Raw genomic sequence first — 268,392 nt, forward strand, 5'->3', positions numbered from 1 at the left:
CACTTTAAAACAAAAGATTTCGATTTTAGCACGCTTTAAGCGTGTTCAGAAACTTGCCTCATTACTGAAGCTTTTGTTTCACAGGACACACTAAACACAGTAAAGCGTGCGCAGCAAAACAAAGAAGCGTGCAAAGCTTAAAAACAAAAGCTGCTTGCGAAATAACACAACGCGCTAAGTATGCTAAGTTTACTTTTGAGCTCTTTTGGGTTCCAAGTAAAGTCGACTGAAGCAGGTTTGTTCATGGCTACCTTTAAAGATAATTTTGTAAGTTGTTGACATGTGATTTTCAATGATAAATAACATGGCGCACTAACAACGCTAGCGCTTTGAACACGAAACCTTGCTTAACTTTTCATTGATCCTTGTGAGGACGCTAACCAACGCATTGAACACGAAACCTTGCTTAATTTTTTTTTAATACTTGTGAAGAAACGAACCAACGCTTTGAACACGAAACCTTGCTTAACATTTTATTGATACTAAGGAAGACGCGAACCAACGCTTTGAACACGAAACCTTGCTTACCCTTTTTTTTTTTACTAAAAGAACTAATTAATCCGAGTGGAGGGGTTAAGGCACTGTGCGCTGTGCCGCTCTCTTCTTCTACAACACTCTTTTGAAGATGCAGTTTCTCCTCTTGGATGGCGCTTACTGGAATTCCCATTCGAACAAACTTAAAAATTTGAGGCAACAATTATCCTACTTCGGAGACGATGTCGTGTCTAATTTCTTTGAGCGTTTTGCTTAGAAAAGCTGCTGTTCGTTCGACAAACGCAAAAGCGCGGTCACTGCTCTTTATCTTTACTAGAATTTCCGACATTTTCAATTTCTCGGTCGCTTCCGCGAAAAATTTACAAATGAATGATTCGATTATTCGATTCGTGATCTTTATCTTTCAATCTTGCGGTGAAGGCATGTCAATCAAATTGAATCATGAAATGTTCGCGTGAATATTGGAACCTTACGTCGCCGAGCGTTCATGCGTGAAGCGCGTTGACTGTAATATTGCAAAACTGGCCACAAACATGACTCACCACAGTGGGATTTTCTCGTTCAGGTGTTTTCTTCTTCTGCCTAAGCCTTCGTTACTGGTTAGCGCTCTGTGAAGAACTGAATGCAATCGGTGTCTTTCTGTGCTTTAAGTGCCCTCGATAGTAACGATGGAATATAAAATTTACATCTGTCAAGCACGATAATTGTGTTTAATTGCTGGCGACAGCTATCTAGACTTACTGGCGCCCTGCAAACAGCGCATGTTTAGCTGCATTCACCTTTCTAAAGATTTTTTTAATATTTAGTAAATATAGAATTTTCAACGAGTTGAAAAAACTGCAAATTCTCACTTATCATATAATCTTCAACAAAAGTAAAAGCAGCCATAGAGAGTTAGAATACTCGCAGTTATTCTTGTATTTTGAAACCGAAATTTAAGGCTAAAACAAGGAGAAATTAACGCTCAAAAATTTCATTTTTTGAAATATATTGACAAGCACTGCGGAGTAATGATGAAGAAGTTGTCACCAGTTGTCACCTACTAATATAATTAAATAAGTTCAGAAAGCTTTTGTCGACATCTTAAATTCAAAGATACATAACGTGAGGTTGGCGATATTAGTTTTAAGTCGAATAAATAATCATTTTGGTAAATTTCTGAAAGGTGATTTTATACCACATAGCAACATACTACCTGCCAAAGAATTGTAATATTTCCATTAAGGGCCTCTTTACATGAGAGCCGAGATGAGTTTCGTCCCGGGATGAATTTCGTCTTGGGATGAAAAAAAATTTCATTTTACATGAGCGTGTTCATCCCGGGATAAGTCGTCCCGCCCGAGTTGAATTCATCTCGCCCGTGCTTACATAACATTAATTTTCATCCCGGGAAGGACTGTTTACATGGGGTTTTTCGTCAAGTGTCATCCCGGGATGACATTTCATCCTAGTCTGCGAACAGGCTCTCCGGAGTTTTTTTTCCCCATAGCGCATCGAGTGCTTTCAATTGTCTCCCAAAAATGATAAGAGAGTCCAGCGAACAGAACGAGTTTTACCGCCTCTCTAAAGCTTATTTTAAGAAGAAAGCCGCAGGCAACTTATTATAATTTCTTTTATCTCACCATTTTCTTTTCATATTATCTTAACATATTGTATTTTTACTATAGCTTAACTTTTAGATTTTTTAACATTGTTAGTAAATTATTATACATTATATCATAATTTTTGTCATAGTTTTATTTATATCTTAGTCTTATATTTTAGTTTTTAATTCAGTTTGCATAGAAGAGCCAATATTGTTGGAATGCAAATAAACCATTAATATTATTATTATTATTATTTTACAAAATTTAAAAGGTCTGAAATTGATGCGGTGCTTTGTTTGCTTTTGAGTTCAAAGTAGGGGTGACGAAGGAGGTTTGTTTATGGATGTTTGCTTATGGTTACATTTAAAGACAATTCGTTATGTTCAGGTCTCGCATGACATGGCGCTAATTGTTTACCATTACAGATCAGCAGTTTCTCTCAAACAGGTGACATTTTTTTTTTTCGCCAATTGTTTACCCATTACAAGTCGCGACATTAAAGCGAACACGCAATGTTGTTTATCTAACGAAACCGGGTAAACGAACAATAAATTGTTTGTTTAAAATGAAACCTTCGTTTTGGAAACTTGGAAACTGTTCCACGATTGCAAATCACAATTTTTTTATGGTTGGCGATATTAGTTTTAAGTCGAATAAATATTCATTTTGGTAAATTTCTGAAAGGTGATTTATACCACATAGCAACATACTACCTGCCAAGGAATTGTAATATTTCCATTAAGGGCCTCTTTACATGAGAGCCGAGATGAGTTTCGCCCCGGGATGAATTTCGTCTTGGGATGAAAAAAAAATCATTTTACATGAGCGTGTTCATCCCGGGGATAAGTCGTCCCGCCCGAGTTGAATTCATCTCGCCCGTGCTTACATAACATTACTTTTCATCCCGGGAAGGACTGTTTACATGGGGTTTTTCGTCACGTGTAATCCCGGGATGACATTTCATCCCGGTGTTTCATCCCGGGTTGAAATCGTCCCGGGATGAACTCATCCCGGGACGAAATCATGTATCATCATGTAAATAGCAACAAGAAAATGACCAGACACCGAGATGAATTCATCCCGGAACGAAAACTCTCATGTAAAGAGGCCCTAAGTACTCTCCAAAACCGAGGAGAAAAGGGAAGGTAAAATTTTGATCATAGTACCACTTTAACGTGTTTTCCGGCCCAGTAAAAGGCCTCCCTAATCGTGCCAGATCAAATCAAGGTGTTCACGTCTTTTATACTGCACAAAAAAATAACGCGCATTATTCCTCGCGATGTGAAATTACATTTTCTCTTTGTGGTCGAAGAAATTATTCGTTTGCAAAAAGAAGACAAGAAACTATTAATACATTTTTTTTAGGGAATATTACATTTGCACATGACATTTCTTATTTAATCTGTCGTAAATCTGATATATTGGGAAGCGTGTTGCTCTTAAACGTGAAAGCATTAAATCTAGATGACATTGTTTTTGTCATTCAGCTAAATTCGTTTTTATCGTGTAATTGAATTCAGATGAGTTCGATTCCTCATACTATTCACACCAAGCTTTGAGCAGAAACATTGAGGGACAGTATGCCTGCAAAAACATACAACTTGCAAAATATCGTTCCTAGGGTTCCACTGACGCGCCATTGCCATGAGTCAGTCAGCAGTTCAGTTATTATAACAGGGATTACAACCAGTGGAAAAAGCAATTCCTGACCCGGCCATGTCCACGATGAAATGGTAAATTCTTTTTCGCAAATCCCGGTGTTTGTAGACGATGATGATTAGGAAGATGTTTCCGAAAAGACTGCCCAGGAAAATAAAACAATAAGCGCAACCTTTAGAAATTCTCCCTGCAGTCGAACTAACAAAGATACACGATGAGTTCTGTTGGCCCAGTGTTATTTCGTTAGGACTTGTTAAAATCGTCGTATTGGATGTCAGTAACATGATGTGCTGTTTGAGATTTCCCATCCAACCTTTTTGTGGGTGCTAGCGCTTCAAACACAAAACTGTAATGAATAAAAACATCTGTAAATACAACATACAGTCGAAGCTCTCTTAACGAACACTCTCGTAAGCGGACAGCTCTACTTACGGCCACCTTGTTTGAAACCCTGTTTTGACTCCGATACAAACTCTGTATTTTTACATTCTCGTAAGCGGACATTCTCGTAAGCGCACATTACCGTAAGCGGCCGCGGACACTTGCAGAGATTACGATTTAGACTTTTTCTTTGTTTTTAAGCTCCCGTAAGCGGACAACCCAAAGAAAATCCTATAAATAACCTCTGAATCTTGTTTTTATCAATCAACTTCACATCGCCGTTCGTGACAATGATGTTACAGTAATTACAGGACCACATTTCAGTGCTTGTTTTGTCGTCATCCACGTTCGTCCGATTATTGTTAGCTGGGCAAGCTGCTGTAAGTGGCCATCTATCCGCTACACCTCTAGTGGCCGATTACAAGAACCATTCTCGTAAGCGGCCAGCTCCAGTTACGGGACACTTTTCTCATGTCCCGAGGGTGTCCGCTTACGAGAGCTTCGACTGTATTCGCAAATGTAATCCAATTTCGTTGAATTTTTTTCATCTCTAAATTATAACATAGATTGGATTCAGTCCACGTTGTGACTGGCTAAAAAGCTATACGTTTCTTTAAGAATACGATACATGGCTTTTTGTTTAATAAGGATTCCTTCTGTGTTCATATCATATGGTTCACAAAAATACAGTGGTGGCCGTGGAATAAAATACAGTAAAAACCCGCGTGTAAGAACCTACTTTTTTCAGAGTTTGGCAAAACAGGTTCTTGTATTATGGGGTACTTATTGGCAGTCGAGGCTAAGTAGGTTCTTAATTAGGTTCTTAATTTCTTTAGAGTAGACATTGTTGTTGATTATCAGAAAAAAGTATAAAATCTGGTCTCTTCTTCATTATAAATATTTATTAATGTACCAATGTTGCCAAAAGTACAACAACATTAATTGATCAATGATACAGTGCTGCAGTATCTTTTTGGTTTTTGTTAAAAAATAAAATAAAATATATAAACCCCAAAATAAGAACCTGTTGGAATTTGTTTGGCTAAACAGGTTCTTATATTTTGGGGTATTAAAAAAGCAAATTTCTGCCAGAAGGTTCTTAAATCCCTAGGTTCTTACACGCGGGTTTTTACTGTATGCCACCAAGTATAGTATCACAGTCAGGATCATAGCAATTGATAGATTTGTCGCTGTCGTTTTCCCATTGAAACGTGGGCTTATTTCAACCAAGATTCGGACAATAACCATCGTATCCACTTGGATTGTTGCAGGCTTGTTCACTTTTCCACAAATTATAACTTAAGGACTTGTTGTACATGGCCATATCATTCCTTGCCATCTCAAATTATTTTTTCTCTGGGGCAAAGAAATTACCCGTTTGTCCAAAAAGACAAAAACCAAATTATACGGTCTTTATAATCACGGATTCTGGAATAAAGAATAATGCATTTTTACTTGACATTTTGTTATTTCATCTGTCGTAAAGCTAATATACTGGCAAGCATGTTGCTCTTGAGGTATAAAAATTGGCGTTTCGGTTCCAAGTGAAATTGTGTGCAAACCTTCAATGGTAAGCCCAATAAAATATATATTCTCTGAAAGCTCATTAAAAAGATTGTAATTTTGGATTTTGTTTTGATCATATAGACCATAATAAGCAACGTCAGCATTTTGTTTACAATTACGATGTTGCGCAACATTAGGTTTATTTGAGAACACATCTACGTGAGCGTCTAAACGTTTACGAATTTGATCTACATTTATTTTACAGTGTCTCAGATTTTTATTATCTTTCTCCATTATTTTTTGGTGATTTTTTAATCGTGAAGAAGCCCTAAAAATGCCATTGTAAAATTTAAAGATCTATAAAAAATTAATGAAGGAAGAGCTAGAAAATAAAAGGTAAATAAAAATAAAAGACTCGGACAAAGCCATCGTATCCACTTGGATTGTTGGAGGCTTGTTCTATTTTCTGGTACTGATAACTTTTGGACTTGTACATAGCAATAATACTTCTTGCCATCTCAAATTAATTTTTCTCTGTGGCAAAGAAATTACCCGTTTCAGGGTCAAAAAAGACAAAAATCAAATAATACGGTCTTGATAATCACGGAGTCTGGAATTAAGAATAATGAATTTTGACTTGTTGACATTTTGTTATTTCATCTGTCGTAAAGCTAACATACTGGGAAGCATGTTGCTCTTAAAGGTAAAAGCATTAAACTAAATGTCATTGCTCATTTAGTTAAGCTAAATTCTTTTTTATTGTTGAGATGAATTCAGATGAGTTCGATTTGACATATTATCTGTGATGTGATATTTGGCGGCATTTTATTCCACGGTCATGATTGTGTTTTACAATAATGAAGTCTCCAGTAATTATTATCTTTTGTCAAACATATGATTTGAATAAAGAAGGAGTATTTATTTAACAAAAAGCCAGGTATCAAACTTTTAGAAAGCATACAGTTTTTTACAGTTTTGTAGCCAATCAGAACGCACACTGAATCCAATCTACTTTATAATTTGGAGATGAAGGAAAAAAACTGCAGTGAAATTGGATTTCATTTTTTAATGTATTGTCGCGAATTAGCATGATATTTCTTCAGAAAGACTCACTTTGCTTCTTCCGTTTGCGCTGGCGTCCAGTTCTATCACCGTTCCCACTGCGCACTCGTCGATAAAAAAAAGGAACACGAAAAAATAGAGAGCTGTGGACAGTCTATAGCACCTGCAGTAAAGCTGAATTGGAGATCTAAACCAGCACATGCATCATGTCACTAGCATCCAATACGACGATTTTAATCATTCGTAACGGAACTGCTCATGGCCAACAGAACTCATCGTGTCTCTTTGTCGATTCGACTGCAGAGAAAATCTCCAAAGTTTGCGCTTATTGTTTTCTTTGGCTGGGCAGTTTTTTCGGGAACGTCTTTATTATCATCATCGTCTACAAACACCGAGATTTACGAAAAACAATTAACTATTTCATCGTGAACATGGCCGTGTCTGATTTGCTTTTCCCACTGATTGTAATCCCTGTTCAGATAACTGAGTTGCTGACTGGTTCAGAGCATTGGCACGTCAGTGGAATCTTAGAATCGATAATTTGCAAGTTGCATGTTTTTGCAGCCTTTTTGTCCATCAATGTTTCTGCTCAAAGCTTGGTGTGGATAGCAATTGATAGATCTGTAGCCGTCGTTTTCCCATTGAAACGTGGTCTAATTTCAACCAAGGTTCGGACAGTAGCTATCGTATCCACTTGGATTGTTGCAGGCTTGTTCAATTTTCCAGTACTGATAACTTTTGGACTTGTTGAACAGCGGAATGACACATTATGTGCCCCAAACAGCAAAGAATCGCCTTTCAATAATCAGGAGGCTATTGCGGCATATGGCTGGCTTCGAACGACTTTCTTTGCTATTGCACCGTTTTTTTTAATAACCATTTTGTACACTGCGATAGCAATCGCCTTAAAAAGGCAAAATAAAGCCCTCGCGGGCACTGCACTAAATGTACAACAGCAGTCTTTAAAGAAACGGCGACAAGCCATTCAAATGTCCGTTGTTATCGTAGTGCTGTTTTACATTTGTGTTATTCCATTTATTTTCTTTCATTTCGTACTTCGGCTGGTAAAACCTTCTTGTGCCTTATTAAGATTGTTTTACTTTTTAGCTTTTTTCATGTATTACTCAACTTGTACTATCAATCCAGTAATTTGTCTGTCTTTTGTTCAAAGTTATCGTCGTAGATTGAGAAACATTTTATGTCCCTGCTCGAAAATATGGAACAGTGAAATGGCGAAACAGGAGAAAATTACTCTAGAAGGAATGAAGGATCTTTCGAAAGAAAACTGTCAGGGGACGTTAAAGGACACAGAAAACAACGGAGAAATATTAGTTACTGTTTTGTAGATAAAGCCATGGACACAACCTCTTAAAAGCAAAAAACGTCGCGAAGATAGAGCAGAGGTATAAACTGAAATATTCAATACGGAAATTTGGTGAAAAAGTTTGTATAACTGCCAGTTGTTTAGTAGTGGGAATTTTGAATCTCTTGGTTAGAATTATTTCATGGGATGATTAAAAATAAAAATAAATCCTGTCTTATATGTACATTTCGCCAATAAAATATATTAAAAATGCAGGTTAAAAAGCTGTTAAAATATCACTAAACGTTTTCGATCTATTCGATCATCATCAGGCAGAGCAAAAATCTGCATGAAGGTGGGTGTTTTTATAGTTTAGGCTTTATCCGTTTCGTGATAACAGTTCCCATGGGGAACAAGGTTAGGTCAAATGATTGGACTTGTTTGTTAAGTTCTTGATGGAAACGTGCGATATAAAACGCTTCCTTTTTCCTCCTATTCAACCATGAATGAGCGGTGGTTAGAACGTCCCACGAGAACTTGTGATTTGCGTGTTTCTGTATGTGTTTAGCTGGCTCCGACTGCCCATTAACATCTGAATGCTTGTTGACACGAACCTTCAGGTTGTGTGCTGTTTTGCCAATATATGTTTGTCCACATTTACATGTGCTTTACTGCTCCTTATATGCCTGTGACTGTACAACGCTTAATTTTCGGAGAAACCTTTTCTCTAAGATGGGAAATTCAGGTCATGATTGGAAATTCGATTATTTTCAAACCGGAATTTTGTCGAACAGAAAGTGCCCATAACTTTGTTTACCTCCTTAGTAGAATATATTAATATGAAGAGCTTTCGTCCGCCTGTAGATATATTTTACATGTTATTCAACTAGCTTGTATTAAGAACGAGTTTGCCAGAGGACCAGGCAGGGGTGATACATGCTATCTCTCCGATTTGGATGAAACTTTGCCAAATTGAAGGGCTCACCCAATAACTCTGAAAGACAAAGTGGGTCGGCTTTGCGATTTTTCCCTTGGGAGTTAGACCACCCCCCCTGGTTTTTGACCCCAAATCCCCAAAATTCCACTAAAATAAGCAACAAATGTAGACACCGCTCCTGGCTACAGAATATAATGAAATTTGTTGTTATTCCACACACATAAAGACTAGCCCATGGTTAGTTCACACTGCAAGTTTCATGTCATTTAGACTGACAGGTGCCAATCAAGAATTGCCAACTTCTACCCATGTCACGCAACAATTTTCAGTTATGCAAATTAGCTCAAATTCTGATCCAAATATCGTCGAAGTCCAACTTCCTTTTTCCAAACAGTTTTTGCCATGTTACAGGTTTAGCTTTGTTCTATTAAAATCACAAATAACATTTTTGGCATCTGTTAAATTTTGGCGACAACAGCTGTTAAAATAACGTGACCTGAGACTGGTTCTAACAAAGAGCCAAGGACCAAATTCAAGAAAATAAAGCACTATAGATCAGTTCAATGAACACAATATCTAGGTAATTGCGATTAACAGTGTCTGTAAACACAATTTATAGCCGTTAACTCTAGCGGAAGGCGATATTCAGTGCAATATTCCTTTCAGTTATAATAAATATCCCCTAAATTCTGTTCTTATTTATTGAGTGTAAGGAACGGTCATGATGTTTTTTTTAGTTCCAAGGCATCGAGGTGCAAGATATGAGTTTCAGTAAACCAGTACATTACGTGGTTTGAAAGCTCTTGAATATCCATAAAAAGATAACAATCTTCACACTTGACCTTGTTACTGACCTTCAATTACTTATCGTCAACACCTTTTCACACTGCATATGAACAATCTGTGCCCGCCGTAAGCAGCCCTGAAATCGACCTGAAATTGTTATTTGTCTTGACCGATTTAGTCTCAAGCTCACTCTTTTGTTTATCTGTTCACTGACGGTCCGAGGAAACTTTGGATTATTCTTTGTTGCATTTGATATTACTTATGTAAACATACAGTAGAACCCCGGTAACTCGAACTCGGATAACTCGAACAACCCCGCTAACTCGAACTAACTTCCATTTCCCTTGGACCTACTTTTCAGTCATTTTTACTCGGTTAACTCGAAAACCCCGCTAACTCGAACTGTTTCTTGTTTCCCTTAAGAGTTCGAGTTACCAAGGTTCAACTGTAGTTTCGAAAAGCGAACTAAATGTGTGGGAAATCGCGCCCAAGACCATGGTCAGCGGTAGAGAAAAATAGCAAATTATATTTGAAATACATCATTTTTTTTCTTTGGCTAAAAAGTGAATGATTTTTTCACTTAATATTCAGACCCTACGAGTGTCTTGCAATTCTGTGTCCAGCAATAAGAAAATGAGAATTATACTAGGGCCGCCAAGCGGCCTGAAGTAATAATTCGGATTATATAAACAGACGAAGTGAGAAATATATGAGAAAACAAATGGTAGGAATTTCCCAGTTAGTGCTTCAAACCACTTTTTAACGCTAAAAATATAAGGGGTACCCCCTTAAAAGCAAAACAAGGGCCTGGGTCTACCCATAAGGCCCTGGTGCCTAGGTCCCGCGGACCCATGATCCTTCGCTGGCTTTTTGACGCCGTGAAATAGACAGGCAAAGCAACACCCTATAAATACACCAGGGAAGGGTGAAGGGTGGGAACCTCATATTTAAGCACAAGACCAATAGGTCATCTAATGCAAAAAGTAAGTGTGAGAAATTTACTGGCGGCTGCTATTGTAGAAGCAACACACACTAGCATAGCTTTAAAATATGACTGTCTATTCCTGCTGCACACATAAAAAATTTTCTAGCCAGCCCACAATGCGTTATAACGGTTTGTGGGGCAGTCTAATTGAAATTAACAACTAAACGGTTGACAGAATGTATGTTCCTAAAAAGATAAAATAACTAAATATCGTTGAAGACATTATTTGGGAGAAAGCTTTTTGCCTTGGTCAAAGACGGGCAAAAAATGCCTCTGTAGGTTTGTCTGAATCGAGCCTGAAATATCAGATTTTCTAAGCATAATATAACATATAGCGAGTAAGAAAGACACCGCAAAAAACTCCGTTAGGAGAGTTGAGGTCAGAGATAAATGTAAACTCAGGGAGAACAACTTCCTGGCTGGGTGAACTTAAAGTGTTAGGGGCTATAGTAGCTTTTTATAACAATGAATAACGTGTGTACTACCGCCCGAAAACATACACCCATTTGCCGCGGTTTTGCTCAAGGCGATTTCGCCTAGGAACTCCGACAGACGCGGCGCGGGCGGATTTTTCTGGATTTACCGACGTCTGCCGCGGCAAGTGAGGCCGCAGTGTAGTAAGTTATAACGGCAGTTTAGATAGGCTACGGATACGCTTGTGTTATGTTCAAGAACGTAACATTTGCCGGTGTGATACCGTAATCCCTTGCTTGGCAAAAAATAGACGGGTTCCAATAAACTTGGTATACGTGACATACACCAAAATAAATAATTATTATTATGTAAAACGACTTATTTGGATAATTGTGGACCCAGACTTCCCTCTTGCTTTCATAGCAGATCAGTCGTTTTCTCGAAGGAGAAGTTTGTTTAGTTAAAACTTCTGTTTTTTTAATAATTAAAAAGCCCAAGCTTTAAAATAAAAACTGAATGAAAATATGCTTGAAGTGGTATAAAATAATAGCAACTAATTGAATTACTCAAGTCGCTTAAAAACAAGGACTTCACGCATTCCATTTAATTTGGCACTGCAAAACTGTCCACATTTCGCTATGAAGGAAAGTTTTTTACGCCAAAAATGCATTTATAATAATCAATTTACATTACACCATGTAATGTAAACTTATGTAAACTTTGAGGTTATGGAAAACCCTTTAAGCGATTTTCTTATCTCGTGATCTGCAATCATCTGCTTATCATCTTAAGTCTCTGAGTTTAATGTCGATCTGACAAACAAACAAATAAACATATGGGTATTCGCCAGGTTCACTTGTAGGCTTTTATTAGGACCGGAACGCAAAAGGCGGGAAATATACAGGCATTTGCCAAATGGCTAGTAAAATCAGAACGATAAGATTTGATAGCCATGGGCTTCGCGATGTGATATTCCGCGAAGCAGACAGTGAGAACAGTGTAGAATCTTGCTGCTTTTTCCTGACGGAATGGTAAAATCACTAACATTGAAAACAATTATGAAACCCAGTAAGTGGGTAAGCACCGATGTTGGAATATGAATGATTTTCCAAGGTTACTTGTTAACCTTAAAGGACTGGTGGAGAGCCACTTCAGAGTGTTGTGACGACTTCCTTAGTTGCCGAAGTCAAAGGTTTATAAGGACTTGAATAGACTTTCACATGAAGAAAGTTGAAAGAGGCTTAATCAATTCTGTAGGGCCAAACACAGGCCGAATGGGCGGGTCTTGAACCAGAACATATTCCCGTACGAAAAAATCGTCAATTTTGAGAAAAACTCGTAACAAGAACTGAAATGAACGAGTCCTTCAAAATGTACTTGACATAAAAACTCCTGGTAAAAGCGACGCTTTTAAGCAACTGATGTTTTCCGTCTGGAAAGGTTCGGTACAATGAACTTCATTTGATCGGGTCTATCACTAGACACATGGGTCCTAGGTTTTTGGTACCAGGAAAACGAGCTTCCGTGAAAAAAATCGTGTCGTGAAAAGGGAAATCTTTCATAAAGATCCTTTTCGTGGTAACCTATGAAGTGCTGGAATAATACAAGAGCCTCCTGACCCGATACGCGGGTAAAGGTGGAGACATATAGGGATGGTATATTAAAAACCGAAGGCTCATTTCTGAGAACCCGCAATGATGTGGAGAATACACGGTACGGTTTTGGGGCGATTTTTAAGTCACAAGGCGCTAGGAGTAATTGTACTGTGCGAGTCTAATTGACTTCACCTTTTGACCGTCGTCAACGCTAATTCTGGTAGCTCTGCAAGGGTTACGACCTGGTTCAGGCTGCAAGAAACACTCTGTTTGCAGAGAACAGAAAGAGCCATAGTTGTAATTTTGAACAAATTTACTGTGGTAAAATTAAGTTTCTATTTATCTGTCTGTCTCAAAATAGACAGAAAAGCATTTGCTCTGCCAGCAGGTAAAGCTTGCAGCATGGTTAATTATCACATAAGTTGGACCTCAATCATACACCAGGGGCACCATACATGGGGCCAGTGGCATTCTAGAAGTCAAGGCAAACAATGAACATTGGACCTTGTCCCTTTCTTGGACAGAATATCTCATTCAAAGGGAAACTTGATTTGACAATTGCTGATCAAGTTTTGGGAGCAGATAGTGCATCCACTTGAGGAGTTCCCAATCTTCCAGAATAAGAAGATATTGCTTCTATATAATAATATATATTTGCAAAAGTTAGTATCCACAAATTTGGGGAAAGAGGATAATGATTTCCAGGAGGTTGACTTGGAAGTGAGTCGAACAGACCATTATCATCACTGTAATACTGTACTTAAGTTTGCAGCTTCGTCATATATGTCTTATCAGACTCCGTTTGTTTCTAAATGGTCTCTACGAGTGCTATCATTATAAGACTGCATTGAGTTCCCAGCTTCTTTAGATGTCTATCAGACTCGGTTTGTTCCTTAATAAGCTCGACGAGTGCCTAAAATAGGCTCTACAGGTGCCTGAATAGGCAATATTGGTGCCTCAATGGGCTCTATTGGTGCCTCAATAGGTAATATTGGTGCCTGAATAGGCGATATTGGTTCCTGAATTCATAGGCAATATTGGTGCCTGAATAGGCAATATTGGTGCCTGAATAGGTAATATTGGTGCCTGAATAGGCGATATTGGTGCCTGAATAGGCAATATTGGTGCCTGAATAGGCAATATTGGTGCCTGAATAGGCAATATTGGTGCCTCAATAGGCAATATTGGTGCCTGAATAGGCAATATTGGTGCCTGAATAGGCGATATTGGTTCCTGAATAGGCAATATTGGTGCCTGAATAGGCAATATTGGTGCCTGAATAGGCGATATTGGTTCCTGAATAGGCAATATTGGTGCCTGAATAGGCAATATTGGTTCCTGAATAGGCAATATTGTTGCCTCAATGGGCTCTATTGGTGCCTCAATAGGCAATATTGGTGCCTAAATAGGCGATATTGGTTCCTGAATAGGCAATATTGGTGCCTCAATAGGCAATATTGGTGCCTGAATAGGCTCTATGGGTGCCTAAATAGGCTCCACAGGTGCCCGAACGGGCGCAGCAGAAGTCCAAATGACTTATCGGTCGCCAAAGGTTCGCTGAACTTCTATCCTGACGAGTCATTAGCCATAATCGACAGATCATCAGACTGAACTTGTTCGCAGCGAATCTATTCGCTCGTAAAGACTCTCGAGCGAGAGAAGAATCTCCTGAAAAGTATCATCGTCTTCTACGTGAAAGGTCTTTGCGTCGTTTGGCAGGACCATTCATCACGTATTTCAGGCAGACGCCGAAACAGTTTCGGCGGGAAGATGGCGACCAGCAACGAGTCCTTCTATGCGACTTTGTGTTGCCAAATGGATATCTTCAGCGATGCAATATATCTGAAGAGCGACAAAATATCGCTAAAAAGAAACCTGCTGTGCCAAAAACACAGAGGAATAGCCTGAAAAGGTAAAAAATTAGCAAAAATACAAGATAAAGGGCAAATACTTACCGTAGGGTTTGAAGCACAAGGAAAAAAAAGCCAGCGAAGGATCATGGGTCCGCGGGACCTAGGCACCAGGGCCTTATGGGTAGACCCAGGCCCTTGTTTTGCTTTTAAGGGGGTACCCCTTATATTTTTAGCGTTAAAAAGTGGTTTGAAGCACTAACTGGGAAATTCCTACCATTTGTTTTCTCATATATTTCGAACGGAGTCTGTGAAATATAATCGCTTTAAAAAACACATTTTCGATTGTTACTAGAATTGCGTGAAACTTACATGATCAAGTCGCGTGACTTTGCCCAGCACGGGTTTTATTTAAAAAACCTTACTTACAGAGTTGGCGATCTGTGCATCTCAAAGTTGAACGTGGCTTTTCTTTCTTGTTTGTTTTTGAATAATTCTCAGAACAAATGTGACATATCCGTTCGTTATCCGTGGGTGAAGGGATTTTTTCCCTTGACCTCTTGTCAAAAAGATATAAGAACGCATCTGAGAGCAGTAAAAGTCTCAAAGACTGGTATCCCTCAGAGAAGGATTTGATTCTCGCTCGCGCTGGACATTTCAATGAAGATTGCGCTAATATGACGATCTGTCAGAGGCACTGAGCTTAGCTGGGTGTGTTTTGAAGACCAAGCAGGAAATATGTGCATCCCCTTCATGGAAATCGCAAAGGCAAGCCGGAGAGAGGAGCAAATCTAGAAATGAGCAGACAGATTATGGAAAATTGGAGAGTGCTTATTCCAGTTGAAGCAGGTTAAGTAGGAAGAAATTGTCTACGCTCGTTCTGTGCTGCTGTTTAAAAAATAAGATAACCTTTTTATCGCGGTCTTTGCTTAAGCTATTGTAACACAGAATAATGCAAAAAGGTGCAAATTATGGCCAGTGACTAATCTAATTCTTAGTTTTCTTTTTCAAAAACACAGAGGAATAGCCTGAAAAGGTAAAAAATTAGCAAAAATACAAGATAAAGGGCAAATACTTACCGTAGTTGTACAGAAACAAGGTCAAACATCAGACTAGTCTAGCGGTTCTGTCAAGCCACTTTTGAGAGTCGGTCTGCAGGTACATTCGTATTTACCTGGCGGTTCAGGGTTTAAAGTATAATAGGGCCTTTCTCGGTCTTTAATATTTGAAAGGGTTTTGCGGTCCAGGAAGAACAAAGTACATAGCGGTTTGCGGGATGTACGACCTCCTATAAAAAACCCCCGACAATAGCCCCTTGCTCAAATACTCCAACACTGCGAGTTCTAGTCCTATTCTAGTTTACGGACGAAAAACGTAATGTTGACACAGGCATTGACATTTTCTGTTAAGTTTTTTGGGGAGAGGGCAGGGAGGTGGATGATAATATCACGGTGTGATTATTAAAAAAATAACGTAAAATTTTATGAATAATGCTGAACTGTTTTCAGGAATATGCAAACTGTGTAGAACTGATCACCTTGCTACTATGCGAGTCTCGACACCGGATGAAGTTTTGTGCATAGAGCAATCTGAAGAGTTACCTATTGTCCCAATACCAATACCGTAAAATTCCGGTTATAAGCCCCCCCCCCCCCCCCGATTATAAGCTCCCCCGGGTTATAGCCCATCTACCTGGAAACAAAAAATACATCCGATTATAAGCCCCCCGGATATAAGCCCCCCCTCTACCGGATGACAGTACTGAACAGGGCTAAATGTTGCTTTATTGTGCGTTTTTACTTAAATACGTATTTCGATCAACACTCCCGTGGCCCGTTTCGGAACGATTTTCTCATTCCGCTTATAAGCCCTCCCGGATATAAGCCCCTCCGCTTATAAGCCCACCCAAAACCCGTTACGAAATTGTATAAGCCCAGGGCTTATAACCGGAATTCTACGGTATCCGGAATCCTATCTCCAGAACCACAAGCGTCAACCAAAATTTCACTGTCTGTCGAGGAAGAGCCACTAGCTGACGAAGCTGCACTGAAGGGTGTATTTCTCATGCCCTGAGGAGGGATGCACAAAGACATACCAATTTTTTATGAGTTTCCAGAAGCACCTAGACATAGGAAAGCACCTTGTAAGGGAGAAGGAAAAACACCATACAAAAATGGGCCGAAATTTTAATAAACTTGCCAAGAGGTCTCTGGAAGCTACCTAAACAATAGATCAGAGCAAGGTCAAGCTCCCAAACAGCCGTTACCATGAGTTCCACCTGTCCAGTCCCAAAGGGATGGGTGGTGAAGATATCCAAAAAAGGGATCCGCTTTTCAGAGGAGGTCAAGTCTCATCTGAAAAGGAACTTCCTAGAAGGTGAGGCGACTGGAAGAAGGGCAAGTGCAGTGGATGTCTACAATAAACTAAGAACTTTGCGCGACGAGAGTGGAGAGAAAGTATTCAACAAAGAAGATTGGCTGACTGCTGAGCAAATAGCCCGGTACTTTAGTAGACTTTCTGACTTGCACAGAACTGGCCGACTAGCCATAGACCAGGCTGATCAGAAGAGGAGGAGGAAGGCTTTGTTGCCGAGGCAGAGGAGATAGTAACAAGGCTTCGAGTTCGAAGTCAGCTGGAGCTTTAATTTTATTATTGTAAGACACTGAATGCTTAAATAGTTGTAAATTCTAGCTGTTTACCGCCTGTAGCATGGTTGCGTTTCGAGGCGCAGGCTAAAGCTGCCAGAATGAAGTATACATGGAGTTTACAAAAAAATCGCGGATTCCACATAGGGTAAGTTGCCGTTTCGCTAGCTTCGCTTGCAGTTTGCTCTCTTAAATGGTCGGTGACCCCCACTTTTTTTTAACGGATCACTTTTGTTAATTAATATCTACGTTTTGCGAGAAAATGAAAAAAACCTATCGAGTGGAAGTTCGATTTTTTTGTCACACTGACGGTTTGAATTCCACTTTTTGAGCTTTCCCTTTTGCCGTGCGACAGTTTCAAACTCGTTTTTTTCAGGGTTAAGTTTTACAAATAAGATGGCAAAACTAGGAATTGTTTACGCAACAGACGCACTTCTACAAAACGTGATTAAGATCGTTAGCCTCTGTTTACGCATTTCGATATTTTTAACAATAAGCCCTGTAAACTATGCTAAATTACCGTGCGCCAATTTTTCAAAATCAGGGTAGTTTTCCACACGCTTTTTCTCTGAAACGAAGTCGGTGACCCCAACCTTTTATTTTTGCATTTCTGACACAAGTAACTCATTATTTGACTGCAGGAAAAAACTAAAAGAAATCTATCGAGTAGAAAATTTTGGCGTGAACGTCCTTAAGGACGTTCACGCTAATTGCTGATGCGCTTCCTTACTGCCCACGTAATTCATGTCGCAACAGCACGCCACGTCATGCATGAGCATGCGCGCTGAGAAAACTTTCCAAGCACAAATAGGGTGGGTAGCCGTTGTGTTAACTTCGCTTGCAGCTAGTTTCCTCGCTTAAACAGTCGGTGACCCCCATTTTTTTTCGGGATATATAACCTTTTGGGATAAATCTCTATCGATTGACAAAAAAGGGCCAAATTTAAATGTTATTATTTTTTTCATTTTCTCTTCCCGCGCGCAGTCACAGTCACATTTTGCTGTTTTGAACGTTTGCAAATCCAGTTGTTTAAGACAAGGTTTACTCAAAAGGACTTTAAAAGTGAAATAATTATATTTGTTCAATAGACCCACTTAAATAAATTCGGACAAAAGAATTTGGCTTGCATCATTCATGTAAAATATTTTGTTGCCAAAAGCCACAGAGGTCATATCGAGTGACGAAGTCAAATTTAGCCAAATAAGCGCCTTTCTTTCAGATATCGTATCTCATAAACGAATGCAGTGACCCCCAATGTTTTTTACATTTCTGACATCAGTAACTTGTGAACTAGCAGTGGTGAAAGTTTAAAAAAAAGTTGCAATGTTGGAAGATTTTTGCGCGAACGTCCTTAAGGTAACTTGTTAGTCAACCCGTGGATGGAATGACAACTTAGAGACTCTATATATCAAAGATGTGCCAAGACAACTTTGAGTGAATTACATCTATAAAGTAACTAATAAAAATACCTTTCTACCATCCCCACCCCCAACCCCTGTAAGAGGCTTCCCGGAATGAGTATAAGAAGCTTCGAATCCTCTTCCATTATTTCCAGGTATTTTCACTTAAACTTTGAGCCTGCTTGCAATCTAATTTTTTAAACGAAAATTCAAAGAAAGAAAATCAGGGCCCCGCCATATGTCTTCTAAGCTGACATAGCTTGCTCCAAAGCTGCATTTATAGGCTAATCCATGGTCGTACGTCGACTAAAATGAAGTGCCAGAAGTCTTGCGAAAGGTAAAAGCAAATTGTATATTTCATCACAGATAGGTGATTGAACACAGTCCATTTCTTATCATTGGGTCTTATTTCCTGCAGTTGCAGTTACCGCTGATGATGCTTCCGGGCTCATGCTTCGTCACGCACCCACGAACAACCTCACGGACAATTTACCATGTTTGCCTCTATGCACGAAGAGCCGAAACCATTAATTTAAAGTTTGTTTTAACCCACAGTGGAATTATAAAAACGAAAACTCGAGACTAAATTGGTTAAGACAACTAACAATTTCAGATCGATTTCAGGCTGCTTACGGCGGGTACAGATTGAAATCTTCATATGCAACATGTCGACGATAACTAATTGAAGGTCAGTAACAAGGTCAAGTGTGAAGATTGTTTTCTTTTTATGGATATTCAAGAGCTTTCAAACCACATAATGTACTGGTTTACTGAAACTCATATCTTGCACCTCGATGCCTTGGAACTAAAAAAAAACATCATGATCGTTCCTTACACTCAATAAATAAGAACAGAATTTAGGGGATATTTATTATAACTGAAAGGAATATTGCACTGAATATTGCCTTCCGCTAGAGTTAACGGCTATAAATTGTGTTTACAGACACTGTTAATCGCAATTACCTAGATATTGTGTTCATTGAACTGATCTATAGTGCTTTATTTTCTTGAATTTGGTCCTTGTCTCTTTGTTAGAACCAGTCTCTGGTCACTTTATTTTAACAGCTGTTGTCGCCAAAATTTAACAGATGCCAAAAATGTTACTTGTGATTTTAATAGAACAAAGCTAAACCTGTAACATGGCAAAAACTGTTTGGAAAAAGGAAGTTGGACTTTGACGATATTTGGATCAGAATTTGAGCTAATTTGCATAACTGAAAAATGTTGCGTGACATGGGTAGAAGTTGGCAATTCTTGATTGGCACCTGTCAGTCCAAATGACATGAAACTTGCAGTGTGAACTAACCATGGGCTAGTCTTTATGTGTGTGGAATAACAACAAATTTCATTATATTCTGTAGCCAGGAGCGGTGTCTACATTTGTTGCTTATTTTAGTGGAATTTTGGGGATTTGGGGTCAAAAACCAGGGGGGGGTGGTCTAACTCCCAAGGGAAAAATCGCAAAGCCGACCCACTTTGTCTTTCAGAGTTATTGGGTGAGCCCTTCAATCTGGCAAAGTTTCATCCAAATCGGAGAGATAGCATGTATCACCCCTGCCTGGTCCTCTGGCAAACTCGTTCTTAAATTTGTTTTTAGGAAATAAAAAGCGAAAGTCAGTTTTTGCAAGCTCGGCGAAGTGCATCAACCTGCTAAACAGAACCTTACTTTTAAATCAATTCTCCACAAGCACGCGTGATTATGTTACAAAATTCATGCTTTTCTAAGCCATTTTCAGTCACAATTAGAATTTAAAATACCTGCATTGCAGTAAACATCGTAAACCGTTTCTTTTTTTTTAACATGTTTTGCGACTTATAAAATGCCTCCTTAAACCGTGCCACAATCAAATCAAGATGTTCACGGCTTTCGCATTTAAGTAAAATATGTAACGGATATTATTCCTTGCCATCTCAAATTGCTTTTCTCTTTGGCAAAGAAATGACCCATTTGTAAAAAAAAGTTAAAAACCAACTTATACAGTTTTGATATATACGGATTCTAAAATTAGGAATAATGCATTTCTACTTGACATTTTGTTGTTTCATCTGTCGTAAAGCTAATATACTGGGAAGCATGTTGCTCTTAAAGGTAAAAGCATTAAACTAAATGTCATTGCTTTTGTCGTCCAGCTAAATTCTTTTTTATCGTTAAGATGAATTCAGATGAGTTCAATTCGACATATTAATTGTAGATGTGATGTGATATTTGGCGGCATTCTTTTGCACGGTTTTGACTGTGTTTCACAATAATGCCGCCTTGACTTTTTCCTAATTTCTAAAAAACTAAATGATCTAACCGAAAATTGCAAAATTTTATACGCACCCGAAACAGATCATTCAGCAACACTGATACACGTTAAATCCGATGAACTGAGACATAAGAAAGGTCCCGGTTTCTGGAAATTTAACCAATCGCTTCTTAAAGACGAAACCTATGTCTCCAGATTGCGTACAGAAATTCCCAACTTCAGAGAAAAATATAGCAACGTCGACGACTTAACCCTCAAATGGGATTTAATTAAGATGGAAATAAGAGGTTTTACGATTAAATACTCTAAAAATAAAGCAAAGAAAAGAAAATCTGCAGAAATTCACCTCCAAAACCAAATCAATGAACTCTACAAAAAGGCTGAAAAACAACCAAATAACAAGCAAGTTATTAACGAGATCTATCATATTAGAACCCGCTTAAAAAATATCATGCATCATAAGACAAATGGGACGATTCTTAGAAGCAAAGTCAGGTGGCATGAGCACGGGGAACGAAATACGAGATATTTCTATGGCTTAGAAAAACGAAATTATGAAAAAAAGACAACTACAAAATTGAAGCTTTCAGATGGCAGTTTCACCAACGACCAATCCAAAATTCTACAGGAACAAATGCACTTTTATAAAACCCTTTATACATCAAATAAGCAAAGATCTGCGACTTTAAGCGATCCTCTCTGCAGTTTCAACGAAAACATCATTCCATTAGAAAATGACGACATGTTATCGTGCGAAGGAAAAGTGACTCAAGCGGAATGCTTAAAAGCTTTAAACGAGTTCAAAAATGAAAAATCGCCAGGTACAGATGGGCTACAAGCAGAATTCTACAAACACTTCTGGAAAGAACTGCACACCGATATGTTACAATGTTTTGATTACGCCTACGATAGCGGTAAACTATCGATATCTCAAAGACGTGGAATTATAACTCTCATCCCGAAACCGAACAAAGACACTACTGTACTCGATAACCTTAGACCAATTTCGCTTCTTAATACTGATTATAAAATATTAACGAAAGTCATTGCAAAACGGCTAGAAAAAGTACTTCCAAAAATTATTAATCCCGATCAGACCGGCTACATTAAAAACCGGTACATTGGCGAAAATGTTCGTTTAATTTCCGACATCATGAACTACACAGAAGAAAATAACATTCCGGGAATCGCCCTATTTATAGACTTCAGAAAAGCCTTCGATACCATTGAAAGGGATTTTATTAACAACTGCCTTGAAAAATTCAATTTTGGGCCGAACATCAAAAACTGGGTTAAAATTTTGTACAACAATGTCTCCAGCTGTGTTCTTAACAATGGATTTGCATCGGAATTCTTTTTAGTAGAACGAGGTGTTAGACAAGGTTGTCCGTTGTCCGGACTTTTGTTCGTAATTGGCATAGAAATACTCGCAAGAGAAATTAAAATTGATACCGGCATAAAAGGCATTAATGTAGGTGAGAAAGAAATTAAAGTCTCTCTATACGCAGATGATACCACTGTTTTTGTTCGTGACCTGGATTCTGTTGACCACTTACTAACTCTACTTGATAAGTTCAAAAACCTCTCCGGTCTAGAAATTAACACAACAAAGTCTGAGGGAATGTGGCTTGGTCCATGGAAAAAGAAAACCGAAACTCCCTTTGGCTTTCGTTGGCCGCGGGACCCGATAAAAGCTCTTGGTATCTTCTTTTCGTATGACACAAATAAAACCAACGAGTTAAACTTTGCAGAGAAAATCCGGAACTTAGAAAAGACGCTTAATAGTTGGAAGAGAAGAAATTTAACACTCTACGGAAAAATAAACATTGTGAAAACTTTCGGACTTGCAAAATTAATCTACAATGCATCTGTTCTTGTCATTCCGGAAAATTTTATCAAAGAAATCGAGAAATTGATTTTTGACTTTATTTGGGATGGAAAGCCCGCAAAGATAAAAAAATCAACTATCATTGGTGAAAAAAAACACGGCGGTCTTAAAATGACTGACTTTAACATCATGAATAAAGCTTTAAAGGTTGCTTGGATACCACTTTGCAAACCAATACTGACGCGTCCTGGAAGATAATCCCTGAGATCGCATTAGAACATCATGGAGGCCTCTCTTTTCTGACACACTGCAATTATGATATCAACTCGCTGCAACTTAACCGCCTCCCAGGCTTCTATCACGAAGTCTTAAAACATTGGCAGAGCTCAAAACAAGCCTTTCAGAACAACACATCTCTACACAACGAAATAATTTGGAACAACCGCAACATAAAAATCGAGGGTAAAACAACTTTTTACAAAAATTGGTTCGAAAAAAATATTCTACGTATTAAAGACCTTCTCCAAAATGATGGTAGTTTCCTTTCTTTTGAACAATTCTCCGAAAAATTTCATCTTGAAACACCTTTTACTATATATTTTGGATTGATCAATTCCATTCCGAATGACTGGAAAGTAACAATTAAAAGAACTCCCCGGGAAACAACAGAAAATGGAAATCATAAAACAAACATAATTTCTACCAAAAACGTCTACTCCGCTATGTTAAAAAACGTATTTTTACCCCCAACCGCTGAAAGCAAAATTTTAAGGTACGGTTTTAACCGAGCAAACTTAAACAAAGTTTATGAATTACCCTTCCAGATAAAAAATGACATAAAGATATCAATGTTTCAATATAAGCTTATTCATAATATCCTTCCAACAAAAGTTAGCCTTTTTAAAGCCAAAATAACAGATAGTGATTTATGCCCTCAATGTCTCACTGACAGACACTCTTTAGATCACATGTTCTTACACTGCTCTTTAACTTTATCTTTTTGGAATTTATTTCAAAACTGGTGGTCCAGCAAAACTAAAGAAAAGATCACATTATCAAACAGTATGATTTTATATGGAATTCTTGACAAAAAGACGCACTCGTACTCTTTAAACTACACGCTTCTCATTGCAAAATATTCTATATTCTGTAAATGTTTACACGATGAAAAACTATGCTTCGAAAGTTTTCTGTCACTCTTAAAAGAAAGACTTAACATACAAAGAGAAATCGCGATCCAAAATAACAAACTGCCTGAATTCAAAGAAATATATGAAAATCTTTTGTAGTTTTTTTTTTTTTTTTTTTTCTCTTAAATACAAGTACGTTACCTTTTTTTTCAATACTACTATTTCTACGTTTTCTTTGTATCCTTGTATAATCAAGTTTAACGATAAATGTATGCACTGTATGTAAAACAAATTGTAACGCATGTAAATACCTTTTATACTTTCTTATTATTTTTTTTCTTTATTCCTGTTCCTGTTTTTTTTTATTGTTTCCTTGTACTGTAAGCCCTAACACCAATAAAAGCTTTTTATTGCAAAAAAAAAAAAAAAAAAAAAAAAGTTTTTAAATTCAATTAGCCAGTTTAATAATAAGACCGCATTTTTACTTAAATAATTTGATTATAGGTCGGAGTGGGACCTTTGCATCTGGGAAACAAACCTTACTCCTTCAATATGCAACTTTTTCTATACAAATTATCTAAAAACATAACTTATCAGATGTCATTGACCTCAAAAAAAAAAAAAAAAAAAAAAAAAAAACAATAATGAAGTCTCCAGTAATTGTAGTCCTTTGTCAACCATCTGATTTGAAGAAAGTAGGACTATTATTTAATAAATAGACATGGTACATGTCTATTTATTATAAATTCATGTATCATACTTTTAAAAGCATACACCTTTTTAGCCAATCAGAACGCGCGCCGAATAGGCTTTTATAGATTGTGCTAGCATAATTTTTGGCATAATTGGAGCTAAAAAGCATAATTTGTGAAACGAGCACTGCCACGGCATAATTAGCAATTTTTAGCACTTTTTGGAGCATAAATTCATAAAATGTAGTAAATATGGTGTACTTTCTACAGAAATAAATGAAATTTAGGTAGTTTGTTCTTGCAATGCGTGTTTTAGCTATACAATTGTGATTGTTAAGTCGTTGGAGGTATTTTACAAACGGTTTAGAGATGCGAGCAGCTAATTTGGACAGCTGACGGCCGTGATAAACTGCCATAAACACAAATAAATTTACAACAACAGTTTATTTAAAAAAACATCATAATTTGGTGTCGTTATTGCGCACCTCTATGTATAGAATCTACGTCATTTTGTGAGCATAATTTCGGAAATCAGAAGCATAATTTGGGAATTCTGGCATAATTTTTGCATAATTTGGCAAAATTTTGAGCACTGCTAGTAGCATAATATGCCACTTTTAGGAGCACAATCTATAAAAGCCTAGCGCCGAATCTAATCTGTGTCCTAATTTGGAGATAAAAGAAAGAAGACTTTTTGAAGCGAAATTATTGGATTTCATTTGCGGATATATTGTGCCGATAGATGTTTTAATTCATTACGGTTTTGTGTTTGAAGCGCTCGCACCCACAGTAAGGCAGAATCTCATCTTTTTCGACACTTATTTCTTTATTCGTTATCTTTACTATATTAATAGGAAATAGATTTAGCCAAGCCTAAAACCGGAGCTCCACACTTATTTTCTTGTTCTAAAAATTTTGTCAAAATAGCTGTTACTGAAGTTACTAAACGTATACTACTCAAAAATATTCAAAGCGGCAATAAATTCTCAACTTCAATCGCAGAAATTGCGCTTACAAAATGTTATCATTGCCCTAAACAAAAAAATAAGATTTGAGCCCGCAATTAAATGGAAAACTATAACCTGGTCAGCGGTCAGCTTCAACAAACACATGACCTCGACGAGCTGTACACCGGATACTGGTCAGCGGATACCTTGTTTTGACAGTTTTCAATTGATCATAGGATGGATGTCTAATATCAAAGATACAAGCCGACGTTTACATTAACATTCGTTGGGATATGGTAAGATGGCATTCTCCTCCACCAGTCAGGTTGCATTGTGACTCTCCTCCTCCACCCCGAGAGTCTGTAGGCGTGCGCGGGCGTTCACTCACTCGATAACAAAAATTTTCCGGCTTCATGGGTTTACCAAATTTCAAGAAGGTAAAAAGCGTTCTCTGGTAAAATAATTTTAAAAATTATTAGCTTTCGACAGCAAGACTGCTGTCTTCGACGGATAAAAATAAAGTGATAAAATGGACCTAAAAATTTGAATATGACTAGCGAATCAGTATAAAGTTAAAAGTATGTGTAAAAGAATGGTAAAAGAATGCTAAAAGTGTATAAATTACTGTTTGTTTAAAAGAATGTTATATTGTCCTGGTAGAGGGCACGAATTGTTGTCGGCTTCGACTGTTTTTGCCGTGTGCCACGATTCTAGTGTCTTTCTAATGCGATTATTGCCCTTGTCAATTATCTCCGCATTGTCAAAGTCGATGGCGTGATCAAGAGTCCAGGAATGTTTCGCTATATTGGAGCCTTTAGCACATTGTTTAGTATTCCTGATATGTTCTTTTCGCCGTGTACTAAACGATCTTTTTGTCTCGGCGATGTAACTCAAGGGACAAGACGCACAAGGGATTTTGTAAACAACATTGCACTGGTCGTCGACCCGAGGTCGAAACTTGGGAACAGGGAACTCTTGATGTAGTGTCTTGATTGGTTTGTTGGTTACTCGGATATCGTGACTTTTGAGAATTCTTGTAAGAGGTTCGGTAATACCTTTGATGTAAGGAAGGACCGCGAAACTCCTACTATTCATTGGATCAGCCCAACTGAAGAACATCCCAACCAGTTCTTCAGGAGAAGGTGTTGGGGGAGTCGAAGATTTCTTTCTAATAATATTCTAATTTCACCAAATTTCCTTACCCATGGTGCTCCGCTGGAGTGCTTCGCGCGCTGGAGCTTTGCTTTTATGACCTTTTGGACTGCCTGTAGATATAAATAACTGTGGCTATAAGCCACAAAACTCGGAAAATGTATTTGGAAACAAGAATCGACCAACAAACTGACAAATAAAGATTTGCCAAAACGAATTATGCTAAACATTCTACACTTCAGTTCACTTCACTTAGCTTGATTTTCATCTAGCTGCTCATCAAGAGCAGGCCGAAAGGACAAGAGATAGAGTTCCCATCCGTTGCAAATTGTTTTCTTTCTCTTTATCTTTCCTTTTTGATTTTTGAAGGTTAGGCAAAATATTGGAAAAATTAAGCTTTGGTCTATTTCAAGAAAACTGACATTAAAACAATGCTTCGGCTGGCAATTAAGCATGTTAATATTATGTAATTTAACTAGAAAAGTAAGTAATCAGAGAACAGGTCTAATTCTCTAGAGGTCTTAAAACACTTGCACGCATTGCGTGCCTATGTTTAACAGGAAACGAGTGAAGGATGGAAGGAGTGAAATTCACTTCGCTAACTACAACTCTTTCCGAGTTAAAAAGGGAGGTTTTAGAACTACCTTTGTGTTGGGAAATAAAGTGCGATGCGACTTTTTTCCAAAATATATCTTCTCCACAAGCACGCGCGACTTAGCAAATTCGTGCTTTTAATTTCTTAGCACTTTCAGCCAAAACTCGAACCAAAACATTTGACATGGTAGTACACATTTAAAAAGTTTCTTTTAAAATCGTTTTGATGATTGGTTGTCATTATTCAAACACACTTAGGTGCATTACTAGCTATTTTTAACGTGGTTTGCGGCTTAATAGAATGCCTCCCTTAACTGCACTTTAATCAAATCAAGGTGTTCACGGCTTTCGCATTCGCCCAAAAAAATTTAATATTATTCCTTGCGATCTTAAATAACCTTCATAATATGTGGTCAACGAAATAATTCGCTTTTTGAAAGAAAGATAAAAAACTATTAGAACGAGTCGTTATCTATAAATACGTATTTTAACAACAATAGGAATATTGCACTTCGGCGTGACATTTCTCAATTTATCTGTCGTAAAGCTGTTATATTGGGACGCATGCTGCTCTTAGAGGTAAAAGCATTAAAAATTTAAATGCCTTACAACTGTGATGTGATATTTGGCGGTATTTTATTTTACGCCATCAGATTGTGTATTGTGTTACAATAATGAAGTCGCCAGTGGTTATTATCTTTTGTGAACCATATGATCTGAATACAGAAGGAATCTTTATCATGTATCATACACTTAAACAGCTTTTTAGCCAATCAAAACGCGCGATGAATCCAATCGAGATGAAAGAAAGATAACTTATTGCAGCGAAATTGGATTTCATTTCCGAATATATTGTGTTGGTAAATGTTTTTAATTCATTCAAGACTGTGTCTCCAAAGGCGCTTGTACCGATAGCTTGGTTGAATTCGAGCACTAAAGCAGCACATCATGTCACTAACATCCAATACTACGATTTTAACAAGTCCTAACGAAACTGCACTGGACCAACAGAACTCATCGTGTATCTTTGTCGATTCGACTGCAGGGAAAATTTCCAAAGTTTGCGCTTATTGTTTTATTCCGTTGGGCAGTCTTTTCGAGAACATCTTCATAATCATCATCGTCTACAAACACCGAGATTTACGAAAAACAATTAACTATTTCATCGTGAACATGGCCGTGTCGGATTTTTCCCGCTAGTTGTAATCCCTTTTCAGATGACTGTATTGCTGACTGACTCAGGGCATTGGCCCGTCAGTGGAATCTTAGGATCGATATTTTGCAAGTTGCATGTTTTTGCAAGCTATATATCGTCCCACGTTTCTGCTCAGAGCAAAGTGTGGATAGCAATTGATAGATTTGTCGCTGTCGTTTTTCCGATGAAACGTGAGCTTATCTCAGCCAAGATTCGTACAATAGCCGTCGCATCCACTTGGATTGTTGCAGGCTTGTTTAATTTTCTACAACTAATATCTTTAGGACTTGTTGTACATGGCAATAACACATATTGTTCTCAAAGAAACATGGTATCGCTTTTCACTAACCTAGAGGCTATCGCGGCGTATAACTGGCTTCGAACGACTTTCTTTGCTATCGCTCCGTTATTTTTAATAACCATTTTGTACACTGCCATAGCAATTGCCTTAAAAAGGCAGAATAAAATCCTCGCGGACACCGCACCAAAAGTAAAACAACAGTCTTCAAATGTCTGCCGTTATCGTAGTGCTGTTTAACATTTGTGTTATTCCCTTTATTTTCTTACATTTCTTAGTTCAGCTGGTGAACTTTCTTGTGCCCTTTTTAGATTGTTCGACTTTTTGCGTTGTTCGTTTATTCCTCATCTTCTATTATCAATCCAATAATTTGTCTGTTATTTGTTGAAAGTTATCGTCGTGGATTGAGAAACATTTTATGCCCGTGCACGAGAATGCGGAGCAGTGAAAAGGCGAAACGGGAGCCAATTGCTCTAAAAGAAATAAAGAAACTTCCTGACGAGAACTGTCAAGGAACTTTTAAGAACACAAAAATTGACGGAGAAACGTTAGATACTCTTTTGTAGAGAAAGCCATGGATGCCATATCAAAAAAGCAAACACTTTTCATGACTGCTGGGAATTTCGCCTGCCTGTAGATATATATGGATGTTTTAGAACTAGTTTGTAAAAGGTTTGTATCAGGGAAATAAAGAGCGAATGCGAGTTTTTGCAACACATACATTCTCCACAAGCACGCGCGACTTAGCAAACTCATGCTTTTTAACTTCTTAGCAATTTCAGCAAAGAGATAAAACTAAAACTGTTCGCATGGTAGTACACAACTAAAACAGTTTCTGTTAAATTAAATCGCTTTGATGATGGTTGTCATTATTCACACACATTTAGCTTAGTTGGTTAGAGCGCCCAACCGGTATCTGGGAGGCCATGGGTTTGATTCCCGTCGGGGACTCAGATTTTTTCTTTGTCGCACGCTCGTGTCATGTTGAACAATTTCTTCATCACACTTGAGTTCATTGCCATTTTTAACGTGTTTTGCAGCTGATAGAATGCTTCCATAATTTGCATTCGCACAAAAATTAATGGATATTTTTCCTTGTGTTCTGAAATTACCTTTATTCTATGTGGTTAAAGAAATTACTCGCTTTTCAATGGAAGACACAAGACTTTTAGTACGATCTCTATCGTAAATACGTATTCTAACAACAATATGCCTTGGAAAATTACATTTCGGCATGACATTTCTCATTTTATCTGTCGTAAAGCTGTTATATTGGGACGCATGCTTCTCTTAAAGGTACAAACATTAAATCTAAATGCGTTAAAACTGCGATGTGATATTCGGTGGCATTTTATTCCACGGTCATGGCTGTGTTTTACAATAATGAAGTCTCCAGTAATTATAATCTTTTGTGAACCATATGATTTGAACACAGAAGTATATCATATTCTTAAAAAAAGTATAGGTTTTTAGCCAATAGGAGCGCGCGCTGAATGCAATCTTTGTTATAATTTGAAGATGAACGAAACAAAACTTTTTGCAGCGAAATTGGATTTCATTTGGGAATATTGTGATGACAGATGTTTTAATTACAATTTTGCTTTTGAAGCGTCAGCACCCACAGTAAGATTGAATTCGAGGACTAAAACAGCACATCATGTCACCAACATCCAATACGACGATTTTAACAAGTCCTAACAAAACTACACTGGACCAACAGAACTCATCGTGTATCTTTGTCGATTCGACTGCAGAGAGAATTTCCAAAGTTTGTGCTTATTGTTTTATTTTCCTGGGAAGTCTTTTCGGAAACATCTTCATAATCATCATCGTCTACAAACACCGAGATTTACGTAAAACAATTAACTATTTCATCGTGAACATGGCCGTGTCGGATTTTCTTTTTCCACTGGTTGTGATCCCTGTTAGGATAACTGAACTGCTGACTGGCTCACGGCATTGGCACGTCAGTGGAATCATAGGACCGATATTGTGCAAGTTGTTTGTTTTTGCAATGTTACGTCCGCCCACATTTCTCTTCAAAGCTTGGTGTGGATAGCAATTGATAGATTTGTCGCCGTCGTTTTTCCAATGAAACGTGGTCTTATTTCAACCAAGATTCGGACAGTAGCCATCGTATCCACTTGGATTGTTGCAGGCTTGTTCAATTTTCCAAGTCTGGTAAGTTTTGGACTTGTTGAACATCAAAATTACACATATTGTACTCTTAGCAACAAAGAATCGCTGTTTACTAACCAGGAGGCTTTCGCGGCATATGACTGGCTTCGAACGATTTTCTTTGCTCTCGCTCCGTTGGTTTTAAGCACCATTTTGTACACTGCCATAGCAATTACCTTAAAAAGGCAGAATAAAGCCCTCGCGGGCACCGCACCAAAAGTACAACAACAGTCTTTAAAGAAACGAAGACAAGCTAGGAAAATGTCCGTTGGTATCGTAGTGCTGTTTTACATTTGTGTTATTCCCTTTGTTTTCTTTCATTTCTTATCCCGGCTGGCGAAACCTTCTTGTGCCTTTTTGAGATTGTTTGACTTTTTAGCGTATTTCATGTATTGCTTTTCTTCTACCGTCAATCCAATACTTTGACTGTCATTTGTTCAAAGTTATCGTCGTGGATTGAGAAACATTTTATGTCCCTGCTCGAGAATGCAAGTCAGTGAAAAGGCGAAACAGAAGCAAATAACTCTAAAAGCATTAGAACCTCTTCCTGAAGAAAACTGTCAAGGAACTTTCAAGGACACAGAAAACGACGGAGAAACATTTGATACTGTTTTGTAGAGAAAGCCATAGACGCCACCCCAGAGAAGCCAAAGCTTTCTGGGAAACAGAGCAGACATAACTGTAATGTTCAGTACAAAAAATGTTCAGAAGATTTCATACACCTTGTAAGCTGTTCAGAAGGGGAATTTAATAACAATGTAGCATTTCGACAGGTTACGATGAATTTCAGGACCGAGATGAGACATGTAAAAGTTTGAGAACCGAGAACAATGTTTATTTCGGTTGTTATGTACATGTCACTGGACAACACTTTCTCTTAAATTGGAATTTCAACTCGAAATTGGAAATTCTTATCATTTTCAACATTTAATTTTTGTCGAAGGGAATGGCGCCCGTAGCTTTCTTTATTCGTTAGTTCTACAATACTAATATTATCAACTTTCGCCAGCCTGTAGATATATATGGATTTTTTAAAACTAGCTTGTATAAAGTTTGTATCAGGGAAATAAAGAGCGAATGCGAGTTTTTGCAACACATACATTCTGCACAACTTAAAAAAAGCGCGCGACTAAGAAAATTTATGCTTATAATTTCTTAGCAATTTCAGCCGAGAATTCGAACAAAAACTGTAAACGTTTTTGTTAAAATCGTTTTGATGATTGGTTGTCATCATTCTTCAAAGACACTTAGGTGCATTACTATTTTTAACGTGTTTTGTGACTTAATAGAATGCCTCCCATAACCGTGCCATAATCAAATCAAGGTGTTCACGGCTTTCGCATTCGCGCAAACAAAAAGAAAAAAAATAACGGATATTGTTCCTTGCGATCTGAAATTACCTTTACACTATGTGGTCAAAGAAGTTACTTGCTTTTGAAAGAAAGACAAGAAACTATTAGTACGAGTCGTTCTCTATAAATACCCCGGGGGGTGGAGGGGGGTACTGAAAAAGGTACCCATCCCCGTATACGCCATTATAGGGAGTACCCTTCCCCCCCCCGGGATAAATTCGTATTCTAACAACAATAGCAATGTTTCATTTCGGCATGACATTTCTCATTTATCTGTCATAAAGCTGTTATTTTGGGACGCATGCTTCTCTTAAAGGTAAAAGCATTAAATCTAAATGTCATACATCTGCGATTTGATATTTGGCGGGCATTCTATTTCTGCCGTCATGATTCTGTTTTACAGTAATGAAGTCTCAAGTAATTATTATCTTTTGTCAACCATATGACCTGAACACACTAGGAGTCTTTATTTAACAAATGGCCATGTATCGAACTCTTAATAAAAACAACTTTTTAGCCAATCAAAACGCGCGCTGAATCCAATCGAGATTGAAAGATAACTTATTGCAGCGAAATTGGATTTTATTTCCGAATATATTATGTTGGTAAATGTTTTAATTCATTCAAGGCTGTATTTTCAAAGGCGCTTGTACCGATAGCTTGGTTGAATTCGAGCACTAAAGCAGCACAACATGTCACTAACATCCAATAGGACGATTTAAACAAGTCATAACGAAACAACACTGGGCCAACAGAACTCATCGTGTATTTTTGTCGATTCGACTGCAGGGAAAATTTCCAAAGTTTGCGCTTATTGTTTTATTCTGTTGGGCAGTCTTTTCGAGAACATCTTCATAATCATCATCGTCTACAAACACCGAGATTTACGAAAAACAATTAACTTTTTCATCGTGAACATGGCCGTGTCGGATTTGCTTTTCCCGCTAGTTGTAATCCCTTTTCAGATGACTGTATTGCTGACTGACTCAGGGCATTGGCCCGTCAGTGGAATCTTAGGATCGATATTTTGCAAGTTACATGTTTTTGCAAGCTATATATCGTCCCACGTTTCTGCTCAGAGCATAGTGTGGATAGCAATTGATAGATTTGTCGCTGTCGTTTTTCCGACGAAAATTGGGCTTATCTCAGCTAAGATTCGTACAATAGCCGTCGCATCCACTTGGATTGTTGCAGGCTTGTTTAATTTTCTACAACTAATAACTTTAGGACTTGTTGTACATGGCAATAACACATATTGTTCTCAAAGAAACATGGTATCGCTTTTCACTAACCTAGAGACTATCGCGGCGTATAACTTGCTTCGAACGACTTTCTTTGCTATCGCTCCGTTATTTTTAATAACCTTTTTGTACACTGCCATAGCAATTGCCTTAAAAAGGCAGAATAAAATCCTCGCGGACACCGCACCATTATTCTGTTGGGCAGTCTTTTCGAGAACATCTTCTTCGTAGTGCTGTTTAACATTTGTGTTATTCTATTTTCTTACATTTCTTAGTTCAGCTGGTGAAACTTTCTTGTGCCCTTTTTAGATTGTTCGACTTTTTGCGTTGTTCGTGTATTCCTCATCTTCTATTATCAATCCAATAATTTGTCTGTTATTTGTTGAAAGTTATCGTCGTGGATTGAGAAACATTTTATGCCCGTGCGCGAGAATGCGGAGCAGTGAAAAGGCGAAACGGGAGCCAATTGCTCAAAAAGAAATAAAGAAACTTCCTGACGAGAACTGTCAAGGAACTTTTAAGAACACAAAAATTGACGGAGAAACGTTAGATACTGTTTTGTAGAGAAAGCCATGGACGCCATATCAAAAAAGCAAACACTTTTCATGACTGCTGGGAATTTCGCCTGCCTTTAGATATATATGGATGTTTTAGAACTAGTTTGTAAAAGGTTTGTATCAGGGGGAATAAAGAGCGAATGCCAGTTTTTGCAACACATACATTCTCCACAAGCACGCGCGACTTAGCAAACTCATGCTTTTTAACTTCTTAGCAATTTCAGCAAAGAGATAAAACTAAAACTGTTCGCATGGTAGTACACAACTAAAACAGTTTCTGTTAAATTAAATCGCTTTGATGATGGTTGTCATTATTCACACACATTTAGCTTAGTTGGTTAAGGCGCCCAACCGGTATCTGGGAGGCCATGGGTTCGATTCCCGTCGGGGACTCAGATTTTTTCTTTGTCGCACGCTCGTGTCATGTTGAACAATTTCTTCATCACACTTAGGTTCATTGCCATTTTTAACGTGTTTTGCGGCTGATAGAATGCTTCCATAATTTGCATTCGCACAAAAATTAATGGATATTTTTCCTTGCGTTCTGAAATAACCTTTATTCTATGTGGTCAAAGAAATTACTCGCTTTTCAATGGAAGACACAAGACTTTTAGTACGATCTCTATCGTAAATACGTATTCTAACAACAATATGCCTTGGAAAATTACATTTCGGCATGACATTTCTCATTTTATCTGTCGTAAAGCTGTTATATTGGGACGCATGCTTCTCTTAAAGGTACAAACATTAAATCTAAATGCGTTAAAACTGCGATGTGATATTCGGTGGCATTTTATTCCACGGTCACGGCTGTGTTTTACAATAATGAAGTCTCCAGTAATTATTATCTTTTGTGAACCATATGATTTGAACACAGAAGTATATCATATTCTTAAAAAAAGTATAGGTTTTTAGCCAATAGGGGCGCGCGCTGAATGCAATCTTTGTTATAATTTGAAGATGAACGAAACAAAACTTTTTGCAGCGAAATTGGATTTCATTTGGGAATATTGTGATGACAGATGTTTTAATTACAATTTTGCTTTTGAAGCGTCAGCACCCACAGTAAGGTTGAATTCGAGGACTAAAACAGCACATCATGTCACTAACATCCAATACGACGATTTTAACAAGTCCTAACAAAACTACACTGGACCAACAGAACTCATCGTGTATTTTTGTCGATTCGACTGCAGAGAGAATTTCCAAAGTTTGTGCTTATTGTTTTATTTTCCTAGGCAGTCTTTTCGGAAACATCTTCATAATCATCATCGTCTACAAACACCGAGATTTACGTAAAACAATTAACTATTTCATCGTGAACATGGCCGTGTCGGATTTGCTTTTCCCACTGATTGTAACCCCTGTTCAGATAACTGAATTGCTGACTGACTCAGGGCATTGGCGCGTCAGTGGAATCTTAGGTTCGATATTTTGCAAGTTGTATGGTTTTGCAGGCATGGTTTCCCTCAGTGTTTCCGCTCAATGCTTGGTGTGGATAGCAATTGATAGATTTGTCGCCGTCGTTTTCCCAATGAAACTTGGGCTTATTTCAACCAAGATTCGGACAATAGCCATCGTATCCACTTGGATTGTTGCAGGCTTGTTCAATTTACCAGTACTGATATTTTTAGAACTTGTTTTACACGGCGATAGCACATATTGTTTTCAGAGCAACACAGAATGGCTTTTCACTAACCAGAAGGCAAATGCGGCATATGACTGGCTTCGAACGACTTTCTTTGCTATCGCTCCGTTATTTTTAATAACCATTTTGTACACTGCGGTAGCAATTGCCTTAAAAATGCAAAATAAAGCCCTCGTGGACACCGCACCGAATGTTCAACAAGAGTCTTTAAAGAAACGAAGACAAGCTATTCAAATGTCAGCTGTTATCGTGGTGCTGTTTTACATTTGTGTTATTCCCTTTATTTTCTTTCATTCCTTAGTTCAGCTGATGAAACTTTCTTGTTCCTTTCTGAGATTTTTTGAATTTTTAGCATATTTTATGTATTTCTCATCTTCTACTGTCAATCCAATAATTTGTCTGTCATTTGTTAAAAGTTATCGTCGTGGATTGAGAAACATTTTATGTCCCTGCTCGAGAATGCGGAGCAGTGAAAAGGCGAAACGGAAGCAAATAACTCTAAAAGCATTAAATCCTCTTCCTGAAGAAAACTGTCAAGGAACTTTTAAGGACACGGAAAATGAAGAAGAAACATTAGATACTGTTTTGTAGAAAAAGCTTTAGATGCCACCCCAGAGAAGACAAAGCCTTCTGTGAAACAGAGCAGATGTAACTATAATGTTCATTACGGAAACTATTCGGAAAATTTGGTACACTATTTTAGCTGTTCAGAAGGGGGATTTAATAACAATATAGCATTTTGACAAGTTTACGATGAGTTTCAGGACCGAGATGAGACATGTAAAAGTTTGAGAACCGAGCACAATGATTATTTTGGCCAATACTTTTCTCTAAAATTGGAATTTCAACTCGAAATTGGAAACTCTCATCATTTTGAACACTTATCTTTGGCCGAGGGGAATGGCGCCCGTGGGTTTCTTAATTCGTTATCTTTACTATATTAATCTTTTGAACTTTCGCGTGCCTGCAAATATATATGGATGTTTTTTAAAAAACTAGCTTGTATAAAGTTTGTATCAGGGAAACAAAGAGCGAATGCGAGTTTTTGCATCACTGACATACATTCTCTACAAGCATGACAAGCGCGCGAGACTTAGCAAATTCATGCTTTTATTTTCTTAGCACGTTCAGCCAAGAAATCGAACTAAAATAGTTGACATGGTAGTAAACATTTAAAGAATTAAAGTTTCTGTTACAATCGCTTTGATGATTGGTTGTCATTATTCGAATGCAATTAGGTGCATAACCATTTTTACCGTGTTTTAACGGGCCCCGAAAAATACCTCCTAAACCGTGCCATAATCAAATCAAGGTGTTCACGGCTTTCGCATTTGCACAAAAAATTAACGGATATTATTTCTTGCGATCTGAAATAACCTTTACACTATGTGGTCAAATGAATTCCTCACTTTTCAATTGAAGACATACGACCATTTGTACGATCTCTAAAAATACGCATTCTAACAACAATAGTATTTCGGCATGACATTTCTCATTTCATCTTTTGTAAAGCGGCATATTGTAAAACAGGAGTGGAGTGGATTTGTAAAACATGGACTGGATTTGTAAAACATGGATTTGTAAAAGGTGGATTTGTAAAACATGGATTTGTAAAACATGGAGTTGTAAAACATGGAGTTGTAAAACATGGAGTTGTAAAAGGTAGATTTGTAAAACATGGATTTGTAAAACATGGAGTTGTAAAACATGGAGTTGTAAAACATGGATTTGTAAAACATGGATTTGTAAAACATGGATTTGTAAAACCATGGAGTTGTAAAACATGGATTTGTAAAACATGGAGTTGTAAAACATGGATTTGTAAAACATGGAGTTGTAAAACATGGATTTGTAAAACATGGAGTTGTAAAAGGTGGATATTTCTCTCTCAACTCATTCTCAGTTAAATGTGACCCTCCATACGTTTCCAAAGGGTTTCAAACCCCCCGAAACCCCCCCCCCCCCAAAAAAAAAAAAAAAAAAAAAACGCTTTTGTTGATAATCCGTGTTTTCTCATGGAGGGTCACAAATCGTCCCAGCAGTAACTCTAACAACTTAAATGCTGAATTTCTGTATTCCTGAATTTATATTAATCTACATTACTCAATTATCATTTAATTAGTATAGGTAATCGCATGGGGCCGAGTAAAATTAAGGATTAATATCACGCGTGTTTTCAGAAGTTGTAGAAATTGCCAGAGTCGCGAAGCGACGAGGGCAATTTCTACAACTTCTGAAAACACAAGTGATATTAATCCTTTATTTTACGAGGACACATGTGATTACTTGTTTATGACATAGAGGGCAAAATTTTCTGAAAATTGTCGATGCTTATAATAACTTATCGGTACAGCAATTTGGCTTGCAAAACGAAAACGTTCCTCATAATTGAGCAAATCTTGGCATTCGAAGAGAATAACGCTGACAGTCGTATGCAATGAAATGTATGAAAGTCGTGAAAAAATAAAAAAAGCTATTTTAAAACAACTGAACAAGCGAACACTCAATATAAACGTAAGCTTAAGCTTAATTTTATTCACCTGTTTGCAAGTTTTGAAGCTTTCCGTCTACGAGCGGCTTCACATGTCAGTCCTCGACATAGGTAACAGCAAACGACGACCCCAAACAAACTTGTAGAAGTAATTTGTCCGGTAGATGTGACCTTCTTTCACAGAAAAAACTATGTATGTCGTCATTTATATCCTGGGTTGCTGGTGATGAGTCTTAGAGATGACAGATGTGAAAAGGAGATGTCAGTTGCCGGCCGCAATGAATGAGTTTGAATCGTCGCACACTCGCAAGTGTCTGCCTCGTCCCCAGGCGCCGATTGGCCGGACGTTGAGGCGGTAAGGCGGGAAAACAGGGAGCGCGGGGTTTGATGGTTAGGGAGCGAGCCGCGGAGCGCCTGGCAGATCTTGCATTCAATATGGCGGACCAAAATGTCATCAACCCTGAAATGTGTATTAAAAACAGCAAAAGAGCCGTCTATTTAGCATTTTTACAGCACAGAGCGCCTTGGACACATCTTTTATGAAAAATATTCTTATTAAGACGACGGACTTCACCACCATTTTCGCACGCTTCATGTCCCAGCTCAGCTTGAGAAGAGCCAGAAGGAGCATACGAGGCACTCTGTGAAGTTAAAAAAGCTTTAAATCCTTTACGACAAATAGACGTTGAAATGTCTAATGACATTTTCCGAACTCCAAGAGAGACAGGTACTCATTTCCGTTTATCGAAGTTGTCTTGTAAATCCGAGTGTAAATGACAAGAAAATTAGTTATCCTTTCCATTATTGTTTTGTGTAGAATTTTTTTCGTAGAGCCCGAGAGTTAGTTGCCTTTTAGTTATTCCATGGACGCTCATTCAAGCCAGACGCGACAAAGATAATGCAACAACAGCATGAATCCATCGATACAAATAACAATTCATCTGTCTTTGGGATGTCATTTCTACTATCTCTGGTTTACTTCAATAAAATGTTAATTATCTGCTTATCAGTAATCAAGCACAACCTTTGATAGTTGTTTTATTAATTGAAAATAAAAATTACATTAAAAATGTTTGATATCATAACTGTAATTTTTTTCAATGCAATTTTTTTTTATTGATTGCCAGTAGGTGACTTTTTTCCCATTAAACCACAATTTATTAAGGATAAATACACATTTTTTTTGTTAAGCATTGTGGCAGTGAGTCTGCCATTTATGCTGTGAATGCAACTGAGTCAACTAAATTGTTTGGAATGTACCCTATGCCATGCCATGCAGGCTTTTAATTTGCAATTGGGGGCAGGTGCAGAGAGCATTTCTGATGAATGTGACACTGTTTTCATGAAGTTTTTAGAATGGTTCATGTGCGGTATATGATTTAAGATCATCTTGAAATCTTGCTTTGTAAAAATGGAAAGATAATTTTTCTCATAAATATTTATGTATTAATATGCAAGGCTAGCATCTTTGGACATCCAAGGCCCACCATCATTCTATTCTAAATAACTCTAGTAACAAACCCCTCTTAATTTTTTATCACTCTCCTGTAATTCTTTACAAATTTAAAATAGTACATGTATTTGTAAAATTCTTTACTTTTTTAGCCACTGAAAAGAAATGTCTACTTTGTGCTTGCAAATTTGGTGTCTAAAGGCCTTTGTTATGCTCCCACTGACTTGATATTAACTAATTGCAAAAGGAGCTGGGGTGAACTGTACATGGAGGGTTGAAGAGGGTAGTAAATCAGTTTAGAAAATCAATCAAGTTAATTTTCAGGAGAAGGCTTACTAATATGTCTAGATCATAATCATATGAAGGGCACCACCAAGGAAATTGTCATACAAACAGTAATCCTCAGATTATCTCATGCACAACTTATTTAAATTCACAGTAGGTTAAGGCCATGCAGGTAAAACCCTCCTGGCTAGATAACTTTTGCAAATTGAAGGGAAATGTCTGAATGGTTTTGCAAAATCAGTACTACTAAAAATATTTTTAAAAATGTAAAAAGGTATCTTTTTCTCTTACAACAGCTGTTGTCATGGGTATAAAGCAGCACGGTAGGCAAAGCATACATTCAACATTTAAAGTGTTTTAATTGCTTTCCAAGACTGCTAGAGGCAGTGGGCTATTAGCAGACTGGGGAAAAAGTGGCAACTCCAGGTTTGCCGGTTTATTTATTTTAATCAAATTGAATATGATTAGCCAGGAGTTGCCATGTTCACATGAAATGCATTTAAGAGTCAGTAACAAACTCTTTGATGTAAAATTGCCTGGCATCTCAATTTATTTTCCTACACTATCTCAGCCATAAACTCTTGGGCCGGCAAAAATGATTTAAGTTTTGCTGTCTGTCATAGTCCAGTGTTTTGTTACCCTTAGGAATAAAGTTTTGCCACACATTCTCTAAAAACACCTACTAAAAAAAACACTCCCTGTGACACTACAACTAGAAAAAACTATATTTTTTTTTTTGTTACAAGTTTGTCAAAGTCTTATCCTGCTTAAATCCTCCAAAAGAGTGACCAAAACCTTATTTCTCCTTACAGTATCAATGCATTATCAAGCAGTACAGTGACGAGAAACACACAAATTAATCAGCGGAGAGTAATTTCGATATTAACACTTGAATCAGTAAAAAGAAATTTTAAGTAGGATCTGCCTCCTCTGGTCACTAACACCTTAAGTGCTGAAATAAACAGAACTACGCAAAGTTGAAATTTCAATAATTGTACTTTCTGTCAAGAAAGGTAAATTATGAGGTTAACCTAGCTAGAATAAAATATCAGCACACATTATAATTGTTTATGTGTCATGTTCTCATAAGATCTCCTACGTTGGACAACATTAATTTGATAAAACACTTGTTAGCACTTGAACGGCTCTCTCTGGAGCGCTGCTTATAGACTTTATACCTGAAGTTTAACGGCCAAGAGGTACAAATAAAAGTATACCGAAATGTAAGGAAGCTAAGCACTGCTCAGAAACGAAACAAACCAGCTCGAATTTCTGGCATCGATTGAAGCGAAACTTACCCTCAGTTCGAAGCTTATAAAGAAATTTAATTTTCTAACGACGGCAGAGATTCTTTACCCTCCGCCATTGACGATCTTCTCGCAAGCAAAGTGGGATTTTCTCTGTTCAATCTTCTGCTCAGATTTCATACCATTTCTCCGGATAAATCGCTGATTTTGAGCTAGATTTCCCGCCAACATTAGATTAAAGCAAGGGGACCCCCACTTTGCTGAAACCAGCCTCAGTGAACGCTGAAAAGAATCGGCTCGATAGAGCAACGAAAACGATCCGAAAGGCCGTCAAAATCCCCATGTTGACAGTACTAACTTCCACGTATCTCCCAGTGTTGATTTCTTGACCGTTAAACTTGTTAAAAGCGCTAAAACGCCTTTTGACGAGAAACCGAACATTTTTGCCAAGAAACTGAACAGGATCTGCCAGGCGTCCGCTTCCCCGTCCGCATCAGGCCCAGAACGCCAAGCGAACCGTGCACGTCAGTCCCACAACACCAAGCGAACCGTGCACGACCAAGGACGAGGACGCCTGGGGACGAGGCAGCGCAAGTGTCTGATCCAATATTTGTACAGTTTTTAACTGTAATAATCTTCTGTTTCAGCTTTCTGATCCTCGTTTCAAGCTATCACCCCGTTTCCATTCCATTTTCATCACATATCTGCGGAAACTGAAGTCAAATTTGGAAAAGATCGATGTCCAAGCGAGCGCTGTGTTTGAAAATTCTTCTCAAAATCCCGCCGTCGTGAAGCCAACGAAGTGCAGCGCGCTCAGCCAATCAGAAACGAGCAATTTTCCTGTTTGTCCAATCAGGATCTAGTAATTTTGCCCGGGGCAATTACCAAAATTAAGGAAAAATGCCCTCTGTCTCAGCCAATCAGCATTCAGTAATTTTGCCCTCTATGCTATAATCGTAAGAAATCGTACTTTTCACATCAACTTCTATTATAACAGTCTTTGGTCATTTGGTGAGAAAGGAGAATCTCTAAAGAGAATTTCTAAAACGAGAGTTCGATTACCGAACTCCTGTTTGTTTACCTTATTATAGTAATATACAATAACTTCTGACAATAATATTGAGCTGAACCTTTCGACATCGATGTATCACACAGACGCACAAGGCACGGAGGAGTCAAGTTTGTCCGCACTTGAAAATTTCTACCGTGCAAAACGACCTTCTAAGCGTACGTGGTCCAGCGCGGGCGACGATAAATTTCGCCCCAGTTGACCATTGTCAGAATACGATAACACAAGACGATCTGTAAAAAGATATCGCATGACGGTGCTGAATCACGTACGCTGAAGGTCGTTTTGCACGGTGAAAATTTTTTAAAGTGGGGACAAACTTGACTCTTTTGTACCCTGTACGTGATACTCGGATAAGTAAATTATGAATAAGTGTTCCATGAAATTCCTTTCTCTCAACTGTTTTGCTTAATGGTTTTGGCTTCGCGTCGCGTCGCGGCGTCGGGGCGGTGTTACAGTTGCGTGACAGTTAGTTTTTTGACCTGACATTGCCAAGTTGTTAGATAGTTATCAGCTAACTATTACTTAATTGACGTGTTTTCATCGTGCCTGATTGGGTACGTTGAATGGCATGGTCAACTTAACTTCTTCTTCTTCTTCTTCTTCTTCCTCTTCTTAACTTTTAATTAAGAGAGACACATCCACCTTTTACAACTCCATGTTTTACAAATCCATGTTTTACAAATCCATGTTTTACAAATCCATGTTTTACAACTCCATGTTTTACAAATCCATGTTTTACAACTCCAGGTTTTACAAATCCATGTTTTACAACTCCATGTTTTACAACTCCATGTTTTACAACTCCATGTTTTACAAATCCACCTTTTACAAATCCATGTTTTACAAATCCAGTCCATGTTGTGACCCTCCATGGGAAAACACGGATTATCAACAACAGCGTTTTTTTTTTTTTTTTTTTTGGGGGGGGGGGGGGGGGGTTGAGGTCACTTAGAAACCCTTTTGAAACCCGGTTTCGGGGGGTTTGAAATCCTTTGGAAACGTATCGAGGGTCACATTTAACTGAGAATGAATTGAGAGAGAAATATCCACCTTTTACAACTCCATGTTTTACAAATCCATGTTTTACAACTCCATGTTTTACAACTCCATGTTTTACAAATCCATGTTTTACAAATCCACCTTTTACAAATCCATGTTTTACAAATCCAGTCCATGTTTTACAAATCCACTCCACTCCATGTTTTACAATATGCCTTGTAAAGCTGTTATATTGGGACGCATGCTGCTCTTAAAGGTAAAATCATTGAATGTAAATGCCTTACAACTGTGATGTGATGTTTGGCGGCATTTTATACCACAGTCATGGCTGTGTTTTACAATAATAAAGTCTCAAGTAATTATTTTCTTTTGTGAACCATATGATTTGAACACAGAAGAAATCTTTATTTAACAAATAGCCATGTATCATTTTCTTAAAAAACGTATAGCTTTTTAGCCAATAGGAACGGGCACTGAATCCAATCTTTGTCATAACTTGAAGATGAAAGAAACAAAACTTTTTGCAGCGAAATTGGATTTCATTTGCGAATATATTGTGTTGACAGATGTTTTTATACATAACGCTTTAGATTCTGATGCGGTAGCACCAACAGTAAGGCTGAATAGGAGATCCAAAACAGCACATCATGTCACTAACATCCAATACGACGATTTTTACAAGTCCTAACGAAACTGCACTGGGCCAACAGAACTCACCATGTATCTTTGTCGATTCGACTGCAGAGAGAATTTCCAAAATTTGCGCTTATTGTTTAATTCTGTTGGGCAGTTTGCTCGGGAACATCTTCATAATCATCATCGTCTACAAACACCGAGATTTACGAAAAACAGTTAACTATTTCATCGTGAACATGGCCGTGTCGGATTTGCTTTACCCAGTGATTATAATCCCTGTTCAAATAACTGAATTGCTGACGGGTTCTGAGCATTGGCGCGTCAGTGGAATTTTAGGATCGATATTTTGCAAGTTGCATGTTTTTTCAGGCGTTGTGTCCTCCCACGTTTCTGCTCAGAGCATAGTGTGGATAGCACTTGACAGATTTGTCGCTGTCGTTTTTCCGATGAGACGTGAGCTTATTTCAACCAAGATTCGGACAATAGCCATCTTAACCACTTGGATTGTTGCAGGCTTGTTCAATTTTCCACTACTGATGACTTTTGGACTTGTAGTTCATCAAAATAACACATATTGTACTCTTAGCAACACAGAATCGCTTTTCCCTAACAAGGAGGCTATCGCGGCATATGACTGGCTTCGAACGACTCTCTTTGCTATCGCTCCGTTACTTTTAACAACCATTTTGTACACTGCGATAGTAATTGCCTTAAAAAGGCAGAGTCAAGCCCTCGCAGAAACCGCACCAAATGTACAACAACAATCTTTAGAGAAAAGAAGACAAGCTATTAAAATGTCCGTTGCTATCGCAGTGCTGTTTTACATTTGTGTTATTCCGTCCATTTTCCTACAGTTCTTAATCTATCATGAGAGACCTTGTGGCTTCCAGAGATTGTTTTACATTTTAGCGTTTATAATGTATTGTTCATCTTCTATTGTCAATCCAATAATTTGCCTGTCATTTGTCGAAAGTTATCGTCGTGGATTGAGAAACATTTTTATGCGTAACAGCGAAATGGCGAAACGGAAGCAAATAACTCTAAAAGAAATAAAACATCATCCTGAAGAAAACTGTCCAAGAAATTTTAAGGACAGAGAAAATGACGTAGAAACATTAGATACTGTTTTGTGGAGAAAGCCATGGACGCTAGCCAAAAAGGAAAAACTGCTGGGACAGAGCAGATGTAACTGAAATGCTCAGTACCAAAATTTTGCGGAAAATTCTGAGTCTGTACGGCGGGCGCGCGGGCGTGTGCTTACCAAAACCAAAATTTCTCAGCCCGATGGCTATACCATTTTCGCTTAATTATGGATGCTCCGCTCGCGCGCGCCTTAAATAAAGAGCGAATGCCATTTTTTGTAAGTTTGGCGAAGTCCATCAACCTGCTTACCAGTACTTTGCTTATAAATGAATAAATCAGTAATACATGCATTCTTTACAAGAACGCGTGACTTTGTTAGCAAATTCATGTTTTTCTTATCCACTTTCAGCCTAGAATTGGAACCAAAACTATCTGCATGGTGGTACACATGTAAAAAGTTTCTGTTAAAATCGCTTTGTTGAATGGTTGACATTATTCAAACACACTTCGTTTCATTACCCTCCCTTAACCGCGCCAAAATCAAATCAAGGTGTTCACGGCTTTTGTATTCGAACAAAAAAATTATTCCTCGCGACCTGAAATTACCTCTTCTCTGTGGTCAAAGAAGTTACTTCTTTGCAAAGGGAAGACAAAAAACTATTTAAAATACGTTCTTTATAAATTTAAAATACGGTCTTTATAAATACGTTTTGTATACATTTCGGCATGACATTTCTCATTTAATCTGTAATAAGGCTGATATATTGGAAGACAAGTTGCCTCTAAAAGTAAAACCATGAAATCTAAATTCCACTGTTTTTGTCGTTCAGCTGAATTCGTTTTTTATCGTTATCGTTCAAATAAATATAGATGAGTTCGATTCGAAATGCTGACTGTGATGTGATATTAGACGGCATTCTATTCCACGGTCATGATTGTGTTTTACAATGATAATGTGTCCAGTTATTATTATCATTTGTGAACCACATGTTTTGAACACAGATCTTAAAGGAATCAGCCGTGTATCATACCCGTTAAAACATATAGCTTTTTAGCCAATCAGAACGCGTGTTGTCTACATGATTAACTCAGCAATCTTTTGAATACATTTGGGGCTAACATCAAATTAGACGACGCGTCGTTTGTTTTAAAACGGCCATTTTAAGGTAGGTTCACCCCAACTGGCAGAGACATGCAACCAAAACAAATATTTCAAAACGACACAAAAATATATTGTACAAATAGAAAAATTTGGACAAATAAGCCCACTGAAATCTAGTTCAACATTTCTCGTCTGCCGAGTAATGTAAGTGAAATTTAGAGGTATTTGACTAGCGCTTCATATTGATGCGAATTTTGAACGCAGTAGTTAAAGTTACATCCCTTGCCATTCTCGTCCTCACAGGCCTTTTCGTTTCTCTAATCCAGCACGAGAAACGATGGGCTCTGGATACAGGATTTCCAGTCCTAGATTCTAGGACTTCTGGTCTTCATGTATGCAGTCGTGATGAATGCAGTTCTGATTTCGGGCAAACGACACGAGTCCTTCGTCGAACGCAAATTGGCCTGCGGACGACAGACAATAGAATGAAACAAAACTTGGGTAAGGTGGGAAGACCTTACTACCGCCCAACCTTCCAAGGGGTTAACAACACGCGATATTCAAGTTATATATGTCCCGAGGGCTGAACTGTAGTCTTCTTCAAAGCTGTTTGCTGGGATGTCACGTAACGCTTTGGGAAAGCGTGGCGTGACATCCTCCTCCTACCCCATGAATTGTTATTATCTTAAATAAATGTTCACAGTCCCCTATTTTTCCGTGAAGTTGTAGAGATCGATCGTTGCGTTCGACGGGCCGCCATCTTTGTTCCTGAACGCTAGCGAAAACTGGGGAGAATGCAAAAAGCTCGTGGGTAAGGAATAGGGGACTGTGAACAGTCTATTCTGGCTATGAACAAAACAATCTAAGTAAGCTAAGCCATAAATAAATCATGTATATAGGCCATTTAAAAATGATAAATAAAATATGGAGAAAGAAAAAAGAATTGTAGCACAGCTTTAATTTAAGTATCTTTTATTCATTACAAGTCCTTAGTTTAGTAGACAATTTTCAATAGCATTTTTTAACGATCCCTGCAGCGAAGTGCAGACCTTTATCTTTTGATATTAACAGTAGCAATAAAAATAAAACAATTCAAGGCTTAGACTTCATGTAAGGAATCGTCAATCCTTAATATCTGAAAGAGAAGCAGCAACCTCAAGTTTTGCTTCCACTGACTCAGATCTTTACATCGGTCCGCTTGTTTGTCCAGCCTCTCTAATCCTCTCGAATTTTGGACAGAACATGACTTGTCAGGTTTTACGCCTACACGAATCCAAATGTCTTAGTCTTGATAGCCAGAAGAAGTTTGCTCTTGAGAATAGCGCGAGAGGAATAGAGTGGGATGTAGAGCCGCGAAATGCATGTGTTAGCTGTAGGAAGTTGGTGATCATGAGCCGGTTTCACTGTGACGGATGGTTTTGGTTGGAAACCTTCCTCGCTTGCTGGCAGGGCAGGGCTGGATGTCCAAAAATAGACCTTGAGGAAAAAATATCTTCAGTTACAAAGTGTAAACATATGGAAGTATACAAAATAATAAAGACAAAAACACTGCAAAGACTACAATTTTCATGGAAATTAATCAACGAAAATCATAACTCGTGAATGTTTCGAGTCATGTCCAAAACTTAAAATTTCTTGCAAAAAATTGTTGTGCATTGTTTTTCAGCTCTGTCAGGTGCTGATATAAAAAGATTTCTAGTTGTCTTATTTTCTCGGTATTTCACTGAACAAACTCTTGGATTTTACTGTACTTCGATGTCTTCTACATTAATTCTCTTATTGTTACTGTGACTTTTTTCTATTTAACATTTTGTGGATATCTCAACAAGCTGGTACCATACAACACTGTTAATCAACTATTTGCTGTAATCTTCTATTGCGTAATATCTAAAACATTATACAAATTTTAGAACACTTACCAGGTCCTGTCTATCAGAATTGCTCATTTTTTCCACAATAGACCAGAACCACTTCTTAAACTTGAGCAACTTTTCAGCTCCAGCACCTGAGAATAACAAAAATGAAAAGTAAAACGACAATGTTAGTTAAATGACAATCAAAGCCAAATAAAAAACAAAACAAAACAAAAAACAAAAAAACGCAAGTACGTTAAAACATATGGAAATTATCATGCCAGTGTACTGAAGCTATAAACAAGTGATATTATTGTGATGCCATCAGGAACTTTAGATCTTAACTTGAAGAAGTCTGGCCGATTTTTTTCAAGTTCTGCCCTTGTGGTCTAGAAACACACCTTAAAATTTTTATTCTCTCTTTGACAATTTACTTTATATCTTCATCTTGGTGTACCAGGTGCATTTCATCTACGAGAAGACCACTTCGCCAATTTAAGTACTTTTTGCCAAAAAGCAGTAAAATCCCAGTGACAGTGTCCCTTTAAAGGTCTCTCAATACTGAAAATCGCTACCACATCACATCAGACATGGCCGTTACAGTCGAAGCTCTCGTAAGCGGACACCCTCGGGACGCGAAAAAAATATCCGTAACTGGAGCTTTACGACAATTATTCTCGCCACAAGAGGTGTAGGGGATGGATGGCCGCTTACGGGAGCTTGTCCAGCCAACTTTAACCGGACGGACGTGTATGACGACAAAACAAACACTAAAATATAGTACTGTAAATACTGTAAAATCATTGTGACGAACGGCGATGTGAAGTTGATTGATTAAAACAAGATACAGAGGGTAAAACAAGGATTTTCTTTGGGGTGTCCGCCTACGAGAGCTAAAAACAAGTTCTAATCTCTGAAAGTGTCCGCGGCCGCTTACGGGAAAGTCCGCTTACAAGAATGTAAAAATACAGAGTTTGAATGAGAGTTAAAATAGGATTTCAAACAAGGCGACCGAAAGTAGAGCTGTCCGCTTACGAGAGTGTCCGTTAAGAGATCTTTGACTGTATAACTTTGCTTACCTCCTGTTTCATCGTTAAAACACGTATAGCTTATCAGCTGCTGTACATTCACTTCACCACAACCATTCAACAAAAGGCGAAAATCTTCAGCGGTCAGATTATCAAACGCAGACTGAGGTATAACATCCAGCACACCGCCACGAAGAGCCTTAAAAAGGAAAGTAAGAAAATAATTTTAGCGTAGTTAACTCACGATATAATAATTAAGTAATGTTTAATAAATGAGCAGCAGTGTTTTATCAAGTTTAAAACACGAGGCGCAGCCGAGTGTTTTAGACTTGATAAAACACGAACTGCGAATTTATTGAACGGCTTAAAAATCTTCTGATGTAGATCAACTCATTCTTGCACTAATATTTAGATTTGGGGTTATTTTGGCCCAGAAAATTGGACGTAAAGTTTAGCCGTGTCTTTATCGGATATAAAGACACTCATTAAACATTAATTTCTTTTGTATTTTCTTTATGAATTATTAATGAGTTTTTTAATTTATTAAAAAGTAAGAGACACCATTCAACGGGAAAAGATGAGATATTTAGGGATGTTTAGTTTTTTTAAGCTCCCAACTTAAGAAAAATCTTGATAAGAACTCTTTTTATAGACTGTCCACAGCCTGTCTAGTTTTCAACACAAAAAAAATAGCGAGAGAATCGGCGAGCGAAGCGAGCGTGAGCGCAACGGGCGGGCGAGGAGCAGGGGCAGGGGGCGAGCGAAAGAAAAACCCAACTTTTTCGCTTTCCGTCCCCCACCCCCTCGCGCCTCCTGTTTTGCGCTGGCGTTCAGTTCTCTCGTCGTTCATTCCCTGCGCTCAACGGTCGAAAAAATACGAAAAAATAGACGGCTGTGAACAGTTTACTCTTTTTACATTCAAGATCGGTAAAATGACATCATTCAAGCTTCATTTTACGGCCTTATTACTGACAAAAAATACACAATGCTGTAAATAACACCAAAAGGTCACCATAGAAAGCGAGGTGTTAATTCCACATGACATACATGTATACTGACGTTGAAAATAAAATTAATTAATTAATTAATTTAGAGGGGGAGCCACATCAGCCTTAGCTGGTTTTCATGCGGTCCTCTTGGTCGAATTGGAATTTGAAATTTTGTTTTTTTAGAAGGGAGGAAAACTGGAGTACCCGGAGAATAACCCTCAGAGCAAGGCGGGAACCAACAACAAACTCAACCCACATATGGCACCTGGCGAAAGCCAAGCCCAAGCCACATTGGTGGGAGGCAAGCACTTTCACCTCTGCGCCATCCCTGTTCCTCGTGACTTCACTAAGACTTCACTTCATCATCGAAATCTGAATTGATTATACAAATGTGTAATTTGACCACTCGACCCAAGCCTGTTTTCTACAGTTTATGCAAGATGATATACTGTTAAGAGATAAACAGAACCTACCTGAAGAGCTTTCTTGCTGTTACCCATCATCCTGTGCTCGGCATACAGGCGTACATACTCATGCGCATTGGATGGCGTGACTGCAACATTTTTTCCACCTTTAACCAGCTCCACTTGGCTGCTGTCAACTTCGTCCGCGATGGACTGGACACTAAAAGTCAGGTCCAGGCCCTTGAATATGTGCTCGGCATTGGGAGAAGCAGCCTCGACTATCAGTTTGCGTAAGCTTTCATACAGCATGGGGTCAAAGAACGCAAGGTCATGCCAGCCAGTCTAGAAAATAACAAGTAGAAACAAGTGAGCCCAAGCAAGAAGGGAATAGAGTTGATTACAGTCACACTTGACTGGAAAGGATATAAGCAAGCAGGACAATAAAAACCCGCGTATAAGAACCTAAAACTAGACAGATTATGCACGACGTTATACGGCAAACGGCAAACGCGAGCTTGCGTTTTTATCTAATTTTAAAATTAATCCCCCATAAAAATAGGGAACAAAATCCACGTTCAAAAAATAACAAAAATTCTTATTTCCACGTACGAACGCAATGTATTCCATATCACATATGCCCTGTAGTAGTTATCTGTGCTGATCGCTTGTGCGCGTATCAAATTAAGAAACTATTTAAGAACCTAAGTAGCCTTAAATCCCACTGTAAATACCATTTCTATAAGAACCTACTTCGGCCAAATTGGAAAAATCTAGGTTCTTATACGCGGGTTTTTACTGTACTACGAATCTCAATCCAGATACGTTCCCACAGCCCTCACTCCTCCTATTGCTGATGAGTTGAATATAACACTATCGTTACGAGATTGGCGTGAAATGTGATAATCGAAAGCATAAGCACTAGGTTTTGAAAAGTCTTACTTCCCCTGAACGTTTTACGGAAAATCATTATATTCTCTAAGCCTTTATTTTTGACTCTGCATTGGCTTATTTGAAACTGTAACACAAGCAGTCTAAAAATGCTATTTAACACGAAGTATAAAACCTGGCAGTATGCAGGACACATGTCACAGATGAACCTAGTAATTGCTTAGTACAATCCTAGGCAAAATTAGATGGGACACTTCACCCAGGTCACGAAAACCCCTTTCCCCACAACAGCGTTGGAATATATCGGATTTTTGTGACCGAAAAGCCCAAAAATCACAGGTTTTCAACACTGCAAGTGTGTGTGGGGGGGGGGGGGGAGGGAGTTGGAAAACAGATACAGCGTCCCATCAGCTCCCCAAGAGTCTCTTGTAGCCCAGTGGTTAGAGCGGCTTTTGTTTGGCTTGTTCACCGACTCAATAAAATAAAAGAGCAGTATGTTTAGATACTGACTTACCCGTCTGGAGAGGATGTTCTTTATGACGTGTCTGTTGAGGTTGATTGGACACAGTTCATTTTGTAGAAGACACAAGCCCATGATCCTTGAATACAAGCAGAAAGAAAACATTCGTAATTGATGGATTGTTGAAACATTCCCAACAATGAACTGGCTAACAGTCTAACAAGAGATACGGTTAATTATTACGATAGACTGTCCCTTGTCAGAATATGTAGCTATATGTATTAACGCTGACGAATAATTGCTTCAAAATAACACATCGAGGTTCTTTATTTAGAGTTTTTTTATTAGTTATATTGTTTCCCTTGTTCTGTTTGGTCACAAATGAAATCAATCTCTGTTACAAGCTGGTGTTTCTCCATACCAGTTTAACAGTATGTCTTAGTATATAAGTATTTAATAGTAATTTAGAAATATATTAGTTTATTAGTATTTATAAAATAATTTTTTTTTGGGGGCCCGAAGAAGAAAAAAATTAGTATAATACACGGCCCCACAAGCATTATGCTTTAAACCCTATCGTGTGTAAATAAAGGTTTTGATGATGATGATGATGAGTTGGTTCCCGACCCGGTAACCTGAACCCTCGATAACTTGATCCTACGGCTAACTTGAACCTTTTGTAGTACTTTTCAGGTCATTATCTTACTCGTTTTACCCTCAATAACTGGAATCCCCCGATAACTTGAAACTTTTTTTAATCCCCTTGAATGTTCGCGTTATCAGGTTTCAACTGACTAAAACTGTTTTGTATTGAATTAGGGGGAATCGTCAAAAGTATTGTGCTCAGACAGGAACCACCACTCTGCAACAGGACAGGTGGTCTCTTCATGTATCCCCCATCCCCCCTCCCCACCTTAAAATATGGCGTCTTGTTTGTATAGCACCTACTCTATCAGGAATACAAAACTTAGAAAAAGATTCAAATATCCTTGTGACATTTCTCCAGCAATGCAACCTTCATGCACACCTAATAGAAAGTCTTAACTCTAATTTTGAGGCCAATAAATTTTGTCCATTTGACTAATTAGACTGGTGGTATCTTGCATAGCCCTCCTACCCCCAAACAAGGTGGGTCCTCATCGAGGACACTTGTTATGCCCCATTCTCTTTTTTAGACAACTGCACATACCTGCCTACATTCCTAAAGCAGTTCAGTCTCTCCTCTGTGCACTTTCCAGGGCGTGGAGAGTAAAACCCAGTCTTGCCTGGTTGGTAGAATAATGGAGAACTATCGTCCTCAGAATCATCTAGGTCCACAACAGGGCTAAGGGTGTCTTCATCTCCGTCCTTTGTAGGCTTCCTAGAAAGACAATACATCTACTGTCAGACAGTGACAAAAACACAAAAAGACATGTGCTATCCCAGTGCTATCCCGGCCAATAGTCTCACCGGCTTCTAACAGGTATATCTTGACGTAAAACCTTGCGAAATGTTCTTTGTTTTTGGAGCTACTGTTTTCTGTTATGAACTATCGTTTCCAAGGTCTTTGATGTCTTGGTTGTCCTTTGTTTTATGTCACTGGTGAGTTCTACAGGTTTTTACACCAAGGATGAGCCCCTGGGGCACTTCGCATTTTTGCTTACAAATGGTCTTTACCTTTACCTTCTCCCCGCCCCTATTACAATGTTGATGTTGACCCATCCAACCCAGACCCAATATTGGGAGGTGGGGGAGGGAAGGGGGTTCGTGAAATTGAATCACAACTTCACATTTCAAAAAAAAAAATTGTCAATAGTCGGCACTGTCGGCAAGCAATTGTGGCTACGATTGTTTAAGTGTTAATTATTCAGTAGCAGTTGGGCAAATGCTACGCATTCAATAATGCTACTTCTCTTCTCAGGGCCTGTTTATATGGAGGAGAGTCGTCCCTGGTAGGAGGGTTACCCTCCATACCGAGCCACCCCGGGCGAGAGAGCTTTTCATACGTTCCTTTATATATAGCTGCGAACTGTTTACATGAGAAATTGCAAAGTTGGCTCCAGGGGCAGGGTGACCCTGGGTGGGGGTCACTCGCTTTGAAGGTAGGGTGACCCTGGGGAGCGAGCCAACTTTTTTCCATATAAACAGTTTGGTTATTTCGCCTCGCCTACCAGGGACAAGTTGACACATACAAGAGCGCAAACGCTGCAGTCGACCAAACAAAATTGCAGATACATTGAAATCGAAGTCGGCGGTAAATTTGTCCAAAAAATGGTTGTGGTCGATTTTCAGCGTTCCTTATTTAAAAAAGGAGAATAATAGATGTTTCAAAACAACTCTCGCCAGTCTTTTGAACCGAGAGGACCAAGTTTTGGCTCGGTCAACAGGGACAACTTTTTTATATAAACGCTCGGCAAAAGATAGCTCGGGGGAGAGGGTAGCCCTCCTACCAGGGACAACTCTCCTCCATATAAACAGGCCCTCAGTATCTGCAGCATCAGCCTGCACAAAATGCCGTTGTTTTGATTTATAGCCTGTGCAAGTCCTTGAGCTAGTGCCACTTCTGCACCTTGCCATAATCAACCCAGAGAATAGACACAAACTAGATAACACTACAAACTGAACCAATCAAAGGATGCTTTCATTGTTAATCAACCCATAATTGCTCTACTTACTTGCCAGATACAAGAAGAAGCTCCACAGCTTCCTCTACTCTTTGTCTTAAGGTATCTTCACTGGCTAATAGGAGCAATAACTGGGCTGGAGATAGCTCTAGCAACATGCCGGTGATCTTGCTGGCTAGAGACTGAAAAAATAGACAAGAGGTGAAACTATTAAGCAATGCTACGATGGTAATAACATTGCTAGTAAGTTTTCATATTTAAGTTCACTCTCAATAGTTTTCTTGTTTACAAATAAGCCGCTTCTTACAGCTTCTGATAACAGGGCAAGACCAGTGCTAAGCAATTTAGGGCTGAACTTGACTGTGAAAAATATTTTCTCTTAATCCACATATCAGTTCAAAACATATTATTTCGATAGTGGTTGGAGTCCCGCTCATAGCCTGAAATTTTTTTCAGTTTTTTTTTTCAGTAGTATGGCCGCACTCGCATTTATCATACATGTTCCATTGCTACCGCTGGGCACACATTCATTTATATTGCTTTGAGCATGTCAAACACTCATCACTCAAGTGAGTATGAGTGAGTATTGGCAAATACATAGGACAACTTGATAAAATGTTAAGGAAGGGTGGGTGGGGGAGCGGGAGATGGAGGGAGGGAGGGAGGGAGGGGTAACTAGCATCCCATCCAGGGGAAGTATTAATACTTTGTTACCATGCTATAAAAGAGCCGGAGTTGAGTCTTGGAAGTTGTGAGCCACTGACGTTTACTTCTTACCTTCTTTTTTTTTTAGAAATTTACGGTATTTTTCAAAGAAGTGAACTTACCGGTTGCAAGGCATGGACACGTGGATACAGCCTCTCTCCTAGGGACCGCCTGTGGTAGGGCAGTGGATCGCCATCAGCATCCTCTCCATCAGCACTGCTGCTGCCACCACTGAAGTGGAATGCTCGAGCATCAGCTGATAACTGTCTTCGCACATCACGCTCACGATCACGCTTGTAACGGTAACTTGTGGCACGTCTGATGCGCTGAACTATGCCTGCTATGATTTGAATAAGACAGCACAGTTAATTGTGGACAAAAGACAATTATTAAGTCACGCGTCACGCAAGGAATTCACGAATGTCGATGTAATCTTTTTCTATTCTCGCTACCAATCAGATGTTACTTTGTGATTGACAGATTAGTGAAGCGTAACCGAGCACGCGGGGAGATTTTCATGTAATTTTCCACAGTCGGGAATTCGGGATCGATGTGATTAGAGTTTAGCTTAAGTTTTCCGTGATTAAATCGTTGTTTAAATTCGTTATGATTGCCGAGGTTTATCTGTGAGACAAATTGAATATTTTATCACAAAGAGGGCGACATACTACAGGTAACTACTGGTATAGAAGTGTTAAACACAGAAGAAGCAAATTGGATGTGAACGGGTTTTTTTTTTCTTTTGATAAGAAAAGCCACTTGGTCTTTCTATTAATTTTTAGCATGTCTTCTCATCCATGAAAAGTTCCTCAAGTTAAAACAAACGAAACCATAACTGCTACGGTGGTTTGGATATCTGCTCTTAAAAAACACAGATTTTTATAGACTTGCCTACACGTCAAGCGCACACGATCAGAGCGGGAAGCCCGAGAAAATTCGAGAAGATTAAATTGCGTTCGGGTAAACTTGAAAAACGTCGGCCCGACTTTTTTTTATCTTTATCTCAATTTGTATGAGTGTTACTTTTCAATGCTCGAAAATCATCCTTGTTTGTTATGTAGCCATGATTTTACCAATAAATGACTTTTGCTATGCCAATTTGAAGTTTACAGCTCTAAATTGACGAAAATAAATAGAATTACCTGAAATACCGTGACCTAGCCCCGTTAAATGTAATCTTGTTAAAACACATTTATTCTGCTTTCTATATCACTGCAAAAAACTATTGTAGGTAAGAATAACTTACTTCTGCTGGTGTCTAGGGAAGGTAGCCTTTCTCCAGATAAGAATGCTTCTCCTACTGCCGTGTAAAAGCTCCTTGCTACACCGCTTCCCTCGCCTGGTTCATCCTTGAATGTGACCTTGACACGATGTATGGTCATGGGACGAGACCTGGGACCACGCCGGCCAAACTGTGTGTTAAGCTGCCTGATGGTTTGTTGTATCAATGTTGCACGGTCACGCTCAACCTGAGTGAGAGCAAGTACAAGTTTTGTTGTTTTTGTTTATTTGCAATCCGTCTTTGACAATCTTAACCATCTTTGGTCACTTTTCCCTTTTTATAACCCCCCTCCCCCTCCCCCCTTGCTGTGTGTACCTCATTAAACAAATCCGATATTCATTACAATGTACAATCAACCTTTGCAAAAGACAGGTCAGTTCCACAAAATTTCTTTGTCGCGACGATAGCTTTGTCATACACAATTTGGTTTTCAATAAAATAATACATAACACGCCTTCTGTTTCCGTACAGATCTGTTACTTCCAAGGTTAGGGGAGTAGGGGCACTACATTATGTAGTTTTGGCAGAAATCCGCTATTCGGGGCTATAAAGCAGGATAGTAGCGAAGACAAGGTTTATTTGAAAAAGACAAATAAACAAAATACTTCATTTATTACAATATACACCAAATTGCAGTAACGTTGTCATAGAAAAAGGAAAAAAGAAAAAAGGTAAATAGGAATAATTAGCGTAGTTTCATAACTGGTAGCATTTACAGAAAACTCACGAGTTTCTATCAGTAAACTTTGAGTCCGCTTTTTTTATGCTGTAACAAGATAAAAATTGATTTATTCGTATTTTGAGGCATTTTAAGGCCATCTGTACGAATAAATTTCATGCATGCACTTAATTAATTCCTATTTGACTTTTTCCTTTTTCCTCTTTTTCTATGACAACCTTATTGCAATTAGGTGTAAAGGCCAATTAAGTCACGAACTGTCTTACCTCAAGAGTCAGGTCCCTTTGGGTAGAGTTCCTTAGCCGCTCCATTTCTCTTCTAAACTTTGTCTCTTTAACATCAAACCTGCCTAGCTCATTCAACACAGAGGACGGTTCAGATCCAACGTCTTCAAGGAACACTCGACCAAACAACTCCACACACAGACGCCAACGTCCAAGGAGGGAGTTAGCAGAGGTTCCATTGGAGATTAAAGGCTTGGAAGAGGAAGGAGGATGGATTCGGAAGCATCATCAGAACTTTTCAGAGACGAGGTTGAAGGTTCTGCTGAGGACTTGCTTTCGGTGACTAGAACCATGACAAAAAAATTAGTATCGATTCACCATTCAGCATTCTCTTGTTGTACAAATTAAAGATGTTTGTTAATATACAAAAGTGTGGTCTTGTACGGTTTTCGTTGCAAGTTTATAGATTGACAAAAAGAAATTGCAAAATTAAAATCTGACATTTTTTACAAACTTTTTCGTAATTAAGGATCACCGAACGAGCTTCGATCCATTCCAGGCATGTATAGCAAAGTAAAGCATATGTAATACGGCTAACATGAAGAAGATTTTGTGGTGTAAAAAAAATTGTCAGTCAGACATAATGGACAAAAAAAGTTCTCCACTTTACATATAACCGAAAGCAGTTTTCTTTTGTGAAATGTTTAGAAGAACCTACTGAGGGAGATTAATTTGGGAACAATGCATCTTAAAATTCCAGCATATTGTCTGTTTGTTTTAAAAGACGGTAGCTAAAATGTTGAAGAAAAATGATCTATTACTTGCGATGCAAAAAATCACACAGATTTACAAAGTGGACCTTGGTCACACAAAAATGTTTCACGTTTCCTGCCAAGGCTGTCCACATGTTTTAGCATCTCTATTCATGCCAATGCTAAACCTCTCTTACCATTAACTTCCATTGGAGTACCAGCCTGTCCCACATCCGTTCCACTGACAGGTCTCGCAGCACCAAACACAGACTCAGAATCATCCCGAAACAGCGCCATGCTGCTGACCATCGGTGTGCCCTTGTCACTGTCTGCGTGCTCATTCACAGTTCCAAACATCTGCTCCCTGCGTGCAGCAGGGTGTAACAGATGCGGCTGACAGGCAAGAGGGAGTGCCTCCTCTACAGGTGCCTGGTATGGGTCTGGAGGGGTGCAGCCCAGTACTGTGGTGGAGTCAGTCCGCACAAAAAAGCTGACAACAAAAAAACATGCAAAAACTTCATATCTATAATCTTCATGTTGATTCGAATTTTTAAGGTTATAGATAAAATTTGTGTGACCATCCAATGTTCTTTTTCATTTTTTTTTTTAAAGAAGCAGTGTCACGAAAATTCATCTAAAGTTTTGTGCAAGCTTTTCTAGAATTGGGGGGGGGGGGGGGGGGCACTCATTGAACAAAAACATAACCTAGAAATTATTGTCAAAGATGTGGATAAACCGTAATGACGTCGTCAAACGTGAAAACGTCAGTGACTTTTTAGGGGTTTTTTTATTTTGAAAAAAAAGGGGATTAGGACACTTCTTTCTATCCGGCCTAGCCCACACCACCTTTTAACAATTTTCATTACTACTACAGCAAAGCCAGGCCACTATTAGTGGATTTCCAATTAATACCAACACTTTCAGTGGATTTTCAATAGCACTGAATCTTGGTGACACTGCCCCTTTAAGACAGACATGAAATATTTTGTCAAATTTGTGGTACAGTGACTTTACAAGGTAAAGGGTTTCATGACATACCTGTGTAAACTTCCAGGCAAGTTAGGTGTAGGCATGGGTTCGTCCTCGACATGATCAGTATCATCGTCATCTTCATCTGCATCTCTCTTAAAGCTCGCACTGTCCTCATCGTCAACATCATCACCACCTTCGTCGTCATTGGTTGAATCCGCAGCGGCAGTCTTCTCTGCACTTGATCGGTTAGCCTGTGAGCTGGCGTTAGGATTGTTACGTATGTAATACACTAGAGCATCCAAGACGTACGCCACATGACGCAGTGAAGACACGTCCAGTTTTGGCAAGGAGTCTCCATGTTCGTTTGAATGGCCTCTTAGAAGAGATAGAACATAGACAAGAAAGTCCTGCCGACCAGTGTCCAAGTTACTGCTCGCAGCTCCATGTCTCCTATTTAAACAGAAATCGAGAACATTGGGGGCGGCAACTATATTACTACGATATTAAGTTTGACAAATACTAGCAATGAAACTTTATGTCGGCAAAGACATCAATTCTATGGATCTTAATAACCAACCCAAAGCGTCATTACAAACATTTAAGTCTACCGGGCATTATACTGATTAAAAGTTCCTTTTTTATGTATTGTACTTCAGAAAAAAACTTACCGTCTTACTACAGATCTTTTTCGTTTGTTTTCCAAAACTCTTAGAAGTGCTGGATCTTCACGAGTACGTTTTTCTTTGCTGGCTTTGGGATGGAACTCATGAAGAGGATGGGAGGGGTGGGAGGGGTCAGTGGCGGCAGACAGTGATAGACCAAATCGAAGCTGAGCTTCTGTGCAATCCAAGACTACAGCTAACCAGTTCCAGGCCGCTTGGAGCTGCTGGTCAACCAGTGTGCTGATCTCTGCCAAGTCTAGTGGGCTGGGAGTGAGGCTCTCGGCTGGTAGGGCTGAAGGGTCCTGTGCAGTATTGAGAAGGTCTGTTACCTGGAAAGCAAAATACGGTATCAATTGTGAGTCCCTCCATAAGAGCCTGTGGACTATCTTTCATCAATTTTGTTCCTCATGTAGCCCATTACCCAACATCCATATTGGTAACATCGAGAAAAACGGCCCGATCATTCAATAAAAGTTTTAGCGGGAGAAAGCGTGGCCTAGTTCTTGGGGACTGGACTTGTGATGATAGGGTTGCCACTCAATAGAACCCAAAAAATTCCCTGAATTTTACCTGACCTTGAAAAATGTTTGTTTTCCCGACTTTTCCCTGAACAGGCAACCCTGGATAAGTAGGTCCTGGGTTAAACTCCTCTCCAGCACTAGATGGATAGTACAACCCCGATTTTTCGATCCTCTAAGGGAGACGAAAATTGCTTTGAGAAATTGGCGGTAAAGTTACAGAAAGTACTATCTAAGGGAAACAAAAATTGGTTCGAGAAGTCGGGAGTTTTGAGAAACCGAGAGTAGAGAAATCAGGATTCTACTGGATTTGTGTTTGGTGGTCCCGAATTCAGCTCTTTCACACTTTGTATGTAGCTAATGGGTCAGCCTCCGACTAGTTGGGGTTTCTAACAAGTTTCTGTTCTATTTGCAATATGATGTTTGTTTGTTTATTTTCGTTGTCCTCAATAGACCTTATCACGGTTTTCGACGCCATCTTGACGAGTAGGCAAAGCGGGTAGAAATTAAAGTGTTTGTATGGGAATCCGACGGCAAATATCTTTTACAAAAATTGAAGTCTGGACAGCTTATGAATTGTAGAGTTAAGATACTTGGCAAAAGTTTTTATTCAACGAGTTTGAAGGATGTAGCTGGGCTAGAAAGCGTTCATATACGTTTTTAATTTTTCCATACATTTGTCTGTATTTTTCTCCGCATTATTGACGCCATTTGCGGGAAAATTACAGACAAAATTTAATGTATACTAGTTATGCAACGCTTTCGAGTGGTATACTATGGAATATCCCACGAGGCACTTTTATTTTCTTGAAAGGCGAAGTGAAGACAGGCGAGGGCGAAGTGTCGATAAGTGAAAGCGAATTGAAGACAAGACTTTCATCGGAACTTACAACACAACCGCGGACTTTCTAAGAGTATTCAGGCACTCTTGGGATCGTCTTGGTAAAGTAAATTGTATTTTTTAATTGGATTTACGTCGTAATTATAGTTTAATTAACCGACTCCTTGTGTTGTCACAATTTGTTCAAAATTCGCCAGTTGATTCGCCAGAAGTTTATTCGCTTGTGGCGAAGTTTCCTCGATGCGATACGAAGTTTATAAATGTAATGCAGTGTGTTTATTTAAATAAAGTTCTTGTCTAGGAGAGTTTGTCGCCGGTAATTTTTCTTTTTTATTATTGAAATAGCGAATTCGCTTGTAAAGCTATGTGCTGATTTGCAGCTTTGTTTTCTCGCGCCGTTAACTGTTGTATGCTAAAGGTTATAAACTGGAAAAATCGGCGTAAAGTGCTCAATGGTTGAATTCTCGTTATATATAAAATAAACAAATTACAGCATAGAAAGTGCTTTGTACGGATTTTTATTCACTCGTTGCAAAACTTTGAAAAACTCACTCGTTCGCTACGCTCACTCGTTCGTTTCCCAAAATTTTGCAACTCGTGAATATAAATCCGTACGGCGCACTTTCTATGAAGTAATCTATATATACCATGCCATATAAAATACGCTTACTAAATTTCGTCAAGAATACAGTCGCAGCGCACTATGGGAAGGTTGGGTTGAATACCGTCGAATATACAACGGCTTTCCAGTATTCTGATTGGCTGTATTTTCTATGGCATGGTATAAATGGGAATATGCGTCGAAAACCGTGATAAGGCCTATTACCATAGCAGTAACAATTATTATGACACTTCAATATAGTGATTTATTTTTTACTACTTATTTTTTTAAACATAAACACAAATGACTTATTTACAACGACAGGGACCCTTCAGCCAACTCACCTCTCTTACAATAATACCAAAGGCTCGTGCCAGTGCACTGGCCGAGTTACTCATGCTGTGAGATCCGCTCGTCCCAGGCGTCTCACTGGTGGCTGCAGTGCTAGCAGCCGCAGCATTACCTCCACTGCGTCTGAGCGAGCTGGAATCAACATAGATGAAGCCTGTACCACCACTGGTGGTCTGAGGGGTAGCTGCAGTGCTACCAGTGGCACGCGATGGTGTGTTGTTGGCGCGTATAGCCCACTGCATAGCATGAGGAGTGGTACTGGGGTCGACTCCTATCAGAGAAAAAAAGGGAATGGTCAAGTACGTTAGTAATGTAAGAAAATTGTTTTTAATCCTTTCACGCCATAGAGTGAAGCCAGTTGTTTTGCATACCTCATGTGCTTGTGACGTTTGAAACGTATTCTTTTATTTTCTTTGACAAAATGGTCTGAGACACCCTTACACTTCCGTTTAAAACCATTTTTGAAGGAAAGCTACTGAGCAGTGTTTTACAAAAGGTGATTCCAACTTTCAAATGCGCAGATGGAATCCTGGTGTATGACCTTTTCAATTAAAGCTATTGAGCAGTACTTTTAAAACGGTCTTTCCTTTAATTTGTTTCTGCATTCAGATAAAAGCTACTTAGCACTATTTTGATGTTGTAACTGTTTGTTATACTGATCCCCCCCCCCCCCCCTCAGCCCAATTCCCAAGATGGTAAATCATGACAATTTAGAAACAAGGCAACGTAACGTTTTCAATTAGTGACCTTTACATTTGACTACAAGTACGAGCTTGGAATTTCGAGACAATTGTATCCCCGAAACTATAACTAAGATTGGTGTGATAAGAGATTATAGAAGGCACACGAACTTGGTTTGAAAACTCGTACTCGTACTCAATCTCGTAGTCGAAGTCCAATCTAAAGGTCGCTATTGTGGCTATTATGTGAAAACGTGTTACCAAACAGGACTTAAACACTTAAAAAATATCCTATATGTTACATGTAAATATGATTTGAATTAAGCACCCCTCTCTTATAAGCCCTCCTCTCTATAATGACCCCAACAACTCCCAAAAGGTTCTTAAGCGAAGAGGTACCCCCCTGGGGGGCTCACTAGAGCCTTTACGGTATTCAAATGAAAGCTGCTAAAGCACGGCATTGATGCAGTGCTGATTATTATGCTGTACCAGGTGGTTCTAACTTTCAAGTCTATGGATGAAACCCTAGTATGTGACCATTCAAATGAAAGCTATTGAGCAGTACTTTCATGTGGTACTGTTTATTACTCTGTATCTGTAGGTATCTGTAGACGTAGTTTCGTACCTGACGTTGGTGGTCTATTTTCTATACTCTCAGGCAGGTCATAAGTCTCCACCACCACCTCTTCCTCCTCTTCTTCTTCCTCTTCCTCTTCCCCGGTGGACGACTCTTCCTCAGAATACAACTCCACATGTTCACCGTGCATGCTGGCACTACCATCTGAACCTATCAGTGAGCCGGCTACACGATTACGACGAACACTCTCCACCACATGAACCTCACCCACCTGACAAGAAACAGGAAAAGAAAAATTCAATTCAATTATTGTTTAGAATAGGCAGTTATATTAATCACAGTGACTGCTAAAACTTCTTTACGTGACAAAGGCTACGTTTACACGGGACCGGTCCGGAACCGTTCCAAACCGAACTGGACCTGTTTACATGGAACCATTTGGAACCGATCCAGGTGTTTACACGGGACCGTTCTGGAACCGGTCCGGAACCGATCCATAACTGGACCAGCAAAATAGCAGGTCCAGTTTTGGATCCGTTCTGGACCGGTTCCAGAACGGTCCCGTGTAAACAGAAGGCCTATCCGGTCCGAAAATCGGATCCGTTCCGGACCGGTCCCGTGTTAACATACAGTGTAGCCAAAGTCTCCACTTAAACAATTACAGGTAAATGAAAAGCATTTAAACGTGTCCGTTTTATATTGAACCTGAAGAAGCAAGCTAGCTTTAGCCAAATAAGTTGTAGAAGAATTTTCAAGAACATGAAATGTTGCAAAAAGCAAATACAAATTTAGTGGAATTCACTACAATTAAACAGGAAAGCGAATGCAGATGCATCACACACGTGTAAATAAAAACGTGTAGATTTTCACCAATATGAAATACTTGAATGAGTACCTACGATAAAATCACGCAGACTTATCGCTTCTATCCAACAACAATTCAGCCATCTCGCTGAATCACGGTTGGTGAACATACTTCGAACCAGGGCACCCTGCTTCAAGCAAGCAATTGTGGACCACTGCCCTCATTATCTTTCGGCATTGTTGCCTGCACTTATGCGTTTTTCCCACCTTTCTCGAAATAGCTCTATGTAAGAACGAGACATGCAAGAACGAACGTCCTTAAATATTCTTATTTTCATAGAGTAGTGGGAACATGGAATTCGCTTCCGCTTTTCATTCGTGAGGCAACAAGTGTGAACTCTTTTAAAGCATTAGTTAGAAAGTTTTTTATGGATCAGCAAAATTTTTAGATATTTTTCTTGTTTACTGATTTATTACTATTATAATTTCACTTTCTTTTTTGTATTTTTATCTTAGTATCTTAGGTGATCTGCTTTAATATGGGGTCCTTGACTCTTTTGCAGTTCATCCTTTGGCCTTGTTTTTTTTTTTTCTTTTCTTTTTTTTTTCTTAGCTTTAGCCTTAGCCATAAATTGTAATAAAGAAAATAACAAGAAACGCTTCAAAGTCGAGTACCTGACTTTCTTCACTGTCACTGTCACTCTCCGCCAGTAAGTCCAAATCCATGTCTGATTCATTCCCAGCTGCTCCACTCTCAATTTCTTCATCTCCTGCTTCTTCGTGGCTTTCTGATTCCATCTCTCCTCCTTCAACAACCTTTGGAAAACAGAAAAGTTCTAAAATAAATAAAAATTCTAAACAAGTTGAACAGTAAAAAAAACAACAACAACAACACAATTAACATTTTATAAAAGAAATAAAGAACTTGCTCCTTGTGCACTGTCGAGTTATATACATGTAAGCACTTGGGAATATTTAAGAACACACAAGAGGTGCAAGAAGCACTTCGAGTCAGCTGTCCCTCCTATTACCTTATTATAGAAAATTAACGCTTCGTGAAATTAACGCGAATTTAAGTCGCGTTAATTTTTGTTAACGTTAATTTCCGCGCCGTTAATTTAGTGGAGCGTTAATTTCCATGACCTTAATTAATTTCCATTATTTTGGCGCCAATTTTCGATACAGTCCAGACGTTCTTGACTGCAAGGAAAAGACATTATTTCATCAGGGTGGAAATCTGCCGTTATCACTGAAACAGCGAAGAACGTTCGAGGTGGTCAGATTCTTCACCTAACCCCTACGTTGAGGATTATACACCTAGTGTTGAAATAAACGTGTTCTTGTTGTCTCAACAAGTTTTTTTCTTTGTGTTCGTCGCGTTAATTTCCTTCATTTTGAAATGTTCCCCCCTCTTTCGCGTTAATTTCCTTTATTGGAAAGCAATTTTTCCTTCAATTCGCGTTAATTTAAGTCGCGTTAATTTCAAATACCTTGATTAACACAAACGTTAATTTCCCATAATAAGGTACTCTATGCACTTCTCTCATGTTCTTAAAAAATCCTGCGTGTTTATACAATGTATAACTCAACAATGCACTTGGTCCCATTTTTCATTTCAGATGATGACCATTACCTCCACTTCCTCTCCATCGACAGATGGTCCCTCCACAGCCACAGAACTCTGCTCCTGTGCACGAGAAATGGTAACAGTTTGCCTCCTTCTGTGCCTCTGGCTTCGCACCCTATGAGCGCTAGGCCTCTCTTGGGTGGAAGCCTCCTCGACTGAAGATGGTGTTGACGGCCTCATGGGCAATGGCTCTACAGTGAACAAATCTTCACTGGCTTGAGTGGCTTCTAGTGTAGAGGACAAAAGACTGAAGGGCTGAGCTGGACGGCAGATGCCTAGTCGTACCGGGGCAAGTATTGCATCAGCGACTTGAACAAGCTCAGGAATGGCTATGGTTGACAGGCACTGAAAAATACGCTGGCATTTCATCAAGGGCTGAACAACACCTCTGTTAAAAAGAAAGAAACAAACAAGTAAAACACTATACTATATGGAAGAATTTTGTACATGTACAATGTAGATTTGAGCGCATTTGCAACCAGGCAAACACCTTGGGATCTGACTATCTCAAATCTTGCATCAAAGTTATGCACAACTTTCGTCTTGAAGAATACCGGTAATGGAGTGAGAATGATATCATAGAAGTATGGAGTTTAAAGCAATTACAAAGATTTGCATAATAAAGTTGCCATGGAACGATTCATTTCATCACATTATTAATGATTTCTGTATTGGCTAACTTCCTACTAGGAAACCTAGGTCAACTTTTTAATCTTACTATCGTTCTCTACACCCTGTTCCTCCTACAAGGATAGCTACCAGTAGCTCATTCCAGCACTAAGTCTTTGCCAGGTTGTTCAAACCCCAGCTATGTATCGTAACAGATTGCCTGCGATTTTTTTTGATAGCCGTGATAAATTGCTAAAAATTTACTTATTAAAGGGACACACTCACAATGTCACAGGGGTTTTTCTGCTTAAAAAAAAGCTACACTAGATGCATACATATAGAACATCAAGGTGAAGATATAAAGCAAACTGTGTGAAGAAAGATGGGAGTCGTTGAAAGTTTTTTTTAGCTGTTTCCAAGCAACAAGGACAGAACTGGAAAAAATCAGCCTGACTTTTTCAAGTTGAGTTCAAAAGTTCCTGATGGCATCACATAAATATCACTAGTTTATAGCTTCAGTACACTGGCATAGTAACTTTGAACAAAACTGGACCACTATTCGTAGATTCCTATACGTCTTTAGGTTCTTAAAGTTTTAAGTAAAGCTCGTGACATTGTCCCTTTAATAGCAGAAGATACATTATTGAATGTCATACTTACACTTTCCGTTTGCCATTTGCAGGTGCCATTTGTGATGCCAACACAACAAATACTCTTGCTACAGATCTGATAAAGCGCCGAGCCAGGCTCATCTCATCAGATTTGTTGGGATCAGTAGAATTCTCTATTGCAGTGACCAGCGTAACAAGAAGGGGATCAAGTATCTGCAAAATAACAGAATTGTTATATTAATGTAAGTCGTCTCTCTTAAGGACTTGCTCGAAAAATGGTGTGCAATTACACCCTTGTGTTTTACATGCATGCCCCCACCCCAAAAAAGACAAGAGTTTATACCATAATACTCTAGCACTAAGTGCGATAACTTTTAGCAGAAAACACATCACAAGACTACTCTGTGCTAAAACAACAAGTACTGCACCAAAGAACTGTTCAATAGCTATCCGAGAATTGAATGCACACAAACTAAGATTTTATCCAATGTACAGAGACTTACATGTACACATAACTGAGATATTTATTGAACCCCCAAAATTACAAAAAATAATTGTACAACATCTTACCTCAGGACCACACTTGGCCACCAGACAGTGTGTGAATGCATCAAGTCGCACTGTACCTGCCTGACTTGACAGACGGTCTTCCTGTTCGGTCATAGGAATGAGGTGGCTTGAACCTGCATCAGGTAAACCACTGCCCTCATGTACATGCGGTCTAACAGAAACAAACGTTGGTTATTGTCAACAGGTATAATCATAAAGAAGCACATTATGCAATGAATAGAAAGACAAGTCATGGTGATGAACCATCCCGCTTCTGTCTTCCCATTTACCGGTGTTGTTAGACGTTGTTGTTTTGACTTGTGAAAAGCGCAGTGTAGCTATAGAAACTATTACACATTAAGCATTAATTTTGGGTTAATTAAATGCATGTAAATGAGTTCCACACGGAAATTTGCGTTAATTAAGTGCATGTAAGTACGTAATTTTTCGAAAATTTGCGTTAATATTATTACGCCTAGGTTTTGTTCGCATTGTTAAAATGCTTCATTATATTCTTATAATAAGGTAACTTGCAACAAAATTAATATGCTTTTAGCTTGTGAATGATTTCTTTTGTCCCCAATGCAAAAAGCCACAGTTTAAGTGATTTTCACTTTTTGTTTCAAGGCAAAACTCGCCTCATGCGCCAGGTTTTAATGAGGAAAACAACCCCTCACTTTAGGGCCTGTAAACTGATTTCCTTACAAACAACACATCAAAAATGTGATCTCTGTACCTTGTCTCTCCTGGTGATCGACAGCCATCTCTCAACATGGCACTAACAGCTCGCCAATCTTGTAAGATGAACTCCAGAGCCTTGCGAGCAAACCTAGGAGGATCCAAGTCATGTTCAGGGAGTGGTGGAGTCGCTCCGCTTGTTCCAAGTGTCTTGGCCTTGGCTTTGGGACGTGCTTCTGCAGCAGTGCGGTGTGGTCGGAATTGCCTCTGTTCGACAGTCTGTCGAGCCACAGTTTGTGCTAAAAATAGCAGTAGATGCTCCCCTCTGAAAAAAGAATAGAAAGTCAACAAAAGGTCTGACCTGCTGTCATCCAAGTCTTGGAAAGAACATTGCAAAAATGTACTGGTGACAATTTGACCCAAGAATTAGAAAGTCAACAAAAGCCCTGACCTTCTGAATTCAAAGTTTTTGCAAGAAAATTGCAAAATCTTAATAGCAATCAAACAAACTCAATTGAACAAGTGACATGTAAAGTTAATGATGAGGTAGAATCCCGAATTCTCAAACCATCAGTTCCTCAAAACTCCTAATTTCTCGAACCAAATAATTAATTTTTTCACTTCCCTTGGATAGTACTTCTTTGTAATTTTACCCCCAATTTCTCGAAGCAATTTTCGATTCCCTTAAGGGTTTGTGAAACTGGGATTCTACTGTAGCTTAGATTCAAAGAGTCAGCATACCTTCCATTGGGCCGGCTAACCAAGTCAGTCTCGGACACAAGTTTTTTAAGGAGTTGAATGCGTGCAGCCTGGGACCCTGGCACCAAGGCACGACACTTGCACTTTTCCCAGCAGTCACAGTAAGCAGTAGGTGCTGTTCTCTTCAACCTGATTGGATAAGAATAGCCTTAATTATTGCAAACAATACAGGATACAGTATACTGGCACTATAAGAAAAGGGTTACAAACTATCGCAAAATGGAGAGCAAATGTTCCTATTCCAAACAACGTGGATTAAAAGTAAATGTATAAAACACTTGAGGGCATGTTTCATCACATTTCCAACTACCGAGAAGAGAGTTTAAAATACGAACACAGCGTATTTTTGACGAACTCTGAGGCGTTTGGAAATAACGCATTGTGATGATCACTCTCTTGGGTGTTAGATATACATGTATCTTCTCAATGAAAAATAAAACTACGGAGAAAATGGAGAAAAAAGTCGTTAAGATCACATATCCAAACCACAGCCTGCCATGGTTTTGATTTCCTTTGTTTTAACTTGATGAATTGTAAACGAGTTTGAGAAAGTCAGATGGAACTCACAATAAAGGTCGAGAAAGGTTCATCTGAGCTTTATGGCAATTCTTAAAAGGCGGAAATGGAAAGAGCATTTACAAGTCAATTTCTAGGCTGTCCCAGCAAGTAGCCGTTTACACTCCTTGGTGGAGAGAGGCAGTGCAACAGTGATGTCTTTCCAGGAACACACCACAATGACCCTGGCCAGTGCTCAAGCCTGGACCACCCCATCTGAAGTCCAGTGCACTAACCACTTGGATGGTGAAAGTACTTTTTAATGGTGAATGGTAGGGATTAGAGAATTATTGACAGCACTGGAAATATGAATTATGTGTAACAAAGCTAGACATTTTGTAGTTAGAGCTCACTGAAAACCTTACTTGCAGTCATGGCCTCGGTGGCACACTCGAGCACACTCTGTACAACAACAAAGAGAGCCAGTCAGGCCACAAGTGCGACACTCAAAGATGTCTTGATTAATGTGCTCTGTGCCAGTCCAAGTAAATGAACATGTGTCATTACAGCACAGCACATGAAGAGGAGAAGCATCTGGGTGACTGTCAGACGGACACACCATGGATATTAGAACAGTTCTGTCAATCTGTCCACTCTGGTTAGTAGCTAAACACTGGGCTGTGGTGAACAAGGTGAGAGCAGCATGGTATGTACGGCCACGAACGGCAGCCATGAACGGTGTACAGCCATCTGTATCCCTAACAAGTGAAGAATGAAAACACAGAGTTAGCCTGATAAAACAGACCCCTTATGGCATGCTGAATCCAGCCCTGCTCACAGAACTCAAGGTTGATTTTGAATCTACACAGAGGACCCTCCTGAAAACCACCCCCTAGGTGATTGGAGGCCTCCTCTTAAAACATTATTTATTATATTATTATTTATTATTATTACACTGAGCTTTTTGTCAAACGTTTCCTATTAGCTGTTTACCTTATAGAAAGTTAAATTTTGAAATAAACTAGGGGGTTCCCACACTCATTTAGGAGCAACAGTACCATGTTTATACGATATAATTCCTCATCAATTAATACCACCATGATCATTTACGATTGCTTGCGACATGTTAATTCATGTTTCCAGCTATTGTTTCTTATTCTACACAGGTAATAATTATCGGTCTATAATTAAGTTATTTCTCAGTTCAGAACAAGAAAAAGAATGACAGGTCACCATATGGCAAACTCGTTTACGAGAAAATGTTGATTTACCTCTCTGGGGTGGTCTAGCCACAAAGAAAAAGGCTGCCAATTTAAAGCACAGGTTAACCAAGTGCGAAATTATGTGTAGTAAAGATGCACAATGCAATAAGGAATGACCTCAAGGTGTATAAACCATCTTAACAAGGCAACACATTAATACAGTCTGTAGATTGTTTCACCGACCTATACCCGAGACAGACTGTCAAGAACATCATTTGATTGCAAAGACATGGGTTAACACAATACAAAACGAATACTAATAGCAATTGCTTACTTGGCAGTCATAAGTTGAAGCAGGAATGGAGCCAACACAGCACTGTCACATAACAGTTTCAGGCACTTAAGAGCCTTATTCTGCGTGTTCAGTGATTCTGTTGACTGACTGGATGCTGCTGCTGCTGCTGCTGTTCCTGCTGCTGCTGCCGCGACTGTTGACGCTGTCGATGATACCGGTGCAGGGATTGAAACTGGTGGAGTTGGAGTTAACGATGGGCTTGTTTCATCATCTTGTGCATCTAAAAGGTCAAAACCAAATTTGAGTCACACAAGCTTGGGGTAAAAAAAAAAAAACAATAATGCTTGCCACAGACATCAATTTTTTTCGAAATTCCCTGACAAAAAATAACTATTTCCCTGAGCAAATAAATATAAAATGTCCGATATACATGTAGTAGTGGCCTCCAGCGTCCACTCCCAAAAACAAAACATAGCCATGAACACATTGTCCTGAAATGTTTCTTCCAGCCTTCAATGGTATTCAATCAGAGGTGTTGTAAAACATTTTTGATTTTCCCTAATTTTTCTTCAAAATGTCAATTTTCCCTGCCTTATTTCCCTGACTTTTTTCTGACATTAATTTTAAGAATTTAATTTTTAAAACCCTGGCCATTTCCTGACCTGTTGTCTGAATGTTGTTTAATTATATACTTCAGAAAGTTCTTTCGTCGAAGCGATAAAAGAATTAGATAAACTTTGGTAATTTCTTGACATTCTAGATGTCTTTGCTATTCTTTGAACGCACGATTTTGGAGTTAATATTTTAAGGGAAAGGACAGCGAGGACGACAAAGAACAACTTGGAGGCGGACGATAGAAAGCGAACTTAAAACCCTTAACTACACTTGGGGAGACATCGAAAAGAAAGCCAGGAACAGCGGAAAAGCAACATATCAGTAACCATTGACCGCTAACCACTGAAAAATGGCTTACATTAAAAGTTAAAAACAAATCGCTAAGCGCTAAAACGTAACCCGCAAACTGCTAACTACAAATGGCGTAGTGCACGCGCGAGATGCAAATATTCAACTCGCTAGGGAGGGGAAAGGAAAATGTAACAGACCCTAAAAGCGATTCCATAGAACCTGAAAACAACTGGTATAACTTTTAAAAACGCGTGGTGACCCCTACTTTTTATTTTATAAAATGAAAGTAGTAAGTCTATAGAGCACATGTTTAATTTTTCATTAAGTGAAAAAAAATTAGGCCAATTTTCTGGACGTGCAAGTGAGAGCTGCTAGAGTCAAAAATAGCTCAAACGCAATTATTTTGTTAATAAAAACGTGGATCACGCAGTTCTGAAGACATTAGTTGTTAGTTATTTTAAAGATTGTTATATTTAATGTTGATTTTGTTCATGAAAAAACAATTTCAAACGGAATTTGCAAGGAAATTGCATTTAGTTTTACTTTATTTTAAAATGCTACGTCAGCACTTTTTTCCAGATTTCAAACCTAATTATCTCGAAAATTTGCGTGGCTACCCCCAATTTTCTTTTTGAATTTTAGTAGCCCTTGGTAACATCTACATTTCTTACATAGTCATCGGCCGGGCAAAAATACCTTGCCATTAGTAGGCACCGTCCTTAACTCCAAAATCGTGCGTTCAAAGAATAGCAAGGACAGAGAATGTCAAGAAATTACCGATGTTTAATTACATTATTCAAACAACCAGTACTAAGCAGGACTGGAGGATTGACAGAGCCACACCTGGCCTGCCATAGTTTTAGTACTGCATCTCACTGAGCTGCAAAACAGTCGGTCATCGGACATTGGCCAGATAAAATTTGCTCATGTCCAGCTAAATCCCAAGTGTGGTTGGACATGATGTCCAGACAATTTTTTGATCGTAAATCGCTTTACGGCAACGATTAATTAAAATCTGTCTGACCACAATTTTGTCTTGTCTGACCTAGATGGTGTCTAAGTAGGACGCATGTCCTTTCAAGTGAAAACAAATTATTTGCAGCCCTGATCTTATACAGTGTGTTGGCCTGATAGTTAGAGAAGGTTCCTAGACTGGTCAGGCCCTCAAATTGCACAAAGCACTTGGGAAGGGGTAGGGAATTAGTGCATTGATTTTTAATGAGGTTAAATATATTATTTAACTTAGTTAGCGACTAGGAGCTATTGTGGCTGTTCTGTAGTTGTCTGGCGTTAGCGTGGCGTTGGTGTGGCTTGGCGTTTATTAGCGTACATTGGCGGGCTGGCAATTTCCTTTGCATGGCATTTACTTCGTGTCAAGCGCTGCGGGCAAGCTGTTACCTGCCGCATTCTTATGCGTGCGCCGTTGCACGTGCTAGTAGTTTCACTGAGTCGCGTAGCTTCACTGAGTTTAGTGCTCGAGACGTTGTGGCTTACTTCAAATATATATATTTTTTTTTTTCCACTGAATTTCATTCAGTGTGACGGGTGCTGGGATGGGGCTGGGTGTGGCGGGCGGGGCTCGTAGCTGGGTTGTGGCTAGGGCAGGCTTTCGGGGTGTTCTTGCTACCTGGGTTCGGGGTCGGCAGCTCCAGCCCCCAGGTTCCTTGGCACCCAACCTCCAGGCGTTAAATGTTGTTATGAAAGGTTATGAGGAGAGTGGTAAAGGAGCTGAAGACTACTCTTATAGAATAAGGGAATTAATAAGCACTTATTAGTATTAAATGTATGGCACAAAGAATGATATCAGTGTTATCACCTGGAGCATCAGCTGGTGGCCAGTGCAAAGTGGGTATGGGAGCATCTTCCTCCACATCAAGTCCTGCAAGCGAGGATGACGCAGATCTTGCAGCAGTCACCGCCCGCTGCATCATCTCACGCACACCCAGTCTTGATGAGCCCCCACTGCTTCCTGGTCTACTATCAGTACCTCCATTACCACTGACGCTGCTGACAGCACCAGCGCTATTACCAGCACCCGAGTTACTGGTTACACCATCTGGGAAACAACGAGAGAAACAATCAGTCTACTTAAGCCCCATATCCACATGCAAATTCTTCTGACGGATCTCTGTACATTTTCTTATAGTATTAGTTGGGAGAATTAGTTATCAAATCGATTTCCCTTTGCTGATCATAATTTTTTGTTTATTCTCGTAACTTTTTCTCTTGATGAAGTATTGCTATTGTGAGGAGAAAATTGATGTCAGTCACTCTCGGGACTTAAGCGGTTCCAACAAATTAGAGTAGCAAGCACAGTTAGAGCTGCCCAATCACACAAGCAAGTAAAAAGTTAGCTAATACTAATTTTAAAGAATTAGACAACAAAAAGCTATCAAGGTTAACTATGCAATCTAATAGGCTTTTAAGCTGGATTTTAGGAGCTTGCTTTCCATTATCACAATTAAAGCAATGAATTATAGATCTATACACATAGTCCTCTCTTAACTAAGTAGAGACTAAGTGAAAAGACAACAAAATTACACAGGGTTAGGCTTAAGATTCAACGGGCTTCAAGGCAGGACTCTATGGGGGTTACCATCAGTAATTATTAACATTGCTCTACAGGTCAGAGGTAAAGTTCTGCAGACATATCTTTTGTTTGAGCCTAACATAAATACATGCACAAGCATTGAAAGTGTAAAGGATGCCCATGACCATTTCACTCAAAAGTAAGGCCTTAAAATAACTGAGGTCAATGTGCTGCCTTTGCAGTGACATCTGGATAGATGTTCTAGTCTTCTTGAATAAGGACGATAAACTGTAGGACCCATCTCCTGCATCTCCACTGTTACAGCCAGCAGGGGACATTACAGAGCCCACACACTTATCGCAAAGAGTAGGGTCCTAAGTTCCTGGTGTTGTACTAAGGTTGCCATGAGAATAAGCTACAATTAAGCTACTCTACAAATTGAAATCCAGTGGGAGGCGCGGTGGCCTAATGGTTAGCGCGCTCGACTCCGAGTCAAACGGCCCTGGTTCGAGGCCTGGCCAGGGCGCTGCGTTGTGTTCTTGGGCAAGACACTTTACTCTCACAGTGCCTCTCTCCACCCAGGTGTATAAATGGGTACCGGCGAATTCACTGCTGGGGGGTAACCCTACAATGGACTAGCATCCCATCCAGGGGGGAGTAGCAATACTCCTAGTCGCTTAATGCTACGGAAACCGGGATAAGCTCCGGCTGTATGGGCCTCATGGCTTGGACACAGACTTTCCTTTTTACAAATTGAAATCCAGGGGGTAAATAAAGTATTCTTATCACACAATTATTATATAACTTATAACAAAATTTATATTCAGCATCAGGGCATTTTCTCTTACCACTTGAGCGTACAGCTGCTGCTGCTGCTGCCACTGCCGCAGCAAGAGCGTCTACTGCACCTTTAATTGACTCCAGCTTATTACCAAGTGCACCAGTATTTGTTGTTGAGCCACTACTTTGGGATTCTGCTGGCTCGCCAGGCTCATGAGCAGATGTTGGGAAACTTCGGGAGACACATGCATGGAGAATGTTCCTGTTACCATCGCATCTTTCCAGTAAAGCTGCTTCTAAGAGGCTGCCCATGTTGACTGTAAATAGATGGATAATGAATAATAAATGAACTGAAATATGAACTTGGTTAATAGAATGAATGGTAAATAGATTGCATGACAAGAGCGCATTTCAGTCTTTTTGTCCACTTAAGAAAATTCTAATTTAAAAAGTTAATACAAGATTTTGTATGCAAAAGTATCAACTGAAATGGTTGAAAAAAAGTCTCAGTGAAAATTAATCTACAATCTTAGTCAAAAGTGGCTTCGCCTAGCAGTTTCTATGGAAAATTTACCACTACTTTTTAATTTTCATCGCACTATGCCAACATACCCCCTCTTCTCCATCCAATGATGTATGATTGTAGCAAAGGGCTTCCAAACACAAACTACAGTTGTACAACTACATACATTGATTTGATAGGGGAAGGGAGGGGGGGGGGGTGAAAAAGAGGGGCAAAAGCGTGAAATTGGACCAAATACAGTGAACTCTCGCCTTGCGGACACCCGCTATTATGGACAAAATCCAGATCCCCGACAAAAGAGGTTTGACTGGAAATGACTCCCTCTATTACGGACTCTCGCTATAACGGACACAAAACGATGCCCCAAGCGTGTCCGCTATAACGAGAGTGGACTGTAACAGCAAAGTGGGGCCTAAAATGACAATGTGTCAACACTTTTGTCACTTATTGTAGTGCATCACTCAACCAATAACCAATCCAGTGCAAACACTCTATCACCAAGCTATATTACACTGCTGGGATCTGGACTATGACCTCTGTGAAAGTACAAAGACGAAGACTTGAGGTTTCCTTCCCAAAAAGTAAAGTACAAAAACTAAAGTTTTTTGCCGCTTTTAATTATCTTTTTTTTTAGACTTGGCTGTGAGAATGGCACTGTAACTCTAAGCCTTATTAAATTTCTTTTAACTGCATTGTTAACTTACCAGGATCTGTTTCCATGGAATCAAGAAACTGTTTAATAGCATCATAGTCACTCTTGAGAACGTGACACATCAATTGCTGGGTCTACATATAACAGGAAAGATTTAATAAAAATGCAACAACTCTTGCTAAACAAAAAGCTTACTCAAGCTTGAATATGGGCTTTTAAGTTGAACTGCTATTTTGTTTCCGTCCCTATCCCCCACTCGGGGGCAAGGAACTACACGGTAAGAGCGAGCTATTTTGTTGGAAATGCATCAAGGCTATCAGTGAAACATCTGAACGGGCTCTCGCGCAAGTTACATAAACATCTTTGGTTTACATGATTCTCAACACGCTGCATTACAACCAGTGCAACAATAGTGTGTAGATCTATGAATGTATAGGACTTACTTGTACTGCAAGTACAACCACAAGAGCTCTAGCTTTACACTCAGTCCCTGGTCTCAGAGATGTGACACCAACACCAAGGCTTTGCAAAGGAGGAAGATCCTACAGGTAACAAAAAACAATAAAGTTAGCCGAACGTCACATGCATGCAATAACCAATAGAACATCCTTCCCTCGAAATGAATGCAATAAGCTGAAGTAGCACCCTAATTCATGCTATTCAGTCTTTGGAAGGGATGCACATGGGAACATAATATTAAAGAGATTAATTGTGTGCTTATTTAACTTAATGCAAAGACAACACTGAATAATGAAGAACTTTACATAGTTATCACTTTTCAGTTTACCCAGACTTACTGATAACTACAATTTTTCATAGTAGTCCAATTAGTGTCACCATAGGTATTTCTATTTCAATCCCTAGCTATATTTTGTCAACCATCTGTAGATTTGAATGATCACTCCAGTTGGGATGATCATCAACGTCACCACCATTAAACACCAACTAGTGTACTCCACATAACTACAATGAAGGCCAATCACATTGTAGAACAAAATCAGTGCATTTTTATTAATATTCCAACCTCAATTCTTTTAGCCACAGTGCAAGACATAAATTCCAATTAGCATAAACCTTTGATCATTGACAAAATTTGTTGACACACCCACCGCCACCTCTGTTTCAGTGTTGGATACCACACGTGTGCCCAAACTCCTAAGAAATTGTGGGAGGCGCAGTGGCCTAATGGTTAGCGCGCTCGACTCCGAGATGAACGGCCCAGGTTCAAGGCCTGGCCGGGGCGCTGCGTTGTGTTCTTGGGCAAGACACTTTTAATTACTCTCACAGTGCCTCTCTCCACCCAGGTGTATAAATGGGTTCCGGCGAATTTACTGCTGGGGGGTAACCCTGCGATGGACTAGCATCCCATCCAGGGGGGAGTAGCAATACTCCTAGTCGCTTAATGCTACGGAAACCGGGATAAGCTCCGGCTGTATGAGCCTCATGGCTCGGACACAGACTTTACCTTTACTTTTTAATTGGAGGCACAATTTTTTTTTTGAATGCTATGTTACATTGTAAAGGTGGAGAGGGGGAAATTGCTTATTAATTATTTTATGCTTCAAGTGAGAAAAACAGAATGGCCAAGGTTTTGTCAAAGATTGTAGGCAACACACAGCACTCACCGTCCAAGCAGGATCTTTCACAGTACCAAGAAAGTTCTTTGACAGAGGAAACAATGCTCCATTGGTGTCTGTCATCATAATTAAGGAATCCTGAAAAGCAACAATGCCAGAAAAATAATTACAAATACATGCAAAAAACACATTATGAAGTCTGCATTAAGCCCCCTCTCAATAGGGCTGTCTAGATGTTCAATTTTTGTACCCTTCCTCCTGCCAAGATGGGAAATTATGACATTTTATAAACAAGAAAACAAGGAGAATTTATATGCATTTCATGGTTATTGATCCATATTTGAAGGCTTCAGTGCAAAAAAGGGCGGTAGTGATTCATGCCTAAAATGAACATTGGCAAACACCTATTTTCCTTTGTTCTCGTGTACACACGGTAATAATTATATGATAATGAATATTTAACAAAGGATAATACCAGATTGTACCTACAAGTGTAGGGTTAAATTCCAACACAACATACCGTAGAATTCTGGTTATAAGCCCTGGGCTTATACAACTTCGTAAGGGGTTTTGGGTGGGCTTATAAGCGGAGGGGCTTATATCCGGGAGGGCTTATAAGCGGAATGAAAAAATCGTTTCGAAAAGAGCCACGGGAGTGTTGATCGAAATACATTTTAAGTTAAAAATGCATAATAAAGCAACATTTAGCCATGTTCAGTACTGTCATCCGGTAGAGGGAGGGCTTATATCCGGGAGGGGGGGGGGGGGGGGGGCTTATAATCGGATGCATTTTTTTGTTTCCAGGTAGATGGGCTTAAAACTGGGGGGGCTTATAACCGGAATTTTACGGTATACACTCAGTAAGGTTTTCTCCTTACATCTCCTGTTGGATATAGCTGAATATCTCGGGCTCCTGGCTGGCTAAGAAATGCCGCACAGTCTTTCGGCATAGTTCCGCCAGGTTCTGGTTTGGATGATGCCAGGCTATAAAGAGCATATCGCACCCCTGATGAAGTCTTCAACATCACATGAACTCCTACAAGATAAAACGACGTGTTGGCAGACGTGCAATTACACCAGTTAATAATGCAATTACACCAGTACAGTGAAAGAAAGATTGCAAGGTAATTTGAAAATCCACTTGTTGCTGCAGTTTGCTGCTAGGGATGCCTTTCAGTAATTTACATCTGAACTTGTTTTATCAACAGACAAAGGCTGTCAATTTAGGTGTGCGGGGGGCAAAAACCAGCGCCCCGCCAGCCCCCCCCGGACTGTCAATTTAGACCCAGTTGCAATTTTTTCTCTTAATTGAGGAGTGGACCATCAGAAATCATGTGGGAGGAAATTTTTGGTGCATTGTTTTTATTCAGCTTGAGTTCTCTTTAAATATGCAAGCTCTTTAGAAATACGTTCCAGTTTGCAGTGCAGACAAGACTATTTTTTGCTTGAGATGAACTGCTTGCATGACTTTTTTTGCAGTTAGCTAAATACTCTCTCTAGAGCCTCTATTTTCATTCATTTGTAAACACTACCTGTATTGAACATTTCTAGGGCTACAGCATTGCCGTGGTCTATTGCTTTAGGACCAATGGTTAACATGTCTCGTTCCAAGAGGTAACTAGTGGGCCACCCCTTTTTGAGGGATATTACCGGTACATGTACTTTGCTTTACAAAATGTTTTTTTTTTTTTTGTAGGTGGGAGAGGGGGGAGGGGAGAGATAGTTATTCTCCTGCATCCCTCCTTTGATTTTCAATGTTCCACTTCTAACATTTTTGTAATACCCTGGCTAACAACTTTTACAGCCTGTACAGCCTGTAGTCTTAGAAAAGTGGAAAGAATTATAATAATATCAATGAAATTATTATTGATAAGCTTTTTACCTTTACAGTTAACAGTTACAGCCAGTGGTCTAGTGCCTGTTGGAACAGATAACAGTTTTGGTGTACGCTGAATACAGTCAGGAATCTTGTTGGCTGCAGATGACTTTACCAGCTAGAACAAACAACCACAGCACATTATCATCATTATCATTGTTATACAGGGACTGCCAGATATACAATCCAGCTTTCTTACCAGTATAAGATAATCAGATAAGTACAATGTATATCATACAAGTTTCCAAATGAGATATTTTCTTCTTTTAAACAAAACTACCGGTGTGTTAAATGAGTGAATTGAAAGGAGAGAGATAATTACCTGAAGTTCATCTTTGCGCAGGAGACGTACATCCTGCAGAAGAGAGCCAGCTTCTTCACTTAGCACAGCGGCGGCAGACTGAAGAGCGCTATCTTTGGGTGGAAACTTGACAGCAGCATAGGGTCCATCAACCTGAAAAAATACAAAATGCAATGTTCAAATAAGTGAATACATGTAGTTTTCTTCAGTCTATTTTCTTGTGCTTCAAAACATACATCTAAAAACTAGTTGGAAATAACTTGAGGCATTTGGAAAAGCTGATAAAACACTTGTAGGATTGTTTCTAAATCCTATGATATTTTTTGTCATAATTTATGTGTATATAATTATAATGCATATAACAATGTTAAGAAAATTGAAGGCTTGATTTACAAGAATCAGTTCATAAAAAAACAAAAAATCTCCAAACTTACTTTAAGTACTTTTCCAACAGGTATGTTTCGTTTATCTTCTACAAAAATAACATCTTTCAAATCCCAATCCTGAACAGATTTATCTTCTGCAGCCTCTGATGACGGATACTTTTTACGTTCTGCAAATAACAATTATAGCAGTCAGTAATAACTTACTCTAGAGTGGTACTGAACACAGCTCGAGTTCACTGTATGGAGTTGTACTCGTTTTTCTCAGAATCAAAGTGCCAACCAGCCAAAAATAAAATACAATGGAATATTTTACAGGGCTCGAGACTAACAGTAGCAAACTAGCCAAAGGCTAGTAGAAATGCAGTTTTGGCTAGTAGGTTTTGGACTTTCACTAGCCAAAATGGCTAGTGGAAATTTCAGGCAGTTTTGTGAAAAGAACCCACAAATTGAAATCGACTCTGAGAGAACAAAACTAACAAGTACACTGTTGACATATATCAAAGAATATGGACAAGCAAAAGTTACCGAAAAGCGAACAAAAGATAACTTCTTTTAGGACTTTCCGGTGACGAAAGCGACAAGTGAAAGAAAACTGTTTCTGCTAATTATTTGCGGTCCTGGGAAATGATCGAGCATTATGTGTAGGTTGTAACGTTAATTAGTGATTGGGTAAGGTTGCATGAAGAACAAGGGTGAGAGGTCGCGTACGTGAATGTTTCAAAAAAGCTTTCAGGTACACATTTAAGATTTGGTTCCGTTGGATACCCGAGATTATTCTGCAGTGGGTAGGAGCAAAAAAGGGAGGAAAAGACCCAGTGAAGACAGCAAAGTGCCTCTGTGAAAAAGCAAGTTTTTGCCTTCGTGGAACACAGACTCTCGATGGATTTAGGAAGAAAAACCTATTTTGTCCGATTTGTCACTGGCTTTTGTCTCCCCAGGCTTGGGAAAAAAACGAAAACCATGCTTGAAAGTTCTGGCTAGTAGAATATTGGTTTTGGCTAGTGAAATCAAAGGTGTCACTAGCCACTAGGCTAGTCGGCAAAAAAGTTAGTCTCGAGCCCTGTTTTACTACTAAATTGAAAAACACATGAAAAAATTCAGGCATTTTTAAAAGAAAAAAAATCACCTAAGAGTCACTTAGCACAGTGTTGCGCCAAGCTCTTCAAATAGGCCCTTTGCACAACCTGGTCACATGCTACAAAGTCAGCAATGCTGGGCTGCACATTTTGCCATGGGACATTCAAAACAAAGGAGGGTGAAGCTTGACTGGTGCCAGTCCCTTTGTTCTGAATGGCCCACTGTGTGTTTTGCAGACAAACATGGCTGTACCAAGTGACAGGATCATGCAAGGCCTTTTTACAAGACCTTTTGTTTGTCTTGTTGTTTTATTTTTTAATGCAGGTACTTTGTACAACTAAATAGTGTACAAGGTGTCAGAGAGACAAAAACATAAACAAATGAATCAGGGACCCTACACTACATGTTGTACAATTACATTTTTTCACTGTGGCATCAGTGTACTTGTAACTTGACATGCCAATCATATTAGCCACCCAAACAAAGTCTACCTGATTGAATATAATTAACTCAAAACTTGCATAAACTTCTGACTCTGTTCCCCTAGGGATTTAAAAATACAAAGATCGATCAAATCAAACCCACTTAGGCCAAGGGAGCCAGGGACATCACTCTCTTGTTCCTCAATAACTGGTGGATTGCAAGGAGATTCTTCATTTCCCAAAGGTAGAACTTTAAAGCGGCACTTCTCATCCAGATTCCATGCTGATTCTAACAACTGTCCCATGCGAGGGATACCAGAAGAAATGTTAAAACCAATAGAGCCAGGATGGTACAGAGGACAACTGCGCAAACAGACCTGATGGTAAAAAACAGCAACAGTATTACAATCAGTGGCAGATCAAGGGGAGGGGCCTGAGCCCCAACACTATTTTTAGGCCAAACTATAAAGGCCCGAAGGGCGGAAAAATTATTTTCAAGAGCAGGCCCCCTTATTTCAGGGTCTGGATGATTGGGCCCCCCACTTACCTGAAAGTCTGGATTGGCCGCTGGCAGTTGGTATGAGATTTTAGGTACTAAATATTTTGTAGCATTCATATGAAACACAACTGCAGTCTATAAAATACTTAGCTATTATTTCTTTACTTACTGAATTTAACTGTTACGTGTTAAAATCTGTCAACATCACCAAATACTTAAAAGTACAGGTAGATGCATCAGTAATTTGCAAACAATAAAATACTAATATTGAAAAATGTAATCACAACTACCGGTAAGTGAAAGTACCTGAACTCCTCGCACTATACAGCTAGTGAACGTGGTGCGGTTTCTTCTTGCCCTAGCCCGGGCTTTTTCAAGTAGTTTCTTTCTTTGCTCAAATGGAAGTACACCCCTATAGAAATGACAAATTGTTATAATTATTAGAATTACAATAAAACTGCTGGAGCGATCTGTGGTCATAGCAGGCAGCTGTTTTATCACTAATATTTAGCTTTTTTTTCTGTTTTATGTGGAAAAATGCTCTAAAGATCGATGCAGAGGATGAAGATATTAGAGAATTATGCGGATCAGCACCACTGCATCCTGTCAGATGCCCTGACTTTAAGAGTTCCATGTATGGCAAGGGAGGTGGAGAGCTCTCCTCCCCCACCCCCCAGTCAAGAAAAGGAAAAAAGCCTAATTTGTCTGATAGGGTTAATTTGATTACTTACCACCAGTACAATGCCCCTGACGACATCTGTGCACAAGTGTAAAGGGAGCATGTGTGAATGGCTACAACTTTATCTCCAGAGAACTCGGCAAATCCTTGAGTGGGATGTTCCAGTTTGCTAGCAATAGAGCTCAGGGTTTCATCAATCCACGTAGCAACCTGTAAGGAATACAAAAATAAAATTATAGGTAAATATAGTTTATATCACACAGTTTATAAAATGAATGTAACTTAATTGCCCAAGACATACATGTAGGACTTACCCTTATTATAGGAAATTAACGCGTCATGAAATTAACGCGAATTTCAAACTTTTGCGTTAATTTAAGTCGCGTTAATTTTTGTTAACGTTAATTTCCACGCCGTTAATTAAGTGGAGCGTTAATTTCCATGACGTTAATTTCCATTATTTTGGCTCCAATATTTCATTACAGTCCAGATGTTCTTGACTCCAAGGAAGAAGCATAATTTTATCTGCCACTATCATTGATACTGTGAAGAACGCTCAAAGTGGGAAAAGTACCACGAACATCGTTTTCGTTTAAGATAACACGTGTTCCTGTTTTGTACGTCGCGTTAATTTCCTTCATTTTGAAATGTTACCCCCTCTTTCGCGTTAACTTCCTTTATTGGGAAGTAATTTTCCCTTCAATTCGCGTTAATTTAAGTCACGTTAATTTCAAATACCTTAATTAACACAAGTGTTAATTTCCTTTAATAAGGTACTTTCCAGTGAGTAAATATTAAAAAAAATACAGTTCCACAACCCTCCCAGTTTATATTTTTCCTTAGTGGCCATTTGGCCACTGACTGCTCAAGTTTAGTCACCAGTGAAAAATTTTAGTCGCCATGGCGACTAAAATGGTCTTGACTTGGAGGGTTGTTCCACACTACAGTACCGCTCAAATGTAAGTTACCACCTCTCGTCTCGTTTCTCGCGAGACGCGTCTCGTTTCTCGCGAGACGAGTCTCGTTTCTCTCGAGACACTTCTCGTCTCTCGCGAGAGTCAGTGAAGCGTTCAGTATGGAATATATTACTCGCAAGAGGCCGTATTCATATTGTATCAAAGATTTCTGTCTGTAGTGCGTTGCCAAATCGATGAAACTGAAATTAAATGTATCAACAAAAAGCTCAATTGACCCGATCATTCGCAAGGAAAAATCAGTTTAATGATCTCCGACATTGACTTTGCTTGGGCTCGAAACGTGTTTTTTTTTTTTCAACAACAAGTTTCGTTCATGTTACTATGATGTAAATCGTTGAACAACATGTAAAGTTACGTGTACGGTCCGGAAGGTTTCTTTCACATTTGCAGATAAAATTTCTTTAAGAACAACAAACATGCTTGTGTAAATACCCGGGTGTAAATATTATCTTCCGAAAGAATGTCGCCGGCCGCCGCCGCGCCGTCGAACGAAAGTTATCTGAAACATATTTAAACGAAAGTGTAAACCTTGCAAAACTTCCGATCCAACAGATCAAACGTTAGGAATTTTGGAGGGTAAGGAAAATGTTTTCTCACATCCGAAAGTGTATTCGAATTCCCCACGGGAGATGTCTTCAACCAAATCAAAAAGCGTTTGCTATTTGCGTACTATCAAGCCAAAAAACATTTCTGGGACAGTTGTTGAATGAAACTTAAGTCTTGAATAAAACGCGTATCGATAATCGAATGTTATAAAAGCAAAGATGGCCAAAAAGCGGAAAAATGAACCGTGACTGTTTATAGAAATAGTTACTACCATTTTCGAGCGACCGTGAAAGGCAAACTTTTTTCCGCGTTTTTTCAAGGGTAAAACATTCAAGTTTGACTAGACAAACCGTCGCGTTTTTCAACTGAACCAATTCACGTTTGTGGCGTCAACATGTCAAGTTTGACAGCTCCGCCGGTGTGTTTCTGCACATGAAACAATGGTTTTGAAAACTTTTGCGTCGACTTTTTATATTTCTTCAATGAATGTCGACAGAAAAGGGCGGCTTTACATTTCTGGCAATTGTTGTGACAGCGATCAGCGATTGTTTATTTATTTATTTTTATTTTGAGAGTATTTTTTACGTTAATCAACGTTAAATGGTTTACTTGTAAAACGCGACAGTTTGTCTAGACAAACTTGAATGTTTTACACGTGAGAAAACGCAGAAAAAAGTTTGCCTTTCACGGTCGCTCGAAAATGGTGACCGTCTGCAAATTCAGCTCACGTGCGACAATTTGTCGGCCGCGTTGATTTGCATTTTGATCAAGCGTCTCGGCACGATTTCAAAACAAGTAATATCTTGGGTTTTACAAGGTTTATAAAGTTTGTTGAAACAGTAAAATACTCTGCCTTTAAAAGGTTTACTTGAATTGACTCAAAACTATCGCTTGGCGCATGTATATGTTTGGATTATTTCTCCTGTAACTTGAAACCCGAGATGTCGCGAAACCACAAAACTTTGATATGCCGCACGGCAAACAAGTCGCAGGGAGCTATTGATTTGAAGCTTTATACGAATCAAAAGTTTTTTTCTTGGAAAGAGACAAATGTTGAATGAAGAGAGTTTACAAACTGAAAGATCAAAGCTGTTCGCTTTTTTTCCAGCGAGAAAGAAAGCTAGTTCGCAGGAACGAGTCGACAGTGGATTCCAACAGGTAAAGCGCTCGACCTTTGCATACTGTCAAGCATCGAAACATTTTTCTAGTAACTCATTGAATATAACTTAAATCTTAAATAAAACGTATGTTATGAAAGTGGGTTTTGATTTTCTTTAATTTTGCTTTAATAAACTCGTTACATTTGCATATGAATACGTGTTATATTCCCCAAGCCCAACTACCGGGCAGTTTCACTCTTTCACAACAACATACGAATAACAGCAAAACTTATAACGCTTTAGATGTATTTACTTTGGCCTATTAGTTCCGCTTGAACATTTGAAAAACAAATAGGAAACAGTTTCGTTGAGATATCCCTTTTATTCGGAATACAAACCTGTGTATCTTGAAGCTGCTATTGCTTGTCGTTCGTAGCAACGAGTTCATGCATATTTTGTGTAAAAGTAAACATTGCAAGTTTTATGAACGATAAGTTTTTCATGTACCCAGACAAAACGTTTTGCTGTAAACTATGACTTGTTTAGGTGAAAAAAACAAACAAACAAATAATTTCTTGTTTAACACACGAATAAGTCATTTGATAGATCTGTAAAACATTTCAAGACGTGCATGCCGCCAACGATTTGAACGATTCAGACAAATGTTAATTAAAAGCAAGCGCTCGGAGCGAGCGCCGCCGATCGATCGATCGGAAGTGAAACTATTATGGCTATCTCGATTCAGTTTCGCTTGGAAATACGTTTTTGGTTGCACCCAGTCAAGTTGTTTTGCTGTGATTACATGTATAGATCATTTAGGTTAAAGAAAAATACTTCCCAGTTAAGTACACGACGAAGTTATAGCCATGAAGACGTAAAAACTATTAACATGTAAAGACAAGCGTGCCGCCACCGATTCACGCGCAAAATTTTATCCGGCTTTGGGAATGTCGGTGAAGTCTCACTTGACAGTTGAACAAATGCAACAGAAGGCGAAAACTTCGTACTTGCAGTGCACTCGCGAGAAACGAGACTCGTCTCGCGAGACGCGTCTCGTTTCTCTCGAGACGAGTCTCGTCTCTCGCGAGACGCGTCTCGTTTCTCGCGAGACGGTGGTAACTTACATTTGAGCGGTACTGTATCTTCTGAATAGCGATTTATCAGGTTGATAAATGTAGCCTTATCCCTAATTTGAACAACTGGGCTCAGGGTTTTTGTGAGAACACACAAAAAACTAATCAAACACTTGCTTTTATTTAAATAATACCCTTCTGTGTTTTTTAACTTCCCACTTGTTTGTAGAGCTGATGAGGCAGGTATTATTAAAATGCCCCGCGAAACAGAAACAATTTCTTCTGCATGTATCATAGATGTACATTATAGGCCGTTATCCATGATTACTCCTGTTATGACTGAGCTTGCTCATTATGTTACACATCATGTTGCCACAGACATGGTCTGATTGATCAGTTTTCAAAATTTCCTAACATTTCCCTGACAAAAATAAAATTTTCCTGACCAAATAAATACAAAATGTCAGATAAAGTAGCGGCCTCTACCTGTAGCTCTTACTTCCAAAAGAAAACATCGCTGAGATCACACTGACCTGAAATGTTTCTTCCAACCAGCAATAATTTCAATTTTCCCTGACTTTTCTTCAAAATTTCAATTTTCCCTGACCCAAAATAAAATTTCCAGACTTTTCCCTGACCTTCAAGAATTTTATTTTTCCCTGACCATTTCCTGACCTGTGGCAATTCTGTTACAGGTGAAGATGTCTTGGTGGTCTCTGACTTTTCACTGACCACAAAACTATTTTCACTGACCTTGAATTACGTGAATTAACAAATAAGCCCAACCGTTTTTTACATTTGCTTCTTTTGCAGACCATTGATAGTGTTCTCTTCATTTTGATCTCTATTTTTTTCACAGGATTTTGAACGCACATGGCATTTGAATTCCCCAACAAATCCATTCTGTTTTATTGTTTCAGCCAAAATTCCCTTCACTTTTCCCTGACCTTGAAATTTTTTTTTTTCCCCAGTTTTTTTTTTTCCTGACTGTGTCAACCCTGGATATGACATGGATGATAACTTCAATAGAGCAGCTGCATAAAAACTTAATGACAGCCCTGCATGTGCTATCCACAACATTCATCATGTGCCCATCATTTTACCTTGCCAGACTCTGTGAGGACAGAAGCCCTTATGGAGGACGCTGACACCGATACAACCTTCTCATCCATGAGCCCAAGGGCTTTGGCTCTGGGATGATATATTACATCTTGATCTCTGTAAGGCTGAGGATCTTCCCATTTCCACTGATACAGCTTGCCATCTGCTCCAACACAGATCAGCTCTGAGTACATGGCAGCAATGTGTGTGAAGCATGGAAAGTTGCCATCCTGCAAAAGAACATTGTTCAAATACCGGTATTAATTATAGTTTTCTTGTTCGTACTACTCCATATGTTATAACAAGCATACAACTATATGCCTGCAAAAAAGAAATGGATCTTTACAGTCAGCCAGGGTTGTCATGGTTTTTGCCTGACTAGAAAACAATACTGATCAAATAATTTGAGGCTTTAATGTGCTCACCATTAGTTACTTTGAGTTCATAACCATGCAGGTGTTAGTAAGATAAAGTTGTCTTGTGTTTCTGCTTGGCTAACATTAAAAACCTCAATTTTGGATTGAAGATAATAATTTTATTATAGGGAAGTACATGATTGTACAATGTACAGTACCGCTCAAAAGTAAGTTACTACCCCTTGTCTCGGTGGTAACTTACTTTCGAGCTGTACTGTGTAAGTGAACCCCTATAACTCAAACCCTCCATTACTTGGACCTACTGCCAACTAGAATCTTTTTTGATTTCCCTCCAAGTCATTTTCCTACTTACTTCACCCTCAATTTTGACAACTCAAGCCTTTTTTGAGTCCCTTAAAGACCTGTTCAAGTTACTGGGATTCAACTGTAGTGCACTTACATGTAATAAGCTTAGTAGCTAATTTTTTTTTTCTGGAATTTTTTTCTGTTCATAGGTCACATCATAACATTTTAGCAAAGAATGAAATGAGACTTTTTCTTACCACATCTGGTGGCCACCACTGTAGAAGATCTGCAACACTCACAGGATCTGCAGTGAAACTCTGAGATGATAACTTATCCACCGATGGTTGTTTAGGAACACTGCTTGACGTCCCACAGTCAAGACTCCCTGTATGTATGTTCCCAAGCCATCGATCTCTCTCCCTCCTAAGTGCCTCTCTCTCTCTGGTTCTCTCTCTCTCCCTGTCGCGATCTGCCTCTCTCTCTGCAGCAGTCCTTGAAGCACGAGCACCACTGTTAGGGCGTCGATGTATTGCTCCATACTGTGAGTTGTAGAACATGTCTTCTGAAAATATCGCTTCAGGATCAACAACAAATGATGGGTCATCTACATGGACACCAGCGTCCAGCAAGGACATCAGGTCATCTGAAGACAACAGAAAAAAAAAGAATTAATTTAAGTGTCCCATAACTGTACACGTCGATGCTACATAATTATTTTAAAATCTGTAAAAGGGGATTTGACACAGATTTTTGAACAGCCAAAATTTATACTGTACGGGTAAGTTTGATTTCTATCTGCAAATTAAGGTTGCCTTTAGATCTTCCTTAACATGTTCAAAAATAATGTTTTTTATGGGCTAAGTTGTATAATTGCCTACTACTAATTTTATTTCAGAACAGTTTAGACCAAAAATCTGTGAAATCCTGTGACGTAGCTCCTACCCTCTCACCTTTTTTGGTTTTGTCGCCTTTTGAATTAAAACCGTTACTTCCTCTATGTCTGTTATTATGATTTATGACATGCCACAAACAATACCATTTAAATGAGATATACATGTAGTATGTGGTCTTCAGGCCCATAGTTACCGTTTTACAAAAATGTGGTATCAACCCTCCAAGTTTACTTTTTTCCTTAGTGGCCATTTGGCCACCAACTACTCGAGTTTTGGTCGCCAGTGAAAAATTTTAGTCACCAAATTAAGCTGATGCTTTCAATCATTCCTCTCAATTTTAGTCACCAGACTGGCGACCTTGGTTCAAATTAAGTCGCCAGCTCCAAAATTTTAGTCGCCATGGCGACTAAAATGGTCTTAACTTGGAGGTTTGGGTATTTCCCACGGGAGTGAAAGGGTTAACTATCCACTGTATTGTTTACTATGAACAGTCTCACCTCCAGGGAGATACTCTGGGTTCTCATCATCATCACCATCATCTTCATCTCTACTTAGAAGATTGTTCACTGCCAAATTCACATCTAGATTCTGAAAGAATAAACAGACAAGATAGTAACAATGTCAACATCCTAGCAGTATGCAGGACGCATGTCATATATCAACCTAGTAAATGGCCCAGCTCACAACGAGTCTCTCGTAGCTCAGTTGGTTAGAGCGCCCAACCGGTATCTGGGAGGCCATGGGTTTGGTTCCCGTCGGGGACTCAGATTTTTTCTTTGTCCCACGCTGGTGTCATGTTGAATAATTTGTTCACTATTTATCACCGAGCTTGAAATTTACCATCTATATTATTTACTAATGTCAACATCATTTCTTTAAACCCTCAAGTGGAGGCATACTGTAGGCTCTTCACAATCTTTATCCACAAGGCTCTGTCGACCAACCCGTTTTCTTCAGCTGACCACATGTGAAGGCAGCCTTCTTTGTCTAGCCTTTAGGCTCCTTAGCCCTAGCCAGGTGTAAACTTTCATTCTCAAAATGCCATGTTATACCTGAGCACTGTTAGCAAGCTTCTTAAGCTTAAACATACCGTAGAATTCCGGTTATAAGCCCTGGGCTTATACAACTTCGTAAGGGGTTTTGGGTGGGCTTATAAACGGAGGGGCTTATATCCGGGAGAGCTTATAAGAGGAATGAAAAAAACGTTTTGAAAAGAGCCACGGGAGTTTTAATCGAAATACGTTTTTAAGTTAAAAACGCATAAAAAAGCAACATTTAGCCCTGTTCAGTACTGTCATCCGGTAGAGGGGGGCTTATGTCCGGGGGGGCTTATAATCGGATGTATTTTTTTGTTTCCAAGTAGATGGGCCAATAACCGGGGGGGTTTATAAGTGGGGGGGCTTATAACCGGAATTTTACGGTATACAGTCATGTTAATGTTCTTAAAGTGCAATGTGGCATTGTCAAAAACAAACTTACAGTTCTCTGTAGTTCTCTTATAATGGCAGCTCGGGATTTGCCTTGAAGGACAACTTGAGCCTAGAGAAGAACAAAATGTTCAAGTGTTAACAATGTGCCCCCTGACTCCTACTGAACAAATGAAACAAATAATTACATGTAAGCCCTTAGCCAACACTGGATGTCAACCAATTTGGCATGCCTGATCAATTTAACAAGATTTTGTATTAAATTGTGTACTGTCCATAATAAAATTGAATAAAATCACACATTCCATTTAATTGAGTTCAGAACACTTGATATACACTTGTAAACAAGTGACTTACTTGATTGACTAGTTCCTCTGGGACAGCTGTTGCAGGGACCACACGGGAGCCTATAGCCCATCCAGATGTTCCCCCTCTTGCACCCCTTCTCACCACACGTCCACGCCCACGGACTGGTGTACGGGCAGATGCTCTTAACGACATGGCGGAAGGAGCAGAACCCCACCGGCTTGAAAAAAAAAAAAAACAGCAATCAGTTAATATGTAATTGTGAAGAGTTACTACAGTATTCGCAAACAGGTTTACAATATTCATTTTATCTTATTAATTTAACAAAACCTTCCAAAGTATGATTCTTAGTATTTTCCAAGAGAGTCCTCTTGGAAGAATTGAGAGTCTTGTAAAAAAAAATGATTTTACATTTAAATGGAAGAGGGTCCTGATAGCCTCAAAAATTGACTGATACCCATAAGATGGGGTTATACTTGTACACCGTACATGATATATGGTTTGAAATGATGAAAATGATGTTAACACCCAGTCTTTCACCCAGAAATTCACTTTAAAATACAAAAAAGATATAAATTGAAGGGTTCAATGCAAAAAGGATGGAAGTGATTTTGGACTAAAAATGAACATTGACAAAACAACTCCAAATTTCGCATGTGGGTTTGTTTGCGTATGCAAAACACTGTACTGTATTTATTTCCCCTGGTTTTTGCTCCGTTTAAAGGTGGCTCCATAGGGATTTGAGGTATTACGGCGCACGCATAAGTGATACCCATCAAGAGATCATTATTTTTCGCACTATTTTTTAAACTAGTTAAATAAAAGCTGCCGAAATATTAATAACTGTTCAAAGTGGCTACGAGCCACTAAACTCGGAAAATTTATTATGAAACAAGAATCGAAAACAACAAACTGACAAATAGAGATTTGCTAAAACAAATGATGTTTAACTTTCCACAATTCAGTTCACTTCACTTAGTTTCATTGTCATCTAGCTGCTCATCGAGAGCAGGCCGAAAGGGCAAGTGATAGAGTTCCCATCGGTTGCAAATTGTTTTCTTTCTTTTTATTTTTCCTTTTTGTTTTTGAAGATTAGGCAAAATAATAATATCATTAGAAAAAATAAGTTTTGGTCTATTTCAAGAAAACTGACATTAATACAATATTTCGGCTGGTAGTTAAGCATGCATGTACCGTATTTATTCGGCTATTAGCCGAAACCCTAGACTTTTAGTTTTTGGAACCAGTTAAACTGACAAAAAATAAACCCAAATCACTCAGCTATAAGCTAGACCCAATTTTTGCTTCAAGCTATAAAACAGTCCACATGCAGCGAATCAACATATCGTTAAATTACAACTATGTAATTGAAAAACAACAAATCACTGACAAAGAATGAATTTACTGAATAGAACCATACACAAGCGTGACAAACCATTCACCTGAGTTCAGAATCCCATCTCAAACAATCATGCATTCTTCAGAAGAATTAAGCAGTTATCGATGTCAAAAGCTACTGGTTTTATAACAACGAAACGTTCAAGTTGAAAGTTGTTGCCGAGGTAGAAACAGTTCAGAACAACTGCAAAATTGCCAGAGAATACGGGATGATTCCTGATGATTCAGTGAATCTTCAGTTCGTCGCAATTCGCCAGCGAAAAGATCAAGCAGGTCAAGCGGGTGAACTTTAAATGTCACCAAAACGAAACATGTGCTGTTACCAGTATTTGTCGAGTATCCTCAATTCAATGAAACTCTTCTGAAGTGGTTTCTTTTAGCAGAGAAGTCGTGGTATTTTTAAATTTTCGCTTTTGAACAAAAATATTACATGCAGCCGATTTCTGTCAGATCGTGTTACAATGTTTACCAAGCGCGTGAGAACGACCGCTTCTGATTGGCCAGTTTCTGGTGTCGCGACAACTAGTCAAATAGATCGATTCCTTCTTGACCCTTCTTCTCTTGAAAAGTCACGTTAGCAGTGACTCTGCAAATTAACTAAACTTAAAGAAAGGAACAGAAGGAAAGGAACAGAAACAGTCTCGGGCAGAAATAATTATTGTTGAAGAGATTGCGAGGACATTGTTTACGACATGCGGGATTTCAAATTTCCTCGTCAGTTCAAAAGACGATCTCATACGCAAACAAAACAAATAATATTCCAGTGCGAGCTGATGGAGGACGAGAACATTTGGTTTTCAGAAACAAATATATAGCCTTTGTGTACTTCATATAAAGTAACACGGATAAAGTTCGCATTTTAGCCAACCCCCTACCCGCTTCACAAGATTAATTGATTAATTCAATTTGATATTAATTAATTAATTCAATTAAAATGTTTACAGGAATCGAGTGGAGGGAAGGAGGGAAGGAGTGAAGGAGGGAAGGAGTGAAATCGGTCCCACTCACCAAAACTCGGAATTTTCCGAGTTAAAAACGAGGACTAAAATATGTTGTGCATTTATCTTTTTTTTAAAATAACAGCCTTTGCTTTTTAGCTTCATCTACCCAAAAAGTCCAATTTTTTGGTGTTTTCGTGGCTTTGATCTTAATTTTCTTTAATTTTTTTTGGTGAAACGTGTTTAAAATCTCCCAACAGATTGAATCTGATGAGAAGTAACTTTTACAGTCAAAACACCTCAAGCGTTACTGTCAAGGGTGGGTTAATGATTCCATTATTGCAAATTTGATTTCATTCTTTGCTTTAATATTCCATTCTTGAATTGAATACTTCAATGTTCAAAGAGCGACTCGATTCAAAACTTGAATGTTGATTTCATTTATGTGACAGACACGTGAGAATTTGAAAAAGTTCCGCAATTTGCATAAAATGGGTCAACAACATTTTTCCCACTTTTTCTTCTGCAAGTAGTTTTTTGTGCCTTTTCAGTGTTTTTTATTTTTATTTTTTTTTTATTCATTTCAATAGAAAAAAATACACACAAATAACATATAAATAAACAAATACAATAATTGAAAAAAAAAAGAAAAAAAAACTTACAAGTATAATATAGTTATTGGCACACTAGGTCGAAAATTACAATACATCTTTGGAATAATGATCAGTGTACCAAAATGTCTCACCTCTCTTTTGATATTATAATACATGTAGTATTGAAATAAAAGAACGTGAAGAACAAAATGATGAGAAAACACCAGGGAGGGGAAGAAACGAGGTCTGGGACCGAGTAGCGATGCTCTCACAACTTGCAAAGCGATCAATTCACGATGTAGTCAGCGGTTTTTGGACGATGATGCAACAGGCAATCTTTCCCCGCGAAATGGAAGCTGCTGTCGTGGAATCACTTATTATAAAGGGGTTCAATTCTCTTAACTAAAAATCTAAAAGCAGCGTGTTTAAATCCGAAAATTTCGTCATCGTCGTGTAGTTTTAAGAACGCAGAATTTTGTGATGCCGTGCTACTTTTCAGTGCTGAAATGCAAATGTTTGACATGTTTGTACCACGATTTTCAACTGGCCCACATGGGGATTGTAAATGAAGTAAAACAAAGAAAGACCAAGTCAACAAACAACCTCAAACAATAGAGCAAGAACAATAGCTCCGACCAGCGCGGGAATATTCGATCGACACGTTTTCATTACCATTCCCGTGATGGTTTTATTTCATAACAAACACCACATATTGACATTTAAAGACAAAACTTAGAAATTCTTTTTTATTACTACATATATAAAAAAAATCGAACTCTCTCACTGGTCCCATGTTGTTTTTGTTTTGGCAAGTTCACAAAGAAAGGAGCTGCTCATGCGCCTTAGAGACATCCGCTGACTACCGCCCCGATGAATGCTTTGCAAGTTGTGAGAGCATCGCTCAGATTTCATATAAGAGAATGTATGGGAAGTTGCTTCCCCCCCCCCCCCTGGAAAACACCATTTGTGACATTTGACGGTTGACTAGTTTATGCAAATTCCGGCTGAATTCCCATATCCTGTCGCGTGAAGCCAGGCAACTATCCAATCAACATTTGAGTTTTGACTTGAAATAAATTCACAATGTTGCACTTATGTCAACAAACCCGCACCCGAATTTTGGAGTTGTTTTGGCAATGTTCATTTCAAGCCAAAATCACTGCCGCCCTTTTTGCACTGAGCCCTTTGAACAGTTTTTTTACAATGCATTATAATCATGGTTATTTAATAATTGATGTTAATTGAATACCTTATGACAGGATGTCCTGTCAGACCACTGAGACTTTCTCCACTGTTTGAAAGCACCCATGAACTTTCACCTTGGTTACGAGTTCCGCCGCCCACTGCCAGACAGAAACAACAACATGACAATGCACAAGTTGGTCTGGATATTCAATGCATACATTTGACATTAAATAAAATAATTGGACATTTGACATTAGATAAATTCTTTTTATGTGTGAATCTGTCCTCTTGCTGACCTGCTAATTTATTTTCATTTATTTTTTTTAATCAAACTTTTATTCGTTCTTACAATCACTACATATATTTTTACAATCACTATACAATCACTATTTTACTGCTTACACTACTTAAACTACTGACAATGCTAAAATTAACTTACAATGTACGTAGCATTCTTGTAGACATATCATATTTTTCTTTCCAAGTTTGATTTTTTTTATCTATTTATTACCTAAAGGTTCCATTACATTGCCTTACATAACAATTGTTGTGTACATTGTCTTACATAACAGTTTCTTTAACATAATTGTGGACTTTTTAAAGGATCGTTTCCTCAAACATTTTCCATTTGTTCCTAAAAGAATTTAATGCATTTAATGCTAATGTCAACTGGCTGGCTCCACTAGCCCCTATATATGGTTATTCCAGGCAGCCAGTACTCTAACTTTATTTAATTTCCTCCCTGTATTAATCTTTTTGTGTAAGTGCAAGGAGTACAATAAAGGTTGTTGTTGTTGTGTTAGTTGTTGTCTGCAACTGTTAATAAGTATACTTCCCTCTTGATCTTTAACCTAAAACAGATTTTGCATTGCAACACGCTTGGGGGGGGTGGGGGGGGGGAAACATGTAACAATACTCCAGACTGTCATATCAGTGCTGTTACAAAGTTTACAATCAAGTCATAACAAACTAACCAGCATGTAAAACTATATGAGATGTAGATCTTGCAGCAGTATTACTTGTATCTTCCTCTCTGAAAAAAAAAAAACATTGAAAACAAAAAGTTATATTTTGTGACATAATAATGCAATAAATAGAGTTAAGTTTCCAAAGCAATTATTGCTCAGAAACTATAAGGAGTAGGAAGTTCAACTCAATTATGGCATTAACAAAAAAAAAATATAAATGTAGCTGTATGCTGTACTGTACAAAGCAACCCTGTTAATCAAGTCTTAATAGGACTAAGAGCTCTGAGGTACTTGCAGGGTTCTGAGGCACTGTTCATGCACCTTACATGAAATATCAAGGCACTTACACATTGGTGTCCCTTGATGAGAGATCCAGCTTGTCTGGATGAAGGGTGAATGGGACTCGGCATACTTGACCATTCTAGAATAAAGAACATTTACATTCTATGAGACTGTGAGAGACTTAAATGTCAAATTGAATACAGCAACTCTAGCTATAACAACATTTCTATGACATCACTCAATCTTGTGACCAGAGTCCACGATCCTTCTGGTCTGCGCCAGGGTTTGAGACCTCTGTCCAGTCCCCATTGGTGAGCATGCGCAGTGCACTATGTCTTGTTCTGCATTTTCAGGAAAACAGATTTGTCAGATTTGACAATAAGTGTGAATCGCAGACTTCTGGTGTGGAAGCTGGCCAGAGGTTTCGATTCCTGACACAGACCAGAATGATCATGGACTCTGGAGAGGAGAATGTGACATCACTCACCTCCAAAAGAAAAGCTACATGTCTTGGTCCAACCACGCATTCTTTAATCACTTGATCCTTTAGTGCCTGAAGAACAGGAGAACTAAAAAAAGACAAAGTATATACAAATTAGTTATTCAAAACCAACATGTAACAGAAAGAAAAGACAGAACAAAAGAAAGATCAAAATGATTGTTTCCAGAACTTCTTTGGTAGGCCAGTGTCTGGGAGTATTTCCCTTTTAGTTCTACATTGTACACAGCAATTTCTTGTTGAGTTTAAATTGATTAATTTTTCTGTTCACTTAATGTTTCTTTCTGTAGTTAGCTACCAGTCCTATTCAGTTTGGCACTTCTACACTGACTAAAAGATCTGGTTGACTCGCCAGATGATATTAAGCAATGACATCATCACTTAAAAACAAACTACACCATTTTGATGTTCCCTTCTCTCCCCTCCCCCTTCTCATACATTTTTTTCCTCGCCTCTATTTTCATGAGGCCAAAATGTGGAAAACTGTTTATTCATATGGGAAAACTTGCTACACATGCTGTAATAAGCTAGACCAGTGATCATGGCTAATCCACATGTACCAGTAAAACTCTGAAATAATCTTTTTTAAGCGATGATGTCATTGCTTAATATCATTTGGCGAGTGGACCAGATCTTTTAGTCTGTTGCACACAATTGATCAATCAGTAATTTAACTGAATATGACTGGGAGCTAACTACAGACTGAAAGAAATATCACGTGAACAGAAAAATTAATCAAGTTAAACTCAACAAGAAATTGCCGTGTACAATGTAGAGCTAAAAGGGAAATACTCTCAGACAGTTAGAAGTAACTAACACTAAATAAATAAGAGACAAATTATACTTTGATGAGTTCTATAAGATTTAGTGAACAGAAATCTAGCATTCTTTGAAAACAAAGGGCCAGCAAGAACCATTTCACGACTGTGTTTGACCTTACATTGTATATTGTACATTGGTTGTCACTTTACACCCGGGGTATCCAATCGATTAAATCAATAATCGATGACAATCGATATCAATCAATAGCAATCGATAACAATTAATCGATTGATATTGATAATCGATGACCAATCGATGGCAAAGATTTGTGTGGTTATCGATTGGTATTGATTTCCAATAACAATCGATCGATTAATTGATATCGTCACGTTTCAAAATCTACAAACTGACGGAATAGGGGCATACATGTAAATATCACATCTTTGTACTGCTTTGAACGTTAACAGGAGAACAATACTCTTCTTTCTCTTACTACAACGCCCCGTCCACATGTATGCATTTTCCTTCGAAAAATCAAAAGTTTATTTCCATTTTTGCTTCGCACGGTCCACACGTATCCCATGAAAATGGTAACCAAAAATGGAAACGTTTCAAAACGCTATCCAAAGTGGAAAATGATTATGTGCACTGGACATGGGTCAATACTACAGACTTCAGAGGATCCACAAGCTCAGACTGTAGGTGGCTTAGCTGTTCACGATGGTTTACAACATAAACGCATTTCCGTGTTCTCCCCTCTTCTTGTTAGCAGTAAAGACCTCGCCGACGTTTACCTCAAAACGGCAAAGATGATAGCCTTTCAGGATACACCTTATATTCAGCAGAACCTCTTTCCGGACTTCTTGCGTCGACATAATGACACAGAAAGCCAATGACAGGCAAGTGGTAATTTGAGTACAAAATTATTGTACAGGTGCAACGGGGTATATTCTTTGCTTTGAGAAGACTGGGCCGGATTTGTTTTGCCAACTTCGTCCCCAGGGCCTCCTAAAAATGACGGCTGATCGGACAAGTAGTGTGCGTGACGTCTGCTCGAGGTTGCTGTGCCAATCGATAGCAATCAATGAACGGTTTTTTTGTGGTTATCAATTGACCGATACCAATCAATACCAATTAACTAATTTTATTGATTGATATCAATTGGTTTTTCGATCATCGATTTCCATCGATTGGATACCCCGGGTTTACAAGATAATACAACTATGGGATTGAGAAGAGGTGCCTTATTGCCAAGTGTAAACATGCTTACTATAACTACAAGCATGTTTTGATGCTAATGTGAACACACTCTAGATTTTGCGACCACTGGAGACCTTTTTTTCCTGATTTCGAATGAGCAAAAGTTTGCATCTAATCCATGACGACATCCAAACCTTATTATCAGGTAGTACTTTGTAAATAATCATGTAGATTAAATTATTTACAGTGTAGTTTCCCTTAAAATTTTCTGTACATTGAAATTTTTTCTTGAGGGAAACTATCAGCTAAACTAACCTCTCACAAAAGCACTCTGTTTTTACAATGGAATCCTAGGAAAGCTTTTCGTTCAGTTATTTTTAAACGAAACTAGAAACCACTGTATTGTCCGTCAGTTTCTATAGAGTTGAACGCGAAAATATTCACGGAAGCTCTGTGTTTATGGAAGCTCTCGAATTGAAATAGCTGTAACATGGCTTGTGTTAATATCTCATAACCTAATTTTAAAAGCTCGACCATTTTTCGTTAAGAGTAACTGTGCACTCAGAATTTGAGGGGAGAAAATACATCGCACTTGAGCGTGGTAAAGAAAAACGTTTGAAAACACGCGCCATGCATGCAGTGCAAGCATGGGCTAACATCGTGTTCTTATAATGCACATGGACAAATAAAACCACAGTTTAAACACCGAATACAGAGGTTTATAAACCAAATAACTCTCTTTCAAAGCGTTATCTTAAATTCTCAGGTTAAACAGAAAGAAAAACTTTTCAATCAATGCTAGCTTACAAATTATGAACATGTCTATTTCTGTAGATCGACATGAGCTTCGGTCTATATATAAAATCTTACCTTAGAAAACCGCTCTTTTCCTTCGACTCTGAAACGTCCTTAAGCCTAAAACATTAAGCAGGAGGAAATACATTTGTCAACCAACAATCAAGCTCTAAAATCATACAGCATGCTTTCATAAATGTGACTTCATTTTGTCTCTGACGCTCGAACTACAAAATTATGAGCTGAGCACACCGTCTCGCAGCACGAAGATTTCTTCAGTTTTAATACCTTTCATGTAAATCTTCCACTGTTCCCGGTAAAGGATGAACGGCGATGTGGATGGTTGGCATGGTGCTTTATATAAAGAAGAAAGGAAACTTCTAAACCATTGATAATGTTGGACTCTTTTCACGTTAAACTTTCTGTGATGACTTGAGCAGCGGAAAAGGAACCACAGCCGGTCAGCAAAGAACTTGTACCCAGATCTCTCTCTCCTCCGCTCTCGCCCGCTCTCGGTCAGCGGTAGGTCGCCTACCACAGGTGTACCATCTTCTTATGTGCAGTCCAGCCCTGGTGTGGCCACAGCTTGCCAATATAAATACAATCGACTCTGAATCAGACTCGAACACTTGCTAACGCGAACCTATCGCTAACTGGAACCAAAATCAAATTCCCCTGGATTTCCGTCATACATTTGCTGTAATTTTATCCTCGGTAACTCGAACCCTTGATGATAACTCGAATCTCCCGCTAACTCGAACCAATTTTCGTTTCCCTTCAGGTCATTTTCTATATAATTTTACCCTCGATATTTAAACTCAAACCACGTCTGTCAATACGTGATAAGTCAAAACGGATAAACTGTCGTCCAAAACATTAAATTTATTTTAAAGCAGCTGTGTAATCTTTGCCCGTTTTTGCATCACACAAAAAGTGTCAGTCCAGTTCAGGTTTCGCTGGTAAAGGTTCAGTAGTTCATTGTATCTTGTAAATCAATAAATCTCGTGTCCCTTGAAGCGCAGTGTGTGTATGGCTCTGATTTATACGGTAATTTAGAAATGAGTTGTTCCATTTTCACTCGACTGCTCTATCCTAATTAAATTTGATTAAAATGTACAGTGTATGAATAGAAAAACAGAAAACACCGTTTTTTCTTTATTTCCGGTCTTTTGTTCTCAACTCCCGATAACTCGAACCTTGAAGTTTTGAGTTATTGGGAGTCGAACGGCGTTGCTAAAACGCGGGTCGCGGGTCGCGGGTCGCGGGTAAGGGTAAAGGGTAAGGGTAACGGGTAAAGGGTAACGGGTAAAGGGTAAAGGGTAAAGGGTCGCGGGTAATAAATTGAACCGAGACATTTTTGTGTTTAAGATGAGATGTAAACATGATTACGACGTAGATCCGCAATGACAACGAAGATGATAACAACAATAACGACGCTATTTAACTCTTAGAGTCCTCTCGTTAAAAGTGGCCACATGGCCTGAAACAAATTGATCATGGAGAAAACTATGAATAATTACTAGGCATGAATAGATTTTGCTAGTAAATTTAGGAAAAGTTGCTTCACAAATATACCCAAAAGTTGCGCTAAAGTTGCTCAAATATTAAAAAGTTGCCACCAAAATTTTGAAAAGTTGCTTGCTATAAATTAGTTTTGCTTTAGATATAAAATACTCAAAACGTGTTTGTTTATTTGTTGCCATTTAAACATCTTCATTAAATATTCTTACAATCATTAAAAGAAGTCAAAAAGCCATTGTTATATGAAAAATATAAATACTTTTTTATAATCAATATACTCGTAAACTTAACAAAAAATAAAAAATAAAAAAAATTAAAATTAAAATTAAAAAATTAAAAAAGATAACAAAAGATAAAAATCCTTCGAAATGAAACGACCTTTTATGGTTTGGATCGGTTTTATATCAATTTGTTGCACAAAGTTGCCAAGGAAGGCAAAAGTTGCCCTAGGTTGCTGGTACTACAACAAGTTGCTCAAAACGCTTAAAGTTGCTCAAAAGTTGCCGAGCACAATCTATTTATGCCTAATAATTACACGTCAAAACGCTTAACGCGGTTCTTAAAACAGAAACTGTAACATTAAAAAATACTAATACACTTTGTTCAAAGTGGCCAGATGGACTCAAAAAATTGATCACGGAGAAAATTATGACCAATTATACGACAAAACGCTTAACGGAAAAAGCAACGGGGTGGGGGGGGGACTCGCTTTCCGCCCCCTCCCCCGCGCGCTCGCGCTTTGCGCTCACGCTCGCTTCGCACGCCGATTCTCTCGCTTTTTTGCGTTGAAAAATAGAGAGGCTGTTGACAGTCTATAGGTAATCAAAGGTACCTTTCACGTATATCGAAAACCAAGAAATTTGCGGAAAAAAGTCAAAAGCATTAGTTTTCTCACATTTGTAACAGCTTTGTTTCAAGGGCGTCTTACATTGGATCCACCGCATGCAAACGCTCAAGCTATGCAAAAGCCCAACTTCTGGTCGCCCTCGCCAATTTCCTACTCACTTGAAAATGATTTCAACAGAGTCAAACTAAGGTGTCACGGAGAATTTGCGAGAAAAATCAACATGATTTCCAATACTCTTTCTGTTGATGTAAATGTAGTTCGTTTCAAACGTAATGTTGAGATTTTTCGGTTAATTTTCTAGTTTTTACGACTGAATTTTTAATTCAGGAAGTTTAGTGGTTAGCCCAATGGCACTCGTTGGTCGGTGGGTCGGTCCATCATCTGTAGACTTTTCATTGCAACTCCGCTGACCAGCAGATGTACTAGTAGAAAGAGTGTAGCAAGGCGGTCGTTTAAAAGGCGGCCTTTTAAATTTAAAGGGGTTTGCAAAAACAACAAGAAGCAAAGAAACAAAATATGGCTGACAATTACGTGTAGAATTAAGTAATCGACAGCCAAAAAAGTGGACATTGAGAGCCATTAATCGATCGATGACTTTCGTGTCTATATTTCGAGCTAGCGTCGTACATGAAGGAGCATTCGAAAACTAAATCGGGTTTAACATAAGCTTCATCAACAATGGATCTATCTAGAAACCAGAGCGTTGGCTAAAATCGAGTGCGTGGCTAGCTGCTTGTTCGCAAGAGAATGAAAAGCTTTTCAGATGTAACAGCACAAGTACATTTGTACCTGAATCAGTCTATATGTTCTGATATATTTATTTACAGCGTTATTACTTAACGGCTTTCATGTAAATGCTTTTATTCTGCAATGCTAACCTACGGAGCGATATAATAAACAAACAATTTTAGTGCTACGGGTTAAAAAAAGAAAAGAAAAAAACCTGTACCCTCTGAGATTTGAACTCACAATATCTCGCTCCCCATCTTGATAACTACACGAGTTTGCTAATCAGACATGCTAAGTCATGCGAGACGAATATATCTTAGATCAATGTAATAGACATTCCAACGATTATCTGTTATCATGTGCATCAAAGAAATGTTCGAATCACCTGCTGCTCATATATTTTCAAGAAATGAAATCTAAACTTAAAACTTGGTGAAAAAAATTCAGTCGTGGCTCGAAGTGCTCTTTGATTTCTCTAGGCTTGTTGCCCGAATTCCCAGCATTCTGCCCGAAAAATTTCGGTGCTGGTGGATTACAGTCACAAATTTAATACATTTAGCAATATTTACAAAAACTTGTGCCGTTTTTGCGGTAACACAACAAATCCTAATCAGAAGCCCGGGGGTTACTCCCTATAATGGCCTATAAAGGGTACCTTTTTCAGGCTTCAGGTATATAAAAGGGTAAGGATTTCACAAATTTAGGTATACGAAAGGGAGTATAGAATTCTGTCACATACGTTTTTTAAAAGGGCCTTTAATTAAAATATTTCGAACAGATGCAATTTATGGTTGTAATATGTTAATTTATTAAGCACTACATGAAAATGACAAGACGCTCGTGAACGTCGTGTTCTAAGTCTATGCCATGTCTTTCAGGTATATGAAAGGGGTACCTTTTTCAGTAAAAGGTATACGAAAGGGGTACAATTTCTGTCAAAATTGGATATTAAATGGTAAGGGGTTAGAGCTCGGGGCGGAGCCTCCTCGTATAAAACATTTTGGAGTACCTCCCCCCCAACCCTGGGATCAGAAGTTTATATATGTTTTTTTTTTTTGCAACAAAAAAAGACGGTTCAATTGTAACGGTTGACAAGCGACTTTGCAAACGTTCGAGTAAAGGAAGACAATATATTATCTTCCGCAACTTCTGTGCAATACAATAACACAGAAAATTTGCAGGCGAATTTTTGTAATAGTCAGAAAATTTGTGCAAAATCGCGAGCTCGTGTGACAGCTCGTAAGATAGTGCATTCTAAGCCAATAGAAATATGTGAGAAAATTTCCATAATGTTCCATCGGATTCTGCTTTTGATTTTTTGTTTTTTTTTTAAGTTGCAAAAATTTCTCAAATTTTTCAAAATTTTCCTTTCATTGCGTTACAGATGACGTCATTTTCATGATGAATGCTGTCATCGACCAATCAACGTGCGAGAATTCTCTCAGACATTGTGTAAAAAAAAATATTTGTATATACTAAAACAGTGGATAGCGTTGTTGGCGCGTTTTGATTGGCTACTCAAACTCCGGATATTCTTTGCTATTCACCTATGAGAAAATCACGCGCGAAAATTGTAATTGTTAACTATGAGTTAAAAATCATCCTTTTGGGTTATTTTATCACACTGGTTTAGTATATACTAAAACAACTATTCATCTCAGTGTGGTCTAGTGTCGGTGACCAGTGATGGATATTTACCTCGACGCTTCAAATTCGCGGCTCGGTAAATATCCACTAGCCACCTCCACTGCGGTGAATAGTTGTTAACTATAGCGTTAAAAGATAAAGGACGGTAGATGTTAAGTTTAGTACAAGTCATGGAAAAAGGCTATTTTTATGCTATTTTAGTGCTACCCACGTTAAATGAAGACTTAACTAACCAGTCAGTGATACATTCTACTGGAAAAAAAAACCCGACCTCTGCCGCAAGAAGTCGAAGAAAGTACGTTTTCTCACGGACCGGAAGATTCAATTGTGACCAACTCTCCACATACTGCGAGGATTAGTTGATTGTTGGAAAACATAGAAAGAATTCCAAACGATGGCAGGTGATTAGCCTGGTAGCAAAGGTCGAGAAAAATAACAGGTTTTCATGTCTGTTTCATAATTTTTTCCAGATAACGTTTGTCATTTACTGATTTCTTCTGCCACTGACTGCTTTTTGTTCTGTCTGTCATCAGGATGGGGCCATACCAGTTTTTCAAAACGATACCTAATCAATCCGATACTGGCTTTTATTTGCAATATCGATATCAATACCGATACGATACGATGACGTTATTGACTTTGCTAGTTTGTCACGTGATTTGTTTGACCTAGGACATCATTGTCTTTTTTTTTCTTAGTAACATCAACAATGTGTAGACAACAAGTCAAAGAGGTTAGAGATTTAAATTTGTAAACAGCAGGTGCTGATCAAAAGACCGAAGACTCAGGTGACGTGTGGTATCAAAAGCGTATCAAAAGCATCGATATTTCTCGCTGGTATCGTTATTTTTCGATACTTTCTCGGTACACGTACCGCAGTATCGAATATCTGGTATCGAATACCAGCCGATGCTGACTGATCACTTGTGTCACCAACTGATTACCTGTTACTTATTGCAGCCAGACTCGTTCCCAGTCGCTCCCGATACGGTTTTGACTAAAGCGCATTGCATCAAAAGAAGGCCGGACGAAAATCGGGGAGCGACTGGCAGAAAATGTCCTGCTTTTTCTTCGCCCTTCCCAGCCTGCACCGCAATCTCCATATCATTTCTCCCCAGTCTTTAAGTCCTTCATCACCTCTGAGAACGACTAAGAAGGGACTGGGAACGTGTCTGTATTGTGGCATTTTTTTCAGTTAATCTACACATCATCCCTCTTGACGCCAAGCCAGTGCTGAGTTGTTGATGACGGCGCCGATGAACAGCGATGTTCAGGGTTTAGTTGACCATAACTTCCAAAGTTATATTCAGAGCTGCCCATGCCTGGTCTGCCATCAAACTCGCAACCAAAATCAATAAAGCTTCTATAGCTGTTCATGAACCATTTTCCATCATTATTTGTATGTGCAGTACAACCGTAACACTCAATTCCCCGGATGTTTAGATATTCGTATCTTTTACAAAGCCGGTACCACGAGTCAAAGAGTTTGTGGCTTGTCAGGTCTGCGCGTGCGTAGTCTGTGTAACTGAAACCTTCAGAATAGAAATTGCAGGTCGCTCTCAAGTGAGTCGAGTTTCCAGCGAGATGCTGTATACGAGACAAAGACAAACGGTGCGAGGCCCAGTTGACTACCATAGAGTCTTCGTCTACAGGATAATCGGTATAAAAGGATTTTTTAAACTGATCTTTGTTTTCAAGTGAGAATGACTGAATGAGAGCCCAGAAAAATTCAGGCTCCGATTCAAGGTCACAGTACACCAGAAATGGCTGATTCTGAGCGTCATAGATCCTGTATCTTCCTGATGTCGAGACGCCATTTTTCCAGATGTCTTTACAGTTTCGTGGATATTTGAGCTTCTCGCATCGCTGACCAGTGTAATCGTCAGGACAGGTGCAGTTGAATCTCACAGTCTTGGGATCACAAATCTCCCGACACACCCCTCCCTGGAGGCAAGGATCTGATTCGCAGCACTTGTTCACACAGATATCTTTTTCCGGTAAATAACGTCTTCCTCCCTGAAAAAAAAAGAAAAACATATGATTTTCAACTTAGAATAATTTTTCAGTTGACTGTCGCAAAACCAAGACCAAAGTTATCACTCTGGCCAATCACAATTGGCGCAAACAATCCAGTGATCAATCATAACCTCTTTTTTTGTTTTGTAGAAACAAAATTCTTGTATTCAAAAACTACTTGAAGTTATTTGGTTCTAAGGCCCTGTCCATACTGACCCGGGTAAATTTGAAATGCATCTTTTTTTCTCCGGTTGTGCCAACCGTCCACACTGAACCGGCGTTTTCGGTCGCCGAAAACGGAGCTTTTCAGAAAGGCTCTCCAAAGTGGACAGAAAACATTTTACGTGGCGTTTTCAAATTTTTCCGTCTTCAAATTTACCCGGGTCAATGTGTACGGGGCCTAAGAGTCAAAGTGTGAAATCTTAACTTTGAACCGTGCTATCTTCTTTTTGAAAAAGGAAATTTCAACATTCGCTTCCGTCAGAACACAATAGAATACACCAAGATAATGTTTATCGGAAATCAACTCCTAAATTTCTGTATCGGCGAAGAAAACTTGGACACAAAATTGCAGGTTTTGAGGCTTCCGAAGACCTTCCGAGTCAATGTTTACAACAACGTGCGATAATTGAATCTAATTATGATAATTCGCTATGTTCCAGCGCACTGACGCAAAGCTGAGAACAATAATGTGTAATCACTTACAAAATGAACTAAATTCTTATAAATATTTCGTTTGCTGTCGGCTTTGCTCGTTACAGTTCGTCCATACCCTAATTTAAAAAAATACATACATAATGATTTCAAGGGTCCTGTGCGACCTTAAATACATGGCAGCCATGTTGAAAACGCCGACAAAAAGAGGTTTGCTATTCTTCACTAACATGGCGGTGATTAAGGCATTTGCAAACCAACAAGTTTTCTTTTAAACTTTCATTTGAAACATCTGAAAAAATGCGCGTGGTCGTTTTGTGTTTTCTTTATATTATTGCTTACCTCAACTGTGTAGCTCCTCACCAAATCATAGTACCGAGATCCTGTTTTGTGTTTTAACGCAGTGGGCTTGATCATCTCTTTGTTGACATCATTCAGCTCACAGTTGCCTTCCACTGTATTCTGTAAATAGTTTATAGAGACACACAGACACTCGTCTCTACACTCCATGTGACACTGGGCGGCGCTCTTTACAGTGATTTTTCTAATCACGTGACCTTCAAGAACGTTATCATGGACGACATCTTGATCCATGACAAACTTGAAGTGTTGGCAATGTCCTCGACATGTGGCACATCTCACGATGCTTGATACTTTAAGGAGAATGATCAGCGACGTCAAAGAAAACATCTTTGGCTTGGTGATTTCCTAATTTGTAACAATTGTAACGAAATGATCAATTTGGAGGAAGATTCGAAGATGTTTCGACTTAATATCGATAAACTTTGGTTCACTGAGCATTGAAACATGGCAAAGTGCGAGCTTATTGGTCAAAAATGAGATCACACATGTGTGGATATCATTTTTATCCACACTTGTGATACCATTTTTATCGATTTGCTACTACTCGCTATACCACTGCAGTTTATATAATACAACATGTTATTCTCACGTGTGAAGATATGATTTTTTCGCGTGAAAGATTTCTTGGTATTTCACTGGTGTTTATATAATAAAATTCAGGGAGTAATAATGAGTAAACTGAAACTGCGAGTACGATTACTCTCTGAATTGTACGACAGGAGGTCCAATTGCTAATTAATCGTATCAATAACAAAATTCGAGGTTAGGAAGTCTTTGTGAACCTTTTTTGTGAGAAAAAGCCAAAGGTAAATTCAATTGGTTGTACAAAAAGTAGAAAAACAGCAAGATAAATCCCATTCAAATGCGCGTGTCTGACGGGTGAATGGCTAATTACAGGTATCCAATATGAAGTTGCTTAAATTGGATACCTGTAATTGGACACTCACTCGAGCGCCAATTACGCGACAAATAGGTGCGCGCAGAATCATTCAAAATCGAGAATTTTGTTATATATTAATTGCCCCCGCAAGGAGAAACCATAGAAGTTCCCGCGTAGGTAGGTAAGATGTGTACAATCAGTAAACGGTACCGGGAAAAAATCTCGATTTTGGTTAAAGTGGCTCGCAAAGGATTGCCCAAATGCTCGCAAAGGATTGCCCTAATGCTTGCAAAGGATTGTCGGAACGTTGGTAAAGGAGCAACGGAAGTCAGTGCCACAAAGGATAATCGCAAGAAACATCTGTTGCTTGAAGAAATAGCTAAAACGTGTACCTGAAATTGAAATGATACCGAAAATGACATGGAAAGCATAACAGGCGTATCACCCAGGGACGAAGAGTTTCTTATCTTAGTCAGCGACTGAACGTCGTGAAAACAAGTGGAAATCAAAGAAATCGTATACATCTTACGACAAGTTATAAACAAAAGCGTGAACAAGGTAATCTGTTTCGCTAACAAACTGTCAGTTTATTTGATGCAAAGAGTGGTTGAATAAAGATAACAAATTGTTTCCTCGAATCTTTGGATTTGCCATATTTTGTTACTCGTAGAATTTTTAGGCTTTATGACCTGGAAATTATTTTAAGTTAATTTTGTATGTTATAAACCTGGGAATAAGCTTGCGTGTTGTCACCACGAACAATGTGATTTGTGTTATTTCCGCTAGGTAATATATTCGACTTGAACTCAACGCAACGCTGTCTCACAACAAGAAATTCCGCAGCAAAGAATGATTTAACGTACATGGCACAACAAAAAAGACGCCTAATTGCGTAGTCCATTGGGGAAAGGCGGAAAAAAAGACTCCACTAATTTTACATTATTGCTGTAAAACGACTAAAACAAATTATGAATAGGCGGGGGCAGCTTGGTGAGAACTATAACTAGTATAATAATAATTATGCTCAAAATATATACGCCCGTTTGCTTATCAGTGTCAGTGAAGGATAACTTTGTACACTTGATAGAAAACAAGAAACACAATTTCATACTTACTATAAAGATATTTGACTGCGAAGTCTCTTTCTATTCGTAACTAACATTTAGATGATGAGCTCGAAATTCCTATAAGGTGATAACTTATAAGGGCGCAGGCCAAATCAACTTCGGAGCGATTCTAGAATACAGCATTGCAAAAAAAGATTTCGCTTCACCATACAATTTTCATAATTTTGATTGCATCGAAAATGGCGAAGGCTGACTAGTGTTCTTTAAAGAAGTTGTTTTTATTAGTAAATTTTCAGTAAAGCCGCCTTTAAATGCTGTCTGGTCGATTAAAGGAGACTGGACCTTATTCGTATCAATTTTCGCGGGACATTTTGCGAAAATGGAAATGGCAGATTTTCCAGGACCTAAATTTCGCGATTTGGTAGAAAAAATGTGTTGAAAGGAAATAAATTTCGCGAAAATGTTCCAAAGACCTCCCAGAACTGAAAACAGGTTGGTATGTTCGTTTGCGACAACGAAAAATACACAGGTCGGCATTTGCGATATTTTTTCTCGTTTTATGTTTCGCAAAAAGAGAGCAAAAACATGGCAAAATTATACGTAAAACGGTACAGCTAAGGTTTGTAAAGAAAAGACCAGAAAAGCCTTAGCAGGGTAAAATAAATTCACGGAATTAACTCTCGCGAGTCTTAAACTTCGCCATCATTTTACAATCACGAAAATTGAGCCCCGTAAAAATTAGTACGAATAAGATACTCACCATCTTTATCCTATCTTTATCTCCAGTGGTGCGATTTGTCGCATTAAGTGTGAATTCTATAGCAGGTGTTCTTAATTAGTATCCAGCAAAGAGGGATTTGTCGCAATAAAGTTCAATGATTTTAAAAATATCAATATTAAAATATTAATATTTTTGGCAGTTATCATTTACCTTGGCATCCGATCCGCGAGGGTTATTCTGCGCAATTAAAGTTGTTAACTGGCAAAACGTTTCCAGGGAATACTAATTTTCTGTAAGACTGGTAAGAAATAATGATGCAACGTTGAACAAATTCGCGACATTCAGTTGATCGCAGATATTAAATATTAAAACTGCACCCTAAGTGAACTTCATTAACCAACAAACGATAATTACAAAATCAAAATATTTTCAACCCACAGTACCTAACCTTGAGACACAGATATTACATATTAAATGTTTAACCTCGTGTATTGTATTTCTAGCTTTCTGATTGGCTGACGCACTGCGATCAACAGCGAATAACCAGAGCCTAAACTTATTTGGAAAATATAGGATGTGTTTACAAATTTCTTAGTCATAGCTAGAAATTTTAACAAGAGTGGCTAATTAATGTAGGGAAAACTTGTCTGTCAAAAATAAACCGCAAAATGTCAAAACGTTCTTCATTTAACATACCAACCACATTTTCCCATGGTCTACACTCTTATAGCCCAAAGAAAGGACGTCAGAAAATGTTCAAAACTCAAGTGCAAATTTTTGGTGATCAATCGCGCGCCCCCGCGCGCGCCTGTCACAGTTTGTAAGATCGCGGCATTTTTTCCACTTGAAAAAAATCGCGGGAATTTTTTTCGCAAGTCTTTTACTTCGTAATTTGTTTGCAATCACGAATTCAGTCCCGCCAAAATTAGTGGAAAAAGAAACACTTACCACCTTTGTCCTATCTTTATCTGCAGTGGTGATATATGTCGCACTTAGTGCGAATCTTGCAGCAGGTGTTTAAAAATTAGTATCCAACTAAGAGTGATTTTTCGCAATAAAGTTAATTAAAATTGTTTTGTTTAGCCGGTATCATATACCTATGTGTTTCGCGAAATTTTAACTTCTTTACTATAATGTAAAATTTTAAACCCATCTTCAATGTAAACTATCCTCCAAAATGTTTCCTTATCACAATATGTTACCGAAATGCTATTTATCCTCTCTCCTCTGCAGACGCCTCTTATTTTTTTTGTACGGGCTGGGAAATGGGGAGAGGTGAAAAGTAAGCGCGCGGAGACTGGGGGGAATGACAATCGAAACGAAAGCGCGCGGAAGACACTGGGAAGGGAAAAGGAAAGGCCCCTTTCCCGTCGTCCCCCGCGCTTTCCCTATTTTTCATTTCTCATGTTTTTCGCCTTCCACCACTGAAGGAGCCTTTGTGGAGGAGAGAGTTATTTATCTGTCGTCAGTATCCAAAGTCATCAATTTACAAACACTATAATTGTGCACGCGAGCTTCTTTTTCACAATCAGCTATATGTTTACAATTTTCTTAGTTATGGCAAGAAATTTGAACAAGTGTGGCTCAAATAATTAATGTAAAGAGCCAAAATAAAATTAAAAAATATATTAAAAAAGTAAACCGCAAAATTGCCAAAATTAACTCCACTTAACATATCGACCACATTTTTCATGGTCTACACATCTAATAATATAGACCAAACAAATGACGTCATGTTATGTTCAAAATTCAAGTGCATATTTTTGGATATTTTATGACGTCATTTATTTGGTCCGTTAAGCCTGGTACTTATATAATCGCCCCAATCGTTTTGTCGCCTCTGTCATTTTAACATTTTGTACCCTTGTTTCAACAGTGTCCCATCTAGACTTGCTCCAAGTCGCTTGTTAGATGGTAGGTACGTAGTGTAGTCATCATATAGTGGTTTGACTAAATTCTATATAGGGATATTAATAGAGGGGATACAGAGCCCTACGTAGCTATACACGGCTATACATAGCTATATACGGCTATAAATAGCCCTACATAGCCGTACATAGCCGTACATAGCCGTACATAGCCCTACATAACCGTACATAGCCCTACATAGCCCTACATAGCCCTACATAGCCCTACATAGCCCTACATAACCGTACATAGCCGTACATAGCCCTACATAGCCCTACATAACCGTCCATAGCCCTACATAGCCCTACATAGCCCTACATAGCCCTACATAACCGTACATAGCCCTACATAACCGTACATAGCCCTACATAGCCCTACATAGCCCTACATAGCCGTACATAGCCCTACATAGCCCTACATAACCGTCCATAGCCCTACATAGCCCTACATAGCCCTACATAGCCCTACATAGCCCTACATAGCCCTACATAGCCCTACATAGCCCTACATAGCCCTACATAGCCGTACATAGCCCTACATAGCCGTACATAGTCCTATATAGCCCTATATAGCCCTACATAGCCCTACATAGCCGTACATAGCCGTACATAGCCCTACATAACCGTACATAGCCCTACATAACCGTACATAGCCCTACATAGCCCTACATAGCCCTACATAGCCGTACATAGCCCTACATAGCCCTACATAGCCGTACATAGCCCTACATAGCCGTACATAGTCCTACATAGCCCTACATAGCCCTACATAGCCCTACATAGCCGTACATAGCCGTACATAGCCCTATATAACCGTACATAGCCCTACATAGCCCTACATAACCGTACAAAGCCCTACATAGCCCTACATAGCCCTACATAGCCCTACATAGCCGTACATAGCCGTACATAGCCCTACATAACCGTACATAGCCCTACATAACCGTACATAGCCCTACATAGCCCTACATAGCCCTACATAGCCGTACATAGCCCTACATAGCCCTACATAGCCGTACATAGCCCTACATAGCCGTACATAGTCCTACATAGCCCTACATAGCCCTACATAGCCCTACATAGCCGTACATAGCCGTACATAGCCCTATATAACCGTACATAGCCCTACATAGCCCTACATAACCGTACAAAGCCCTACATAGCCCTACATAGCCCTACATAGCCCTACATAGCCGTACATAGCCGTACATAGCCCTACATAACCGTACATAGCCCTACATAGCCCTACATAACCGTACATAGCCCTACATAACCGTACATAGCCCTACATAACCGTACATAGCCCTACATAGCCCTGCATAGCCCTACATAGCCGTACATAGCCCTACATAGCCGTACATAGTCCTACATAGCCCTACATAGCCCTACATAGCCCTACATAGCCGTACATAGCCGTACATAGCCCTATATAACCGTACATAGCCCTACATAGCCCTACATAACCGTACAAAGCCCTACATAGCCGTACATAGCCCTACATAACCGTACATAGCCCTACATAGCCCTACATAACCGTACATAGCCCTACATAACCGTACATAGCCCTACATAGTCCTACATAGCCCTACATAGCCGTACATAGCCCTACATAGCCGTACATAGTCCTACATAGCCCTACATAGCCCTACATAGCCCTACATAACCGTACATAGCCGTACATAGCCCTATATAACCGTACATAGCCCTACATAGCCCTACATAACCGTACAAAGCCCTACATAGCCGTACTTAGCCCTACATAGCCCTACATAGCCCTACATAGCCCTACATAGCCCTACATAGCCGTACATAGCCCTACATAGCCCTACATAGCCCTACATAGCCGTACATAGCCGTACATAGCCCTACATAACCGTACATAGCCCTACATAGCCCTACATAACCGTACATAGCCCTACATAGCCCTACATAGCCCTACATAGCCGTACATAGCCCTACATAGCCCTACATAGCCGTACATAGCCGTACATAGCTCTACATAACCGTACATAACCGTACATAGCCCTACATAGCCCTACATAGCCGTACATAGCCCTACATAACCGTACATAGCCCTACATAGCCCTACATAGCCGTACATAGCCCTACATAGCCCTACATAACCGTACATAGCTATACATAGCCCTACATAGCCCTACACAGCTATACATAGCCCTACACAGCTATACATAGCCCTACACAGCTATACATAGCCTTACATAGCTGATTACTGGGTGGTGCATGTAACAGTCTGTCACTTGATCTCACGGAGTATCTTAGAGTGATTTTATTTAAGCCGTGAAACAACATCTAACAATTAGTGCTAAATAGTGAAAACTAAACAAAAGAAAACAATGGAATAAGTGTCTAATAGTATCTATTTGAGTAGTAACTATGCGAGTTTGGAAGACATAGCTTTAGGCTAAGGAGAGTATATATTGCAAACAAATTAGTCAATAACAGTCCCATGTAACTTTCAGCGAAAACAGCTCACGTTGTTTTTTAGAAAAGCAAAATAAAGGAACTAAGCCAGTTTGAGTATTGCTGTTGACAGCCCGTTTCTCTGTAAAGACTGTGTAGTTGTACAGTGAGCAGAAAGATGTGTTGTACAATGGGAGGCTCTACATAGATTGATAACTATATTTTACATGGATAGAAGCTATACACAGCTACACAGCTACACATAGCCGTAACGATAGCAGCACTCAGCTGTACATCATGATACATGGCCATAGCGGCGAGCGAAAGATAAAGGAAAGGAACCACTGGTCATTTTTTTTCCTCTCGCCGTTCTTTGCGTTGATTCACAACAGGCTACGCAATGTACGGCTATGTGTAGCTATGTGTAGTTGTGTACAACTACACATAGCTACACAAGGCATATTGCGTAGCCTGTTAGATGCCAAGTTGTTTGGCTGGTATGGAGTGAGAAATTGAAGGAGCATTAGTGAGACCCAGAGGAGTAACTTCTAGAGGTGTCTGGGGGTATATTCCCCCCCCCCCCCCCCCAAAAAAAAGAAATAATATTAAAAATGTAAGTTTGCAGAGAAGCAATTTCCTTCATTATGGGCAAGCGTTTGTAGTTTTCTGCAACTCTTCCCTACTCGAATAGCGTTCATCTCTACCAAAGCACAGCTGAAAGAATAACTTTATTTAAATTAATAAGACTTTTCCATCAAGTTGTAGTATTTAAAAAAAGCGTGATTTTTTGTCTGAATGGCGTGGTTGCGTGAGATTTGGTCAAAAAAAAGAGCGAGTCTCACGCCAACAGCGTTAGACTTGGCATCTACCTACTAATTTTAGCTATTTTTATGAGCAAGATTTTGCGACTATTAAATTTAGCGATTTTCCGAAAACTAAAATAAAACAATTTTAATATATAGCTAAGATGGAAATATATGTTCAGTAATAGAACAAAGTCTCTTAAAATTGAACGAACATTACCACTGTCAGAAAGAACAAAGTGAATTGCAAATGTTAGAAAGTCGTCCTCGTCATATTTTCTATGATGCTGGCGATCCCAGCTCTCTCCCAACCCTTCTTAATTGTTGCCCTACCTTCTGACGTTGTTATATAGTTGAAAAGGGCCAGTGTATTTAATTTTGTGTTCCTCCCGCGAGCGGGGGTATTAAATAAACGCTTATTAAATTAGATTGAGACAAATTTTAGCGAGTACTAAATTTAGCGATTTTGGCCCAATTGGTTACCGTATTTATTCGATTTACCGCCCTGGGCGCTTTTTAAATTTTTGGACCTTTAGGGTGGGCGCTTATTCGAGGTGGGCGCTTTTTCGAGGCTGGGCGCTTATTAAATTTTCACCATTTTAAGCAAGTAGCACGTTTATTTTGCAAGAAAACAACAATTATAATAACTAAATGTGAAGGTGTACGAAAGCTGAAATTAAATATTCATTAAAAGTTTCAGTAAAAAATCTAAAAAAACTCGGTTTTCGGGATAGTCATTTAATAGAAGTTAGTCAATTTTAATCTCAACTTCAACAATAATCATCCTTCCTTTTGTGCCCTCAATTTAGAGGGGTGGGGGTGGGCGGTTATTCGAGGCTGGGCGCTTATTAACTTTTTCTACCTTCAGGGTGGGCGCTTATTCGAGGTGGGCGCTTATTCGAGGTTGGGCGCTTAATCGAATACTTTCCTTTATCTTTCGCTCGTCGCAAGGGAGATCAAGTACTTTTTAATTGACGTGTCCCCGCCTCGAAATCTTAGGAATTTCCTGCCCGCTCAGGCCTACTGGAGTATGTTCCCGATATATGAATCTGGACGTACAAGACTGTCAAGATTTTTTGATGAGCAGATTTCGACTGGCCTTCTTTCAATTTTCCTAGTGATTCCGCCGTAACCGTTGGAACCAATTTGTACTGCTCGTGGGAATATCCCCACAGTCTCTGGTATTTAATATTTTCTGCTTAATATCTGTCAATCTACCTGTCATATTAGTTCACTTTTGACAAGTTTTCATCAAACACGTGTACGATCTGGACTGACTGCTAGTTGCATTTCTCTCTGTTAAAATCGCTTTCTCGCGAAGATGTCGCAAGGATCACAAGGTTCAGAATCGTTGTCTTCCCAAGAAAAAAAGGAAGCGGAAATCGATGCGGGCCTTATTGAAAAGGATGGCGCGATTGGTTTTTACAAAAATCGTAATTTTCAGGCCTTGACAAATTTTAGTATTGCCTGTAAAGGCTTCGTTTCGTCCGGTAGTGCTGTTGAGGGATACCTGATTGAAGTCATTCCTGCTAGCTGCCAGTGTCTTGACGGAAGCTCCTCTCAAAAGTATGGGCTGAGCTGAGTTATTCACTGATTTCTACCTTATTATATTCACTGGTTCTGGCATAGTTATTTGCTGTTACCTTTTTACTAATTCGTGTCTGTGCTTAACCATCAGCTCCACTCATTACATAACCTTAAGAGAGATGTCCTCCCAGCTTTCAATTTTATCAAAGATCCCCGGCAAAGGGTTTTGGACGCACCCAAGCAGGGATCAATACCTTCCTGCATTCTTCAAGGAAGTGTGCGATAGCTACCTACGCGATCCAGACGCTCGCGAGCTTATTCCCGTTAAGGTAAGGATGTCAACGTTTTGACTTATTCTCCTAGAAAGAAGACTCATGATTCAAATGCACTTCTAAGACCATCATGGATAAATATCGATAACTTAATGAAAGGCTGCTAAAGTTGTTCCAGAAAAGCGGACCAAAAGTAGGCCAGTGTAAAATCTTGTGTCCATGGTGTCTATCGCCCACTGCTTGTTCCACTTGATAAAACGTTTTCGTATGAACAAACGTATTGCAGAAAACGCCACATTACTTTGAATTGCTCAAAACAGACTTCGCAATGTTGAATATTGAAGCCTTTAATTTGCATATAATAAGCATCTTCAGTGAATTCTGGTTTTTCTCCTGGTATGTGGAATACGACAAAAGGAGGCCGGGGGGGGGGGGGGGAAGGGAGGGTAGGGTACAAAATGGCGGCTGGCAGTGATTTCGCAAGATCGAGACAACCTGCAAACGGTGGGATGATTTGCAATTTCCCTTGTGAAATGACAGAAGCTTACGTCAGGCTTTATAACATGCTTACTCGACTTTTATGCACGTACCGGTAATTTCTTATTCTTATCTCATTGTTTTAAATTGGTTTTAATTTACACATTCAGTGAATACTTTCTTCAACAATCGATGCCTTTGTAATGTATAGCATTTGAAAATGATTTTATGCATCTTCAGCAACCTGGTCATAAGTCTTAAGTTATGTATTACAAATTTTAATTGAGGTTGCCTCGAAATCCTAACTCGAAAATCCAACTCGAAATCCTAACTCGGGAGTACCGGGAGTTCTGTCTCATTTTAATTGAAGTGACCTTGTCGATATGCCACTGTCAGAAGGGAGAACAACATAAGCTTAAGTGGCTGCCAAGAATATGGACAATTTTTGGGCAGAGGTGTTAAGAAGGGTGATTTCTTTGCTTTTGGAGGGACAAAAGTAAACCTTTGAAGACATGTATGTTTGAAAAAACCTTCCCATTTTCCAAACATTTTAGTGACTGATGAAAAATCATTGTCTGGAATAATAATTAATATTCTAAAAATATTGGAATTAGCTTACAGGTTTTTTCATGAAAACTACAAAAAACTAAGAGGGATATTCATCAAGCAAATTCTCCTGAAGGGTCTGGGTGGCTGATATACCCATCTGGAATGTTAAATAAGTATCCTCCGGGTGGGGGATAGGGCCGGAAGAATGTGAAAAAAGTATATGAACCTTATTCAAAATATTCATTAAAACATATATTCTTATTTATTTATTTTCAAGCGGCTTGGATTCCAACCAAACTGCGATCCACCATTGTGGGTGATTGGACGCAATCTCCAGATACAAGTAGAAGATGGCAAAGCATCCCTACTGACGGAGTCAGAATCACCATGCTGTGTACTGGATGGGGTTTTCAAAGTTCCTCGTGTTGACATTGAAGGTTAGAATATATGCTGTTACGGTCATTTTAATCCCACCAAACCGTCTGCCATTATTCTGTTATTATGTTTTCTCAAATTAACCTAATAAGAGACTTACTGTTTTTGGTTTGTCAAAAGCAAATTAATGTGTAGTTTTTGTATTGACTTAGTTTCTTAAATTAGCTTTCATTTGTCACATTAATTTTTTCACGCATTTTTGAAACTGAACGATTAAGCCCTGTTTTGATAATAATTACATGCATTCAAGAAAAATATTACTGTGATCGTCTGGGTAGTTGTATAGTTTTGGAAAGAACTGTTTTTGTTGACTGATGATTTTACAAATTCAAAATTCACTGATCAGTAAAAGACTGACGGGAGAGACAAGAAAGCAGAAAGGGGAGGGGAATGGAACAATATAATCAAATATATATGGTCAATTCATACGAAGTACGGGCTCTTGTGGCAAGGATTTAGAACAAACTTTTCAATGCCCTTTTTAAGCCGGTGTTACTTTATGCGTTCGAAATTTGAGGACCGGAACTACTCAGTGATATGAAACACACTTCAAAAAAAAAAACACAATTTAACAAGTCCACATTAATTTATTTTATTTATTCCCAGCAAAAATATTGACTTTAAGGCCCTCACTAAATGCGACCACCCATCACCTATTGCTGACCACATAAAAACAACAGGCAATAACATCAAATGGGATCATTTTGAAATCCTTGCGTCAGGCAAAACTGACCTCCACTGCAAAATTAAAGAGACCTTACACATTTAAGAACTACAACCTTCTTTTAATGCCAATGTCGGTTGTTACTTTATTAACTGAAATGTAAATATTAAGTTACTGCTGAATATCAATTGTCTCAGTCTAGGTTCCAGAACCCTTTCATAACAATATAAATAATTGCCAAAATTTTAACGGTCATAATTTTGAAAATGTATATAGCTTAGCATACGAAACGTCAAGTTTAGCAATATGTGATTTTTCATAATGTTTATCACCGCTGTTTGTGTTATATTTTTAATCAAGTTACGATGGCCTTAAACCAAGAGTATATATGATACATGTTCTGCTAGTTATTATCATTTGTCTTGTAGAAAAGAAAACAATAGAAATTTTTTGTAGCTTTAACTAAAGCTATCAAGTATTAATCCCATACCTACCACTACCCTGGCTGACAACAACTTGCTGTCACTTCTTTTAAATATTCCATTTTTGCCGATCCTCAGTCATAGCTGTTCTGCTGAGTAACTTTATCAATTACAAGAAAATTGATCGAGACTTGATGGACACTCGTGCGGTGCGGTTGTTTTGTTTCAGAGATTTCAGCGTTTTAACTATTCAGTGCCGGACTTAAGAACATAACATTATAGAGCGCAAAATATGCTGGTTTAGTTATGTACTGACACGCTTCCCATTCCCATTTTTTTTGTCCAGTGAAAATAAAGGCAAATGCCAGTCAAAATAGGCAAATCCCAGTTCCTATTTTAACCCTTAGGGACCCTCATATAACTATATGCCGAACGATGGAGCATTTGGATTTCTACAAGGCAAATTCATTTCATTCGATTTTCAGTTTCCTGGCCTCACTTATTAATCTTCTGGGGTTGCGTCCATTGGCGAGTTCATTCTATCTAGCTTTTTGATAAAGGACCCATAAAGCTAAATTAAATATTTCTTTCTGCGTTAGTTTTCTTCTTATCAAAACGAATTGCAAATATCCGAATCTGTATTTTGAGCAATTCCCGAAACATCCTTTTGTTTCTCAGCTGCATTTTTGATAAGGAAATTAAAAAAAGCTGTTTTAAATACTCGTGTATTAACCATTAATTTAACGACTTGAACTCAAATCGTATTCTGTCAGCAACGAGGATTAAACGAGGGTCTCAGAACAAGGATTAATTCTCGTTTTGTATTTTACCATATATAATCGGAGTACAGTAGAACCCCGTTAATACGGACACCAAGGGGACAGGCCAAATTGTCCGTATTAACGGGGATGTCCGTATTAAGCGGGGTCTCAGGAAAAAGTCACGGATACATGTTTTATCGACACAAAGACGAAGGCAAACCATCATGCGTTTTTACAGCAACAAAACGTTGTTTAATTGTACTGTTACCGTAACAGATGCAAACTGTGAACCCTGACAGAAATGAATAGTTTTTACGAAAACCTTACGATCTAGTCATACTTCGAACTAAACTTTTTTAAACTCAACAATTGAATTATTTGAAAATGTCGCAACTTTACTATAAACAAGAAAAAAAACGCATCAAAGCAACCGAACGTTTTCTATAAAGTTGCCTTTGTAACTTAAACTCCAGATCTGACCGTAACCGTTATTAAACTGAACAAACTCAAGTCGGTAACGTTACTTTAAAAGGAAGCTTTCAGCTTGAGCGGGCACAACCAGGCCGACTAAAACCTTTGCAAGTCACACTATTAGGTTACTGATAGTCTTAAAATCGTTTTAACTCATCGCATTCTGTCATTTTTTGACCAGGGTAAAGTAAGAAAATAATTGCGACAATAAAAATTGACAGTTCATAGATAAACAGTGTCCGTAAAGCGGGGTTGACAATGTATGACAGTTTTTCATTGGGGACACGGAAAAGTGTCCGTGTGTACGTATTAAGCGGGTTAATTTTAAAGAAAATGTATTTGGTTTTCGTCGGGACCAACGAAACTGTCCGTAATACAGAGGTGCACCGTATTAAGCGGGTGTCCGTAAAGCGGGGTTCCACTGTACAAATAACTTGAATGCTCAAGAAGTTTCCCCTTGCAACTATCCAGTCATTATTGGAGTAATACGTTAGCGACTACCACATGTAAGCTTCAGCCTGTTCACAATTTGCAGCTAGGTTTGTTTTGATCATATGATCATATTTGTGCAGTTTCAAGATCACATTGATGGCTAGATGTAAATAAAAGACTGCTGGTCAATGATACGGGTCGTGCTATTTTTGAGACAATTAATGTACTTGGTCTACTATCCCTGACAGCGAAGAAGACAAAGAGGCAGCCTTAAATGACTCCATCCTGCAGAATTGCTGCCAGTCAGCGCTCCTTTAAATATCGTGGTATAAAAACAGGGGCGTATCTGCCTACATGCAAAGTACGCAACTGCTTATCAGAATTTCCCAGATTTCTTTACATTAAAGAAGAAATGCAAAGGGTTTAAAAGTAGTGTAATTTTTCTACGCGTTATGGTGTTTTTTCTCTAAACTTTTTCTGACCGATGATTTGGTAGGAACTTTACGAGCGCGCAAAGGGAATGGCAGCCGAATGTGGATAAAACAAAAAATGCCGCGTCAATGGGGGAGTATCAGCAGACACGCCCAAGCAGTACTGGCGCAGAGCTGTTTTACCACTTGTGGACCGTATGGAATAATTTAAACAAGGATATGTAGAAAATGACAGACACAATTTGTACTTTCTCTTAGTATTTTTTATTACATATATTATGTTTTATTTTGTTATTTTAATATTGATGCTGAGAAACACTTATCAGGGATGCTCATAAGCCAAGGACTCTTGGTTTTAGGCCGTCGTAACTTCATTAAAAATATGAAACAAACAGCGGTAAACAGCGGAAATCAACTGAATGTATGTTAAGTCAAAACATATTATGAAAATTAAAATTAAAATTTGGGTCGTAACTTTAATGGAACGGTTAGCTATGTATAGATATGTACGGCTATGTACGGCTATGTACGGCTATGTATAGCTATGTAGGGCTATGTACGGCTACGTACGGCTATGTACGGCTATATAGGGCTGTGTAGGGTTATGTACGGCTACAATCATTGACAAAAGTGTTGACCCATTGTTAATTTACGCCCTTATTTTTTGTTATATGGACCAATTCCATCCTTTTGCCCCACCTTTCCAACCCCCTTCCCCCCAATCAATGTTGTAGTTTGTTTCCAGAAGTCCTTTGCTACCATTTTACAACATTGGATGGGGGGAGGGGGGTATTTTAGCAGACAGTCATGAAATTTAAAAACTAGTGTTAAATTTGTCATAAAAACCGCAGAGCGAAGTCAATGTGTCAACTACTTTTGTCAAAGATTGTCTGAGGTCTATTTGAGTGAAAAGAAAGGATACCCGTTACCTATCTTAGCTCTAACAGGATTTTTTCTAGAAAGCACGCTAAATGTGTGGCATGAGAGTAGTTTTGATTATTTGAAGTAAAAAATAATGTCTTCAGTTGAGAAAACAAAGACAAAACGGGTTCAGATCCCGTGCGTGGTTCTTAGCGCGTGACTATCTAGGGTCGTATTATCCATTTTGTTGTTTAAAAGTGTTAAGCGAGGCCTCTGCAGTGATACTCCAGTTAACTATGTTCGTTTCATTGTTACAAAGCAGCCGGCTAATTTTAAGAAAAAGCAGCAATACTCGTTCTCCAGAGCGCGAAACCAAATTCCTGGGCGGTTGAGATTAATGTTTAACAAGATCTACCATATCGTGAGGCTAGGAAATACTCCTATTTGTCGCTGAAATTCCCTAAGAAAATCAGAGATAAAGGACTTTTTGTCAAAAATATATCGCTAGAATGTTTCTTAGCCACACAATTGGCGAAAATGTGTAAATTTGAACGATTAACCACGGTTAACCACGGTTAACCATCAGTCTAGAAAGGATCAGGAATGTTCTTTGTTTACTGATGGTTAACCGTGGTTAACCGTGGATTTTCAAAAGGTAGACACCTTTTGGCCTTGCTGAAGCCTGTTTATAGTAGAAAAAGAGACAATGAAGACTTCCGTATCTTAAGTTAGCTTTTCATGTTTAAGAAATGCTTAAAACAAGCGTCAATAAAACAAGAAACAACAACAATTGGAGCTGTCACGCGCACTTGTCACGCTTTATCTAACTGCGTTGGATATGTCACAAGGTATATTACATTGCATAAGCGCATTGTTACTTTGACAAAGCAGTTATTTGCCTAACGGTGAAATTTCTTTCATTATTCCATAAACTGGCATTTGGAAATGAAATGGGCAGTAAACGCGGGCTTTAAATTTCTTTGGTCGTCTCGAACGATGATTTGCGTGCGTGACCTCCCCGCAGTTAAATGTCTTCAGACACCTCTATGCTATATGCCAAAAGCTAGAAAACGTGTCATTAGTTCAACATAATTTTCTTCTTTTTAAACCATTTTCACATCGGAAATAAGCAGGTAAATGCAGGAGTTTCTTCATCAATATTAGCAGCGGTAAACATTTTGCCTCAATTTATTCCATTTTTGACCCTTTGATTGCGTTATCGTCAAATTCGTTAATGGCCTGTAATTAGAAACCAATTAATACAGCATCAATGCCGATTGGACAATTGAAAACAACAGATGGTTGAAATAAATTTATGTTATAACCGATTAATCATTACGCACTGTTCTTAAGATATATTCCGTTTTGCACCTCAGACAATCATTGACAAAAGTGTTGACCCATTGTTAATTTACGCCCTTATTTTTTGTTATATGGACCAATTCCATCCTTTTGCCCCACCTTTCCAACCCCCTTCCCCCCAATCAATGTTGTAGTTTGTTTCCAGAAGTCCTTTGCTACCATTTTACAACATTGGATGGGGGGAGGGGGGTATTTTAGCAGACAGTCATGAAATTTAAAAACTAGTGTTAAATTTGTCATAAAAACCGCAGAGCGAAGTCAATGTGTCAACTACTTTTGTCAAAGATTGTCTGAGGTCTATTTGAGTGAAAAGAAAGGATACCCGTTACCTATCTTAGCTCTAACAGGATTTTTTCTAGAAAGCACGCTAAATGTGTGGCATGAGAGTAGTTTTGATTATTTGAAGTAAAAAATAATGTCTTCAGTTGAGAAAACAAAGACAAAACGGGTTCAGATCCCGTGCGTGGTTCTTAGCGCGTGACTATCTAGGGTCGTATTATCCATTTTGTTGTTTAAAAGTGTTAAGCGAGGCCTCTGCAGTGATACTCCAGTTAACTATGTTCGTTTCATTGTTACAAAGCAGCCGGCTAATTTTAAGAAAAAGCAGCAATACTCGTTCTCCAGAGCGCGAAACCAAATTCCTGGGCGGTTGAGATTAATGTTTAACAAGATCTACCATATCGTGAGGCTAGGAAATACTCCTATTTGTCGCTGAAATTCCCTAAGAAAATCAGAGATAAAGGACTTTTTGTCAAAAATATATCGCTAGAATGTTTCTTAGCCACACAATTGGCGAAAATGTGTAAATTTGAACGATTAACCACGGTTAACCACGGTTAACCATCAGTCTAGAAAGGATCAGGAATGTTCTTTGTTTACTGATGGTTAACCGTGGTTAACCGTAGATTTTCAAAAGGTAGACACCTTTTGGCCTTGCTGAAGCCTGTTTATAGTAGAAAAAGAGACAATGAAGACTTCCGTATCTTAAGTTAGCTTTTCATGTTTAAGAAATGCTTAAAACAAGCGTCAATAAAACAAGAAACAACAACAATTGGAGCTGTCACGCGCACTTGTCACGCTTTATCTAACTGCGTTGGATATGTCACAAGGTATATTACATTGCATAAGCGCATTGTTACTTTGACAAAGCAGTTATTTGCCTAACGGTGAAATTTCTTTCATTATTCCATAAACTGGCATTTGGAAATGAAATGGGCAGTAAACGCGGGCTTTAAATTTCTTTGGTCGTCTCGAACGATGATTTGCGTGCGTGACCTCCCCGCAGTTAAATGTCTTCAGACACCTCTATGCTATATGCCAAAAGCTAGAAAACGTGTCATTAGTTCAACATAATTTTCTTCTTTTTAAACCATTTTCACATCGGAAATAAGCAGGTAAATGCAGGAGTTTCTTCATCAATATTAGCAGCGGTAAACATTTTGCCTCAATTTATTCCATTTTTGACCCTTTGATTGCGTTATCGTCAAATTCGTTAATGGCCTGTAATTAGAAACCAATTAATACAGCATCAATGCCGATTGGACAATTGAAAACAACAGATGGTTGAAATAAATTTATGTTATAACCGATTAATCATTACGCACTGTTCTTAAGATATATTCCGTTTTGCACCTCAGACAATCATTGACAAAAGTGTTGACCCATTGTTAATTTACGCCCTTATTTTTTGTTATATGGACCAATTCCATCCTTTTGCCCCACCTTTCCAACCCCCTTCCCCCCAATCAATGTTGTAGTTTGTTTCCAGAAGTCCTTTGCTACCATTTTACAACATTGTAGTTTGTTTCCAGAAGTCCTTTGCTACCATTTTACAACATTGGATGGGGGGAGGGGGGTATTTTAGCAGACAGTCATGAAATTTAAAAACTAGTGTTAAATTTGTCATAAAAACCGCAGAGCGAAGTCAATGTGTCAACTACTTTTGTCAAAGATTGTCTGAGGTCTATTTGAGTGAAAAGAAAGGATACCCGTTACCTATCTTAGCTCTAACAGGATTTTTTCTAGAAAGCACGCTAAATGTGTGGCATGAGAGTAGTTTTGATTATTTGAAGTAAAAAATAATGTCTTCAGTTGAGAAAACAAAGACAAAACGGGTTCAGATCCCGTGCGTGGTTCTTAGCGCGTGACTATCTAGGGTCGTATTATCCATTTTGTTGTTTAAAAGTGTTAAGCGAGGCCTCTGCAGTGATACTCCAGTTAACTATGTTCGTTTCATTGTTACAAAGCAGCCGGCTAATTTTAAGAAAAAGCAGCAATACTCGTTCTCCAGAGCGCGAAACCAAATTCCTGGGCGGTTGAGATTAATGTTTAACAAGATCTACCATATCGTGAGGCTAGGAAATACTCCTATTTGTCGCTGAAATTCCCTAAGAAAATCAGAGATAAAGGACTTTTTGTCAAAAATATATCGCTAGAATGTTTCTTAGCCACACAATTGGCGAAAATGTGTAAATTTGAACGATTAACCACGGTTAACCACGGTTAACCATCAGTCTAGAAAGGATCAGGAATGTTCTTTGTTTACTGATGGTTAACCGTGGTTAACCGTGGATTTTCAAAAGGTAGACACCTTTTGGCCTTGCTGAAGCCTGTTTATAGTAGAAAAAGAGACAATGAAGACTTCCGTATCTTAAGTTAGCTTTTCATGTTTAAGAAATGCTTAAAACAAGCGTCAATAAAACAAGAAACAACAACAATTGGAGCTGTCACGCGCACTTGTCACGCTTTATCTAACTGCGTTGGATATGTCACAAGGTATATTACATTGCATAAGCGCATTGTTACTTTGACAAAGCAGTTATTTGCCTAACGGTGAAATTTCTTTCATTATTCCATAAACTGGCATTTGGAAATGAAATGGGCAGTAAACGCGGGCTTTAAATTTCTTTGGTCGTCTCGAACGATGATTTGCGTGCGTGACCTCCCCGCAGTTAAATGTCTTCAGACACCTCTATGCTATATGCCAAAAGCTAGAAAACGTGTCATTAGTTCAACATAATTTTCTTCTTTTTAAACCATTTTCACATCGGAAATAAGCAGGTAAATGCAGGAGTTTCTTCATCAATATTAGCAGCGGTAAACATTTTGCCTCAATTTATTCCATTTTTGACCCTTTGATTGCGTTATCGTCAAATTCGTTAATGGCCTGTAATTAGAAACCAATTAATACAGCATCAATGCCGATTGGACAATTGAAAACAACAGATGGTTGAAATAAATTTATGTTATAACCGATTAATCATTACGCACTGTTCTTAAGATATATTCCGTTTTGCACCTCAGACAGTCTGAGGTCTATTTGAGTGAAAAGAAAGGATACCCGTTACCTATCTTAGCTCTAACAGGATTTTTTCTAGAAAGCACGCTAAATGTGTGGCATGAGAGTAGTTTTGATTATTTGAAGTAAAAAATAATGTCTTCAGTTGAGAAAACAAAGACAAAACGGGTTCAGATCCCGTGCGTGGTTCTTAGCGCGTGACTATCTAGGGTCGTATTATCCATTTTGTTGTTTAAAAGTGTTAAGCGAGGCCTCTGCAGTGATACTCCAGTTAACTATGTTCGTTTCATTGTTACAAAGCAGCCGGCTAATTTTAAGAAAAAGCAGCAATACTCGTTCTCCAGAGCGCGAAACCAAATTCCTGGGCGGTTGAGATTAATGTTTAACAAGATCTACCATATCGTGAGGCTAGGAAATACTCCTATTTGTCGCTGAAATTCCCTAAGAAAATCAGAGATAAAGGACTTTTTGTCAAAAATATATCGCTAGAATGTTTCTTAGCCACACAATTGGCGAAAATGTGTAAATTTGAACGATTAACCACGGTTAACCACGGTTAACCATCAGTCTAGAAAGGATCAGGAATGTTCTTTGTTTACTGATGGTTAACCGTGGTTAACCGTGGATTTTCAAAAGGTAGACACCTTTTGGCCTTGCTGAAGCCTGTTTATAGTAGAAAAAGAGACAATGAAGACTTCCGTATCTTAAGTTAGCTTTTCATGTTTAAGAAATGCTTAAAACAAGCGTCAATAAAACAAGAAACAACAACAATTGGAGCTGTCACGCGCACTTGTCACGCTTTATCTAACTGCGTTGGATATGTCACAAGGTATATTACATTGCATAAGCGCATTGTTACTTTGACAAAGCAGTTATTTGCCTAACGGTGAAATTTCTTTCATTATTCCATAAACTGGCATTTGGAAATGAAATGGGCAGTAAACGCGGGCTTTAAATTTCTTTGGTCGTCTCGAACGATGATTTGCGTGCGTGACCTCCCCGCAGTTAAATGTCTTCAGACACCTCTATGCTATATGCCAAAAGCTAGAAAACGTGTCATTAGTTCAACATAATTTTCTTCTTTTTAAACCATTTTCACATCGGAAATAAGCAGGTAAATGCAGGAGTTTCTTCATCAATATTAGCAGCGGTAAACATTTTGCCTCAATTTATTCCATTTTTGACCCTTTGATTGCGTTATCGTCAAATTCGTTAATGGCCTGTAATTAGAAACCAATTAATACAGCATCAATGCCGATTGGACAATTGAAAACAACAGATGGTTGAAATAAATTTATGTTATAACCGATTAATCATTACGCACTGTTCTTAAGATATATTCCGTTTTGCACCTCAGACAGTATGTACGGCTATGTACGGCTATGTATGGCTATGTAGGGCTATGTAGTATGTAGGGCTATGTAGGGCTGTGTAGGGCTATGTAGGGCTATGTAGGGTTATGTACGGCTATGTAGGGCTATGTACGGCTATGTAGGGTTATGTACGGCTATGTAGGGCTATGTAGGGTTATGTACGGCTATGAACGGCTATGTACGGTTAGGTAGGGCTATGTACGGCTATGTAGGGTTATGTAGGGCTATGTAGGGTTATGTACGGCTATGTAGGGCTATGTAGGGCTATGTAGGGTTATGTACGGCTATGTAGGGCTATGTACGGCTATGTAGGGTTATGTACGGCTATGTAAGGCTATGTAGGGTTATGTACGGCTATGTACGGCTATGTACGGCTATGTAGGGCTATGTAGGGCTATGTAGGGCTATGTAGGGCTTTGTAGGGCTATGTAGGGCTATGTAGGGCTATGTAGGGCTATGTAGGGCTATGTAGGGCTATGTAGGGCTATGTAGGGCTTTGTAGGGCTATGTAGGGCTATGTAGGGCTATGTAGGGCTATGTAGGGCTATGTAGGGCTATGTAGGGCTATGTAGGGCTGTGTAGGGCTGTGTAGGGCTATGTACGGCTATGTACGGCTATGTAGGGCTGTGTAGGGCTATGTAGGGCTATGTAGGGCTATGTAGGGCTATGTAGGGCTATGTAGGGCTATGTACGGCTATGTACGGTTATGTAGGGCTATGTAGGGTTATGTACGGCTATGTAGGGCTATGTACGGCTATGTACGGTTATGTAGAGCTATGTAGGGCTATGTAGAACTATTTACGGCCTTGTATAGCGGTGTATAGATATGTACGGCTAGGTAGGGACATGTATAGCTTATGTATGGCCATGTACAGCTGTTTAGTGCTGTGTATCCTCTCCTATGTATGGCGGAGGATCGTGGCGGAACAAGCGACTTGTCTCACCTGCAGCGCGCCAATTCTGAAATGTGGCGTCACCGGTAGATTTTTCCACCGGTGACGCCATCGAGATTATGTCAATCATATTGTATTGCGCGCGAAATTACTGAGCGGGCTGTAGCCGCCAACATAGCGCGCGCTGCTCGCGACACAAGATTGCGTTTAACTTTTTACCTCTTGAGCAGACTTGTTTCCATCTCGCATCGGCAGTTTAAACCAGTTTTGGAACAAACATTAAAAATGTCTTCTTTTGTGCCTGTCCTTTTTAAATGTTACAGAAATGAGAGAGCCATCGAGGGCCTTGAGTATGATTTCCCACAAAAAAGGGAAGAAATCGGGGTCGCAATTTTAACACACGCCACAGCGCGCGTCAGCTGCACACGGCGCAAGAAAATGACGTCAACACGATAAAAGAAACCAACTCAATGCACACGAAATGATGCAATATTTTCGCGGAAAAAAACGTCAGCTAGAATCGATTTCCTGCAAGTGACACAAGTCGCTCGTTCCGAGCCATTCCTCGGCAAGTGTCATTTGTTTTCCTTCGCGCGCGCGTTCACAGAAATGAATCCCGCGCGATCTCCCGTGCGCGATTTCAAAGGCGATTTTACTCAAGTGGTCTTTCACGCGTGATTTCAAAGCGATTTTATTTAAGTAACTATAGATGCAAAGAAAAAACGAGCGACTTGGGGCAAGTCTATGTCCCATCTTGCTTAAAGATGTACTGTGGGGTTGATATTGCCTTTGATTATAAGTGACCAGTATCCATCAAAGGTGCATGGCGAAAGAAGAAAGCACAGGAAAATGCATTCAAAATTGATATTTACGGCTAATAAGTACCAGTTCCTAAACAGCTGAATATATTTCATTTTAAACCCAAGAAACAGGGCTTTTTTGGGTCTTCCCAATCCGATTTCTGTAGCAATAGTAAATTGGTTGACTTCTTACGGACGTCAAGAATGAGACGAGCTCGGGTCCAGCAGTTTTTTATTGCTTCAAATTTGTCACCAAAAAACGTTACAATATCACTTGCTTATATATGGTTATCTAGGTACAAGGTACAAGTCACTTTCAAATGTTAGTGATTCTTAAATAATTTATATTAAGCAGGGACCTTGGAGAACCTCCCCTTGAAAGGATCTGATGGAACATAAAGTTTCCTGTGAAAACAAAGTTCATAAACAACAAAGTTCATCGTGACTAAGCGTATCAAAGCACCGGCGCCTGCTATTATTCGATATTTTCTCGGTATCGCGGTATCGAATATTTGGTATCGAATACCAGCCCATTCTTACTGACTGATCACTTGTGTCACCAACTGATTACCTGTTACTTATTGCGGCAGTTTTGAGTGCGATGTGAACTGTTTACACAGTGAGGGCTGCTATTCAATCAGAAGAACGCTCGTAATTACAATGTCAACACGTTTTATTAAAGGCAAACAGCCTGGTAAAAACATGTTCTTCAAATATCGAAAAGACAATCGTCAGGAAGACGATTATTGCAAATAGAAATATCTGACGACTGCAATGCTCTTAAGGTCAATTAAAACGATGTATTGGTGAAAAATAACTGTTTAACTGTTATGTAAACATTCTAGCTATATTTTGATATAGCTAGAATGTATGTATTTTATGTAGAATGTATGTATTTTATGTATAGCAGGAAAATTTCACCAATAAGAGCGCTCGGAAGAGCAAACAACCATCCGATGTCTCGTGTTTGCTTGCACGGAAAAGGTAGCACTCAAGAGCAAATTGAAAGTAAAGCGAAAGGCAAAGGAATTTGCTTACACAAGTTTCCTGTCATTCTTATCGTTCTGCGATCTGGAAACGAAACACTATTTTTTTTTAAACAGCTACTTGTTCAGTTTATCTACACATCATCCCTCTTGACTCTAAGCCAGTGCTGGGTTGTTGATGACGGCGCCGATGAACAGCGGTGTTCAGGGTTTAGTTGACCATAAGCTCCAAAGTTATATTCAGAGCTGCCCATGCCTGGTCTGCCATCAAACTCGCAACCAAAATTTTTAAAGCTTTTATAGCTGTTGATATACCAACATTCATCATCACGATTGTTAGTATGTGAAGTGCAATCGTGACAATCAATTCCCCGGATGTTTAGATATTCGTACCTCTTACAAACCCGGTAGAACGAGTCAAACGGGTTTTGGCTTGCCAAGTTTGCGCGTGCGTAGTCTGTGTAACTGAAACCTTCAGAATAGAAGTTGCAGGTCGCTCTCAAGTGAGTCGAGTGTCCAGCGAGATGCTGCATGTGGGACAAAGATAAACGGTGCGAGGCCCAATCGACTTCCATTGAGTCTTCGTCTACAGGATAATCAATACTAAAGTGTTTGTTTTTAAACTGGTCTTTGTTTTCTAGTGAGAATGACTGAATGAGAGCCCAGAAAAATTCTGCTTCAGATTCAAGGTCACAGTACACTAAAAATGGCTGATTCTGAGCGTCATATACCCTGTATCTTCCAGATGTCGAGACGCCATTTTTCCAGATGTCTTTACAGTTCCGAGGATATTTGATCATGAGCTTCTCGCATCGCTGACCAGTGTAACCGTCAGGACAGGTACAGGTGTATCTCACAGTCTTGGGATCACAAATCTCCCGACACACCCCTCCCTGGAAGCAAGGATCTGGCTCGCAGCACTTGTTCACACAGATATCTTTTTCTGGTAAGTAACGTCTTCCTCCCTGAAAAAGGAAAAAGTTATGATTTTCAATTTAGAACATTTTTGAATTGAGTGTCGTAATACCAAAACAAAAGTGATCACTCTGGCCAGTTACAATTGGTGCAAACAATCCAGTGAACCATCCAAAACATAGTTCACAAAACAAAATTTCTGCGAAGGACGAACGAACAACTACTGAATTAAAGTTTCAGCACCATATAGAGTAAATCCCCTTTCAAAACAACAAAAAAACCTTGGGGCGCTTCCCTTATTCGTCCGAGGATTAAGTCATTTGCAAACCAAGAATTTATAATTCAACAGTTATCTGATTCTGCTTTGTGTTTTCTTTATTATTCCTTACCTCTACAGTGTAGCTTCTCACCAAATTATAGTATCGGGATCCTGGTTTGTGTTTTAACGCATCGGGCTTCATCTCATTGTTGACATCATTCAGCTCGCAGTTGCCTTCTACTGTATTCTGGAAATAGTTTATAGAGACTAACAGACACTCGTCTATACACTCCATGTAACACTGGGCGGCGCTCTTTGCAGTGACTCTTTTAAACGCGTGCCCCCTAAGAGCGCTGTCATGGACGACATCTTGATCGATGACAAACTTGAATTGTTGGCAATGCCCTCCACATGTGGCACATCTCACAATGCTTGTTACTTTAAGGAGAATGATCAGCGACACCACTGAAAACATCTTTGTCTTGGTGATTTCCTCAACTGTAAATAAATTATAGCTGTCATTAACAATTGTAAAGAAGCAATGAAATTATTTGCTTTTGCTTTTTAAATTCCGGTATTGGCGCATTCTTCATTTTGTGTCTTTTGTAATGTACATTTATGTTGCCAAGTTTGAAGAGCACTACTCCAATATTCCAAAGGATCTTCTTAATTTAGTGCTTTATCTTTTTGTGGAAAAATTATGACGCCATCACTATCTTCATTTGCATAATACAAAACGTAAATAACTCTAAAACGAAAGAAGATATGTTAAAAAGGAAAACTCCATTCTTGTTAACATTGAAAAGCCTTTTTAAAAAGCTGCAATTGTTTTTTTACTTCATAGCCACTTTAAAGGTGTTAAATCAAACAATACAACGACCAATGACGGTCTTATCTTTTTATGGAAGGCCGGAAAAAACACGACCTTGAAGAAAACATACAGTGTGGCGAACACACTGCTCGGCATTCCCCATCCTAAGCTGAACCCATACCTCCTTTCGGCGCCTATTACAGTAGGAGTTTCAGATGCACAGGCAGCCCCAGCAGCCCCAGAGGGATGTTGAGCAACAAAAGGCTAGAAAAGCATCACTTGGACATGTCAGGGATTCTCCATATCCAAGCGGTGCAGATTCGTCGTTAAAAAAAGTTGTTTATAGTGGTCATGCACTTGGCTTTTTATCTCTTCGAGATAGCTAGTTTAAATGAATGTAACATAGTTTAAAATCCCAACTAGCAGGAGGCAGACCAAATGCTATATACATAGCGTTACCGAGGATTTGAACTCGGGACGACCGAGAAACAGGGTGGAGGGTGGAGGGTTTGAACCCGGGAACTCCGGATTAATTACAACACCAGCGCCCTAAACCACTCGGCCACACTGCCTCCTGTTTTCTTGTAGCCGTCTACTTATAGACCTCCTTGTTCTTTGAGCAACCCCAATTTCGGACAGAAACCGAGTGACAGACCTGCCAGCAAAACCACGGCACCCAATCTTAACTGGATAAACACCGCATGTCCATCCACGACCTTGGCACTGATTGTTCAGATCTGCGTACCTGGCCATTTTTCTCTCATATGCCGATTCCACGTTGCTCTTCCGTGGCACGGTTAACTCAACCAAAACAATGGTCTTCTCGGTCCACAGCACCAGATCGGGGCTGTGTAGATCTACTAGCATCTTCCAGTTATCACGGCTTGACACTATAGGCATTTCCTTCCTTCTCGGCCCTTTCACCTTTCCTTATGTACAAAACTCCCTAACTCGGTAGCTCAGGCACCTTGCTTTGACACGTGCACTGGTTCTCGAAAGCTGAGGCAAGGACTTCTAACACCTGATTGTGCCGTCAGGTATACTGATGGAGCGACTTCTCCCACCTGGCAAGAATGTGTTCCGGTGATGCCGTCTTGCCACAGGTTGTACACGCCCGTGACTCACTCATCTCCCAGTTGCACAAGTTGACGGGGGTTGGAAAAGGTTATAAACCAAGCACAGAAACATGCTGATCCTCAAGGATTCCATTGTCCATAGGTCTGACCACTTAACCCGTCTGTTCTCAACTGCCTCGCAAGTGGTCCATGCAACCTGCTGAGGCTGCCCCACTGCAACAGAAACCCGCCTCTCTTCTTCTACCCTCTTAAGCTTATTAATTTTAAGCTCAGATTGAACAGCTTATAGGAATACCAACCTCCAAGGGCCGTCACCTCGTAGTATACTCGGATTTAAAAGGTTTCACCTGTTACACGCCATTATACTTCATGCACCCTCTACGGGGCATAGAAGAAATCCAAGGCTTTCTCAATCAGCTTGTGTGGTAGTGTGCCATAAGCATTAGATAGATCGAGCCAGATTATCTGCAGGTCTTTCTTTTCACGCCTGGCACTTTGGATGGTATTACAGATCATTGAGGCGTGCTCCAAGCAGCCAGGAAATGCTGGCACGATGGGTACTGTAGACGTTTGGACAGATGTGTATATAAAGCCATTCTCCAACACAAAGGCTGTCATTCTCCTCGCCAAAACACTAAGTAAGATCTTTCCCGCCGCATTCAGGAGTGATTTTTATTTTATTAGCCTGAACTGTTGGAGACTCTCTGAATTATTCTCCTTTGGTATGTAGATGCCATCTGCAATGCACCACTCTCCAAAGACTGTTGATTGTTTCCACGCACCTTCAACAACCTCCACTGCATCTTGAATAAGTGTGGACAATTCGTTTTTCACCTATTCCCACTTTAAGTCGAAAGTGCCAAATGGGCATCCTGGCTCGGCAGAACAAACCTGCCCGTACATCTCTGGAAGAGGCTCATCCTTCGCAGGGCTGGAATAGCTGTTTCACAGATGCTCCTCCAGTTCGCTCTGAGGGACCTTCAGGCTGCCACTCTTGTCAGTCCTGTTCGAATGGGCTCTTGGCGAAATTTTATGCGTTCATAAAGCGCTTCTTCTTCTTCTTCTTCTTCTTCTTCTTCTTCTAGATCTTGTTCTTGTTCTTGTTCTTGTTCTTGTTCTTCTTGTTCTTCTTGTTCTTGTTCTTCTTTTTTCTTCCTCACATACTCAGCTCTTGATATGATCTTGATTCTCTTCCTAATGTCATCTAATAATACTAAAAAACCGTCATGCTCATGGAACTGCGAGACCTTTAATCTACTTCAGCCTCCGCAGTTCTGACCTGAGTTGAAGTTTGGCCGCCTGTCATCTATTTGCTTGCTGCAGCCTTGCCTTCGCCTTATCCTCCTCAACTCCAAACCGCTCAGGACAGAAGTTTTACACTGTCTTCTCAAATATCCCTAGCTTTGCTATATGTTTCCTCTCTGTTGTATGTTTTGCAGAAAAAGAATGTGAACATGGCCAATATATATGTTAAACGGTGCAGCTAAGGTTTGTAAGAGAATGCCACAGCAGGGTGATAATTTCGCGGGAATTTTTTCAGGCGGGTCTTTAACTTTGCCATTTTTTTGGCAATGTTAAAAATTAAGCCCCAAGAAAATTGGCTAGTATAAGGAACACATACCAACTTTATCTTATCTAAATATCTGCAGCGGAGAGATCTGTTGCACTTAGTGTCTGTAGCAGGTGGTTTAAATAGTATTCAACTGAGTGAGTTTTCGCAATAAAGTAAATTAAAAACGTTGTATTTCGCCGATATAATCTTCCTTACTTTTTCGCTAAATTTTGCTTTGTTTATTGCATTTCTAACTTTCTTATTGGCCCACGCACTGCGATCAGCAGCGACGGAAAAACCGCAGCATAAGCTTATTTGAAAAATATGGGATGTGTTTACAATTTTCTTAGTCATAGCAAGAAATTTAAATAAGAGTGGCTAGGATACTAAATGTGAATAGCACTTATCCGTCAAAAAAACCCGCACAAAGTCAAAATTAACTCTATTTAACAAATCGACCACCTTTTTCTATGGTTTACGCTGTTATACACCAAAGAAATAACGCCATAAAATGTGAGCAGATTTTTAGACATTTAATGGCGTAATCTCTATGGTCTACAACAGCGTACACCATGAAAAGATGTCGTTGTTTTGTTTTTTAATTACACGGAAAATGTACGGGCGAATTAGATGGAAAGTAAGTGCGAAATTGTACTCGTATGTCACAGCTCGTAAGATCGCATTTTTCCACTTTAATAAATTTCGCGGGAATTTTTTCACGCTAGTCTAAACTCGCGATTTATTAAATTTTTGTAATTATTTTGTTTTGCAATCTCGAAAATTAAGTCCCCAGAAAATTAGTTTGTATAAAGTACACTTAACACCTTTATCCACCTTTATTTGTTTCTCTTAGTGTCTGTAACAGCTGTTTTTAGTTAGTATCAAGTTAAGCGTGATTTTTCGCAATAAATCTAATTAAAATTGTTGTTTTTGGTCGGAATCATCTACCTAACTTTTTTTGTTCAATTTTGCTTTTTAAACGTATTGTAACATAATTTCAAACCCCGCTTCAATAAAATCAATCTTTAAGATATGTTTTTCTTATCGCTTCATGTTACCAAAATGCTGTTCACGCGAACTTCGTTTTCACAATCAGTTTCGCATTTCCAGCAATATTCCTGGGTCACATTAGAATGGCGCTCTAATTTGTCATTTCTACATCGATGTTCGTCATCTACTTTAGGAAGTTGCCGTCAATGCAAATAAACGGATAATTTACAGCTGTAAAATTTAACTTCGATCGTCTTGAGAAACTGTTACGGATTTCGCGTTTACGAGTACAGATATAAGGAAACTATAGTTTAAAAATGCATTTACCACTGATGTGCCTATTGAGTACAATATAAATAGACAAACAAATATTTTAACTTAAAAACAACTTTGTTGAAAATTCAAACTGGCACGAAGCTCACCAGTCGGCCATTTACAAAGCGGGAAGGAGATGAATTCGGAGTCATCAAACTAAAAGTAGATGATAAACCCAAAGGGAATTTACACGTACCTTTATCTGCCTTGTGACTTGACCACAAACAAGATGTACAGCTAAAAATTTTGTTGTTAAATGTAAACAGATGTTCTTGGCATCCGACCGAGGGTTATTGTGCGTAATTAAAGTTGTTAATTGGCAAAACGTTTTGGGCAATACTAATTTTCAGTAACTGGACAGACATAATGGCGCAACGGTGAATAAACGTGTGACATTCAGTTGATACTATAAAAAGTTTTTCTTTAAAAGTGCTTTTATTATTGTTATCTAGTTTTGCGAAATGTTTCGGGAATGACCCCTTCATCAGTCGCAACGTTCGAAACCGTTGAGCGACAATCCTTCAGTTGATCACGGTCTGTATCCTAAGTGAACTTCAACAAACGATGATCGCAAAATCAAAATTCCCACCCTGCAAAACCTATTCTAAGAACAGAGACATTACTTATTAAATGTTTAACCTCGGTTTTTGATTTTCTAGCTTCCTGATTGGCTAACGCATTGGGATCAACAGCGAAGGTGACCCTTTGTCTCCGTACCTCTTCATTATTGCTCTCGAGATACTTGCTATAAATATTAGAAGCAGTAAAAATATTAAAGGCTTTAAACTTTCAGATAACGAAGAAATTAAGTTAACCATTTTCGCTGATGATCTGACGACTTTCTTGAAAGATAAACAATCTTTCGAAAATCTTTTAAAAATGTTGCGAGATTTTGGATGCTGCTCAGGCCTTAAAGTAAATAACGGTAAATTAGAGGCTCTCCATCTTGGCGACCCGTCCATAAAGCTTGATATCGGTATTAAAAATATGGATAAACCTTTAAAGATACTTGGCATCTTTTTCTCATATGATAAGAAGCATGCCGTTAAATTAAATTTTGATTCAATCCTGGATTCGCTGAAAAAGACTCTTAATCTGTGGAAGTGGAGACATTTAACCATTCTTGGAAGAATTCAAATTATAAAATCGTTTGCTATCCCTAAATTCCTGTATAGAGCGTCGCAGTTACCTTTTCCAGATGACGTTATCAAGAGAGCGAATACGATCATCTACGAATTTATTTGGAAGGGTAAAGACAAAGTGAAAAGACGTGCTTTGATTAATAATATTGAGAACGGTGGATTAAGAATGATACATTTAGAATCCCTTATTCAAGCACAGAAGATATCCTTTTTGAAACGGTACTCTGATCCGGAAGATGGTGTCGAATGGAAACATGTTCTCAACTTTTTTCTACAGCCTGTGGGAGGCCCATACCTCTTAACATGCAATTTTGATCCAAGTTCTTTGAAAATTGCTATCCCCCCATTTTATAACGAATGTTTGACCTTATGGTCAAAATTAAATGGTTCAATGCCTGAAACAAGTGATGAAATTTTAAACGAAATAATTTGGAATAATAAACACATCTGTATAAATAATAAATCATGTTTTATTAGCGAACTGATGGATATAGGTATAAACAAAATTGGTGACATGATTAAACTGGATGGGACATGTAAATTTTTGACATGGAATGATTTGCATAACAAAGGTCTTAAAATGAAAAACTTTCTTTTGTTGCAAGGTCTAATCGATGCAATACCAGTTAAATGGAAACAAGCTATTAAGTCCATGACAGGTCCTTATATCTTGAACTCGGATTCAAATGAATCCACTTTAACTATTAATTCAGTTAAAGTACCCACATCAAAAGTAAATTCCAAAAAACTGTATGGGAGTCTGGTCTCAAGGGTTTGTGAAAAACCAACAGCACAAAGGAAATTCGATGAAATGTTCCCTGACCCTAAGCGTGATTGGAGTAAAATATACAGCTTGCCTTTCCAGGTTGCGTTAGATGCGCACACAAGAGAATTTCAATACAAAGTGGTTAATAGAATCTTATTTACAAATTCTAAATTGTGTAAGTTTGGCTTGGTGGAGTCGCCTTTGTGCACCTTTTGTGGAGAGGAGGAAGAAACCCCTGAACATTTGTTTGCATTATGTTCTTATTCTAGTGCCTTTTGGAATGAAATTTTCAACTGGCTGCAACAGTGTGTCACTGGAATTAGTGTTGATTTGTCAGAAGTAGTCAATGTTATACTTGGTTTGCCTGATCTCGAGGAACATTTTATGGCTGTAAACCACATAGTTCTTGTGGCAAAACAAACAATTGTACTTTGTAGGAAGAGATCTACTAATCCCAGTTTGAATGTCTTCCATGCTCTACTAAGGAAAACTATTAAAATAGAAGAATTTATTGCTAAGCAGAAAAATAAATTGCACCTCCATTTAGTTAAATGGGAAAATTTTTTAGATAAACTTATTTAAAGTAAATGTATGCAACGTCTGCCATTTTTCGTTCTTTTTTTGAATTTATTTTTTTTTGTTTTTTTTTTGTTTGTTTTGTTTTTGTTATTTTTGTTATTTTTTTGTTATTTATTTATTTATTTATTTATTTATTTTTTTTTTAGCATAACTGTTTCCAGAGTAATTGTAGTAGTATTTCAAAATTAAAAATTGTAACTGTAGTGCACCCGTAACTATGTATTTTTTCAAAGTGTAATTGTACTTCAAACTTCTGTATCTGTATCTATATCTGTGCTTGTAACTGTATATTTAATTTAATAAAGTATTAAATTATAAAAAAAAAAAAAAAAAAACAGCGAATAACCAGATCCTAAGCTAATTTGGAAATTATAGGATGTGTTTACAATTTTTTTTTGTCATGGCAACAAATGTTAACAAGAGTTGTTGAGTTGATTAATGTAAAGGGCACTTAAATGCCAAATAAAAAACTGCAAAATGCCAAAATTAACTCTATTTAACATACCTACAACATTTTTCCATGGTCTACACTCTTAAAGACCAAAGAAATGACATCACAAAATGTGCAAAACTCAATGGCAGATTTTTGGATATTATATGGCGTAATTTCTGTGGTCTATAAAAGCGTAGACCATGGAAAATGTTGTCAATTTGTCTTTTCATTAACACAGAAAATGTACCGAAATCGCACGCGCTTGTCAAACTTCGTATGATCGCATTTTCCCGCTTGAATAAATTTCGCGGGAGTGTTTTCTCGCGAGTCTGTTACTTCACCTTTTGTTACAGTAATGAAAATTATGTCCTGAGAAAATTGGTAAAAAGAAGGTACACTTACCAATTTTATCTTATCTTTTTCTGCTTCGGTGAGATTTGTTCCACTCAGTGTCTGTAGCAGCTGTTTTTAGTAAGTATCAAGCTAAGCGTGATTTTTCGCAATAAAGTTAATTAAAATTGTTGTTTTTGGTCGGAATCATCTACCTTACTTTTTTGTTAAATTTTGCTTTTTAAACATAATGTGAATTTTGAAACCCAATCTTTAATAAAATCCATCCTCAAAAACTTTTCTCTTTTCGCATTTCCAGCAACAATTCTCGGTTGCAAAAATATGGCGATCTTATTTGTTATTTCTATATCGATGATCATTCTAAGTCATCTAGGAAGTTCCAGTTTATGAAGATGGACGAGAAAATATTTTAAAATGGGCTCTTTTAGGAACCATTTCACTTTAGAATTGAATCTGGAACTCTTGATGTGCCGAAGTATGCCTTAAAAAAGCTCCAGTCTGTTCAGAACGCCGCTGCTCGACTTATCACCTGTTCCCGAAAATACGACTACATCACTCCGATATTGAAAGAACTACACTGGCTTCCTGTTTCTGAACGCATTAAATTTAAGATTCTGCTTCTTACCTTCAAAGCTCTCCATCAACAATCTCCTATCTACATTCAAGATTTGTTAACGCACTACCAACCTTCAAGAACCCTCCGATCGTCACACTCTTCACGCCTTACCCCTGTCAAATTCCACCTTAAGTCGTATGGGTCTCGAGCTTTTGCTGTTTCGTCGTCTGAACTCTGGAACAGTCTACCTCTTTTTATCCGCTCATGTGACAATTTAAGTTCTTTTAAATCAAAACTCAAAACTTATCTTTTTAAAAAAACTTATTACTCTTAGCGATTTTTACTTTTTATTACTTTTAATGTACATTTTTAATTTTTAAGATTTATTCAGCTAATTTTAACGAATTTTTATAGATTTGTAAAGCGCCTAGAGCAGACCTGGATAGGCGCTATAAAAATGTTTTATTATTATTATTATTATTATTATTATTATTATTATTATTATTATTATTATTATTGATAATCGCCTATGGATGTTGCTATAATCTTAACATTCATCATTTAGTGCGTATACTAGAAAACTACAGTAAAAAATTATAAAAGTAACTTTATTTAAGTGTCGATGAATTTAGCACTGATGTGCTAATTGATGACACTGTAAATAAGTAAAAAAAATATTGTAAATCGAGCAGAAACTTGTTAAAAAATCTTAACTAGCAGGAGGCAGACAAGTTGGCTATTTTAAAGGCATGGAGAAATTAAATTCGGGACCATTCTTATTTGTTGTTTCTATATCGATGATTTGTTCTAGGAAGTTCCAGTTCATTTAAATAGCGGATGATAAACGGTCTTTAAATTTAATGGTCTTTAATTGTACCCTTCATAAGGAATGTCTTCATAAACGATTAGAGATCTCGGCTATAACCTTAACATTCATAAGCGAGTGCACATAAAAGTGAACTATAGTAGTAAATAAGTCTAAACGTAGCTGATAAAATCAAAGGGAACTTACACGTACCTTTATATGCCTTGCGACTCTACCACAAACAAGACGCAAGTGTCATATACAAAGTTGCCTGGTAAGCCGATGTTCTAAGCGTCCGATGGAGGGTTATTTTGCGTGATTTAAGTTGTTAATTGGCCAACGTTTTGGGAAATACTAATTGTCACTTAGCCTGGAAGGAAATAATGGGGTAATGGTGACGGATATTAAATATTAAGTCTGCACCCTAAGTGAACTCCATTTAACAACAAACGATAATTACAAAATTAAAATATTCTCGACCCACAATACCTATGCTTGAAACAGAGGTAAGACTTATTAAATGTTTAACCTAGGTTATTTCATTTCTAGCTTTCTGATTGGGTGATTGGGTTGCGAAGAGAGTGTTTGCCATATGTTACCGAAGAGAATCGGGGTTGAACAAATTCTCGTTTTCTTTGTCCCACGCTCGTGCCAAATGAACACTTCATCTTTAGTTTATTTAACAAACACGAGATCACTGTCATTACAATGGTCTTTCACTGAGCGGTGAGCTACTAATATTAATAGTTATAAAGTGAAAACTTCCTTTTACTTAAAAATGCACGGCTAGTACTATTCCGACAGCACTTAGTTTTGGGCAATTTTAGTCGGTTTTGGCCGATATTTTGACTAGTCAATGCAACTAGAGCTGGAGGGACGTCCATTCTTGTCTCCATAGCCCTTTTCGCTTCTCTTAGCCGGCAAGGCCTTGGCTCGAGAAACGAAGGGCTCTGGAAAGACAGGTTTCCAGTCTTCGATGTTAGGATTTCCGGTCTTCGTTATGCAGTCGTGATGTTTCTATATATTGTGTGAGAGTCATTACGTTTTTGACTTCCGTTCAAGATTCCTTTCTTTCAAACATCCAATAAAAAATGCGAATTCAAAACCTTATGTCTCCAGCATCCTTAATTTTTCGTACCAAGGCCCGACCAGCCAAGAGAAACAAAAAGGGCTATGAGGACGAGAATACGTCCCATAGTACTAGCCGTGCATCAAGTGAGTTCTAGGACGTGTATCTTTAAGCCACGTACGATCTGGCAAAGTATTGCACCAAATACTTATTATACGTATAGCCCTGTGCATTTTAACGTCTCATATATAAAATCCTATGTAACAATAACTTAGAACGCTTAAGTATAACTTATAACTATAATCCTAGCCTGCGAATAGTTTCTCCAGTGGGGCATATAGAGCAAAACAAAAAAATCGGCGGGCGAAGCGAGCCACGCATGATCGGGGAGGGAAAAGAATACTCCTAAATTATGGTCTCGGAATTTTTCTTAGAGTTATGGGCGTGGACATTATCCTTAGAAATCCTCCTTAGATACGATGGATATAGATTGTTGTAAATCTTATAAATCGCAGATCATAATAGCTAATGGTCTAATGTTCCAGTATTTCCAAGGTTGAGTCATACAATATTTCAGTGGATCACGTTTCAAAGTTTGATAGTGTGATCCTGGCAGCCCTATTTTGTAATTGCAGGAGAACTGCACTGTCACCATGTATGGTATCTTTCTACAGACTACCCATTTGTTACTTATTTTCGCGGGAAATCAATTTCGCGAAAGTGGAACGGGTACATTTCTCGGGATTTAGTTTTCGCGATTTTGCCAAAAATACGTTAAAACGTTAAAAATAGGTATTTAATAGGTAATAGGTATTTAATTTCGCGAATTTTAAAGAATTGCGAACCTCCGCTTTTACAACACCACCTAGCCTCATTCGCAAACGTTCTTTGGGCTCGTCACGCGCTAAACACCACCATGCAAGATTAGAAACCACGTGGCACGTGAAATCGATTGACCGCTAACGTCTGCGGAAATTGGGGCGTTCATACGATCGCTTGAATCGCCCGTGTTCTATCCTTCTAGCTTCTCTTTCGCTTCTTCGCCGTAAAACTGCAATAACTGAGAAGTTAGGATGCCACACGTTTAAAACTTGTTTTAAAGCCTGGTTTTCACTAGCGACGCAAGCACAAGCACAAGCGCGATCACGCAAAAAGGACAAATTTTGACCCTTGTGCTTGTGCTTGCCGCAAGCACAAGCACATGCATCAAAATGAAATGCGCTTATGCTTTTGCTTGAGTCCAAGCCTTTTTCACGGAGAAATAAGAGCTGTTATCCTTGCGCTTGTGCTTGCGTCGCTAGTGAAAACCAGGCTTAACTCTTTCATTGAAGGCTATCATTGTGCTGAATTTACGGGTAAAATGATTCTAGCTATTTCGTAGTCTTTGCTCATCCCAGTAGATCCGGATGATCATATGAGAACCCCTGATCGCTTACATCGCCTACGATCGTCTCAGTAGTTGCAAACGATCGATGCGATAGAAACAATTGGAGCGATTATATGAGAACCAGCTTTAAGCGGCCTGCAAAGCTATATATTTAAGAATAGACAAAATCGCGAAAATTTATACACTCTAATTCTACCTTCCTCTCAAAATCGCAAAACTTAATACTTGCGAAATATTGCTCTTAATTTTTCACGAAATTTAATATTCGCAAAATTTAGTGGTTTTGCGGTAAGTTGCTTGAATTTCGACCTAAACGCCGTAAATTTCTTACAGAAACTAAAGAAATACATTAAGTGCATTGAAGAGAAGTTCTCCAGACTACCTCAAGAAGATGAAACAGGACAATTTAACCAAATTTAACTTTATTCAACCAAGCTTGTTCAAAAACAAGATTACGCCATCGAGCGCGAGCTAGCGCGCGCTGTGAATTTAATCCAAATATAGTAATTTTGATTGGTTAAATGTTTCTCGTGATTTTCCAAATATTGTACTTAGTGTAAACGAATGTGCAAACGCTTTGTACAATGCAAGTCATAGGGAGTTACACGTTTCAACCCTTATGGGTTTCTGGTATCGGCACATCCATAAAGAGGGTCCTGAAGGGGTAAAATGGGAGCTGGGATTTGCCTCTTTTTGGGCTGGGAAAATGGGATTCGTGCACTGGAAATGGGAAAAACACTTTGGAAAATGGGAATGGGATTTCACTTCTTTGTGAAAATAAAGTCAGGTCTGCACGGACTCCCCATGTGCCTTGTGGTCGCCGGCGTCGCATTAGCGCCTTCAAATTATATTTTTCCTCTCACAAGCATGTATTTAAAGGACTTACCCTTTTTTAAAAAAAGAGCTGATCGGAGGGTTTTTTAAAATTTGTTTTCAATGTCATGGCCTCCTGGCAAAGGTTAATTTCGTATAAGGCTCCAATGCTCTCATTTAATTCAACAAAATTGTCAGGTAAGACATGTCAAGGTCGCAGTTTTCGTCACTGGCACGATCGTCGTCTTTGGTGGTGCGATGTCGTGATAATCTTCCATAATAGGCGGAGCAGGGAGGGGGGGTGGGGGCAGGGGACCTGTGGTCCCCCAAAACGAAAATTTGGTGGGGGCGCACAGCCCTCCCCCCCCCCCCCCCCCCCCACGTTTTGGTGCCGTAAATATTGCGAGCACAGACAGTCTCAGCCCAGGGCCTTTCCAGATTGTGCTCCCAAAAAGCTAAAAAAGGTGCTCCCAAAAATGCACTAAAGATGCTTAAAAAGTGCTTCAAAACCAAAATAGTGTTCAAAAGTTGCTCCAAAAATTAAAAAAGTGCTACCGAATATTTTTAATTATTTGAAAGAAAAGATACTTTCCAACTAAAAGGCAAGTTTCCATTGAATACAAGTCAATAATTGCACAAATAACGAATAAAATAGAATAAATAAATAAAGAAAAACATGAAATCGAGGCTGTCACGTGATTTTTCTGCATTTTAAATGAGGTTGCATAAATTATGAGGGATTGATGACGTAGGTACGGGGCCCTGATGGCCGCCGCACACGTCCCACTTGTTGAATAAATTATTGTAAAACGTATAGATGCCTTAAACGTTATTAACTAGTTCCACAGCCCACAGGCTACCCAATATTTGTAGTTACCGACGTACCACAGCTCACAGGAATGGATACCCAATCAAATGTCGAAATCACCAGTTTTAGCCTAGTTGAGATATTATTTTTAGTCAAGGGAACTTGAAATTGCTATATAAAACAAAAAATCCAGTAATTTGCTTCAAATAAGCTAGAAATTGGCTTGTTTACCAAAAAAGTTGTCAGAAGATGCTCTTTGGCCAAAAAAGTGCTCTCTTTTTATGTTCCAAAAATTCGAACTAACTATGGCAAATTCAATATAAGATACAACGGACCTATATTATGGAATGAAATTGATGAGAGATTTAAGATTCTATCTCCTTATTCATTTAAAAGAGAATTATCATTGCATTTCATTAATTTCTATTAAGTTTTTCTACTAATAATTTAATTTTGGTATTTCTGCCATTTTTCATTTTTTTTCCCTTTTTTCTTTTTACTATTATCTTTTTGCTGTTGTTGTTGTTGTACATACGTGTTTAAGAATTATTTGTTCTGTAATCTACCACCTTAATTAATTGTGTAAAATTGTAAATTGTGAAATGCCTCTTTTCTGACGTTGTATTTATTTTAAATTAATAAATGGTGGTCACCCAACTAGTTTAGCTTTTTAGTTATTTTGGGTGACCAGCAACTGTATGTATTTTTAATTTATTTATTGTTTAAACATTTCTTTGTAATTTTACAGTTCAAATAAACTTTGTTGTTGTTGTTGTTGTTGCTGTTGTTGTTCTGGTCAAAATAGTGCTCCCGAAGCTAAATTGCGCTAAAAAAGTGCCGAGCACAATCTAGAAAGGCCTACCCCCCCCCCCCCCCTCCCTGTTCCAAAACGGTCCGCGCTCCCACCTCTGTCTTCGACATCATTGTTTAGAGGTGTTGTGCCTGCAAGCAGGAGGGCATTTTGCGGGCGCATGCGTGCAACCGCTGTACAAAGACCGCGTGATCTTGGGAATAAAAATGGCGCGGAAGATTCAAACTTTGTTTTTTGTACTGTTTATCGTCACATAATTTAATATAGACGTCAATTTCGCTAAGAAAAAGTGTTTTGTGTGTGGCAAGGCTCTTATAAAGCAGATTTTCTGGCCTGCTTCGGGATCGTTGTTGCAAATAATGGGAAAATATGTGGGACAGATAGGAAAGCCTTCACCGACAAAAATCAAACAGGTCGTAAAAAGAGGAAAACATTTATGCGTGTGCTGGAGTGTGATATATTAGGATCAAAACTTCACATCAAATCAATTGCTGTAATACAGGTAGAGTGCGAGCAATATTATAGCTTGTCGGGAGATTTTTTGCCTAAAGGGACGGCCACCAAAGAAAAGGGTTTTCCCTGAGGGGAAAGACATGTTTGGGTGTTCTGCACATGATAATGCAGCTCACTGATGACTCTGAAGCAAAGCCAACTTGCCCTCGACTGGCAAACAGAGTTTCCTGGAACAAGAACTGCAGTTCTTTAAAACACACTTAGGCGACACAGAAGTAGAACAGTCGTTATAACAAAATGAACATCAATCTTAAAGAAATACACGTTGAATGAAAATTTGAAAATAACATTGTTTATAGTTAAAAATTATTTCTTAAGACATTTTATGCAGCAGTTATTAGAACGTTTCTGAAAAATATATATATCGCTTGTTCGTTTCATGCTATTTTTTGACTGGTGATCAAGGCTAGATTTTGATAAAGGAGCCAAAAATGTACTAATTAACATAGTAAAATGTAAACAAATAGTCTCAGTACCAGCAAAGAATTACCATAACACTTTAAAATTAAGACCGAACTCAGTAATTCTTTTCTTGTTCAACGGAATAATTGTGGTACATCGAAATGTGAAGTTATTTTGACCAATGCTTAAGTTTAAGGAAATAATCACAAACGATAGTTTCTCTGTTAGAATAAACCAGCGAGAACGTACGTTAAAGAAAGCTAAAAAATACCACAATAGACCATTTTTTAACGCTACCTTCGCAGCATTAGACGATAGTTCAAGTACTTCAGGCTCCATATATCATCGGTAGACGCTGGAGATCAAGGTTAGATTTTGAGATTTTTGCATCGTGAGAACGATGAAATTGCAGTTTTATGAAAAATCTGAACAAAATCATGACCACTCGCTCAAACCCGGGATACTTGATTATAACATCGTATAGTTAAAACTGCTGTTTTATATTTTAGTACTAAGTTGCCATAGCGCTTTGTCCGTTTAGATCTCCCAGCTATTAAAAACATGGGCAAGGTATTTAGGTTCTCGACATTCGGTCGCCATTTTGTCCACGCGCAATGTTTAATACACATAGCCAAAGTCGATCAGATAAACGGCACGCCGACACCAAAGTATGCTTGTTGTTGTCAGAAGATAAAGCAAGGACTCTTAGTATCGTATACAGCAAATAAAACTTAAAACACCTTTTATTTTGAGCTGAAAATTAGGCCATAAATTGTGAAAAATATGTAAACAATCGATAGCAGAACTTCTCTGTCGTGCGCACTAGCCCATATCGACGCATGCGCACGCAAAATGCCCTCCTGCTCAGTACTGGCGGTTTGGACTCTTCGCGATTCTCTTCAGCTGTTAAGGTAGAGATGTGTTCTCAATTCTGTTCCCGGCAGTAGAATGTTTTGTGATCTTTTTATACATAGACCGTTAGGTTTGAGGATGAAATGTGCATCTTTAAAAAACATACACCGGCGACCACAAGGCACATGGGGAGTCCGTGCAGACCTGTCTTTTACTTTATTTTTTGTTTATGAACTGGTGTAACGGTAGGTTTTGCTTGTCTGTGCGATGGGGGGAACAGGCGAACTCTGAACTTGTGTAAACGAGACGACTGCGACGAAACCTGCGGGGGAAATTAGACTCAAATGCGGCACTCGCTTGCAAGGAAGAGCCGTTACACTCTTGGGTACCGGGATCTAACCACGAACTGAACGGACAGCAACAGCAACAACTCAGCTTGGTTCCAACAGCGGTTTATTCCGAGTAGTTTGTAATCGAAAAAGCATAACAAGTGCGGTTGCTTATATACGATTTGCACAAGCGTCTATTGTTAACAGAGTATAATAAGTGCGCTAACACCAAGATGTGAAAAGTAATATAAAGTCCTTTGAGAATAGCGCAACCTAATAAAAATTCAAACTTAACTTTCCGAGTTTATTGTCAAAAGTGTTCGTTGCTTGGCGGTGAAAGGTACAACTAAAATAACACTAAATTAAAACTACCGAACGAATTTAAAACTAGTGAATAGCTAGAAAGTGTTAACGAGCGGTTTCTTGCCGACCGCTCGCACCTCTGGTAAATTAAGTAACCAAACATTAATTACGTAAAGAAACTAGATGTGTCAGCAAATGTATTTATAGTTAGAACAAGATGAGTCAGCAACCAACAGGTTGTTAATTACTCTTATTCAAGTGAATAGCAGAGGCGAGATCGGCACGAGACTCATTTAGTAAGTAATCAGAAAACTAAATTAAATACTAAGAAAATGTAACACTATTTAGAAATGCGACAAGCGCGGAACTCTTAAGTAATTAGCTACAGTAATAAACCAAAACAACCGCTATTACTAAAAATAAATAACACAAAAGCTTCGGAAGTAAAAAGGAACAATCTATTATTTAAACTTTACGCCTTTTTATATTAACGACACAAACAACAGATCAACAGGTATTTTTAGCTAATGAGATGCTGTTGGCTTTTTAAGTGTTTTTGAATGAACAACAAGCTAAATGCGGTTTAACAAAGAAAAGACTTAAATGCGGGAAATTCTCTGTAACACTGGGATTTTGACCTAAATTAGCCTGGGAACTGGGATTTGAAGCCTGGAAACTGGGATTTGGACCAAAATTGGGCTGGGAACTGGGATTTAGGATCCCCCTTCAGGACCCTCCATAAAGTCAGTGACTGATCAGTCGTGTCACTTACTGATCACCTCTTCGCCATTGTAGCGTTATTGTTGTTGTTGTTTTTTAGTTAATCTATACATCATCCCTCTTGATTCCAAGCCAGTGCTGGGTTGTTGACGATGATGCCGATGAACAGCGATGTTCTGGGTTGAAGAGATTATAACGTCCAAAGTTATACTCAGCGCTACCCATACCTGGTCTTCCATCAAACTCGCAACCAAAACTTGTAGAGCTTCTATAACTGTTGATGTACCAAGATTCATCATCGCGATTGTTAGTATGTGAAGTGCAGTCGTAACACTCAATGCCCCGGATATTTATATATTCGTACCTCTTACAAACCTGGTAAAACGAGTCAAACGGGTTTTGGCTTGCCAAGTTTGCGCGAGCGTAGTCTGTGTAACTGAAACCTTCAGAATAGAAGTTGCAGGTCGCTCTCAAGTGAGTCGAGTGTCCAGCGAGATGCTGCATGCGAGACAAAGACAAACGGTGCGAGGCCCAGTCGACTTCCATGGAGTCTTCGTCTACAGGATAATCAATACTAAAGTGTGTTTGAAACAGGTCTTTGTTTTCCAGTGAGAATGACTGAATGAGAACCCAGAAAAATTCAGGCTCCGACTCCAGGTCACAGTACACTAAAAATGGCTGATTCTGAGCGTCATATACCCTGTATCTTCCTGATGTCGAGACGCCATTATTCCAGATGTCTTTACAGTTTCGTGGATATGTGGGTATCTCGCACCGCTGACCAGTGAAATCGTAAGGACAGGTGCAGTTGAATCTCACAGTCTTAGCATCACAAATTTCCCGACACACCCCCTCCTTGGAGGCAAGGATCTGGCTCGCAGCACTTGTTCACACAGATATTTTTATCCGGTAAGTATCGTCTTCCTCCCTGAAAAAGTAAAAAGTTATGATTTTCAACTTAAAGCAGTTTTCAATAAAGTGTCGAAAAACCAAGACCAAAGTAATCACTCTGGCCAATCACAATTGGCGCCAACGATCCATTGAAGCAATCAAAACGTAGTCGAAATAAAAATTTATGCGAAGGATGAATTAACAGCAACTGAAAGTTTAAGCATCCATAACATAAATCCCCTTTTCAAAATAACGATAAAACTTGAGATGGTGGCATCCCCCTTATACGTCCAAGGATTAAGTCATTTGCGAACCAAGAACTTTTGTTTTCAATGTTTATCTGATTTTGCATTGGGCTCCTGTGTGTTACCATTTGAGCTTTCTTTTAATTATTATTTCTTACCTCTACAGTGTAGCTTCTCACCAAATCATAGTACCGAGATCCTGGTTTGTGTTTTAACGCAGCTGGCTTGATCATCTCTTTGTTGACATCATTCAGCTCGCAGTTGCCTTCCACTGTATTCTGTAAATAGTTTATAGAGACACACAGACACTCGTCTCTACACTCCATGTGACACTGGGCGGCGCTCTTTGTAGTGATTCTTCTAATCACGTGACCTTCAAGAGCGCTGTCATGGACGACATCTTGATCGATGACAAACTTGAAGTGTTGGCAATGTCCTCCACATGTGGCACATCTCACGATGCTTGTTACTTTAAGGAGAATGATCAGCGACACCAATGAAAACATTTGTGACTTGATGATTTCCTAATTTGTAGATAGATTATAATTTTAATTAGCAATTGTAATGAAACAATCAATTTGCTTTACATTTTTTCGTGGTCTTGCATTTTTCAAAGATCGATAAATGTAATGATAATATACGCGCGTTCGCTTGGAATTTAAAGGAGCTACGTCACTGACAACTGGCAAAGTTTTTCAAGTTTGTCTTTTGAAATTTGTCCTAATCTTTATCAGTCGAAGCCATTCTTGGTTATTTTCGCCTTTTTATTACTCCTATTTTGTTTTTCTATGTTAGAAAACTATTATTTTGAAGTTTTTCTTCAATTTGCAAGGAATCAGAAAAATGACTTTTAGTTAAAGGAGAAGTTCACTCCAGAATGGCCATTTATTTTCTTTACGCCAATAAAAAGTTTACACAAAGATATGTTATTCTCCAGACTTTCAGCCACCTACGTTCGCTATAACCCTACGAAATCTTTCCCAAAACTCGACAACTGAACGCCGCCATCTTGGAGCTGGTAATGTATGCGTGACGTCAAAGAGCTCAGCCTGAAGTTTGGCGGGAAAATTTAAATACTCGAAACTCCTTGTTTCTTCGTAGTGGCATTTGTTTGTCAAAATGCCTGTTTGTGCAGCTCCATTTTGCTCAAACAAAGCTCCAAGAAATATACAAAACAAGGAGTTTCGACTATTAAAATATTCCCACCAAACTTCAGGCTGAGCTCTTTGACGTCACGCATACATTGCCAGCTCCAAGATGGCGGCGTTCAGTTATCGAGTTTTGGGAAAGATTTCGTAGGGTTATAGCGAACGTTGGAGGCTGAAAGTTTGGTGAATAACATATCTTTGTGTAAACTTTTTATTGGCGTAAAGAAAATAAATGGTCATTCTGGAGTGAACTTCTTCTTTAATAAACCGTGACATCGCTTCGTTAATTTTCTTTTTCCCGTATCCGATAGTGTCAGGGTCAGCGAAGGATAATTTTGTACGATTGATAGAAAACTGAAAACTGTAAAGTCTCTTCAGTCCATTCGTATAATTAACATTAAATGATGAGCCCGAAATTTATAGGAGGTGATAGTTTATAATTAAGGCCGCAGGTCAAATCAACTTCTGAGCGATTCTAGAATACAGCAATGCAATAAGATTTAGCTCTACCATACAATTTTCATGGCATCGAAAATGGCGGAGGCTGACTAAGGTTATTTCAGAGAGCTTGTCTTTAATTAGTAATTTTTCAATAAAGCTACCTTCAAATGCTGTCTGGTCGATTAACAAGAATGTATTTTGTCTACCTTATCACATGAATTTTCGCGACACGTTAATTTCGCGATTTTGAGGTGCACATATTTCGCGACACTTAAATTTCGCGATTTTGCGAAAATTTTGTATTTTGAATTACTTTAATTTCGCGTTTTTGAGTGAGAAACAATTTACATTTTCTTTGCAATATATTTTGACATGCCTTTGAATTATATAAAACGACTTCATCGAAGGAACAATAAGGTCAAAATTAACACAAACGCAGGGGGGGGGGGACATAATCTTGGCATTAGCAACAACACTTGTCACAATGTCTACAAGTGAGTCAATTGACGACAACATCCATTAACATTGATTACTGACATATGCGAGTCACTCAATATTCGCGCCATGTTATGTTCGCGACACTTATTGTTCGCGTCACTTTAATTTCGCGATTTTTTTTAGAATCGCGAAATTCGCGAAATTAACGTGTCGCGAAAATTTCATGTAATAAGGTAATTCAAACTTAAGGAGCTATGTCACAGATGCTTGGTCTAAGCTGTTCTGAAATAAGTGGTAGGCAACTAAACTCATAAAATCATTATCTTTCAACACCTAAAGGAAGATATAGTCTTAATTAATGGATTTAAATCAAACTACGACTATAAACATCGATTTTTTTGATGACTTGAAGCCTAATTTACTTTTTCAAGTTGCAATCCGTTTTCATCCGAGCCATCCGTAGGCAAAGATGCTCTTTAACACTGAATTCAGTGCTCCAATATACAATTTTTAATAAAAATAGACTATTATTTTTAGGTTTCCTGCGACACAAATACAAATTTTGGCTGTTTAAAAATCTGGGAAAATCCGTGACATAGTCCCTTTAAGTTTCACACTAAAGGCAATTCTTAAATTAAAAAGACAAAAGCTTGGATTCATGCTCGACAACAAACAATTCCATTCCGTAAAAAAGTCTTATCTTTTAATGGAACACCGGGAAAGAGACTGGACCTTATGCGTATCAATATATTTTAGCGGGACATTTAACGAAAAAGGAAATAGCAGATTTCCCAAGACTTAAATTTCGTGAATTGGTAGAAAAATTATGTTGAAAGGAAATAAAATTTCGCGACAATGTTCGAAAGACCTTCCACTAATATCAATAGGTGTTAACAAACGGATAGCCGTAGAATCGACTTGACCTGTCTTAAAACTATATCTCAGAACGATGTTGAACAGAACCAGAACTGAAAACAGGTTGGTATGTTCGTTTGCGACGACGAAAAACTTTGTAATACACAGGCCAGCATGTCCAATATGTTTTTGCTCTGTTGTATGTTTCGGATAAAGAGAGCGAGAACATGGCCAATTTATACGTAAAACGGTACAGCTAAAATGTGTAAGAGAATGCCTAAGCAGGGTAAAAAAAATTTCACGGAATTATCTCTCACGAGTCTTTAACTTCGCCATTTTTTACAAGCGCGAAAATTGAGCCCCGTAAAATTTAGTACGAATAAGATATACTCACCATCTTTATCCTATCTGTATCTGCAGTTGTGAAATTTGTCGCATTAAGTGTGAATTCTACAGCAGGTGTTTTTAATTATTATCCAGCAAAGACTGATTTGTCGCAATAAAGTTCAATAATTTTAAAAATATCAATATTAAAATATTGATATTTTTGGTAGGTATCATTCATCTTGGCATCCGACCCGCGTGAGTTATTTTGCGCAATTAAAGTTGTTAACTGATCTTAACTGGCAAAACGTTTTAGGGAATACTAATTTTCTGTAAGACTGGTAAGAAATAATGGTGCAACTTTGAACAAATTCGCGACATTCAGTTGATCGCAGATATTAAATATTAAGACTGCACCCTAAGTGAACTTCATTAACCAACAAACGATAATTACAAAATCAAAATATTCTCAACCCACAATGCCTAACCTTGAGACACAGATATTACATATTAAATGTTTAACCTCGTGTATTGTATTTCTAGCTTTCTGATTGGCTGACGCACTGCGATCAACAGCGAATAACCAGAACCCAAACTTATTTGGAAAATATAGGATGTGTTTACAATTTTCTTAGTCATAGCTAGAAATTTTAACAAGAGTGGCTAATTAATGAAGGAAAAACTTGTCTGTCAAAAGTAAACCGCAAAATGTCAAAACGTTCTTCATTTAACATACCAACCACATTTTCCCATGGTCTACACTCTTATAGCCCAAAGAAAGGACGTCAGAAAAAGTTCAAAACTCAAGTGCAAATTTTTGGTGATCAATCGCGTCTGTCACAGTTTGTAAGATCGCGGCATCTTTTCCACTTGAAAAAAATCGCGGGAATTTTTTTCGCAAGTCTTTTACTTCGTAATTTGTTTGCAATCACGAATTCAGTCCCGTCAAATTTAGTGGGAAAAAAAAACACTTACCACCTTGGTCCTATCTTTATCTGCAATGGTGATATTTGTCGCACTTAGTGCGAATCTTGCAGCAGGTGTTTAAAAATTAGTATCCAACTAAGAGTGATTAAGTTAATTAAAATTGTTTTTTTTAGCCGGTATCATATACCTATATGTTTCGCGAAGTTTTAACTTCTTTACTATAATGTAAAATTTTATCCCATCTTCAATGTAAACTATCCTCCAAAATGTTTCCTTATCACTATATGTTACCGAAATGCTATTTATCCTCTCTCCTCTGCAGACGCCGCATATTTTTTCGTACGGGCTGGGAAATGGGGAGAGATCATTTCTCATGTTTTTCGCCTTCCACCACTGAAGGAGCCTTTGTGGAGGAGAGAGTTATTTATCTGTCATCAGTATCCAAAGTCATCAATTTACAAACACTATTGTGCACGCGAGCTTCTTTTTCACAATCAGCTATATGTTTACAATTCTCTTAGTTATGGCAAGAAATTTTAACAAGTGTGGCTCAAATAATCAATGTAAATAGCCAAAATAAAATTAAAAAAATATATTTAAAAAGTAAACCGCAAAATTGTCAAAACTAATTCAACTTAACATATCGATCACATTTTTCATGGTCTGCACACCTAATAACATAGACCAAACAAATGACGTCATGTTATGTTCAAAATTCAAGTGCATATTTTTGGATATTTTATGACGTCATTTCTTTGGTCCGTTAAGCCTGGTACTTATATAATCGCTCCAATCGTTTTGTCGCCTTTGTCACTTCAACATTTTGTACCCTTGTTTCAACAGTGTCCCATCTTGCTTAAAGATGTACTGTTGGGTTGATATTGCCTTTGATAATAAGTGACCAGTATCCATAAAGGTGCATGGCGAAAGAAGAAAGCACAGGAAAATGCATTCAAAATTGATATTTACGGCAAATAAGTACCAGTTCCTAAACAGCTGAATATATTCAATTTTAAACCCAAGAAACAGGGCTGTTTTGGGGTCCTTCCTATCCGATTCCTAAAGCAATAGTTAATTGGTTGTCTTCTTACGGACGTTTTGGATGAGACGAGCTTGGGTTCAACAGCAGTTTATTGCTCCAAAGTTGTAATAAAGAAAACGTTACAATATCACTTGCTTCTATATGGTTATCTAGGTACAAAGTACAAGTCACTTTCAAATGTTAGTGATTCTTGAATAATTGATATTAAGTAGGGACCTGGGGGAACCTCCCCTTGAAAGGATCTGATGTAACACAAAGTTTCCTATGAAAACAAAGTTCATAAACAACAAAGTTCATCGTGACTAAGCGACAACGTAGTTGTACAAGTAAAAATTAAAGTTGAATAAAATTTAAATAAAACAAAAAAGCTCCGTCTTTATGCTAAGGTTAAAAGTTTTTCAACAGCTTTAAAAATGCTGAATTAAGATGAACACGGAATGTCTGAAATGCGAAAAATTCTCTTGTAACAGAAACATGGTACTGATATCATGGGAATCGACCTCGTTCTCAGGGTCTCTCTCTCTCTCCCTCTGGGTTGCGGGAAGAGAGAGGACCTGGGAACGAGGTTTCGTGGGAATTTGATACATTTAGCAATATATACAAAAACTTGTGTCATCTTTGCAGTAACACAACAAATCCTAAGCAGAAGTTTATAATTTTTTCTCAATAATAAAAGACCGTTCAATTGTAACGGTTGATAAGCGAGTTCGCAAAAGTTCGATTAAAGGAAGACGATTGTCAACCTTGTATACCGGCCCATGCTTACTGACTGATCACTTGTGTCACCAACTGATTACCTGGTACTTATTGCGACCAGAATCGTTCCCAGTCGCTCCCGAGGGAGTTTTGACTAGAACGCATTGCATCAAGGGAAGGCCGGACAAAAATCGGGGAGCGACTGGCAGAAAATGTCCTACTTTTTCTTCGCATTTCCCAGTCTTCCCCGCAACCGCAATATCATTTCTCCCCAGTCTTTAAGGTCGCGCAGGACCCTTGCTCATTAATATATTCATTAGCCAAATTTCTTGTTGGAGTGCTATCTTGTAAAGCTTTAATTCACTACATTTTGAATATCGATTCCTCTAAAATTTAATAAGGACACTCAGGGATGATGGAATTACATCATAATTGTCCTTTTACTGAGAGATGACCGTTGTCTGTGATGTTACAAGCCCTTAAAAGTTTAACTGAAGATAATGCGATTTTGTGTCCAAGTTTTCAGCTAGCACAGCGCACCAAATTAAATGATTATATAGCCTAGTGATAAATCGTAACTTCTTTTGTGCTCCCACTAGAACGGAATTTTCGATTTCAAAAACTGCTACAAGTTAATGGCTTCTAAGAGAGTAAAAATGTGAAATCTAAACTTTGAAACATGCTATCTTTATTTTGAGAAGGAAATTTAAAAATTCGCTCTAGCCAGAGCACAAAAGAGTACACCAAGTTAATGTTCCTCGCGAATCAACTATTGAAATTCTATATCGGCTGAGAAAACTTGTACACAGAATTGATGGTTTTGAGACTTCCGAAGACCTTCCGAGTCAATGTTTACAACAACGTGAGATATATTCAAAGCTGTGAATCTAATTATGATAATTTCCTATGTTCCAGCGCACGTGGCACAAAGCTGAGAACAATTACTAGTAATTACTTGTACAAAAGAGTTTAAAAACAAACATTCTCATGAATATTTCTTTTGTTGTCGGCTTTAGTCGTCCGGCAGTTCGTGCATACTCTTTAAATAAATACATACTAATGATTGCAAGGGTCCTGCGCGACCTTAAGTCTTTAAAAACAAGGGACTGAGAATGTGTCTGTATTGCGGCGGGTTTTTTTTTCAGTTAATCTACACATCATCCTTCTTGACTCCGAGCCAGTGCTGGGTTGTTGACGATGATGCCGATGAACAACGATGTTCCAGATTTACGTTTTTATAAAATCCAAAATTAAATTCAGAGGTGCCCATACCTGGTCTTCCATCAAACTCGCAACCAAAAACAGTAAAGCTTCTATAGCTGTTGATATACCAACAGTTCTGCGATCTGGAAACGAAACACTATTTTTTTTTTTTGAAATAGCTACTTGTTCAGTTTATCTACACATCATCCCTTTTGACTCCAAACCAGTGCTGGGTTGTTGATGGCGGCGCCGATGAACAGCGATGTTCAGGGTTTAGTTGACCATAAGCTCCAAAGTTATATTCAGAGCTGCCCATGCCTGGTCTGCCATCAAACTCGCAACCAAAATTTTTAAAGCTTTTGTAGCTGTTGATATACCAACATTCATCATCACGATTGTTAGTATGTGAAGTGCAATCGTGACACTGAATTCCCCGGATGTTTAGATATTCGTACCTCTTACAAACCCGGTAAAACGAGTCAAACGGGTTTTGGCTTGCCAAGTTTGCGCGTGCGTAGTCTGTGTAACTGAAACCTTCAGAATGGAAGTTGCAGGTCGCTCTCAAGTGAGTCGAGTGTCCAGCGAGATGCTGCATGTAAGACAAAGACAAACGGTGCGAGGCCCAGTCGACTTCCATGGAGTCTTCGTTCACAGGATAATCAATTCTAAAGTGTTTGTTTTTAAACTGATCTTTGTTTTCAAGTGAAAATGACTGAATGAGAGCCCAGAAAAATTCAGGCTCAGATTCAAGGTCACAGTACACCAAAAATGGCTGATTCTGAGCGTCATACACCCTGTATCTTCCTGATGTCGAGACGCCATTTTTCCAGATGTCTTTACAGTTTCGAGGATATTTGATCATGAGCTTCTCGCACCGCTGACCAGTGTAACCGTCAGGACAGGTACAGTTGAATCTCACAGTCTTGGGATCACAAATCTCCCGACACACCCCTCCCTGGAAGCAAGGATCTGGCTCGCAGCACTTGTTCACACAGATATCTTTCTCCGGTAAGTAGCGTCTTCCTCCCTGGAAAAGGAAAAAGGTATGATTTTCAACTTAGAACATATTTCAATTGTCGCAAAACCAAAAGCAAAGTGATCACTCAGGCCAGTTACAATAGGCCTTATTCGTATTCTCGGTATTGGACTGGAACTAGCTTGCAATGGAGGCTCATGCGGGGGAATGAGCCTCCATTGCAAGCTAGTTCCAGTCCAATACCGAGAATACGAATAAGGCCTATTGGTGCAAACAGTCCAGTGAACCATCCAAAACATAGTTGAAAAATCAAAATTTTTGCGAAGGATGAATGAACAACTACTGAAAGTTTCAGCACCATATAGAGTAAATCCCCTTTTCAAAAGAACGAAAAAAAAAAGGGGGGCCAAACACCTTAATAGCCCGAGGATTAAGTCATTTGCAAACCAAGAATTTATATTTTCCACGGTTATCTGATTCTGCTTTGTGTTTTCTTTATTATTCCTTACCTCTACAGTGTAGCTTCTCTCCAAATCATAGTACCGAGATCCTGGTTTGTGTTTTAACGCATCGGGTTTCATCTCCTTGTTAACGTCATTCAGCTCGCAGTTGCCTTCTACTGTATTCTGGAAATAGTTTATAGAGACACACAGACACTCGTCTATACACTCCATGTAACACTGTGCAGCGCTCTTTGCAGTGACTCTTCTAATCACGTGACCCTCAAGAGCGCTGTCATGGACGACATCTTGATCGATGACAAACTTGAAGTGTTGGCAGTGTCCTCCACATGTGGCACATCTCACGATGCTTGTTATTTTAAGGAGAATGATCAGCGACGCCAGTGAAAACATCTCTTGCTTAGTGAATTCCTAAATTGTAAATAAATTATAGCTGTCATTAACAATTGTAACGAAGCAATGAAATTATTTGCTTTTGCTTTATATTTTGGTATTGGCGCATTCTTCATTTTGTGTCTTTTGTAATGTACATTTATGTTGACAAGTTTGAAGAGCACCGCTCCAATATTCCAAAGGATATTCTTGATTTGGTGCTTTATCTTTTTGTGGAACAATTGATGACGCCATCACGTTCCTCATTTGCATAATACAAAGACGTCAATAACTCTCAAACGAAAGAAACTCCATTCTTCTTTATATTGAAAAGCCTTTTAAAAAAGCTGCAATTGTTTTTTTTTTTACCTCATAGCCACTTAAAGTCAATTCCCATTTAACTGGAAAACTTAAAGGTGTGAAATGAAGCAAGACAACGACTAATAACGGTCTTATCTTTTTATGGAAGGCCGGAAAGAAGACGACCTTGAAGAAAACATACAGTGTAGCGAACACACTGCCTTGTATCACCCCATCCTTAGCTGAACCCATGCCTCCTTTCGGCGCCTATTACAGTAGGAGTTTTAGATGCACAGGCGGTCCCAGCAGCCCCAGAGGGATGTTGAGCAACAGAAGGCTAGAAAAGCATTACTTGGACATGTCAGGGCTTCTCCATATCCAAGCGGTGCAGATTCAGCGTTTAACAAAAAGTTGTTTATAGTGGTCATGCACTAAGCTTCTTATCTCTTCGAGATAGCTAGTTTACAGGCATGCCACTGAAACAGAGGAAACAATTTTTTTAATGAATATAACATAGTTAAAAATCCCAACTAGCAGGAGGCAGACCAGTTGGCTATATACACAGCGTGACCGAGGATTTGAACTCGGGACGACCAAGAAACAAATCCAGCTAGTGGCAGGGTTTGAACCCGGGACCTTCGGATTACAACAACAGCGCCCTAAACCACTCGGCCACACTGCCTCCTGTTTTCTTGTAGCCGTCTAATTACAGACCGCCTTGCTCTTGGAGCAACCCCGATATCGGACAGAAACCGAGTGACAGACCTGCCAGCAAAACCACGGCACCCAACCTAAACTGAATAAACACCGCATGTCCACCCACGACCTTGGCACTGATTGTTCCGATCTGCGTACCTGGCCATTTTTCTCTCATATGCCGATTTCACGTTGCTCTTCCGTGGCACAGTTAACTCAACCAAAACAATGGTCTTGTCGGCCCACAGTAAACTCAACCAAAACATTGGTCTTGACGGCCCACAGCACCAGATCAGGGCTATGTAGATCTACTAGCATCTTCCAGTTATCACGGCTTGACACCATAGGCATTTCCTTCCTAGCAGTCTTCTGCTTGGCCCTTTCACCTTTCCTTTCGAACAAAATCCCCCATCTCGGTAGCTCAGTCACCTTGCTTTGACACGTGCACTGGTTCTCGAAAGCTGAGGCAAGGACTTCTAACACCTGGTTGTGCCGTCAGGTATACTGATGGAGCGACTTCTCTCACCTGGCAAGAATGTGTTCCAGAGTTCCCGTCTTGCCACAGGTTGTACAAGCCCGTGACTCACTCATCTCCCAGTTGCACAAGTTAACGGGGGTTGGAAAAGGTTATACACCGAGCGCAGAAGCATGCTGATCCTAAGTGATTCCATTGTCCATAGGTCTGACCACTTAACCCGTCCGTTCTCAACTGCCTCACAAGTGGTCCATGAAACCTTCTGTTGCCCCACTGCAACAGAAACCCGCCTCTCTTCTTCAACCCGATGAAGCTTATTAACTTTAAGCTCAGATTAAACAGCTTATAGGAGTACCAACCTCCAAGGTCTGTCACCTCGTAGTATACTTGGATTTAGAAAGTGTCAACTCTTACGCGCCATAATACTTCATGCACCCACTATGGGGCATAGAAGAAATCCAAGGCTTTCTTAATCAGCTTGTGTGGTACAGTGCCATAAGCATTGGCTAGATCCAGCCAGATTATCTGTAGGTCTTTATTCTCACGCCTGGCACTTTGGATGGCATTCCAGATCATCAAGACATGCTCCAAGCAGCCAGGAAATCCTGGTACGATTGGTACTGCAGACGTTTGGACAGATGTGTCGATAAAGCCATTCTCCAACACAAAGGTTGTTATTCTCCTCGCCAAAACACTAAATAAGATCTTTCTCTCCGCATTCAGGAGTGATTTTTATTTATGTTATTAGCCTGAACTGGCGGAGACTCTCTGAATTATTTTCCTTGGGAATGTAGATACCATCAGCAATGCACCACTCCCCAAAGACTGTTTATGGTTTCCACATCAACTTCAACAACCTCCACTGGATCTTGAACACGCGTGGACAATTCTTGTATAGTTTGTAAGTGATCGCATTGATCCCAGGAGCACTACTAGCCTTTGCCTTTCTTATAACTTCTTTTACCTCTTCCCACTTAAAGTCGAGAGTGTGAAATGGGCATCCTGGTTCGGCAGGACGCACCAGCCCTCCCATTTCTGGAAGAGGTTCGTCCTTCGCATGGTTGCCATAGGCATTTCACAGATGGTCTTCCAATTTGCTCTGAGGGACCTTCAGGCTGCCACTCTTGTCCTGTTCGAATGGGCTCTAGGCGAAATTTTATGCATTCATAAAGCACTTCTTCTTCTTCTTCTTCTTGCGCACATACTTAGCTCTAGATATGGTCTTGATTCTCTTTCTAATGTCATCCAATAATACTAAAAAACCGTCACGCTCATGGAACTGCGAGACCTTCAATCTGTTTCAACCCCCGCAGTTCTTACCTGACTTAAACTTTGGCCGCCTGTCGTCTATTTGCTTGCTGCAGCCTTGCCTTCGCCTTATCCTCCTCAACTCCAAACCGCTCAGAACAGAAGTTTTACATTGCCGTCTCAAATATCCCTAGCTTTGCGATATTTTTTCTCTCTGTTGTATGTTTTGCATAAAGAGAATATGAACATGGCCAATTTATATTTAAAACGGTGCAGCTAAGGTTTGTAAGAAAATTCCACAGCATGGTGATAATTTCGCGGGAATTTAAGTTTGCCATTTTTTTTGGCAATGTTGAAAATTAAGCCCCAAGAAAATTGGCTAGTATAAGGGACACTTACCTCCTTTATCTTATCTTTATCTGCAGCAGTGTGATCTGTTGCACTTAGTGCCTTTATTCAACTGAGTGAGTTTTCGCAATAAAGTTAATTAAAAATGTTGTATTTCGCCGATATAATCTTCCTTACGCTAAATTTTGCTTTTTAAACCCCTGAAACAGAGATATTACTTATTAAATTTTTAACTTTGTTTATTGCATTTCTTATCTAACTTTCTTATTGGCCCTTGCACTGCGATCAGCAGCGAAAAACCGCAGCATAAGCTTATTTGGAAAATATGGAAAGTGTTTACAATTTTCTTAGTCATAGCAAGAAATTTTAATCAGATTGGCTAAGATACGTAATGTGAATAGCACTTATCCGTCAAAAATAAACCGCTAAAAGTCAAAATTAACTCTATTTAACAAATCGACCACCTTTTTCTATGGTCTATCCTGTTATAGACCATAAAAATTACGCCATAAAATGTGAGCAGGTTTTTGGACATTAAATGGCGTAATCTCTATGGTCTACAACAGCGTACACCATGAAAAGATATTGGTTTGTTTTTTTAACAACACGGAAAATGTACCCGGCGAATTAGATGGAAAGTAAGTGCGAAATTGTACTCGTATGTCACAGCTCGTAAGATCGCATTTTTTCCACTTCAATAAATTTCGCGGGAATTTTTTCACGCTAGTCTAACCTCGCGATTTATTCATTTTTTTTTTTAATTATTTTGTTTTGCAATCTCGAAAATTAAGTCCCCAGAAAATTAGTTTGTATAAAGTACACTTAACACCTTTATCCACCTTTATTTGTTTCTCTTAGTGTCTGTAACAGCTGTTTTTAGTTAGTATCCAACTAAGAGTGATATTTCGCAATTAAGTTAATTAAAATTGTTGTTTCTGGTCGGAATCATCTACCTTACTTTTTTGGCTAAATTTTGATTTTTTAAACATAATGTAACATAATTTCAAACCCATCTTTAATAAATCCATCTTTAAGATATGTTTTTCTTATCGCTTCATGTTACCAAAATGCTGCTCACGCGAGCTTTGTTTTCACAATCAGTTTCGTATTTCCAGCAATATTCCTGGGTCGCAATAGAATGGCGCTCTAATTTGTTATTTCTACATTGACGTTCGTAATCTACTTTAGAAAGTTGCTGTCAATATAAATGGACGGATAATTAACTGCTGTAAAATTTAACTTCGATCGTCTTGAGAAACTGTTATGGATTTCGCGTTTACGAGTACAGATATAAGGAAACTATAGTTTAAAAATGTATTTACCACTGATGTGCTTTTTGAGTACAATATAAATAGCTAAACAAATATTTTAACTTGAAAACAAACTTGTTGAAAATCCCAACTGGCACGAGGCTTACCAGTTGGCCATTTACAAAGCGTGGAGGAGATGAATTCGGAAAGTGAACTAAAAGTAGCTGATAAACCCAAAGGAACTTAAACGTACCTTTAGCTGCCTTGTGACTCTACCACAAACAAGATGTACGGCTAAAACTTTTGTTGTTAAAAGTAAACAGATGTTCTTGGCATCCGACCGAGGGTTTTTGCGCGTAATTAAAGTTGTTAATTGGCAAAACGTTTCGGGCAATACTAATTTTCAGCAAGACAGACTGGATGGACATTATGGCGCAACGGCGAATAAACGTGCGACATTCATTTGATACTATAATAAGTTTTTTCTTTAAAAAAGCTTAATTGTTGTCTAGTTTTGCGAAATGTTTCGGGAATGACCCCTTCATCAGTCGCAACGTTCGAAACCGTTGAGCGACAATCCTTTAACTGATCACGGTTATTTAAAAGTCGTAAGACTGTATCCTAAGTGAACTTCAACAAACGATGATTGCAAAATCAAAATTTTTACCCTGCAAAACCTATTCTGGGGACAGAGATATTATTAAATGTTTAAGAACGACTTTCAGCAGATTTCAATCAAAAAATTGAATTAGCGGCAGAAATTGGAAAAATCGATTTCCCTCATTTTTTTGCCCACAAATAGCCTTGAGCTAGCCTTGAAATTTGATGTAGTTTTTTTCGTCTTAAAGCGCTTTACATCCGTGAAAAACAAGAAAAAGGAATTTCGCCCACAAGATCGCCAAAAATGGCCGAATGCAAAGCTAAAATTTGGCAAACTAAGTTTTAATTTAGTTCGCGTGCAAAGAAATACTTGAATTTTTGGATACGTTTTCTTAAAAGGCAAGGTATTCAGCTTCTAAAAATAGGTAATAACTTGACTTGAGCGTCATTCGAGAATTAATTACAAATTTTGTAAAACTACCATTATTTACTTATGGGAAAATCCCTAATTTATTGATAAAGTTCAGAATTTTTTTTCGCCATGTGCCTTAACTCCAAATTTCTTCAAACTTCGGCTGTGGAACCCTTTTATGCTGTTATAAATTATGTATAAAATTCAGCTTGGGTTCTCTTTCGAGAGATTTTCGAGGCGCCGCTGAATTAACCAAATGTTAACGAAATTATCAGCAAATGTAAACAATGGTTGCTGGTTGTTCATTTCAGCCGGCTTGTTGAAACATCCAATACATCTTTTGAAATTCCTTTACAAACATGTCTCCGTTCTTAAGATATAAATTGGTTCTTAAAATTAAAATATCATGGCAAAAAAATTCATTCTTGGATAAAACACTGTCATCGATAGAAGAAATATTTATTTTACCCGTACGACGGTAATTAATTTTGTGGTCGGCATTTCGTGATTTCTGTAGATTCCTTGTCGCCGTAATGTAAACAGTATGTGTAAAACTGCTTCGTGAACGAACACTGTTTAAAAAGGATGGCAAGATTATTTAATGTATTTGGCAGATAAGATGCTAATAAAATGCTTACCTTTAAAACACGATACGTAAAACACATCACACAGGATACTTTGGCGTACTTTTTACATTTGGTCGTTGATAATGATCTTGATTGACGTTTACAAATTAGAAAACCTTGATACTAGCGCGGGAAACGCTTAGAATGCGAGTTTGAAGGAAACGTGTTTTTTATCATTATTTCTGTATGGAAGCGAAGTGTTCTTTTAGCGCTATTGTCGGAGATTCCTGCACCTACGAGCGAAGAGATAAGGCGAAGAAGACAGAAGTTATTCCGTTGTTATACTGTACTCGAGAAATAGCGGGACATAAGTCTACATGGGGGATCTCAGATGTCGAAACAGAGGTTGATTTGATTCTTGCCAGAGCAGCAGTTTTTACCTTTCCTGAAAACATTGGTCAGTTCACTATTTGTACCTACCACCGATCTTCCTCGGGAACTGGATGGCGCCGTGGATCTCAGCGATGCCAGGTTCCTGAGAAATTATCGGGCCATAGCGAAGATAGAAGATGGCCTAAAGCAGAGAGAGGCCTTGGAAAACGGGGAGCAAAGATGATACATCGGAGGACAGGTGTATTTGTTGCCGTCGGATCAGGTTTGTACAGATTACAATGAACATACATTGCTATTAAACAAGTAGCAATTTCCTTTACAAACTAAAGATCATTTTCGTAAACAAAAGATTCATACTCCGAGGGATATGCCAGCCTCGTCACGTGACTTTGTTGTCAAAAGTAGTTCTTCTTATCACACGGGAAAAACAAACACTGATGACAATGTCCCATTCAATGTTAATATTGATGTGAATTTTTATTTGTTTTAGGTGTTTGTCGTAATTGTCGTATTTTACTTTCAAAACTCGATTGTGAAGCAAAATCTACAACAGAAAGCAGAGAGGCACTTGCTGAAGAGCTTAGTGACAAAACAGAAGTGCTCGTCCCCATGGAGAATCTTACCATCGTGAGTCTCTAATACTGAGCTCGTTTTACCTTTTTTGTACTGAGCGTGGTTAACAGTGTAAACCAATTCTAGACAAGATACTACTAGTGTAAAATCCGAAAGCCCCCACCCCCCCCCCTCTCTCTCTCAGGAAAGTCCCTCCCTCCAAGAAATAAGTTCCCTAAAAACCTAACGCAAGAACCTTTCAGATAATAAGCGCTCTCGATTTGAAGCCGAGAAAGTACAATTTTTCGGATTGTAGGCTGCTGCTCTGGAGATTGTTTTGTTAGTTATAACAAAAAATGCCCCCCCCCCCCCCCCACCCCACTAAACGAACTGTTTGGGGTTTTAAAGTGTTATATTTAAAAAGCTTTGCCTTCTGGTATTGTATACCCCAAAAAGAGAACGTACGGAATCACGTCCCAATAGAAACGCAAATGCATTGCAAAAATCCATTCAAAAATAACCTCGCCTCACCTCCCCCCATCGTATGTAAGCCCTCCCCGGAAGTAAGCCCATTTGAAAAAGAAATACAACTGCTTACAGAATTTCAATAAAACCTCTGTCTATGGGTTGTTTACTCACAGGAAAATTAGATTTTGAGATAAAAAAAAAGGCGTGGCACCATACTGGGGATTCCACTCTACCCTGAGAATATTTTGCCGGGTTTTTTTGCGATCTCTGTTGCCTAAAATTTCAGAAACACAACTGTTTTTCCCGTTTGACGTTCCCAGCTTTATTTTCTTTTTGTTTTCTTGCTCCAAATTATCTTGAACTGCCCATAGATTTGCAATCAATCTTTGCATGTGAGTTGTTTACCTTGAGGGAACGTAAATTTCAATCATCATTCTCGTTCTTCCGTACATATATAATCCAATCAGACGTCAACGGAAAGCTGTCCTCGGCTTCTGATTGGATAATAACTGCACGGACGAATGTTAACTCATTAAAAGTGGTCACACTTTTGGGCTATCTGCTCTAATGTATGTTTTATGATAAATTTACGCACCTTAAATCCTGGTTTTCACTAGCGACGCAAGCACAAGCGCAAGCATAACAGCTCTTATTTCATAGTGAAAACGGCTTCGACGCAAGCAAAAGCATAAGCACGCGAAAAGGAAAAAATGGTCCTTGTGCTTGTGCTTGCCGCAAGTACAAGCACAAGCATAAAAATTCAATGCGCTTGAGCTTTTGCTTGCTTTGAAGCCGTTTTCACAGTGAAACAAGTGCTGTTATACTTGCGCTTGTGCTTGCGTCGCTAGTATAATTATTATTGCCTTTCAGTCGGGACCAAGAAGTCAAGCTCCTGTTGCAGCAAGTACTCCTTTCCAATTGCATCGTGACGATATCGAGAAAGACGCCTCTGAAAGTATCCTTTCTATACAGTTAGATGCGTCGTATGATGATACATGGAATTTGACGGAAAACGTTTCCACATCGACGGTCGTAAACGCCCCTAATTCCTTAGCGCTTTTGAACACCTTTTTGGAAAGTAGAGATGTCAGCCCTATCAGGTATACACTGCGAACACCGTGGGATGAAGCTAGTGAGCGGACAAAACGACAGCATGTGCATAAAGCTAGGGAAGCCGTTTCAGCTGTTTTAAGTGAAGTAGCACCAGAGGAGCCAAGTCAGTTATGGCACGCACTCTCCGAATCTCAAGAAACGAAACGGTTGTTTAAAGTAGATGCTGAGAGGCGTTCTGCAACTACAGATGATTCACTCTTGGAAGCCCTTGCAACTTGCTATAACAATGCGGATCAATGGGATACTCGCAGACAGATTCTCTCCATCATGGCCGACAAAGCTAGTTTTGCAAAGATTCAAGAGTGGATACCTGGATTAACCAGATATCGTTTCATGGTGGCTAGACAGCATATTCTCCTCCACGGACGAGGTGCGCCAGTTCCGCCGCCAAGTTCACGAACAAGAATGGTGGTTCCAGAAGACAAGCTGGCACATTTTCTGGACTTTATTACTAGTCCTCATATCATACAAGACCTTCCGTTTGGAGAAAAGGTGGTCACACTATCGACGAAAGAGGTAATCAAAATACCAAACGTGGTACGAAATATGATACCTGAGCGCATTGTTCAGCAATACCAAGCCTATTTTAAAGAGAGTGGCTTTACTCCTATGAGTCGCAGTACTCTTCTACGTATTCTTGAAGTGTGCCCTGCTTCCACCCGGAAGTCGTTACAGGGAATAGATTACATTAGTTCAGCTGGTGCGGAAGCCTTTGATATCCTTGGAGGTGTTGCTGACCGTTTGGGAGAGATGAATATGGGGATGTCGTGGGCAAAAGAACAGAAAGAACATCTAAAGAAATGCAAGCGTTACCTAAAGACTGATTACAAGGTAAGTGTACCCATTTTCCTTGATCTGTCTGTTTTCTACAAACTGAAGTAGAAGCTTACGTTACTTTTCAACTCCATATTTTTCCCTGGATGTTGAAAGATGTAGTTTATAATAGATCTTAGCTTAAAATCTGGGAATCAAACAATCGGTGTACTTTATGGCAACCGTGGAAACAAAACATGGAACGAGAAAGTGAAATATCAAATTAGTTGTTCTTGTCATGTACACGCTCTAACCTACTTTTGTTTCGAGTTAACAAATTAACATCAGTTTTTTCTGCGTTTGTCCTGTTATTGATGACAAATTGTGTCATAACATTGTCAAAGTGTTGCGGCGAGTGGATCTACAACAAACTAAAAATAGGAATTGTTTTTTACAATAACAAAAAGCCAAAACTGATTTTAAAACGAAGGAAATAAATGCACGAGGAAGATGCGATTGCCGTACGGCCGCAGAATTTAACTGAATTTCGTCGCTGTAATTCGGAGAATCATAGGCTCGTAAATTAAAAGTTTGGTACAAATACGGCCAGAAATACAAGAGAAAATTCGAATTGTTCAACTGACTTTCAATCCAGTGAAAAGTGGTCACAAAATAATCCGCAAAAACGCGGTTCAGCTTCTTAACTGACAGCACACATTCCCGCTCACCACCAATTTTCAGCTCTAAATCCTCGATAAACATCCTCATCTTTTCGCTCTCAGGCTGCAATAGTTTCTTAAGCTTTAACCGATAAATTGTAGATGATTTCCTCATTGAAGACTACTTGTTTTGTGGAATAATTCTCGCCTCATCAAGAATACAGCGCTAAATCAGTGCTGAAAAGTTTGAAAAAACCTTCCCTGATTTCGTCAGCGACGCGTTTTATGCGTCTGTCCTCTTATTGACAATGAAAATTAGCCAATCAGCGCGCGAGAATTCGCTCAGCTATTGTAAAAAAATATTTCACATAGTTTACTTGTGACGTTAAGCCTCGGCTAAATGATCAAACATTTTCGTCCAACATCGTGTTCGTGGCACACAACATGGAGTGGCTAAACGAGCAAACAATGTTTGATTAAAAACATCTACCAAAGAGAGCTTTGTGCATATCACCGCTGAAATTATGGCGCGACGTCACAGAGTTTCGGTTTCTGATTGGTTGCTTTTTCCCGCTCTGACTTGCTTTCTTTGCAATGGTGGCTAAACGGTCAAACATTTGCGCGTGAAGCAAAATGTTGGATGAAAATGTTTGATCTGGATCAAACAGGGGAAACCATTTAAATGCAATATTGAGAGAGGCAGCGAAACGGTCAAACATGCTCTTCCAACATGATGTTGGACGAAAATGTTTTATCGTTTAGCCGGGGCTTTAGTTTTGTATGCTTCAATTCGCAGGTTCATGTCTCGGCGAGCTCGAATGTCGCTGACCACTGCAGAGTCTACGCACTCAACGACCCTAAAGACCGTGATTACCAGTCCCAGTGTTCACATGAGCACAACACCAGCTGTGACAATTGCGATGATCTTACTAAAACTATGGACGAAATCGAGGCTGCAATAGAGAAGCTGGCTTCTAGTGATGTAAAAGAAGAGCTTTGTTTCGTGATGAGAAAAGCTCGGAAAGACATTGTGAACTGGAAAGCGCATCTGCTGCGGTCAGTAAATCAAGAAGAAGCAAGGCTAAGCCAACTGGATGCACTCGACAGCACGTCCATTGTTTTAGTCCAAGATTGGGCTATGAAATTTCTACCCCGCAAATTTAGAGAAAGCCAGACCGATTGGTACGCAAAACGTGGTATTTCGTGGCACATAACTGTAGCCATCAGGAGAGGCGACGACCAGAGCCTCCAGATGATGACGTTCGTAAATGTATTCAGGAGTTGCAACCAGGATGGCTGTACAGTACTCTCCGTCATGTCAGATGTGCTAAGACAAGTCAAAGAAGCTCAGCCTCAAGTTAAGAAGACCTATTACTGGCAAGACAACGCAGGCTGCTACCACTGTGGCACAACCATAGTGGGAGCAAAACTAATCAGCCAACAACATGACGTTTCTATCAAGAGGCTGGATTTTTGCGATTCGCAAGCAGGCAAAGGAGCGTGTGATAGGAAAGCAGCCGGCATTAAGTCCCATATGAAGATTTATCTCAATTCAGGGAACAACATTGAAAGCGCAGAGGAAATGAAGGATGCCATTCTCTCAGCGGGTGGATTACCATCGGTTAACGTTACCGTTTCAGGACCCCCTGAGCCCGAGACGTTCTCAGCTATCATGTTGGAAGGTGTCAGCGCTATTTCAAACATAGAGTACACCGACGAAGGGCTGATTGTATGGAGGGCCTATAAAATTGGTCCTGGGAAATTGATTCAGTGGGACAATCTCGACTTCCAGTCAAATACGGAACTTCCAGGGCTATCAGCAGTTGACAGCGTCACTAACGGACAAAAAGCGAACTTTACAACAATTCAATCTAAGAAACCAAAGATCCCTTCGAAACAGTCTGACACACCGGCCCCAAGCGATTCACCAAGCTCTGACGAATCCTCTTCTGATGAATCAAATGTAAGTCTCTTTTCCTGTCCTGAAGAAGGATGTATTAAACGTTATCAGCGTTTCTCCTCACTTCAGCGGCACCTTGATTGCGGCAAACATCACCGCGCTATTGAAAACGAGAGTCTTCTTGACAGAGCCATTACTGGTTATTCAGAGAGACTTGAAGTGCAATCTGGTATCGTCCCAAACATTCCAACAGAAGTACCTAAACCACGACCGACAGGAAGCGTGTCTCTTCCCATGGGCTGGGCATTGCGGTCGTCGCAAGTTAAAAGAACTAGATTCAATACTAGTCAGAGAAATTACTTGACAAAGAAATTCGATCTTGGAGAGACATCAGGGCGAAAAGAGGATCCAGACGCTGTTGCAAGAGCCATGATGACAGCCAGGGACAGTGAAGGGAATCGTCTCTTTACAAGCGCCGAGTTTCTGACTTCCAAGCAGATAGCAAGCTTTTTTAGTCGCCTGGCTGCTAAGCGACGCCGGCAAGATGTAGCAGATGTTAGTGATGAGGAAGTGGACAACGCAGAGAGGGAGAGTGCCCTTCAAGAGTTGACCAATACAGTCATGCAGGAAGTGTCGCTGGAGCATCCAATAGTTTATGACTGCTATAACCTATGTGAACTCGTCCGTTCCTCGAAGCTGTCTTCTTTTGCTATTCAAATGCTAAAAGAAATCTGCAATCACTTTGAAATCGACACCAGTCATATTAAGGTGAAACGAAAGAAGCAATACGTGGATCTCTTGGTTTCTTTTTCGAAGAATTGTTCCTGCCAGAAGTAACTGTGACCAACATTGTTCAAGGCCAGGAAGAATATTTACTCGCTTTCTTTATATAAGAACCTTTAATTTTTTTAAGAACGTTGATGCTGGATACAGAACGAATTTTATTTCAAATCAGGTACGAAATAATTTTTTTTTTCAGGAGCCATCGATTATGGCCCCTGATCGTTTCAAATTCGATTATGGCTCTGATCTTTTTAAATTCTGACCTGAAACGACCAACAATTTGCATTACTAATTACCGACGTAAACATGTACATTTCAGTAAGGGATGAATTTACTGCAGTACCAATTTCATAGGTGACGGAGCAGGGGACTGTATTCCCCCTCCCTCAACAAAAAATTGGGGCAAGCTCCCCCTAGCCCCTCCCATCTTTTAACGAAACTTCTCTTCCCAAAACGCTACTAGGAAAGGTCCACAACCTGTAAGATCGTATTTGAAATGGTGGCATCGGAGACTTCAAAGCATACATGTTCTGCTCTCCGACGTCTAAAGAATTACCCCCCAAAAGCGCCATGAAGCAGGATCGTCTAAACTACCTAGTATTTACCAATCGTTTATAGACACACAGTTGTTGAAATAATTTGGGAAGATTGAGTAGGGGTATGCGCCCACCTCAGTGGCGGGGGGGGGGGGGGGGGGTAGGAATGGGCTTGGCTTGTTTCAAACGGCGCTCTGTTGCATCTGACTTTGGTTTTAAAATTTTTAAAAAGGGCATATCTCCTAATTTTATTTTTTTCTGCCGGTTAACTCTTTCCATTGACCATCAAAAACGCGCGGTCTACTGAACAAAAAACCACGCAAAGATATAGTTTAGTTTAATTTCGCTTCGTTCCTAAATATGTGTCGAACAGTTCAGTTTGTAAATTGGTCATTTCTTACATTTTTCTTTAATTTTCGCTATGTCACACAAAACTAAAAATTTTATACCATTTATTACTTGAAGTGTTTACGGAAGACCTTAGTTTTCTACTTAACATTTGATTTGGAAAATCTTTCTTTCGGTATTGTGTTACTTTAAATGCATTAATTGCAGTGGGCCCACAATACAAATTAGTTTCTATTTTCGTCTTGCGACATGAAATCGACAACTCGTCAAGATATGTCTCACACTCGAGAAATTCATTCAGCTTGTTCCAGTTAAATATTGTTACTTTGGCGCTAAAATCGAGTTTATTCTACCTGTATTTACTAAACAAGATATTGGCTTATGAGTACTAAGAACTCGTAACACAACTGTCGGCTTAAATAAGCCTTTTTTGACAAGACCGCTTGGCGCCAAAACACGGCAACAGTCCGCTGTTTACCGTTTGCTGATGTTATTTCGTTAAAATTCGGTTATTTCAGATGCGCCTCAAAAATCTCTCGAAAGAGAACCTAAGCTGATTTTCATACATAAGTTACAATAGCATAAAAGGCTTCCACAGCCAAAGTTTGAAGAAATTTGGAGTTATGGCACATGGCGAAAAAACATTCTGAATTTTATCCCTAAATAAAGGATTTCCCCATCAGTAGATATCGGTATTTTTACAAAATTAGTAAATAATTCTCGAATGACGCTCAAGTCAAGTTATTACCTAATTTTAAAAGCTGAATACCTTGCCGTTCAAGAAAACGTATTCAAAAATTCAGGTTCTTCTTTGCACGCGAACTTAGTTAAAACTTAGGTTGCCAACTTGTAGCTTTGAATTCGGCCATTTTCGGCGATCTTGTGGGCGAAATTTCTTTTTTCTAGTTTTTCACGGATTTAAAGCGCTTCGAGACGAAAAGAACTACATCAAATTTCAAGGCTAGCTAAAGGCTATTTGTGGGCAAAATATGAGGGAAATCGATTTTCCAATTTCTGCCGGGCGATATTTGAAATTTGCTGAAAGTCTTTCTTAACCTCGGTTATTGCATTTCTAGCTTTCTGATTGGCTAACGCACTGCTTATTTGGAAAATATGGGATGTGTTTACAATTTTCTTTGTCATGGCAACAAATGTTAACAAGAGTTGCTGAGATGATTAATGTAAAAGGCACTTAAACGCCAAAAAAGAAACTGCAAAATGTCAAAATTAACTCTATTCGACAAATCGACCACATTTTTCATGGTCGACACTCTTATAGACCAAAGAAATGGCATCATAAAATGTGCAAAACTCAATGGCAGATTTTTGGATATTTTATGGCGTAATTTCTGTGGTCTATAAGAGCATAGACCATGGAAAATGTTGTGAATTAGTTTTTTCAATAACAGAGAAAATGTACTGAATTCACACGCGCTTGTCAAAGTTCGTATGGTCCCCGCGGGGGGGGGGGGGTACTCCCTATAATGGCCTATACGGGGAGGCTGGGGTACCTTTTTTCATTAAAAGGTATACGAATGGGGTACAAAAATGATATATAAAAGGGTAAGGGGTAAGAGCTCGGGGCGGAGCCTCCCCGTACAAAACGTTTTTGGGTCCCCCCCCCCCCCCGTGCATTTTTCCCACTTGAATAAATTTTGCGGGAATTTTTTCTCGCGAGTCTGTTACTTCGCCTTTGTTACAATAATGAAGATTAAGTCCCGAGAAAATTAGTTTGTATAAGGTACACTTATCACCTTAGTTTATCTTTTTTTTATCTCATAATGTGAATTTTGAAACCCATCTTTAACAAACTCCATCCTCAAAAACGTTTTTCTTTTCGCATTTCCAGCCATATTCCTCGGTTGAAAAAAATGGCGATCTTATTTGTTTTTTCTACATCGATGATCATTCTCAGTCATCTGGGAAGTTCCGGTTCATGTAGATGGACGATAATGAACAGTCTTAAAATTAAATTTGGAACTCTTGATAATCTGCTATGGATGTTGCTATAATCTTAACACTCATCGATCATTTATTGCATTAGAAAACTACAGTAAAAAAATAAAATTAATTTTATTTAAGTGTCAATGAATTTAGCACTGATGTGCTAATTAAGGACACTGTAAATAAGTAATAGTCAGGTGCCCAGGAGTCCAAAATGTGACACCCACGGGCATTTTTGTCTGATTTTTGGCAACATAGCTATTATTACTAAATCGAGTACGCTGATTTCGAAAATCAATGTTGCCAAGCTTAATTCTTGCGTTAAGATGATGTTTTGATGCATTTAATTATGACGTCATGGTCCAAATAAGGAATTTTCTTTCCTTTAGCTATTTTAAGCATAATTCATCCAGAAGTTCGTTCAAAACATTATTAGTATACTGTAAAAAGATTTTAAGAATTTTCTGATAGTTTTTATACCGTTTCTATGAATATCAAGCCGTCTTGTGGGAATTGACCACGCCCTCTCATAAAAAATCACTTTATCACGGGTATAGTGTTAACATTTTGTTTAAAAATGAATGTGATTCTTGTATTAATAAAAAGTAGTAATTGAATTGCTCCACAAACATCAGCGATGTTTGACATACACCATAACGACTGCTTTTATCCACAAAGAGAGTGGCAAGGAGAGACAGAAGCAAGATAATGAAGCTGAGAATTCTGTACATTCCACACAACAAAATCCGGGTTGTTCTTGTCACGGACAAATGAGACATTGCAAAAAATTGTCAAGAAAGATCTCGTGACTCTAGAAATAAAACAAGATCTTTCGATTGGACAGACTCAGCTTGAACGATTCGTGGAATGGAGGCTACTATCTTCAGACAGAGAGGAAGAACGGGAACGGGAAGAAGGGATGGAAGACAAACTTTCGTGACCCTGTTCGCAAGAATAATCCACCTCTATTTGCCAGCCTTTATGAAGTTAAAAGTGCTGCAACTAGCCGCAAAAAGAGAAAGACTTTAAATTTGCATGGAAACCAGAGTATTCTATGTTGTCTAGTCACGGTGTATGAAGGCAGGCGCGAGATAAACATGCAAGCCATATTGTAGCATCTGAGGTATAATGCCGGTGCCACTGTTTCTCGCAGAAATGAACGCCACAAGTGTGAAACAAGTCTATTTTAGAAGACGTTCTCAGAAGAAAAGGTCAAGTGCCTAGAGTCAGTTTGTTCTTCGATGGCTTCGCCCTGGTGGCAGCATACTAATTATGATGGCAGCTATTGGCAAACCAAAAAAAATGCAAATGCTTTCGGTGGGTTTGCGAAATGTTACGTAAACACTGTTTTACGGAAAGGTCCTGGATACCAGAGGATTGATGTGTTACTCGATGGGAGGCACTCCATAAAAGCAACGACAAGAAGTCGACGCTCCGAGAACACGGCGCGGCCTGTGAGCAGAGTCATTGAAGTACGTAAGAGAGGTTCAGTTGCGGCCGATGAAGTGGCGAGCATTTTTGGCACTAGGAGACAACAAAGCGGACTTTGCACGGATTCTCTCAGATGAGCTTATCTCGCAGGCACTGACTCTGCAATCGTAGTATATCTGGTGGTTTTTCATACGAAGTGGATTCTGCTCAGATTCTGGCCTAGATGTAGCCTTTTTGAGATCCAACCAAGAGGAAGCCGATAAGAAGTTTGTTTGTTATGCAGTCAGTCATAGCGGGCATGTCGACAACATTATAGTTTCCACTCGAGGCACAGACTTGCTGTTACTTCTCCTGGCACATCGATCGCGCTAAGCTCTTGTCAACAGTGTGGATATGGGCAGGAACTTCAGAGAATCTAACGTAAATAACTTTAGAGGATGTCTCAGCAAATCTTCCTAATAACTCGTCAAGTTCATTGTTACCATCTTACACCATCACCGGCTGTAACAGCACCTCTTTCATCTGTGGAGAGTTATCACAGAAAAATTTGTTCTTCTCTTCTCGGTCGGCGAAGATGTCCTCAAAGCTGACACCACTACCTCCGCAGAAAACGTTTATTTGTTGAATGTATGAAATCCGATCTGACTACTGACTATATATGTGCCTCTTCGCTATGAATTTAGATAAACGCATGCCATGTGCACTGGGCTGTGTGGATGCACCAAGACCGACGCTAATTGCTATATCAACCTGCGCTAAAGCGCTTTAAAGAAACTTGTTTAAAAAAGCAATATTAGTTCAGTGTTTTTAAAAAAGTTCAGAAGATATATTAAAAATATTTACCGATATTGATTAAAAATATTATAGACAGATTTAAACCTGAAAGCAAGGAGCAATGTTATGATCATTTTAAATTCGTTAATTTTACATGCGTTCAACCAAAGTCTTTATCATGAGCCTATAACAGACAAAGTGCATTGTGAAATAAGTTAGATTCAGCAATATACAAGACAATCAATAAAGTTTTATCTCTAACTATAACAACGATGATATATTACGACATTTACTATGATGTTATTTTCATTTAGTTTACCACAAAACTTAAACGAAATGCTGAAACAAGGGAAACTCGATATATGAAAATTGTAATGGCGTCATTCTTGATGCTCGCTAGCTCTTAGCTTCAGCGTGGCACAACGACCATATTTTTCTTTCTTATTGCAACTTTAGCGATTTGTTAATACAAATATCGCATTTGTTCTTTGACAAAATAACAAAACTACACGCGTGATAAGGTTCCCGCGATATGGTGAATTTTGTTTAAGAGGGCGTGGTCAACTGTCACTGAAGGGCTTGATTTTCACAGAAACAGCTAGCGTAAAAACTCTCAGAAAATTCTTGAAATCATTTTTACAGCACACTAACAATGCTTTAAATGAATTTCTGGATGTATTATGCTTAAAATAGCTAAAGGAAAGAACATTCCTTATTTGGACCATGACGTCATAATTAAATGCATCAAAACATCATCTTAACGCGAGAATTAAGCTTGGCAACATTGATTTTCGAAATCAGCGTACTCGATTTAGTAAAAATAGCAATGTTGCCAAAAATCAGACAAAAATGCCCGTGGGTGTCACATTTTGGACTCCTGGGCACCTGACTATAAGCAAATATTGTGAATCGAACAGAAACTTGTTAAAATTCTTAATTAGCCGGAGGCTGACCAGTTGGCTATTTACCGAAAAGAGGCATTGGGGATTTGAATTCGGGACTATACTCTTATTTGTTATTTCTACTTTGATGATCGTTCTCAGTCATCTAGGAAGTTCCAGTTTATGTAAACGGTCGGATAATTAACCGTCTTAAAATTTAACTGTACCCTTCATATGGAATGTCTCGATAAACGATTACGGATCTCGGCTATAACCTTAACATTCATTAGCGAGTGCACATAAAAGTCAACTATAGTAGTAAATAAGTCTAAACGTAGCTGATAAAATCAAAAGGAACTTACACGTACCTTTATTTGCCTTGTGACTCTACCACAAACAAAACGCAAGTGTCATATACAAAGTAGCCTGGTAAGCCGATGTTCTAAGCGTCCGATGGAGGGTTATTTTGCGGGATTTTAGTTGTTAATTGACAAAAAGTTTTGGGAAATACTAATTTTCACTTAGCCTGGAAGGAAATAATGGGGCAATGGTGACTAAACTCGTTACGGATATTGAATTTTACGTCTGCACCCTAAATGGACTCCATTTAACAACAAACGATAATTACAAAATCAAAATATTCTCGACCCACAATACCTATGCTTGAAACAAAGGTAAGACTTAGTAAATGTTTATCCTCGGTTATTGCATTTCTAGCTTTCTGATTGGGTGTCGCACTGCCATCAGCAGCGAATAATCAGGCCCTAATTAACACTGGAAAAGTTGAAAATTTACATAGTATGTAAATAACATGTAAATAACATGTAAAGACACTGTAAAGGATGATTTACATAGTTTTTACCCTTTTACATGTTCTTCTCAAAACATGTCAAAAACATGTAAATATTTGAAGTAAAACATGTAAAAACACAGAACATCATGTAAATTTCCCGAACGAAAGACCACGGACCATGTAAATAACATGTCAATTTATCCGATCAACCCTGTAAAAAGCATGTAAAAACATTTATACCTGATGCTTATAAATAGACTGAACATGTAAAAAACATGGAAATTGACAAAGGGGGCCTGTTTGGAAACATGTAAAAACCATGTAAATTGACAAAGGGGGCCTGTTTGGAAACATGTAAATTGACAGAGGGGGCCTGATTGAAACATGTAAATACCCTGGAAATCGACAAAGGGGGCCTGTTTGGAAACATGTAAATTGACAAAGGGGGCCTGATTGAAACATGTAAATACCCTGGAAATCGACAAAGGGGGCCTGTTTGGAAACATGTAAATTGACAAAGGGGGCCTGATTGAAACATGTAAATACCCTGGAAATCGACAAAGGGGGCCTGTTTGGAAACATGTAAAAACCATGGAAATTGACAAAGGGGGCCTGTTTGGAAACATGTAAATTGACAAAGGGGGCCTGATTGAAACATGTAAATACCCTGGAAATCGACAAAGGGGGCCTGTTTGGAAACATGTAAATTGACAAAGGGGGCCTGATTGAAACATGTAAATACCCTGGAAATCGACAAAGGGGGCCTGTTTGAAAAATGTAAAAAACATGGAAATTGACAAAGGGGACCTGCCTAGCCCCTGTAATTAAAATGAAGAACAGAATGCCTGGCATGTTTTTTACATTTATTCGTCTATAACCTTTTCTTGATACTATCCTAACTACATTCATTTTCAGTACGTCAGTGCATATATTTTTCCAGTTAATAATAATACATACAGGTACAAATGATTTTATACCCCATAAGTAATAAAGTTTGTCTGCATGTATCTTGCAATAAAGCATGTATATATAGCTTGGAATATTCTTTATAAATATAATAAAAACTAGCATTTCATTCAGAATAAAATGATTTAGATCGCATAGTTCAAATAAAGCAGTTTTACTAGGTCAAAAATTGCTGATACCAATTATTTCAACTTCACGTAATCATTATGGAAAACAATAAAGATTAAGATAAATTTATGCATGATTAATTGATAGAACTGTCTAATAACTTATCAGTGACTTCATTTCCAAATAGTAATAATACTACTCCTCTATTGCAAAGGCCCACTTTGATCCTGAATGTTGCACTGGTGTTTGCTTTTCTCATAAAAAGCCAATCTCTTTTGCTTGGCATGTGCCCCGATTTATCCTATGTTCCTCTACTGAAGTGTCTTCATGCACTCAATATGAGGTGAATTATGCAATAGCTTAGCATATGTATGAAAATGTACCATATCATGAAAACATGTATTGTAGGATGAAAATGAGCCTTTTAAAGTTATACTATGGGTTTAGATATTGATCACTTTTATTAATAGGCGTAAATGGTCTTTTTGAATAACCGCATAAAATATACTTTACAGTAACTGAAGGGTTGGAAATGAAACCATGGTATTTCAGGATTAAATGTTGAATGTTTTTCTTTTGCTTCAATTCATGTAATGTTTGGCACATGATTTGCATTCAGCCCTTCAGTTACTACCACAACCCTTCCATATCATAAAACTATGAAATCAAACGAATAATAAACATTGCAGAACCTTTTGCACAATGATTTTGAACACTGAACAGCCAAGTTCACACTAGCCTGCGAGTAGGCTCACCTTAGAGCACGCACAAGAACGACATTTACGTGGCAAAGCCGCGAGTGAACCTGCATCAACCTCTGCTAATTTTTCACTCCCACCCCGAAAACCGCAGGAATACTGACAAGCCAATTTAATTTCAAAGAAAGTAGAAGTTTGACAGGAATGTTGACAAGATATAACATTCATTGAGATATGAAATTTACTGGTGCCTCTTCACCAGTGTCCTCCCCACCATATTGCTGTGCCCGCCAGTCGTGAGTGCCCCAAAGTATATTTCGTGCCCCAAGGTGAGCCTTCCCGCAGGGTAAGTTCAAACACCATTCATTGCTAAGCTATGTTAAAATTGTCCCAAAAAAATGCCTTGAATTTAAATTGTACAAAAGTTGATTTTCATCTTTGCTCGGTCGCTCTTGTTGTACATTTACAAGACCTTATTTTTAACTTTTCCTACCTACAAAGTAAGCGCTTATTCGAGGTGGGCGCTTATTCGAGGTTGGGCGCTTAATCGAATAAACACTTAATTGTGAAAGTACAGAACTAAGACTGACACTGATGTAGAATAATTCTTTACCTTTAACAGTGGTTATTTGGCAAATGGTTTGGGTTCCAACCCTTCAACTACTATCATAGCACTACAATTGATAAAAAAGCTATGGCATCAAATAACCATAGTAGAACCTCTTGAATAATGATTTCGAACACTGACCAGCCTAGGTTCACTAAACACATTTATCACTGTAATTGTCAGGCTTTGTTAACATGGTCCTATTTGAAAACTGCCATGAATTCAAATAATTTGTACAAAAGTAGAACAAAAGTGATGGAATAAATTTCCACCAGAAAACCACACGACATGTACATGTATGTACACCAACTGAACATTCAGCAAGATGCTTCATTGTGATGGTACAGACTTGATACTGACCCCGAGGTGAAACGATTTTACACCTTAACCACCTCTGGTTATTGCCACCTTTTTAGTATTTGTATGTACAAGACTTCATCAGTGAAAGTGGTAGAGCCTTCTTTAACCTAACAACAAATTATAAAGAATCATTAGGAATGACATTCTGGTTAGATCAATGTTGTGGTTAAAAAAATTTCAAACCAATTTTTACTTTTCACTGTCTCATTTCTTAATATTATCTGAAACAAAAGAAAATAAAAATCAAAACTGGTTTGAAAAATTAAAGCCAACAAAGAGTTGAAACCACAACATCATCACTTCTGAACCTGCACATTAGGGACTTCAAGATAACTGGGAGGGCTGACCTTGAGAACAGCTGACTGAAACTAATTTTTTACATGCAGACATTGCTCCATGTACATTGCCATCCAGTTGTTATCAAGGACGCGAGAAGTAGAGTTTTACAGTCCACTGGTTGCACTCAAATATAAACTTTACACAAGAATAAAAGACCTTATGGTATCACAAAATTCAAACAAATATGCACATGTACAATTGAACATGTATTTTTTAAGCACTCTACAATGCACATTTGGACATGTAGGAATTTGTACTAGACCAGCTGTAAATGTACATGTAGCAAATTTCCTATAAAGTTGATTGCATGGTAAGCTATACTCATGACCACTGTACCACAGTGGCCAGCTGCCAACTGTCAGAATTTTTAAAGTACACTTTATGTTACCATTACCACTATTAATTATTTTAAGGCTAACAATAAACATGCTAACCAGAGTTTTAAAATTTAGGGCCACACAAAGTGCTGTTAAGGCCAACTGGAGTGCTATTTAGGCTACATTGTAAGTGCAATGCTATTAAGGCTAACAATAGTGCTACATGTACAGTGTAACCCCGATATAACGATATGCCAAGGGGGCAGTAAAATTATATTGTTATATCAAGGAATCGTTATATCAGGGTGCTGTCCTATACATTTTATTTTTGCCGGGACATAACATGTTCATCGTTATATTGGGAATATCGAAGATCGTTATATCGGGGTTCCACTGTATTGAGGTTAACCAGGTTGTTATTTCGGCTAACCTCAGTCCTATTTGGGCTTACTGCAGTGCTATTCGACTTACAGAAAAAAGCCTTTGACTGCAGGTCATTAAGTCTACATTGGATTTAAAACTTTGATTAGCTGCTAGTCATTGAGAAATAAATTGAGGCTTGTACTTACATGCCACTCTTGCTATCAACCCTTTCATCTGAAAATAATAACACATCCAAACAATTCAATGTCATTTGCTGACTCAATTAAAAAGTCACTTCAGTGCTCCTGACGTAACCAATTGAACATTCCATATTCAAACCCCATCGAACACCAATGGTTGATTGGGTACGGTAATTGCACATAACCGTACTAAAATTAAAATTTGGTCCATCCAACAAAATGGAATGTTTGATTACGAACTCTTGCTTGTTTGTATATTATGCAGACATTTTGTATGGTGCACTACTGCCTATGTTTTGTTGTTGTTGTTTTTTTATTTATTTATTATTTTGTTTTTACTACTGCCTATGTTGCGGTGAATGAAATGGTGCAAGTTCTGTTTAAGTAGAAAAAAATGTTCTGTTTGAGTCTTATGGTGACTACAAGGCAGAAACCATTTCCTTCCCACCACTATAAAAAATTAAAAAAAGTGCATATATATCAGTATTTAACTGTTGTTTCGTTCTCTTACACAAAATATGTATAAACAAACATTGACACTCGGTTTAATTAGTCCTGCATGTTTTACTTATCAAGAGATGGATTCCGAACAAAGTCGAATCACATTGAGTTTGGTTGTGTTCGGTTGTGTATGATTGGTTCCCCGGGGTATCCAATCCAACGAAATTGAACCAAAAATCAATCGAACCCAATCGAACACCAATCATTCGATTGGGTTTGGTAATCGAACAAAATCAAACATCTATTTTGCTGTAAGTCCGATTTTCGAACCAATCGAACATAATCAAACACAGTCAAACTCAATCGGGTTTGATCTAGTTCTGAATTTTTCTCTTGATAAGTAAATCACGCAGGACTAATCAAAATCAACTTTTATTGAATGGAATAAATATAAAAACGTCCAAATATCGAACTGAATGTCAATGTTTAGTAAAATATATTTGGTAAAAGAGAACAGAAGGACGGTAAAATAACTGAAATGCACTATTGTTTACATTTCTATATTAGAAGGAAGGATATGGTTTCTGCCCTGCAGTTTTTACCGTTACACTCGAACAGAAGTTGCACCATTTCATTCACTGCAACACAGGCAATCAGTGTGTTCAATATGTGAAGAATCATTATAGGGAGCCAAAACGCTGCCGCCATCAGTCTGTCTTAGCCCTCGAGGGTGGCCAAAAGCGACGTTGACAGGAGAAGAGCAATTTCCAGCATAACAATTACATTGGAGGAAGTGCTTACTATCAACATGGATGACAACAATAATAAGTGAACAAGTAAAATATTTTTTTTCTTAAGACCAAAATCATCGTAATAAGCAAAAAACTTGCATGCAAAATTGACTTCAGTTTCGGACGAGTACGTTGTTCGACTGCCCCAGCTGTGGCTCTTGAAATCAATTGATATGTACGCAGTATAAATCAATATATACGCAGTATAAACAAACAGGAGTTCGGTAATCAAACTTTTGATTGAGTTCGATTGACCAAATTTTATTGTGAGTTTGATTATGTACGATTACCGAACCCAATCGAACAATTGGTGTTCGATTGAGTTCGATTACCGAACATTCGATTGGTTACCCTGGGAATAATCGAACTCACAGCAAAATAGAAGTTCGATTTTTTTCGACCAACAAAACCAATCGAATGAGTTTGATATGCCAGGAGTACTATATAGATAAGATTGATAAATACTGCTAAATACTTTGGGTGATAATTTTAAAGCTGTTTTAGTTTGTTTTATAATTTGCCAGTTGAAAGCCTCACTGAGTTTAAACTGTTGCAAATCGGCAAAATAATAATTACTATACATACAATAACATGAATAAATAAGCCTTGCACTCTTAAATTATATAAGCTTATATTTTAAATAAAACATGTTGAACAGTCTTGTGTTGACATCTCTACATGCACACGCAATTATTCAATTTATTCTAAAAATAACTTCATGTTTAAGAAGTGCTGAATTATACGCATGAAGTACAAGAACAAACACGAAATTCTACATTTTGAACTTCTATTAAAATATTAAAACCAATCTCACCTAGAAGCTACATAGAGGAAATCAACCAAAACATGATTTGAACGGTCATATATAAGCTTACCTTGGAAAGAAACTTGGCTAAAACAGGCGTATTGATTGGAGATCCGGTGAAAGAAGGCTCCATGCAGCTAATTTGGAAGTAATAAGGTCTTAAAGAGAGGAAAATTGCCCTTTTTAGCGAGAGAAAAGGCCTCTCAATGATCGATCTTCGAACCGTTGAACCGAGCGCCAAAAAGTACCAGAGAGGACGCCGGGATTAATTTTCGTTCGAGCCAGTGCTTCTCGGCCTTACCTCTCGACCAGGTCAAACACGGCAAACGACCAATTTTACCGCCGTTCGCGTGCAAAATTTCCTTGTCTATAATATAAAGAAAACCAAAACGCATGTCTCGAAAAATATATAAGCCAAACTGTTGGACGCTAGCGTTTTCCCCCCACTGCTCCAGATTGTTTAAAATATTGTTAGACGAAGTCATAGTCGCCTTCGTTTTCTGCATCAAAAGGTTTTTATTTATAATCTGTTTACTTTTTGATATTAGTAAAAGATTTGTAACTAAGAGCTTTTGTAATGAGTTATGTTAAAACTGATATCAGTCGCTTAATTTCGTCTTGCGCTTCGTTCATCTAGATAATTAGTAAATAATAAAAACCCATTCAGGCGGTTGCATATTGGAGGATAATGCCCTTGGCTGAAAAAATGAACAGTTGAAATTTTGAGGATAATCTTTCAGGCAAGGAGTATTATCCTCCAGCAAGCCGGAAGGGGAAATATTTATTTTATACTTTCTTAAATCCCTCCGATTTCTTCTTCGTCGTTTAATTTCGTACCACGTGATGCGTTCTGTCTGACTAATGAATGCACGCAAAAGTTATTTGGTGGGTTACATTATGAATTAAAAGCTCATGTTCACATGTTTTCAAACAGCTCCCTTTGTCAATTTCCAGGGTATTTACATGTTTCCAGACAGGCCCCCTTTGTCAACTTCCATGTTTTTTATATGTTTCCAAACAGGGCCCCTTTGTCGATTTCCAGGGTATTTACATGTTTCCAAACAGGCCCCCTTTGTCAATTTACATGTTTTTTACATGTTTCCAAACAGGCCCCCTTTGTTAATTTCCATGGTTTTTACATGTTTCCAAACAGGCCCCCTTTGTCAATTTCCATGGTTTTTACATGTTTCCAACCAGGCCCCCTTTGTCAATTTCCATGGTTTTTACATGTTTCCAAACAGGCCCCCTTTGTCAATTTCCATGGTTTTTACATGTTTCCGAACGGCGCCCCTTTGTCAATTTTCCATGTTCTTTACACGATTTAGTAAAGAAATTTACATGTTTTTTACAAAGAAAGAAACTGTAAAAGTGGTTAATACATTTGACATGTTTTTTACATGTTCTTACAATTAGCGTTGAATAAAGGACCATGTAAATCACTTTTTACAATACATTTACATGATCCGTTGAAGACTGTAAATTTCATGTAAATTTTGTTTTACAAAACTCCAACATGTAAATTTTAATTTACAAAGAATGTAAATAAGATTTACATTTTGTAAATCGTAATTTACATGTGCATGTAAATTTTCAACTTTTCCATAAGCTTATTTGGAAAATATAGGATGTGTTTACAGAAATTTTAACAAGAATTGCTAAAAATATTAACGTATAAAAAGCACTTGTCCGTCAAACATAAACTGCAAAATGTCAATATCAACCACATTTTTCTATGGACTACACTCTTACAGATCACAGAAATGACATCTCAAAATGTTGAAAACTCAAGTGCTAGAATTTGTATATTTTATCGCGTAATTTCAATAGTCTATATGAGTGTATACCATTGAAAAATGTGGTCGGTTTTTTTCAATAACAATGAAAATGTACGGACGTATTAAATGGGAATAAGTGGGAAATCGCCACATACTACCTTAATGTTTCGCTAAATTTTTAACTTCTTAGCTCGTCTTTACCGTTATGTAAAATTTTAAATCCATCTTCAATGTAAACTATCCTCTAAAATGTTTTCTTATCGCTATATTTCACCAAAATGCTATTTTTGGACATTTAATTGCGTTACCTTTATGGTCTGAAACTGATCGTAGAAAAATGTTGTCGATTTGTTTTTCACTAACGAAGTAAAAGTATCGACAAATCACATAGAAAATAAGACAGTGCGAAATCGCGCGCATGTTATAGCTCATATGATCGCATTTTGTTTTTACACCTGAATTAATTTTGCGGCATTCGTGATCTTTTTTGCGACCGTAAGTCCCAGGGAAATCCCGTTCAACAAAAACTTTAAACAGTCAAGGTTGTCGAAAGCTGCTGGATATTTTTAACCAGAGGGCGGAACTATAATTCTATTATGAATCCTGGTTAGCGGACCTTCAGTTTTCTTACGTAAAGAGGTCTTTTAAAATAGTTAAACATTGTCATCATCATCATCATCATCATCATCATTTTGATTTATAAAAAAATAACGAGGACGGCATATTTTAAGCTCGTTTAATAAATTATTAAGATGAAATGTTTGTTTGCCACGAGCGTGACACAAGGAAAAAAGTCTCCGACGGGAAATGAACCCATCGCGTCAGAGATATCGGCTGGGCGCTCAAACCACTGAGCTACGAGAGAGTCTTGGTCATTTATGGCTTATACTAGCTCATTAATTAAGAGTCTCTCGTAGCTCAGTCGGCAGAAACTCCACTGAACCGGTATCTTGCATTTGGAGGCCATGAGTTTGATTCCCGTCAGGGACTCGGATCTTTTTTTTTTTGTCCCACGCTCGTGACAAATTAACATTTTATCTTTATCATCATCTTTATTTAACAAAACACGGGATGGCTTTTATTACGTATACAATGTTTTTTCACTGAGCAGTGGACTACTAACATTAATAATTATTAACTGAAACCTTCCTTTTACTAAAAAATGCACGGCTAAATCGACGGGACTTAGTTTTGGGCAATTTTAGTTGGTTTTGGCCGATATGTCGACTAGTCAAATAGGCTTCTACAAAGCCAGAGCTGAAGGGACGTCCATTCTCGTCCCCACAGCCCTTTCCGCTTCTCTTAGCCGGCAAGGCCTTGGCACGAGAAACGAAGGGCTCTTAAGGGACAGGATTTCCATTCCTTGATGCTAGGACTTCCGGTCTTCATGTATGCAGTCGTTCTGTTTCTATATATTGTGAGAGAGAGTCATGACGTTTTTTACTTTTGTTCAAGATTTCTTTGATTCAAACAGCCAATTAAGAAAAATCGATTTAATTTAAAAAACCTGTCTCCAGAGCCCTTCGTTTCTCGTGTTAAGGCCCCGCCAGCTAAGAAAAACGAAAAGGCCTATGGGGACGAAAATAAGTCCCATCGCACCAGCCGTGCGTCTAGTGAGTTCTAGGACGTGTATCTTTAAACCACCGGAGGTCCGGCAAAGTATTGTACCATGCTCTTTCATACGTCGTGTGGCCTTCTGCATTTAAACGTCTCGTATATAAAAACTTACGTTACAATAACTTAGAAAGCTTAAATATAACTTATTAACTACGTAAACCTAGCCTGTTAACAGTTTCCCCAGTGGGGCATATAGGCCCAAAAAAATTAATCGGCGGGCGAAGCGAGCCACGCATAATCGGGGGGGGGGGGGGGGGATAAATTTAGGACTTTTCTTTTCTCCCCCTTCTTACAAGTCTAGTTTTATGCTACATACTACTTACGAATTTACGACAGTCAACTAAAACTACGACATTTGATAAGCAAGACTTAAATTTGCTTAGATTGGTTTGATATCTTGCCTCAACAGGGATTTTTATTTCAGAGGACAGAACCTCTACAGTAGAGGCTGCATTTTGCTGCCCCTGACTTTGGTCTCGGAATTTTTCTTATAGTTATGTGAGTAGACATTATCCTTAAAAATCCTCCTTCAAGTTAGATACGACGGATGTAGATTGTTGTAAATCTTGTACATCGCAGATCATAATAGCCAATGGTCTCATGTTTCAGTCTTTCACAGGTAAAAAAGTCTGCATACGAGCCTAGTGGCCCATCAGGCCGGAGCTCTCTGATCCCGGTTTCCGTAGCATGAAGCGACTACTCCGGACGGTTCGATCCGGAGTCCAGCACACTAACCATTAGGCCACCGCGCCTCCCTTTCCCAGGTTGAGTCAAACAATAATTCAGTGGATCATGTTTCAAAGTTTGATAGTATGATCCTGGCAGCCCTATTTTGTAATTGCAGGAGTATTGCATTGTCACCATGTTTAGTATCTCTTTAAAGACTACGTTTCTCGTCTTGTTTTTCCATGTCTTCCAGTAGTGGGAGGAGTAAAAAAGCAGTAAAAGTCTTAAGAAGACGCTAACCAGTAAGTGAAACATACCATTCGGAAAAAAAATCTGACTTCTGCCAACTGCAAGAGAAGTCTAATAAAAGGAACTTTGGCCCAGCTACCAAGAGCTCTTAGGAGCTAGGTCATTTAACAAGGTTTAATAGTTCGGACAAAATCCCCGCAAACTTCTAAGAAAAGTCGATTTTTGAAAAGCAAAGAAAGTATTTTAAGCGATGGCAGGTGTTACGTTTGGTAGAAGAGACCGAGGAAGATAACAAGCTACTAGTATCAAAACCATATGATATCGATACTATACTGACCTTTTACTGCGATATCGATATCGATACTATGACGTCATTGACTAAGCTAGTATGTCATGTGATTTGTTTGACATAGGACAGTCTGTTGATCATTGCTCAATTTTTTTCCTAAGTTGCATCGACATTGTGTAGACAACAGGCCAGAGAAGCCAAGATTTTAATTTATTGATAAAAAAAGTTACCCAGGCCTCGCTCAAATGTATAGACATCAGGTGCTGAACAGATGACCGCAGGCTGAGGTCAAGTGTAGTATTCAAAAGGGTATCGAAAGCACCGATATTTCTCGCAAGTATCGCTTTTTTACGATATTCTCTTGGTATGGCGGTATCTAATATTTGGTATCGAATATCGGCCTATTCTTTCTGACTGATCAATTGTGCCATTGACCGATTTCCTCTTCCTCATTGTAACGTTTTTTCTTTTCTTTATCAGTTAATCTACACATCATCCTTCTTGACTCCGAGCCAGTGCTGGGTTGTTGACGATAGCGCCGATGAACAGCGATGTTCTGGGTTGAAATTATTATAAAAGCCAAAATTGAATTCAGAGCTGCCCATACCTGGTCTTCCATCAAACTCACAACCAAAAACAGCAAAGCTGTTATAGCTGTTGATATACCAACATTCATCATCACGATTGTTCGTATGTGAAGTGCAGTCGTGACACTCAATTCCCCGGATGTTTAGATATTCGTACCTCTTACAAACCCGGTAAAACGAGTCAAACAAATTTTGGCTTGCCACGCTTGTGCGTGCGTAATCTGTGTAACTGAAACCTTGGGAATAGAAGTTGCAGGTCGCTCTCAAGTGAGTCGAGTGTTCAGCGAGATGCTGCATGTGGGACAAAGACAAACGGTGCAAGGCCCAATCAACTTCCATGGAGTCTTCGTTCACAGGATAATCAATACTAAAGTGCTTTCTTTGAAACTGGTCGTTATTTTCTAGTGAGAATGACTGAATGAGAGCCCAGAAAAATTCCGATTCTGATTCAAGGTCACAGTACACCAGAAATGGCTGATTCTGAGCGTCATATACCCTGTATCTTCCTGATGTCGAGACGCCATTTTTCCAGATGTCTTTACATGTCCGAGGATATTTGAGCTTCTCGCACCGCTGACCAGTGTAATCGTCAGGACAGGTACAGTTAAACCGTACAGTCTTAGGATCACAAATCTCCTGACACACCCCTCCCTGGAGGCAAGGATCTGGCTCGCAGCACTTGTTAACACAGATATCTTTTTCCGGTAAGTATCGTCTTCCTCCCTGAAAAGAAAAAAAGTAGATTTTCAACTCAGAGCAGTTTTCAATTAAGTGTCGCAAAACCAAAACCAAAGTAATCACTATGGCCAGTCTCAATTGGCGAAAACAATCCATTGAACCAACCAGTTGACATCAAATTTTCTGCGAAGGATGAATGAACAGCTACTGGAAGTTTCAGCATTATAGAGTAAATCCTTTTCTCAAAATAACGAAAAAAACTTGAGAGGGTGGCATCGTCCTTATACGTCCGAGGATTAAGTCATTTGCAAACCAAGAATTTTTATCTTTAACATTTATCTGATTTTGCTTTGGGTTTCTGTTTGCGACCGTTTTGAGCTTTCTTTTAATTACTTTTTCTTACCTGTACAGTGTAGCTTCTCACCAAATCATAGTACCAAGACCCTCGATTGTGTTTTAATGCAGCTGGCTTCATCTCTTTGTTGACATCATTCAGCTCGCAGTTGCCTTCCACTGTATTCTGTAAATAGTTTATAGAGACACACAGACACTCGTCTCTACACTCCATGTGACACTGGGCAGCGCTCTTAACAGTGATTCTTCTAATCACGTGACCCTCAAGAGCGTTGTCATGGACGACATCTTGATCAATGACAAACTTGAAGTGTTGGCAATGTCCTCGACATGTGTCACATCTCACGATGCTTGTTATTTTCAGGAGAATGATCAGCGACACCAATGAAAACATCATTGGCTTGGTGATTTCCTAAAATTAATTGTAAATAAATAAAAACTTTCGTTAAAAACAAAGCAATAAAATTATTTGCTATGGCTTTTTATTCTGATCTTGCGGCATTCTTCAAAGAGGTATTAATATATTATTACCTTATCAACGTTACAATATAAAGTTTCACATTAAATTCCCATTTAACTGAAAAAGATAAAGGTGTGACATCCAACAAGACAACGACCAATAACGGTCTTATCTTTTTATGGAATGCCGCTACAAAGACTGGAAATTGAGAAAAACACACAGTGTGGCGAACACAGTGCTCGACATCCCCCATCCTCAGCTGAATCCTGAATGCCTTCTTTCGGGGCCTATTTCAGCAGCCCGGAGAGGAGCCACCAGAGAAATGCTGCACAACAAAAGGCCAGAAAAGCATCAGTACGACCTGACAAGGCTTCTCCATATCCAAGCGGACGGAGATTCAGCGTTTTCTTGTATCCGTCTAATTATAGACCTCTTTGCTCTGAGAACAACCCCGATATCGGACAGAAACCGAGTGACTGACGTGCAAGCAAAACCACGGCACCCAAGCTCACTTGAACAAAAGACGGCATGTCCACCCACGATCTTCGCACTGACTCTATGGCCATTGGTTTCTCACATACCCATTCCATATTGATCTTTCATGGCCAGTTAACTCAACCAAAACAACGGTCTTGAGAATGTCGGCCCACAGTACCAGTTCGGGGCTGTGTAGATCTGTTAGCATCTTCCAGTTATCACGGCTTGACACCATAGGCATTTCCTTCCTGGCGGACTTCTGCTTGGCCCTTTTACCTTTCTTTACGAAAAAATATCCTGTCTCGGTGGCAAAGGCACCTTGCTTTGACACTTGTTCTCGACAGCAGAGGCAAGGACTTTTAACACCTGGTTGTGCCGCCAGATATACTGATGGAGCGACGTATCGCACCCAGCAAGAATGTGTTCCAGAGTTCCCGTCTTGCCACAGCGTGTACAAGCCTTTATCTCCTAGTTGTACAAGTTGACAGGGGTTGGCAAGAGGTCATACACCGAGCGCAGAAGCATGTTGTTCCTCAAGGGTCCATTGTCCATAGGTCTGACCACTTAACCCGTCTGTTCTCAACTGCTTCCCAAGTGGTCCATGCATCCTGCTGAGGCTGTCCCACTTCAAAAGAAACCCGTCTCTATTTTTCATCCTCCTAAGCTCATCAGTCATCGTATCACGCCTATCCCGCTCACTCTTGCGTTCCCTCCAGCCAAGTCCCCTACGATCCCGCTGGACAAACTCCAACAATCTCAACCTACCCTCAGCTCCTCAACAGCCTCCGCAAAGGACCGTTTCTTCCTAGATGGTACATCAGGGCGCACAGAACTAATTACAGGATCAGTAGAGTCCCTCATCATTATATAGAGCCGAGCTTTGACAACCTCCCACTCTCCTCCACCAATAACATCATTCGGAGCTGGAGCTCTGCTGAAGAGCTATACAGGGCCACGCTTGACAAGAGCCTTGGTACACCTAGCCACTTTCTAAGATAGCTTTCGTTACTTCGCTCCATGGTCTCCACCCTTGTCATAGTCACTTCATACACCTGTAGCGGCCACATTAGTCTGGGAAGCAGGCCACACTGAAAGCACCAGGCTTTCAGCTAACAAGGAAGGCCACACTTGTCTCTTGCTTTAAGCCCTTCTTCCATTTTCCTCTGGATCTCAACTCCTCTATGTCTCTCTGTCAGTGGGTGACATAACCATCTGCCACAGGCTCTTCTTGAACAGTTGGAATTTTGACCCCTGCGATGTAGAAGTGCACAACTTTATGTGCACTCTTCACAAGGGCTAGGCTTCTGCACTACTTTGGCTTAAAAGCCTTACGACACCACTGGATCAAGCTCTCAAGTCTTAATTTGTCAACAGCTGGGTTGTGTCCTCCTGTGTCCCCAGTTAAGACAGTCATAACCGGACCATTTGTGACCTCTACCCTTTGTGCAAACTGCTCAGCTCCTCTCAGCACCATCTCCATGGCCAAGACAAAAAGCAGTGGGGAGATTGAACAGCCCATAGAAATACCAATTATCAAGGGCTGCCACCTCGAAGTATGTAGTATACTATGTAGAAAATCCCATCTGGAACGCGTCATAGTACTTCATGTTTCGACTCATGATGAAATCAGACACCCTCTCTGGAACATAGATTCAGCCTAGATTCAAGGCTTTCAGATTCAGCTAGATTCAGCCAGATTATACGCAGGCCTTTCTTCTCACGCCTGACACTTAAGATGTTATTCCAGATCATTGAGGCATGCCCCAAGCAACCAGAAATCCTAGTACAATTGGTTCTGCAGGCTTTTGGACAGATGTGTCGATAAAGCTATTTTCCAGAACAAAGGTTGCCATTCTCCTCGCCAACACCTAAATAAGATCTACCCCTTCGCATTCAGGGGTGATATTGGCCTGAATTGCTGGAGACTCTCTGAATTACTCTCCTTTGGTATGAAGATCCCATCAGCAATGCAGCACTACAAACTTTTGATGTCTTCCACGTTACCTTTTACAACCTCCACAGGATCTTGAACACAAGTGGATACCTCTTGTATAGCTTGCAAGAGATCCCATTGATCCCAGGAGCACTTCTAGTCTTTGCTTTTCTCAAAACGTCTCTCACCTCTTCTCACTTTAAGTCGAAAGTGTCAACTGGGAATCCAGGTTTGGCAAGACACACCAGCCCTTCCATCTCTGGAAGATGTTCATCCTTCGCATGGCTGGAATAGGCGTTTCGAAGATGCCCCTCCAGTTTGCACTGAGAGACCTTCAGGGTGCCAGTCTTGCCCTGTTCGAACAAGCTCTTGGAGAAATTGTATGAGTTCTTCATGAAGCGCACAAACTCAGCTCTAGATATACTCTTCCTAATGCCATCCAATCACCTATCCCCTTCATGCTTCGTTGCACATAGGGCCTTAATGTCTTCCAACCGCCACGCTCAGAGTCTTTGTTTCAACCGCCGCAGTTCTGACCTTTGTTGACCTTTGGCTGCCTGTCGTCTATTTGCCTGTTGCAGCCTCGCCGTCGTCTCCACCTTCTCAACTCCAAACCTTTCAGAAGAACCTTGTACACTGTCCTCTCAAATATCCTTAGCTTCCTCTCAACTGACCCTTTCAGTATACCCTCGAACACCAGGGATAGCTTCTCACCAAGACACCTCCAGGTTGAATGGCACTTGATCCGCATCTTCGTCCGATGAACCTTCATCCCTGTCGTTTTCCGAAATTCTCTTCCAAAACAGCAAGTTGCTGATGTGGTCCGTGGGCTGTTCCGTCCATCAACATCAATATGCGTTCGAGTGGGCTCCTCATTCTCCACCTCCCCCACCCCCCCCCCCCTCAACTCGGGGAACCCTGGTGGTCTTGACCACTTTGAAAGTCAGGATGTTGAACTGACAGAACGTTAACAAAACAGAACTTTAAACAGGTTGGTATGTTCGTTTGCGACAACAAACAACTTTGTAATACACAGTTCAGCATTTACCATATGATTTCTCTGTTGTATGTTTCGTAGAAAGAGAGCGTCAACATGGCCAATTTATATGTCTCTGTTTGTGATCATAAACATAGCCAATTTATATGCAAAATCGTGCAGCTAAGGTTTGTAAGAGAATCTCGCAACAGGGTGATGATTTCGCGGATTTGTTTTTTTTTTCACAAGTCTTTAACTTTGGATTTTTTGTCGCAGTCGTCCCGCGAAACGGTTTAGTACGAATAAGGTATACTTACTACATTTGTTTTATCTTATCTTTATCTGCTGCGGTGAAATTGGTTGCACTTTAGTAGCGTCAACAGCAGATGTTTTAATTAGTATCCAACTGAGTGATTTTACTCTTTATCATTTCCCTTACTCTTTCGCTAAATTTTGCTTTTTAAACTCTTGGAACAGTGATATGACTGTTTTTTCACTTTGTTTACTGTATTTCTTGCTTTCTGATTGTCCCACGCACAACGGTCAACAGAGAATAACCGGAGCATGAAGCTTATTAGAAAAATATGGAATGTGTTTACAATTTTCTTAGACATAGCAAGAAATTTTAACAAGAGTGGCTAAGATACTGAATGTAAAGAGCACTTGTCCGTCAAAAACAAACCGCAAAATGTCAAAATTAACTCTATTAACAAATCGACCGCATTTTCCCATGGTCTTCACTCTTATATAGACCAGAGAAATGACACCATAAAAAGTTTAAAACTCAGTAGCAGATATTTGGACATTTTATGGCGTAATATCCATGGTCTATAACAGCGTAGACCATGGAAAGATGTGTTTATTTGTTTTTCTCAATAACACGGAAAGTTTACCGGTGAATTAAATGCAAGACACCTGAAAAGAGCGAAATTGCGCGCGAGTGTCAAGCTCGTAAGTCTTAATCGCATTTTTCGCGGGAATTTTTTTCTCTCAAGTCTTTAATTTTGCGGTTGTTTGCAATAACGAAAATAAAGTCCCCGGAAAACTATTACAAATAAGGTACACTTACCAACTTTATCTTATCCTTATTTGCAGCGGTGAGATTTGTCACACTAAGTGTATCCAGCTAAGAGTGATTTTTCGAAATAAAGTTAATTAAAATTGTTATTCTTGGCTGGTAGAATCTATCATAATTTTTTGTAAAATGTTTACTTGTTAAACGCAATGTGAATTTTTAAACTCATCTTAAATAGGAACCACCATCAAAAACGTTTTTCTTTTCGCCTCATGTTACCAAACTGCTATTCATCTGTCATTGATTCACAAATACTCTTCTTCACGACAGTTTCTTTTTCACAATCAGTTACACATTTCAAGCAAGTATTCCTCAATCGCAATAGAATGGCGCTCTTAGTTGTTATTTCTACATCGATGATCGTTCTAATCTAGCAAGTTTTAGCTAATGTAGATGGACGAATTGTTAACAGTCAAAAAATTAAATTTGGACCTTCTTGATAAACGATGACAGATTTCATTATAAACTTCACATTTACTTACGAGTAGAGATATAACAAAATTATAGTTTAAAAATGCATTTAGCACTGATGTGCTTACTGAGGACACTGTAAATAAATAAACAAATATCATAATTCGAAAACAAACTTGTTGAAAATCCCAACTGGTCGGAGGCTGACCAGTTGGCCATTTACAAAGCGTGGAGGAGATGAATTCGGAGGCACCGAACTAAAAGTAGCCGATAAACTTAGACGGAATTTACACGTACCTTTATATGCCTTGTCACTCTACCACAAACAAGAAGCACAAGTGTCAATTCTGTTGTTAAAGGCGAGCAGATGTTGTTGGCATCCCACCGACGGTTACTTTGCGTAATTAAAGTTGTTGATTAGCAAAACGTTTCGGGGAATACTAATTTTCAGTAAGACTGGATGGACATAATGGTGCAACTTGAGCGCACCTGTCTCCATTTACCAACAAACGATGATTACAAAATCAAAATATTCTCAACCCACAAAACCTTTTCTTGGAACAGATATTACTTATTAAAGTTTTAACGTCGGTTATCGCATTTTTAGCTTTATGATTGGCTGATGCACTGCGATCAATAGCGAGTAACCAGAGCCTAAGCTTATTTTGAAAACATAGGATGTATTTACAATTAGCGAGTAACCAGAGCCTAAGCTTATTTTGAAAACATAGGATGTATTTACAATTTTCTTTGTCATGGCAACAAATTTTTAACAAGAATCGCTGAGATAATTAATGTAAAGGGCACTTGTCTGTCAATTAAATTAATTGCATAATTTCAAAATTGACTCCATTTAACAAATAGAACACATTTTTCTATGGCCTACACTCTTACAGACCAAAGAAATGACGTCATAAAATGGTCAAAACTCAAGTGAAACCACGAGCCGTTTTACTGTCAATTTTGGACACTTTATGGCATACCGTAATCTCTATGGTCTACAGAGCGTAGACCAAGGAAAAATGATTTCGATTTGTTGTTTTTTTTTCAATAAAACAGAAAATGTACCGGTGAATTAGATGCAAAATAAGGGCGAAATCGTGTGCGTCACAGCTCGTATGATCGCACTATAAATCATTGTACAAATACTGTAAATCTACAATTTATTTTATAACCATTACATATTTTTGTACACATTTACACTATTGCATTGGAGGAGTTTTACATGTTCAGTTTGAACTTCAGTCCAGGTGCAGCCTTGTGAGTGAAGTTGCCGTACCACACCTGTGATTTGACATCTGTAAATGTTCCCTGGCCTTCAAGCCTGTCAGAAACACAGCATTATCAATATTATCATATATTTTTCAGCCTGGTACAGTTTCCAACAGAAAACAGCATTTAGGATCTACAATCCATGTCACAATTCTTGGGACATTTGCCTGTTTTATACTTAAAACAGGGGAAAAAATTAGCAATTACCCCCTGCCCCATTACAATTGTCAATATGTTGGGTACCTTGAAAAACAATGCCTTTGGTTACTGTCTATTTTGCAACATTGGTTTCGGGCTTATTTTTTTCGGGTTCAGGCTTAGATGCAAGCGACGGTAATGCAGTTGGATAAGCTTGTCACTACATTGTTACCTACGTTATTTAATTAAGGTGAAACAAGTTTTAGATTCTTACTTATTCTCATTGAAGTTTCCTTCATAAAATGAACCATCTGGCCAAGTATATTTTCCATATCCGTGGAACATGTTATTGACAAATTCCCCCTGCGATAAACATGTCTGAATCAGATTGGGTATTCAAGATCATTTATATTCTAAAACTACTGGATTACGTCAAGACCCAGTGCAGTTGGAGAGGTCATGAGGTGGTAGCAGTAGTGGTAGTCGTAGTAGAAGTGACTTTTTGCTTTCTAGTCAGTAAATTAGGTAATAAAATAATTGTTATTGTTTTTTTCGTGAGAAGCGTGATTTAACTTAACATCAAGAATTTGAAGTTCTTCTCAAATGTTTATGCAAACTGAAGCAGTTCATGGAAAGGATCTGGTCTGAAATAATGGACTGGTCTTGTTGGCAATAGTTTCAGCTGAAGTAGCACACCACCTCCTCCCCCCTCCCTCCGACAAACTATTGGAGAGTACCCTGGCAGGCTCAAGTCACAATCCTTTTAAATGAAATATTTTATATTGTCTGCATTTCTGATTCCACAAACCATAAAAATACATACCAACTAGATCTAATGAAAACTTCATTACAATCTTAATAAAAATTTAATTTTTATGTTTTAAGTTCACATTTTTCGGCCAGTCAGAATCTTTCATTTTTCTATAATAATTATAGTTTACCACTGATAAACTGTATAATCCTTAGTCATAGTGTTAGCATGCCATACCTCATATAAAGCCCCAGATGGATGTAATAGTTTTCCTGCAGAGGACAAGCAATGGACTACGTATTAACTTCATAATATTACTTTATTAACAATAACATTATGAAAGAGTTATTATCATATACAGCGCTGTAATAATGATAATAGTTGAATTGAAAAATACATGTAATGACACTTTACCTTGTCCATTCATCTTATCACCACTCCAGTTTCCATGGTAACTAAGTCCATCAGAGGTTATATGAATGCCGTAACCTTGACGCTGCAAGCCTTCATCTGCTTGGATGAACTCACCATCTAAAACAGAAAAATAAAATTCTAATTATCACAACCAGCTCTCTCTAACACAGACACTGTCAGAACTGGCTCCAATTGTCCATCTTAGGGAACATTTATTATTTATAACAGGGGGTGAGCTGGCAAGAATTGAGGGGGGGGGGGGGTCATAATAAATCCAGGATGTTCTGAGGGTGAGGGAAGTCACCTTCAAATGCTGCAGACAAAGAGAGCGGCTACCTGTTTTCTTATTAATACTTCTCTTCAATTATGATCGTGTGTACTACAGTATTAATGTCAAATACAAAAAAGTCTTGATATCATAAAAATGATGTTGCAATGTTGTGCCCAGATCATTTTTGGTAGAATATAACTGGAACCAGGGGAGTTTCCTCTGCAAATTGTTTTCACTCTCCGAGAACCATGTCCTCGTCGCTGCCACTTTCTCTCTCACTAATGTTTTCGCCACTAGTTTGGTTTTGGATGTGTGCCTACTATAGACCTTATGCAAAGATGGTTGTCATTCATTTCTGTTGTTTGGTCAATTTTCGTAAAATGAAGATGGTGGCACTTAAATATAATATTATATGAAATATTATGCTATTCTGAAAAGTTCCAGTGTTTTGGGTTAAATGGCTGCAAAGTTATGACTCATTCAAAAAAAAAGTCACCCTAGCCTGCCTAGCCTCGTTTTCATGTTTTTGGCAATATAAATGTCCCTGTAACTTCCCATTAGATGAAACTGTGGAGAAAGTATAGTCTTTAAACTTTATACACTGATTTACTTTGACTTTATCTTTAAGTTAGAGTAATTTAATCTTGTTGACAAATGATTCTTCCGGGAGCCAAAAATTAACAGCTGCCATATTTAAAAAATAAACACTGGTTGTTAGTAGGCTTCTTCCTGTTTGGGGAATTATGTTTTTTTTTTTAGTTTGGAAGGAGGTCAGCATGTTTTGGTTTTGTCTATAACGAATTAATCTACCCAGCCCATCCCCTGGCATAGATAGATGGCATGGTCCCTTAGAGATCAGGTGTCTGTCTTGTACAGTAGGGTTACAGTAAAATGAATGAAAAATGGCAGGGACAAGACCAACACCAGGTGTCTATCTGATAGGGGTGTCCATGTTATAGGTGTACATGTATGTTAAGAGAGAGTTGACAGTATTCTGTGAAATTTATGCAATAGGAGGTATGGCCTTAAAGCCTAAATGCCCATGTTTTGACCCTACAGCTACATGTACTTTCGTCCTTTAATTATTTACTCTCATGTCCCTTTTTAAAGATTAAATTATAAATGAAATCATATTCCTGCACTAGTGTGTTGTAATTAACATAAATAGAATTCTTTTTTTAAATAAATTACATGTATATAACCATGGACCAATAGATCTAGACTGTTTTCGCCTAGGGCCAAAACTACAATTTGTAGCCTGCCTGAAAAAAATTTAGTGAAATGTTGTTGTTTAAATTTATCTTTGGTTTAAATTTTTTTCAAACCAGTTTGATTCTTAAAGGGAAATAAAATTAAACTGGTTTGAAAAATTCTGAACTACATTGTACTATACACTTGTGTACATGCATGCATGCACTTACCATATTTGTCTCCATTTGGAAACATGTAAACACCATTAAGCACTGGTGGACCTAAAGGACCATTAACATAAATAAAGAAATATATATGGTGAAGGTGATTAAAATGTTACTTCAAACTTAGAGCAGTTTTCAACTGAGTGTCGTAAAACCAAAAACAAAGTAATTACTCTAGCCAATCACAAAGGACACAGACAATCCAGTGAACCAATCAAAACTCGAAGCAAATACACGAAGCTGGCAAGAAGCGCGGGAAAACGTGCGCGAGCGAGTCACGATTGGTTTTGGTTTTACTTCGGATTGGCTGAGAAAGTAGCGCGAGATTTTTAAGCCAATCACTAAGCGTAGTAATGCAAAACCAAAGCAAACGCAATTAACTTTCAACACTCAAGTGAAAACCGCTCTATCATTTAAGAAATTGTCATGGTGCACATGGTCAAAAAGTCATTGTTATCTGTCTTTAGTATGCAACAGATATCCTGCTACCAAGGTTGAATCAGAAGTACTGCACAACCTTGTCGAGTGAAAAACCCTAGGAACGAGTCTTGCAAAGCTCTGTATTTATAACCTGACAGTTTGACGAATAATAAAACTAAATTATCCTGCTTGACCTTGTGGAAATATAATATTTGCATCTATTTTTAGCCAACTCTGTCTGTCTCTGATTTTCTGCACAATTTGCAGGAAATTGAGCCACAACATCTATTGAGAACTAAAATTGCATGCATTGTTTGCGTCTAAGCATTGATTCATGTTCACTGCATGGAAATTATCAAGATTTAATTGGATATATCAAATGCAACATCAAAATTGAGAAGATCAATGGCAAGTGATGGTGAACTTTGCACCCATGGCCCCTACACAGGCATTCTTTTGGCTCGTCACACAATCTTTCCTTCCCAAGGAAATGTTGTCTCCTTCGCATCCGCTTTTTGGGACGTCACGCAATGCCCCCCCCCCCCCAAAAAAAAAAAAAAGCCGTCCCAAAAAGCGGCTGCAAGGAGACTAAAGGAAATGGAGATAAGACTGGGGAGGAATGATTAGTGTCAGATGAGCTAAAAGAACATCTGCGTAGGGAGCAATTGCACCCATTAAACGGATATTATTTTAGAAGACCAAGAAACAAAAGTTGTTTCTCTACATGCACATTACAAGCTTACATATGCATAACACAATGTTTAGAACTTTGCTTGTCATGCGAGTGATTTTAAAAAATCATCTGCACAGAACCAAACAATCACTAAACATGTGCGTGTATGTTTTTACCAGCGTCAGCTTTTCCTCCTTTCTTTTCCTGCTTCTTAGTAGGAGCTAACAAATAAGAAAATATAACACTTAAATAATTATTTTCATCCAAACATGTAGCTTACTTAGCTTAGCTGTAGTTGTAACAAACCAAAACAAAGTTTTTGTGCACCTAAATTTCCGCACTTGCAGAAAAACTGTCATTTTTTTAACGTGAAAATTGCAACCATAGCAAAATGTGTCAAAACTACATAATACCTGGCATGATCTCAAGTCTCAGAATTAAAAAGGTTTATGAATTCGTAGTGTTTCCAAAAGTTTTCTTGTCAAAGTTCATCTTCGCTTCGACTCCATAGCAATAAGGCTACCAACGCATTGTGGGAGTTTTAAAACGCGTCTTTTGATTGGTTCAAAACACTGAAACTATCGCGTCTTCTCATTGGTCAAGTTGAAGTAAGGAGATTTTGGTGCTGTATGTCACGACGTTCTAGAATCCGGCAGAAATTCATTATGCTGATGTATAAAGGGCAGTTTTTCTTGCCTTTTGGCATCCACGAATGAAAATGCAATTCGATGTAGCAAAATATGGTTCTAAAGGATTCAGCCCAGGGACCTGAAAAGGATATTCACGCGCCATCTTTGTCACAAGACCTGGGAAAAGATGAAGACGCTGACACAGAACCTAAGCCCTTGTTTCCTGGAAGCAAGCAAGTAAAGCACATTATAGCTGGAGGAGTCGCTGGCGCTGTATCCAGAACTTGCGTTTCACCGTTAGAAAGAGTGAAAATACTTCTACAGGTTAGCCTAAAAATAAAATAAAATGTCGGGACGATAATTCAGGCCAACGCTTAAAATTATGGACTTTATTTTATTGAATTAATTGAACTTTCTTTGAAATTTTTTCTAGATTCAGGTCAGAAATCCAAAATTTTCAGGAGTTGGCGCAACTTTGATAAAGATTGGCAAAGAAGAGGGACTGAGGGGTTATTTCAAGGTAAACTGTGATTTGATTTGATGTTTTTGTTAGTTGATTCATAATGCCTCATGGATCGTCAGATGAGTACGTCAGATGAGTACGTCAGATGCGACCTCTAGCTCAAGGACTGGGGACACGGCGGCGGGGGGAGGGACCGGGGGTGTGTTACTGGGCCCCTCGTTACACAGGGCCCAGAGCAGAGTGCTCCAACTTGTGGTTCAGTAATTGTGTAGCCTTTGTAGCTCATTTTCTATAATTTACCATGTAATTAAATTGTTAGAAATTTCCTCTGGTTACACTTGTTACAGCTGTATAGTTATATGTTCACACTTCAGTCAGTTATCACATGAAGAGGATAAGTCAAGTTGATTTGGTTTAAGTTCCCCCAAAAAGGACACTTTCCCCACCTTTTAATTGAACACTTCAGGGTTAACTAATGCACCAGTCTTTGAACCCCCCCCCCCCCCCCCCGGGGGGAATGACTGGGCTAATATTGAGACTTACACGCTGCTAGGGTCCTTATCGGCCCTATCAACCAGAGTGTTGAATAGAGTTACTTAGTAGGAACACACTGCCAACTCTCGCGACTCACGCCTGCAAGTTGAAAATGTTGATCTCGCACTAACTCGTGCTTAGGAACCAATTTCTCACACCTAGTTGAAAAATGTGAGTTATTACAACCATAACTGACCCACTTTCCCACGTCTTGGGACTGGAACCGGGATACGTTTGGAACGTCTTCGGAATACCTCTTCGGAAATCTTTGGACATGGTCGTGTCACCTTCGGGGAACGTGGCACTCTCAGCATAAAAATCTCACACCTTTGACCCAGAAAACGTTGACAGGTAATTACACTACATATGACTTACATATATGTTTTTCCTTTGTAGGGTAATGGTACAAATGTACTCAGAATCATTCCATACTCTGCAGTACAGTTTGCTGCTTATGAAGAATTCAAGAAGGTATAATGCCTTTTTTCCCATTTATGAGTAGTTGTGAGTGGAGGGAAGCACTCTGAGAGTCAAGTGTCTTGCCCTAGTACACAACACATAATTACATATCCCAAAGAGTAATGCATGGAGTTTCCGGTGTTGTGGTCTGGCCTATTTACATGTATCCATTGGTTGGTTGGTGGGATGATATTATTTAGTATATACTTAAACAGTGGATAGCGTTTTTTTGCTGCGCGGTGATTGGCTACTCAAACTCTGGACATCCTTTGCTATTCACCTCTGAGCAACCCCCACGCGAAAACTGTACCCATTAACGGAAATAACTGGTCAAAAGTTATCATTTTGGGTTATATTATATCACTCTTTGAGTATACATGTATACTAAAACAACTATTGACCTCAGTGTTGGTGACTAGTGGTGAAGCGGTGAAGTAAATACCCAGGAGGGGTACTCCGGGTAATGAGGGGAGATGATGGATTTGGGTGAATGATTAGGATTTGGGGGGAATTGGAGATTTGGGTGAGAAGATAGGGGATGGGAACGAAAAAGTGGGGGGCCGCAATGGAGAGAAAACAAAACGAGCGGGGAGCCCCTCTGCATAGGGGGAAAGGGATTGGGGGATGGTGAGGGATTGGGAGTGCAGAAGACAGGGATTGGGTCCCGAGTGCCTCCACGATATACCGTATACGGGAGTACCCCCCTGGGGGTAAATATCCACCACTTGTCACTTCCACTTCGGTGAACAGTTGTTAAATGATTCTACCATGGACAGATAGTGGTTGCCAAAAGGTGTCTGATATTGACGTCGTCCTCCCACCACGGAGTGCAAGCTGAGTGGCCAGGTGGCGGAGAGACCGTGACGAAGCGCCCCCCCGCGCCCCGAAGGCCCCGGCGCGCCCCCGCGCCCCCCAGGCCCCAGTGCCCCGGCCGTGGACCCCCACGCGACAACACGAAACCGACCGACAGAGACCAGACGACACGCACGACGCGCGAGACAAAGGGAACGGCGAAAAGCGCCCCGAAGCGCCCGCGAAGCGCCCGAGGGAGGCGCCCGAAACAACGGAGGCGCAGATCATATTCATATGCTAATTTGCGCCGAATTATTATTATTATTATTATTATTATTATTATTAAATGCGCTATACACAAGAACTGCCCCTTTACCATTACTACTACCACCATTGACCCTGGGCCACTTACTTTTGAGCCCAGCACACTAGCCATTAGGCTATCATGCCTCCTGGATGATGTATTGGTCCCGAACACCATTTTATTAAAACTTTACTTTAATTTTTTAGCTCCTGAAGATTTCAGAAGATCTTCAGACTCAGACTCCAGTGAGACGACTGCTGGCTGGCGGATTAGCTGGAACAACATCTGTTATTGCTACCTATCCACTTGATCTTGTAAGGTAAATAAATATACAGTCAAGTGCTGTGTTTTTACTTAAACTAAATAAATCAATAATAAGTGCACAGTCTACTGCTACAGTATTCTTTCCCCCTCCCCTCCTCTTGTAGGATACATGTACAGTACCGCTCAAATGTAAGTTGACAGTCCCTCGAGCCTTGATCCTCGAGACTTGAGACTCGATCCTTGAGCCTCGAGACTCGATCCTCGAAACTCGAACATTTCGAGTTTCGAGTCTCGAGTCTCGAGGATCGAGTCTCGAGTCGAGAAAAATAATGAGCTTGTCGCTTGAATGATTCCTCGAGAATAAAATTGCTCAAGCGGGCCGCACTCTTGAGTGTTGTACTATGGTCGAAGCCAGCGTGCACGCCGGCTACTCATCTCTGCTGTAACAACGCACGCTTGGTCGTTTAATATTTCGAACCGTCCCAAAAAGTTCGAAATAGGAGCTCGAAACCGTCGAAAGTGAATGAATTGAGGGCAAATCGAACCAGAAGTAACCGAGTTGGAGTTAGCACGGTCCCGCCGAATCAACATGGACAAATACAACCTGCCTTCAGGCGATCTTAGGACTCGATCGAAACTCGAAACTCTCGAGGATCGAGTCTCGAGTCTCGAGGATCGAGTCGAGACTGTCAACTTACATTTGAGCGGTACTGTATGTACATGTAACAGCGTTGTATTGGTATTCATTCGTAGGAGCTAAACCCTAAACTTCTGATGTAAATGTTTAAAATAAAATTAAAAGGGAACTCAAAAGGTTTGGTTACATGTACATATGCAATATCTTATAGTGCTGTGGTATCAACATTGGTGGTGGTGGCTCATCCATGGTGACCGCACTTGACTGTGATGTGTATTAATAGGGTTCTGCAATGACCATATATATTGTGCAGTTCCAAAAAAATGACCACCCCATGGAAGGTCATTGGAAATTTAACCCCTTCACTGTAGGAGACGACTCAGTACGTCCACCAGAGGAGACACAGACCAAAAGACGAGACCGAGCGAAACACCCGCAAAAAAACATGGGGCCGAGACGAGTGACGAACGACCAGCCACACCCCCCCCCACCCACGAACAGGACCGAGCACGGAGAGAGAAAGCGAGCCGGAGAGGAGAGAATCGGCGAGAACACGAGGAAGAAGAGAGCCAGACCCGACCAGCCGAGAAGGAGAGACCGAGAGGAGAGGAGCCACCGACGAAAACAACGAAAAGCAAAACCAGCGCAGCGGGGGAAAAAGGCCCGCAGCGAAGGGGTTAAAGGGGGTGGGGGGTCTTGAAAGTCAATCTTTTCAAAGGAAGTATGGAGCTGAACTGGAATTTCCAGAGGGATGGTGGGATTCAACCCAAAAAAAAAAAAATGTTAAGTGGGAGGGGTGTGGATATTTCTGAAAGTATCTATTCTTAAGTTTTAAAACTGGCTTGGCATTTGTTATTTCAAGAAAATTATTTCTTTTTTACGGAGTTTTGTATGGCAGATATTTTATTTAGAATTCTACAAAGCCATGAAGAAGACTGTTAGCTATTAGTTTTTATTGATTAATTTTGCAGGACAAGACTAGCAGCCCAAGGTGAAGGGGCAGAGAAAAGATACAGGTATCAAAATTCCTTTCCTTTAATAAAACTTGGGGTTTATGTACACCTTATAATGGTACTGACATAATGTTAGTGCAGGATCAAAGTTATTTACACAGACAGAGTAGAAATGTCAATGAGGGGCAAGCATATTTTCTACCTGACTGGGGGTTCTGCTTCGGGCCACTAATGAGAGTAGAACCGCACCTTACAATCATGTTTTAAAAAATATTGAGCAATTCATTTAATAATTAAAACCAGATTTGATCTAGGAATAACTGGCTGTATTCCAGCTTTCAAAAAAGATTCAACTCCGCTTTATGCAGACACTGAGTGGAAAGCAGAGGAAGTGTCCGTATTAACTTTTGATGTGCCTCTATGAGCCCTTAATTTTATGGGAAAATGTATGAGCTAACAAGAGTCTTAACACTACATTGTATCTGCAATGATGAGGTATTCATATAAAGTGGCATTCGGACTCTTACAGTGCATCTTCAATCTATGTCCAAGAATGGGAGGCACTGTGCATGTGGCCTAATGGTTAGTGCGCTGGACTTTGGATCAAATGGTCCTGGTTCGAGCCCTGGCTGGGCCTCTGTGTTGTGTTCTTGGACGTAACTCTGAGGCCCTGTTATGGGCCACTAGGCTCGAATGCAAACGTTATCTTTTTTACCCAAGAGTATGAATGGGTGTACCAGTGATCTGTTAGAGATACCTGATAACCAAACTAACATCCCACTTGAGGGTGAAGGGATAGTCATGACAGTAGCAATTAATGCTCTTAGTCAATCACAGCTGCAGTGGTGGTCTGACCGTAACTTAAGCAAGCTTTTACCTTTAAACTCTTCAAAGCAGTTGTTAAGTAATTAAAGCTACCGGTACTTCATATATGAGTTGCCTAAGGTATGACTCAAAAGATTTTTGTTTACAGTATAATTTGTTGTTGTTTATGTAACAAAAGCATTATGGCCGACGCGAGGACCGGGACCGCGGGGGCCCAGCGCCGGGAGGGGGGCGGACCGGGGGGGAGGGAGGGACCGCGGGGGAATGGCCGGGAGGAGGGGGGGGGGGGAGGAGAGAGGGGGGGGGGGGGGGAGGGGAGGCGGGGAGGAGCGCGGGGAGGGGGGAGGAGAGGGGAGGGGGCGGGACGGGCGGCGGGGCGGGGCGGGGGGGGCCGCCCCGGGGGGAGGGGGGGGGGGGGGGGCGGGGGGGGCACCCCGGGGGCGGGGCGCAGGACGGGGGGGGGGCGGGGAGCCGCGCGGCCATCACACGGGCGGCCCAATTATTATTTGATTTTACAGAAACATTTTGCATGCTTTTCAAACAATTTTGAAAGATGAAGGAGGACTTTTCAGTGGGTGTCTTTACAAAGGACTGCCACCTACTATTATGGTATGATGCTAATGATTTGTTAATTTTACAAAGATCCAATTAAGCACCTTTTAGTAATCACCCTCCTGCAACTAATAAAATACCCCTCCCAATTACTGATTGATTTTATTTTAGAATTTTTATTTTTAATTATTTTATTGTATTTGTAGTTTTTAACTCGGAAAAGAGTTGTAGTGAGTGAAGTAAATTTCACTCCTTTCCTTGAAGCCTGTTAAATATAGGCACGCAATGCGTGCAAGTGTTTTTAGGCCTCTGAAATATTGTATTAATGTCAGTTTTCTTGAAATAGACCAAAACTTATTTTTTCCAATGATCTTGTTATTTTGCCTTACCTTCAGAAAACGAAAAAGGAAAATAAAAAGAAAGAAATTAATTTGCAACGGATTAGAACTCTAAATCTTGGCCTTTCGGCCTGCTTTCGATTAGCAGCTGCATGACAATCAAACTAAGTGTTTCAAAGTGAAAGTTCTGAAGTGTGGAAAGTTAAACATCATTTTTTGGCAAATCTTTATTTGTCAGTTTGTTTTCAATAATTCTTGTTTCATAAAAACATTTCCGAGTTTAGTCTTTAGTGGCTTGTACCCACTTTGATTATATGGGCCACTAAATTGTAATAAAGAAAAACAAAACCAAAACAAACCTCCAGTCTGCGCAGTACAGACTGCAAATCAGCTTTAACCGTCTGGTGCCCAGGAAAATCTTCTTGTTCTGGACATCTGAAAGGGCTTTTTTCCAAGCCTTTTTATAGAATTATTTAGATAAATCAGAAGCAGTGCTTCTTGTAATAATTTTTTTTTCTAATGTTGTCTTTTATCAGGGAATTGCCCCTTACATTGGCTTGAATTTCGCAGTGTATGAGACACTAAAAGGTACAGTACAGTCATTTCATACTACTCTTACTTTATCACTGCAAACATAAGCAGATGTTTTAAATTTAATTAGATTGTGGAAGGGGACAGAGGCAGGGGTGTGAGCCTGAGAGAATACGGGGTGGGAGGGGTATGAGGGGCGGGAGAAGAAAGGGCCAGGAGTAGGATTCCCCGGGTGGCGGGAACAGCGAGAAATTAAGAAAAATTTTGCAATGAAAATTGCCTAATGGTTACCACTAAAACCACTAAAGAAAGGGGCAGGAATCGGGAGTACAAGATGTACCGTAAGGTATGGGAGGTTAAGACCCCCCCCCCTTCACCCCCCCATAAATCTTCCCACAGAGTCAGTGATTTCATTTGGTTTGCTCGTAGAGTTTACCATAATGTAGCAGCAATAAGAGTTTCCCTTACAAAGTCTGTTAATTTGCCACTTGTGAAAATTTCCCAGAGATAACAAAATTATCAGTAAAGGAAATGTTTCCTAACTGTGCAGATTACTTAGACATTGAAATCGTTAAAACTTTTTGAAATTAATTGTCAACTTGGTCGAGACAGCAGCAAAATATTGTAGAAATGTTCAAAAATAATACGACTTTTTTAATTTTCACAAACATGTAAAACTTCGTCGGTACATCCGTCATCGTCAGTGTGACGGTTTTGAAAGTTTACAGTGATTTAAAACGTGGCTGTTACAAATCATACGTTAAATTGCGTTGAAATGCAATACGCTAGATAAATTTCGAAGTTAACGGAATTAAAAAGAAGCGCGCGTGCGTGCAGCTATAGGGAAAGCGTCAAATTGATGTGTTTGACCTGTTGATTAAGGTCCGGCTTTTCCCACTCGATGTACATAGACTCCTTAAGCTTAATCTGGTACTTAGTAGGCGCAGAGTCTAAGATCTTGAAGCAGTCTTAGCTACAAGAGGTACGGCATGACTTTGAAGCCTGCAAATGCTTATAAACGTGAGAGGTTCTGTCCGATGACAAGTGCTCGTGCACGCGCGTGGAGAAATGTCGGCTTGTTTTGTCAACTTATTTTTTACTACTTAATTTGTCTTTCTTAGATGTTGTCCTTAAGCATTTGATTGTGAAGGCTCGGGAAGCAGAGTTAAAAAGAATGGACAAGGATAAGGAGCTGCCTGTTTTTATCCGTCTTTGCTGTGGAGCATTGGCAGGAGGCATTTCTCAAACTGGTACGTCTTGAATGTATTCAAATTGGTAATGTAAGTCAAATAGAGCAGTTTTCAATTAAGTGTCGTAAAACCAAAACCAAAGTAATTACTCTGGCCAATCACAAAGGACACAGACAATCCAGTGAACCAATCAAAACTCAAAGCAATTACATGTAGCCGGCACGAAGCGCGGGAAAACGTGCGCGAGCGAGTCACGATTGGTTTTGGTTTTAGTTCTGATTGGCTTAGAAAGTGGCGCGAGATTTTTAAGCCAATCACTAAGCGTAGCAATGCAAAACCAAAGCAAACGCAATTAACTTTCGACACTCAAGTGAAAACCGCTCTATTTCTCAACTGGCAAGTCGAGTATTTCTCAAACTAGTATCACGATAACTTAGGTATTCCTCGAACTAGTAAGTCAGCCGACAGGTATTTCCCAAAATAGTATGCCGGTATTTTTCGAACTGATGAGTTCATATTCTGCAAGTCAGATGTTTCTCAAACTTAGGCAATGTTCACACTTGGTGCCTGGGCATGGTCACCGAATACAATGTTGGCTGGCAATAATGTGAACATACTATTTTTTTAGTACCCACGCCATTATTCGGGCATGGAGAGTGCAAGGTCAAGTTTGTGTCTGACAAGTCAACTTAATGCAGCTATATTTTGCTGGTGCCCAGATACCAGTGCTTGGTAGACTGCAAAACAGTTGTATCTTTTGCGAACGCGCTCGGTCTTGGAACGAGAGCGAGAGCTGTGGAGCCAATGTCAAAACTGCGAGTGAGACTGGGGGAGAGACGCTAATGTTCGGCGCTTCGCGCCTTCGATAAGCGCTTTTTCCAACGACTTTAGAGAAAAAGCGACTGTTTTGCAGTCTATTGAGTCTAAGTGATTGGGAGATTAGTGTGAACACAGCCTTTGTCAGATTAATTGCTACATTGTACGTAGTTGAATGTTGAACCTCAATACCATAATCTTCTTTGCTCATATGGACAATATGGATAAAAAAGAGTAGGAGTTAGGTAGGAAGACATTTACAAATCCATACAGCGTTAATTTCCAGAGTAAACACTTTTTGTTTTGTTTGTTTTTCAGTAACCTACCCATTAGATGTGGTGCGTCGTAGAATGCAGATGAAGGGTATTAGTGGTGACTTGTTCGCATACACTTCCACTCGGCATGCATTCAGTATGATCGTTCAAATAGAAGGCATCAAAGGTCTATATAAAGGAATGTGGCCTAATTTGCTCAAGGTAACAACAATCAGAGAGGGTCAAGAAGCTTCAAGTACCTAAATGTAACACAACTCGCTTCGGCTTAAGGCCGTTACTTAGAACAACACTTCTAATGCGAAGCGCGCGAGTGACGTCATGACTCGGACAAGACTCAGACAAACAGACCGGAATTGCGGACGATTTTCCAAAAACACCTTCTAAAACAGCCGGTGTTCCTAAAACTTTTTTTTAAAACGAAAACTTCGCCTAGATTCCCACTATCTCTCTCAGAACACGCTGATGTTTTCTGAACCTCCTCGGGGGGTACAGGGTATAATCATTTGCATTCTATTTTTAGACCTCGCGCGCTTCGCTTTTAAGATCTTTAGACACACTATCAACTTTTTTTTTTTTTTTTTTTTTTTTTTTTTTTTTAAAAAAAAAACTCAAAATTTTTTTTTTTTTTTAAAAAAAAAAAAAAATATATTTTTTTTATTTATACAACTATATATTTTTTACATTATTTTAAAAAATTAAAAAAATAATTTATTTTTGTCGGTTTTTTTTTTATATATATATATATATTTTTTTTCTTTTATTAAAAAAATACTTTTGAAATTTTTTTTTTTTTTTTTTTTTTTTTTTTTTTTTTGTTTTTTTTTTTTTTTTTTTTTAATAATAAAATAAATTAAAAAAAAATTTTTTTTTTGTTTGAATAAAAAAAAAAAATTTCCCAATAAATTGGAAGGGGGAATAAAGGAGGTAAAATAAAAAAAAAATTTAAGAAAAAAATTTTTAAAAAAAAAAATTTTAAAAAAAACAAAAAAAAAAACCCCCACACAAAAAAAAAAAAAATATTATAAAAAAAAATTTTACAAAGCTGTCCATACTCTTGGGGCTTAGTTTTAGCTAGGTTTTTAATTTATTTAATATTTATTTCTTTTTTTTACATATATTTTTACGGTATTCTTTTCTTGTATCCTACTCATTTCTCGGTAAACTAACATACTTTGTTGCTGGACCTAACAAGCCTCGCCAACCCAAGGATTTAATAAATGTTATATGTAAAGGATTCTAGTATGTATAATACAAAATAAAATGCTATTATGTTCCTTCTGCAGGTCGCTCCTCTTGTTGGGATCCAGTTTGTAACTTATGAGATAACTAAAGCTTTCTTGTATGGTCAAGGACTTCAGCTGCCTTGGAGATGATGATAGCATTATTGGAACTAATTCGTAATCATAGAAGTATTAATGATAAATTCAATTCAAAAACGAAGTTGACCTCAGTTTCAAGGATTTGCTTCCTAAAACATGTAAGAATGCGCTTACAGATGTCCAACTGGCTATTTAATAGTTAAAACGATGCATTATTTAAAACACAGACAGGAGTGAAGAGTTGAAATGCAACTAAGCTACTGTAAATCTTACCGTTCACATTTTTACTGATAGCAGTATTTTAGTTTCTTTTAAACACCCTCAAATGTTTCTATAACTCTGCCTAACGCCACCGCAATATTTCTTTTTCCTTTATAAAGTAACCCATACCACTTTACACCCGCTTCGTGTACGAAGCGGCCGGACACCACCGACGACACGGACGAATCCGCCCACAGCCCCGCGACCGCCGGGAAAAACGGAGAAGGGAGGCCAAACAGCGGAAGACGAGGAAAGAGGAGAGAAAGAAGCAGCACGAAACGAAAGCGGGGTAAGCATGGCTTTCAGCCAATCATATACGTTTCTTAAACGCTTTTTTTTTTCTTAAATTGATATTACACTAATAATTCGAAATAAGAATATATGGGTATATATTGTGCGTGTTCTGATTGGATGGCAAATAATATTGCTAATAAAAAACAGTTTTGTCCTAAATCATGAGTTGTTCTTTTTTTTAGAGTTTAAATTTATAATTCATTAATTGGTTGAAATACTGGCCTGGGCGTTCTGTTTTTTTTTTTTCATCCCAAAGCTTTTAGGCGCCGCCGCATTGTTTCTGCGAAGGTTGATTGGGGGTTATGACGTTAGTATTTTGTCGTGTATTTTCAATATGTCGCCTTAAGGTAGCCTTGCGCGAATAAAAGGGCTGTTTACATGATACCCGGATGAGTATCATCATTCCGGAACGAGTTTTGTTCCAGAGGGAAGTTCGTTCTGCAGTGAAAACGATACGCATGCGCCACTCGCCCCAGACTACACTGTTTGCGGTTTCATCTCGGAAAGAAGTTCGTTTGATTCCAGAACTGAGACATGATACGAGAACGAAATGGAGTGGAGAAGGTCTTATGTAAAATGTATGTTCCGCGGGATAGCGTATCGTGTTTGAGGTTCTTTGTTCTCAAGTAGGGTATCCTTTTTGCCCCTTTGGACATTATTTTCTCGGTGTTAATCTTAGATAGCGTGCTTTTAAATTGTTTTATAAATAGCAAACATTGAAGTGCGTAAACGCCCAACTAAACGAAAACGATATGACATTTTCGATTTTCTTGCTGCTGCATGTCATTCAATCACGTCATAACATTTCACGCCAAATCCATAAGAGACGGTCCATCATTTTATTGGGGGGGGGGGGGGGGGGGGGGGAGGGAGGGGGTGGGTGGTAGGCAATATTTTGTTTACGAATTTTTTTTCAGCATTGGTATTTGCAAGAATTTTCTTTACCAGCATCACCCTCTGCAGGATTTTTTTTCCACCGTCCATCTTTTGCAGGTGGAGATTGCTTGAATGTTTTTGTCGTTCTTAATTGCGCAGGCCAAAGAGCCACTTGTTCCTCGTGCCCAGGCTTTCCCGCTAAGCGAGACAAGCGGCTCTGGGAACGAGAATGGATCAGATGTTACAAACCGTGCCAGTCCCCCGCGTTGGCATATGCGAGACAAGTTGCACGAAAGTTTCCTTCTGCTTACATGACATCCTGTTCAGTCAACTCCAACGCATTGCCCGTGCGTCACAAATATTGCACCAATTTACTCAAGACGGAAATTTACAAATTCTGTTGGAATAAGGCATTGGATTCATACACGAACACTGTAATCTTTTACAATTAATAAAAAAGAACTATTTTACTGAATCAAAAAAAAAAAGGTAGAATTTCTGTTTGTCATTTTTCAAGGGCTGGTAGCCGGCTCCGGATACAAAAGTATGTGGGAGAGCGATGAGTCGAGAAAAGATTTTTTTAAAAAATGGTAAAAAATTGACAATAACGAATAGTAAACCTGGATGCAAACAGTCCTGTTAATAGTTTTTATTGCTCCAAAGCAGGGGTATTAAAGATTTTTCGTTACAGTTGCAGAAACGAGCCAGAAGTCACGTCTTCTCACACTTCCGGTAAATTCTTCGAACCGAATTATTCCGGAAGTGAATATGGTCCAATCAACTGCTCGCTTAGAATGAGCTAGCTGACCGTCGGCAATCGGCTCACCAAGGCTCAAACTTCCTTCGACTTTGGCTTCGTTCATCTTAGTGTTGCATTCGTGATTGTAGCTTTTTCATATTTTTGACAGATATGACATAACAACACGACATTTTTCGCAATATATCATTTTCCACTGAATCACCAATCCTCAATTTCGCGCGCCAAAATTAATTTAGTATGAGTACCACTGCCTCCCGTGATGCGATATGGTGGGAAAAATATATTCCCAAGGACCAATTGATTCATCTTGTCGCCGGTGGGGTAGCTGGCGGAGTTTCTAGAACATGTGTTTCTCCCTTGGAAAGGGTTAAAATGCTGCTACAGGTAACACTGGTTGTTTTGTAGTTTGTTTGTGTGTTTTCTCTTCATCAAAAGTACGAGCCGGAGCCGTAGAAAACCCCAAGCTTACTTTCCTTCTAGATTCAAGTCACTGAGGCAAGATATACCAGTGTAACGCAAACCTTGGTGAAAATTGGGAGAGATGAAGGACTGTATGGCTATTTCAAGGTAATTGTAAATTGAATTATATATTAATTAATCTCATGTTTGTCTGCAGTGACAGAACAATGGTGATATCATACCCCCCTACCCTCCAAGTAAACAGTCCCTTGTGCATTGGAAACTGAACATTATCTCGGGGGGGGGGGAGAGGTATGCGATATCTCATTGTTCTGTCACGGCACACATCAGACGTACATGAAATATTAATTAATACATATTTGTAATACTGATGATGCTGATCAGTGATGCATTGTGGAAGGCGGGATGGCCGAATGGTTAGCGTGCTGGACTCTGAATCGAGCGGTCCGGGTTCAAGGCCTTGCCGGGGTCATTGTGTGTGTTCTTGGGCAAGACACTTTACTCTCAAAGTGCCTCTCTCCACCCAGGTGTATAAATGGGTACCGGCGACATGCGGGGGGGGGGGGGGGGGTACCCTGCAATGGGCTAAGTCAGGATGGTTGGACAGTCTGGGTAATAAAGAATGTAATGATGTTTCTGGAGTGGGTTTCAAGAAAGTTTGCTGAAAAATTAAAATTATGTGAACAGTGATGTAATTAAAATTAGAGTCAACATCTGGGTTTGATTCATTTGGGAAAAATGCAAGGGGTGAATTATTTATTGCTAACAAATTTTTTGTTTCATTTAGGGAAATGGAACCAATATTGTGAGAATTGTCCCATACACAGCTGTGCAGTTCGCTGCCTATGAAGAGTTCAAGAAAGTATGTAAAATGAGCAATCGCAGGTTATAACAAAATATAACAGGACATATAACACTGAAACTTTGTGGTTCCAATTTGACTGACAGGTTGATTATCGGTACGAGATTCATTTTGTATAAAATGCGATAATCAAAAGCATAACAACTATAGATTGTAAAGTTGTACTGGTGCTTATAGTCTGATTTCAAGGTTTCTAATAAATTTAAATATTATATAAATGTATTATAAAAATGTATAGAAAGCGTTGGATGACGTGAGATGGTAGATAGCCAACAAGGCACAAAGTGTGAAGTTGGCTATAACTTTCTCATATCCAACAAGCGCGAGTAGAATAATTATTGTTTTATTAAAAACAGCCAAAGAATTACAATATTTGGGCTCCCAGTGGCTGTTCTCTTGACGCATGCACCAGTTTTCTGGTCCATGGTACATGAGCTCAATATACCATTGCCTGTTGACCAATCAAAACTCAAGAATTGCAATATACCTACCAATGCTAGTTTTGAATGAAATATTGTATTCAATGATGCAGCTGTTAAAAATTCCTGAAGACACAAGAGAACAGCACCCGATCATGAGGCTCACAGCTGGTGCAATGGCAGGAATTGTGTCTTCCACAGTCACATATCCTCTTGATTTAATTAGGTATGTAAACTAGAAGTCATGTTAAAATAAAAGCCAAAATAGTAAAAAATGCATCCAAAGTTGATAACAAGTGGAATTTATAACATAGCTAGCAGAGCCACGCAGTCAAATTCAGTATACGTAAGCGTGCTCAAAATCCCAATGGAGCACGCTGATGACATAATCGACGAGTGAAAATCTCACTGAGTGAAGCTCATACGCTGTGTTTTGCGAAAGCGATGACATATTATCTTCGGAATATGAAAAGTGAATCCTTTAATATTTTTTTTTAAGGATACGAGCTACAAGGTAAGCTGTTTCTTATTACGAGACGGAGAGCGAAAGAGAAAATAAATTCGATTTTACCATCGAAGTTGTTTGTGTGCTTCTCTTCATTCAAACAACATCAACTAACGAGCGAGTCTCGAAGGATGAAAATCATTTTTTTCATGGCCCTAACGTGGAAGAATGGGCCAACCATGAATGACAACAGCTCGATGGCACTAAAAACTTAAGCTGCATGACGAAAGTTTTCGCGTTTTAAGCATTACACGAAAGCGTCTACGGCTCTGTTGCGATTTTGCCGCTTGGGAAAAAATTACTTCATCGGGCGCTTCATTCAACTACCATTTTCAAAATTAAATGTTTATTTACATCAATTACAAATAAAATCGGTCCACAAAAATACTTAAAACTAAGCATGGAACCGAATTCTTTGACTCTTTTAACCCTTGGAATCTGTTCGGCTGTTCGAGGTTGTTTTGTTTTAATTTTCTTCCACTCGGGAGTGAACATTTTAATTTTAATTCAGCGAAAACTAACCTCAGAATCAACAGCTGCAGTATTTGCTGTTTTTGTCCTTTTTTTCCTTCGCTCTGCCACCGTATAAACTTAGTCAATTTATCAGCCATTTGACACAAACTGCTCCAATCGTGTAAACTTGTACATGTGTAATTTATTACTCGACTTTCCCCGCGGCCGGTTTTGATGCACAATTCCACCGGCAATGTTATAAAACAATTGGTTCATGCTTTTAGCTACAGGTGCTTCATCGAGTTATGGAGCACTTGGGAAGGTTGGAGAGCACTCAAGAAGCTAGAGTTGCCTGAGGCGATGCTTCTCTCGTGCTCTCCAAACTTCCCACGTGCTCCATAACTCGATGGAGCACGCTAAAGCATGAACCAATTGTTAAGTACTGAGTGGTTAATTAGACTCTTCGCCCGCAAGGGCTACAAGTCAATAGCCCATGAGGCGGGCCGAATGGGCTAGTGATTTGTGGCCCTTGAGGGCGAAGGGTCTAATTGTTTCAGTATCACCCAACTAGTCGGACAGAAAAAAGCAATAATAAAGTTAGCAAATGCAAGTTAAAAAAATATTTATTTGGGAATAAAACAAAAGAAAGCGTCACACTCGATTGCTACTTGATGACTATTACTAATAGTCCTCTTGTGGGGTAGCCAATCAAAATGCAGGATTTGCATTTAGTCCTCTAGTTGGGTGATACTAAACTGAGTCAGCCTGAACTGCCTTCAGCTTCTCAACAGCCCCCTTATAATTACAATCAGGGCTTTCAAAAACATTTAAAGTAGGTAGTGTCTATCCTTATGTTGCACCCATTGGAGAGCAATATTTAGAAAGCTCTCTAGCTGTTATTGCTATAGGTGCTGCATGACTTCCAGCTGGTGATTCATGAACCGAATACCTGTGCGCTAGCTGGAAGTTTGGTGGGTGCCAAGTCTTATTGAAAGCGCTGTACATGACTGTACAAGACAATCATTTTAATATTATTTAAGTACTATGTCTTTAGTCTTGTGATGTACATTTCAGTGTCCATACTTCCTGCACAGAAGGATTTTTGGTTTGAAACCCACCCACCCCTCACCCCACCCCTCTAAAAATTTCTAATTTAGCATCATCAGCTTTAGTACTTTCCTTTTAAAATGTAAGCTTTTGAGACCCCCCACCCACTTCCCCCGCTACAAAACACACAGTATTGGATTTTGGATTTCCTGAAATGCACCTTGTAAAAAAACCATCTTTTACAGTCATGCAGTCACTAATTAAAATCTATTTTTTTTTTACAAAGGACAAGATTAGCTGTTCAAGGAGAAGGAAGTGAGAGACGTTATAGGTGAGATGTGCCTCCAGATAACTAAGACTGACAATATAGGCATGTAAGGCGTGCTAGAGCTATTTCTTGTGAGTGGCAAAAAAAAAAAGTTAACACTGTTGGGTATTGGATTTCCAGCATAACTATATTTCTGGGAAAGGGACTCATTCAATTTTGTGTTCAATTGCCCTTCATAGAAATATACGACATGCATGTGTTACCATTGTCAGAGAAGAAGGTGGATTATTTAGTGGGGCTCTATTCCGAGGACTAGGACCATCATTAATAGTAAGTAATTAATTTAGTAAAAATAAAAATATGTTAAAAAGGTTTGTTGTACCTAAAGTTTGCATTCAAGCAATTATTAATTATAATAATATTTTCAGCATTTTTTGGGTTACAGATTTCTCACCAAGTAACATAAATTTATCAGTACAATTAATAGCTACTGGCTTCAGTGGCCAGCAAAACTAATGTTCTTCAATTCACCATTGCTAATATTTTTTTCTTTTTGCATTTTACAGGGGATAGCACCTTACATAGGACTAAATTTTGCAGTTTACGAGAGCTTAAAAGGTATGGCATAACTTGAGTGGCGCTTTTCATTTGAAACCATGCCGGCCAGATGGCTCAGTGTAACAGCGTCAACTCTGGTGACATGAGAACTATGAGGACTAAATAACTCACAGGTTCCACTAGGTTGATGGGCCTGATGTGTCACTAGGCTCGCATGCAGGCTTAACGCTTCACCTTACCTTTACCTTCTTTTAAAGAGGATGTCTAGGCCCGGTAGTTCAAAGTACGATTAAGCTAATCCAGGATTAGCATGAAATTTGATTTCAAGTTAATAACATTTCTTTGAGGTTTTCCGTTAATATTTTTTGTCCCCAGTTTCGACATGGACCAATCTCAAACTTAACAAAACATCAGCTATGGAAAACCCTTCAGTGCGACGCGCCTTCCGTGGCCCCTTTTTTTAGTTTGTATTGTTTTTTTTTTTTTTTTTTTTTTTTGATTTTAATAAAATAAAAAAATTTTTTTTTTTTAAAAAAAAAGAAAAAAAAAAAAAAAAGGGGGTAAAACAAGAGAAATTGAAATCTTGATCATTCCTCTAATCCTGGGTTAGCATTAATCGTCTTTCGAACAACCCGGCCCTGGATGCTAACTGTACTGTTATCAACTTTGTTGTCATAGGCTATGTAATGACATATTACCATGCTCAGGCGGGTGGACACAAGTTAAGGGTGCTAACACATGAAGGAGACTTACCTGTCGTCATCAAACTCTCTTGTGGAGCAGTTGCTGGTGCTGTAGCACAATCCGGTGGGTTAACCTTCTACAGGAAATTTTTATAACATCAAGTTTTTATTTAGTATTTTCTCGATTAAACGCCGGGCCCCGTACGCCGGGTTCTTTTTTTAATTTTCTTAATTTTTTTTAATTTTTTTTTTAAAAAATAAAAATTTTTTAATGGTTAAAAATTAACCCCCCTGCGCCAAAAACGGGGGGCGAAATATATATTGTTTACACTTGTCTTTCTTAAAATTGCTCAAATTTGATGATGCAAAAAAGCTGAGGAAATGTGGAATCAAAGTTAAATTCCAAAACCTGTCACAAGTAAAATGAAAAAAAAATAAATAAATAACTGCAAACACTCAGAGCCTATCTTCTTCAAACAAGAGACAAATGCACCATCCTGATACATCTATGAACAACTTTTGAATCCTGAAAATTGAATAACTTGCATAAAAGTTTCTCTTCCTAAAACAAGACAAGTAAATTAGTGCATGCATTGTACAGTACATTTTACTTTGAAAATCAATTAAATGCTGCTATAGTTAGTAAATGCAATTATTATTCTGTTTTCCTGAGAAACAAGGCTCAAATTGTTCAAACTTTACCGGTATTTCTTTAGTCAAGTGTTGTTGTATTTGAATTGTATTTTTTATAAATTAATTATTTGTAAACAGCTTTTTTAAATTTCTTGTCACTGAAGCAAGCCCCACCAAGGAAGTGTCAGTTTATTTGGTTGTATTACATTCTATACTAATCTGCATTGGGTACGTGTGCACAAATTGTATTATAATTAGCAAAATAGGGAAAAGTGCAAGCTAAACTGAGCTTACTAGCTGATTGATAGTGTACAATGTAATTTAACAGGTACCTACCCCCTTGATGTGGTGCGTCGTCGAATGCAGATGAAAGGTGCAACTGGTGAACTGTTTAAATACAACTCAACATGGCATGCTTTTAATGTGATTGTTAAAACTGAAGGAATACGTGGACTGTTCAAAGGAATGTGGCCTAATCTTTTAAAGGTAACTACAACATTCATGCAAATGAATACTCAAAATAATAACTATAGACATTTATTTCACTCACTTCTCTTTACACAGTTATCTCCTAAGGATTTATTAATAAATTAAAATAGTAATTAATACTGTATAGAATTAACTTTCTACAATTGGATGATTAGTATATACTAAAACAGTGGATAGCGCTTTTGGCGTGCGCTGATTGGCTACTCGGAATATCCTTTATTCTCAACTCTCTTCTTGGTGTATGGATATTCAGATGAAACACTGTGGCTCCTGTTTGATATATTACGTAAACTGCTAAAGGTCTTTCATCACTTTTTGTCATGCAGGTCGCACCCACTATCGGAATTCAGTTTGCTGTGTATGAAGTGTGCAAAACACTTTTATACGATTACTCTGAAAGTCTGTAAATTACTGGAAGTGGAAGTTGCTAGGATAATTATTTAGTTCTAACTATTTTCAAATGAGCTACAGTTGAATTTTATGCATGAAAACGTAACGACCCTGGTGCCAGTAAGGGCCTAGTTACTACCATTTCGACGACCGTGAAGGCAACTTTTTCCCGTTTTTCAGGGTAACATTCAAGTTTGACTAGACAAACCGTCGCGTTTTCAACTGAGCCAATTCACGTTTGTGGCGTCAAATGTCAAGTTTGACAGCTCCGCCGGTGTGTTTCTCAGAAACAATGTTTTGAAAACTTTGCGTCGACATTTTCCAATGAATGTCGACAGAAGCGACATTGTTGTTGTGACGCGATCCGTTGTTTTTTTTTATTTTTATTTTGAGAGTATTTACGTTAATCAACGTTAAATGGTTTACTGTAAACGCGACAGTTTGTCTAGACAAACTTGAATGTTTACCGTGAGAAAACGCAGAAAAAAGTTTGCCTTTCACGGTCGCTCGAAAATGGCCTAGTATGAGGTGCAACTGTAGTTCAGGTAATATTTTTTTAGAAAAAAATATAATTTTATTCTTTGCCCTGATTTATACAGTATGGATCACTACACTTTAATATAGTTTTTAACTTTTAAGTTATTCTTAGGTACAGTCAACTCTCGCTATAACAGAAACCTTCGGGACCACAATTTGGTGTCCGCAATAGTGAAAGTCTAGTTTACTGAAGCACGAGTTATTTTAAGTAATTCTTATTCGCTGGGACTTCAACTGTCCATAATAACAGGGTGTCCATATACGCAAGGTGTCTGCAAGGCAGGAGTTGACTGTAATTATATCAGGGTACTGTGGCATGTATTTAAAGGGTGTCTGGCCTGTCCATTTTCATGCCAAGTTGCTAAATAGTCAAAAAGCTAACTTGGGCAGAACCTCGTTCCCAGGGTGTCTCTTCTTCCTGTCCCCTCTCTCATGGGAAGAAGGGAGACCTTTGGAATGAGGTTGCTAACTTAAGTTGTTCTGTGAAAAACTTTTTAGAATTTTATTACCTTTAGGTTATTTTAATCTCTGTTTCATGAGAGTTTAAAGCATGTGTAGTTTAGAGCATGCTGAAGCCAGCCTACAATGTGCACTGGAAAGTTATGTGAAATATATAACGTGCCATGGATCTCATTTAATACAGTGGAACTTCTTAAGTTGTTTTGCACCGTAAAGTACAAAGTACAATGTAAAATAGTAGTTGACAAAAAAGTCATTATGTTTTCTTAGACTCGGTGAAATGCAAATAACTTGTGTAAGGAAATTAAAACAGAGGGAAATATCCTATGTAATAATTAAAAAAATAAGTATAAAAAACAATAATTTTAAACGTACCTACAAACTTTATTATAAATAATAAATATTGTACATGTGTGAACAGTTATGCAACTATTGTCAGTATTTTCTTGTTCTTGTTGCACTACTCTTTTCAATGCAAAATATTATTATTAATACTGGTATTAGTTGTTATATTTATTATCATGAGGCCTTATGCGTCCCATGGTGCGTTTAGGGACTGATGATGATGATGATGGCATGATTATGGTGATGATGATTATGATTATGATGATGATGATGATGATGATGACGGCGACATCATCTTCTTGCATATTTTTTTTTTTTGGGCTTTTATTTTTTTTTTTTTTTTTTTTTTTTTGTTTTTTTTTCTTTTTTTTTTTCTTTTTTTTTTTTTTTTTTTTTTGTGACCAGTAACCGCTGCGCAACCTCTCTTTCCTTTACCAGTTTACCCCACCTCCACTCAGAATGCCTGATAAAATAAGTGACAAAAGACTGAGCAAACTTGTGTTGGGGTTACCTTAAGATAATTATATAGTGTGTACTATGTTCATTGCACTGTGAACTGGAGTCGATGACAAGTCAGAATTATACCTGGCATGAATGACAGTAGAAATGTTAAAATGTAAATGTTAAACTGGCCGACCACTGGCTGATAGGTTTAGAGAACACTTTTAAAGGAGGCTCTATGTATTTTTTTTTGAGGTGTGTGTTTTTTTTTTATTTTTATTTTTTTTTTTTTTTTTTTTTTTTTTTTTTTTTTTTTTTTTTTTTTTTTTTTTTTTTTTTTTTTTTTTTTTTTTTTTTTTTTTTTTTTTTTTTTTTTTTTTTTTTTTTTTTTTTTTTTTTTTTTTTTTTTTTTTTTTTTTTTTTTTTTTTTTTTTTTTTTTTTTTTTCCCCCCCTTAAGATCCATCACCACACAAAGCGATACTCCAGTGGCTGAACATTTTAATCTGCCAGGACATAGCACAAAGACATGCTTGTGTCAGTGCTCCGTGCCGGACTAACTGATACCATGGAAAGAAAACGGCTTGAGGCAAAGCTTATTTTCCGCTACAAGACTCTGCGACCTCGTGGCTTGAATGTGGACTTTGGCTTTATTTAATCTGTTATGTTCACTCTAAAAAGCGCGCACGCCCGTGGCGTACGTTTAATTTGTTATTTTTAATTTCAAACATTGATCACGCGTACGTGCTTTTTTCCGTTGACTGGCGTTACATTTGCCACTGAAGAAGGGACAGTAGCCCCGAAACGTCTGGGAAAAACTTTCAATCATCGGCGCATTTAACATTTTCATTTTTAACATTTCTATGAACTAACTATATGCGCTACACAGCCACACGAAATTTCACCTTGGAGATTTCTAGTTTAATATGAATGACAGTACTTGAACCTATCAGGGCTTGAGGCTAACTTTCTTTCTAACTAGCCTAATGGCTAGTGACAGCTTTGATTCTACTGGAAACAAAAACCAATTTTCTACTAGCCAGAACTTTCAAGCATGGTTTTGATTTTTTTCCTTTTTCTTTTACCGAGGGGGGAGTTGCAGAATGAAATGGATTTCATAATCATAATTCTTAAACTTCCACAACATGAACAACTGCTTTTTCTGAAAGCGTTCATGTGCATGAACTCTCAACCTTGTTGTTCATGTAAAATTAATTGTAACTTTATCGACAGTATGGTATGGTGACGTTATGCTTTCCAGACTGGGCTGGCAGTTTTAGTCTTGATGTTCCTAATTAAGCAACTGATCATGCCATGATGATTTATGACTTTTAGAGAACTTTTGAGTCGACAAACTCAAAAGACTGTTATTGGCAGTTCCCAGACTGCAACGGTAAATGCATGCCAACAGTGCACCTTTACGGAGTGTGTATCCTACACAGCAGCTCTTACTGTCTCCAACTCAACTCTTCAAACTCAAGTTACTTTGTTAACATAATTCTAATGGAGGAGGACACTCTGGTATCTTGCCCAGCACAAAACTGTCCGCCATAAAGGCCTGCATATCTTCTTCACTACAAGTTAATGATACAGGAGTCACTGGAGTTGTTTGTTCCTTAGATGAAGATGTTTCTGAGGTGGATTTCTGTAGAGAAAACAAAAGCGAAAGAAAATCTCAACACTAAAAGGAATAAAATGGATACAGAGTAAATGCACAAATGACAATTTTAATCTTGAAAACGGGGTTACTCCAACAAAGTAATTGCTCTGACTATACATTCTGTCTCAAAGGGTTTATCAATTTTTGCGGTTACAAAAGTCGGTGGTGAATGGTACAAACTGCAGATGTGATTATTGAGATGAGCCAGCTAGTGTTCAGTTATAGACAAAGAAGAAGTCACAATGTTGGTACAGACGAAGCTCTCTACGGACACACTCGAAAGCGGACAGCTCTACTTACGGCCACCTTGTTTGAAACACTGTTTTAACTCCCATACAAACTCCGTATTTTTACATTCTCGTAAGCGGACATTCCCGTTAGAGGCCGCAGACACTTTCAGAGATTATGACTTAGACTTTTTCTTTGTTTTTAAGCTCCCGTAAGCGGACACCCTAAAGAAAATCCTTTCAACAACCTCTGTATCTTGTTTTTATCAATCAACTTCACAACGCCGTTCGTCACAGTGATTTTGCAGTAATTACAGTACCATATTTCATTGTTTGTTTTGTCGTCATCCACATCTGGTTACATTACATTTCGCTGGGCAAGCTCCCGTAAGCGGCCATCTATCCCCTACACCTCTAGTGGCCGCTTACGAGAACCATTCTCGTAAGCGGCCAGCTCCAGTTACGGACACTTTTTTCGCGTCCCGAGGGTGTCCGCTTGCGAGAGCTTCGACTGCATATTGAAACGGAGAAAATAACACCAGGTGAAATATAAAATGCACTTACCACTAAATTGTTTGGAGCAATGGGATTTGCAGAAATGGTTCCACTATCTTTTTGCAGTTGAGGCCCATTGCTAAAAAGACCACTCGACGTTGTTAGTGATGCTGAACCAAACAGTCCCGGTTTTAATTCCGTTTTTGCACCAAACAAACCACTACTAGCAGCTGATTGGTCAGTACTTGTACCAAACAAGCCTCCTGATTGGTTAGTTGCAGGGAAAGAACTTGAAATTCCACTCATTGTCTGGTTGGTTAAGTTGGCATTGTTGCCAAAGACACTTCCTGTAGGTCCTGAAACGCTGCTCTGTCCAAACAGGCCTGACTGGTTGGTAGCATTTCCTGATCCAAACAAGCCTGACGGGTTTGTAGCATTTCCTGATCCAAACAGGCCTGACGGGTTGGTAGCATTTCCTGATCCAAACAGGCCTGACTGGTTTGCAGCATTTCCTGATCCAAACAGGCCCGACTGGCTAGATGTGTTGGCAACAGCTGAGAAGCCACCTGATTGGATAACAGAGCCTCCACTTCCAAAACTCCCTCCAGATTGGCCAAAAGGTGCACTGCCACTGAGAAAGCCACCTGTGCTTGCCTGCTGCATTGACGATCCTGCATTCATAGCTTGTGAACCCTGGAGTTTGGTCTGCTTCTTGATCTCTTCTTGCTGATAAAAGTATAAATCGAAAGTTTCAACAAATTAATCAATTAGAGCGGTTTTCACTTGGGTGTCGAAAGTAATTCGCGTTTGCATTGGTTTTGCATTACTACGCTCAGTGATTGGTTTAAAACACTCGCGCCACTTTCTCAGCCAATCAGAAGTAAAACCAAAACCAGTCGTGAATCGCTCACACACGTTTTCCCGCGCTTCGTGCCGACTACATGTATTTGCTTCGCGTTTTCATTGGTTCATTGGATTGTCTGTGTTCTTTGTGATTGAGAAGAGTGATTACTTTGGTTTTGGCTTTACGACACTCCATTGAAAACAGCTCTATAGTTACCGCATGTACCTACATGTACTTTCACCTTCAGTCCGGCCAATTTTGATTAATGTTACAACATACAGTCTTCTATCAAGATTACTCCCACCAGGACAACCACAATTAACAAAATACTCTCCAATAACCTCTAGTGACCAAAAGTACACCTGTCAGTTTCATAAAGCTAACGTACGTCATCACCGGCCTCAAGAGTCCTCATGGGCCCGATGGGTGAGTTAAAGCATTTGTACATTTTAATATTTTTAATCAAAAATATTGTAATCTAATAATTATTTTTATAATTAATTATTTATACTAGTTCTCATTGTTCTGTGCTTTATTTTAATTATAAATTTGTCATATGCTTTTTACATGAGCCTCCAGCTCGGATAGAGAGGGCAACCTCATCCCGCTCCATGTCTTTAATAAATTGATTGATTGATTGATTGATTGATTGATTGATTGATTGATTGATTGATTGATTGATTTATGAGGATATTAGGTAAAACGCAAGTCATCATTGGGATCTCTTGTCAATAGTTTACTTACTCTCAAATTTGCTTTACAAGATATGCTAAATGAATCACTACTTAAATTGAATTGTTACGGATTGTCAGTGACTGTTACAGTTTGTTAGTTTTCTTATTGTTGTTCCACCATGGTACTGGATTGTTACCTATTTTAGGTCTTGTTACTGATTGTTTTGTCTTGTTACTGATCGTACGTGTTGTTGAATGAGTTTTCACTGGTCAAAATGTCAAATAGATGTGCTGCAAAGCAAATCTTTATTAATAAGGGAAATGACAAATTTAGTTACTTACAATCTGAGAGACAGACATTTGGCTTAACTGATGTCTTCTCAGCTGGTTTGCACTGATAAGATCTTTCAGCCCTTGTTGCTGTGAATCAAAAGAACACTGAGTTAATTAATTGATTACAAAAAGTACAAGGGAGTAAGTAATTTGGTGTCTTAGTAATTTCAATTTTACAATAACTGAAAGAACTCCCGATGACCTATGAAAAACAATCATTGAAAGCCCTAAATCCAACACAATGGCAGCCTTCAACAGAAGAGCAAACTCGTGGCCTCCTAACTTCTCAGTTATTGCAGTTTTATGGCGAAGAAGGGAAAGAGCAGCTAGAAAGATATAAAAACACAGGCGATCCAAGCCACTGGATCGCCCCAATCGCCGCAGATGTTAGACGTTAGAGGGCCACAAGTTTATCAGAATTTCTGTTACGTGCTACCCTCTTTAAATAAAGTTGTCTATCTATCTAGTGGTGATAGAAATGCTAGGGGCGATTATTGCGAGAAACAGGCTTAATAGTATACTTACATAAGTATCCGCCTTTCCTTCAGCATTGGCTTTGTACGCTTCAAGACGGATTTCTTCAGCAGAAAAGTCCAACAAACCTGGGCACAAACAAATATGACAAATGAAGACATTGCTGGGATTTTGACATAATTGACAAAGTAATGTAAATTTTAGTATGTTATTTGCAGTATGATTGTTTCATTTCCTGTTCATCTGAAGTTTCGGAGGAAGGTTATATTATTTTATTAAAAACATTCACTGGTTATTCATTTTGTCAGAAAAATTAAAGAAGAGCAGTCACTGTTTTGCAAGTTAAAAACTAGAAGTTGTTGAGTGAAATAATCAGCTGGTGGAAACACTTAATGAAAGTTTCATATGATAATTCAGTCCGAGCGTGATTTCGCTAAAGCATGAAGCTTTTATAGTCCAGGGCTCAAAATAACAGCCGGTCAATGGACAATGTTTGGTCAAGATGACAATTTGTCCAGACAAAGTTTCGGTTTGCTGGTCATTTTGCATGACCGGTCACGGACATGGCTTTTAAATGATAACTAATTACCTGAAAAATAAATAATATTTTTGATACCAATTTATATGCTAGGGGTTAACTTTTATTCTAATTACTTTATGAACATGTGGAGCAAATATTACTTTTTTTTCTTTATACAGCCTATTACCATTAGCGACTTAGTAAATTGTACTTAGAACACAGACATTTCGGATGTATTACCCTTCATCAGTATTATCAAAAACTGTAGGTATCATAAAATAGTAAAAGGCATTATTTGGTAAAAGTTATTTAAAATTATAAGTTATTGAAAGTCAATCTGCTGTCTTCGACGGATAAAAACTATGTGATAAAATAGACATATTTTTTTTTAATCAATTCGTTAATATTTGAAGAGAATTTACTTAGAATTCTACCACTGACCCACAACTACAATAGATAATTCGCTTGTGAATTTCTAGGAGGTGATTGTCAACTCGGCCTTTGGCCTTATTTAGTATGACCCAATAGAAATATCGAGCTCTTGTTAATTAGATCACAGTTGTACACAGCATAAAACTTGCCTTGTAAACAGGGTTCTTCCTTTGTGTATGTGTAGCATGACAGAGGCCACTGTTTGGACGGTGCCCAAATTTCCATGTCATTTTCTATTGTTTTTCTGTTGAAAAACAGAAATGATTTAAACAAAAATGCACTATCAGCTGCAAACTCCAATAATATTTGACAAAAGGAAATTTAAAAAAGAAAATAATTTAAGTTTCTAATTAAAAATATGATGATCAGCTCTTTAGCACTTTGAGAGTACATCGCAAATAAATTTATAAGTTGTTCTGTACTAAGGTGTGAAGGGGGACAGGAGGATCTAAACCTCCCGCCTCCCATGGCTTTTACTGCCGCTTTCCGAATAGTTAACTCCCACGTCTTTACCTCAAATCTATTGTGAAACATAATGAAATGTTGCAACATTTTACTTGTTTTCTCTCGGTTTTTCTGCCACCTTAGGAATCCCGCTTCTTGCCCTCCCTTCTCCCACTTCCCGCGCCTTTTCTCCTGTGCTCCCCCCTGTTCCCCTCCACTATCATAACTGATGATAAATGGACAGAAAGATCAACATGTCTAACGAGAAAAAATCTTACCACTACAATTTTGCAAAACAGTCTAATAAGAGTTTTATATCTGATTTTAGACCTTAAAAAGCAAAGAATGAGAAGGACACATGCTAATGGTTTCCATGGCAGCGGATAAAAAATAACTGAATGGCACATGTTACCAATTAAAACTACGGTATTAAACAAATATCTTGCATTATTTGTATTCATCTAAGTGAAGTTGGATTACAATGGAAACGTCTTTTGCACTAGTCTAGTTTTTCTCCTTAAGCTAGTTAGCGTAACATATTATTTTTATTTCTGTCTTACTTTATTTGAGATATTGTTTGTTCGCCATCTGTAGCTTTGGAATGTTGACCTCCAAATGTGTCTCTTGGTCCAGAGGATAAAGCTTCAAATCGATTCTACAAAGTGAAGATGACTTCAGGTTTAAGTCAGTTGCAATGTAATAAATTGGGGGGGCCAGCTCAGGTGGCTTGTCAATGCCGCACATTATACATGAAGTTAACTCTTGTTAGTACTGTCAGTAGCATTTTACTGAGGAGAAAAGGACTGGATGCTGGCACATTACAGACCCTAACAATTTTCCAGTATTGGAACTGTGTCATGGCTTTTAGCCAAATTTAGATATTTGAAAATTATGGCCACCGGAGTAAAAGATTACATTAAATACCCACTTAAAACAGTGAAGGAACATTTCAACACAGCTACAAAAGAATGAATGGATGGACAAAAATTGGAAAAAATTAATTAAAAATGGATTGCGATATGCGTTTTTGAAAAACTGTAAGCCTGAACAGTTTTCACAGTTAAATCATACCACTTAAAATTAGCTTTAATCCAAAATTCTCTTGTACTGTTCCTATGTTATTAATGTAGATTTAATGTAAGTCAGTGCTGGAAATAAGTTTTCTTACTTAAAAGGACATGTGTCCTTCCAAACTTCTATTATGAACGGACATAAAATTATAAGAAAATTGGTTGGACATTAATTCGCATTTCAAATCAAACATGTTACAAATTTTCCAAGATGTACTTCACGTAAGTTCTCAGACATCATGTCCGAACATATTTCAAATTGGCCAGACATTTTGGCATATTTGATTGAACAATGTCCGATGACCGACAGTAATTTCCAGCACTGTAAGTGAATTAAAATTAATTACCAAAATCAAAGTTAGAATTGCATACATGTTGGTACCAAATTTTGAATATTGCACTTAGAGGAATGCAGAATGCACAATAATGCATTCAAGTGATTTCACATATTTAATGGCATAAGAGCAAGGGGACGACCAAAAGAGACCTGGCGAAGGACAGTTGAAAAAGAGATGCGGGCAAGCGGAGTCAGCAAGGTAAAGAACAGGCAGCAGTGGCGGACTCTGGTAACAGCCTTATGTGCCCAAGGGCATGAAGAGGATTGAGTGAGTGAGTGGCCAATTCCTTTGAGAGGAGTGCTTGACTAGCATGACTGTAAATGGCCATGAAACTTTACTATCAGCATGAGTGTTTTCAAATACCTGATTGTTGTGATAGGACCTGCTCCACTGCCCACCCCTATTGGAACTACTCTGTCTGAACCCTCCTTCAAATGATGACTGCTGCTGCTGCTGTCCAAAACTACCTTTGCCTTATATTAAAATAAAATAAAATAATAAATAGGAATTTTTCAGTGGCATAAAGTTCTACAGCATGGCTTTTTGCCCTCTGTTTCCAGATAGGGACCAGAGAGCATGGGGGGGAGGGGGAGGCTGAGGGGGGCTTAGCCCCCCTCAATATTTCTGAAAAAAAATAACAGAGCAGAGTCTCTAAAGCCCCCCCCACTTCTGAAAGTCACTAGCCTGCCCCCCCCAATTTGTAAAATGCTCCCTCAAAAGCTTCTAAAGGCATAAGCCAAGTTTTTTTAGTTAAGATAATGACAAGTATTTTCACTTTCCTCCCCTCTCTCCATCTTAATGTTGAGCTCCCAGACAAAATGCATATTAAACAATCCTCACAAATTAAACAAAAGCTTCAACTCTGAAGATTCCTCGCATAACATAATACACAAAGATAATGCCAGAATTTTAAATCACGATAAACAAAGTTTTTCTACCACAATAATTAGTATCTGTTGTTGTGTCCTGTTTGAATAAGCTTTACAATTATTACTTTTAATATTGTCTATGGTTACACATGTTGGTTAAAATTGAAAAAAAAAACTGGAACTCTTTAAGACAGTTTAACCTGGTGAACAGAAGCACACTCAGTCTAATTAACCTGGGTTAATAAAGATGACTTACACTGAAACAATGAGGTCTTGAATGGAAAATTCAAATCAGTTCTTTCAAGTATCACTAAATAGTTATAAATTCCTTACCCAAAGGAATTAGCTTTTTATGTTTTCTAATTATATTATCATTGGGCAGAGATTAGCTGTGTAGCTCAGGTCGATACAAGCACTAAAAATTCTTCTTAATATTATTCAACCACCGACCGGCTAGCTCAGTTGGTAGAGCGCCAGACTGCTGTGCGGGAGGTCTCGGGTTCGACTCCCAGACCGGACCAACACTCAGGGTCTTAAAATAACTGAGGAGAACGTGCTGCCTTTGCAATATGACATCCGCAAATGGTTAGATGTTCTAGTCTTCTCGGATAAGGACGATAAACCGTAGGTCCCGTCTCCTGTATCTTCAGTGTTATATGGTCAGCAGGGGACGTTAAAGAACCCACACCCTTATCACAAAGAGTAGGGCATGGAGTTCCTGGTGTCATGGTCTGGCCTTGTTTCACGCGTTGGTGCTTCATATAGTGTTAACCTCATTGCGCCTTTCCCCCTTGGGCAGAATTGTCCAAGAAAAATTACTATGAACTATGAACTATTATTAATTACCTCCACCTCTAGGATGCTCATTCCAACATTTGTCACCAAAACGACAATGTCCATTCAAAAAATGTGGACAGACTGTTGTCTTTTTACCTTCAAGAGAAAAATGCTATAATTACCTTCATATAGACAAGCAGTGATAGAAATCAGCATCAAAAAATTGGTACCAGAAAAAAAAAACCAGTCCGTTGCAGTGAAACTATACCACAATTTTTGCAAGTAATAATATTACTTGAGGATAAAAATAAGGGAAAATAAGCCACGATGTTTCGAACTCATCTTGAGTTCATTATCAAGTAGATAATTGAGTAAAATAACAGTCGAGTTAAGTTTAAATGCAAATAGAGGTGATAGAGTATATTAGAATATTTTAAAAGCAGTGTTTCGCGGTCAATGCGTTGTTTATTCTTTTAAATGTGATCAGTGTGATGCTGATTATGTGGGTTACACCACACGACATCTACATCAGCGCATAGATGAACACAAAACCTCTGTAATTGGCAAGCACTGAAAAGAAATCCACGGTGTCGAGAGTCCTGACATAAGAAATATGTTTTCCATCTTAAAGAAATGCCAAGGGAAACTGGATTGTTTAGTGAACGAAATGCTTATAATTTGCGAGAGAAAACCAGCACTAAACACGCAGGCGGACTCGATACGTGCGAAAGTATTTACCTAATTAAATACCGCACGCACTAACACTGTGAACGCTATTGACCGCGAAACACTGCTTTTAAAATATTCTAATATACTCTATCACCTCTATAATTATTTTAACCCTCGGACGTACAAGCAAACTCACACCCCCACCATCGTACAAGGGGGGGGGGGGGTGGATGGAACCCCTCCCCGGAGTTTTCGTTATATTAAGGCGTAGCGAGATTATTTTACACTGATAAGAAAGCCCTTAGCTTACTCTACAAGATGACATAATTTTAATTGGCTGTGACGTCATATGACGTCACGTGACGTCATTTGAGCCGCCATCTTGGATCCGCCATCTTGGATTTCAACATTTTCTTAGAAAGTTACAAAATAACGGAAATTGATGCAAAATCAAGCCAGAATGCTTATGGAATGTAAAAATAAGCAAATCTTGCACTTCTGTTTCAAAAAACTGGAAAAAATAAAGAAAAATGTTAAAAATGACGATTTTTGGCAAGACCTGCCTGTATTTATGACGTTGCCATGGCAACGTCAAATATCGTGGACACATGGTTGACATATCAAAATTACCGTAAAGGATGAATGAACAGCTACTGAAAGTTTCAGCATTGTAGATTAAATCCTCTTTTCAAAATTTGGAAAAAACCTTATGGGGGGGTGGCATCCACCCCCCCTTGTACGTCCGAGGGTTAAACTTAACTCGACCATTATTTTACTCATACCTACTTGATAATGAACTCAAGATGAGTTCGAAACGTCGTGGCTTATTTTCGCTTATTTTTATCCTCAATTGTATATCGAAATGTTCTCTCAGAATAATATTACTGATCCGGATTTGACAAAAAATTAATAGCGGTGGATCGATGGATTGGGTCAAAACATACATGTATGTAGCACCAAGCAATGGATTGTATACCCCTTTGCATCCCTGCTGTTAAGGGTGGTCCATTTGGGCTGTTTTGTCCACATCCAGCTTTATGCATTTTGTGTACACACCACGCCAAAAAGACGCCAAGGTTTTTAAGTCTACACCAAGGTCTTCTGAACGCCAGTTAAAATATGCTGACGACAATTGTTCGACAGTAAGCCACAAAAATTGAAATCCATGCTGGAGATCTTCGTAACCTACACAGAATGCACCCTGAGTACTTAAGTTAATTATCACACAGCAGATAATGCCAATGGTCTTTCTGTACATGCTGGATGTAAATATTTAAGTATTTTTCTTTTACTTTTAATTGTAGCTCATTGTATTTTGGAGCAGGTATTCTTTATTGTTATATAGTCACTAGTCACTAGCCCAGGGGGAGGGGGGTACTCCGGCTTGTAAATGACGGGGATGATCGAATGGAGGCAAAACTCAGGACCCCAAAAAATCCCTAAGTCTTCCGACATTACCCAAAAAAATCCCTGGACCACCAAAAATAACCCCCAAAAAAATCCCTTGTCAAATTACCCCTAAATTGCCAGAAGGGGCAATAATATAACACAAAGAAAATCATAAAAAATTGAACGCACGTGTTTGTTTATTTATCATACCATAAATACGCATAGGCCACGCCAAGGCACTTAAGTTCGTTTTTAATACCCAAAAAAATCCCCTATTTAAATCAAGTCACCCAAAAAAATACTTGCCAAATTTTCCAACCCAAAAAAATCCCGGAATCGAAAATTTCAAACCCCAAAAAATCCTTCGATCATCCCCGTCATTTACAAGCCAGAGTACCCCTCCTGGGGTCACTAGTCTGCCCCCCTCCACCCAATTTGTAAAATGCTCCCTCGTGACATCTGTGCCCAAACAGTCTTGTACAACAACAGCCAAGGCTCTCTGGTAAAATGAAGCCCAGCCACATGTAATTTGCGATTCAAAAAGGAAACAAAAAGTACACCTCCCGCCTCTTACGTTTCTAACAATCACAGGAGAGTAAGACGCAAACCAGTGAAACTGAACTGAAGCTAGTGAGCTTGCATTGGTCACATATAAAGTTTCATGCTGCCGGCTAAATAACGATTTATACACTTGAATAAACTAACCTGAAGGATGTTCATAACGGCACTTGTCTCCAAACCGACAATCGCCTTTCAAGAAATATTGACAGACAACCATAATTAACAGGAAATGTTGCTGCTTGCAGTTCTAAACAGGACGAGCGTGAACGGCCGCCATTTTGTATCACCGCTGACCAGAAGTAAATGCAGAAATGCCACAGAGATCCACAAAGCATCCACAGAGATCCCAGGGGTGAGGAGGGAGAGGGGGTATGTGCCGCGCCGCCCGGGTAGAAACAGTTCAATTTTTCAACTAGGCCTAGACACAAATACGGTATCCCGAAAAATGCTCTAAAAATCTATCCGGAAATTCCCACTTTTTTTCTAAAAATCCTAAAATATCCCCAAAATTTGCTAAAAATCCCTAAATATACCAGAATGTTCTGTCTTTTTCGAGTGACTCTCTTTTTTAAATTGCAATTACAAAAAAGAACATTAATATACAGAGTGAAGTTACATACATTTTGAGAACTAGGAAAAAAATAATAAAGAAATAAATAAAATAAAGTTAATTAATAAATATGATAATTACATTTCACTATTACAATTCTCAAGTTATTACACACGCACAAAGATAACCGTAACCGAGTGGCACTTGGCTCCTTCGCTGGCTCCGCCATGTTTGAAACTTACTTCCCCTGGAAATCTTGGGGTGTATCAAATCATGGGCAAATAAAGTTGCAAGCTCATAAAAAAAGGATTTACTTTATGGGTGCTGTCTGGGTCTACTGGTCTTTCTTGGGAAGAGTTCGATGTTTGCATTTGATTTTATAACAAGCCATGTTCGACCTTAACAGGAAAAAGTTAATTACAAATTTATCTTTGTGACTTAAAAGAAAACGTAACAGTTGCTTCCGTTCAAGTAATATATCAAACACGAGAGGCAGTGTTTCATCGGGATATCCAAACACCGAAAAGATAGTTGAAAATACGACGCGCAGCGGAGTATTTTTGACGAAATTCGAGGTGTTTGGATAGCCGATGAAACACTGTCTCGAGTGTTTGATATATCTTCTCAATCGAAACAAAAAGTACGGAGTAAACGGAGAAATAAAATCGTATAAATCTATGCTAATTAAGATCGGGTTTCCAAACCACCGTCCCGGTTATAGTTTTCTTTGTTTTAACTTGATGAATTATTAATGAGTTTGAGAAATATTGATTCAAGAGGGTCGAACTGGGTTGGTGGGGGGGAAGGGGTGGGTTCATTTTAAAGTTTTCAAGATACTTAAAACCAACGGATTCATGGGTAACTAGTAAAGACAATTATTTTTTCCGACATGAAATTTAAAACTGCCACTTAGCCTCGCTTTGAAGGGGCGCTAAGCTTCCGGCTTCGCTTTCATGCGACTTCCGGTTTTCTTCCCCTGAAAGGGTGTGTAAACTCCAGTCTATGAAGCTTTCTACATTTTGATCAAAATGAGGCAAACACAACAGTTTGATAAAGCGAAAACTTCACCAACATGTCCTCTATTTCTCTGAAAACACTCCAATATTGCTGAGTCTAGCGGAGGATAAAAACTATGCAACCTATTTTGAGACCTCGTGCGCTTCGTTAATAGAGCGCTTCAAGGGTTATTTAGCCTCACTTTCATGCGACTTCCGGCTTTTTCCCTAAAGTCCAATCTCACTTGAGTATCGACATCTTGCCAAGGAAGACGTCTCTTTTGTGAAGAAATGGCATTTAGTAAGGACAAGGATTGGAAGAAGTATGGTATTTCCGCAGCGGCCAAAGTAAGACACGCGTCAGATGGAAGCTCATTTGATATCTACTCAGATTCTGAGCCATCTTTTACCGTCACCACGATTCACATCTCCTGCCAATCTGACACATATCGCAATCTCGAGCCCAGAGTGACCCCCGGCTCCGCGATCCGTCAGCGGTTGGTCAGCGGTAGGGTCGCCGGGACTCACTCTGGGAAACTGAATAATAATTCAGTGTCTTACTGGTCCTCACAGAACAATAGAAATCAACACGGAAGTCTGAAAATCTTCCCCGGAAGTAAACCAAACCGGAAACCCTGGAAAAACATTTTTTGTTTTCCATGGTCAAATGTTCAGATGTATCACCTTAATTTTGTAAAACACCTAAGAACTCGTGATATGGCGCTACATAAATGAAGTATTTTCTTATTCTACCATTTTTGAACTCAAAAGATGCCATGAATAAAAAAGGATTTCCTATAAAAGTCAATTCTGAACGGAGTTTTCAAAACAACAATGACGGCGTCGCCAAGGACAAGGTCGATTGAAAACTCAATTAATAGTTGACTTACAAATATCGCTAGAACTACTGTTTTTATTCAAATCTCCGTTACGGTTGAAAAACTGAATATTGTAGACAGTGCTCGATTCAAAATAATAACTAATGACGCAGAATTTGAACATTACGCGTTGTTGTTTTGCTGAAAAAAAAGGGAATTGTACAATTGTGTGCACGTGAATTGCGTGAATTGTGTGCACGAGCTGAGTCGCCGAAATGCTAATTATACCTTTTGAATAGCGTTGACCGGTGTGGCCTTAAACGTCTCTATTAATATTACCGCCATTCGACGAGGAAAAAATTATTTGCTCGAAAACATGCAATCTATATCATAAAAAGATGCGCTGTTAGCGAGAAGCCTCTGAAATATACGAAAGTTGCCAAACAAAAATTTTTATCAACATAACAATAGCTTGTCCGTGCGTTGTGCATTATGTAAATTTCTTCGCCGTCGTCTGCAAAACAACAACTGACACACGCACGCAGTCTTCACAGGCGAAATCCAGGAAGGCAAACAAGATCTTTGATTTAAAACCAATATAGCAGTATGCTCAAGAAAGAGACTAACGGAAATTAAAACACCAGACGCTCTTTTGTTAACTCTCTCTTTTGTTAACTGCAGAACGTTTTTGTTACTTTTGTTGCTTCGATATTCGATAAACACCAGTTCTGTCGATACTGTGTTAGAAATAGTTCAACTTTCTCGATTTACTTCCGTTCTGGGAAATTTACTTCCGCTTAGACCTGAGAGCATGCGCAATAAAAACCGGAAGACCAAGGTTCTACCTGAAATCGACCTGAAATTGATCTGATCAATTCCAGTTTCCCAGAGTCCATCCCGTACCGCTGACCGACAGAGACGGACTCTGGACTCGAGATTGACACATATCGTGGAAGCGGCCCTAAGTACGGCCAGCCCTGGTACGGCGGAATCATAATTTACGCGCGCAATGGTCAAACAAATTGGCGTACTGCAAACGGCACTCACTGCAAGAGTGGATATCTTGTGATCATGCGAACGGATACCAGCGAATTTGAAGAGCTGCGAAAGAAATGGAACGAGCCGGGCATAGTCCATGGCACCATCTACAGAAAAGCATTTGGCGAATCCTGCAATGATGTAACGGTGGTTGGAGAAGGTTTTGGAATAATGGATGGAAAGTTCACAATTCAATCAGGCGCTTTCAATCCTGCTCATGGCGACAATTATCACGATTCAAGTTCCCTCATGCATGAAGATTCAGCTCGATATGTGGAGAAATTGGTCGACATCTGGAAGCTTGCAGGACCAAGCTTTCCCGAGAGGCAAAATTACAGTGTGAAGGAACTGTGAGACTAAATTAATGAAAGAAGGACTTAAAATAAGATGTTTCTTTTGTTTTTATTTATTCATTTTCTTGTTTCATGTAATAATGGCTATAAATCTGTACGATTTGAATAAGTTTTAATCAGTGATTCAGTTCGTTGTTGTAATTTATAAAATTCGCAGAGGCATTTGAATGTTCAAAGCGGCTCATAAATGCTTTAATAAATGGGGTCTTGCTTCATGTTCGTTGTTATTTCACGACTCAGTTCCTTCAATTCCCAGAAATTCGTTGTTTACATGACATACCGTAGAATTCCGGTTATAAGCCCCCCCGCTTATAAGCCCTCCCGGTTATAGGCCCATCATCCTGGAAACCAAAAAATACATCCGGTTATAAGCCCCCCCGGATATAAGCCCCCTCTACCAGATAACAGTACTAAATAGGGCTAAATGTTGCTTTATTATGTGTTTTTAACTTAAAAACGTATTTCCATCAACACTCCCGTGGCTCGTTTTGAAACGTTTTTTTCATTCCGCTTATAAGCCCTCCCGGATATAAGCCCCTCCGCTTATAAGCCCACTCAAAACCCCTTACGAAGTTGTATAAGCCCAGGGCTTATAACCGGAATTTTACGGTATTGAGCAATACTTCCGTTTTTGCCACAACTCGCACAAGCTGCGATGTGGGTCGATTGCCTTTTCTCGGAAAGAGGTCGATGTTTGTATTGGTTTCAACAAGCCAGATTCGATATGATTTCAGAAGGAGTGGGTTAAGACTTTGCGAAATTCTTTTGTGAAAAATGTAGCTAGAAATTTCTGTTGTTGCTTCGGAGAGAGGATTATAGAATTTCGTGACATTTCACCAAAAGCGTTCGTTTCTGTGTGCACGTGTTAGTCACGCGTCACGCGATTTTCGGTTTTCTCTCAGAAAGAGAAAGATTTTCTACAAAAAGGCGTCTTGACTGTGCACATGTTGTCTAGAGACTTTAAAAACGAGAAATCACCAGAAGTTATGTCAATTGAAATGCAAAACAAAATAGAAATTTCTTAAAACATGACAGTTTTCTCAGAAATATCTTTTAAATTGCATGTTATGCAAATATGGTCTAAATTGGTCAGGAGGACTTTGACGCACCAATCTAAATGAAAAATATCAAATATGATAATAATGTTTGTTTCGTCTTTGGTAAAATCATTTTCTAGGAAACTAAGGATGGACTTGAAAATTTATGTTAGATTCATGAAATAGATGCCCTTCTTTTTTCCATACTTTTTTTTCAGTACGATTCGAGTGTTTTTAATGAGTGATTAAATTTTGGGGGGTGTAAATTAAATTCGCAAAAGTATTTAAATGGAACGCGTCATCAATGTTTTAATCAATGTTTTCCTTTATGTTTGTTATTATTTCATGACTCAGTTCAGTCAATTCTCAGAAATTTGTTGTTTACTGTATTGCATGATATGAATAAAACTTCCGTTTTTTTCCGCAGGGTCGATTGATCTTTCTCGAAAAGAGTTCGATCTTTGTATTGGTTTCAACAAGTCAGGTTCGACGTTAACTGTTGCTGCTTCGAAGTGAGGTTTATAGAATATTCTACAAATAAAATAAAATAAAAATCAAAAATTAACTTCGTGATATTTTGTGAGAAGCGTGCGTTATTGCGTACAAGTATTAGCCTCGCGTCACGCGATTTTCACTTTCAGTTTTCAATCATCGATTGCATGTTTCGTTAATGTTAAAAGAATAAAATGGCCAATTGACCTTCCTTCTCAGTTTTGCGTGGATTGGAGAGTAATATCTCTGAAAAGTGCTGTTTGTCGTCTTATATAACAAAAGACCAAGCAAGCAGTACATCCCAGTACATAGATGAGTTTTGCTTTTCACAGTTCTCAAACGTTCGTATACACACGAGGGACAAATCCCTTGAAATATCACATGAAGGGACTTAACCCGGGTATTTGACCCAAGTAAGCAGAGAGCTTTGATTTGCTTTGCGCTGATTGCCTCATTTGGTCTCAGGGACCTTTCCCACAATCAACACAAGTCAGCGGGAAATTTCCCGTAGAAATCGAAAAGCCCATCCGAAAATCCCCTTTTGTCGACTGTCCCAATAAAAAATGCAAAGGGAAGTGAGAGGTTTTAGTTAATTCCGAGCGATTTGAAAGCAGTTTAGCGGTAAAGCAAAGCAATACGACTACAAGGCTGTATATTAAAGAGTTCACTTTCAACTGATTTTGCACAGTTCATTCTCTACATCACGTGATAACAACAAATACACAGGGAAACCAACTTATCATAACATAGTTAAAAGTATGGGGGCTCATATCAGTGTTGAAGACGATAAAAAAGGATTTGTTGTCCAGCCAGCTAATGGATGTGGTCCATCGTTTCCCGTCAGGACGATTCACATCTCGTGCAAATCTGATACATATCTTGGAAGCGACCACAAGTACGGTGGAATCATTCTTTACTCGCGCAATGGCTAAACTGATTGGTATACAGCCAACGGCACTCATTGCAAGAGTGGATATGTTGTAACAAGACGCCTAAAGCTTAATGCTTAAAACCGGGCAGTTAATGTTTAACTACCTGATTAGACAAGTACAGCAAAAACTTTTAAAATACCATTTAATTTATATTGAGTAACACGCAAGTCTGTGGATTGCTTGTCCATGCTTGGACAAATTCCTGCTTAGGCTTTCAAATTTTTATTTTTCTTCCGAATACTGAATAACCTAGGTGTTGAAAACGTTTTGTGTGCAATCTTGAATAAATGAACTCATACCAGTTAAATGGCAGTACAAATGATCTCCGACCAAAACAAAGAAACAATTTGAAAGATTTCGTTAAAAACTAAGACGCGTTTTTAAACATTTTTAAAAATGTACCACACCAAAAAAATGGGAATAAGAACAAGATAAGAAAGCTTTTCAGCTTTCAAACATGCAAGCTCTTCACGTCAATTTTGGGAAGCAGTCACGCAAACGCAAGTTCTTGATTGCGTGATTCATTGCAGGTCATTTCTCCATCGGTTCCGACTGAAACTCAAAACCCTTGAATGAGAAACAAAAAATATATATTTTATATTCCTCGCTAAAAAGAGTGGAGTAACCAGAAAATTACAGTATTGGCTCCTGCTCGAATAAAGCGAGTCACATAAATAATAAAAAAAAAACGAATAAAACGAGTCAAATATCAAGAATAACAGAAAAATTTCTAAACAAAATTACAAAAGAAAATAAAAAGACTAAAAAAGGGCATGCATTAGACCACACGTATTAGATAACAGATGCTTCTAAAAATCTCAACTAAATGTGAAAAAAAGATTCAAGATGAGGCGAAGAAACATTTGAGTTGCATGAAAATTTTGAATCCTTAAAAGCCGTGAAAATAGCATGCCGTGATAAAATTTAATTAATTATACCCGCCAAAGGGCAAGTTTTCATTTTTGCCGTCTATTCAGTTTCACAGGACTAACGATTTAACGATTTACATTCCATTCTAGTTTGTAGAAATTATTGTATTATTACTTTGCATTTCCGTTTTGTTTTCTGAGTTCTTGAAAAGTGTGCAAGTAAAGTTTTTACATCATGAACAAAATAAGGTTCTTTTGTTGTGTAAACATTCAATTCGTCTGTGACACACGGACTTTGTCGGCCCAACTGTACACGGATGGAAATAGTCAAAATGGACACAATTCTTGCTAGATGAAAAGCATCTTCAAAGTAGAGTCTGGAGCCGTTTTTAAATGCAGGAGCTTGCTTCAAAAACATTGCGTGACTGATGTAAAAAAACTTCGACCTCAGCGACCTGTCGAAACAATCACCGGTTTCGGACTCCAGAACTCGCTTGAGTCGAACGCTTGAATAAAAACACAAAAATATATCTTTCACGTTTAACAGAAATAGTGGTATTAGATAAAATTTTAATTGCTTCTGCTGAGTAAATATCAAAAGTGCGGGATCTGAATCCCGGCCAAGAAAGCGGCCGAGTGAACTACTACGACAAATGACGCAAATATGTAAACATCACATGGTGCGTCAATCTATAAATAGATGCCGTGTTCGTTTCAAAAGCCTAAAAAGGCAACTAATACAAACGTGAAAAAATAAAAAAGAAGCATGAAAAAAGTTTTAGATGAATTTTTATTCAAGATGGGGTCAAGAAACATTTTAAAAGGCAAAAAGATTTAGAAAATTTCAAAAACGTGAAATTTTGCATGCCGTGGTAGAATTTAATTACATGTATTAAATTACCCGCGCCAAGATTTCATTTTCATTTTGCAGACCATTTGTTTTACTTGCTGGCTTTACGGATCCCTTCACAAATACCATCATAGTTCGTAGAAATACTATACATTACAATTTTGTTTACTGAAGTCTTGGGAAGTGTTTTACATCAAGAACCAAAATAAGATTATTTTGCTGTGCAAACATTCAATCGTCTCTGATACGCGACTTTGCCAGCTCAACTGTGCACGGATGAAAATGGACATAATTCTTCCTATTAAATGAAAAGCATCTTCAAAGTATTCCGGCTCAAAAATGCTCTGGCTACCAGCCGTTTTTTAAAAGAGCAGTTATGCGTAAAGCTTGCTGCAAAAACATTGCGTGACTGACGTAGCGGTTTGGAGCTGTCAAAACAATCACCGGTTTCGCAATCCAAACGCTTGAATAACACAAACATATATATATTTCACGCTAAACAGAAATCAGGGTTTTAGATAAAATTTAAAATAGAAGAGTGATTTAATAGCCGGGTTTAATAGCTCCTGCCGAATAAATATCAAAAGTGCGTTATTTGAATCCTGGCCAAGGAAGCGGCCGAGCGGGTCTGGAACGATTTACCGACAAGACTACTACTACGACTACTACGACGAAAAAATTCCGGGCGATTTATGAACCGGGCTCGGCCCAGTCTCTGCCCGGTTAATAACGCGAACGGACACTAGCGAATTTGAAGAGCTGCAAAGGAGATGGTGCGATGAGCCGGGTCGTGTACATGGTATCATTTACAGAAAAGCATTTGGTGAATCCTGCAAATATAACAACGTTGTAGGAGAAGGGTTTGGGATAGTTGACGGTAGATTTAAGTGTAATACTCCATAATTTTCGAGCTTTTTTAAAAGTTCGCGGACACCGTACCTCACCGATTTCGCTGAAATTTGGCATGCAGTCTTGTTTTAGGGTCCTAACTACCAAATGGATATTAAAAAGTTTCAATTCTTTTTATTTTGGAAAATATCGAGAAGGCCGATTTGAAGCGTCCGTGACGGCCCGCCAACATGGCGGATCAAAGGTGTTCTTGTTACTTCGACACTGAACCTGCCGTCACAGTTTCTCGATCATACTTGGTATAGTTATAAAGAACTATCTTTCTTCTTTCTATATATCAAAATAGATTCGGCAAATGTTGAGTTTGGATGATCAACGGCCAAGAAGTTCGAAGGTATGTTAACGATGTTTTGAACAGTCTCAAATTTACTACAAAATGAAAGGCTAATAACTCCACTGTTATCTCGATTTAGAACTAGCCATTTACCATGAACAAAGCTTGTTCATTGGTGAATTGATTCCATTAATAAAAAAATTGGGGAAATGTAACCGTTAAGAATAAAAAATTATGGAACCTCTAGTAAATTGGCCATTTCAGCGCCATTTCAGCGGTTTAGCTCATTTAACAGCAAATAATCGGGAGAAACATGAAAGGGTTACAGTCGTTTATAATAAGCAGTTTTCAGGTATTCTTTGCTTATCTTAAACAAATACATAATCTTTGCCAAAGATATGGCGATTTTTGAGCGTACGATCGTTTCTCCAAATTTTTATGTCGGCAACTTTATTTTATTTGTTGTCGAGATTATACGCTGTTGTTATTCAATATTCGTTTCACAAGAACTTCTGTTGCTCGCATTTCCCAAATCACTGTTTAAGAAATTGCCCATTCCGTAACAGGGTCATTCTTACTTTTTCTTTAAAAATTACTAGGAAAGCAAGAATTTCATAGAACGGTTTTATACTAGTGAAAATACCTGTCAGACATTACTTAAACTGTTTGTGTTATCTGGCTGTTTTCACAAATATGCAAATTAAGGAATTCTTTAAGTGCCTATCTTTAACTATTTCACGCTTAAAGATTCCTCTAAATCTTTTCGCCTACCTTTTGGCCAAACGAAGTTTTGTGTCTCCAGGCAGAATGCTCGTTATCAGCAATGAAAGTCGAAGAGATACAGAAGCTCGAGTAAAATTCTAACTGCTGTGAAATGAACATCGTTTGAGCTTGACGTGTATTTATAGATTGCGCTCGAGCTCCGTTAATTAAGTTTATTCATTTGGCGATCAGATAAAAATCAATGAATGATCAGAGTTATTTCTAAGTCCATTTCTAAGCACGAGAAACACGGAAGTTTGTTTCAGAAGCATTTATGCATAGAAATACCGGTTTATTTTTGAGCGGTAAATCTGCATTTATAATAGCTGGGAGTTTGGGGTGTTTTTTGGTGTTGTTTTTTTTTTTTGAGGGGGCTCGGGGGGGGGAGGGGAGGGGGTGTGGAAGTGGTGCCTTCGTATCCTCTTTTGTTCTTTTACACAGTGGCCTGAATTTGGAACAGTTCGGGGAATGGATTATCAATTACTCTTCGTTATGCCATGTCACCCCTTAATGTGGGAGCGCCGCGCCTCAATTCACGATAAAAAATTTATGGCCGCCCGGTCCATTTATGTAGTTCTCCGCCAGGTCTCTCAATAGGCAGGTTACGAGCCTAGTGGCCCATCAGGCCGGAGCTCATACCGGTTTCCGCAACGTGAAGCGACAACGAGTATTTTTACTCCACCCGGATGGGATGCTATTCCATCGCAGGGTTACCTCCCTTCCCGAAAAGCTAAAGATTGACTGGTAATCATTTTTACACCTGGGTTAGGAAAGGGATCGACTCTGGGAGTTGAGAGGCTTTCCAAAGAACTTAACGCATTGCCCCCCAAAAGCTCTATCCAGGACTGTTTGGTCCAGAGTCCAGCGCAGTGACCATTATTAGGCCATCACGCTCCCCAACCGTGTAAGAAAGTGCAAAAATCTGCTTGGGGTAAGCCCTGGGGTTGTACAGTTTGGTACGAAATGTGGGCTTTTAAATGTGTTAATTAAGTTTATTCATTTGGCGATCAGATAAAAATCAATGAATGATCAGAGTTATTAAAGTCCATTTCTAAGCACGAGGGACACGGAAGTTTGTTTCAGAAGCATTTATGCATAGAAATACCGGTTTATTATTGACTGACGCGGTTAAAAAATACTCGGCTTCTAGCGGTAAATCTGCATTTATAATAGCTGGGAGTTTGGGTTTTGTTTTGGTGTTGTTGTAGGAAGGCGGGGGGAGGGGGGCGGAAGTGGTGCCTCCGAATCCTCTTTAGATCTCTGACACAGTGGTCTGAATGTTGAACAAAAGAGCTCATCTGTTAATAAGCATAATGCGAGCTGATTTTGAAATGAACATGACTTTACGTTTGTGTCATCAGTAATTATCGTGTGCGAAGAAGGCGTGGCTTACTCGCGGCAAGAACAACATAATAACAGTGAAGCTAACACATTTTCCTCATTGATTTGAAATGAATTTCGAATCAATTCCTTTTAGGGCAAGTTAAAAGATACAAATGTTTTTCGTCCAGATTTTTACAAAAAAAAAGCAGGTGAGAACTTGGCTGTTTTTGTTATCTCGGACTTTTTTTTTTATTAAAGTCGAACCTCTCCATAAGGACACCTTTCGTGATGCGTCATGACTTACATCACGTATGTCCTTATCGCCGACCTAGGTGTAGAAAGGGACTACCGTAATTACTCGAATAAGCGCCGCGGTGCTTATTAAATTTTTTACGCCTCCAGTGCGGCGCTTATTCGAGGGCGGCGCTTATTTGAGGGCGGCGCTTATTAAAAAGTTTGACGCCACAAATAATCTAATCCTTTACATTTATTAAAATAGGGTCCCCTGATTGCCAAAAGTCGTCTCTTGCTGAAGATTGTACTGAAGAATGTTCAATAGAAAAACTGAGCGGTAAAACAAGCACTTTGAACTGCAGAACGTCGCTTTTGATGGAAAGAAATATCCAAGTTTGTTTAAGAGTTGCTTTGTAGTTCTGTTTCTAGTTAAACAGATTTCCTTGAATAAGCGCCGCATCGGGACTGCGGCGCCGGGGGCGGCGCTTATTAACTTTTTTGTCCGAAATGCGGCGCTTATTCGAGGGCGGCGCTTATTCGGGGGCGGCGCTTATTCGAGTAAATACGGTATGATATTACAGAGGCTTTCCGAAGAACTCAACGCAATATCCCCACAATTCAAAGCCCGAACCGGGATTTAAAAATCTCAAAAAAGTGTTAATATGAATTGTAAATCCACTCATAGCGGTCTGGCCTTACCAAAACCTGGAGAGAGAAATAGACAGTGGGCAGATAAATTCGAGAGTACGCTGTTGAGCAGATTCTGTGAAATTCCCCTTTTTATCCTTTTCTCTCATAAGCCCTCCCAATTCAAGGCCCATATATTTCTTCCAAGTCAACTGTCAAAGTTTAAGGCCACTTTTTTCCTACCAGGTTACCGTCTTGAGAGTTTTAAATTTTATTAAATCTTGGTGACACTGTCCCTTTAATTCATTAATGTAATTCAAATCAGTTTATGAAAACGTTTTTCAGAAAACAAGAAGTTTTTTAATTTCGCTTTAAGCCACCGCACCCCAACCACGGATATAAGACCTACCACATTTAAAAGCCCACATTTTGTACCAAACTGTACAACCCCAGGGCTTACCCCAAGCAGATTTTTGCACTTTCTTACACGGTTGGGGAGCGTGATGGCCTAATAATGGTCACTGCGCTGGACTCTGGACCAAACAGTCCTGGATAGAGCTTTTGGGGGGCAATGCGTTAAGTTCTTTGGAAAGCCTCTCAACTCCCAGAGTCGATCCCTTTCCTAACCCAGGTGTAAAAATGATTACCAGTCAATCTTTAGCTTTTCGGGAAGGGAGGTAACCCTGCGATGGAATAGCATCCCATCCGGGTGGAGTAAAAATACTCGTTGTCGCTTCACGTTGCGGAAACCGGTATGAGCTCCGGCCTGATGGGCCACTAGGCTCGTAACCTGCCTATTGAGAGACCTGGCGGAGAACTACATAAATGGACCGGGCGGCCATAAATTTTTTATCGTGAATTGAGGCGCGGCGCTCCCACATTAAGGGGTGACATGGCATAACGAAGAGTAATTGATAATCCATTCCCCGAACTGTTCCAAATTCAGGCCACTGTGTAAAAGAACAAAAGAGGATACGAAGGCACCACTTCCACACCCCCTCCCCTCCCCCCCCCCCGAGCCCCCTCAAAAAAAAAAACAACACCAAAAAACACCCCAAACTCCCAGCTATTATAAATGCAGATTTACCGCTCAAAAATAAACCGGTATTTCTATGCATAAATGCTTCTGAAACAAACTTCCGTGTTTCTCGTGCTTAGAAATGGACTTAGAAATAACTCTGATCATTCATTGATTTTTATCTGATCGCCAAATGAATAAACTTAATTAACGGAGCTCGAGCGCAATCTATAAATACACGTCAAGCTCAAACGATGTTCATTTCACAGCAGTTAGAATTTTACTCGAGCTTCTGTATCTCTTCGACTTTCATTGCTGATAACGAGCATTCTGCCTGGAGACACAAAACTTCGTTTGGCCAAAAGGTAGGCGAAAAGATTTAGAGGAATCTTTAAGCGTGAAATAGTTAAAGATAGGCACTTAAAGAATTCCTTAATTTGCATATTTGTGAAAACAGCCAGATAACACAAACAGTTTAAGTAATGTCTGACAGGTATTTTCACTAGTATAAAACCGTTCTATGACATTCTTGCTTTCCTAGTAATTTTTAAAGAAAAAGTAAGAATGACCCTGTTACGGAATGGGCAATTTCTTAAACAGTGATTTGGGAAATGCGAGCAACAGAAGTTCTTGTGAAACGAATATTGAATAACAACAGCGTATAATCTCGACAACAAATAAAATAAAGTTGCCGACATAAAAATTTGGAGAAACGATCGTACGCTCAAAAATCGCCATATCTTTGGAAAAGATTATGTATTTGTTTAAGATAAGCAAAGAATACCTGAAAACTGCTTATTATAAACGACTATAACCCTTTCATGTTTCTCCCGATTATTTGCTGTTAAATGAGCTAAACCGCTGAAATGGCGCTGAAATGGCCAATTTACTAGAGGTTCCATAATTTTTTATTCTTAACGGTTACATTTCCCCAATTTTTTTATTAATGGAATCAATTCACCAATGAACAAGATTTGTTCATGGTAAATGGCTAGTTCTAAATCGAGATAACAGTGGAGTTATTAGCCTTTCATTTTGTAGTAAATTTGAGACTGTTCAAAACATCGTTAACATACCTTCGAACTTCTTGGCCGTTGATCATCCAAACTCAACATTTGCCGAATCTATTTTGATATATAGAAAGAAGAAAGATAGTTCTTTATAACTATGCAAGTATGATCGAGAAACTGTGACGGCAGGTTCAGTGTCGAAGTAACAAGAACACCTTCGATCCGCCATGTTGGCGAGCCGTCACGGACGCTTCAAATCGGCCTTCTCGATATTTCCCAAAATAAAAAGAATTGAAACTTTTTAATATGCATTTGGTAGTTAGGACCCTAAAACAAGACTGCATGCCAAATTTCAGCGAAATCGGTGAGGTACGGTGTCCGACCAAAGTTCGAATCTTATAGACTATGACAATTAAGATGTTTTCAGGTGCGTTGAATCCTGCCCATCGGGCTACGACTTGTACCATGATGCGAGCCCTTTCATGAATTCAGATTCAGCGAAATGTGTAAGGGCTATGGTCTTTCACTGGCAGATTAACTGACACTTTCCTGAGAGGCAGAATTACAGTGTGGACGAGTTGATAGCATTTGGCGAGAAGCTTGAACAATGTACGATATTGTGATGTTTGTCTTATTTCTGTTTTTCTAGGAAACTAATAACAAGGAACAGATGTTTCGTTGTGAGAATGGTTAGTGGGCAGAAGCCTTACGTTTAAATTATTCTATTGTCTACCCAGGTCTTAGCAATTAATTGTGGTCTTAGATAAATTGTAACTAGTAATTGTATGTATTTTGGAATATGTCAGCCAGCTTGTACATGTTAAATAAATGAGTAATCTTGCTTCGATTCCCAGAAAATTGTTATTGATATGGCACTTCCGCTTACTACAACTTCAGGCTGTCAGTGTAGGTCAGAAGCTATTTCCCTGCTCCGTAAAAACTAAAATTTTAATGTAAGATGTTTCGACTTACCTCAGCACAAGAACAATAGCTGACAGCTATTGCTCTGGTGCTGAGGTAAGACGAAGATCTTAAAAATAAAAAATAAAAAACTAATTAAGATTTTAGATTTTACGGAGTGTATTACCGCAAATAGTAAAATGTGACTAGGATATTGGTTAGATTTTGGGGTGAATTTCTGAATATTCGAATTCTAGTGAGTGGACGATAGAATCTACGAAAACACGAAAAGCGGTCTTGAACTCTCAAAACATAAATAAAGGAACCTGTTTCAGAGACGAAGCTCTTAAAGTGTTTATGCATACCTTAAGGGACTTGTCCCCTGCATAAAGTAATTTGCAATCGATCCTGTTCTAGTAGGGGTCTAGTCATGACACCCCTCTGAAACAGACCCAGTGGAATCTGAAATAAGTCACTGGGTTGGCCAATTTCCCACTGGGTCGGCTTATTTGGGCTCCTTTCTAAAGTAGGTTTATTCGACATGAGTCACAACGCACAGTCACTAGGGAAACACAAAAATAGGCGGGTAAAATCAAAATATTCGCTGGGTACCGGGGAGACTAAATTTTCACTGGGTAGGAGAAAATAATCCACTGGGTCGGGTTCCACTGGGTCTGTTACATAGGAGTTTGTCATGGGCTGTCTAATTGTATACTGCAGTGAAACTCATGGGAGCTCTCCCTTGCTTAGATTTTTGTGTAGCTATGGAAATCAAAAGTAAACATCTAAACAACTAAAAATAAAGCTGCGATCGGTCAGGTCTTGAAAGGAGACCACAAGCTACATGTATTCGATATACAAGACCAGTTTATCGTTCTTAAGAAATGCCTCACAAAGCTGCGATGTTTGATTTACGAGATACTTTACATCAGGAACATAAAAGCAAAACTGACTTAAGACTCCGTCCGTGCGTAAAGCGGTCTTCACACGACAAACTACTGAAACTAAAGTTGGCAAACTCATGTTGGCAAACTCAGGTTGGTGTGTGTGAACGACACAACAACAGTTGGCAAACAAGTTGGCAAACTGTTGGTGAGAATAGAGACAAGTTCTATTTTGTCACCAACAGTTGGCCAACTTGTTTTCCCTTGTTGCGTCGTTCACACACACCAACTTGAGTTTGCCAACACGAGTTGGCCAGTAGTTTGTCGTGTGAAGGCCGCTCAACTCTTCACATTAAAATTGAATATTTTAATAGATATTTCCTTACTAATCTCCCTTTATATCATCAATTTTGTCATGTAATTTAACTTGATAATGATGACATAGAGTCTTTAATTTGAAACGTCGTTCAATTTTTCTATCACTGATTTTTATTCTTAAATGTTCCTCAAAACACTTTGTTATTCGACATTTATTATTATAGTTTCAATTAAAACAAACAATCGATCAGCAACTCCTGTTCAAACCACACTCTGCCATTTTGTGTATAACACAACATTTCTGGGTTTAGTAAACTGGTCTTTTCATTTTTTGATTCAATTTTTTTTTTGCATTGCCCAATGTCACCCTAATTATACTGTCAGCGTTTATCAATGTATAAAGGTAAACAGTCTGATACATCCACCAAGCAATTTCACTTGCACTGACTTTCCATGGTTTGCACATACTTTCCGATTTCTTCGGAATAAATATAAGGAAATTTTGCCCCACTGCTATTGGATGCTATTATTGGAATGACCTTCCATTATCTGTACGTAACATGCCAACAAGAGAACTATTTTTGTCTTGAATGGTTAGAGGTCTTAGAGACACATGAAAACAGTATCATTTATTTGAATGAATCTCCCTACGGGATTTTTTATTTATTTAATGAGACAATTTTTGCGCACAGTAGCCTGTGCTTTTACAACATCTCAGCTACAGATCTAGACTGGAGTAATTGTTATTTCCACGTGAAACTGTTGGAAATAAATCGCAAAACACAAGACCATGTCCATGTAATAAGCTAGGCTTAAAAACTTGAACACATTAACCATTTACATTATTAAGCGTAAAAAAGACAATAAGAATCATATACTAGGCCTACAAAAAGTTGAACACATTAACATCGACGTTAGAAAACCAAGCCTTCCTTGAAAGTAGAACACTAGCTAATATTCCACTTCAGTGAAACGTTCTTCCGAATCAAAGGAGCTAATGCTCAGTTTGGGCCTATTCTATTATATTTGTAAAAATCTTCATAAAAGAAACAAACTTGTAATCGATACCATACGGATTGTTAGCAGCCTTTCTTGGATCGGATATCAAATTTCCTTTCCCATCAAGATTTGTAGCAGAGGTCCCTCCAGGCTTATGAGACCAGAGTCCATTGTCATCTAAGCGATACCAATGGTAGTCTACACCTAAAGACAAGGACATGAAGGCGAAAAAAATTACAACGAAAACTCAATGACCAGGGAACTTAACATGTCGAAATTTCTGGAGCTGATCAAGGATTTGAAGATGTGGACACAGAAGGATTGACTTAGATTTTGCGCGTTGAAGTCTTATGCGTGCGAGGTTGTTCTTTATTTTTATATTAATTATGATCCAATGTAACATATTAATATATACTGCAGTAATATTAGTTTTATATTAGTACACACGACCCCACAAGCATGGTGCTTAAAATCTGATCGTGTTTAAATAAAGGATGTGATGATGATGATGATGATGATGATGATGATGATGATGAGGTTATCCTGCCCTAAGAAATTACAAGACTCCTGGAAAGATGAGGTCGGGCATTTTTATATAAAAAAAAATATTGGGAAAAACGATTGATTATTTCCTAACCTTCGGCAACAGCGAGTGAAACTAGGCAGTTGGGCTGTTGCGGTGCTTCGGGGACAGGATCAGTTGGAGCCACATTCATCTTCTGTAAACCGTCACTTTCGGCGCTGAGAAGCACGTCTTCTGGAGTCAAAGACCCGATAGGATGGCCACTGGCTTCACCAGGCTGTGCAAAGCTGTTGGTGATTTTGTCGTTTCCATAGTTGTAGCAGTTGTTATTGTAACGGATTAATTCCTCGTTGTTCCACCTTGCCAGGTTAAGTTTAGGTGCATAATGTTGTATCTTCCCAACAGCTTCATCTCTTTTGCTGGGAGTCTGCGAAATATCACCGCTTGAAGCAGGTTGGCTCCCGCTAGGCACATTTGCCGAGACAGCTCCTGAGTGGATCGCCTGCACAATCTTCTGGCGCAAGACATCTGAGATCAACCCTCCTGGCATGGTGTCGAGCAGAAGTTCTTGCAGCGCCACCGTCTCTCGGTCCACAATCAATTCTGCTTGCTCATCTCCTGGGTGATGCACTAGGAAGCCTTTGTACCCAAGAGTGGAAGGCATGTGTTCGTGGCGGTAGGTGGTGCCACTGGCTCTGGCATTGTGCAGATGATCTTTGATTCCCTTATAGCTCTTATGACGAGAATGAATCGTCCAAACAGGATCACGTCGACCGCTATATATCGCTAAAGTCACTTTGAGTTCTCCTAAATTCAAAAATGAAAATTATTTCGCCTCTTGTAATTGCCAGGGCTTCTTTTAGTTTAGTTTGTTTTATTTGTCGCACAAATTTACATTTGCGAGAAAAAAATTGATTTCAAGAAAAAAGAAAAGAAACAAAAAAACCATGCGAGAGGAGGCAGAAACAGGGCAAAGCCCCAATTGGCATCGACCCCCTGAGACAAGTATCAAAAAGATGTAAAAATATTTCACACTATAAGAAGATACAAAGAAATTGCATGTACATTCTAACGACGTTCAAATACTTTCTCAGAAATACGTACTAGAAGATAAAGGGCCAAGAAAAATAAGTTAGAATTTTAGGGAAAAGTCTGCAAATTAGATTCAGACAGCCTTTTATACATGCTCTCAAGTTTGTTTCTCCTTTGCTAACAACAGTATATTAACACTGACTCAACACTCATGATACATGCAACAAGCCGAATGCTCAAGGCAGGCCTAGCACAGAGAATGTGCAATGGACCTTCACCGTAATTCAGAGCATTTGAAACAAAAACACTTAACAACACTGTGCGCATTTGAATTACTCACCGTCCATGTTCAGCGTATTGCAGCTTGCCGGTACAACGTTGAATGCTGTCGACTCGCAAAAGTCGTCTTTGCTGGATCACCGTTTGTCCCACGAACCTCAATCAGTGAACTGACTAAGTGACTGGTGATCAAAGGCTCTTTCAGTATATATCTTCATATGTCATTCATTTCCGTTTCTTTACTACGCCCTCAGCAGATTCTTGATCGTCCGCCCTGGTATTGTTATTAATCCTGTTTGTTTGGCCAATGTTCCCGGAAATTCCGCAAGTTGCAACAAATACAGTCGAACCCCTATTAAGCGGCCACACATTAAGCGGCCACCCTCTATTAAGCGGCCAGCTGCGAAAGTCCAGAAAGTATTTGCAGTATAATACTGTAAATAAAAACCTTTGTTTAGCAGCCACCTATATAAAGCGGCCGCGGCTACCGGCCATCCCACCGATGATTCGACTATTGTTTCTACCTTTGGCCTTGTTTTCAACAACCAGATCAAAGTCCGAATTTTAAAGTGACGACTGATAAAATCATTCAAACACACGCTTATAATCGTCTTGATGTGATTCCGTTGCTGACCTTTTAATTTCCTGGCAGTAAAGTGATGTTTCTAACACGTACGCCTTAGTTTCTTACGAACCCGTATTAAGCCATCACTTACCTTTTACTCAAGGATGGCCGCTTAAAAGGGGTTCGACTGTATCTCAAAACATTGTCATGATCAGAAATTTTAATTCCTTCAAGATTTAAACGATGGACGAACAAGAGATGAGAATGCGTGCTTTTAGCTCGCGTGGCTTTATATTTAAGGTTGAACAAAGTCAAGGAGGTAATTTGAGTGGCAACGCAAGTAGCTAGCCGTGGAATTACGTAGTACGTACCCAAGTTATTAGTTTCGTCACGTGACGTTATAAGGAAATAGGACAAATCTAAACGGACGCACAGCTAAGGAACAACAATCATAATGGTTCTTCTTCGATGATTTCAATAATTCTGTCAAAAAGGAAGTATACCTCTTTTCGTAAAATAATGTTGGGATTGCCATGAGAAAAAAAATCAATGTATGTACATGTTGCGTGCTCTTAACGCGCAATCCCTTTTGTCTGGCTTATGTCTATACACATACTTTGAAATCTGCATCCTCGGCCAATCAGATGTCATTTTCCTTTTTTCCAAGAAGACCTGGATATTGGCATCAAACGTGTAAACAAGATAGATAGTTAGAAAAACAGGAACATTCCTGTTTATCCTTTGGTTAAGCTTAGTGCTCCAGGAGGTAACATTTCCTTCACCCATGGCCACCCCCAAAAAACTCGCAAGCTTTTTTATGATGCATCCTGTAAAATGGACGCATTAATGTTTACAACTTACGGAGCGATTTTACAATACCGGGCCACTTATTTACATATCTCTGAACGCTTTAAGAACGTAGCATAGTAGAAACAAAAGGAACCATTCAAATTCAATGGGATGCAAATTAGTGGCCCGGTATTCTACAGTTTAGCCCAACATACCCTGTCCATTTATTGCCGCCTAAATTTGAGGTAGAACATTGTTGGCCTATTCAATGGAAACTACGTCCGCTGTATTCTGTTGATAGTCATTCAAAGATACAATCAGAGCTCCAGAGAAAGTGACGTCAAAGGCTCAAGAATACCTCACGGGTTGAATTTATAACAACAATCAGTAGTTGAAATTGCGGGAAGAACAAGTCTTCATTTGATTTTCCATAGCCTTGGAACAAGATCCATTAATGGCAGCCGTAAATTCTCGGAAATAACAATTTAAAAAGCTATGACTTCAAACGTCCGTAATGGATTAAAATTTGGCAAGACGAGAAAGAGAGTCTACTTGTTTACACGAAAATTTTATGTATAAAAATGAAAAAACAAAAAACAATTTGAGGGACACTTTAAACTAAAGTGGCAGTGAACATGTTGGTGTATAGTGTAAAGGTTGAGTAGATAAGCCATTATTCCAAACATAACGAACAAGAAGGAGTTTTAATGGCACGCGACGTCTTTCCGTATAAGAACCTATAAAGTCAATGCCAGGACTCGAGCTAGGACCCGAACCAGGACTTGAGCTCAGGACTCGAGCTCGGGACTCAAGTCAGAACCCCGTAATGATTCGATTTAGCGCCCTCCTTCCAATAAGCGCCCCCTTCCGAATAAGCGCCCCCCTTCGAATGTGTTTTTGTAAATAAGCGCCCCTATTCCAATAAGCGCCCCCATTCTTATTAGCGCCCCCATTCTTATAAGCACCCCTATTCTAATAAGTGCCCCGATTGTGGATAACTGCCCCTACTGAAGTCACTGAAGTCAACTAGATAAACTCCTGACCGTTCACCGTACAGTTCATGTATATATTTACTGTTAAAATGAACAATTATTTTTAAAGTAACTGAACTTTTAACAATTTCTAACTGTCACAGTTCCTGTAATTGTTAGATACATTTGGTTGTTTCTCAAAAAAATTAAATAAGCGCCCTGCCCCAGATAAGCGCCCTGTCTCGAATAAGCGCCCTCCCTCGAGGTGCCAAAAGTAAATAAGCGCCCCGGGCGCTAAATCGAATCATTACGGTAGTCCTTGTTGCTATGATATTAATGTAAATTATTATACAATATATTGTAGTACAGTTGAATCCCGATAACTCGAACCTTCAAGGGAAATCGAAACAGGTTCGAAATATCGGGAGTTCGAGTTATCGAGGGTAAAATTAGTAAGAAAATGACCTGAAGGGGAATCGAAAAAGGTTCGAGTTAGCGGGAGTTCGAGTTATCGGGATTCAACTGTAGTGCTCCAAGCAAGCCGGAGTGAAAGCTAACCGTCAATCACAGAATTTTATCTTAATTTGAAATCAGTACCTAGGCTCTCGGTGATGGGACCAACAATCTCTTTTCATTTAATTAATTTGTCCATGATTATCAGTTACACCACGCTTACTCCAACAACGTTACTCCTTTCGTTACATTCCTACTCCGCCTGACTCGCCCTAGTCTTTTCTTACTTACGCGAGACGACTGGGAAAAAGTCAGTCAGAGCACTATATATAGCACGCTAATGAACATTTGTGAAATATGTTTTGTTTAATTCTTGGAACATTTTTTATATTGTTGCTACATCGTAAATAATTTAAACTGAAGAAATCCTTTAAGGTTCAGTTCTTCTTCGGGTCAAGTGCAAAATAATGATGCTTGTTGTTTGAAGTATAACGAATAGGCTTTTCAAATGCACTGAAGACTGCTACATTGCTTTTAAAAAAATTTATACGATGAACGACAATCCATAGTTCTTTCACCTCATTTGTTAAAATACTATAGATATTGCATGGAAAGATGTTTTTTTTCGTATGTCTGTACATTTATCTGTCTTTACACTTTACAAAATATATACATGTAACATGTAATACGCGCAGATATTGGGCGAGTTGCGTAGTTGTTTGCGCCACGTTAGGCCGAAGAAAAATACAAGCAATTAGCAAAATGTCCGCGCGTATTAATGTTTAACCACCGAATAAATGATTTATTATTCCACAAGCCTGAAGGAGAAGTCAAAGTTTGGAATCGTTTAGTCCGGCCATTTTATTGCTCCGCTTTCCGTACCGGCTCATATTTGTGCGGTCGATTGTCCTAATATGGTAAAATGGCGTAATAGTGGAATAATAATGGTATAAATCGACATCAGTTGTAATAAATCCGCTATTTGACGATATTACATTCGAATTCTAAATTTTCGCCGTCTACTGAAAACAACGCTAAAAGCATCGATGAAACTCAACAACAGCCACATTGGGAAATATTCTCCAGGGTTATGTTGTTTCGATTTGCTTCAATCAAAATGAAGAAACTGTCACAACCTCTTACTCCAAAATGCCGAATCTTAAACCACAGTTTGCAGTCAGCAGTAAACGTGAATCTAAAGGTCTCGAATAATTAACCAAGCTTGTCTAGGGCGTCCTGAAAGAATATCGACCATCGTCTTTTTCTGTATGGGCCTCAATCCCAACTGGCAAGACCCAGGGTCGATATCTCGCCAGTGCACCCTCGCTTTTGATTAGTGCAGAAATCCGTGCGCAATGATCAAAATAACGTCTTCGAAGGAGAGGGAGCTTTAGCAACAACGACGCCGACGCCGAGGACAACGCCTGGTGCAAGATGAATATATATTTTACTTGAGAATCTCGCTATTATCCAAATGTATTCAGTGTATCTGTTCGTTTAGGAACAAGCTGGAACTAAATATGTCAGAAAGCGTTTATCATCAAATAGAAATTCGAAAATTTAGCCGGCGTCGTTCACGCTCTTTAAAATACGCAGAACTTGGTCATTTGACGTTGTTGTTCTGCAGAGAACGTCCAAGAAATGTACCAGGGCTTTAATTATGCTCATTAAACCTTTTGTTTGGTGACGTTCTCGTTCTCGTTGCCGTCGTGGTTTGCTAAAGCTCCCTATTACAGCTGGATGGTAGGAGAGAGAGAGCTTCTCTCCTGCAGCGGAGCCAGTTGCCGCGGACGGGGCAAGCTTTTTAAGAGCGAATCTTCTGAATTCCCTGTCTGCCGTGTCTCGCTTCCTTCGTCAAAACCTTCATCATATTCCCTGAGTTGACTGTGTGTTTTCTTATATTTCTTCTTTCTTTTATGTTTTCGTTCGCGTGGCTCCTCTTCGAAGCTTTTCCCCGGATCTGTATTCGTGCTGAGCCCGCGGTGTACTGGCATTGGTGTTGGGACTCTTTCCCTTTCACCTTCTTCCCACTGACCACCATGTACAGCAGGCGCCAATGTTGAATGTTCTTCTAATCTCTGATGCTTGCTCTGTTTCGTTTTCTTTTTCCGTTTTCGTGCCAAGTCACGACTCTCGTCATTTTCTATCTGTTCTTGTTGTTCGTTGTTATGATAAGACTCTTCTGTTTTGTGCTTTTTCCTCCGTTTCTTCCTCGTATCTTCTTCGTGTATAACTGTTATTGCGGACACATTTCCGCTTGCAGTGTTTTGTGTTGGTACATGTCTTTCATTGCTATCTGCTGCAGAAGGATTTGAGCTGTTTCCGCGTAGTTTTCTTAACGTTTGCTTTCTCCGCTCAACATCAATTGCTTTTTGTCTTCTTTTACTGTGGAAAGAGATAAATGTATGCCCAATTAGAGTTACGATCAATAGTGATATAGAGCGCTTTTTAGTTCAGTGTCGACAGTAATTGGCATTTGCTTTGGTTTTGCGTTGCTAAATCTCGCGCCACTTTCTTAGCCAATTAGAAGTAAAACCAAAACCAATCGTGACTCGCTCGCACAGGTTTTCCCGCGTTTCGTGTCAGCTACATGTTTTTCATTGTCTGGGCCAATTGTGATTGGCCAGCTAACCTTTGGTTTTTGTTTTTGTTTTTTCTCAATTCTCAAGACACCCTTCGTCGCTTAATGGGGTGAGAGACAGCCGCGAGCGCTTATCTTTCCAGTTAGAAAGTCTGTATTATAGAGTGTTTAGTGCGGACTTTTTAGTATAAAAATACATGAAAGTCCTACTGGTAAGAATGAAGGCATTTGGTTGAAAAATCTTCCAAATATCAATCAACGAGCATAAAACTTTCAGAACACTTTCAAACAAAGGGCTTCCCGAACGGATGAAACATGCAAGGATGATGCAACATGACTTCTATTTACTGGTGAAAGATCTTCTTCCAGCAATCACTTCCTCAACGTTGGGCTCATTCATTTCTTAGTCGGCGTAATTTTTTTTGGTGAACTCGACAGTAAGATTAAAATGAAGAATAAATAAACTTGTGCTGAATTTCAACTACAAGGACATATAATTCGAGGAATTGTGAGGCATATTTGCGAGTACGGCTCACAGTGCGTTGGACAATTGGCCTGTCTCAAACGAGCTTCTAACGGACCTCGGAAGGCGGGTCAGTGGATTGCCTCAAATGATGCCTTTAATAAATTGACTAGAAAATGATGCACAAATGAACCTCAAATGATTAAATAAAATCATAACACGGGAATAGTCAATAAACTAATTATTATGACCCACCTGGCACAGTGAAGGCAGCATGCCACAAAACACAAGACAATCAGCACTGTAAAGCTTATTGGTATCATGATGTAGTTCATTTTGTTATCCTTGCTGTTCTCCTCCGAGTCACTTTTCGTGTTGATAGACTTGATTTCAGCACCAACAACACCTGTTATGTTATGCTTGTGAGCCTGTAGAATCTCCTGGAGTATTGACCCTGGAATAACGCTGTGGCTGTCTTTGCGAATGTCACTTCCATCCGGCAGAGAGACAAACAGCTTCACCTGGACATCTTTACCTTCTTGTTTTGGAGCCTCAACTACAACTACATGTTTGATTTCAAATTTCCTGAAGATCAGAATCACGTTGTTAATACATATGACCCATACAATATCTCGAAAAGTGTTCTAGTTTCCGTAAATGGAGTAACTTGGAGTATTGCTACTCTTCCTACAGTAAGATGGAATGTTTGAAGTCCATTCAAGATTACTCTTAACATTTCGTCAGGTTTCCCCGACAGTGCCTGGTTGGAGTGCTTTCTGTGAGTACTGTATTATCCAAGAACACAGTGCCCCATTCTCTTCCCCAGAGCCACTTGTCCCACTTAGAGCTCTGGCAAAGACTGCACACGAGAAACAATCTGCTCTGGGGACACATAATTTGATTGGCTAAACTTTAACCTTAAAAAAGCCAATCAAATGAACTGTTTTAAAATCCCTTTGTTACATAAGATTTTAAAATAGTTGATCTGATTACCTACATTTTAAAGTTCCCTTTGTTAAAATCTAGCCAAGCAAATCATGTATCCCTAGAGGCACTTGTTTCTCATGCACAGGCTCAGCTGGCTAAGAGAAACAAGCAGCTCTGGAGATGAGAATGACCGTGACCCTGGCCAGAACTTGAACCCAGACCACTTCCTCTGCAGTCCACTACACTTGTCTAGTAATTAAATACAGCTGTAGTGTAGTGTCATAAATATTTAAAAATATTACTGTTGAACCTCTTACTGTGCCAGACACTTCTACAATACAGACACCTCCCCAAGGGGGGTACTTGCAGTATACATGACAGGGGGGGCGGGGGGGTCCGACGGACCTTCATATTGCGAACCCAAAAAAATACATGAGCCTGAAATTTTACACCCAAAAAAATACCTGACATCAAAATTTCTTCCCCAAAAAAGTACAAGACCTAGCACCTCTATACTGATTTATTCAATAAAACATACTTTCAGACTAAAAAAATATATGACAGATCTCTTGACCCAAAAAAATACAGAGGGTGTAAATTTTCAACCGAAAAAAATACGTCGGACCTCCCCGTCATGTATACTGCAAGTACCCCCCCTGGGGACACCTCCCAGTGTCTCAGCAAGAACCCCCAGTGGTATACATTTTCTTAGTAAAACAGAACAAAACACAACTGTGTTTTGGTACTTTGTGGCATAAATATTCAGAGCCCTTTCAAATGATGTCATACCCTTAACCTCTTTAGTAAGGGCACCTCTAACATGGACACTGTGTTTCAGAACAAGTTTCACAAAACCTATGGGTCAGACAAATGAATGTATGCACATGTATGGAACCTTGTTAGAAAAATATTGTTAGCTCAGCAACAATAGCTCAGTTGTTGTAATACTTAAGTTTGTTATAAAACACCAGCATACAGTTTTTGTGTATACAAGCTTGCTGTTTTATGACTTTTAATAAGTAATTCCCAAGCATGGCTGTTAGTTTTGTCAAGCAAACACCCATTGCCACTTAAAAGAACAATTGAAAGGAAATTTAAAGTCTCCCAGAGGTTAACACACCCTGACATTAATATGACCACTGGGCTATAAAATTGTGGTTGTTTTAATGGGGTGGTCACATTGTAGCCATTTATACACCTGGGTAAAGAGAGGCACCAGGGCTGTGCTCTAAGGGTGCCCGGGTGCCTCAGGCGACAAACTTTTGTCTTTGGGCGACCAGATAATCTTATTTCTTTCATACAAGCTTTATGCTGGGCACCCTGGATCTCATAGTTTGGAACCTTTGGGCTCCTTGTAATTTTTCTTAGAGCACAGCCTTGGGCACTAGAAAAGTAAAGTGTCTCACCCAAGAACACAAAAAAATGACCCTGGCCAGGGCTCGAACCTGGACCGCTTGATTCGGAGTCCAGCGTGCTACCTGTTAGGCCACCATGCCTCCCATACAAAATGGGAAGGGCAGTGGCCTAATGGTTAGCACACTGGATTAAGGGCTGCAAATAATTTTTTGCACTTGAAAGGACATATGTCCTACTAAGACAACATCTTGGTTGGACATAAATATTGTGGTCGGACATTACTATCAAAAAATGGACCGGACATCGTCTCTGACCACACTTGGGATTTCGTCATGAGCAAATTTTGGTTGGCCAATATCTGATGACCGACTGTTATTTGCATCCCTGAGATTCCAGACCAAACGGTCTAGGTTTGAGTCCTGGTTTTTGATTCGCACAGAGCCATTGAGCGTTTGGCCACCACTGAGCAAAAATGCACCAGCTCAGGAAACAAGATTGTTTCTTAACAGTACCTTGAGTCATTCCAGAAATTTAATGCACATCTGCTTGGGTTATTAGCACAAACCACATTAAGGGCATCCAAGGTGATCTTCTGAAGAAGAGCAGTTTTGTTTCCAGAATTCCAGTCAGAAAGAGAGACATCTTGAAATAACAAAGCAACTGTGTTCTTCTCTGTATCTGTCAAGAAAATCATGTAACAATTTAAACCACAGAAAAACAACAACTTAGTGATTATATGCAAGCTACAGTCTTGGAAAGAACTCCTTCTGACAATTAAGTATTAATGCACATGCCATAAAAGTATTGTTAATTCCCCAGGGACCTTGTTTCATACTTAAGATTTTTTTTTTCGAGAGGTGCCGGAACAGGAGTAAAAGAGGTGGGCGAGCTTATTATTAAGCAAATCGAACTTCCAAGATATACATAACATAACTTAATACAGATAACGTAATTTTGAACACAAATTTAATTTTGACATAAAAAAATTTGAACTAAATAAGCAGTCCATGTTTTGTTTCTAGCTCTTGTCCTGTTATTTGTTTGAAAGCGCTACTCTTAGAAACAAAGTTTACCTTCAGAGACCCTGGGCAAATAATTCAGCCAAGAACAAGTTAAAATTTCTAGCATAAAAGCATTCTATAAACCTTTCAAGTGCAATCATATCAAAAATAACACAAAACTGCATTGTAAAAAAAAAAAATTGTGATCATCAAATTCAAATTGTACACATAACCTTTGTATTGTTATTTAACATTGTTATTTTCCTCCTATCCAAATTATAATTGTGAAACACCTGTCCTTTTTAATTGTGGTATAGTAAATGGAAGTTGTTTGAGTGGACTCAAATTCATAAACTGAGCACATTATTTCAAAGTCAATGTTTATCATTTAACAGACATGAAAAAAGTAGGGATGTAATGCAAAATAAAATCTTTAGATGTAGTAAATTAAACTCGTAAACGTATTTCCATGAAAAATAAAACATGTGATCTTGTTTAAATTAATCACTTCACAACATCCGAGGTGAAAAGTAAAAGCGCCCATCTTGTTTGATTTTAAATTACAAGAATGAAATATATATCAATATATATCAACATGATGTACATTAAGGTTTTAGTAGCTGGATTGATCTAACCTTAAAAGACGAAGGTATGAAGACATACCCTGGCAAGTTTTTAATCGTCTGTCGCCGATTTGCGTTTGCTGAATAGCACGATATTTTTGCCTTACTGATAAAGCTTTTCAGGTATCCAATCAATCGATCACGCTTTGATCATGTTGATCAACTGCAATAAAATCTAAAGTACAAAAAATGACAAACTAACGCGCCACCTACCTGAAAGGTCACTACTTTTAACCACTAGAAAAACTGACAACAAGCAAAGGACTTGACAACCAAGAAGAAACATCACTTCTTCGCAACAAGCGTTTCCGCCACAGTTTTGTGTTACTTACGAGCGGTTAAGATAAGATTAATCATGGCACAACAAGCAAGTTAAACTAAGAAGCATCAAGTTTCCTCAATATCGCAAAGCAAAAACGACGGATTCTTCATCCTTATCTGTTTCGATCTCTAAGAATTCATGGCGCTGGAAAGTTCGATCGCACAGGAGGCAAATGAGACATTACTTGGCAACAGAAGACTGATCGCGGCAACAATATTGAAATGAGTTTCACGACAGCAGCGGGGGATTAAAAGAGCTTGACGTTAATAAAACAAACATACTTTGAATTTATAATGAATGCAAATCAACTTGCAAGTAAATCGTTTGACTGTCACTTACCGATTGTTAGAAGGCGAAGAAATAAATTACCTAAAGTGCCCTAGACAATTGAGGTGTCTTCGGGTCATCTGTTCTCTTTGATATGTAAATATAAAAGTTTTTGCAGCTTTGTCCGCCATTTTGGATTCCTTGCTTGCAGGCTCAAGTTACAGCCAGCGGTAATACGGTAGCTATGTCCAGTCTTACTCATCTTTTATGTACGCCTAGAACGCCTGACAGAAATCTTGTTTCTTTTGTACACTCCGAATTTCACGATGAAAAAGTCGTTTTATCCACGCGGAAATGAATGGATTTCCACTAAGCAAATTGATAGCATGTGGGAATTTTTTAAAGCAGTAAGTATGCTACTATTTTTAAAGTGGACTCTCTTTCGGAAGTTTTTAAAAGAGTAGGAATTTATCTTCGCCATATTTTGTTTTTATCCATGTCAGGTTGACTGGAGCGAACATTGGTTAATAGCTCTGATAATATTTCATGCTGCGACGTTTCTGTGTGTACTCAGCACAAGAAAATACACAAACTTCCAAGTGGTTTTATTTTTGTTGTTATGTAAGTATGATTATTTCAATATACCAGCTACATTGTATATTATTAAATAACAAACAGAACAATATATAGACAGAGGACATCTTTACTAAATTTTCGTTTGGGGGCCAATACCCGGCCAAACTGCAGTATTAGAACCGTTCAGTAATCGAACGGTCCAACTAAACCCAGTTGAATTTAAGCAAACAGTTGGGTACACAATCAATTGATGCGATTATTGTCTGTAATCAAACACTATCAAACCATACAATTCCCGGCGTATCCAATCAAACAAATTCGAACCAAAAATCAATCGAACCCAATCGAACACCAATCGCTCGATTGGGTTCGGTAATCAAACCAATCAAACGTAATTGGACACAATCAAACTCAATTCAATTCGATTTTGTTCGGAATCCATCTCTTGATAAGTAAATCACGCAGGACTTATCTGAGGGGAGCAATACATCGAACAAAATGTCTGCAATATAAACAAACAGGAGTTCGGCAATCGAACATTCGATTGAGTTTGATTGTCGACTGTTCAGTAATTGAACATCCAATTTTGTTTGATTGTCAACTGTTTGGTAATCGAACATTCAATTTTGTTTGATTGAGCAAATTTTATTGTGAGATTATGTTCAATTACCGAACTCAATCGAATAATTGGTGTTCGATTGGGCTCCATTACCCAACGTTCGATTGGATAATTTAGTGGGAGAGTTTGATTCTTAAGCCTTATCATCAAACCCAGTTGAGCAAACTTAAAGTCATTAAAAATGTACCAGACATTTCCACAGTGTCTAAGTAGCATGTATGAACAACTACTAATTAAGTTCAACAGTCACTAGAAAATTAATCTCACTTCACTGTAGTTCCATTTTATGAACTCCATTTTAATACATTGTGATCTAGGCACAGTTGTTAAACATCTTTAACAATCACCGAGCCATCAAACCTAATCAATTGTTTGATCATGTTTGATTGCTTCAATTGTTTTGTGAGAATTCATCTGATTGTGCTGGAATCTTGAAACCCAGTCAAACCAAATCATGTTGTTTAAGGATTGATGAAGTTCGATTTCGCTCAATTATTTCCACCATGGGAAAAAGGACAAAATTTCTTTGAAAAAATTTTGAAGAAAGCTCAAAGACTTGATTTAAAAGGTTCACTTTAGGCTGTGGGAAACCAAGAGACATTGTTATGGACACACAAATTATTTGTTACTCGTGGTGTTTCTTGGGTGAGCAAATGAGCAGGACACAAATTCAAAACAAATGTTTTGTTTCTGTGCTGCACAAACTGGGAAGCATTTGTCGGGAGTGCAAAATGTTGTTAACAACAATAGACAAACTTTGTATCCTCTGCAACAAATGTCGTGCATGCAGGCAAATGAGTACATTGTACAAAACGGGAGTTATTTTCAGTAGTTCTTATTCACTGAGACTTCACTCATCTCCTGTCCTTAATAAGGGGGTCTCTGTAATAGCGAGGTGTCAGCAAGACTAGGCTCGATTTCCAGCTGCGAACAAAGAATGGACTCGAGAAGGCGGCACAGCAATGCGGGAGTTGACTGTATATTCATAGAGCAAGTTTATCATAACATTTATTTTGGTGTAATTTAATTGCATTGCAGTGACCAGTAATTTTATTTTATTTTATGGGCCAGTTATGAGAAGATTAATTTATTTGTTCTATTTCAGTGGGGCTGGCATTTGCCTCAGAGCAACTTAATGTTTTAGGAGCAAAATATTGGAGGTAAGGATATAGTCCAGCTTTTTAATCATAGCCGGAAAATAAAAAGAAAAGACAATCATAACACATCAAATGCAAAGGTTTTTTTTTTAAAAAAAATTAAACGCAATATTTATCACAATAAAAAAATAAGACTATTAAAATAAGTAGAATAACAATGATAATTAAAAATTGTCAACCACAATATGTATGCATTGATGATCTGGACATATTCAAAAGCGTGTATAAAATTGGGAGCAGGTCTGCATGTATTAACTGGGCTCGCAAAACGTAAGTTACTGTTCATCCATTAAATTAAAGAATGGTTGTCGTGGTCTCAGGAATGTACCTTTTTCTTAGTAAGAGTTTGTGATCTCATTACGTTTCTAAATAATTCCTCTCATTGGCACTGAACACTGTACATTGTGTGGTTCCAGAAAATATCCAGACCATCCTTGTGGGGGATGATTAAAACTTCTGAGGGGGGTGGGAAGGTCTAAAACATAATTTGGAGAAGAATGGAGACTGGAAATGGATCAGAGATGGATCAGTAGATCATTGCAAAGTTTCTCACCTAAACTAGTTTTTATTGATATTTTTTTGCAGGATGTTTTCCAGAGAACAGTATTTTGATTCATCTGGTCTATTTATTACTGTAGTGTATTCAGGACCAATACTTTTCAACTGCTTTATTTTGACTGTAAGTGTTTAAATGAACCATCAATCGCTGCAAATTGTGGCTTGCTTATAACCAATCACATTCGAGAATTTTGTTATTAGTTTTGTTTTAATGGGAATATGGCTACAATAATTGTCTTTCATTTTGGGCTTTAAAGTACTGAAGGCCACCATTGTTGAATTACTTCTGGATTAATGTCTTGATAAATTCTTGGCTTAGATTCTTGGGTGGCACAGAGAAAAATCAAAGTTAGATCATGTTTCTTTTTTGGGTGAAAAGTAATCTGTATAGTGTCATTGTTTCGAGGGTGTCGGTTATTGAACCATTTTAGATCAAATGCGCGGTGCCCCCCCCTCCCTATTAAAAAAAAAAACACTTATTCTACTCTTGGCTATGCTGTGACACACAATGCTGTTAATTTTTAGGTTCTGTGGTTGTGGACAGCAGGGAAAATGCTAATAGTGGTAAAGAGAGGACAGATAAAAGAACAGAAGAAAAAAGAGGCTGAGGATAAAAAATCAAACTAAAAGGATTCTCACTGTAGAAATTTTATTTATTGCAAAAACAGAAACAAACAATAGTTGTAAATGTAGAGATTACTTCGCTTGCTTGTACACTTGTTTGCATTGAGATATGTTTATACATGTCAATAGGCTTAAAATGGCAATAAGATATAAAAGATGGCAATAAGATCTTAAAATGGCAAGGAGATGTAAAAGATAGATTTTTTTATGGCTGGAAATTCAAGGTATTT

At 38.8% G+C, this 268,392-nt stretch overlaps 17 protein-coding genes, 2 long non-coding RNA genes and 2 pseudogenes across 21 annotated transcripts in view; 9 read left to right on the forward strand and 12 right to left on the reverse strand.

Annotated features, from left to right (window-relative positions):
- Positions 1 to 6,675: 6,675 nt before the first annotated feature.
- Positions 6,676 to 8,256, forward strand: LOC144666966 (neuromedin-U receptor 2-like). The gene has a single exon (XM_078528419.1). The coding sequence runs from the start codon at positions 6,896 to 6,898 to the stop codon at positions 8,033 to 8,035; it is 1,140 nt and encodes a 379-aa protein (XP_078384545.1). The 5' UTR covers positions 6,676 to 6,895; the 3' UTR covers positions 8,036 to 8,256.
- A 19,844-nt stretch (positions 8,257 to 28,100) lies between these two features.
- LOC144664981 (neuromedin-K receptor-like) lies at positions 28,101 to 29,255 on the forward strand (annotated as a pseudogene).
- A 1,091-nt stretch (positions 29,256 to 30,346) lies between these two features.
- On the forward strand, positions 30,347 to 31,485 carry LOC144664982 (neuromedin-U receptor 2-like; annotated as a pseudogene).
- A 3,631-nt stretch (positions 31,486 to 35,116) lies between these two features.
- On the forward strand, positions 35,117 to 36,256 carry LOC144665135 (G-protein coupled receptor 83-like). The gene has a single exon (XM_078526307.1). It carries the CDS (start codon positions 35,117 to 35,119, stop codon positions 36,254 to 36,256), a length of 1,140 nt encoding a protein of 379 aa, XP_078382433.1.
- A 7,603-nt stretch (positions 36,257 to 43,859) lies between these two features.
- LOC144664984 (substance-P receptor-like) lies at positions 43,860 to 45,041 on the forward strand. The gene has a single exon (XM_078526174.1). It carries the CDS (start codon positions 43,860 to 43,862, stop codon positions 45,039 to 45,041), a length of 1,182 nt encoding a protein of 393 aa, XP_078382300.1.
- Positions 45,042 to 46,989: 1,948 nt separating this feature from the next.
- LOC144666945 (E3 ubiquitin-protein ligase UBR5-like) lies at positions 46,990 to 100,094 on the reverse strand. Its single transcript, XM_078528385.1, is given in 47 exon segments — positions 46,990 to 47,509; positions 47,953 to 48,038; positions 48,966 to 49,113; positions 50,377 to 50,649; positions 51,710 to 51,794; positions 52,845 to 53,015; positions 54,310 to 54,440; positions 55,086 to 55,303; positions 56,210 to 56,432; positions 57,191 to 57,415; positions 57,418 to 57,491; positions 58,098 to 58,390; positions 58,939 to 59,322; positions 59,541 to 59,863; positions 61,839 to 62,116; positions 63,151 to 63,373; positions 64,582 to 64,722; positions 65,540 to 65,921; positions 66,803 to 66,966; positions 67,324 to 67,474; positions 68,039 to 68,305; positions 68,722 to 68,868; positions 69,660 to 69,992; positions 70,771 to 71,011; positions 73,454 to 73,693; positions 75,016 to 75,264; positions 76,175 to 76,256; positions 76,566 to 76,664; positions 77,748 to 77,837; positions 78,578 to 78,735; positions 79,582 to 79,693; positions 79,898 to 80,029; positions 80,311 to 80,429; positions 81,925 to 82,138; positions 82,567 to 82,672; positions 82,992 to 83,149; positions 87,739 to 87,966; positions 88,656 to 89,041; positions 89,789 to 89,879; positions 90,771 to 90,830; positions 91,076 to 91,244; positions 95,203 to 95,296; positions 96,113 to 96,171; positions 96,454 to 96,527; positions 96,876 to 96,957; positions 99,720 to 99,764; positions 99,933 to 100,094. Coding segments are annotated over 47 exon segments (8,283 nt in total). The 5' UTR covers positions 99,995 to 100,094; the 3' UTR covers positions 46,990 to 47,296.
- A 4,220-nt stretch (positions 100,095 to 104,314) lies between these two features.
- On the reverse strand, positions 104,315 to 197,219 carry LOC144666964 (uncharacterized). Its single transcript, XM_078528416.1, has 4 exons — positions 196,873 to 197,219; positions 191,293 to 191,655; positions 189,673 to 190,934; positions 104,315 to 104,972 (listed from the first exon to the last, which is right to left on the reverse strand). Exons 2-3 carry the CDS (start codon positions 191,638 to 191,640, stop codon positions 190,110 to 190,112), a joined length of 1,173 nt encoding a protein of 390 aa, XP_078384542.1. The 5' UTR covers positions 191,641 to 191,655; positions 196,873 to 197,219; the 3' UTR covers positions 104,315 to 104,972; positions 189,673 to 190,109.
- On the reverse strand, positions 105,198 to 111,088 carry LOC144664877 (uncharacterized). The gene is made up of 3 exons (XM_078526084.1): positions 111,038 to 111,088; positions 107,401 to 107,766; positions 105,198 to 106,404 (listed from the first exon to the last, which is right to left on the reverse strand). The coding sequence occupies exons 2-3, from the start codon at positions 107,746 to 107,748 to the stop codon at positions 105,589 to 105,591; spliced, it is 1,164 nt and encodes a 387-aa protein (XP_078382210.1). The 5' UTR covers positions 107,749 to 107,766; positions 111,038 to 111,088; the 3' UTR covers positions 105,198 to 105,588.
- LOC144664985 (uncharacterized) lies at positions 149,897 to 150,337 on the reverse strand. The gene has a single exon (XM_078526175.1). It carries the CDS (start codon positions 150,335 to 150,337, stop codon positions 149,897 to 149,899), a length of 441 nt encoding a protein of 146 aa, XP_078382301.1.
- LOC144665632 (uncharacterized) lies at positions 150,140 to 151,308 on the reverse strand. The gene is made up of 2 exons (XR_013572992.1): positions 151,086 to 151,308; positions 150,140 to 150,719 (listed from the first exon to the last, which is right to left on the reverse strand). It is a non-coding gene; the product is annotated as an uncharacterized LOC144665632 (long non-coding RNA).
- LOC144664986 (uncharacterized) lies at positions 158,198 to 162,314 on the reverse strand. Its single transcript, XM_078526176.1, has 3 exons — positions 162,246 to 162,314; positions 159,487 to 159,849; positions 158,198 to 159,028 (listed from the first exon to the last, which is right to left on the reverse strand). The coding sequence occupies exons 1-3, from the start codon at positions 162,312 to 162,314 to the stop codon at positions 158,198 to 158,200; spliced, it is 1,263 nt and encodes a 420-aa protein (XP_078382302.1).
- Positions 180,722 to 185,700, reverse strand: LOC144666303 (uncharacterized). The gene is made up of 3 exons (XR_013573162.1): positions 185,099 to 185,700; positions 182,998 to 183,025; positions 180,722 to 181,879 (listed from the first exon to the last, which is right to left on the reverse strand). It is a non-coding gene; the product is annotated as an uncharacterized LOC144666303 (long non-coding RNA).
- A 502-nt stretch (positions 197,220 to 197,721) lies between the features above and the next one.
- LOC144666975 (uncharacterized) lies at positions 197,722 to 202,458 on the reverse strand. 2 transcript variants are annotated; one of them, XM_078528429.1, is made up of 7 exons: positions 202,343 to 202,458; positions 202,106 to 202,150; positions 200,843 to 200,893; positions 199,151 to 199,267; positions 198,974 to 199,008; positions 198,260 to 198,348; positions 197,722 to 197,899 (listed from the first exon to the last, which is right to left on the reverse strand). In XM_078528429.1, the coding sequence occupies exons 1-7, from the start codon at positions 202,347 to 202,349 to the stop codon at positions 197,797 to 197,799; spliced, it is 447 nt and encodes a 148-aa protein (XP_078384555.1). In that variant the 5' UTR covers positions 202,350 to 202,458; the 3' UTR covers positions 197,722 to 197,796. The 2 variants fall into 2 exon arrangements, with proteins under 2 accessions (XP_078384555.1, XP_078384556.1); XM_078528430.1 differs by lacking the exon at positions 202,106 to 202,150 and having other exon boundaries at positions 202,343 to 202,456.
- Positions 202,459 to 202,545: 87 nt separating this feature from the next.
- Positions 202,546 to 213,202, forward strand: LOC144666969 (uncharacterized). Its single transcript, XM_078528421.1, has 10 exons — positions 202,546 to 202,882; positions 202,992 to 203,078; positions 203,952 to 204,026; positions 205,317 to 205,429; positions 206,983 to 207,027; positions 208,308 to 208,398; positions 209,216 to 209,267; positions 210,332 to 210,460; positions 211,535 to 211,692; positions 212,775 to 213,202. Exons 1-10 carry the CDS (start codon positions 202,670 to 202,672, stop codon positions 212,862 to 212,864), a joined length of 1,053 nt encoding a protein of 350 aa, XP_078384547.1. The 5' UTR covers positions 202,546 to 202,669; the 3' UTR covers positions 212,865 to 213,202.
- A 1,719-nt stretch (positions 213,203 to 214,921) lies between these two features.
- On the forward strand, positions 214,922 to 221,856 carry LOC144665527 (uncharacterized). Its single transcript, XM_078526759.1, has 10 exons — positions 214,922 to 215,385; positions 215,482 to 215,568; positions 216,209 to 216,283; positions 216,816 to 216,928; positions 218,994 to 219,038; positions 219,215 to 219,305; positions 219,542 to 219,593; positions 220,212 to 220,340; positions 221,178 to 221,335; positions 221,665 to 221,856. Exons 1-10 carry the CDS (start codon positions 215,239 to 215,241, stop codon positions 221,743 to 221,745), a joined length of 978 nt encoding a protein of 325 aa, XP_078382885.1. The 5' UTR covers positions 214,922 to 215,238; the 3' UTR covers positions 221,746 to 221,856.
- A 2,117-nt stretch (positions 221,857 to 223,973) lies between these two features.
- LOC144666960 (uncharacterized) lies at positions 223,974 to 235,588 on the reverse strand. The gene is made up of 9 exons (XM_078528410.1): positions 235,429 to 235,588; positions 232,735 to 232,821; positions 231,383 to 231,492; positions 230,172 to 230,266; positions 229,317 to 229,411; positions 228,267 to 228,343; positions 227,751 to 227,828; positions 225,960 to 226,616; positions 223,974 to 225,153 (listed from the first exon to the last, which is right to left on the reverse strand). Exons 1-9 carry the CDS (start codon positions 235,499 to 235,501, stop codon positions 224,998 to 225,000), a joined length of 1,428 nt encoding a protein of 475 aa, XP_078384536.1. The 5' UTR covers positions 235,502 to 235,588; the 3' UTR covers positions 223,974 to 224,997.
- A 1,448-nt stretch (positions 235,589 to 237,036) lies between these two features.
- On the forward strand, positions 237,037 to 239,253 carry LOC144666051 (uncharacterized). The gene is made up of 2 exons (XM_078527406.1): positions 237,037 to 237,285; positions 238,617 to 239,253. Exons 1-2 carry the CDS (start codon positions 237,121 to 237,123, stop codon positions 239,037 to 239,039), a joined length of 588 nt encoding a protein of 195 aa, XP_078383532.1. The 5' UTR covers positions 237,037 to 237,120; the 3' UTR covers positions 239,040 to 239,253.
- A 12,852-nt stretch (positions 239,254 to 252,105) lies between these two features.
- LOC144666049 (uncharacterized) lies at positions 252,106 to 254,616 on the reverse strand. The gene is made up of 3 exons (XM_078527404.1): positions 254,372 to 254,616; positions 253,114 to 253,806; positions 252,106 to 252,680 (listed from the first exon to the last, which is right to left on the reverse strand). Exons 1-3 carry the CDS (start codon positions 254,376 to 254,378, stop codon positions 252,490 to 252,492), a joined length of 891 nt encoding a protein of 296 aa, XP_078383530.1. The 5' UTR covers positions 254,379 to 254,616; the 3' UTR covers positions 252,106 to 252,489.
- Positions 254,617 to 257,435: 2,819 nt separating this feature from the next.
- LOC144666048 (uncharacterized) lies at positions 257,436 to 264,826 on the reverse strand. 2 transcript variants are annotated; one of them, XM_078527402.1, is made up of 4 exons: positions 264,253 to 264,826; positions 262,928 to 263,093; positions 260,388 to 260,717; positions 257,436 to 259,473 (listed from the first exon to the last, which is right to left on the reverse strand). In XM_078527402.1, the coding sequence occupies exons 1-4, from the start codon at positions 264,323 to 264,325 to the stop codon at positions 258,819 to 258,821; spliced, it is 1,224 nt and encodes a 407-aa protein (XP_078383528.1). In that variant the 5' UTR covers positions 264,326 to 264,826; the 3' UTR covers positions 257,436 to 258,818. The 2 variants fall into 2 exon arrangements, with proteins under 2 accessions (XP_078383528.1, XP_078383529.1); XM_078527403.1 differs by having other exon boundaries at positions 262,928 to 264,826.
- Positions 264,827 to 264,922: 96 nt separating this feature from the next.
- Positions 264,923 to 268,369, forward strand: LOC144666053 (transmembrane protein 18-like). The gene is made up of 5 exons (XM_078527407.1): positions 264,923 to 265,035; positions 265,132 to 265,249; positions 266,929 to 266,983; positions 267,566 to 267,659; positions 268,064 to 268,369. Exons 1-5 carry the CDS (start codon positions 264,955 to 264,957, stop codon positions 268,163 to 268,165), a joined length of 450 nt encoding a protein of 149 aa, XP_078383533.1. The 5' UTR covers positions 264,923 to 264,954; the 3' UTR covers positions 268,166 to 268,369.
- Positions 268,368 to 268,392, reverse strand: part of LOC144664987 (uncharacterized) — an 11,266-nt gene continuing 11,241 nt past the window's right edge. The window contains exon 9 of the mRNA XM_078526178.1: positions 268,368 to 268,373. Within this exon, the coding sequence (XP_078382304.1) occupies positions 268,368 to 268,373 (6 nt within the window). The remainder of the gene's footprint in view (positions 268,374 to 268,392) is intronic.

The sequence above is a fragment of the Oculina patagonica genome, chromosome 9 (assembly GCF_052425735.1).
Source record: "Oculina patagonica isolate OP01 chromosome 9, crgOcupat, whole genome shotgun sequence".
NCBI classification, from domain to species: domain Eukaryota; kingdom Metazoa; phylum Cnidaria; class Anthozoa; order Scleractinia; family Oculinidae; genus Oculina; species Oculina patagonica.

What these genes read in the sequence shown, in the direction of transcription:
- LOC144666966 (XM_078528419.1), top strand. Translation starts at nt 6,896, where the DNA reads ATGTCACTAGCATCCAATACGACGATTTTAATCATTCGTAACGGAACT.
- LOC144665135 (XM_078526307.1), top strand. Translation starts at nt 35,117, where the DNA reads ATGTCACTAACATCCAATACGACGATTTTAACAAGTCCTAACAAAACT.
- LOC144664984 (XM_078526174.1), top strand. Translation starts at nt 43,860, where the DNA reads ATGTCACTAACATCCAATACGACGATTTTTACAAGTCCTAACGAAACT.
- LOC144664877 (XM_078526084.1), bottom strand. Translation starts at nt 107,748, where the DNA reads ATGTTTTCTTTGACGTCGCTGATCATTCTCCTTAAAGTATCAAGCATC. An exon ending in TGAGGAGCTACACAGTTGAG is followed by an intron (nt 106,405 to 107,400) that starts GTAAGCAATAAT and finishes TTTTTTTTTCAG; the next exon opens with GGAGGAAGACGTTATTTACC.
- LOC144664985 (XM_078526175.1), bottom strand. Translation starts at nt 150,337, where the DNA reads ATGGAAGTCGACTGGGCCTCGCACCGTTTGTCTTTGTCTCGCATGCAG.
- LOC144664986 (XM_078526176.1), bottom strand. Translation starts at nt 162,314, where the DNA reads ATGGGAGGGCTGGTGCGTCCTGCCGAACCAGGATGCCCATTTCACACT. An exon ending in TCGACTTTAAGTGGGAAGAG is followed by an intron (nt 159,850 to 162,245) that starts GTAAAAGAAGTT and finishes TTTACAATTTAG; the next exon opens with GAATTCACTAAGCAAGAGAT. An exon ending in AGAGAAGCTACACTGTAGAG is followed by an intron (nt 159,029 to 159,486) that starts GTAAGGAATAAT and finishes TTCCTTTTCCAG; the next exon opens with GGAGGAAGACGCTACTTACC.
- LOC144666964 (XM_078528416.1), bottom strand. Translation starts at nt 191,640, where the DNA reads ATGATGTTTTCATTGGTGTCGCTGATCATTCTCCTGAAAATAACAAGC. An exon ending in TGAGAAGCTACACTGTACAG is followed by an intron (nt 190,935 to 191,292) that starts GTAAGAAAAAGT and finishes TTTTCTTTTCAG; the next exon opens with GGAGGAAGACGATACTTACC.
- LOC144666975 (XM_078528429.1), bottom strand. An exon ending in TCCAAATGGAGACAAATATG is followed by an intron (nt 199,268 to 200,842) that starts GTAAGTGCATGC and finishes TTTCTGTTTTAG; the next exon opens with ATGGTGAGTTCATCCAAGCA. An exon ending in TGATAAGATGAATGGACAAG is followed by an intron (nt 199,009 to 199,150) that starts GTAAAGTGTCAT and finishes TGTCCTCTGCAG; the next exon opens with GAAAACTATTACATCCATCT.
- LOC144666969 (XM_078528421.1), top strand. Translation starts at nt 202,670, where the DNA reads ATGGTTCTAAAGGATTCAGCCCAGGGACCTGAAAAGGATATTCACGCG. An exon ending in TATCCACTTGATCTTGTAAG is followed by an intron (nt 205,430 to 206,982) that starts GTAAATAAATAT and finishes TTAATTTTGCAG; the next exon opens with GACAAGACTAGCAGCCCAAG. An exon ending in GACTGCCACCTACTATTATG is followed by an intron (nt 208,399 to 209,215) that starts GTATGATGCTAA and finishes GTCTTTTATCAG; the next exon opens with GGAATTGCCCCTTACATTGG.
- LOC144665527 (XM_078526759.1), top strand. Translation starts at nt 215,239, where the DNA reads ATGAGTACCACTGCCTCCCGTGATGCGATATGGTGGGAAAAATATATT. An exon ending in GGGTTAAAATGCTGCTACAG is followed by an intron (nt 215,386 to 215,481) that starts GTAACACTGGTT and finishes CTTTCCTTCTAG; the next exon opens with ATTCAAGTCACTGAGGCAAG. An exon ending in GACTAGGACCATCATTAATA is followed by an intron (nt 219,306 to 219,541) that starts GTAAGTAATTAA and finishes TGCATTTTACAG; the next exon opens with GGGATAGCACCTTACATAGG.
- LOC144666960 (XM_078528410.1), bottom strand. Translation starts at nt 235,501, where the DNA reads ATGGTTGTCTGTCAATATTTCTTGAAAGGCGATTGTCGGTTTGGAGAC. An exon ending in CCGTTATGAACATCCTTCAG is followed by an intron (nt 232,822 to 235,428) that starts GTTAGTTTATTC and finishes TTTCTCTTGAAG; the next exon opens with GTAAAAAGACAACAGTCTGT. An exon ending in AAATGTCTGTCTCTCAGATT is followed by an intron (nt 226,617 to 227,750) that starts GTAAGTAACTAA and finishes TACTTTTATCAG; the next exon opens with CAAGAAGAGATCAAGAAGCA.
- LOC144666051 (XM_078527406.1), top strand. Translation starts at nt 237,121, where the DNA reads ATGGCATTTAGTAAGGACAAGGATTGGAAGAAGTATGGTATTTCCGCA. An exon ending in AATCTGACACATATCGCAAT is followed by an intron (nt 237,286 to 238,616) that starts CTCGAGCCCAGA and finishes GGCCCTAAGTAC; the next exon opens with GGCCAGCCCTGGTACGGCGG.
- LOC144666049 (XM_078527404.1), bottom strand. An exon ending in TTCACTCGCTGTTGCCGAAG is followed by an intron (nt 252,681 to 253,113) that starts GTTAGGAAATAA and finishes CCTTGTCTTTAG; the next exon opens with GTGTAGACTACCATTGGTAT.
- LOC144666048 (XM_078527402.1), bottom strand. Translation starts at nt 264,325, where the DNA reads ATGTTTCTTCTTGGTTGTCAAGTCCTTTGCTTGTTGTCAGTTTTTCTA. An exon ending in AATTTCTGGAATGACTCAAG is followed by an intron (nt 260,718 to 262,927) that starts GTACTGTTAAGA and finishes TCTGATCTTCAG; the next exon opens with GAAATTTGAAATCAAACATG. An exon ending in TGCTGCCTTCACTGTGCCAG is followed by an intron (nt 259,474 to 260,387) that starts GTGGGTCATAAT and finishes CTCTTTCCACAG; the next exon opens with TAAAAGAAGACAAAAAGCAA.
- LOC144666053 (XM_078527407.1), top strand. Translation starts at nt 264,955, where the DNA reads ATGAAAAAGTCGTTTTATCCACGCGGAAATGAATGGATTTCCACTAAG. An exon ending in TGTGGGAATTTTTTAAAGCA is followed by an intron (nt 265,036 to 265,131) that starts GTAAGTATGCTA and finishes TATCCATGTCAG; the next exon opens with GTTGACTGGAGCGAACATTG. An exon ending in GGTTTTATTTTTGTTGTTAT is followed by an intron (nt 265,250 to 266,928) that starts GTAAGTATGATT and finishes GTTCTATTTCAG; the next exon opens with TGGGGCTGGCATTTGCCTCA.